The sequence below is a fragment of the Melanaphis sacchari genome, unplaced genomic scaffold, assembly GCF_002803265.2.
Source record: "Melanaphis sacchari strain LSU unplaced genomic scaffold, SCAv2.0 Contig117_pilon_pilon, whole genome shotgun sequence".
Taxonomy (NCBI): domain Eukaryota; kingdom Metazoa; phylum Arthropoda; class Insecta; order Hemiptera; family Aphididae; genus Melanaphis; species Melanaphis sacchari.
In genome coordinates, this window is record NW_020270456.1 from 1 (window position 1) to 285,364 (window position 285,364).

The 285,364-nt window shown below is 27.5% G+C and overlaps 9 protein-coding genes across 18 annotated transcripts; 5 read left to right on the forward strand and 4 right to left on the reverse strand.

Annotated features, from left to right (window-relative positions):
• The first annotated feature begins 17,270 nt into the window (after window positions 1-17,270).
• LOC112604006 (homocysteine S-methyltransferase YbgG-like) lies at window positions 17,271-25,613 on the forward strand. 2 transcript variants are annotated; one of them, XM_025352863.1, is made up of 6 exons: window positions 17,271-17,520; window positions 19,677-19,878; window positions 19,999-20,145; window positions 20,255-20,517; window positions 20,719-20,927; window positions 25,526-25,613. In XM_025352863.1, exons 2-6 carry the CDS (start codon window positions 19,704-19,706, stop codon window positions 25,527-25,529), a joined length of 798 nt encoding a protein of 265 aa, XP_025208648.1. In that variant the 5' UTR covers window positions 17,271-17,520; window positions 19,677-19,703; the 3' UTR covers window positions 25,530-25,613. The 2 variants fall into 2 exon arrangements, with proteins under 2 accessions (XP_025208648.1, XP_025208647.1); XM_025352862.1 differs by lacking the exon at window positions 25,526-25,613 and adding an exon at window positions 21,007-21,177 and having other exon boundaries at window positions 17,272-17,520.
• Window positions 24,701-62,490, reverse strand: LOC112604005 (protein unc-80 homolog). Of its 2 annotated transcripts, XM_025352860.1 has the most exons (61): window positions 61,776-61,873; window positions 58,333-58,381; window positions 57,548-57,574; window positions 52,654-52,674; window positions 51,818-51,963; window positions 48,912-49,077; window positions 48,640-48,832; window positions 48,452-48,561; window positions 48,138-48,218; window positions 47,977-48,045; window positions 47,788-47,906; window positions 47,444-47,626; window positions 46,272-46,441; window positions 45,954-46,156; window positions 45,761-45,879; window positions 45,579-45,675; window positions 45,300-45,500; window positions 45,004-45,239; window positions 44,696-44,934; window positions 44,448-44,620; window positions 44,164-44,312; window positions 43,971-44,088; window positions 43,733-43,892; window positions 43,426-43,585; window positions 43,246-43,358; window positions 42,982-43,172; window positions 42,678-42,881; window positions 41,862-41,997; window positions 41,507-41,791; window positions 41,050-41,190; window positions 38,392-38,486; window positions 38,101-38,278; window positions 37,855-38,012; window positions 37,650-37,769; window positions 37,269-37,429; window positions 37,053-37,206; window positions 36,747-36,994; window positions 36,471-36,678; window positions 36,191-36,383; window positions 35,957-36,135; window positions 35,632-35,880; window positions 35,417-35,549; window positions 34,981-35,121; window positions 34,665-34,858; window positions 33,980-34,090; window positions 32,681-32,910; window positions 32,426-32,621; window positions 31,837-32,055; window positions 31,407-31,543; window positions 31,130-31,337; window positions 30,915-31,067; window positions 30,647-30,850; window positions 30,392-30,508; window positions 30,188-30,331; window positions 29,528-29,654; window positions 28,466-28,678; window positions 28,209-28,393; window positions 27,986-28,148; window positions 27,598-27,804; window positions 26,728-26,849; window positions 24,701-25,950 (listed from the first exon to the last, which is right to left on the reverse strand). In XM_025352860.1, the coding sequence occupies exons 1-61, from the start codon at window positions 61,871-61,873 to the stop codon at window positions 25,498-25,500; spliced, it is 9,957 nt and encodes a 3,318-aa protein (XP_025208645.1). In that variant the 3' UTR covers window positions 24,701-25,497. The 2 variants fall into 2 exon arrangements, with proteins under 2 accessions (XP_025208645.1, XP_025208646.1); XM_025352861.1 differs by lacking the exon at window positions 41,050-41,190 and having other exon boundaries at window positions 61,776-62,490.
• A 12,304-nt stretch (window positions 62,491-74,794) lies between these two features.
• On the forward strand, window positions 74,795-78,218 carry LOC112604003. Its single transcript, XM_025352858.1, has 3 exons — window positions 74,795-74,919; window positions 77,526-77,862; window positions 77,940-78,218. Exons 1-3 carry the CDS (start codon window positions 74,834-74,836, stop codon window positions 78,159-78,161), a joined length of 645 nt encoding a protein of 214 aa, XP_025208643.1. The 5' UTR covers window positions 74,795-74,833; the 3' UTR covers window positions 78,162-78,218.
• A 5,869-nt stretch (window positions 78,219-84,087) lies between these two features.
• LOC112603996 (leucine-rich repeats and immunoglobulin-like domains protein 3) lies at window positions 84,088-92,999 on the forward strand. Of its 4 annotated transcripts, none has more exons than XM_025352847.1 (15): window positions 84,088-84,467; window positions 84,549-84,778; window positions 86,208-86,279; window positions 86,911-86,982; window positions 87,053-87,184; window positions 87,288-87,431; window positions 87,523-87,666; window positions 87,795-87,935; window positions 88,060-88,203; window positions 88,562-88,953; window positions 89,009-89,323; window positions 89,387-89,668; window positions 89,758-90,033; window positions 91,231-91,458; window positions 91,527-92,999. In XM_025352847.1, exons 2-15 carry the CDS (start codon window positions 84,609-84,611, stop codon window positions 91,841-91,843), a joined length of 2,829 nt encoding a protein of 942 aa, XP_025208632.1. In that variant the 5' UTR covers window positions 84,088-84,467; window positions 84,549-84,608; the 3' UTR covers window positions 91,844-92,999. The 4 variants fall into 4 exon arrangements, with proteins under 4 accessions (XP_025208632.1, XP_025208633.1, XP_025208634.1 ...); XM_025352848.1 differs by having other exon boundaries at window positions 91,231-91,416; window positions 91,524-92,999; XM_025352849.1 differs by having other exon boundaries at window positions 91,231-91,416.
• A 3,483-nt stretch (window positions 93,000-96,482) lies between these two features.
• On the reverse strand, window positions 96,483-108,517 carry LOC112603999 (F-BAR domain only protein 2). Of its 3 annotated transcripts, none has more exons than XM_025352851.1 (20): window positions 108,130-108,159; window positions 105,866-105,957; window positions 105,545-105,761; window positions 105,210-105,467; window positions 105,031-105,129; window positions 104,797-104,893; window positions 104,030-104,302; window positions 102,745-102,834; window positions 101,151-101,250; window positions 100,963-101,087; window positions 100,759-100,898; window positions 100,632-100,705; window positions 100,397-100,560; window positions 100,204-100,325; window positions 98,926-99,128; window positions 97,725-97,880; window positions 97,529-97,658; window positions 97,259-97,464; window positions 96,965-97,191; window positions 96,483-96,638 (listed from the first exon to the last, which is right to left on the reverse strand). In XM_025352851.1, exons 1-20 carry the CDS (start codon window positions 108,157-108,159, stop codon window positions 96,565-96,567), a joined length of 2,877 nt encoding a protein of 958 aa, XP_025208636.1. In that variant the 3' UTR covers window positions 96,483-96,564. The 3 variants fall into 3 exon arrangements, with proteins under 3 accessions (XP_025208636.1, XP_025208635.1, XP_025208638.1); XM_025352850.1 differs by having other exon boundaries at window positions 100,391-100,560; XM_025352853.1 differs by lacking the exon at window positions 102,745-102,834 and having other exon boundaries at window positions 100,391-100,560; window positions 108,130-108,517.
• A 9,861-nt stretch (window positions 108,518-118,378) lies between these two features.
• On the reverse strand, window positions 118,379-121,412 carry LOC112604004 (protein C10). Its single transcript, XM_025352859.1, has 3 exons — window positions 121,083-121,412; window positions 120,202-120,378; window positions 118,379-118,579 (listed from the first exon to the last, which is right to left on the reverse strand). The coding sequence occupies exons 1-3, from the start codon at window positions 121,120-121,122 to the stop codon at window positions 118,446-118,448; spliced, it is 351 nt and encodes a 116-aa protein (XP_025208644.1). The 5' UTR covers window positions 121,123-121,412; the 3' UTR covers window positions 118,379-118,445.
• A 377-nt stretch (window positions 121,413-121,789) lies between these two features.
• On the forward strand, window positions 121,790-129,771 carry LOC112603995 (zinc finger CCHC domain-containing protein 8 homolog). Of its 3 annotated transcripts, XM_025352844.1 has the most exons (9): window positions 121,791-122,003; window positions 123,079-123,115; window positions 124,948-125,263; window positions 125,556-125,758; window positions 125,940-126,169; window positions 126,986-127,104; window positions 127,237-127,387; window positions 128,885-129,012; window positions 129,388-129,771. In XM_025352844.1, exons 3-9 carry the CDS (start codon window positions 124,970-124,972, stop codon window positions 129,739-129,741), a joined length of 1,479 nt encoding a protein of 492 aa, XP_025208629.1. In that variant the 5' UTR covers window positions 121,791-122,003; window positions 123,079-123,115; window positions 124,948-124,969; the 3' UTR covers window positions 129,742-129,771. The 3 variants fall into 3 exon arrangements, with proteins under 3 accessions (XP_025208630.1, XP_025208629.1, XP_025208628.1); XM_025352845.1 differs by lacking the exon at window positions 123,079-123,115 and having other exon boundaries at window positions 121,790-122,003; window positions 128,885-128,982; XM_025352843.1 differs by lacking the exon at window positions 123,079-123,115.
• A 5,293-nt stretch (window positions 129,772-135,064) lies between these two features.
• LOC112604008 (N6-adenosine-methyltransferase non-catalytic subunit-like) lies at window positions 135,065-137,086 on the reverse strand. The gene is made up of 6 exons (XM_025352864.1): window positions 137,021-137,086; window positions 136,675-136,962; window positions 136,048-136,221; window positions 135,638-135,847; window positions 135,401-135,573; window positions 135,065-135,340 (listed from the first exon to the last, which is right to left on the reverse strand). The coding sequence occupies exons 1-6, from the start codon at window positions 137,084-137,086 to the stop codon at window positions 135,151-135,153; spliced, it is 1,101 nt and encodes a 366-aa protein (XP_025208649.1). The 3' UTR covers window positions 135,065-135,150.
• An 80,233-nt stretch (window positions 137,087-217,319) lies between these two features.
• LOC112604000 (T-box transcription factor TBX20-like) lies at window positions 217,320-278,037 on the forward strand. Its single transcript, XM_025352854.1, is given in 7 exon segments — window positions 217,320-218,259; window positions 220,492-220,768; window positions 238,262-238,535; window positions 241,537-241,704; window positions 276,733-276,809; window positions 277,405-277,928; window positions 277,931-278,037. Coding segments are annotated over 7 exon segments (1,770 nt in total). The 5' UTR covers window positions 217,320-217,916.
• The last annotated feature ends 7,327 nt before the right edge of the window (window positions 278,038-285,364 follow it).

Genomic DNA, 285,364 nt, shown 5'->3' on the forward strand with positions numbered 1-285,364 from the left:
TAAGTACTTCGTTCAGTTACGTATTGCTTATTAATTTATCTTTATTCAATATAAAAATATTATTTTTAAATATATTATGTTAGATGCGTTATTGAATCGTATATAAATTCTATAAAAATTTAAAAAATAATGCCTAAATTACGAATACTTTAAAATATATCTATATTCTATTATCATTGATTTTAAAATATACGTATGTCATATATCCTCATAAATATATATTTAGTATAGTATAAAATCAATGCTATAACATACAATAATTCAAACTTATAAACTTGGTGCATTTTTGAAACGTTTTTACAACTATCAAAAGTAGAAATAAATTAATGTTTTCAGGGAAAGAAAAAACCGCACATTATTCGAACTATTACTGCTAAACCAATAGCTTTCTTCACGCTTCGTTCGTAATCTAAAATGTGTGGAATGTGTGCACACTGAACATACGTGGACAAGAAAAATGTTTTTTCCGAACTTAAAAGTGCTATAAGATAGATAAGGAAAATGGTGAAATGAATAAAACTCTAGGCCAGATTTTAAATTAAAGTAAAACAGTTTCGAACTATAAAAATAAGTACAAATTTAACTTGTTACACGGCGTTACTTGGAAAATGGAAATATAATATAAGTTTATTTGAAAAACATTATAAAATAATTATAACTGAGTCTTAACAAGAGTCCTTGAACATGTGTAAATCACTATGCTTCTGTAATACTTTATAAGTAACTAATTGTTAATTATGTTGAAAAAAAAAACATAATATTGTATAATATTGAAATGGAGAGGTGTGAAGTGTACATTTTTAATTTAAACACTTTAAAATTTCAAATACGATAAATGTAATATATTCATATTTTTGTACTAGAATTTCGGAACTACGCGTAGCATTATATTTACAAATGAGCCGTTTAAACTTTGTTTACGGAAGCTGACGTGTTGGTGTTATACATAAATTCTTACACTTGTAGTTCTAGAAAACGTAACTTATTTTTAAACTATCTATATAGTCTGTGCATTTGACGTTTGTCCACATACAATTTAGCTACCATGGTCATTCACAGTAGATCGTCGATTAGATTGACATTTTGAACAGTGAGAAAATTAAATTGAATTTTAGTAACCGTTGTGTACGTTTTTATAACTTTATTAAATGCATTAAATTCATAAAAAAAAAAAAAAAATACATTATAATATCGATATATTGACGTTGGTAGAAAATACGTAAATTATTATATTATTTAAATTTGATTTTAAGGAATCTAAATATTATTATTTAGTATTTAAAGTTCTGATATCTTAAAAATTGAAATCACATAAATAAATGTAAATCATTGTATTCACTATAATCACTTTTCATATAATTTTTTGTTTATTTCTAGAAATTATTATCTAACATTTTAAAAATTTACAAATAGTTTTAACACCTTTTTTTAATTCATACAATTATATTTTTTGGTTATTTTTTCTTTATATAATTGAATATATCGGTATTTATTCTTATTAATAATAAGTATTTTCAATAAAATGAAATAAGTTATATGTATTTATACTAATTATAACACTGCAAACTATTTTCCGATAATAATTTTTTCGAACCATTATAAACATGTTTGGTCCATAATATAAATAACCATGCAGTTATTAAATTTTATTTAAATATGTGTTTGGAAAATCATTGTACTGAAATTTTAATTATTAATATACTGATCGCACCATTGTGGTAAGTATTAAGTATACAGGATGATTGATTTATTGTGAGTTTTCTTAGACTTGTCCTCATACATAATAGCAAGCTATTCCTAATGTAAAGTTGTTGTGCCTTACTGTTTACGTCGTTTAAAAGCTTGTCAAACTTTGCCACAAAAAATATTAAACGTTATTTTATTTTTAAGTATGAAATAACAATATAGGTATTTCAATAAACTGTAAGAGCGTCATTTCAGAACTTTTTGTAAAATACAAAATAATTTATCAATAGACAATAGCCATTATCTAAAATGCATGACAAATAGGTTTCTACTTTTAATTATTATACTTAAAAAATATCACCGTTTAAGCTACATTAAAAAAAAAAAAAAATCGTCTTTTTTTAATACAGATTAAAACGACTAATAGAAAACGATAAAACATTTTTCAATAAAAAATAACTTATGAGTAGCAGAAAGACATTCACGAGATAATTTGAGATGATTAATATTAAAGTAGGTACTTTTAGTGTTCAACAAATATACATAAACAACTAAGAATAATTAAAATTAAAAAAAAAAAAACAAAAACAAATGATCATTGCTTTTGTTGTTAAAAATGTTTGAATTCTAAAACCATCAAAATGATTATTAGTTTTGTTAGAAAAGAGTCTATCAATTTTAGTAACGAACCTGTGTACTATTAAGAGCATCTGTGGGATTTAAATTCGCTGCACCCTACATTGCATTCGGCTAATTATTTTTATGTCACAATAACACAATGACTAATGATTATGAATTAAGATATTCATTAAATTTAAAAATTATACACATTAATAGATAATTTTTTATTAAATAACATTTCATATGAAAATAAATATTTATATTTTGGCTTATTGGTCAACTAAGTTGTACCTATTTAATTTACAGATCAAACGTATTTTATAATTTGCGAGTATTATCACCTACGTACCCATGTACCTACTCTACAGATTCGTATAGCTTATTGCTGAAAACGTCTATGATTTCATTCTTACACGCTAATTTCTGATGCAATCAAATTGTGATGAAAAAAAATGAATATTACAATAAATATTGAATATGAGTATAATAATCTATATTAATAGATTAATGTTAATTTAATTTGTTTGTATTCAAAATTCATTGCGCTAAAAATAAAGTATATTATTACTCAAACAGAATATTACATTAAGTTATCGTTGACATATTGTATAAGATGATTATTATTTTAACAATTCTCTTTTTTTTCCCAAAAAAAAAATTTACTTCAATTCATACGTATTTTTTCTGAACTGTAACATTGTGTATTGCCCATATTATTTTGAGTCTTAAATAGGTTAAATCATTATCAACTTTTAACTTCAAAGTGAAAATCTATATTTTTAATTTCATAATCTGAACAAAATACTTTTTTATAACTGTTGATGTACCTACTATTTATATGTACAATGTACACATACCTATAAGAATAAACCTATAGAACATCAGCGACTATCAATTACCGAACAAAAAGTTTTTTTTTTATTGTCAACGCGCGTTAAAAGTTTAAATGCTCGAGTATAACGGTTGCAAACCGACATTAACTTTTTCATCCCATTGTCAAAAATGAAAATATTCATAATATATAAGTAAAACTATTGCATCTGAAAAATATACACAATTAATATATTATACAAGACATTGTGTTCTTTTTAAAATGTTGAAACCATAAAAAAATATATGTTAATTATATTATTTTTATACTCGTACAGGATACATCGCTTAAAAATCATAATATGTTGACGTAACTGTTTCACCGACAATATGACGACGAGAGAAACAACTAGAGGACAGTTATTGTTTTATAAAATGTCAATATCCTTCGAAATAATAACGAGCCAGGCTCGTATAATATAATGTGTGTATAGTTAATTACCGACATAAACAAAAGCATTTTGTGAAAATGATCGAAAATCTTCCGAAGAAGGTTGACACACACATACATATATATATATATTATATATATATATGTATACACATACACACAGACAAGGGGTGAGATCTCCGCTAATATATCATGTTTAATGTTCCTTGTCAAGAACCGTTGCCCACTTTCGTCCGTTCACTACTCTACCCCAGTGGCAAAACTATTTTCGAGGGTTTTATTGCTCGACGCATGTACGCCCGCACGCACATGATGGACACTGGTCAGCTAATTTTGATATATATATATGTGTGTGTATGTGTTTATATATATTATATCATAAGTATAGTTATACGCCAACGCACGCGAACACACACTCTATACGAACGCGTAACAATAATATAACAATATATACAACACACACGCCGCCCGTCCGTACGCGTATATATAATATAGAGTATTGTAGTACTATATTGCACTGTGTATATATATATATATATACCATTGTTCGACCCGAAAGTCGTTTTCCCCCATAATATTACCTTCGTGTTCAATTGCTATTTTGGACAGTCCACCCACCCAAATGGTCTAAAACGCCCGATATTTATACGATTGATATCCATTATACGAATTCTGACATTACTGCAGTAAGTCGACTTTATGCTGTAGGTATATATATACATATAAAATACGCTTATGCAGCCGTATGTGCTATGGGCCTATAAATGTTTATAATATATTGTACACTGTAAATCGTAATATATCTTTGTTATTGAACTGCTATTTGGTATTGACGTTGTGGATTAAAGTTTTAACTGCACCGAAATCTATATATATTATATATATATAAACATAATATTATGGGTTTATGTTAGTAAATATGTACATAACGTTCATAAAACTATTACGGTGCACTGCTTTGTACAATATTATATGTATATATTTGCACAACTGAATAATCAAAAACCGTCGAGTCGTCGTTATTCTCTTTATTATTTTAAAACAACATGCTATATGTATGTATATACATATAAATGTATGACTAATTTACGAGAAAATTGTAGAATAATAATAATTAAAATTATTTCCAAACTGGTCGCATATATATATATATATATATATATATATATATATATTATATAGATAGGTGCAATAATTAAGACATTTGATTATTGGCTATAATATAAAATTTAAACCTGGAAATTGGCATCATCATATTTATTTCTATATTTGTACCTAATTCTTAACGCCCGCAGTAGCAGAGAGTAAATAAATTAAAAATTTAATTTTGATAAATTTTATAAAATTTTAATATAAACTAAGGAAGTATATATGTATTAAAGTAGGCATGCTTGTGAAAGAGCGCTATTCTGACACTACAAATTAACCTATCCTGAATATTACTAAAAAAAAAAAATCAAAACTGTACAAACGTTTTTTAAATATAACAACTTAAATTATTCGTTTAAATAGGCTATTTAGAGCTAATATTTTTTACATGAAAAATATTATTGATACGTGTATTTTTTTGAGAAAAATTCAGTAGTTATACACTAACTTACTGTCACTTAATTTACGTAATGATAAAATATCATTGTATAATTCACCGAGATGATTAACATTAAATACGTATTAGGTAAATATTTTTTTTAAAAATAGAAATATTTATTGAACTGATAAATTAAGGTCGAATGCAATTTTACGTAATGAATCACTTGTATATCCTTAAAATGTTATCGATTAATTACTTAATTGTTTACGAGTTTTCGTAAAACTAGGTAAATAAAATTCTATAACACAGCAAACTAAGCCAAAACAAAGTATTTTTTTGGTTAGGTATTAGGATTCATACATCGAGATACTGTGTATTTTTTCATAGTAAATATATATACAATATGATATTTATAGTAAATCCATTGGACAATTATAAATAATTTAAAAATAACCTATGTAAATTGGCTTAATAATAATACATATATATATATATATATATTTGTTTAAGAAATAATTTATTAATATAAACTAATTATAATTTGTAATTAATGACATTTAATGTATTAGTATCAAATCCATACACCAGCTTAGTTGATGTTTAGTTTTGCGAGATTTCTTTCTGTTGCAGATTGGTGGTTACTATAGTTTTAAATGTGCCTTGACGTGTGAAAATTTGAGGACTAGGTATATAGAACAATAACAAATTATGTATATCATATTGTTACATTATTTTAGTTAGATTTTTGTTAGTTAAGGGAGTTAGAAGTGTATCCGATTCTTATTTTGGTGCGAGTCATAGTTTTCTTAAGTAGTCCTAATGTTAAGAATGCTGAATATAATATTTTATACTAGAATTGTATACAATCGACAAAACTATAAACAGTTGTGTATTGCCATAATCTTTTTTTGTTAATACTAAAATTTTAAGAACTCTACATCGAGGAGCACACTGCAAGCTCGGGTCAGGGAAATTCAAGTATGCCAAAATGATACATAATCTGGTGAGTCACACTATTGCAGTAGGGGGTAAACGAATAAGTGACAATAACTACAAATATATTATATTATTAGTTTATTAAATTAAACGTGAAATTGAATAATCCCATTCAAATAATTACTATAGGTCCGGGACGTTATCGTAGAAGTTAAAATCGATAAAATATTCTCTTAAAATATTTAAATTATGTAAATAGTTCAAAAAACGTGTTAAAACAGCAAAAAAAAAAGTTATTACTTAATAATCATTAGTTACATAACAATACGAGTATACTAGATCGTATATTATATATTATATATACATAAAAATTAAAATTATAATGTTCGTTTTTAAAACCAAAAAAAAAATATATATATATATATATATAGGTGTATAAAACAAACCCAGGTAAGTCGTTCAACCATAAAGTAGGTTTTGAGTTTATCTCGTGATCGAATATAGCTGATAGGTTACTTTAATGCAGTGGCGTGATGAATGATAATTTCAGAGGCAATTGCCTCCAAGATTTTTTTAAATAAAGGAATTAGCGGTGGTCGGGGATCTCCCAAATATAAATGTAATATGATACTCGACAGGTAGTCAATATTGATCTGAAATATAATTCATTGTTTTGTATTATTATACATTAATTATATAAACTTATTTGTGTTAGCCAATTCCCATGCATTTATAATGTTAAAGATCCGCCATCTTTGGTAATTTTTTTTTTACTTTTAGAATATTTTCAGTTCACTGCGCCACTACTTTAATGTATGGGTTGAAATTAAATTAAATAATAAATATATTTTTTTAAGAATTTTAGTAGTTACGCAATAATTTAACGCAGATTTCGTCGTTTCTACATCACAATTTGTTTTTCATGATAAAAATATAATTGCGACGAACTCTGCTAATGTTAATTTCTAACATTTTTTATTTATAACTCGTTGAACCAACTTAACTTTAACCTAAGCTTAAATTGAATTCCACGAGGTACTTTTTTATTTATTCTGTATGTACAAATAACTTATGTACCTACTAATATTTTATGTATCTGCTATGTATGTATAATATTTTTATTTTTTGTTTTTTTTTTTTTGTAGGTATCTATTTGTATAATAATTTGTTTTATAAAACCATTTTTAAGGGTCAAATAAATAAATTAGTACATAATAATAATATAAAATAACAAATTATGTATTATATCAAAATGTATTAAAAAAATAATAATATTATGTATAAAATATAAAATATGCTGCAAATTAATTAAATATTTAAAATGGTATAAATTTAAACAAATACTATATTTGGCTAACTTATAATTTTATGACCAACGATGTTCAGTATTTCAAAATATGCAATGTACCTAATCAGAATTGTCTAAACAAATATTAACATAATTTTACTGATTTTACGAAATCTTAACATTTTACAGAAATTAAATCCCAAACTATGTGATGAGTATACCGATTGACTAATGATTTTAAATTAAATTCTTTTTTTTTTTTTTTTTTTATAATTTAAGAACTTCAACAATATTTGTTTGTATAATATATAAATAGGTGAAGTCGTAGAACTGTGTGCCAAAAGTTGAATTGTTTCAATTTGGCAATTGACTTTCTAGATAATATTATATCGAATGTATATATATATACGTATATATAACAGCCGATAAATGTAATTTAGTTATTAAACTTAATACCTAGAGATGATTGTTTTTCTCATTGACATTCTTTGGACAAAACATTTACTAAAATTGGTGAAATATATATTTTATATCGCAGACGGTTTTTAATGAAATCAACATCGATTATTATGCACAGTAAAATAAAAAAAATGTCACCTTAAATACTAGCAACTTAAAACGTTCGCCAACTATTTGATTATATAAAATAGTTTAAAAGAAATCGAATATTCGTGAACTATAAACTTGTGAAATTAAAATTATTTTTACTTTAATTTTTAAACGTTTCAAATTCTACGTAACTCATTAAAATATAATACGTAGCACTACCAGATTATAAATATACATTAATAAGTTTCGATTTTTTAACTAGTGATGATGTAAAAGCCCCAAAAATCATTAGTCAATATATTTTTAATATAGAAATTTCTAGTTAAAACGACGAAATTAATTTAAATTTGACAACTTTTTGTTTTAGATTTAATTTAATTTTTAACATATTTATAATTTGTATCAATTAATTATTTTTTAAATTTAGAAATCTCCATTGACATAGTTAATAACAAATAATATTATATAAGTTTTGTACTTTAGAACGTTTAATGTACAGTCAAATCGCTGTTTTATATTGAACTAGCGCACTCCGTGTGACCGCGACCTGCATTTGAAACAGATACGCATGTTTCACAAGGATCAGACTACTAGAGCGCGGACTTAGTACGCAGTTTCGGTTGTCGACAAAAATTGCGACCGTAGAATCGACAATTAGAGATTTAAGTTTAATAATAATAATATTATATTTGATATTAATTAAAGATATTATGCTATTTTATAATAATTTTAATAAACATAGTTTATGTCCATCCTTTCAGGCATAATCCTAAGTTTGAATTAATATAAAAATATTCATAAAGTAATTTATTTTTTATTGCGTTCTTTAATTAATAAGAAAAATATATTATTGTTTTTTACTTCAACCTCCTATAGCACTCAACATTTCATTTCTATATCCCCTACACCAACCCATCTTAGAGTACGCGCCTATTAAGAGAAATTTAAAATATTATAATATGATATTTTTACACAGCATTAGACATAAGTATTTGTTTAACTGCCGTTTACCTAAACGTAATATTACGTGATATTATAGAAAACAGTAGCTATAACCCTTCAGGACGTTAAGTCTTATTAGAATAAATAATAGTCTTATTGAAATATTCAGTTCTGAAAGCTAGTCATCACAAAAAAAAAAAAAAAAAAACTTGACACTAATTTTAATTTTGTATCTACGATTTTAATAACCATCTATAAAAATTAAATAAATTAGTTCTTCTAAATTAAAAATGAAAATTATAACTATACTCGTTTTTAATATACATATATTTTACAGTGGTTAAAAAAATATTTATTTTTTTTTAATTATTTAAAATATTACTCAAATATACGTATGTTCCTTAAAAAAAAATATTTTAAATACTATTCATATACTTAGAAAAATTAAATAGTAATTGCTTATTGCACTTGGAAAACAAGATATTTTCAAAACTATTTCATTTTAGTTCTTTTTTGGTGATTTTCGCTTCACCTACACTGAATACACTTAATATAAGTATGATTAGAGTGGGAAACGATATTTTCCAACTGATTTTTCGAACAAAAACCAAAAGTATTCAATATATACAAATATATTTGAAATATTTCATGCTAAAAGTATTTTAAAGAGTATTCAATACTTAAAAAAAATATATTTAAATGCTTTTACTTAAATATTTCACAGCACTGATAATTTTACCACTTAAAAATTTGCGATTGAAAAACAAACATCTTCACATTTTTGGATTATATTTACCTAATATATTATCATGACAACATTATAATATTATAGAAATCCTCTTTCTTTATCCATCCTCTGAAACTAATTTTAAAACTTCCATATAACCATATTTGAAAACTTAATAGAAATTAATAATTGGCACGATTCAGAGATATTGTTTACGTTAACGTCGTTAAGAGTACGTGACGATTAAAATGATTAATTGAAAAATATTATCACCTACTGATAGTAAATTAGTAAATAATAAAAAAAAATCTTATCCGTGTAGGTACCTATCTAGTTTTAATATTTATTATAAGGCTAAGGAAAATACATATTATGGACTCTTTTTTTTTGTATTTATATAACTTTTAAATAATTAATCAATGAATGTTTTAACTAACAAACAAATAATACAAATAGCAAATATTTTCCTTTAATACCATTAAAAAGAAAATGTTAAATAAGTTTTGTAAAATATAAATGTAATTTATGGCTTGTTTACCGTTTATATCTAAAAACGTAACTAATATTTATTACTTTCGGCATTTCAAAAAACAGATAATTTGCTCATTTGAATTGCCCTAAAATAATATCTTATTGTTTTTAAAATCCAAAAAATAATTGCTGAACAAAAGAACAAAATTATTCTAGATTTTAAATAACTATGTAAAATATAATAAAATTCCATACTTTATAATGCTTCAAAAAACTTGTAGTCGCTTAAACAAATCTATATATGGTAAAATAATCTTCTCATGAAGTAATATAAATCTTAAAATTAAAATTAAAAATAAAGAGACTAACAAGATTTTGTTAATAACATTATAAAAATTCTAGATAATTAGTTAATACTTAGACTTTAGACATGTAATACATTTAGTGAAAAACAACCTTTTTGGTACTTAAAAGGCATATTTTTCAGATTTTACACAATATGTTGTAATTATTAAAACTTCAAACATTTTTTTTTTTTTAGAGTTAGAGTTAGAGAAAAAATATTATAGGTTTTTTTTTTTATACAATTTTCAAGTAAAGAATTTTAATAATTCAAATGTATAAAATTAAAATTATTCACGTGTTGCAAATTTCCAATGAGTATAGACTTTTTTAAGTAACATAAAATAAACGATATCGTTCTTAAAACGAAACATTTCACAGTTAAAAAACACAATAAATCACTGTAGAGAATATATTATTAAAGAGGATCAATTTGGGATGGAGCCAATACAGTCGTTTAGGAGCAAGTCATGCATAGTTGCCAACGATTTTGTTAAATTATTATTATTTGAAATTAGTTTAAAACTCGTAGAAGGTTAAAGAAATCTTTTCTATACATAAATACATACTTTATTTCTGATCAGTGATCAGTATTTTATCTACTACATTATTAGCAGCATACATTATAAGTATACGATCTATTATGTTATCAACATTACCATACAAAAGCTGCAATAAAAATACTTTATGACTTAAAATATATTGTTATAAATTATAGTTACTAAAAATAAAAATTATAATTAATAATGTTTTACATACCTTTTAACGATAATTATACTTGTAAAATGAAAGATAACATACCAAATTTTGAAAATAAATAACATTAATTAAATAAATTATTATTAAAACAGTAGTTCTTTTAATTCATTGCAAGAAGATCCTAACATATCAATAATTGAATCTTAATTTATAAATAGAATGATGTTTTTTTTAACGAACACACAAGTTACAAAATCCAAGTATTGTTATTAAATTGTTATCAAAGATCTAGGTTTGTTTTTTCTAAATTTTAAATTTTCAAAATAATCGTTTACACATAACTTGTATGCATGGATCATAAATGTATAAGAACGTACATATTTCAATGTTATATACTATATGCATAATATGTTGAATAAACTAGACTTCAATAATATTATTGCAACGTTCAATGTTTATAAATTGGTTCATAAGTGATTTAAATATACGCATTTTCAAAAATATCTAAAGACTGAGTAGATCAGACCTACCACTGCAATTTGAAACACGTTGTTCGTCACTATATGCTGTGGCCAATCACATGGCGTAATGTAATGGAATTGTATGTTTATAATAGAGTTATATTGAAATCATTACATAGAATTTATAATAGTGCGAGAACCATCAACACAGTATTTACATATTTTATTATAATCATATTAAACATAAAATACTAAATGTATATCCAAGACGAGCGTGCCATTAGCTTAGATTTATTCTGCATTCAAAAAAAAATATAGAAATGTATTTAAAATAAACATTTTCTGTGTTTGTAAAATATAATTTTTTAATTTGTAATTGCTATTATTCAAGAATAAAAATATGATAGGTGCCTATGTTTTGAAATTATAGACAATAAAACTTTATTCATAAGCCATGGACCCCTTTGAAGTATTAAATATAATTACGGACCCCCCCCCCCCATGATAACTGTATATGACATATACGATTATCGTAATTTAAGTTTTATATTTAAAAATACTGTTGTCTTTCAAGAGATAGAATGCAAGCAAGGCATTACTATTTTTATCTTAAAAACGCTATTGAAATAAATTTATTTTTGGATTATTTATAAAAACTCACAGCCACCCCGTGGACCCTCGAGTAGCCCATCTAGTATCTACGGACCCCTAAGAGTTCCACGAACCCCCGGTTAAGAACCTATATACTTTAATGTTGTATAATATTATGAATTTAGATTATCATTATTAAATGGGCAACGGATGTCTTACAATGGTAAATATTAATCAGACTTTAACTCACAGATGTAACACTAATATCCCTGATAGTAATTTAAATATAAACTACGAGAATCTGGTGCGCGATTATTCAAATTAAATCTTTTTTCGTAATTATCTTTGTGACGCAACTAGTATGCACTATACAACCATTATTTTCAGTTAACACGTATTAACTAAACATCTATTCAATAATACGCGAGTGACATGATTTTTATATACTAGATATTTGATTAGAAATTATAATTGATTTCTTGAAGTTTAAATATTCTTCCGATGTCATCATATAGGTAGTTATTACAGGCATGGACCAATTGAGCCTAAAACAAATTTTTTGTTTAGAATCAATGTACCAATTGCGCTCCTTGTATTTTAGGTTCAGTATACCAATTGCGCTTGTATTTAAATTTTCTTATCTCCAGATATGAAAATATTATATCAACATCGATATAGTTCTCTTCAAGTTATAATTTAAATTTTGAATAATTGATTATATTTGTTTATTTATATTGTATTCTGTATTTATACTCGCAAAAATTCGATGTATGTATATATCGATTACTATGTTTATTTTTTAATATAAAATTTACTTTATCCAATTGAACAAAAATTATTAGGTTGATTTCTATTTTATTATATTAACGAATGGACAAAAATAGAGCAACACTATGTACATGTATATAAACATATACATTAAATATTTAAAAGTTGTATAAGCTACTGAAAAAAAAAAAATCCCTTTAGAACGAAAAATATTTAATAAGACAATTAACAACAGAATATAACGTGTGTTTATAGTCGCAAGTTGGAAGTGTACATTTTGTCATAATACCGTACACTTTCAATATAGGTACATACTAATAAAATCAATGCTTTCAATGTCAATATATTTTTTTTAATTTAATTTGTATTTGCATATAATCTTAAATAAATACTTACAATAAGCCTAAGTGTTGCACAATATGCAAGTCGACTGTCAGTGAGTTAAAAGGCTTAGCAGCTTTTACTTAAGGCACTCTGGAAATTTAATTATTATTATTTAATTAACACCAATGCTCTATGTGTAGATCGTTTTACATTGTATAAGTGTGAAATTGCCACCAAAGAACCGTCTTTTTTTAATTTTAATAGATATTTAACATAATAGTTTTGTTAAAAAATATGGTGTAAAATGTTATTAATAACTTCTGTAGCATATACTTATTTGCTGACTAAGAACTTAAATTATATTTTTTTATTATATTACGTTATAAAATTGCTTTCTTTTCTTATTTTAAATAAAAATGATTATGTATTAAGCTTATACTTAAAGTTTTAGATGTTTTTTAACTAAATTCATGCATATTATATAATAAATGCTTAATAATTAGGTAATCACATAATTTGTTACTGTAAATATATCTAAGTGTGTGTTATTATTTAAATGATTAAAACGATAAAGTCATATTTATATTATACATATCTTAAATTTTTAAGTGCGTGATGAACGTACACTCTATACAAGTTAAAAATGTGACAATGATCTTCGCTATGTCGCAGCACTTATTTTTGAGTTTTAATCACCTACTTATTATAGTTTATACTTATTACTGATTATTAAAATATTGTAATTATGGCTTAAAAATAATTGTTTTATATTTTTTTTAAAGAAAAATACAATTATAAATTTTGTATAAATAAAAATAATTATTAATTTAAGATGAAATAATTTCCAATGTTATAAGTTCAATGAAATAAAATAATTTCAGTTAACAAAAACTTTCAATTTTTATTAATTTCAAAATATAAAATTATATCATAACCAATATTATTTTTAAATCTGAACTGAATGTTGTAAATAATATTATAATAAAACAAGTATGTTCTTTTAAATGTTTAATTTTTAGTTTAATTTATTTATCTATACTATTTATAGATTTAATATAGCTACATAAGGCTAGTGATATTTCAATGCAAAGTTACTATTAAACATTACGAATAAAGTTGTTATTTAATAACTGAACCAAACTCTCAATAAATTGCAAAATATTGTTCGTAACTTGAATGTATGAGAACATTTCATCTCATGATGGAATTGTTTATTGAAAATAATATTTTAAGGTTTTTATTTTCAGCAAGATAACAAATAGCTCATGGTGTTGTGTGTATAATTAATTTATAATTATTTTATAAGACTTATTAAAATGGATTTTATTTTACTTTGCAATATATTCTTAATTGTTATGCTTATTTATTTAAATTTCATATAATACATTGTTTATACATAGGAGAGGTTTAAACTGATTCAAATTTAAATAACTGGTTTTCATTGTCAGCAGGTAAGCTTCTTGAGAAATTCAGATTTATTTTTAAATTATATAATGGACAAGAAATAAAAGATAGGTATGCAGTTTTGAGATAAATAATAATGGTCGTTTATTAAACACAACTTTTAGTGTGTTTCATCACGTCAATCTACAGTATATAAATAAAAATTATGAAAAATTCAATTCAGATATCATAAATTTCTACTAAAACAATCGTGGTTTATACCATTATCATGCAAAGTAGTAATAAATCGTCTAAGATTAACCAACATGGCAACAACAATTTCACCCGCACAATTTCACTTCAATTTGACCTAATTTGTGGTGATCATGCAGTTATAATGTAATACCTATACATTTAGTGCTCACAAAATATGTTTACCTACTCAAGATGCTAGACAAACATTTAATAAACTTCTACAAATACACGGTTCATAATGATACCTGACAAAGATATGAATAAATGAGTGATAATTTTAATTTTTGAAAAAAAAAAGAAATGTATATTAACATTGTTAACAAAAGCCACTTGTTTAGCTGTTGAAACTTTGTTTCAATAAAAAAAAAATTTAAGCGTTGTTTAATGTATTCTGTCTTATTATCTACGTTTCAGCTGTATAATAATATTATTATAATATATTGGGTATGCATATATATTACGATAGACGGTAATATTCATGAACTAAATTACATTAAATTTACTGCAAACAAGAGACAAGAGTACATATACACTATAGTACTATACACTATAATCATCTATAGCAACGTTCAAAAAAAACAAGAAAATTAGGTCTTAGTAATTGATAGTTAGTAAAACTAAAATAAAATAAAAAAGTTAGGTAATACAAAGCTGTTTATATTTTATTATGATTAAATCACAAAATGTTAACTTGAATTTCGTGATTAAGTTTAGTTTTTACTTTTACAAAGTCTGTTCTCATAATATTAATAGCCATATTATCGACATTTTATTGATTATTTTTCTTTAACCATGATTTATATAATATTTCTGTTATAATTTGTCTTTAATGGGGTCCATGTATCGTACACGGTCAGGTTTCGTCTAAATTCACCAAAAATAAACATAGTTATATCCGTTTTATTGAAGCATCATAACAACTGATAAAAACAAACATATAAAACATGAAGATACTTAAAAGGTGTTTGGCTAGAACCTTTATTCGTAGACCTTTATATCCGGCATGTCCCTACAACTGCAGGTATAATAGTATAAACGGTTATTTACTGTGGGTGTTTTATAAAAAAAAATACTCGTGCACGCTACGTTATGTTCTTAACACTTGAAAGTGTATTATAGACTTACATAAGAGGTCCCCAAAGAGGTATATTTCAGTATTTATCAACCTGGAGATTGAAAACTTATTATTTAAGGTCGCTAATCTATAATTTAAATCAATATAAAAATTAAAAATCTCAAAATATAAAATAAAATAATAAAAAAATAAAACCAAAAAATATTTCAATATTAAAGTATATTATGTACGGTACTTCTAGTATTAATTATTCATAATAATCTATGCATGAATATAAAAAAAATATATTTAAGAGGTAGCTAAAAACTTTAAATTCAAAAACAAGATTACCATATTAAAAAAGTTAAGAAACACTGGTCTATACGACTTCTAAAGATCGATTTTGATCTGCAATAGGTTCGTGTCGATGAAAAAAATGGGGGTTCATGAGATAAAAATAAGGATCCGTTAGAGTTGTTAAATCAAAAACGTATGCATCATAATTTTTACGAAAAGCACATGTACAACAATGCAAACGATACAAATCAATTAATATCAAAGCATCAGACTAATCTTCTATTAAAATTATAATTTTTTTTTATTTTATTAGATTTAATTAACATTTTCTGTCGCTTAAATAATTGAAAAATTAAATAAATAATACTGTCAATACTGTCATTAATAATGAAAAAGTTATTTTAAAATAATCAGAATCGCCCTAAAAAAACATTTCATACTAAACTTATGGGCCAATTTTTCAAAACACCAGAAAAAAATATGCCTTTGAATTATAATCCCAGCCCTACTCATTGTTATAAAATTGGTATTTTCTATACTAAACCCTCTGTGTAAGCTATCAAGAACACCATTACATTAATTTGTGAATATTTAATGTTGGAGGGGGGGGGGGTTATGGAAATTTAAAAAAATTGATATGTTTTCTACAAGGAAAATCAAGTTTGGGAACTTCTGATCTTTATAATATTATAACAGTTGTTAGTTAATATCATTACTATACTGCATCGATACTAATACTAATTTTTTTCATCTACGTACACACGCTCAATGTATTTGTCTATAAATACTACAGTGTGTAAAATATAATCAAAATAAATAGGCTCATAGCGAACCTAAAAACTGATATTCTAGTAAAAAATTAGATTTTATTATAATGGGCGAATTATGACGTATAAGCTCATACTTATAATAATTAAATGATACACTCGTCAGTTGTATAAGTTGTTATGTGGACGTGCGTTATCTCACCGCAGTTATTTGTTTAATTATTCGCATGGCATGCTACAGAATTCGTAATATTTAAATGATTAAATTCCACTCGATTGTTAAACGCGTCCTGATATTATTATCGAAATGCTCGTGAATATTGCATCATGCACTTATGCTCGTTGCTGGTGTACGAATGTACGATGCACACGTAGATTGTACATAATACGCGTAGAACATAATGTTCATATTTTGACTATAATCGTTCTGGTCCAAGGCAAACAGTGGTTATTAGTTATTACATCGCTTGTCGTCGTCGGTCATGAATATAATTCAGTGAATAATCAGTCGGTGTACCAATATATAGTATCAACATAAATATATTGTTTTCATCACAATTCCAAAAGGCAAGTATAAATTATTTACAATAATTTAATTGATTAAATTTTATTTTACTTGTAACATCACTAAATCACTTAAAATATTTAAAAAAATAAATTAATAAATAATTGTATTTTAATTTAAAATAATTTAATTATTATTATTATTATTATTATTTTTTTTTTTTAATTTAAACATATTAATATGAGAGTTAAAACCGGAAAACTTGATATGCTGTGTATATTTCAAATGTACCTCGATATTGTGGTTGTCATAATAGGCATTGGCGAGGCCTAGAACAACCCTCTTTTTTAAATTAAAACCACTAAAATTTTATTAAAATTAAAAATATTAATGAATAATTGTATATGATGTTTCGAAATTTGAATAATGTAAGAAATAACTATAATATTATGTTTATTGTACAACATTATCTTATCTATTATAATTGAATAATTTACTTTGATAAAGAAAATAAAATTAGTATTTCCTCTTTGAAAATATTTATTTTAAATAGCTCTTTTTATTTTAAGAATTACGGTTTTTTATTAATACTATTTTATGATTATTGTATTTCAATTTTTCAACTGATCTGATTTTACATTTTTCGTGAAATAAAATAAATTATTTTAATATTTTTTGTTTAATAATAAAAATATGCAATAATCAATACTTTTCTTTATTGCATTTTTATTTATATAGATATATTTTATTTTTTCGGGCATACCCAAAAAAAAAAAAAATTGTTTATAAAAAAGATTTTAAGCGGAAATTTTAATCAATCATTCTATATTTTTCTCAGTTAACTTGTATAACTCTATTCTACTGCTACTAATTTTTATTTAATTATTAGTAATTTATAATTGTATAATTGAGACGCATTAATAATTGAAGTTAAACTAATTTTTAACACGTCATATACATTATAATATACTATTATAAAATTTTACTATTATTCGTATATTTTGTTCAAATTTAGTTATGTTAATAAAAAAAATAACTTGCATTAGCTTAATTAAGTCAACATACATAAAATTAAGTAATTAGTTAATAAATAATATACTTAAATCTAAAATTTTAATATTAATATGGAGAAAAATAAAACCTTAGTAAGATTTAAAACAAGCCTTTATTAATTTATTTTTAAGTTTTAACTATTAAACTATTACCCAGGTTAAACATTACGGAATAATAGAATAATATCATAGCTCAATTTTTTGAAAATTTTAACTCATATTAATAAATATACCTATAGGAACTTCGAATTTTATTTTTTTTTAGTTTTAATAAAAAAAAAAAATAAGCTTGAAAATATAACAAAATATCACACATAAATCGTCTTTAAAAAAAATTTTAAAATATTTAAAATACATTAAAAAAATTTTTTTTATTAAGCATTCGAAGTTTAAAATTTGATTATGTACATCTATCAAATAATTTTGGTTTATTTACACCATTCTTTACTACATTGTCAATACGTAATAATATTTATTTAGTAATAATAAGCTTATGAAAATAAATTTAAACAATTATAATAATATACATGTAGTTTTTTTTCTAACATGAATAATTCAATATATTATAATAATAGGTACTAATAAAAAAATAGATTTCTAATAGCAATAACATAAATATTAAAATATCCTTAGAAAAATATCCCGTACTATCTCTGATCAAAATCATTTTTTATATTTCGGTACAATAATTTATGTACTTACTATTCAAATTTAGCACATTCATTAAAATAACTTACACGATAGATACTCAACTTTTACTAAATATTTATACAACAAAGCTACTTTTTTGGTTTTTAATTACATTCTTGATTTTTTTTTTTTCATTTATTTAAACATTTAAAAGCATTTTTATACTAACAATGCGCATAGCAATAATTTCGACTTCCAATAACCAACCATAGATCCGATAGTGGGTAGTGAATATATATAAAAATGATTTAAACTTAACCTATGATCATTTTATTTTAAGCTAACTGTAAAAATCTTAGCTGATACACTAGATTTTTTATTAGTTAAGTTATTAAGTTAATAATAAGCTTAACGAACTAGTTTGATTTAAAATTAACTTTTTTACTGGTTATGGACGTTATGGTTCCCGCGTTAGATAATATCATTATGAATAATATGATATAATAAATATTGATATATGTATCTATATATTTTAGTATCGCAATTTTCTATATTTCATCGACATGCAGGATTCTACGATTCTCAGTACGAAAATGCACCTCTTGGACGGTAGTTTCATCAGTGGAGTTTGGCCGTATGCAGACCACGACAATGTCATAAAACATCCACTTTGGGGGTCAAATTTGCTGCTCACCAACGAAGAAGCTGTTGTCAATTGTCACAGAGATTATATCAAAGGTGAGATTCGTTCTAGTAAAAAAAAAAAATCCATACGATATAAACTACAGTTCAGTATTTTTTTTTTTTTTTTTTATAAATGGAAATCGACTTTTGTGTTTGCTCTATGAATGTATACAGCTGGAGCGGAATTTCTGACCACAAACACATACCAGGCGAGTATCGAAGGCTTTCAAAAATTCTTAGACTTAAACTTTGATCAGAGCTTTGAATTGATTAAAAATTCTGTCGCGATTTGTCGACGAGCAATAATGAAAGAAAGTTCTGGTGAATATTGTTATTTTTGTACTGTTTGATAATAACATGGCGAATAAAATCATATTTTCATATTAATATGATAGCGTTTAAACTGTACTTTAGATTAATTAATTCACAGAGTGGACAATTCGAATAATGGGATCGGTTGGTCCGTACGGCGCTTCACTGTGCGATGGTTCCGAATACAATGGAAATTATATTGACAAAATTGATTTAAAAGAACTTTACGAATGGCATAAACCTCGGATCCAAGCATTAGTGGAGGCTGGTGTCGATGTGCTACTTTTCGAAACGATTCCTTCGACCGGCGAGGCTGAAATTTTGCTAAACATACTATCCGAGTTCCCAAATCAAAAAGCATGCTTGTCGTTCTCGTGTAAGGTAATTAGTGTTTTTTTTTTTTTTTATATATATATTTATATGTAATATAATACCTCGCAAACAGATGGTTTTAAATCAGAACTATAAGTATTATAATAAGTGATTAGTTGATCCAGAAATAAAGTGTTATATTTTGAAAAAATTTTACGTTATATTTATGAATATTGTTTTTACAGAAACTTTTGTATTATTTTTTCATAGGACAGCAAACATATAAGTCACGGTGAGACATTTGCAAGCGCTGTTGAAAAGTTCTGGTCGAATGATTCCCGAAAACAGTTGATTGCTATTGGCATGAACTGTCTGGACCCAGCACTTATAACACCACTTTTGATGTCCGTAAAAACTGAAAATGTCGATTTTATTACTTATCCAAATGGCGGTGGCATATGGGATGCTGTTAAAAAATGGTAAATCTAATTATTAATTTACTCTTCTTTTATTTAACTTATTTATTTGACATATTGTAAGCAAATTATATTCTCATAGTTGGGATAATACTAAAACATATCAAATTTCCATCGAGGATCTGGACTTGTGGAGTAAAAAAGGTCTAAAAATAATTGGTGGTTGTTGCAACACCGATGCAACTCAAATATCACGTTTTAGATACTTAATTGACAACTTATCTTCCTAATAATAAATTTGTATCACTATTAATCCTTGATTTAATATTTATTGTAAATTATTTGTTTAAATATGATATTTATTATGTTAGGTACAACAATTATTTAAAATATTCATGAAAATAAAAAATACATTTATTAGAATCAACTATTTTTGACTTATCTATATTTTTCTATTAACTTTAAAAATAATATTTGATTGATTTAATGACCTTTGTTGAGGTTTTTATCAATTGTATATTATTTAAAATCTTGATGTGACATATGAAGTTAGAAACAATTTCTTTATTATTTACCATTAATATAATTAACAAATTATTTATTTATTTTATAGATTTTTATTTCTCATTTAATCTTGTATATTATTAATTCACAATAATTGTTATATTTTTAACATTAAATTGTAAGCCTACTAAGAAAAAAAAGTCTAAAATTTAAAAATTAAAAAATAATATAATTAAACATTAATTTTTAACATTTATTATCTTTTTTTTTTCAATTTTGAATTTTATACTTTTTTCCTAAGAATATTTAATTATTTAACGTTACAATGTAACACTTATTGCGAATTAATAATAGATTGATTATTAAATATCATCAAGACAAATTTTAAAGTTGATAATGTTTCATTTCAGTTATCTCAATAGTTGATTCGTAGATTATTCAATAAAAATCATTATAGATCCTGTTTAAAATTATTTAATTCATAAAATTGTAATGATGGCTTGTTTTAAACGCTTCGATAAATGTCTAATTCTATTAAACTTTACGCTAGCTTAACAGCTTAATGTTCGATTAAATCAAATTTAATTGGACATTTCAATGATGATTCTTGAGCTTTTAAATAATAAAAACAATAAGTACATGGTAAGATTTAAAAAATTTAAATGTTATTCAGACAATTTTAAAGATATTTAACTGAAAAAATAAAATACTTAAAAATAAAAATTTATCTAAAAATTTAAATTTTTATTGCTGGTAGTTTTCACTGAATCCAAATTGATGATTTTATGTTTAAATATCCTCTGATTATTATTATAATAACAGCTAATCCACTGTAATAACTGATGACTATTGCATATTTTAATCTATAGAGTACATTTATGCTGGACATAAAGTAAATAAAACACTTAGTATAGGCAATGAAATACACGTATTCCACTATCTTTTTACAATAAGTACATTTATTTTGTAAAAATTGTAAATTATATTTTGTCACTAGGTATATACTATATAGATATAATATAATCATAATAATTATAATAATAAATATTAACTTGATCCCGATAAATATTCAAATACACTAGAATATGTTCTAATAGTTGATTTAATAATTATTTACGATTACATAAAATAATTCAACTAAATAGTTAATATAACCAAATTGTGTTAGTTCTGATTTAATAAGTTATTGTTCACAACTAAAAATAATACATAATAAATAGATAAAACCTAAATTACAAGTGCATTAAGTATAATAGAATATATAGTTTCTTAAATATAATAATTTCAATTTTGGTATTAGAACATTAGTTTTATAATTGTACCTATACATGACTAATGAACATATATATGTACAAAACAAAGTTTCAGAATATGGAGTTATGATTATCATAAAGGGGAGATTAGTTTTAGACTTATTAGCATTAACCCCTTTGATTTATTTTTTATAATCATAACATTACAATATTAGAATTTAAAGTAATAAATAATATTTAATCTAAGTACATAATATTATGTATTATGCATAGTACCTAGTTAATAATATAATTTATAAATTTATAACATATCAAACAACATTTTTTTTTCTTGTTTGGCACTAAAAACACATTTACAATTATTTGAACATAGAACAATTAACACTATTTATAATATTATTTTATAGAAGTAACATCACAATATATAAAATGGAAAATATTAGTTTCGCTTACCAAAATTAATATTACAATGTCTACTAAAATCGCAACATATTGCCATTGAATTTCCTTATATATGATGTACCTATACGTAGTTATAGATCCCTAATTACTACGTAAAAACCTGTATCAAAATTACGCTAATGATAACCCAAAGCTCATTACTTGATGCTTATCACAGAACTGAGTATAATAAGAAATAAATAAATACAATTTATTATTAGGTATGTATAATTTTGGTCAAAATAAAGGCCTGGACGGCTACCTATATTAAAATTGACTATTCTTCGCTACGTATTAAGAAATAAATTATTATTTAGGCACTAAACATTTTTATATTCGTTTATTAAACTTAACTTATTTATATATTAGTAACTATATTTATAATTAATTAGTGACGATTAACCATGTAAGTTATGAATCAAAAGACAGTGTTTATTAGTAGGTAGTGTCATTTGAAAATGTTCTTATTCATTTATAGGCACGTGATGGTGTACTAGTGTAGGCATGCCGATAATTTTTTTTTTTTGGAATTCTTAAAATAATAATAAATATAACGTATTCGCACAAATGTTTTAATAACCCTATAGCATGCGCACGATGCATACATGCAGTTATTATTTTTTTTTTAATAACTAATAGAAACTCATACGTTTTGATCACATGATATTAGAAATCGTTGAACCAATTGTTCAGCGGTCTACAGCTGTAAGTGAATGGGAAATAAACCAACTCCGTGACGGTTCAAAAAGCTGTGAGACGACCAGCTGATATAATAGGTGAACGCAAATAGTATAAAAAATAAGTGCGACAATCTGATCGCAATACAAATATATATTATATATGACTGTTTTTCTATCGGAAATCAATTCGTTATGGCCGGAATTCAAAACTATAAAAAATGTAACCTAAAATATATGATTAAAAATCACTGGTTTAATAAAAAAAAAAAAAAAAAAAAAAAAAAAAAAAAAAAAAAAAAAAATGTTAACGATTCTAAATCCTATACAACAACATAATAATAATTTAACCCTTAAATCATGTACAAGACCAGGGCTCGACACCATCTTTACAACGATATTGTATGTTTATATCAATTACCGGTTTTTCAATAAGTTCGGTTTTTATAAAGCTTTTCAATATCAGTTTCAAGCCCTGTAAAAAAATAATCTACAACCAGATAAAAAGTTCCAGTTTATCTAACTTTAATAGTTAAAGAAGATATACTTTAATTTATATATAATATCCTATATCACAAACCATTCCAAAATTCCATAATTGTATCCATCTTCCTAACTTCTACCTATATCTATATTCGATATAATAAAATATGCAATGGCGTATTTTTTTATTTTATTTTATTTTTGAGAGGGGGATTAATTGTTGATGAGATCGATCCAACTTACCATTGGAATTTAATTCTTATGATTTTTTTATCAATTTTTTTTTTTTTGTAAATTTATTAATAACATAAACGTATAGTTAAAATTTAAATTATTATTATAACTTATATTAATATATATAAAACTGCCTATTGTTGTATAACTTATACTTTTATAAATAGTAATAGATAATTATTTATCACTGATGACTGTTAAAAATTATCAAAATATTTATTGTTTATGATACATTTTTAACCAATTAGAGAAACTTACCCTTATAATATATAAATATGAGAAAGTTACATTTAAGACAATATTCGAATTTTTTTTGAAGATAACAATTTTTGGCCTTTACAAAAATATGAAAAACACCACTGACATTGTATCATAATATATAACTAAAATTAGATAATATTCTGTCTCAATCATATATCTCCAAGACATGTCTTTGACCATTGTGTCTATAGGATACGATTCATAATATAGTGTAATACGTAACAGTATAAAATACATATTATTTTTTATCGTTATACGCTAGTACACATTCATGGCTAAAGAGTATGAGCTATGATACACTTCACTTTCCAATTTTGTAGATGGGGGCTAATGATAGATTAAAATATAATATGTACAATTACAAATAATTAAAAAGTTAAATGTGATTTTTGTTACAGCTTGTGCAATTTGTGTACTGCATACAAATTTAATATTTTTTAGACTTAGCTGCCACTGAATGAGCATATTACAATCATAAAATTATACTTAATATACGCATAGATAATATAGAAAAAGACTACGAAATCAGCTAAGGTTTTTAATTGAATATTTTAAATAGTCGAGGTAAATTACTATAGCATAGTCGCGTGTAACAAACAACCATGTCGATTGCAGACTTCACTCATATTTAGCTTTGGCAAGTCTTTTAGTATATATATATATATATATGATAATAATTAGTTTACGCCTATGACTGTGTTATATTTACAAGCAGGCACTTTTGAAATCACCGTTGTAATTGTCGTCGTAGTTGTGCAAAGTGTTTTAGTCAGCGACGATTCAGAGTAGCGTGTCTTCGTGTTCATAGGTGACAATCGTCTGCTGACTGCCGACATCGTCGTTGCCACTCATCTCTCGGTCACTGCAACCGGCAGCGGTCGCCACTGAGCCAGGACTATCAGCCGGCATTATAGTAGAACAACTGGCTGTTAGACAGTTGTGATGATGGTTCAAGTGGACCGGTGATGACGACCGCTCGTCAGAGCTGCCCATCGGCATCATCAACAAGCTGCAGTTTTCGCGGTAACCCGACGTGCTGGACGTCCGCGACGGTGCGCTGTGGCTATCCTCCTCCCATATCATCTCGGGTTTGGGCAATGGGGCCCGGCTTTCGTCCTGGGGAGTCGCTCTCGTACTCAGACATTCACATATGCAGTTGCTGGGCATCATTTGTCCCTTGTCCATGTCGTCATAAGTCTGCTGCTGCTGTGACTTTACGCCCTGCTGGATCACCTATGAGATCGATAGATAATTTAGTCGTGACAAAGAAAAATACGCTTAAAATATTAGCCTAAAAATAAGATCTCCCAGGTCGATTTTATAATAATATCATGATTTTATAGAGTAATATTATATAATCGCAGTATCTATGGCAGTGGCGTATTTTATAAGAATAGCGGTCACAAAAACTGGTTGGGTTTAAATTATTGTTTTTAACTATGTATAGTTATAATTGTTTCTATTATAATATAATACTTATTACAAAATCAGCATTGAAGAAACTTAAGACTAATGTTGCTGCGAAAAAGAAATCAAGACATTAGAAAAAATGAGACATCATTGGGAAACTTTTTGTACCTATCGACAATCTTATTACAAAAATAATACCCTCCCTTTGGACAAACTTCAAATACTCCACTGTCATATTATTATGATTGTACTTATGTGGTTACGTATATCTGGTATATGGTATTATTGATGTTATTAAATAGAAAGATAATATTTTGATTTAAATTTTTTTGTAATACACGTAAATAATTTTTTTTACAACGATTCCCTTTCACATTTCTAAATAGTTTAACATAGGTATAAAAGTATATAGAACAACTTTTTTTTTTTTATGTATCAGTTATCAATTTCGTTGTCAGTAAGGTTGCAGTAACCGCAAAGTGAACGTCCACTTAGACATGTGATTAAAAATTCGACAAATGAAGATTACAGATAAGTAAATTTAAGAAATACTGGTAAGAAAATATTAAACAATATAAAACATTTTAACATATTAATTACCTCCATACGACGACTTTGACGGAATCTAAAAATTTTTCGACTCTGTGCTCTTGATCGTTGTAAACGGGGCTCATTGTGTTTGAGGGGTGTATCAGTTGAGTCTCCATCTGCATTCTTTGAATCTATATTTGAGTCGAAAATACAATTTATGAATATAAGCAAATATTTTGTTTAAGTTATTACACGATTAACTACTTTAAAATTACAAATGGGTGTTAAGTATAGATAATTTAGATATAGCAAATCTTATACGATATATCATAAATAATACTGCTTATTTATTTGATTAGTATTGTCTACTCGTATTTTAATGGATAATCTAAAAAAAATTTTCACATGTATGTTTGACATGTACAGATAGATGTATTTCAGTGTTGTTTGATAATTGTATAATATTTGAATAAAATGTAAAATATCGTTACTAATGAGTCGAATTACAAAAATTCCTTGGTATTTTATATGGTCAAGAACATAGAAATTCAAATTACAATTTTAGAATAATATCGTTAGCTATGCAAGACATACAAATCTATAATAATAATAAAATGTATTATTTATTAAAAACAATAATTTATGCTTGATACATATTCAATAACATTCACGTAGGTTATATTTTTATTATTAAGATACTTTAGTGCTATGATATGCATGAGAAACGTGAGGTTGAGCATTGGACCAATTGTTTAACTTATCGATACATCAAAATTTGATTTGGTTAGCTGCGTCAAGCATCCATGGTTAATTTTTGGGGTAAGGAACTCTAAATTTATAAATGCACTAATTCATGAAAAACTTGTGGGCCGAACCGAACATATTTATTTAATAATTAAATAATATAGAATATTATGGTTTATATTTTAAAAAAATTACCTCTTTGCATGCTCCCCAAATTTTTAACGGAACTTTCTTGACTACTCAAGTTACTTCGTACACTAGATATTGATTCTCTGTGCGTATTTATGGTACATACGCTGTATGAGGGGTTTGAGTTTCCGGGAAGCAAATTTATAATAGATGGTCGGTGTTGAGTTTCACACGAATTTCGCAAACCATTACTAGATCTTATTCGTTGCTCATCTAGATATACAAATCAACAAATAAATTAAATATTTAGTAGAATTATTATTTAACAAATGTTATAGCAATAAAATAATCGTAAAAAAAGTTTCCATGTTTTATTAAAATGTATTTTTTTGTATTCGATAACACCAAAATTAAGAGCGATAACTAAGATATAAATCAAAAATGGTAATCATACCCAATCGATCATCTAATTCTTGTTTGAGTTCAGTCATTTCATTCATTAATTCAACAAGAAGAGAACTTCTACACAACGGCGTAATGGCAGTATACTCTGTAAGCTTTTCCTTAAGCAAATTTTGTGATGTTATTTCTTGTTCGGTCGCATTCATTAATCCCAACTAATAAATTAAATTGATTAATCAATAAGTCATGTTAACACTGATATAAATATAACTTACTCTTTGTAAAATAAAAGGCTGAAGAAGAATAAAGAGAGGAGATCGGTTAATAATGATAAACTCAATAAAAGACCAAATGGACGCCCTGGCATCTTGCACGCTCATAAGCTCCTTAACGGTATGCGCTATACGTTGATATTGCAAAGCTAATTCGCTTTCAAAACACACAAGCATTATTTTCAGAGCTGCAAAATAACAGTTCAAGTGAATTAATATAGTTACAGTTCAACTAGTCGTGTTGTTTTTATAATGATTACCTAAAAATAAAACTTTGAAAAATGATTTAGACACTGTTGGAGCTGGTTTTGAATCTCTATTAAATGTATACGAGTTTGTTCGCAAATCAGACGTTTGTTTTACATTTGTAAGCTGTACAAATGTCAGACACGTTGTTTTTACAGGTGGGCTCATTGAATTTAAAACGACCGACAACATAAATTTGATATCACATGGTCTCATACAATGCATGTCTTAAAAAAAAGTTTTACAAATATTTTAAATCAATGCATGTCAAATTTAAAGGTAATAATTCAATATTTAAAAGTTAATAAATTATACATTTAAACTTATTCGTAAATATTATATATTTAATATGTACAATTAAAATTATAAAAAATTAAATATTTCAATCTCAGTATTATTTTAAGATCCTTAAAAATAATAAATAGTATTTTTAGTTCCTGTTTTCGACGAATTTAAGTATTATTATGTTTTCTTCCTAGAAACTATGACGATGAATATTTTTATATAATCGTAAAAAATATAAAGTATTTAAAGACAAATTATTATCACAAAATCAATTTTTTTTCATAAGTTATACAAAGTAAAATATATTTCGAAGTAAAAATAATCATTTAAAATTAAAGAATGAGGTTTACTATTAAAATAATGATAAAAATAATAATATTTATAAAAATTTTGATTTAGTGATACAGGGAAAAAATATAAATTAGAGTAGTATCACAAATAGGATACTACTCTAGCATAACATTAATAACTCATAAAGTTTTAACATTTAAGTTATGAGTAATTTTAATGAAACTGACCAAATATAATTTTTTTAGTTTGTACAAAATACATTTTTTCACAGGTTTCACCTATCATTGCAATATATAAAACCATAAATTTAAGTAAAAATAAAAATAGGGTATTTAAATGTTTTAATTTAAGGGAGTTAGAGTATAGTTAATTACAAAAATAATATTGAGATCGCTAAAATGTTTTTACGCATAGTACACAATAAAAAAACATAATTAAACCTAAGAATAATAATTTAATACGGATCAAGAAAAATATATTTTTCGAATGAAATAATTTACCTTTCTTTCCTATACCTACTCTAAAACAGAGTGGTAAAAATAAATTCATTAGAAAGCTTTCAGTTTTAACTTGTGATGACATTATGTTAAGCATTCCTCCGACTGACTGTTCCAGCGTATAATTATCCTAATAACAGAATAAAATGTGAAATATTTTTTATAACTTTTATCAATAATAATATTCTTATATTGATACAATATAGTATTATTATTTATTTATAGTTTTGACTTAACAAATAAGTTAATAATAATATGTTTATTTTTGTGATCACTTAAATTTAAACGTCTATAGTAAATTTTATTTTTAAGATGATTTGGAAAATTTTATTTTTTTTTTTACTACTATATTCCACTGAAATGATTATAAATGTTAAACAAAGTTTCAAACATTTATTAATATAAATGGACATCATAATCTTCCACATTCTATTAATTTTTTTTTTTTTTACAACACTAATATAAAATTATGCTATTATTTATTCTCTATCAAAAATTTATAATTTATATCTAATTAAGATACATCTACAAAGTTCAATTTTATAATTCGAACTTAATATCATTTAACTATAATATCATGTAAGAATATAAAAGAGGAAAATGGCACAAAAAAATATACCAGATTATCACTTTATAGTTTCCTAAATATTTTTACTAATTTACCCCTATTGCCAAAATATGTAATGCCAATAGTCGTATGACAATAGCACAAAAATGCGGAGGCGGTGTTTCCACTGGTATAATAGATTGTTGGAAATTATCAACTGCCGCAGTAGCTGTACTCCCTGAATCGCCAACTATGATGCCCTGCAACAAATAATAGTTTTATTAATTTAATTAAATAAATCTTCCACTAAAAATAATTACTTGGCAAGTAGAAATAAGAGCTTTGAAGTGTGGAATATGTACGATAAATGGATGTTCTGATAGTATTTCATAAACACCTTTTATTAATTCCCCTGCAGCATACCAATCAGTGTACCTCTAAACCATAACAAACGTCATTTAGATACTTTCATTCAAATATATTTTAATAAAAACTTTATTTCATATAATATTTTTCCTAAAATTACCATTTAGAACTATATCGTTAAATATTTAAAACAACTTTTTTCTACTTACTCTGATAGATGGCTTTTTGTAAATTTTATTAAACGTTTTGTCAAGTCTTCTAAGAATTCCCAAGAGAGTTGGACGTAGAGCTTCTGCTGCCCAATCAACTATTGGTAAAATATTTGTCATGTACTTAAGTAGTCCTTTACACGACATCGTTTCTGGATCATAAGGCGATACTTTTAATAAACTATGAGCAACTTCACCTAATCTCTATAGAAGTAAATGATAATAATAAGTAAACAAGACAAATTACACTTAAAGTATAAAAACTAACGATTTGCATCCGAGTATCTAGAATTTCAAAAGGTTTTCCTTCTTGAGGGTACTTTCGACTTAATTCGGTAAGCCTAGCATGGCAAATTACCACAAAATCTGTGACAACTGATAACAAGACATCTCTAGTTCGACGAAATTCATTTCTTAAAGCCTAATAAAAGTAAAGTGTTAATAAAATAAATTAAATAGATTTAAATAATACATTGGTCTTACCGCATATTTTTCCTCGACTTGCATCTCAAATTCCAAAAACTCTCTATCAAATGGGGGTTTATGTATTTTACGCTCACTAAACATTTTTGAATTTGATTCCAAATCTTTTGTTTCGCCGCCACCAGTCGGAGAACATAGTCCTTTACTACAATTTCTTTGACTAGAATCTTTTGGTTCCTGGCTAGTTTTTTGTGGACCATTGTAATGTCTTGTATAAATATTTGAAATGGATTTGATAAATAAAAGTTCTAATTGTAAATTAGCCTATAATACATACTTTGATAGTGCTTCACTGTTATTAATTAAAGTTTTTATAGAAATTATTAACTGACCGATTACATCTCTTTCAATATCTCGGTACATTGGTTGCTGGATGTGTTTCAAATAACATGGTAAAATGGCTTCCAAAATAAGCTGCGAAAATAAAAACCATCTAATTTACTTAGTGTCGTAAATTATTAGTAAGAATTATACAACAATGATAAAATGTTGAAAACAATGCTCAAAATGAATAAAAGTTAATATATGCATCATCATAATAAAAGCGTGAATTTAAAATAAAAAATTAAATCTTTTGAGCATTTTTACTGGTGTTATATATGTAGCCACGTCACTTACAATGATTCATCTCGGGTAAATAGTATTTGTTTGGAATTAATAACTTAATATTATAACCATGTTAAAGAATTATTTTACAAATTACTCACGAGCATTTGATATGAGCGTAAAGTTTCAGGTGAAAATGCTATAACCATTACGCATAAAGATATGCAATCCTGTATTGTGATAGTATCATCTTCGTCTTGATAACAAAAATCAACCGCTTGTAACGGCTTTTCTTCTTTTATTAATTCACTAATATGAATAGGATCGGGAGACGCAGTTTCCAAGCTCAATATCAATTTAAAAAAGTAATTAGCTTCGACCTAAAAAATTAACTTCTATAAGATAAATATAAAGATGAAGGAGTTAAATATTTAATAGGTACTGTATACTTATTCTATTATTATCTATAGGTAGGTACTATTTAAATAAAATCGTTGTTGTATATGATTTTTTAGATGTAGCCATATATTGGGTAAACACATCTACAATATGGTTCCGAAGAATCAAGTGTATACCCAAAACATGGATACATCCAAAAACCAAATTACTGACCATAGATCTAATTAAATTCTAAAAATAAATTTTTTTTTTTTATAAAATATTTGTACAAAATATTAAAATATAAACTATGAGTAACACAAAATTATACTGTCGGAATCTTTAATATATTATGAACTATAAATCACATACGCGACTTGAATCCTCTACATTTGTTGCATCGTCTAGGTCTAGTATACTAGATGCACTGCCAAACATTTGTAATATGAATGGCTTACGATTCATCAAGTAAAACTGCTTAATAGTATATTCAATTGATCGAGTAACAATTTTATTTGTATGGTGACTTGCGTATAGTTGTAGTAGCGTGGGAATGATCAAAAGATACCTGCGAGTATAAATAATAATGAAACGACAATAAATTAAACAAGTGTTTTGATTATTTACCCGTTGCTTGAAAATATATTTTTGAAATTACGAGCAGCGTTTATGTATGTAGCCATTACATAACGTAATACGCAGGAATCTTCGCTGTGTAATGTCACCGCTCCATTTAATACGTTCAAAAACAAATGAATGTCACCCGAATAAGCAAAGTTTCCAGCCATTGCTTCGAACATCCGGGCAAGTAATCGAACCCAAATAAACTTGTGTAATAAATCCAATCCTAATAATTCCTGTAAGAAAGTATAAAAATACAATATTGATCGAACGTTTTTAAAGACAATAATAATCAATACCATAACAAACATACATCAAACCCTGGGCAAAATATTTATACAATAATAATATTTAATTATTTTAACAATATAATGTATTTATATCAAATTGTCTAATTATAAAACTCAAAATATAATACCATCTTTCTGTAAATATCATAGGTTTAATAAACAATTATAAAAACATTATATTAAATTCTAAAATCTTATGTATAAATACAAAAACTTTTATACATTTTTAGCTACAAATTTATTTTCTTATTTTCACAAATTTTATGCATTTTATCAAAATTTTAACTTAAGAAATAAAACATGACTTTATTTTAAATATTTTTTTAATTTACAAATTAAAAATGTATAAGAAGTTTTTTATTAAACTTTCAATCATTTTTACAGTGGAAAAATTTAAATCAACGTTAATAGAAAAAAAATTAGAAAAAAGTTGAAAATTTCTCATGCCTATAAATAGTTCAAAAATAATTCAAACATTTTAAACATTTAATTTTAAATAGAAAACGATAATATGAATATTTAGTAAAAATGTAAAATATCTACGATTATTAGATTTTGAATTACACCTGAAAAACAATACGGATTTTGTCAAAAATTGGATTTACGTAAGAATTATCGTTTTCCTTCGGTTTTTTATTTTTGTTTTTCACGTTTAAAAAAAAATAACTGAGAATTTTTAATTTTAACCTCTCAAAAGTACAAATGAAATCCAATTTTTTTTTATTTTAAACAACCCTTAAAAATACATCATTGAAGCATTTTATTGACTACTTAAAGTGTGCATGGCCACAAAAAAAAATAAAAAAACAAATATACAGCATTTTAAAATAAATACATTCATTGCACCACTAAGAATCTAAAATATTATGAGAATTATTATACATTTATCCACACAATATTCATTTTTATTTATAAATTCAAGGCAAACGTCGTTTAATACTCCTCTGATTTTTAAATTGAATATTTTATTACTAATAATTTTATATAGTAGTAATATTAGTAATAATATGTTTACCTTTCCCATGTTACCACCTTGATATAAATCGAGATCTGCGTCTAATGCTTTTCTAGGAAATGAAGGCAGTTTAATTAATTCTTCGTGTAAAAATACCACTCTTTGCACGACCTTAAAAAATAAAATTAAAAATTAACTAAATTAATTGATTATGTAATGGTTGCATACTTTATAAAAACGTATAACTAATTTCTACAAATTACAATGCATTATTTTTTTTTTTTTTTTACAAATTCTTTTTTTAATAATTTTATTTTGAAATAACTTAACATTATAAATAAATAAATCACTGTCTGAAATTAAATGAACATCATATTAATAATATACGATTATGATAATTAGTATTGTTTAAAATAAAATTTAATTTAATTTTGAACGTTTTAATTAACGCTAAATATTATTTAAATAATAAACGGAAATTATAGTGTAGATATTTTAAGGATATTATTAGTGTTATATTAATTTGAAATTTTATGATGATATAATTTTTATTTTAAACTTTTCTATGAACATATTCAGCTAGAAATAATTCCTATTAAGCCAATTTTAATGAACCATCAGTATTTATAACTTTAACATAGTTATTATAACAATTTTTAATGATATTTTGAGTTAGTTATTGTTATAATTAATTATTACTAATTAGTAACTAAATTATTATTGAATAATACAAAACATAACTTACCATATCAACATTTTTTAAAATCGCCCAAGTGAGAAGTACTTTTCCTATTTCTATAAATTTATGTATAAGCTCCTGACTTTGCAACTGATTAAAGGCTTCAGTAAGATCCATTTGAATTAATTCTAGCTGAGGATACTGTGATCTCTTGAAAAAATAATAATCTCTTACATAAGAAGTAGGATTGTGAATTTGACCTAAAAATATAAATATTAATTTTCCATTATTATAACATAAAATTTTTTTACGACAGTAACCATGCTTAAATATAATCAAGAATATAAGTTCTAAATAATTAAGATATTTCAATTGTACTCACGAGTTTTAATATTAACTAGGAAAAACTCTTTGTGTCGTTCTTCAGGTATCCCAAAGAAATCTAAGGATTCTTTTAAAATTTGGAAAAACTGTGTATCTTCTTGCACAGGAAATTGTGATGGAATACCTCCAGACATTTGTTCTGTAAAATATGTACATTTTTAAATTTTATTTTTGAAACATTTTTAGCGTACTAGAGTAATACTAATAACAAGTGAAGCTATATGATTAGAATGACGACCAGTTGAAATAAATTATCAACCTCATAACTTAAGTTACCATACCACGATAACTAAATTCAAGTTAATCAGTTTCTTCAAATTCCAATACAAAAAATGCAAATTATATTTAATTTATTGCCCTAATATCTATGAGTGTACTATAATTGCTAAAAGTGCACCATAAGTGCACGCCAACTTAAATTAAATTGTATTTACCTTGAGGACCATGCACAACAACTTTCTTAGTAGAAGGGACATTAGCTGTAAGCAAAATTGAACCATCACATTGTTCTTTTCGAAGTATTTGTTTTAGATCTTTGAACATTATACCATGTACACTATGTACAACCTATATTACAATTTGATTACGTAAATTAAGAATAACGAGTGTAGTCAATTATACTATTAATTAATCAATTGTATTGTCTTACCATCCATAAAATGGATAAAGCCGAACCAATCATAATTTGGCCTTCTTCATGTGGCGATCTCACATAAAACATTACATAACCAATTATGTAGTTATACAAAATAAACGCAGCTTGGTGGGGTAGTTTTGGTACAAATCGTATTAAATGACGTAACAACTTAAACATTTTTTCTTGATTGTCCCTGGTTAGTCTTTCCAATACAAAACGTAAAAATAAATTGCAATCTTCCACCAGACAGTCCCATATGACCTATGCAATTGTAAACGATTTTAATATTTTATAAAATTTATAAATTTTGTTCATAATGTACATTATTAGTTTATACCTGATACGCTGTTTCACACACTGAATTACCATCTGCTGTAACAGCAGGATCATTCAATAATGTTATGATATCGATAACTGCAGAACAAAGAGCAGATGGAAATAACACGGTTACAGATTGAACTAAATGATGTGCTGCCACAACACGTAATTGATTTTCATGTTCATCAACTTCGACGCCTATAAATAAAATTAAATAAATTAAACTAATAAACATAAATAAGCAACAGCCAACCTTCTTCGTATTCTGGATCAGATAAACCATGATGCATGCTTGACTCGTGTGCTGCTTGACTATTAATAGGAATTGCTGTGATGAGAAAACTTTCTCGTTCATTTCTTCTTTGGTCTTCCTTAGCTTCTAAAGCCAATTTAATAAGTTCTGTTTGCTGTTTTTTCCGTGTTTTAGTAGCTGTTACTAACGATCTCTATGAATGCATTTTATAAACATCATACGTATGTTATATTATCATTGTTGTATTATTGGTTCAGAGATTAACATTATAAAAGCTTACATGTGTATCCTGACCAATTGTCACTTCTTCTACTTTGGTTTCCACTTGAGGCATCCAAGGAGGATCGACGATAGGTAAACATTCTATTCCAATTTTCGGTGAAGTTAAAGTAAATTCAATTCCTGGTGGTGGTATTCTAAATGAATTATGTGCTCCTTCTTCCATCCGAGGCCATGGTTGAAATCGGTTTTTCCATAAAATATGAAATCTAAATAAATTAATAAAACAAAATTATCAATAGACTAATGATAAAAAAAAAAAAATGGAAATTATTACTTTAAAATTGCATTTGCTCTAACTATAGAATCTTTATTAGTTAAACTGCTGCTAATTAGTTCAATGCATTTTTGAGGAGCTTTAAACGCTGCTATTATGAATAAAGTCGAAGATGATGCCACTAATTCTTGATTAGAGTCTAGTAAAAATTCCCATGCAATTGGTAAGATATCCAATACTTGTTCCTCCGTTAATACAACAGCTGCTTTTATCAATAAGGCCATTGAACAATGGAAAATGTCGTGTACCTATTTATAACCATATGATTATTTATGTATAAATTAATTTAAAAAATTTGTCTGTTACTTGATTTTTTATGTATTTTAAAATTATTGGAGGATCGTTCTGATCTTCGTTGGGGTTTTTACTATCATTTTTTTCATGAACCTTAGAGTCAGATTTTAACAGTAATTTTTTAGTGCATGATAAACTTTTCTCAAGATTGTAAATTAAATTAGAACTAAAAAAAAAAAATACATATATAAAAATTCATCGATTAATTAAAATCTATGGAGATAATACTTTTCTATTTTTCCAAGACTATCTTTTCTTTTATTCGGAGAAGATTGACAGCTCGATAATTGTAAGTTTCTTTTAGCATCGATTTTTGTTATCGTATTAAATTCTTCAAAATACCCACTGCCTTCTAAGGAAGCCATCAAGCCAAATTCTTCACCGTATAACTATGCAGAAAAGTATTTATTGTATTAGCAAATAATAATGTTAGTGATAAAATAACTTAAATTGTATAATATCAACAAATTAGATTGACTTTTATAAGCACTTTAGTTCAAAAATTAAGTCTGTTAATTTCAATTAATACATTAGAGACTTCAGATACTATATAATATACGAAATGTCTAACTAAATTATTATAGAAATATAAAAAATAACATATGTTACCTTTCTGATGGCTTTAATAAGTCTTGAACAAGATCGCATCTGTCTTTTATAACAAAATGGATGACAAAATGACTGATGAGAGCAACTATGATCAAATGACTTATTTATTTGAATTACAGTCTGAAATTATAATCGAGTAAATAAATATTACTATGCGAATTAATATTCTAAAAACGATTAGTATAAAAATGATTGACAAAATTACTTTTAACCATGGCATAAAATATGTTGTATCATCGGTTTCATTACTTTCACACGGGCTGGTTGGCCCATGATCATCACTCATCATGGCTCCCGATTCATCTTCACCACTAATTTCACCAGGTATTACTGGAGCACAACCGTCTGAAGTATCGCTTCGATCTTAAAGAAAATTATAGTTAATTTAAATACATCCTTTATCATATATTAATAGTATAAATAGTGTATATAATACACTAATAATACACACAATCACCATCGGAAGACATAATTTCTTTTATTCCTTCTTTAGTATTTCTTCGTAATTTCAAACTATATCTTTTAATGGACCCCGCCATGCTCTTCCTTTGTGACAATGGATGGACAGTAGATTGACTCGCCCCTTTGTTTCTTTTATCATCCGTGTTTGCTGAACTCGTTTCGTCCCACTAAAAAGATAAAATAACGTTGTTTAAGGATTACAGATATTTAAATATAATTACAAGGATATTAAAAATATGATTATTGAGTTACGAATTTAATTATGCTTTTATTTATTCACCTGATTAAAATGAACATTTGAATTAGAATTTTCATTTGACTGACCGGATTCACAATCGTTTCGCTTCAAACATGTTTTCCCTTTATCAACGGGAGCTGATCAGAAGAAAAAAAATGATTATTTGTCAAAATAATTGTGCATAATATTGAATATTAATAGTGTTATCTTAGTAATCCAACCTCTACAGATTCACATACTATGTAAAAAAAAATTACTTTTTTTAATAGCACAATGTAAACAACATTATGTTTGAACAATATTAGTAATCTATTCAGGTGTGATTCAGATTCATAAATTATAAATATTATATTCAAATGAAAATAAAAATAATTTACTTGAATAATAATTATTTTATATGAACAACTTTGGAGAATAGTAGTGGTAGGATTACAGATATTTCGCTTTTCAAACAATTATTATAATATTCTACCAGAGACTATACCTACAGCTAATATTTACGATTTTTCAATAATAATTGGAGTACGATATAATAATGTATACTTTTTACAACATGTGCATTTCTATACATATATATTACAAATTATTCTTAGTTTTCAATAATAGAAAATTGAAACACAGATTTGTTACGAAAATAGTAATAGAACATAAATATGAACATTAAAAATGATTGGATTAGTAAAAATTCGTGCATTAATAATTAATTTCTCTTTTCATAAATTGTATTATTTTTAATTTAGATTTTCATTATATACACATGTGACTACGTGAGTACTAAACTTAAGTATTCTGTAAATATAGGTAGGTATTTATGCAGGTGACAGAAAATATTCTATTATAATAAATAGTGTAACATATTGATAAAATAACATGTTTAAATATAAAAAGATAATAATTTTCGTTCTGTGTTTTTTGCAGTAGGATAACAGAATAATTAACCAATTGATACATAATTCTACAAATATATAACTATAGGTAGTATTAATATTATATTAAGTAATCAAAATTGTAAGCTGAACAATTATTTTTTTAATATTTAGATTAAACAACTTAATATTTTAACTGGTATCAATCTAGGACATTTTGTACATTAAAAAAGTGCAAAAACTAATATTAAGATTCAATTAATTTTTATATTGAATCACACGTATATATATATATATACATATTACAGACTAAATGGTGGTGTCTCATATAACATATTATTTACAGATGCCACACAATTATAAGTAGATACAGAGTACATTTTACATTATACATTACACAGTCTATGCCGGATTACATCAAAGTTCACTAAACATATTATAATAAATCAATATTTCTTGATTTCAATTATATACAAATTAGTTATTAAACTAATAAGCTTTATGTTTTTTCTTACTATTAATTATGGTTTACACATTTGTTGTACATTCACATTCATACGAAACATTAAGTATGCAGCAGAATATTATGATTTTAAAGTAAAAATCTGTATAATTATAAGTTATTAGTTGTAAGTATCCCTATTGCAGTAATATTCAAAAACATGTTTATACGTATTAGTCAATGAAATTATTTACACGCAAATAATATAAATTGATCGATCAATCCCATTCAAATTATGTATTAAAGATGTAACGGTCTAGTAGGTTATGCATCTATGAGAAAATTCAGTCATTTTATTTGTAAATCACATTTTTAAAATGTGTACATAGATAATAGGTATTATAAAAATAAGTTAAGTTTTTAAACAATTAAATGTAATATTATAAAAAAAAGTTTAATTTAATTAAAAGCTCGAGTTTTAAAAAATGTGTTCATAGTTTTACACTCTGATATAATATTAGCACTCGTATTATTTTATAAATATTTTATCTATTTTAACTAACCATACATTTATCATTTAAATTATTTTGAGAACAAGTTACCTATATTAATTTCATAAAATAAATTTAAAGTATACAATGAATTGTTCGATCTAATTATATTTATCTTCGACTACTATTGAACTAATTTAAAAACTATAATAAAAACATAAAATATTAATACTGTCAAAACTTCATAAATTTTTTAGTGCTTTTGTTTCAATCGTGATCTCGAGTATAAGAACATCAATACAAGACACAAGTCATCGAGTATTATATTATATATTATTCTTGAATAAAAATACGTTAATTTACGTTAGATACATAAAAAGTAATAATAAACAGATTTAAGTTGGAATTATTGAATATAAATTTGTTTTGTATACATAAAATACTTATAATAGTATTTATAACTTAATGAAAGTTATATGTTTAATTTAATACACGTTATTTAAATAAAATATTTAGTCAAACACTCAAATTTTTAAAATAATTATATTATATCAATCAATATAATATATTGAACGTGTATTATTCATTAATAAAAGAGAGTTAAAAGTTGTTAAAATAATATTTTAATGAATTAAAATGTAAAACCTCATTTGTGACTTGTAATACTTATAAGTTAGTAAATAAGCATGAATATAATTTCTATTGACAAATTTTTATCGGGAATGCAAAGCAAAATCAGTCTGTCACAAGGCGCAAGGCAAACAAATCAAACAAATGTTAACACAAATTAATTTGATAAAAGCATCAGTAAAAATTAGTTTCGGACTATATTCCATGCAAACTATTTTTTTATATATATAGTGCAATATTATTGGTCAGTAACACTGTTTGAAGCTCATACCGCGCTTTTCTTTTATTAGTTTAGCGTGTCTGCGAAGTTTGGTCAACACATTTGTAGCAACAATGACGCTACTTTTTCGACTAACTTCCTCTTCTGGTTTTAAATGACTCTGTAAAAGCTCATTTCCACTTTTGTCCATCTCTGCGATACAACAGTAATGACATCCATTCGTTAAACAAGCATTCAATTTTGCCAAAGATACAATATTTGTTCACACTCAAGTTTTTTTTATTAACAAATGTATAACTACAAAAGCTAATTTCAAACATGTAACATAGATCACAGAATTCAATAATCGATCTTAAGATACATTAGTATTATTCCAACACCATTCAATAGTAATTTTCATACTTTATGAGATTTTTACTAGAATAAAGATACATTTTATTTCTTAACACGTAGATCCTGTAATAAGTAAAAACTATTAGCATACTTATGATATCCAAGTGAAATATACCTTGATCCTTTTCACCAGAAATCGATTGTAAACTTTGAGCAGAAGCTTGTGAATGACCCATCGACGATAAAGCCATCGACCATCGTCGTCCTTCTCTACTATGAGATTGCCTTTCCCTTTCCCAAGCATTTGATGCGACCGGTAATGTTGTGTAAGGATTCGATGGCCGAGTTTTTGGTAAACTTCTGTACGTTTCTCGTAAAAAGGAAGTTATTTCCAAAAATAACATACATGCAATTAACCGTAGGACCATCGGACAACTGAACATCCGAGAAATTCCAGATGCTAATGATTAATAATATGTATTTAAAATGTGTTTTAAGAAAAATAAAATAAAAATTATTTTTAATTTTACTTTCATCCAAAAAATCTTCTTCCTCATCTTCATTTTGTAATTCTCGTTGATTAGCTTCGTCAGAAATGCACGATAAAATGTGGGGTAATTGTTTTTTGTCTTCAGAAATCATTTCATCCAAACGTGCGGCAATAATCTGTTTGTCAAAATAAATTACATGCTTTTTTTATTTTTTAATAGTTATTAACATTTTCACTGTATTTTTATTTTTTAAAAAATGTATATACAAAACTATATAAAATTTTAAAATTTAAATATTATTTGAACATTAATTTCAAATAACTAATTTTTTTTTTTTTTGTAATAAACGTCAGTAATCAGTGTTGATAATTTTTGTGTAATTAAATTTTTAAAATTACTAAAATAATTAATTTTTGCTTTGCCAAAAATCTTAAAAAATTCAAAAAAAAAAAATTTGTCAAATATTTAATCAGTATCATTTTTTAAAGCAATTTTTCACTAAATTGCTTCCATTATGGACAGTATAACTCAAATACTTTAAATTTTTGTTCTTACATATCTACAGATTTAGAGATCATTGATGTTAAATAGCAAGTATATACTAATAAAATATATATGGACAAATTTGAATATTATTTGTTTAAGATTTCGATTCTAAATCTTTGTAAGTTCTGTTATCCTTTTAGGATACTGAATTTATAAAATCCAATTATCTCATAGTTTATCGCTCAGAGATATTTGTAATTCATTATAACACAGTATGTTATTAAATCCCTAATACAATTATGTTGTTAATGTGAATTTATTATAAAATCCTACTTGTAAAAATACGTGTATATATTTATATATATTTACTTCTCCCCATTGGCGAAAAAGTTTTCCAGCGTTATGTTGAACAACAACGGACTTTTTGGCTCCAGAAATCACTGAGTGTTTAAAATTTAAACCAGAAGGTCTCACCATTCGTATCCAAGTAGACCATTGACCTTTATTACAGCCATGGACAAAATGACAACATTCCAAAAGAAAAGCTGCTCTAGCCAAGACTGGTGTATTTGGCTAAAGAATTATTTTGTATATAAATAAGTAATAACAATCTAGATACGTTATATATATATATATATATATATATATATATATATATTTATTAAATACCTACCAAATCAAATGCTGCAGATATGAAATTTGCATCTGGGACAGATCCTGGTCCACACATTTCCATCATTATTGAAAACCGCTGAATTCCCACTCTTAACTGTTTAATTTGTACTAATTTTCTTTCTTTTAAAACGACAAATTCTGATTGATGAGGGTGATCTCCGTCATCTAAAGAATCTCGACGGCTTAAATCTGAAAAAAACACGGATATAAGTATTAAGTTTTAGACAAACTTTAAATATACAAAGTAAAATAAAAAATTTACAGCTTCCTTGAGAATCTTCAGTACTCTTATCCTTTTTTCTTCCTTTTCGAAAAACATACTTATTTAGATGACGACCCATTCGTTTTTTAGTTTTCTTAAATGTATAAGACATTCTATAACGTTTATACAATATTAAATATTTTAAATTTAATTTATTCTATACATTTTAAATTAATTTACCCAGTTCTACTCTTTTTGGAACCTCTGCAGTATGATTGATGTAAATTTGCTGCTTGTCGTACTAGTGAGCCTACATCTGAAGATGAGTCATAAGATGAACTCAAACCTTGAGGTCTCGTACGGCATTCATGCACATTTGACTTTGAACTAATCCAATTAACTAATAATTCAAATAATGGTAAAACTATATTATTAAACATTTTTTAATAAAATGTAAATCTGTATTCCTTAAAAAAATTTGTATTTTCTACCTATACTAAACATTTTCACTAAAAGCACCTAAATAAAAAATAATTATTCAACTGACCTATTTCTTTGATTTGCAAACGATTTGTATATGATTTTTTAGAACATTGCATACTTCCTTCACTGGGTTTAGAAACGAGCATTGGATTTTTTCTTCTTTTCAAACTAACTGATGACATTTGATTCCTAATATCATCACTAATTTGATTTTCAAAAGCATTCTAAAAACAAAAATTATATGATCTTGGAGTTTTCTTAAAAATTGAAAAATACTAAATTAAAAAAAAATGAGTCTTTACTGAGTAACTAGCTATTGTACTTCTTTTTTTAAACAAAAGTTTTCTATTCGTTTTGTCCAGAACAAAAGGTTCCGTTATAGCTTTTGAATGCTCATCGTGATCATGAATAGGTATATGCCTTAAACAATATATATTTATATCAATCATTTATTTAAACTATTTACTATAATTATTATATATTTCCCATTATTACCTAATTACTCGTGTAGTTTGAATATTACAGTGTTTTCCATAGTTTCGATTGGCTGTATCTATTAATCCACTTAACATCACGCGTCTAAATGTTGATGAATGAGTGTCTTTGACATAACCAATTAAAAACCGTAGAGTATTATAAATATCCTATTAAAATAAAAAGTTTATATTATTGTTGTATATATATATATATTTAATATTATTTGAACTTAATTTATGCAACTAATTAAAAACTATGGTATTTCAATATTATTTTAACGCTTGAGTACATGTTATGCTTACAGTATTTTCAGTATGTTTTAGTTCTTTATATGATATAACAATTCTAGTAACCAGACTTCTAAATATAACACTTATTACGTGATATTCATTCCCTTTACTACATATCGATGGTCCATATCCTGATGGAGATCCACTCATCTGAGATATCGTATCAAGAGATTTCCTTTTGTTATCTGTAAAAATACAAGACCATGTAAAGACGATTTGATTAATACCAATAAAACTGATTTTGTTGCATTTAAACTTACACATGGGTGAAATAATTTGCATTGGTTCAGTACAGAATCCAATGTATGAATGAATAAAATTAATTATAGAAGTAAGTGAGTTATTTTTAACAAAATGTCTTAAATAGTTTGAAAATTGTCGTTTATCATATTGCTTTAGTCGATTTAGTAGACATTGACATTGAGTTCGAACAAAATTTGCAGGAGGTCCTCTATGCCCTTCTCCACAACTATGGGGACATCCCAAATTTTGTATTATCCTGTAAATTTAATTGAATTTAAAATGTAAAAATTATTTATTTTGTACTGAAATAATTAGAAACACTTGCTTTATAATAGAGCTCATGGCAAGTGCATGTGCTGACATTGGTTTATTATACAAAAAATGCGCCAAGTATTCTGGACTAATATTATGCAAGCTAGTATTAGAAACTTTAGAAACATCTTCATGCCATGATTGATTTAATATTCCCAAGTCCAATAGTAATTCGAGTAAATTAGTAACAACTTCACATATTCTAAATGTTTTACAAGTGTTAACTTGATATACTGAAAAATGGATAGCCTAAAAAAAATCATAAATATTGTAAATATTTAAAAACACTAGTAATGAATACGACCATACCCTTAATACAACTGCAAAATCAACATCTCCATCTTTTGTAATGTAATTTAATGAGCCTGGAACTTCTACTACTTCTTCGCTAATATATGTTATATTCGAATCAGTTTGAGATCTCGTTAAATTCGACTGTCGAAATTCTTTGGATAGTTTTTGTCCTTGTAGAAATACGTTGTCAAATGAAAACTCATCAGAAAATTTTGCCTACAATATCATAATCAATTGGTATATAAGAAATTATTGAAAAACATCACTCAACATAAAAAAATTAAACAAATTTACCTTGTAGAAATTTATATCTGGAGAAGTTATACCAGAGTGTTCTGTTATAGTAATAATTGGATTTAGGAAATTTTTAACATTTTTTATATCATTAACTCTAAAACAAAAAAAAAATTAATTATACTAAGTGTAAAAATTATTATCATACATTTTATACATAAACATAAAATATTGATAAGTACCTAAGACTTGGAAGACTCTTTCCTCTATTAAGAAACCCAGTTTTATTGTTTTGAAATAAATTCTCTAGTTTTTTTATTAAAGGGTTTGGTAATTCTTCATTTACGTAGGCATCATGACACTGGTAAAATAATGAATATGTTTTATTGAAAATTTTAATTAAAAAAATACTATTTCAAATGTATTAGTAATTACTGGCTCTAGCATCATCACGTCATTTATATAATCTATTTTTTGTAAATTTTTTTCTGATTTTGACAAAAGTTTACGTCCCACTGCAAATGCTTTTAAGTCTACGATTTTTTTCTTTTTCTTTATTCGTTCACTGGCATTCCTTGAATGAAGGTTCATTACATCTCGATCATCAAGAAATGTTCTTTTTCTATCTTTGATCATTTCTGTGTAAAAAATAACACAAATTTATTGCATAATAATGTTTTATATTGAATGTATATTCATAGGTACATTCATCACTACTTAATTTCGTAGCAATAAGTTTTGAAATTAACATACCAGAGGAATTATCACCTGCATCAAATGTATTCGAATAATTTGGTTTTACGATTCTTCCTGGAAAATCCGGTTCATGATGAAATGATACCTCAATTTTAGGTATTGGCAATGAATTACTGCGTCTTCGAGGTTCTTGTTTAATTTTAATTTTTTCATTAATACTCTGTAATCTAGTATAACAGAAGATACATACAAATATTTAACTATTTAAGTGAAGTATTAGATTATTATGCTGCCAGTTAAATTAATTAATTTATCTTTTATGTGTTATAAATGATATAATATATAAAAGATTCCCAATTATTATTTCTGTGTCATTAATTTATTTAAAAATGTGTATTAAAATCTTTATAATAATCTTTTTTTAAGATTTTAAACAGCAAGAAAATGTTGATCCTAGTACCTATAAATCATTTTTTAATATTGCATTTTCGTATTTAAATAATTAAGCATAGCAATTTTTAATACATTTAATACCAATTATGATAACCAACCATAGGTATACTCTCGAGACATACAGGATATTTTTTAGGAACAATTATAATTTATAATACATATTGCACAATAATAATTTACTTGTGAATCGTGAAGATGTGAAAATTGTATTTGTCATAATAGTATGATAAAATTAAAAATATTATTAGGTACTCTTACACCAATTCAATAAAAAAAAAAACTGTAAGGTCAATAACTATATTATAAACTTAATACCCTTGGATTTTAAACTATACTAAAATTATTATTACTTAATTATTATTTAATTATTAACTTTCAGGATTAACTTGCGAACGAGTATTTTCGAAATTAACTATAAAAAAAATATATATTAAGGAAAAACTGCACCAAGACCGACCGAATGATCTATTATTAATGTTTACTGAACCGGAACTAATATAGGTACGAATATTATAGTGTTTATGTTGAAAAATATAATTGATGATTTCAAAGGTATAGAAAACAAGAAAATTAATTTATGATCTTTCTTTTATCGTAAATATTATATAATAAGTTAAAAAATGAATATATCTTCACACATTTTATGTATTAAAATGTACATATTACATTTTTAATTATTAAACTACAATCGGTTATTAGTATTTGTTTTTTAGATTATTTTTAAATATTAATAATTTAGTACTATTATGATAATTCATAACGACTACATTACAAACCTATGGTATAAAAATTGAAGTGACCAGTAAACACCTTCTTCGCACCACTGAGGAACAAATAAACATCTTAATACTGCAACATCCAAAAACGTGGCAGCATTCAAGTCAATAGAAACAGATTCTTCTGTTAAGAAACTTGAACTTTTATAACTACTTGAACCTGTGACTTTTTTTTTTGAATTTCTAAAATTTAAAACATAAATTATTATATTTATTCGTAACAATAAAATTAAATTGTAAAATTCAACTAAAATATCTATAAAATTGGTATTATTGTGAATATATACAATGTGTATGTATGGATATGTTTGGGAGAGAGATGATAACAAAGAAAGAATATTTACCCTATTCTCATCTTATTTTGCAATTGCTTCATTTCGGGTAAAGTTATTCCCGCCAAATCTTCATAAGTATAAATTGAATCTGACTTGCCAACTGGCAGTTGAAATATACTTGGTTTACCCTAATAAGTTATCATATGTTTTGTTAATTACCGATTAAATAATAACCAATTTGATATTTCACTTTCATACCTGATAGTTATCCTGTAAATTGTCTGCATCATTGATATATTCTTCGTATGGAGGTATGTGAAAAATCACCTAAAATATATTTTTATACAATGATAGTAACAATAGATACGAGTGTAATCTATTGTATTATCTCAAAAATGTTATGTATTTATTTAACTCACGACTTGTTCATCTTCCGTACTTGAACTTTCTTCAGGTATAGTTTCTGGGAAACACTTATCTTTTGGTGATGTTATCCATATCTATGTTTAAATAATAAAGTTAATAATCATATTATTATTATTAAACATTTATTATATTTTGACTTTAAAATAAATAACATTGTTACGATTAGTTAACATTTTTATTTAAATATTTTATCAGTGATTATAATAATAGTTCACCGATAAATAGTATAAAAACATTTTATATGATAAAATTAAATAAACAACATATGCATAATGGTACATAGAAATAATTAAATACATATAGATACCTCATCATCTAGTGATTTACTTTGACAATACTCGTTATGGTTTATATTATGAGGTGAGCTAACAGATGCTGATATTGTACGACCATTGTATTCTTGATTCTTTAATTTTTCTATAGTTTATAAACATATAAATAATATTTAAATTAAATTTTAAATTTTACTAAAGAATAATATCTATTAATAAATACCTTGTGACAGTCGTTTAAGATTATACCATAAAGATTTAGGTTTTGGCTTACAATGTGCTGAAAAACATGCAATGTTAGGTGTGCGATTGTCCCAAAACGCTTGCCACATTTTCAATCCACTTTCTAACCCATTAGTTATCAAATCTGATTCTTTAACTTGATTTATTAGCGGCGCAATCAAATAAATGAATAACTAGAACATATTTTAACTTTAATATAACTTAATCTTAGATAATTAAAACCATAATCTACGAGTTAAAAATAATATTTACTGTCATAGTAGGAATATTAAAGAGGTAATAATGTGGTAAAGTTTGAAACGTCCCTTTTTCATAATCAGAATCCGCACATTCATCAGGTGCATCTTGAATTATCCAATGCAAAATAAGTAACAATTTTGACTCTACGGAACCAATGTATTGTATATTTGTTCCTTTTCTAAATAAAAAATATATAATTATAAATTCATTTTCTAATAAAATAACTTTATTTTACTGGAAAACAAATTAAAATTACATGTTTCTGTATACGTTTTAAAACCTAAGAAACAAATATTAATTAAATATTTAAGTAAAATTAGACTCACACATGCATTTTTATTGATATAATATTTATAATTTCACATTAAAAATAAAAAACTTATGAAATGTAGAACATATCTAATATTATGTAGACAACTTTTAAGTAGTATGTGTTTGTATATTCACAACACTTTTCAGCAGGGAAATTTAAAAAATTTAAGCGAAAATATTCCGCTTAGATCTATTTTTATTCCAGCGTAACACAAAGATAGTGATTTTCAAAAACCATAATGTACCTATGTTCACAACATTTTTTAAAAAAGTTTAATCTCGTGTAACACAAAATGATAATAATTCTAAGCTTACGTTCTCGCACAAACCTGTTAAAAAAAAAAAATAACTGTTTTGAATTATAAAAGAATATGGTTTTATTTAATAAAAATAATATATAAATATCTATTAATTTATTTAGTATATTATTTAAAAATTTTAAAATATTAAATATGATGGTAATATTAAATACTATATGGTTTTTGAAAATCATTATTTTTGTGTTACATAGGAAAAAAATAGGATTGAATCGGATATTCCTGCTTCAACTTTTTTAATCACCCTGCTGAAAAGTGCTGTGAACATACAAATACATACTACTCCAATATTTTGTGCCATCTGAGCATCTAATCCAATTGTAAAAAAAAAATCATGACAATAAAGTATATCATACAACTCATAACAATTAAAATTAAAAATTGAACTAAATATTAATATTTCTGTAAATTTTTCCGTGCATTTTAAGTACTATAAATTATAGATGCATATTAAATTTTAAAAAAAATGACACTATAAAAATGGTTGATTATTATTTATTACATTAAAACTCAAGCTTGTAAAAATAATATTTCAAACCTTTGCTTTAAAATTAGGTTAAATTATAATTAATTACAGTCTGCATGTGGATAATATAATTATAGTGATTTAATTTAATTTAATTTTTAAAAAAATGTAAAATATTTTCATTCTACGTTTCCATTTTTGACAAGGTACAACATTTTAAAAATAATTGAAGTGAAGAATAAATATTGTAGAATAAACAGAATTAAATATTTTATGACAAAAATATACAATTAAATTATGTATTTATTACCATTTTTTAATAACTTTAACTAAACAAGTAACAAATTACATATATGAAAGAAAATTTTCAATATAAGTATTTATCAAAAATAAACTGAAAAACAAAATGAGTGCTTAAATTATTTATTAGTGACGCTGTAACAATATATGTAACTTTAGCATATTATACTTATTAAACAAGGTCACACGTATATTCGTATATAAATAGCTCAACGTCAACTTTGATGATAAATTATGTTATTAAAACTTTATCAAACTTCAACTAATTAATGGGCACATAAAAATGTAAACATAAAATAGGGGTGGAAAATGAATAATAATCATAACTAATATATATATTTTAAGTACTCGGAGACTAAGTATACCTATTCTGTCAAAACGCACACATTTTGCTTGGTCACTATATAATTTTTTTTTTTTTACTAGTTTTATGAGTATAATTTATATGACACGGAAAACTTTATATCACCAAACCAATCTCTCAGAATGCGAAATGTAATAGATACACCCTTCAGATATAAGACCAATGCAAGCTTTTCGATCTATTTGAGAAAATAAGCCGCAATCCCTGTATCCCGTGGTGTAATACTAACAAGTAACAACAAATTACATAAGGATTTACTAACACCAACCTTTACTGAATCAGCCACCCGACAATACAAAATAAATGATTAAACGCAAAACTTTATTGTAATGAAAATGCATTAATGTCTCTTATAAATTATACATGATCCTAAACAATTATCTAAGAGGACATAAAATAAAAAAGACGCTCTTATTTAAAAAAAAAATAATAATAAAGAATCATAGTTAAATTAAAATATAAACTAACATTAAAACTTAACTTTAAGCATTGCTTCGTTTTGAACGTCTGAATATTGAACAGTCTCCTTGCTTATATTCGCTAAAGATTTTAATTTAAGTTAAATTATCTCGTATCACAATTATTATTCAATGTAAAGTGATAATTATTTAAATAAAAAATAATAATAATAAACGATGTGTTCTACAAAACGTTTAAAAAATAATTGACTTGAGTAACATTGATAATGTATAACGTATATTATATTACACGAGAACATTTATTTTGATCAATACTAATTTCATAAACTTCTACTCCATTAAATTATTATTAATACAATGTTGGCAACTTAAATTTAATTTGAATCGCATGTGAAAGTTCTAAAAACATCGTCAAAATGAATTAAAAAATCCCCTTTTAGAAGCGAAATCTCAAAATTTTCCTAGATTTTTAAATTCGCTAATTAAATATACATATACCTACTAAAATAAATATTTATTTCAATAATATGGTTATAAAAACTAGAAATACATATTTATTGTAATATACCTAATTCTTAAACAAATAATATTATATTAAACTAAAACGCATATTATTACATTCAGGCATTAATAGGTACTTTATAACTATTGTTTGATAAATGAGGTTTTAAAAAATTATGATTAGGAGAAAATAAAAATGCAAATTATATACGTTAAATTAATTATTAATAATTTTTTACCTGTTTTGGAGAATAGCTGCTGTAGAATGAATTATGTGTGGGAATGAAGCTTGAATAATATTCCATCTGGGTAATAATTTAATCTCGTCTTTAAGTTTTTGTGGCAAATCAATTTGAGAGTCTAGTACTAATAGCCGTTCAAAAGTCTAATTAATAAATTAATTAATACAAATTAGACAACGTAAAAACATTAATTATTATGTTTACAAATATAATAAATAATACACAATTATTATATTTATATTTAAATTTAGTATTTTTAGTGTAATATCAAATAACTACAAAGCTTTTTAAAATAAATCTTTCAAGTATATATTAAATTACCGATTTTAAAGTTAAAGTTATCAAAAAAAAAAAAATGATTGCAGTGCTTTCAGATTATAAATAATTTGGAAAATCTGAAAATGTATGATTATAATAATACGAATTTGAAATTGTAACTAAAATAATTTTTTAAAACAACAAAAAAGTTTAATAAATATTTTATAGCTTAAACTTAAAATTACTATATTACTTCTACCGACTACCTACCACTGATGTCAGTCTTAATAATAATTAATAACCTACATCAAACTTTAATTTTTGTTAAATACACCTCTTACAATAATTGAAATATGCGTAAATTAAATTTTGTTTAAATAGCAATGTTAAGTCATTTTTAAAACCTTTAAAAACATCGTGTTGAAAATACTATGATGAAAAATAAATTAGAAATTCTTTTCATGAAAAAAAAACTAAAATTTCGAAATATTTTAAAAGTTGACAACTATTTTAAATTGTTGGTAACTTAATACATAGATGGACTGAATAAAATTATAATTTAAAAATATTCTTACCTTGCATGCTTCTTTCATTTCCTGAAATTTATATTAAACAAAAGTTAAATAATTAGTATATATAAATAGATTTTATTTAATAAATACAATCGTATTTATAATACGATTGTATTAATAAATACAATACGCATTCATCATTTCGTCAAGTATTAATATATAAACGTGCTTACAGGGGTATAAAATTGCATTACAATTTTTTTTTTATGTAATATCTATAGTTAGTTATTTACACTAAAAATGTAGTGAAAAAATATGAATAATTTATTTATAACACAACAAGATTTTATAAACAAATGAAATATCGTTTTATAATCAACAAATAAAACAATTCTAAAAAAAATCTTTAAAATATATTGGTGATTAATTTAAGAAAAATAATATTTGAAAAATTTATGTAGATACATGTTTCGTGAATTTTAAGATTCTAATTTATTTAAATTTAAAAAAATAATAATACTGTTATCACTATTTATTACTGTTAATCAAAATAAATAAATGGACGTTTAAAATCATTTTATACTTAAAAGTTATAATTTTTAACTCTAATTGAACACATTAAAAATAAAATAAATTTATTTTAAAGTAATTACGTATTTGGTATTTAACTTAAGTGTTATACTGTGTAATTTTATACCATATAACGAATAATGGCATAATATTTCAATACACGTAATCTGTAGTAAGCATTGTGTTAATTGTGGAACAATTCTAAGTTTAAATTTGAATGATAACTAAAATCTTTTAAAGCTGATTAATTAAAAATTTTTTTTTTTTTTTTTACTGTTCAAAAATTGTTTATTACCATTATTTACTCACTCACTGATTATAAATACTTATATTATACAGGACATTTTACCTAAATTTCTTTCTTAATCAAATCTTTATAATGTGTTTTGAATCCGTTCTCGGGTTAAATTATTCTAAATGTACACATTTTTATACTTTTCTTTAAAATGTTGGCCACATTATTTTTTTTATTTTAAGCAAACTTTATTGGGGGTTAAGCTGTGTAGTGTGTACTACAAGGCTATTCAATATTAGACATGTACAAAGTTTTTAGTCAATATGTCTTAGACAAATTCTGAAGTTTTTGGACCGTGGTATATAACCAACAAAGCACTGAATAAATATTTACAAACCCTAAAGGTACATGAAATAGTAAACAACTAAACATTACAAAAAACTCTATTCTAAACTTTATTCAAACTAAAACTCCATGTTATCTTGTACATCATCAATCACCGTTTCTTATAATCCAACAAGAAGACTGGAAAAAAAATGATCAAAAAACGCTATCATCTAAAAAAAAAAAACGGTTTCCCCACTCAAACCCATCAAGTTAAAAAATGAGAAGGTGCTGTTGTTGAACGGTTTTCCCATTCATATCCATTAAACTATCTACAATCTACATTATTATTTATACTTTTTTTATATGCATTTATTGCAAATTAAAAAATTTATAAATTATAAATAAAAAATTACTCAATAATAAAAAAAATGTTACTTTTTATGTTTAATAAAATCATTTATCAAATTATATTAGAGCACGATTGAATCAAATAAATATTATTGAAAACAGTTGGATGTGTCGTTATTTGATAAATTATAATTATATTGTATTCAAATATCTAGCATTTTATAATATTTTAAATAAAACGATGAATGTATTGGGTCAATAGTGTAGCGAGGATTTTTTTATAAGTGTTATGCATATCTATAATTATTAAACGGTGAAATATATATTGTGTTATAATGCGTTTTTTAAACATGGTATAATTTTTAAAATATTTTGAATTTTTTGTGTTTTGAAAATATACGAATTATTTTTATTTATATTGTCAGAATAATTATATTAAGTCAAAAACCTTTTAAAATTAATTCACGGTAAGTGGTATCCCTTAAACTGTTCTTATAGCAATTGAATATCGATGATACAACATCACATTTATAATTTACATTGAAGTTTAATTTTTGACCAAGTTGAATGTTTATATGAAAAATAATGATTTTAGTTATTTTGTATCGATTCAATTAATGTAAATTTTTTTTAAATTTTAAATAATTGTTCCCTATTATAATAATTATAGGAATTATTATTTTCTATATAATGCAACGATATTCCTTTAATATTTAGATATTAAGGTATTTAACATTATATTAAAAAACTGTTGACACCATTTTATATAACATATTAGTTAGTTATTACTGATTTATGAGTTAAAAACAATAATAATACATAATTAAATTAGTAATATTAAAAAAATGTTGTTGGGATATTTTTAAAATAAACAAAACATACTATCTATGAAAAAATAAATAACTTCTATAATATCCAAAGAAATACACAAGCTAACCACCAATCTCCTCTTAGAATAACTTTTCATATTATAAAGTTTTTTATGGAATTTAAATTTAATTTGCTAGATATTGCTGTAAATCTATGACTTATTCAACATTTTTGTTACATTCGTAACCTACTATAAAACAAAACGACTTTTACGTTTTTTTTTTAATACAATTTGATCATTTATTTCATTTTTATAATTTCTAAGAAAATATATTTCATTTCGTTTCAGAAAATTAGTACGTAAAATACTGAAAAACTATTAATTTAGAGTATATTATACAATTTATAATTTAATGTTTAAAAATGTTTTCTTTTCCACTATGACACATTTAAAAGTTTATGTAATGAAACAAAAAATTTTGTGTGTAAAAGATTATTAATCAGAGTATTTTAATATATATTTAATAGTTTATTTAATTTAAAAAAATTGTATTGTAAAATAGATTTAGGTATTTTACATAATTTTTTTTTTTTTAAGATATTTACAACATTTTTATGTAAATTTATCATTTTTTTTATGCTTTTTGAAATATTTATAAGTTATCAAATAAAAGGTTGTACTAGAATAATTATCTAGGCTTTAAATTTAATGCATGAAAAAATATAAAATAAAATACCCCGAGCACTTAACATAAAAACATTTACCTACTAAAAATTCAAAAAGAGTATAAGAGTTTAAAAAAAATTTATTTAGAACTATGTTTGATATATGATGAAGTAACAGCTTAGATTCATAATTCATATATTTATTCATTTATTTATTTATATTATAATAGGCTTGGAAAGTAGTTAATTAAATATGTAATATAATAAAAAATGTCTTTAGCTAAAATATAATAAGACCATATTATATTTTTTAATTTTAAGCGTATTAGGAGAGTAAATAATTTTTTTCATCGTAATTATTTTATTAGTAATATAAATGTATGATAGTTTTTTTTTTTGGGGGGGGGGGGGGGGGGGGGGAGATACTTATTTGCGAGCACGACGGCAATATGTTATAGATGTACTTAGAGGAAAATGTTATGGGTAAGCATCGATAACGCATCAACAGCTGATATAATTCGATTGCCGCCTTGACCGCCGGCCGAGGCACATGTGTATCTTTTTTTAAGTTAAATAAATCGAATAAACCCTTATACTTTTCGTAGACCTGAGTGTTCAATCATTTACTTCTGAGTAAATCGCTTCAATATAACACTAGAGCTCGGAGCAAACAAATATCTAGTGTTTTACAAATTATCGGTGCTTAAATATTTATAAAGTACTTAATGTCTAAACCACAAGTCTTTCAAAGGATAATCAAATAAATGAAATGAAATATATTATTGAAAGACTGACAGATATAGTATGTAAGGTATTGAAACGGTTAGAATGTTTAATATAAAGGGAACAACACACATTTAAAACGAAAAAAAAGATGCTGTTAATGTGTCACATCAACGGTCTTAGCAGGATTTTCGGACTAGCCGGCCAGACCAGTTGGTACAAAGGTTTAAAAGATCATAGTGATAATAATCACAACAGGTAAGAATGTGGGAAATAATCTTTTCAAACTACAATTTAGACTTAATGTTCGACTATTAAAAGTGAACACCACTTCTAAAGTTCTTCGATTCTACCCGAAAAAGTGTTTACGAGAAAGATAAAAGGGATAATAAAAATAAAGATAAAATACATCACTGTACCTAAAGTTCAAACATTTTCTGTATTAACTAGAATCTAATGATATTGATAACTTTAAGACAATGAAGTAATGATACTAAATTAAAAATGTATAAGTGTATATTAAAAAAAAATATACTAAAATAATCATTAACCATAATATCCTAACTTTACAAGTAGGGGTAAGTATTATGATTTTACGGAACTGTTTATAACCTATGACTTTATCATAGTAAAAATAAAAATAAAACGTAATTTCAACTAATGAATATTATCAAATGAATCATTCTTAATTGATTTTAAAGAGTTAACAGTTTTTCTGGAAATTAATAGAAGACTTAGACTACACATAAAACCAACTAGATAATTATTTTACAATAGCCGAATTTGTTTAAGATAATATTTTATGCGCGAACATCGATGAATATATTAAATAAATAATACCATAATAATTATTGAATATAACAATTATTTTAGAATATGGCAAATCCATTCATTTGTGTAATTTAAAATTTAACCTCGCAATTAGTAAATAATAACAAAAAATTAAAAAATGGAAATAATAATTAATAATTATTAATTTAGATAAATATTAAATTGATCAATAATTTCAAAATTAGCGAATCAATTGATATAATTATTATCATATGCAATAACATTTTATTTATCAAAATAACAATTTACAGTATTAGATTTTTATAATAACTTATAATATATTAATATTTTATAATTTTGAATAGATATTTATTAGTTATTTATTATTTAAGTTTCAACTAATATTTGGTAGAAGTTATTATTTTTTGAAAAAGGAAATATATACCTACAGTTACATTTGTAAGATTACTAAAATTACAACAATATAGATTGATAACAAAAACTTACGTGATGTCCAGCAGTATGTTGACAAAACTTTACAGTAAGACAGCACAAAAAAAATATACACATTTTTAATTAAATACAATATTAGGTATAATTAAAAACAAAAATATGGAAAATTGGTACAGCTTATTCTGCAGCTTTACAATGAGGTATCAACCTCGGAATTAAATTGTATGTACGACGTAATACGCATAATATCCAATAATTTTATAAAATAAATCAAACGTTTAAATAGAACAACATGGTTTATTTAAATATTTTTTAAATTTACATAAAATATAATTCAATATATATCTAAATTAATTAAGCAATGCATTTACGTTTATACATAGTCTTATATACTACCGTGAAGACCTAACCTTTTAGACAAAACAATTTTAATTAAATTTTAAATGTAAGTTTATAGAAATAATAATACTTAAACAATACTTAAGTACCAACATCTTCATTTACGGTATATAACATGAGTAATTATTAAAATATATTGATAAAATTATAAAATTATTAGATATATATATAATACGTGTTAAATAATGATGAATCAGGAAATTAAATCCAAAAAAAATATTATCTATATACATAAGTGGTAGGTATTCTTTAATATCTTTAATTTTTTAATTAATATCCTCTAAAAATAAATTTAAAAATTATTTTGCTAAAATTGTAGAAATAGCATAAAATAACTTTTGAGTAAAATTTTTAAAATTTGCTATAGGTACCAAAATTCCAAATAATCTTAAATGAATAAATAAATGATAAATAATTTAAGTATACTAAATAGTTCTTACCAAACACGAATTTTCATGTAATTTACCAACTTTAGGTCGAATAAATGCACTAAAAAAATACAAAAAATATTAACATATGCAGTATAAACAAATAGCAATATTGAATTATTATAACCAGAGCTTGGATTTGAAAAAAAAAATTTGTTATAAGTACGTTATTTACAATTAAAACGTTATACAAATTTTGACTTTATTGTTATTCAGAATTTAAACGTTTTTCAACTTTTGCGTTTATCGTTATTCAGAATTAAAATTTTTAATATTTTTTATAAATTATAACTATTAAATAATTGAAAATTAGTAATTTTTTTTAATAATATACTATACATAATGTTTTCCGTTATAATTGCATTTACAAATTTCAATCGATTTTTGTCAAATTTAACGTTATTATAACGTTTGCAAGCCTTAATTATGACAGTTTTTGTTAGATGTAAAAATATATAATATATTGTACTCTACAATATTAATCAGTAGTACAAATTTTATGTTTTTTAAATGATTATACTCGTATAAAAATAATCTTATAACTATGGGACATGAGCTAATAGATGTAAATCCATCGAAGTACCTATTATAGTGTGATGTATTTATATAAACTTTGTATTGTTCATAATTTTAAATTTTAAGAGTAGTGATAAATATATTTATTTTACAATAATCTATGCAATTTTTTTTTTTTATGTCATCATCTTTTGGGGAAGTAAAAATTGTTTAACTTTGAAGGTAATTTCTGACAGCAAATCGTATATAATTGACTCTGGAGATTCAAAAATAAAAAAATCCACAGTCCTCTTCTAAATAACCGAAATAAACAATAAAAAATTTCTATTTTTTTCACATGGTCAAGATATATATATGCATTTAAAGTTTAAATTTTTTATAAAATCACAACAACTTACAAACTACAAACATTTTGTAGTAAAAAAATTATAAAAGCTAAGGTTTAAAAATGTAGTACAATATTCCTCGTAAGTATTTCGTACCAGAACCAAAACATCTAAAAATATACAAGCACAATTATATTTTATCAACATTTGAAATTAGGACAAAATAACATATTTTAATAATTAATATTGATGTTATTTATTTTATTTTATTCAAAAGCATATTATTATTCGTTGAGACTTAAAAAGCTTATGTAAAATAATAGTAAAGTATGTAAAATAGCTTTAAAATATTACCTATTTATAGTTTTATTAAATTCACACTATTTCACTGTAAGTAGGTATAGACTTAAAAGTTAATTACAATAATATATAATAAATAATATATCATAAACATATATTTATGCAATATTTTCGGAAAAAAACTAATCAACCAACCAGAATAACAATAGAAAATATATTACTTTAATTGCAATATCAACAAACATTATATAACGTATCTAGGTCGACAGACTGTCACTGCTCAGAATCATTATTTTGTAACGAAATATCATTGAATTCATATTTAACACACCTACAACAATGACCCACTTAACGTCTACTACACTGCAGAGCAGTGCTCAGTTACCCACCCTCTTAATGTTTACATCAAGATCAACCATGGTTGATGTTAAATAATGTTACAGAATATATTATATTTTAAAGAAACATGATTATTATATGTAAAACCATTTCTGGTGTTTAAATATTTAAAATTTATTTGGATATTTTTCGAAAGTATTTCAATGGTATATTTAAAATACAACTTCTTGATAATAATAAAAAATTAAATGGTATGAAATAGGTTACAAATAGGTACTTATCGGATTTGTATTGTTATTAAAGTTAATTATGTAAGCGCGTATTTAGAGAACCGTAAAAGTTTCAACTTTAAAGATAATTGTTATCGATTACATATAACTTAAGACTTAACTGGTTTCATTTTGATAAAAAAAATCTTGAAAAAATTTAAAAACTAAATTAAAGTAATTTACAATAAAGTAGTTACCAACTCCATAATAACGAATACTATTATTATTATACTATACTATTTAGGAAAATAGAGATCGAAAATACTACAGTACTACATTACAAGTATGGATCAGAAATCTCATTTTCACGAATATAAAAAAACTTTAACTGTGCATTAGATAAAGTCGTTTTTATTTTTTCAATATCACTTAAAAAACAGTTATTCAAATTTGGAAACATAAAAATAATTGATTTTGCAATACTTTTATATAAAATTGCATCGAAAAAAAAGTAAACAATTTTACACGCTTAAAGTCTTTTTAATGGTAGAAATTCGGCTAAAACCCGATAATGCATTTATAATGGTATACTCAACTACTCAAGAGAAACGACTTTAACAAACAATTTATAGACGTGTAACATTCTATTATCATTTTTCTTGCGCGGAAAATATTAAATAACATTCAGTATTATTCAAAGAAAATTGATCACCTGTATGTAAACATTTATAAATATATTGTATAGATTAACGCAATAATTGAAAATCAATCGAGGTAAGTAGGTGGAAAACACTAACAATACTAATTAAATAAGTTTTTACGAGTTTCTATACGCTCGACGTTAATAATAATAAATAATATGAAATGCCGAGATTCAACCCGATAGCGCTTTTAGCATTTCTTGTCATTTCTCGTTTGCACATATAAGATTATAGAAACATCACATTGATCGTAAATGAAATCAAAAAGCCGAATAAATATTACACATATTTAATTATGTCCATATAAATTACGAATTAGCCGGTTCAACAAACACTGACCTATCTATACAAGAACCGTGGTCCGTAGGTTTGAAACGTGACTGTCATCATTAATAAACACACATTTAGTGGCGTATTTACAGTATATAGATACATCCATACAATTGTATGTTAAAAACGTCTATCTTGATTTAATATAACTTCGTATAATGATAAAGTATTATAGTATTATTAACATCCCCCTAAAGCCATAACATTGTATTTATTGTATTAAGACATATAAACACGCCAGTGAATTATCTCGATATTATCAGAGACGTCTTTCAGAAGAGAGGGATGTGGAAGTAATCCTCTCCGGCTCTCCGCCATAATACTTTGTAACTTTTTAAAAATTTCTGTTTTTTTTTTTTTTATAACTTTTCTGTAACTGAACTATTTTTAAATATATTAACATTAATAAAAATGTTTATGTAATAAACAATATTCATACTGACAAAAAATATATGGGTTACATTTTAATGTATTTACATTAAAATATTTTTTTTTTTTTTGTCTTAATACGCGAAGTTAACATTGTCTATACTATCTGTCCGTTTTTTTAAACTCTTATGACATACTTATAAAGGTATAAATACATACTTTATGCCTTATGGTACGAGGTTTAAAACTATTATACGCAAAGACCAGTTCCAGTATTAACCATTAGCACCCCTAACCGACCACCTGCAAATTGATCAAGGGACGTTCCCGCGTGACAGAACGCGCCTAACGACACAGACACTCACCTGGTCAAACCCCAGAAGAAATTTTGTAGGTTTATAGGGACGGACAGATCGTTGGCCGCGGCGGTCAAGTCGTTCCAATTCAACGGATTGTTTTCCATGGTCGCGTATTTTATTTTTTAAAATAACGGACGGCGGTGGAAATCGTGAAGGTTAATATGATGATGATGACGATGAAGATGATGATGATGATGATGATGATGATTGCAACGAAGTCTGTGAGCGTACGCGATCGAAGTCAGTCGTCGTCGCCGTCTCGCCCGCGGCGGCTCTAGCCACCGTCTTCGTCGTCGGCGTCTCTGCGATGTGCGGCTGATTGTCTTGGCGACGGCGATGCGTCTTTCGCGCATCGCCCGCCAGACGGCTCAATGTGCCGCGGGTTCGCGGGCCGACCTCTCGCCGAGATCGCGACGCGTCGGCGGCAGACCTGGCATCCCGAAGACGGGCGGTGGTCACACGTGCCGGTATCGTGCCGCCGTATGTATCCAAACGACGGTGGAAATTTAATAAAAAAAAAATAAAAAACGACCGGAGCCGCGGCGGTACGGTACGTCACGGCCGGGACGCCGTTCCGGGTGCGCGTTGAAACGGTGTCGCGTTTGAATAATATTATTATACGACGGTTTTTACATTATTATAAATAATATTTTATAACATCGTAATGAATATATCTCAACCGGAGCGCGGTCGTGGCGATCGATAACCGTTCGGCGTTCGGCGACGACGACTGGAACCGCGGCCGTTGCGTTGCGTTTTGCGCGGACGGTGGCGTCGCGACGAGTAGTCGCCGCCGCCGACGACGACGACGACGACGACGCCGGCGGCGCGCGCGCGAGGCGCCCACCCGACACCCCGCCGATCCGCGCGATACACCGCCGTTACAACCTCACCGCCACCGCCACCACCGCCGCCGCCTTCGAGTGGGATTAAAAAATATTATATTATAATATTGCATACTTTACGGTGTCTTTCTCTCTCATCTCTCTCTCTCTCTCTCTCTCTTTCTCTTTCTCTCTCTCTCTCTCTCCCGAAAATTTTTCGGTGCGTCTGCGAAACGGTCTCGTAGACGATTTCGACAACGACATTTTCCGGTCGTGTGTGGTTTAATAATTTGTTCACACCGACTGCGCAATACAACGCAATGTGTACGATACGCGAAATGACATCTGGACTGTGTGCCCGGAATAGTTCCTTGCGCCGTTCGCAAATAAATGCACATAATAATGATTTAACATTATTACGAAATACGAAAAACTCCTAGAATCGTGACTACGAAAAACATTACTCGTTTCCGAACAAACTATGACGAAAACATTAGCGACTGTATCAAATCGTTTCATTATAAATAATTCAGTCGTAAAAATGACTGATAAATACCTACTGCCGTATAATTTATAATATATGCTGTATTCGATATTATTAGTCATTAATCATTTACTCTGTATTCTATGCTATATGCACAACAAATCATGTGTATGCGATTATGCTATGCTTTCAGCATAACGTTTTACGACAAATCTGTTACTATAAATTATAGTACAAAAATATAAGTATTGAAAGGTTTTATTAGGTGTATTAAAAATTAAAACTTTTAATAATACTAAAAGTAATTTTTAAATTTAGCAGTATCTAACAGTTTATAAAATATTTTTTTTAAAGAACTTTTAAATATATTTTTTACATTTAATAAGCATAAGTAGTATACATAAAAAAATAAAATTTGTTAGTGGTAATATGATAATAATACTGGATTTGTCTAACCAAAATTTAACAATTTTGTCAGATAATTAAGTCTAAATACCACCTAATCCTTTTATTAAGTGACTGCAGTTTACCTTTGAGAATTCTAAGGGCGCTTTATTAGGGTGACCATACGTCCCGTTTCAAACATGATTGTTCCTTTTTTGATTATCATGTCCCGTTGTCCCGACAAATTCTAAACGTGGCACTTTTTATCCCGTTTTTAAAAAATTATATCGTTTTAATCTCGTTATTTCCATATTATTAAATACTGTTTGCAAAAAAAATATCAATAAATTAAAAAAATATAAAACAATTTTAAAAAGAGCAACATACGAGTATTATGATTATTATTTATCAATTATTATTTTATTATCTTAATAAATTATAACTTAAATTTAATTGAAAAAAATAAAAATTATCATATTAATAAAAAATTTTGTCCTATTTTTATTTTTATAAAAATGGTCACCTTACGCTATATATTCCAAATCCTACTCTGTTGGATGCTACCAAGCTCAAGATAATATTGTAATATACCTTCACCACCATTTTATAATTATTATTAATAATAATTGTTATTTACTGCTTAATGGTTTCCCATATAGTTTATGCTATTAACCCAGTCTCTGGGGACTTGTACTGCGAACGATAACAATATTCAACGTTGGATATGATATTATAAATTATTTCCGTTATTATCAATTATGTTGACACAGAATCAGATGGCATCGCACGTAAAAAAATATTCATTTTTTTGATCACGCTGTAAACTCGGCCGTAGGTTTATGTTTACACAAAATCAAAATATATACCTACAAGAATAAAACTGATACATATAATTGTATTGGAATTAATTCACGGATTTTTATAAACAAACTACAGTGGAAATGAATCCCTGTCTGTGTACTTTACTTTATACGGTTTATCCACGATTATTTAGTTGACTTAGTTCACCATAGTTTTCCCAAAACTGAGTTTCTTTTATCGCGGTTATGTATGGAGTGTATATAACCTACTAGTATAGTTATTGCTATAGTTGTTTTCATTTAACGGGGAAAAAAAATTATATAATGTAGCATCTGAAAATCGGAAATATCAAAACCACATGCTGTACAACTCGCAGAGAAAGTATACGGTTAGATTTCTAATATCTTAATATGAAATAATATATAGTAACAAAATAATTCATTAAACGACTTACGATAAATACTCAAAAAGTATTATTCGAAATTTCAAAAGTGTACCTACACGTCATAGCACATATATATTTTAGCAAACTAGTGGCAATATATTTGTTATTATTTTTTCTTTTGCAGTTTGCACGGGAATGGGCCTGGTGCCAATGTCCCGTGCACTTAAGTGTGATCCTTATAATACATTACGATAGGTATTATTGATATCATCATCAAGACGATGCCGGCGGCGTTATCATTACCTACCTACAATTATCATTATTGTTGTGTAACGTTTTGCGTTTGTGCTCGATACGTAATAATAATATCACACGTGTAATATCATAATAATTATTATTACGTGCTTATCCACTAGCCGCCGACGGCACGACGACCCTCCCACCACGGTCGTCGTTTCACGCACGCGGCATTAGCAGCAATAGACATCACTGACAGCTGCAGTCACTCCGTCCGTGTCGTACTGCTCGCTCGGCCCAACACGCGCTTATCACATTATTCACAGCTCTCTCGCTGGTCGTCGTCGTCGTCGTCGTCTACGATAGCTGTGCAGTGCAACGCCGTCGACGCGCGGCTGCTGCCACACCGAAAACCGGAAAGGTAAAATATATCGTTCGACTTCCGTTACTCCCCCCCCTCAAACCCCCTCCCATACACACACAAAACGTGAAGCTCTTGCTTGCATCCGCAAAGCCACGAGCCGCAAGACCGCGGTCCGACGACGTCGTAGTACCCGTGACAAGCAAGCTGAAAATTAAGTTACTAGGTGTTTATTACCATAATTAATTCGACTTAGACCCGCGGTAGCCGCTGTTAAACCTATCGGCTAAAAGTTTTTACGGAACGCGCACAACGTCGTCAGTTCACGCACCGTTGAGCGCGTTCGGTGCAAACGCGCGAATAATCGCTGCCGGCACTCGTTAAGTTTTAATGTATCGCTATACGTACTTTGCGAATCGATTTTGTGTTCCCCAACAAACAGTTAACATAGATATAGGGGCACGCGTACATTATTTTCGGCAAATATCATCTAAATATTTGTGTAGGCGCGTATAATGTTATTGTATAAGTTTTATCAAAATCAAATATGATATTATACTTATCTTGTTATAATTTATAGGCATCGCGTTAAATTTACGACAATTATTGCTATAATTACACACGTATTTTGTAGGCTAATCAAGGCGACAGTCACGTCAAAATGATTTCATATTCATGAGTATCGTGAACTTATTAATGAATAATAAATATTCCAACATAACAATCAGAAATCAGAATGCGCATATATTTATCCAATACTTAATTTAAACCTCAATCCTTACATTAAATAGATTCTTTTTTTAAAGGTAAAAAAAAATTTAGGCCGCAAACTGAACGTTTGTAGCATATAGTGTACCTACATAGGCGATATTCTAATTATAAATATTCTCGTTTAGAGTCTAAACAAGTCGCAATTGTCCCTCAAATTTATGTATATTATGTCTTTAGTATCTATTTACCCTCTGTGCACACTGCACACTGTATAGTGTATAGGTACCATTACGTCCCACAATATTACGAAAATGTTATAAATTGATAAATCCTATATATTTTATCGTGTTAACTATTAATAAAAGTCGATTACTATACATCGATTTATGCAATTTATTATGTATATGAAAAATGCAGAAAAAAACTATTAAAATATATTATTTTTTTTCAATCACTATTATTTGTTATACTATATTTTTAACAATAACATTTATTTTTAAGTGTTTTTTATTGATTTTGCACTCGTTGATGAGGTTGAGTAATCCGATTTTTGAAGTAAAAAATAACAAAAAAGTTTTGATTAGGAGGTAACTCGTGGGAGCTTATTTGTGTGTGTGTGTGTGTGTGTGTGTGTATGACAATTATAAATTCTGTTTATTAGTTTTGATTACCTGAAAATTAAAAATAAATTGTAAATTTTTGTACCGCAAATTTCAGCCTCTAGAATTTTATGAGCATAATAACCGTTTCAGAGATACAAACTGTATACGATGATATAAGTGAAGTGATAATCTACGCTGGAAAAGTTTCGCTTTTTTCTATCTAAGTATCGGCGCCCGTTCAGTGATAGTGTGATACAAATATAAAGCGGAATATAAATTCATTTTTTCTCATTATTAACATTTATTATAAGTACTAGAATTTTTTTATTATATAATAATATTAATATTATATTATTGTCAATAACGATAAAAATAACTATATTTTATTAGAACGATGTGAATAGGATCGGAGTGTATAAATAGCTTAAAATTAGTTTAAATACTGTAAAAATATATTATCCCTAAAAAATGTTAATATTTACATAAGTGAAAAATTTTAAATTTTAAGTTTATGATTCATATTTTTAAATAACTAAAATAATTATATTTCATTTTAACATTTTAAAAAATAAACTTCAAATGTCTATAAAAAAAATATATATATATCCAAGTTTTAAATTATTACATCATTAAATTAGTATAAATATAGGTTATGAAGACCATTTTAAGCATTTTGATAAAAAAATTTAGAAAATTATATCAAATCTATTCAAATTTAATATTTAATGAAAATTTCAAATCTTCTCGAGTTACTCTTTTTCTAAAAAAATAGATTTTGTTGGAAACTGATGTTTTGTAAATATTTTTTCTTTCTTCTTCGTTTGTTAGTTTTCCTAATCATATTATAAATAAAAACGATTTTAATTATTTTAACCTCTCCTCTAAAGTATCGAATAGATCGATTTTTTCACCATTATATTAATAGTGAAATCATACTGTAAAAATAATTTAAAATAATTTATGACTATCTAAATGAACAATAGAACAATAGCAAGCATATTATGGTCAATTTTATTTCTTTTATAGGTACTATTCAAAAATTATCTCATGTTCCTTAACTAATTTAAATTTTCTTTTGAAGTAATTTATTTGTTTTATGGTTTATTTAACATAGAAGGCTATTATAAGTATGCATCCGTATTGGTGCATATTTTACAGCACATAAAATAAGTAATTTCCCGGAATTATATAAGTTTGTATATACTAACCTAATAATAACCTAACGTACGTGGTACACGCTGTTTGAATTCATATAGTAACTTTAATATGGTTCAATATAATATTACGAATATAGATGCTACGTCGCAATCATACCTACGTCGTGTTCATAAGTACGTATATATCTCCCAAACGTACAGGACAACTTTAAAATCAATACGTTTAAGTTCACTGCACAAATTATAGTCATATATAAGGACCTACGATATATACGTAAAAATATTGACAAGTGACAAGTATTTTAAAATCCATAATACTTATATAAAAATATATTGAACCAATATTTCAGGATTATAAAAATTTTAAAGTTATCAATAATATATACATAAAAATTCTCATTTTTCCCAAATTTTTTGCATTTTTCCAATTATCTTAAAAAATACTAATAATTTTTAATTTTGTTCTTTTAAAGTAGAATAATTTTTCTAACCGAAACCACCATCAAAGTAAAAAATCCAAGTATATTTTCAACTAATCATCGTGTCACACAGGCAAACGAAAAAAAAATACACATTTTTGTAAAATTAATTAATTAATTGTTCCGCTAAGTAACCAAAACAATGCCCATATTTGTATAAAAATCAATTATTTTACAGTACAATTTTTCTTACTTTTTTAAAACAAATTAATTTATTATGTTATTAAAATTCAAAGAAGATGTACGATCACTTTCTATTTCTAATTCGAATGATATTGACTGCAATATTACACATTTACACCGAATAGAATGAATTATTTATTTTTGTTAATATAATATATTACTTATATTTTATACGGTGAGTTTTATTTAAAAAAAAAAAAAGTTTCACATAAAATCTGAGCCCCCTAATAACCAAAACTATAGTCACTTATCTATCCTGCATAATGGCAAATATGCCCCTGAATAATATGAAACGAATTACAAAAATTGTGAAATATTTCAAGCGTTGGTGCATATAACTTTTTTTAATGTTCTCATTTCTAATTTAGAAGGAACAAGTGATAAACTTGACCAAATTTTGTACCTATATAATATTTATTTATTTATTTATTTTACTTAAGTTCTTTCAAAAAATTATATATATTTTATAAAGCTTTACGATTTATTTATTTTTCTATAACAAACATATTTTGCATACATATAAATTAAATAATGAACGCATAATATAAACAAATTTTTCTTATTCAGTTTATTTCACAAATATTTATTTTAAAATTGTTTGTTCGTTTTTCTTATTTTTAACTTAATTGCTTATTTTTCAACAAGACGTATATATCAGGTTCCTTGAAAATATTGATTGACTTAAGGATACAATAAAATTTAATGGACAGGCCACTAAATCATGTTTGAAGAACCATTAAATCACTATTGATTCAATAAATATTTAGTGGTTGTTCACGCAATTCAGAAATAATGTTTTTACGTTTTTTAAACATAATACATTAATATTCATATAACATATAAAATATGTTTCGACCAATGCAAATTATATTTGTTCAAAAACTCAAACATATATAAATTTTTAAATTCTGATTACAGAAAAATCTTTGGTCTAGATACGACTTACGAGTAAGAATATAATTATATTAATTACATAAATTAATATATTTATATCTAATACTAGATAATATAATAATATATTTTCTCCGTAGTTAAACGTTATTAAAATAATGTTTTCATCAAAAGTGTAACTCACGAATCATGGTACATGCGTTTTGTTTTCAAAATCAGAACCCTCGTGAAATCAATACTTGGGAAGTTGGGAAAAGTAAACAATTCTGACAAAGCAGTGATTGGACTACTATGGTGGTCTCTGGACTTATTTTAAAATAATATGAAATCAATTCTTTAGCCTATAAAAAAAAATATTATTTATTAAATCAACTGATAAACGGAGATAACTTAATAAGTATACGTTAAATACAAAACGTATAAAGTTAGTTAAGTATAAAAAGCAGAAAAACTTTTTAAATGCCACGAAAATCCGTAATTTCTATCTTAATGCGGGTGCTCAACTTTTCTTTTATCGAGTGTTTTACGTGATATAAATATAAACGATAAATTGATTTTCTAATCACCACTTATCCCGAGCCCTCCCGCATCATGAATTTATATGCCAGGGACGAGATGGCGAAACAATGGTTTCGTACTTGTGTATAAGGGAAGTTTGGGAAGTATGAACGGGTGGTCCATAATATTAAATAGAACGTGGCCAAGTGCAGACAACCACGACTGGAAATCCGCGTGTATAGCCATTGTGTTGGGCTATCGATCGTTTATTTAATACACGTATATGTGTATAATATTATCACACTGTTAAACACATCGTCTTATTCGACAACGGTCGCACGCGCGAGAAAACAGCTATATAGTTAGTTTGACTAAGGACGTGACTCCAGAACCATTGGCTATTGTGTACAGTTCTACACGTCCTATTTGATACAGTATAATGGATTTAAAAGATAATTCTTTTATTCCTAAACAATAATATTCAAAATACATTTTAAAGTTTTTGAAGATATTTTCTATAAAATAATTTGTAGTCAATGACATTTCGTACAAAAAATCATATTTATATTGTAATAATTTTTCGTGATAATTGCTATGTACCTATTATTTTTATTTTTACACTCTAAAAACAGTATTATTTTATCAGAGTAAGGATGATCTAAGTATAAGATAAGTATGCACGTACTAACAATTTTTGAAACATCTATATGTCACTTTATAGTCTATACCTACAATATATTATGTATATAATAAGTAAATAACTCAAAAAATATAATTTATTTTTAAATTATGTGTCTATGATAAATTATAATATTAAAATGAAAAAGGAAAAAATACTTTAAAAAACATATAAGTAAATGTACAAAGAAAAATATCGTTCAATCATTCTTTAGATATAATTTAATATAATATATTTATACGAATATTACAAATAACATACGTTTATGATAGGCGTTTCTCATTTCTACAATACAAAATAACTATGACTGATTCATATTTCTACCAATATAAATTTGAAAGGTTCAATTTTCCACCAGTAAACATTAATATAAAATAAAATACAAAATTACATAATCATAAGTATTATAATGTAGTTTTTAAATTAAACTTTCTCAAGTTTAAAAGAACCAATAATTAAGGTATTAACTATAGTAAATATTAATATTAATAATTTTGATTTTTCTTTTATTATTTTCATAATCAATTTTTATGATAGAAAAAGTAATCTAATCGTTTAGTGCTTACATTATGTGTGGTAGCAAAAACATGCAATTTGAGTCAAGCAATTTTTTAAATTTTCTCACATTTTTTATATTACTCACACAGTCACACATTTATAACTAATCCACCACTAAGTTAACTAAATTGAAGATATCATTAAGATATTAATCACCTCTAAATATAATTCAAAATCTTTAATTAAACATAATTTTTTCATTACGTCACCAAAAAACTGTGTCAGTATTAAATTTTTAAACACATAATTCAAATTATTTTTACTAAAAACTATATTTTATAAAAACAATAATTACTTTTATATTAATAAAAATAACACACCAGTTATTCATAAAATAAATTTTAGTTTTTGCTATAATTCAAAATGTTTCTGAATATTAGAGATTTTAAACTCTTACGAATTATTTTTACAATGACAATCATAAGTTACTAAAATTATTTTTTCATTATTCAATTTATATATTTTCAATTGAGTCTCAATTGAATTGTTGGTTTTTTTAAATTATTGTTATGTGGCTTTTTCATTATAATTATTGTTACATTTTACATTGTATAATATTTTCTTTTTAAATAAAATCACTAAATTAAAAAAAAACGAATTATTATTTTATTTATTTTTTAATCATGTTTTATTATACTAATAGATAATTAACATATTAACAACCTAATATAACAAATAAATCACACACAATTATAAGTTTTTTAACAAAGCCATAAATGTATATATTTTTTTATTATTATGTTCATATTTTTATAGTCATTTATTATTTGAAAAGTGAACTGTAAGGTATCATACAGATGGAATACGAAAATAAAAAAATGTCGATTTTGTATTTTTGTCAGAAGCTCAGAAAATAGAGGTGACGCCTTCGCTACCATATTGTATTTAATATACTATGTATTACTATATAGAAACCATTTAACATCTTACTATATGAAATGATTTTGTAAGACTTGCTTTCTGAGTATTAACAAAATAAATTGTTATTGCCATTTTTAAGTTTGTTTTATTTTAGATTATAGTAAACGATATTCTTATAATTAATTTTATTGTTGAGTTGTATTTTATTTATGTACGAGTATATATAAACCTAATCAAAAACAAAAATATAACTCAATATATTTAATTACTTCATTTATTTTTGGCTAGAAATATAGCACTACTAAAATTCATACTTTAATATTCAAATTCTAAATCAATAATAAATTATCATCGGAAAACAAAATTTAGCGGAGTCGTTAAATAAAAATTTTAACTTCAGTTTTAATTAAAAACTCCTTTATTAGTAACTATAAAATCGATTTCCATGATGGGCTGATTTAAAATGTAGTCGATTAAAACTTTTAAGTACTCTAATTCCCGAAAGAACGTTCAAATTCACCAGCATTATAGAATACAGTGTTGACGTATATAGTATTTTGACAAAATTATTTTACTATATTGATATTTATTTATAAAAAATAGGCATTCAGAGTATTTTAGATTAACCACGGCATCTCGGTTCAAGCGAAAATCATCATTATATACATATAGACTTTATAGCAAAAAGAAAATTAAACATAATATTATTTCTTACGTTTATTAATGAAAATTAAAAACCGTATGGTTAGGTAAAGTTTTTAATTTTCGATTCAACTTAAAATTGTTTACACGTCTTTATTTAAATATCGGCATTTGTTAATTAGAAGGATAAACATACAATTAAAGCAATTAAAATATAATGTCGCTAGTGTATATTATTACGTAAATAATCATCGGCCATAGGTATTATCATTGAGTATATATAGTATATATACTTATTTGTAATACTCAATGGTATTATTCGTCATTTAAAAGAAATTTATAAATTATTTGTTATTTTAAATAAATTATATCATAATAATAGTATAGGTGCAAGCGCACAACACAATATTAACATTAAAATTAAACACTACGCAGTATAATACACTTATAGGTATTTGTTCTCTTTGTATGGCCTTGATAATCAAAGTACCCATCTATAGGTACCATAATAAGTTTCTGCCATGTCAAGGGATGGATCTTAATGGTCTTTTTGTCTAGGCAAGTTTCTTATAAGAACAGAAGTGAACCAACAGGCAACAAATGTTATGTTTAAAACTTTAAACCGTTAATGTTCTGCAATGACTTGTGCCTTATTGTCCATTCCACTACTACACCCTAAATTCATTAAGTAAATGAAAGCTACTAAAACGTTTTTACAGATCTAAGAAAACATTAACGGAGCAGATGTGAACTCGGTTCTTATCACACGGTTATGAGCTGTGTACATTGAAACTAGTGTTGATAACCGTGAACGTGATGTATATTTAATATTTATCAAACGTCACGCGTATTTGCACGTGCGTTAAGGACTGTGTACGATTGGACACGTGTTCTAGTTACTTATATACTCCCACCCCTTCCCCCACCAACCAATATAATGACTTTCAATTTAGAGCACTTCGGGGTTCCTTCAACTGCAGGTTTTTCGAGTGAAAAAAATAGAAACAACAGCGTGCACGACATCTTGGGTTCCTACACGAAAAACGTTTTCATCGTATGACGAATAACATATAATATATTTGAGTCTATGTGAAAATCGCTATTTATCTTGACTCTCGAGGGTTTTTTGGCGTTTTTTGCTACAATTAATATTATATTGTGTATATCTAAAATTGATTTATGACAGTACGGTGACGAAAATAAACGGACATGCTTAAACCCGACTTCCTTATGTTTACAAATCCCGGATGTTTAATTTAAAAAATATATATATACTTTTACTTTTAAATAGTTTACAAATTTTCATTATTTTGATAAATTATAAAAAAATTTTAATTTCAATCACTTAAAAAAAAAAAATAATTGGGACTACATATTTTTAATTTTTCTAACAGCATTATAATTTATAAGCAATATATGAGGAACCTATTGTATAACATTTTCAAGTATTTTACATAAAAACAAAAATTAGATCAACATAATATTATTTATTTATGAGTTATAACTTATAACAAATAAAAATAAAATCGATTTTTCTATAATTTATTTTTATGGTTATTTTGAAAAATTAAAACAAAAAATATGCATGATTGTTAAATCAATTAATACCTCCACTCAGAACTTAAAATATATATTGCAATTAGCAAAAGCCTTATACAATCTAGTTAATAGGTTATAAATTATTGATAACTTATAAAATATATTTTTTAATTTATTTCGTTATTTTGATTGAGAAATTACTTATTTTATGAAGTTAAAACCATCATAGTTACAATTTACAAGTGGATGAAATCATTATTATCATAATTCATATATTTTTTTTTATAAAATTAAATTTATTTTCATTATACAATGTACATAGATCCATTAAATGTTTAGAATCAAGTGAATATTGAATGGAATAAGTAATGAGTTGGACATTTTATGCTAAGAATATTGTTTCAAGTCAAATAAGCCCAAAGGCTTTCAAAATGTTCTATCTAAAAATACTGTTCGTCTTTTTATTTATACAATAAGCAGACAGAAGTCCTTGACCTTGTAATTGCATTATTTGGAAATAATTCAAATTATTTGTATAACGTACTGATAGGGTAATTCATATAACGTAAACCACACATTATTATAAAAAATACTAATATTTTTGAAAATATATATTTTAAATAATTTTAAGTTATCACAAAACAGAAGTTTTGGAAAAAAATATCAATCATTTTTATGTTTATTTATTTATTTATTTTTATAATTATTGTTATTTGATTTCAGGATTATTTTTATGATTTTTCAATTCACAGAAGATATCAATTTATTAATTATAAAACATATGTAAAATGTTGATGAAATTGAACGTATTAATATTATTTTCGATTAGTGTACAAGTTTCTCGTTCGACAATCATGGCCAATAATTCCACGACGTAAGTTATATATCAATAAATAAGAAATACAATAATTATAGTATAGTCTTAAAATTATTATAAAACTTCTAACACAGTGGCAGAAAGTAGGTAATAATTAAAACATATTATATATACATATATATTACACGCACTGCATGCAATTATATCTATGATAAAAAAATAATAATATTACTATTTCACTAATATTTTTGAATCAAATTCTATACACGCTTATACCATATGAATACAAGTAATGTAATAGCTTGTTATCATATAATATTATAATAGGTAGAAAAATATAATTTTAATATTTATTTGTATTAAATTTATATAACTATACTTAAAATTATATTTTTGTATATTTTGAAATTCTGATTTATGAACTGAAAAAAATTACATCATAGCCAATTGTTGAAGATTTAGAATAAAAATATAATATTAAGACACATTATTATTCAATTTTAAAAATATATATTTATATAATAATTTTTTAGTATAAAATTTTTCACATTTTACAATATTTCTTTTAAGATCTAGAAGCATATAATTATAATTAATATGTCGGGCCTATAGCCTATATTAATTTTGTAGACTACCTATAGTCTATAGGTAATCTACAAAATACATGATTAAAAGATTAGTATAGTTATCTAAAAAATCATACTTTCTAACTTCTCTTTCATGGTTATTATCATTATGACAAATTGTAGCTGATCAGTACCAACTTGTTTAATAATGAACATAATTGCTATTTTTTAAATAATCGTATTACTAGAAAGACCCTAAATTCTTTATAATTTTCAATTGTTTATTCTTGTAGTGAAAATTTATTTAAGCAAATTCTAACAATGTTATTCTGATTAATTATTAGAGGATTTAATATATTGTCTTAAAGGCCACCTCATATCTAATAAACCGTACTGAAAATTGGATTGGTATAGAGCAAAATAAACTAATCTCATGGTTTGCTTTGGAACTATTATTTTTAGTTTGAACATATTATTATAGGTTATGAAACATAATTTTTCTAGTAAATTGTCAATATGTAAGTTCCATTTCAAGTTATAATCAATAATTAATCCTACATATGTTATTTTTAGAAATTAATTAATTTTTTTACAGTTAATTGAGTTACAGTCCTTATTATTAGCGCATTCATGTATTGACATAGAGTTAACAGTAGCATCAGATTTATTAATAGAAAATGGAATAAACACTGTTTTTTTCTATATTTAAGGACAAAATTCTTTCTTTTAATATTTTTAGTACTTTACAAAAGCCAGTAATAGATTTTTCATATTATACATCTTCTCGTGTATTATGTGAGAAAAGTAAACAGGAATATCCGCATGTATTACTATTGAACCTTCAAACTTAACATCACAAATTTCATTAATATACAAAATAAATAAAATAGAGCCCAATACACTACCCTGAGGTACTCCGTATTCAATTTCATACGTTTACTATTAACTCCATTAATTTTAACTGTTTGTTTTTTATTAATTAAATAGCTTTTAAACCAGTTTAGTCTGCACGTATTTATTCCAAAGCTGAACAATATACCTACTGAATAGAATATCGTGATCAACTGTATCAAATGCTTTAACTATATCTTTCTTAACCTGTATATTTTAATTAAAATTTTATATAAAACTCGAAATTTTCAACGAAGGTATTTATTGTTACCGTCACAGTCACCAATTAAATTAATAACAACGAACCTTAACATAACCATTGATGGGTCAGTGAAATAACTTAATAGATAATAAAAAACATGTATTTTTTTTCTTAATTTCTAAAATACTGGAAAAATATTTTTATTTATATTTTTAGCTCAATAAGATGTCAAAATTCCAACCGGTTATATATTTTTTTTTCAGTTATAAACAGTTTTCATGTATATTATTATTATTATTTTATTAATTTATTAACAACATGCATCTAATGTACGTTTTTTTTTCTTTTGGAATTCTAAATAATTGTTTGTATATTTAACATCATTTTAATGCATATTTTGTATTTTTTTCGTACATATTTGCATGCATATGTTACCTTTTTTAGCTCCTACAGCTTTCGAGCCTTACTAATGAACTATATAGCTATTCGAAATATAATCGAATTTTAAACAATTAATTAATTTTTTAATAAATACCTATTCAACGATTTGAAATCGTATAGATTAAACATTTTGCGTGGGTCCAGAACTGTTATCTATTATACACCTCTTCAGCCATCCAAACTTAAAACATTTTTAAGTTATATATAAGTATATAACTAATAAACTACCTACACATTTTAATTAAATTTGATTATTTTCTTAGAATAAAATTACTAATAACTAAATTTAAAGTAAATAATATTTTTTAAGACCACCTCATATTTGTTTTTCATAATAATACAATAATTCATAATAAAAAAGTTACATTTGTTTTAAAAATAAAGTAAAATAAATGGTGTATCACATCTTTTAATTTATCAAGAAATATTTTAAGTATTCAAAAAACAAATATGAGATTTATATCTGATAAACAACCAGCATTTTACATCACCATTTTTTACTATAATTTAATAACAGTTTAATAGTACAACTTAACTGTTGTTTTTTTTTTTTTAATATTTAGATCAAGTTTGTTGTTATTTGATTTTCAAAATGTCGCCGATTTAAGTAACTGGACAGAACAATCTGACACTGTAAGATCAGTTGGAATGTCAAAAGCGACATTTGATTTATATAAAACTCAAACTAAACAATCTGCAATCTTATTCACATTGCTAAATCCGCAACCAAACGGTGCATGTTTTAGTGGCGTCCGTACAATAACACAGCTAAACCTTGATGGATATGAATATATATCATTTTTATGCAAAACTGCAGGAAATGCCACTACATATAAAATTATTTTAAGGCACAATAATTTGAACGACGAGCCAAATCCTACTTTTGAACAACAATTTAAGGTATAATTATATTCAAATGTAACTTTGAAACGGATTTACAACTATTTTCATTTTATTATTTACAATGATGTTAACAGGTTAACACTGATTCGGATACTACAGTAAAAATGCCAATCTCACAATTCAAACCCTATTATAGGGGAAAAATAATAAAAGATGGACCTACTTTAAATGTGAAAAATATTACTAGATTTGGCTTTCAAGTGGCTGGTGGCGTCTATGAAAATTTTAAGCAATCAGGTTTATCATCATTAGTGGTGGATCAAATATGGGCAGAACCCTACGGGAGTGCAAATTAAATAATTTTACATCATAAATTATAACTTAAACAATATAAATTTTTGTCAACCGTTTAACTTATTAGTTATTATCTATATATATACATGTGTGTGTGTGTGTGTGTGTGTGTGTGTGTGTGGACAGTTGAAACATATTGTATAACGTATGCTACTTAGTTTAAATCAACAAAATAACCAAATCCAACTTAATTATATCCAACTCAATTTCTTGCAACTAAATATTGGAAAATAAATTACCTATTTATAATGTATATTATTTTATTTTAATCTATTTTCTACCTTCGTCAATTTTAGTTTCAAAATTTTGTTAAAGAGCGTGGAGTTTGAATTACATTGTTAACTGAACTTATTAAAATATATCCAACTATGTTCAAATAGACTTGTAGGGGATATAATTGGAATTTATTCGAGCTCCCTATTTAACTATCCCATATTAAACTTTGTACTGCCAATTTCACGCCTGCAGACATAACAATATTATTAAATCCTTCTAATAATGTTTGAATAAACTTTTTAGCCATTGTTAGAAACTTTTAGGAATTTTAGTAGCACCTTTATTTACTTATTTAACTTTAAACTGTTAATTTCGACCTAGCACATCACATTTTAATTAAAAAATTAAATCCGTAACCAAATGAAAACCATAATCCAACAACATTTATTGAGGTTTAAATGTATGTTAAAAATTGAATTTGATATTGAAATTGCAGTTGTATTTGAAGTTGAATTTAGAACTCAAATAACTAAATTTACTGTTTGAAAATACGAAATAAATTAACGATTATTGAAGCCATTTATTAAACACAAAATTGAAAATAAAGAGTTGGAAGTATATAAATCTATATTCTACTCCTGTGTTAATTGATGCTCGATAATAGCCTGTTGTCAAAACGAAATACCCATTATAATCTCGGATGATACAACATTATCCCAGTTAATTATAGGTAAATATAGGTTAAAACTTCAACAATGTATAAAAGAAAAATTTGAAATAGATTACCTATGCTACAAACAAATTATTAATCAATGATAAAATTTAATCATTAGAAGTTAAGATATTACTTTAACTTGACAAAATATAAAAATTGAACCATTAAACTCAAGTATAAAAGCAGTTACTAAGTTTAAATAACAAAAAAATGAAAAAATATTGGATCTTTCTTTCAAATGTGCTCAAAATACAGTGGATGTAAAGTATAATAAAATAATATAAAAGTTATAAGTATGCAATAATAATATTTTTAAATTACAATTTTATTAAATAACTAAAATTGTTATTTTTTGTTTAAACATCTAATATTGTACAAATTTAAACCTGAAATTAGTTTAAAAATAAACTATATATATGTATGTGTTTATAATTTATTTTTCGTTGCAATATGAACTATTTTTGACAAATCTTATTAGGTTAGGTTACACATTTTATGATGAAAGATAAATCTCTCAGAAAATTTATCATCCGCCAATATGAACTTTTTTGTTTTATCAATAATATAAATGTTTATTCAACTTAATACCTTTTTAAAAACAAATTACTCATTACAATTTATAAGTCAATTTTTTCAGGTATGAGTGGTATTACGAACTGACTTCAAGAGTAATAGCTATCTAAAACTTTAAATGGTGTTGCGATCTGGTTCCAGATACCTGCTTCGATATCCCTAACCATCAGTCTAACTTTTGTGTCGGTCTTCTAACAGATGGTCTCTTCCAATAGAAGAGGTAGTTGTAGTTATGGTAACTAATCTAGGCAGAATTTTTGTGATATCATTGTAACATTTGATATTCTAATCAATCCATTTCGTTATGGTGAACACTCGAGGTCGACTTTTCTTAATTGAGACGTGTAGTTTTCGTTTAATTATCTTATTAAATTAGAACACTGGTATACGACTACGTTCTTTACAATGGTCTTAGTATAATTAATTGTGTTTCTAATTTCTTGATTTTTTACGTCACCTTCACGTGTCGTATATAGGTTTTTATATTTATTATTTTAGAAATTTACTAGGTACATAACACGCACATATAAACACGTATGCTTAAAGAATTGCCTACATCTACTCCTTCAACGTTCAAATCAATCGATACACTCAATATTAAGAATAATAGAATATAATAATATTCTAAATTATATTCCATCATTATGTAATAATATGCGTATTACGTCACACGTCATAAACCTTAATGCACATCATCAACAAAAAAAACTTTATATCAAAAATCAAAATACAAAACTTAATAGCATGACTGTAGTAGGTATATACCAAAATTAATACCTATAATTAATAAAGATACAGAAAAATAATAACTTGTTCTATATCCGGTTCTTCTAAATTGATCTAAAAAAACAAGATTATCGCGCAAATACCAACTAACCATCGACCAAGTTAATAATCTAAAGTATAATAATAATTTAAATGTATTTTCCGGTTTTTATCAAAACGTACATAATTTTAAACAAAATTGTCTTTTATAAATAAAAAAAATAAACTGTTACTTGAATTATCATTTTCTATATCAAACAAAATTTTCAAAATAATTAAAATAATTTTAATTTATTTAAAGACCATCTGTAATTATAAAATTGTTTAAAATTTTCTATTTTAAGTTCTAATAACATTGTTTAAACTAGATTAAAAAACTTTAAAATAGAAATTATATAATAGAAAGTTTCATATAAATATTTTTATATTATAACCTTTTAGCAATTTAAATATATTAGCACAAATTTCATTATAAACGTCTGAAGTTTAATAGTTTTAATGAAATCAAATATTTATATGCAAAATATAACAATTTTAGTATATTAATTTTATTATATTTGAAAATGTCTATGAAAACTTGAAATTTTTCGTAGATATGTTATTACATTTTACTATACCCAATGACATTTTCAACAATGACATTTTCATAATATGTTAATTGATTTATTTTAAGCTATTATCTATATTTACATCATATTATTAAAAGTAAAATTATTTAAAAAGATAGCAATATAAATATATGATAAATAAACCTGGTAATTTAGACTAATAGACCATAGAATCATTTAAAAAAAGTGTCTATCTTCACAATCGACTTGCGAGTAAATATACTTTGAAAAATAAAAAACCATCTGCGTCTGTCTTAAATTAAAATATATAATAAATAATAATGTTTAATAAAAACACGCATATTAAAGTTTAGATTAAATAATAATACTGTGCCAGAGTTATTAGTTTAAATTAAACGTAGGTATTGTTTTTATATAACAATTAACAATATTTTATAACTGGAAACGACTTTTACAGACGACGATGTTGCATATATTTTGTGCTACGATCTGCATCCTTTTATAGTTTGTTTGGATTATGAAACTCATCTACAACTTTTCTTATTTATAAGGATCTATCTGTAACGCTATACTTATTGGATCTCACATTGGTACCCATCTATATGGCAAGCGATAAGTACTGTGATAGAGTTGATTATAAAAGGAAATCGATATGGTGTTATTGTATGATATCCTTTGGTTTCTTTGTTAATCATCTTGTTTTGTTATGGTTAATACGAATCTAAGAATAGTTAAGCGTGTTTGAATATGTTAAAGAATGCTCATTCTTTAATAAAATGATTGAAAAAAATAAATAATGACTGTAATTGTACAACTCGGCATTAAGATATTGATATTATAGTGTTTCGAATTATTATTTACCCATTATTTTATGTATAGTGTTGCATACCCGATTATTAAACAATCAACGGGCATTGTTGAAAATTTGTGAGAATAAAATAATAAACGCCATAATTTTATTTAGTTATTATAAAATAATTTGAAAAAATACTAAGTTCAAAATAATATTCAATTGTAACATAATATTAATATTTCTTAGTAATATAATGTACCGTGCAGTGTGCCCATGTAAATATATTTTATACATACCGCTCGAGTTTACGATTTTATACAGGTACTCGATCACCACTCGACAGGTGCTCCAGACTCGGTGACAAAAAAATATAAATCCGAAAACGCTCTTGCGGATTCCTTTCTTCTCTCCCCCTCCTACGCGGAGATGAGAAATCTTTGTGATGTACCCCTATCATATTATATTCTTATAATTCGCACTACTGCATGTACTCCATGGTATGGACTGGTTGCCTATTGCCTCGTAAAAATTGAATGAATAACTTTATCATTCATAATATAATGTGTACCTATACCTACCTCCCTACATTTCTTTATTTTATTATGTTTAATACTTATTTAGTCTTGTGGTTTCAAATAATTTCAACGTGTTAATTTTTACAATGTCTTATATCTATATAGATATAGATTAACTGTTAAACACGTTTTTACATAGTTAAATCCATGTTTATCCATAAAAAAAAAATGCAAGAGTTTATAACGTTAACTGAATAATAATTCGTTACATTTTTTTTTTTTTTTTTTAACATAAAACCATAAGGTAACGCAAAGTACTGGCGTAAAAAAAACACTCCTATCGTAAATACTAGCGATTACCCGTATTTTAGGTAGGTATAATATAGTTACGTGTGATCATCGTGTTGAGTAGGTATATACACATTATTATACTATATACAAATTATACATCGCCGTTTATTCCCTATACCTCTAACTACTATCATATTGTTAAAGTAAATTTAAAGCAATACCTACGCCAAGTGATCAGATACGTACAATTGCTGTAAAATCGGGGCAGGTATACGTGGTATACATAAGTTGTATAACGCCTTAAAAGGACAAAATTAAAACAAAGTAAAATACAGTATACTAATAAAGCATTTGTTTTTATTATAAATACGTTTGCGATCGATTACATCGAAACCATAAAATCGGGACGAAAGCTAAACGTTCAATGATTAAAGCCAGTACATTTTACTGTCCCAGCTATGTAGAGACGAAAATTATTTAACTCGTACCAACAAAAAAAAATCGGTACTGCGCTGCATAATATGTAAAATCAGAACGTCTGGTAGTCGCACTAACCAAATCTTCGTATAATACAAGGTATGCATTGTGTTCTACGACTGCAGACTGCGTGCCCAACTCTCTCTTACACACGTTTATCATATATATATATATAGGTATATATGCTATTGTGTGCAGGTGACGATCATAACAGGTCGCAGGACACCAGGTGCAACATCTTTTATTGTTGGTACGTGGGTGGGTGGGTTCACATACAGTGATTCATTCAGCAACACCATTATATTTACATAGCCGCCACCACTCCTACCAACAAAGTACGTAGGTACCTATGTATAATTTTATACTGCTACAAGCTGTTTGTGATTTCGAGAAGACATTATTCGAATTATCATCGGACAAACGAAAATCGTCGTAAAAACCTACGCTATTGCACGCAGTGCAAGGTTTATATTAGGTATATTATAATATTCGTATATTTTATACAGCTTTATAATCGCTGATGGTGCAATAGGTAGGTAGGTATTACCACTGTCTATGGTAATACGGTAGCCGAGTATCAAAAATACGAAATTATTATAATATGCATTTGATGCTGAAATCGCTATACGCGTAATGCGATAATATCAAATGTGGTAGGTACATTAATCACGGTGATTAATGAGTCTTCAAATCGTGTGAGGAGATACGACAGTAATATAAATTTCTTTCAAAAAAGCGTTTACTGCTGAACCACAAATTGGCAAATCCAACCATCGGATGCCAAAAAAATACAACATATTGTATACCTCTATATTATAAATAATAATAGTAATAATATAATAATATATTTCTATATTATTATTATTATTATTATTATTATACATTTTTAACGATCCGGCTCGACGTCGGATTCGCGTCGGTCGTCGGACGACGCCGCCGGTGTAGAGTTTCGTACGAACGGGCCCGCCCACAAATGGTAACTGTGTATCGAAGGTCCTTGACAAAAAACCTACGGGCAACATTATTTAAATTTAAACAAAAAAAAAAAAAAAACAAATACAAACACTATCATCGTCGTTTAAGAATTAGTGATAACGGTTCTTCATTCTCTCATTAGTCGTTTATACTGCAGTTAATGTTCGCACTGCTCTTAGTAGGTTGTTGTCGTTCTAGGTGACTGGTGCCTTGCGCTTTGTGTTTGATTTTTTTTTTCCATCCTGCCGACGCGAATGACAATTTGAAATTCGAATGATGTAGGCGTACTCGGTTAGACGTCTTCCACGCGCATCGAATATTATCTCGGCAGTTCGTTTCGTATTAGTCCGTGTTTTTGTGCGCTCGCGATGTGACGGAAAAACATGGATCCTCGAATAGGTAGCCGACCGACATGAAGTGTAAGGATCATTCATCATTATGCCCTGTTGAACGCGGATAATGGCCCGATGAGAGACGCTTAATACTTACTATTTTTGCAGCATCCGTTCGTCGAAGACTATTATCGTTTCTCGTTGGTAGTATAACTGTTTGATACGATCATGTTGGTTGCATATCTGTTGTTCGTAACAACTCTGTTGTACGAAGCTGCGATTTGCAACGCCAAGAAAGTCTGTTACAAGAAATGTGAATGCCTCGGCACCTACGTCGACTGTAGCAAAACAATGGTTAACGCATTTCCAGAAGCATTACCTCAGTGGATGGAAACTTTGTAAGTAAACCAAATTTCCATCTAGTTATTTGGCCATTTTTACGTTACCTATCCGTCGTTTTTAGTGCTGGGAATTATATATATAAATTAGTCGTATTTTAATGTATTTCAATAACTATGTTACGATTTATCTAATGTTTAACTTAGATAAATATGGACTTATCTAAATAGATTTATGTAGGTAGATAATTTCAATATTGTGGTAGATTTATAAAAATATACTAATAAATTATTTATTTATTTTAATCTTCGTATTATGTTACAAATATGAACTATAAGACATAAGCACCTCCTAATCCAAGTTTCAAATAAAACCAATATTACTAATATCAAATAAGAAGAAATTCATAATTTTTTTCTCGTTATTATTATCTAAAATGATATCACGATAATGCATACATGTTATGCACTCCACGAGCTTTAATGAAATATTAAGTATTAATTTATTATCTTATCTTTTAAAAATAGATAAATATTTAATTCATAGAGATCACATATTTTAGATTTTTAAAGATTGTATTTTTACGCACACGATACATATACACATGAAATGTAAATTACCAATACTCAATAATCATGTTGTGCACTCACTTCTCAGTAGACAGTATTTAGTTCTGAGTTCAGTACATCGCATATCTATGTAATTAGTATTTATGTATTTTGAGTATTTAAGGTGAATTTTATAACTTATTTTTGATAATTGGTAGATTACGAGTAGCTATAAGTTGAGCTATAAGTGCATACTTAGGCATTTGACAAGATATATTCTGAACTCATTTTTCCGAGCATTTTTTCTTGTTTATGAGATAAATAATTTTTTTTCGATTAATTTATATTAAATTGTATGAATTGTTGTATGCATTTATGAAACTGAAAAGGCGTGTAAGTATTTATTATTAAGAGTCAATTAACTATGTTTTTTATTTATTCTAAAAATAATATTCAAAAATGTATAGTATAATTAAAATAAAAGGTAATCAACATAATCCATACTGTATGCATCTATAGAATACAAATAAGTGTAAAAAATAGTAGTTATCTATATTTTTATTATGATGAACGTATTGTTGTCATTATCTAGATAAATTATATTTATATTAGCTTTATTTTTACCCAGATTAGTAAAATACATACTAATCCTAAATTTAAAATAGATTTAAATAAAAATAAAAATAATTTATTTATAATTAAATTTTAAATGCTCACATTAAGTTAATTTTAATTTTAGAGCTATATTTATTAAACTAAATGAGTTTAAAAAAAAAAAATCCTACCTAAATATGGTAACAAAAATGGGTATCGCTATATAACTCAAACATTTTAACTGTAAATGAAAGTACCGGAAAGATAAATAGTTTCAAAATATTTTAATCCAAATCCTTAATACATACACTATTTTAATCGTTAATTTTTATGTTTTTATTTTCAGAGATTTGAGCTTAAATAAAATTGATGGGAATCTGACAATTGATACCAATAGTTACTTACATCTAACAACATTGTAAGTAATCAACATTAAACCTATTTAAATTGTGTAATAACTTAAATTATTACTCTAATAATTACATTTTATATTAATACTGTTAATTATTAATTATGATACAGAGATAAAATTCTTGTGCAATATATTTTGTAAATAATTATTAAAATGAACATTATGTGCATTTAAATAAATAATTAACTTACCCATATGGTGACCAAATGTCCATAATTTAGTGCTTTTTCAGTTTTGCCCCATTTTTGAGATATGTATCACATTTTTTAAATTATCATATCATTTGATTTCACTGATTATGTATAAATCAATTAATTTTTTTACATGTAATGGTTAAAAAAAAATTAGTTTGAAATATGAGCAAACTGATTAGCTTAAATTTCAATAAAAAATATAGGGCTTAACATTTTTTCTAAGCATAACTTTTATATTTAGTATAATTTAAGAATTTGTAACAGTCCTTAACATTATAAATGTATTCAAAAATATGTTTTTTTTTCAGTTTTTATATAACTCATATTTGTACCTATGTAATTAGTAATACCTATTCTACTATTATATGAACTTAAATTTTAAAATTAATTATATTCAAATAAATTGTTTAAAATTTAATAATTGAAATTTTTTGTGTTTCTAGGAAACTTACCAAGAACTCAATTTCATATTTTCCAGTATTTGTGAACAAATCAAATATCAGTCATTTAAACTTGTAAGCTTAATTTTTTTTTAATTGATAAAAGTTATAGTATTTATATTAAATTATTTTTTAAACTTTTCAGAGCACATAACAAAATAGAAAAATTGGAGGCTCTAGAAAATTTACCTAACTTGAAAACTTTGGACATGAACAAAAATAAACTGATATTTTTAGATGATAATACTTTTTCACAATCTAAACACTTCAAAATTCTGTTAGTATAACATTTAACATAATTGTTAATAATAATAAAATATAGATTTTAAGAAATCTATTGTATATTCATTACTTATTATATATTTATATGTACTTTTTAGAAACCTTAACAATAATTTTATCACCAACTTAAGTGCAAATTGTTTTGATGCATTGACAAATTTAGTAGAATTGAAAATATCTCATAATAAGTTGAACAATTTACCTATTGGATTATTCAAAAAACTAAAAAACCTTGAATTACTGTAAGCACTTTCTGATTTTGTATTTATGATGCACCATGTGTATTTTTTTTAACTATAACATTTAATTTTAATAAACATTTGTTATTTTTAGCGATTTAAGTAGAAATCACATAACTGTCATTCATGGTTTATTATTTATGGATTTGGTGAATTTGAAATCAATGATACTTCGACAAAATCAAATTGAAGATTTACAAGATGGATCATTTTTTGGATTGATAAATTTACAATCATTGTATGTTTATTTCATATGATATAATATATAAAACATTATCAAATTAAATTTAAAATATATTTTTTAATCAAAACAGCTTAATTGAATTGTTTTTGTAACTACTTTTTTTTTTATATATATAAATTCAGACATTTAGAAGATAATAATTTAAGCAAAATATCCAAAGGGTGGTTATACGGATTGAATTCACTTGTTTACTTAAATATAAGTTATAACAGATTAGATCAAATCAAAAGTGGATGGGAATATTGTGCAGAACTTGAAGAATTGTAAGTCATAAATTTAACATTATAATTTTGTAACAATAATTATTTTTGAATGTATAATACATTTGTAAAAACCATGCATAATTTATATTTTAATTAACGCACATGTACAATTTTATTCATTTAGGGATTTATCCTATAATAAACTACAGTACATTGAAAAAAGTAATTTAGAAAATTTAAGAAAGTTACAAAAACTACATTTAAATAACAATAGATTATCATTCATTGAAGAAGGATCATTTAACAATACACCTATGCTACAAATACTGTAAGTATTTAACTATATTTTTATAATTAATTTAAAAATCAATATTATGTTATAATCTATAATATATGTATGAAATAATATTTTCAATATATACCATAAAAAGTCGTAGATAAATTTAGGATATTAATTTGTGGAAAATCAATTTAATAACAACATTAAACCATTAATTTTTCAAATGTTTCCATCAGTAAATAAAATTGTAATGTTATATTTTTATTTTATTTTGTTTTTAAAGGTACAATTATTTTTTATTTGTCTATTTAATTTATTACTAATGTAATAATTGTATGTATTATATTTATAAATTCATGAAATATATTTACTTTATTATTTATAAAATTATATTTTTATTTTTTAGTCAAATGGATCACAATTATTTGTCATGGCTTATTGAAGATGCAAAAGAAACTTTTATTGGTCTGAGAAATTTGAAAAAATTAAGTTTAGCTAATAATAAAATATTATTCATTAAAAAAGAAGCATTTTCTGGCTTAGACAATCTAGATGAATTAAATTTACTTCAAAATAATGTCCTAGAAATCCAAGATGAAGCATTCAAATATATGCCTAATCTTGAATATCTATATTTAAATAGTTCTTCACTAGTATGTGACTGCTCAATGTCGTGGCTTAAACAGCCAAATATATTTGAAGATTTACCATTTGATTACATAAATGCGTTTTGTGGCTTCCCAGAAAAAAATAAAGGAAAAAATTTGAAAGAAATATCCTTTACAGACTTCTCATGTCGTAAGTATTAATGATTTTAATCTTTAATTATTCTACTAATTTTTAATTATTTTAGTTGAGAATAGTCCAAAACCTATGATAGTATTCCATCCTGAATCAAAAATGGTTCTTGAACGGCAAAACATTACCTTAAAATGTGGGGTAAATTCTTCATCAACTGAAAAAATTAATTTTGTTTGGAAAAAAGATAATCATGATTTAGAATCTATTTCTACAAACCATTATTCATCCTTTGAGTTCAATGGTATGACACAATTTTCTGTTTTAAACTTGTATAATATATCGATGTCACAAAGTGGTAAATATCAATGTGTTGCTTCCAATGAGTTTGGTATCACTTATTCTAATCGTTCAGTCTTATCAGTTGTTGGTAAGTATTAAATAGATTTAACATAATAATGGTTAAATATTTATTTTATTTTTTTATTTTTAGTTTATCCATTTTTTGCTAAAGTCCCTGGAAATAGCTCTGTAAAGACTGGTCTTACTGCTAAGTTAGAATGTGCTGCAAATGGATATCCAGCTCCTCAAATATCTTGGCAAAAAGATGGAGGAACTGATTTTCCAGCAGCACAAGAACGTCGTATGAAAGTAATGGCTAGAGATGATGTATTTTTAATTGTCGATGTAAAATTAGTTGACATGGGCATATATAGCTGTACTGCCAAAAATGTTGCTGGAATGATAGCTGCAAATGCAACACTAAATGTTTTAGGTATAAAAATACTATTGTAACTATTTTTCATATTTAAATTTCTTTTTTTACAATGTTATTTATTTTTATTCAATGTATTTTTTTCACAGAACCCCCTTGGTTTAAAACTGAAATGTCCAACAAACAAGTTAGGGTTGGCGAAGAAGTCGTTTTAGAGTGTTTAAGTTATGGATCCCCAAAACCAAAAATAAAATGGACTAAAGATGGCATTATTCTTACCTTGAGTAATAGACACTTTTTTACTGCTGAAAATCAACTTTTAGTTATAATGGAAGCAAATACAGATGATTCAGGCACTTATCAATGTGAAATAACTAATTCTTTAGGAGTAAATAGTCAAAAAGTTGATGTTCTAGTTATGCCATGTAAGTATTATTTCATATATATATTAAGTATTTTCTTAAATAATGTGTTGTTTGTATAATAAAAATAAAGATTAAATACATCTAATAAAAACTAAAAGTAATGTCAAATTAAAAACAAAATAACTAATAATAATTGTTATGGAGAACTTTCATTCCATATTATGTTGTTTCATTATTACTCATGTACAACATAACATTAACGTTCAACAGAATCCATTACTGTTAACTTTAATATTATAATCTATTTACCTATAACCTAACTTAAAGATAGGAATATTGTCTTAGACAACTTAGAACTTTTGATTGATCTTTTTATTTTAAAGTGAATTATGGTTATATAAAATATTACGATTATAAACTATTTATAATTCACTTTTAAATTTTAATATTAATAAAATCTCAAGAGATACCATAGACAATATTCTTACTTTTTAGATTTATAATATAAAAATTGACAAATATTTAAGTAACTACATAAAATGAATTCGGTTGAGTGAAAATTTGTTATTTGGCACATTTATTTTTATAAATTTTGTAAAATGAAGACGACACGTGTTAATTAAAATAACATTTGTATTTCTATTATATAAAATAGTAAACTTGACCAATAAGTTATGGTATTTTGACTAAATATTATCAGCATTTAAGTATATATTTTATCAATAATATACTCTATCATATCAACATTTTATCTTTAATAAATTATAAAATTAATTACATTTCTTTCAAACATACAATTATATTTCATAATATTAAAACAAACAATTAAAAATAATTGCTATAATAAAACTAATTGTTTTATTTTATAAAGAATTATTTAACTACTTTTTGTATTTCCAATAAATTATTTATGTATTACGTGAATACTATTAACTTAAATCATTTTTTATTTATTGAATCTATAACTATCCTTATATATATATATTTCCTCGCATAATATTATAATAAAAAAATGTTATAATTCTATAGATAAGATTCAAGATAGATTGGGTACATTACTCAACTTTATTTCAAAATGATACAATAAATTTATATTTTAAAATTAAAATGTTTTATGACATTACATTAATAATTGTATGAAATAAAAATGTATATTATAGGTATTATTTGCATAATAAATAAAAGTATTATATTTTATAAACCATATTAAATGCTATTAAAGATTATATTGTTTCAATTAAATTTTTAATTTTTTAGTGTATCGAAGTTTAATTCACGAATATACTCTTGGATTGGTCATCATTGTAATAATTATGTGCATTATAATTATAATAGCAATTTGGGTATTATTTGTTTATAAAGCAAAACGCCCTTCATCAAATTTGATCAATAATGCCGATAATAAATCGTTGGATTCTTCGAACAGCAAAGACAGTGGTACAGGTGAATCTACTAAAAGAAGTCAAGAACAATTATTCAATGAATGTAAATCTTATAACTAAACTTTTGAAAACTAATTAAATTACTAAAATTATTATTTTTTTATTTAGTAGGTTTGAGTACGGGTCAGAAATTGAATAATAATGTTGGCAATTTATCCCCTGAAATAAATTTGCCGTTACTTACACACGCTTCTGTTGTTCTTGGCGAAAATTCTGTTACGTACAAAAATTCAAAAACTGCCATCCAATTACCAACTGCAAAACCAAATGAAACTGTTGAAGACCAAACGACGAAATGTGATAAAAGTTCTGAAAGACCATGTTCTAAACCAACTCCACTACCAAATGAGACTCAGAATTCACCTCCAATTGCTCAACAGTCAAGTTCTCATGCCAGCTTTCATGAACCGTCTATTGAAGTTTGTTAGTTTATAACTTAAAAAAAATTTAAGAAGTTTTTTATCTGCCTATAGTATTATATAGAATGTATATATTGTTTTTTTTCCTACTATTATTCCAAGACCAATAGTAACCTTTGCCTGTGACTTTTGGTCCATTAAAAAATAAAGTAATTAAAAAAACTTGCGATATGAAAAAGGAAAGTCTTAGAAACATTTGCGGACTAATGTTATATAACAACCTAGAAATACACGAAAAAAGACATAATGAAGAGCTGTATTCTCTTCAAGCAAAATCCAATATACTCATATTTATAAGAAATACGTGACTAGAATGGCTGGGATGTGTATAGAGTACAAAATAAGGACGTATTAACAAATGTCCCATAGGAAAATAAACAAGAAAAGATCACTTGAAGATCTAAATGGAAAAATACTGTAAATAAGAATATTAGATGCAACAATAGAAAGGAGTTTGGATAAGAAAAATGGAGAAGCTTATTAGTGGCAGTGCAGGATTGTGATCATGGATCGTTAAGCTGTCGATTCTGATTATTATTCCGACTTAATCCTACTTAGATATTATTGAAATATCAAAATGGTTCCTGTCTTTAATTTTTGTTTTTTTAATAATTTTAAGATTATTTTATTTGAATATATTAACAAAATAATGTAATACTTCTATTTACTTTAAACCTTCGACATGAGTTTTTTTTTTTTTAAATGATTTGTATTTATTGTGATTGTAATTTCCATAAGCTAACTCAATTATTAAGAAGGTGAATTGATACGTATTACTGTTAAAATGCTTTCAATTTTTTACTTGTATTGTTATTGAACTTTATATGACTATTAATAGCATATGCCAGAATATTATTTTTATTGTTGGTTAATTAACAATTTAATTAGCTACTACTAAATTATAACACAATGCATTGAACTCTTGATTATTCCTGAGCTAACTATCTGTAGTCTTCCTCAAAACTATAATGAATTATTTATCTTCCACCCAGGGGTTTGGTATCTGAAGACGACATACTTTTTTGTCAAGTTTCGCTTCCAATGTAAAAATTTGCTCATGATTACTGTACCACCCTTATCAAGAGTTTACTGTAACTATTTTTATTTCAATTGTTACAAATTGTGTTTTACGATTTTTATATGTATTATGGATCTCATTACAAATATTTTTACAGTAAAACTACTCGTATTTTGTACTACTTAATTAAAAATAATAACAAATAAAATACAAGTATTTAATAATATTTTAATTGTTTTTTTTTTTTTTTACAAAGTTAATTAAAATTGATCAACAACCATCAACATTTGTCTAACCATTTTATCAACAAATATTAGATTGAACAGGTACTCAGATGTACAAGTGTGCTGTAATGTACCGGGCTGGAAGCTATTGAACGTTTGACGGTATAAGTAACACATTCGTTTTAAATATCGAGAAGTTTTAAATTACCTTTATTGAGTATAATATACAATATATATATATATACATAAATACTCGATGGTAATACTATAGAGTACATTCATATTCGATCTATACAATTTATAATAATGTGTATGATGGAATGTATTCACCAGGGAAAAATTAATCAAGTCCATATCATTCGTGTTTGAATTATTCATAGATAATATATTATCTATAGAATTATTAATCCATGATAAATTATAACAGCAATGTGATAAAATGTCTGATAACGGATAAAGATAACTCACTAATTGCCAAATTTTAAGTTAAATGAAGAAAATATAATTTTTAAAATACAGCGATTACTTGCAATCTCCAGTGTGAAACTTATAAGCTATTTAGTCCTACCTTTTTTTTGAATAAATGTGCTTTTTAATCACTTTTTCAATTATGAATTGATTTAATTATTATTTTTGTATTTTAAAACTCTTAAACAATCTACGTTCGATTTTCTTCTTGAAGATTAAAACTTTTAATTTCTTTTTGGATAATTAAATCCATTCTTAATGAATTTTTATAAAAATATATCAATGGTGTTGTGAATAATAGGACAAAAAATATTGACAGCTTCATCAATACTTCATCCTTTAGATAAATTTACACCAGTTGATCGTTGTCAATGCGAATGTTATTATGGAGTATCTAATTGCAATTAGAAAAATTATAAACAAGTAAGTCCAGATGATAGTTATCACAAGTGACAAGAGGACTGTCTGACTTATTAACAGATCATTAATTGTTGATCAGAGAGAAATCAAGAATTGGTCTACACAAATTTTCATCATTAAATTGAAAAACATTTAAATACTCGCATAAAAGTTTTTTAGTAAAATTCAGCTTGCCTTAAATTTAATAAGACAATAATTATCTAAAAGAGCTAGGTAGTCTCATTATTTAGATTGTAATTTATCTATCTCTAACCATAATTGAATTTTTAACATACAAAACATAAAATAATAAGTCATTAATATTAAATTTCACATAATATTACTAGCTGTTATTGAATCAAACCTTGAGGCACTATGAATAAACGCGTAATAAAAATTAATTAAAATTATTACAAAATGTCATTGTTTACATTTAAGTATAATACTAAATAGATTTATCTAATGACAAAAAGTTTCAATTCCTTACGAATAATATTTTTTTGAACTACATCGAAATAAGTAATTTGTATATTTTGTTTATATGAAATTTTGACAAAAAATTTGAACTTCAATTCATTTTGGATGAGAATATAATTAATTGTCTATAAATAGCTGAAAATTAATTTGATACTCTAGCATAATTAATTGTGAATAGAAAATAATAATGATTAATTATAGTAATAGCGGAATTTTTCAAGTTTCTACCGTTTTTAATTAAAATACAATAACACTAATATGGTAACGATTATGTGTAAAAGTGGATAACCAATGTCAAATTTCAACATTTCGTCCCTATGAAAAATGTTTATGACCATACAGTTTTCACCATGTCACCACACACATTTATACTTCCTGATTTTCATCATGAGGTATACACAATTCGCTAGTTGAAAAGAAAGTTAAAAAAACATACTTTAATAAAAATATTTTAATAAGTTATAAAAGAAAATATTGAAAAAATTATTATTTAAATTAAAACAGGCAATTATAAATTATGATTATTATCATTAAATAATATTGTGATTAAAAATCTAATTGAACTAAATACTTGAACCGGTATGTTTTTATGGTCGTAACTTAATCTTTTAATATTAATTTCATCGTTAAATAAAATAAATAAAAATACTATCAAAATAAATTACTATTCAAATAAATGTTTCAATAATAATAGATTTAATAAAGCATACATGTACAAAATAAATAAATTAAACCAATTTATCAATATTAATATTTATAAACTTTGCTTAAGGACAGGTAAACGGCAAGTATAAAAGTAGGTTATAGTTTTTACAAATTCTAACTACCAAATATGTATGTATTGTTCCATTTTAAATTATATCATACTCAATAAACTTAAATGTTATGTAATAATATAATAAAAGAAAAATATATTTATATGGATAAGTATATTTATTTGATATATTTGTATAATGTGTGTTATAAATAAAATATGTATATACAATATATTAAATCTAAAAAAATAGTAATCTTCACATACAATAATAATATATTAATATTACAACTTTTTTTTTTTTTGAGCCACAAACAAATATCATTTTGGATTACAGACAATCTCATTTAACACTATTGTATTCAAAAATAAAAGTATCAACAAATTAATTTTAAATTAAAATTTTGATTTTAACACAAATAAATTATTAATGTAAATCTTTTAAGTAAATATACATAATACATTGGTCCAAAATAACAAATTAAAAATACAGCTAATCTATTACAGTTGTCTAAGAAGGTGTTATCTGTAAATCCACATTATAATCATAAGTCCATTATACAATAACATGCAACATAATTACCAAAAACTAACTAACAAGGAAGCATAAATAGAGCCTTATTATTGATAACTTTATCACAACAACATTAATAATAATAATATTAATTATAAAAAGAGATTTTAAAATCAGATCTATTGTATTTTGTTTTGGTTTACATACAAAATAGTTAACTAGAAGACAAATTTGATTATTGTTAATTTTAAATGGAATAATATAAAATATAAATATATTAGTTAAAACATACAGCAAAGTATTATTTCAGTATTCATTTATTTTTAAAAACACATTAATAGGCAAGGTTTTTATGCAGAAACCTGCAATAACTTACTTTATTTTTAATTCAACTAGTGGTCTTATTTATTATTACTTTAAGGATATGTTTTTGTTGATTAAAGATGAGTAATTAAATGGTCTTCTATGTCAGTTGAAAATTTATGTTGAAATGGAATTAAAATATAATTTTATATAATACACAAATAAAAATATTAAAAAATCATTCTTATTACATTCGTAAAAAAAACAAAATAAATAAATATTTAATTTGAAACTGGTATATAATACTGTAAAATTACTAGCAGACGGTTTTATTTTATAGTAAAATAATTACTAACATAATAACAGTAATTATAATTCCGTGTTAACGAAAAATGAAAAAATGTTTTAAAGCCAAAGTTCATTTTTATAGCGTTAATTATTTTATGAAAATAAAATATGTGTATAATGAAGGAAAACATTGTCAACAAAAAAAAAAAATGTTGAGATTATAATACTCGAGTTTAAATAATATAAAAAAATATAAATAAAAACAAATAATAAAGTAACTGATAATTAACAATCTGATGACACAGTGGAATGTTGAGTAGAGCTTTTGGGATCTGGTTCACCATCACATATATATTTACCTGAAAAAGTTAATGATTATAAATTGGTCAAATATATTTTTATTTAACAGGATATCAGGATATGGTTATTTTATATGAACAAAATCAATGAAATCTTTCAACTAATAGAAACAAAATGTTATTTTATATTTATATATATGTAACCTGTATTTAACTTATTTAAGACCCATGGGTGTTAGTTAAAAAATAAAAATGGTAAATTAACAAATATTTTTAATCAATATTTATACAAACTAAGACTTAAATTAATACTAATTAATAACACTAAAAGTTTAATTAACATAATTCTTATTGGTTAAATAAAGTCATTAATACTAAATAATTACCAGCAACAAAACGTCTTTTGATCAATGATACTCTATAACCACTGCTTGCTAGCTCAAATTCTACTCCAGATAATGTAGTACCCTCACAGTTAAATTGAGTTACTATTGTTGATATAGGACATAAACTATCAACCTCAAATCTTGCTTTTAAAGAACCAGAACCTTGACTTTCAGAATATTGAGCAAGTTCTGCAAACCTCCAACTTACTGTTTTTGTATCTGGTGCCCTATAAATAAGTGTTCAAAATAATTAAAAAAATATTAATTCACAAAATTGGGGTGAATCAAAATTACCATTGTGCAGTTGGCTTGGACTGCATATTACGTATTGCTGAATTCAAATTAGCAGAAACAGTAACATTCAGTAAAGGGGAAGGAACACTCATAGCGTGACTATTAAACTTATAACCAATTTTAAGATCTGTATAAGTATTACTGCATTTGTAAAATGAAACTAATTGAAACGGACATGAAGCAGCTGCAGTATTGTGTAATTTTACCTACAAAATAAAGTATAAAATTATAAAATGTTTAATTAATTATAATGATACAAATGTTACTAACTTGATATTTTAAGATATCAACATTAAAGTAAGATGCAGCAGGATTTTGCTCAAATTGTTTACGTAATAATGAAGTAAGAGCAGGCATATTAAACTCAAAAACGTTTGAATCAGAAGACATAAAACTATCACTGAAATAATAAAAGAATATTAAAAAAAAATTTTTTTTGATATTTATTGTCATATTATTTTTTTACCTTATGATTAATTGTTTGTTTGGAAGAATATTTTCTACCCGAACAGTGTTCTTCAAACGAAATGATAATTTTGCTGGATTGGGATTATTTGCTAAAATATTTGCAATACCTGCAGGAAACGAAACCATCATATCTCCAAACATTTTTACTTGACACCTAAAATAACATTTAAACAATAATTTGACTGACACAACTTTAATAATCTTATTTTTTAATATTTTAATAAGATGCTGATTTATACAGCAACACAATTTTGACACAAGCTATATTAAAATAAAGTTAGCAGTGTGATAATAATGTAATACATCTGGTAGCATAGTTTGCTTATTCAAACTATTAATAATATTATTTTATACTTAATTCATTAATTAACTAACTATTCGATTAATTTATTTTAAATATGCAACAAAGTATTAGAAATATTGTACAAATCATATTTTTGTAAAAATGTTTTAAAAATGAAGATATATAAGTAGAGTGATGATTTTTGAAGTAAATGTGGTTACTTTAATGAGAAAAAAAAATATAAAAATGAACAATCTGACAGTAGATGTTAACTATTCAGTATCTCCACAATATGCTCAGACTACTATTTCAATGGCCATGCAATGAGGGGTGCGAGTTCATACGTTGTTGGCCACAATAATGGTAGTGTAATAAGATACTCGAGAGTTAGTCAGTTCTGTAGTTATACTATATCACACACAATAACTAAATAACTTTATAGATCAATATAAGTGGTTTATAATAAACAAGGTATATTAAATGTAGCATAAACTTGGAAAAATGAAGAAAAAAAATAATAGAAAATCAAAATTAATGATTAACAATAAAATCCTTCCACAATATTCTATGTAAAAATCTCTAATTTTATAATCTATCCAAGATATTAAAGCTGTGATTTTATATTATATTGTATTAAGTAAACCAAAAATATTGAATACTTAATCTTATAAAATTTTGTTAGGCTAGAATATTATACTAAATTGAAATATTTATTATTATGTTAGGTATTTCACAACTCTATATTTCTAAAAAAATGTTCTTACTTGGTAAATAATTAACATTATTGTTTTAAGTGCAATACTATATGAATATCACATTATTTTATCACTAAAATTATTTTAATTTTATTAACAACAAACATCATAGAGGATTTTTGTTGTAATAATAGATATCTAAGAAAATTTTAAAATAATACCTTGACTCATTTGATTCTTTGAAATATGCATGAATTATTTCATGAAAAGCAACAGCCAGTGGAATGGAATCAGATAATCCAATTGTTAATGGTGATGGTCCTCTAGATGGTCCTAAAACTCCGGAAGATCGAAAATCAAGACTTGACACACTGTCTGTTCTGCCAATACTTATTGGACTAAGTTGATTACGAGGTCCATTATTCTGTATTCAATAAAACAAACATTTATTTTAACTAATTAAAAGCATACCATTTTTATATAATATATATTAATTATATTGTTGCATCTATTTTTGTTCTGATATGTTTCGTGAATTTTGAAAATTCAAGTTCACAAAAACAGATCTGCATTTTTTAAATTTTGTATTATTAACAATTACACAACATTTAAACACAAATTGTTATAAAACAAACATAGAAATTTAACAATACAGAACTTTTTATACAATCTACACATATAAATAACAAAAAAAAATTACACATAGATATTCAATTTTTAAAAATAAAAAATAACTTGTCATAATAATCATGATATAAGATTGATGCTGTACATTTTTGACAGTCATGTGGATATTAACTTATAGTAACATAATTTGTAATTAATAAATTGTATTACCTTGTAAAATTATATGACCTTTAATTGTATTATTTTATATTAAGAGGATTTCATACTAATACGTGTTGTTTCCATCTTACTAACATAGACAGAAAATTTGCGTTAAACAACACTTCAATATTAGAATCAATTTATCTATTACCAAACTTAAAGAAAAAATATTATCTAGGGCATCACATAAGCTTTTATTGATATTTTTATTTTAAAGCAAGTTATGAGCATTCTTAAGTTTTAATATTTTACAAAAATATAATTCACTTAAAATTAAAATTTCAATAAAATCTTATTTTTAGTTGGATATTATATAAATTAACTTAAAGCTAACAGTCTATTGATTTATTATTTTATCTTCTTTTATGTTAATAATTTATTATATACATTTACTAAATAGTGGTCTTTAATTATTATAAATTATTACAAATTTTCATATCTATTTAGTGAAAAACTTTTCATTTTATGTAAGTGATGTGAAAATAAATGTAATTTCGTTTTTAAAAACAAAATAAAATAATAAAATAAAACTTAACCTAACGCATATGTATAATGATTTAAAAAAAATGTATAAAATAACAACTTTAATTATTTCTGTAAGTTAAAGGGTTAAAGTTAATTTAGCAAAATGTCTAATGTCCATATTATTATTTGAATAATTTAATGATTACCTCACGTCTTGAAGGAGGACGAGGAATAGAAATGGAACACACCGGAGGAGTGGTTGATGGAGGCCCTTGTTTTGGAGTGGACTGTTGAGCATCTCCAACATCAAAAAACAAATCACCTAGGTCTAAAACATTTTTATTATTAATACGTTACTTTTTTTTATTATTTTAATGTATAAAATTATATTACTATTACCGGCAGCATATTTTGAAACCACAGGGAAAACGTTTGGCGGAGAAATGGATTTATTAGTTAAGGATAATGTAGGACTATTAATTGAATTAGTCTGCTGAACTGAATTAGGAGTGGGTTCGCTGGATTGAAACAAATTCAGTCCTATCAGATCATTACTTATTTTCCTAAAACATACACAATTATACTAATGTAAATACATGAAAAACAATAAATGTGTTGCTAAATTATTACTTACGCAGTATTCAATTGCTGAGAAACAGATTTAGAACGTTTCATGGTACCATCATCATTAGCTGATCCTCGTCGATTCTAAAAATTATAATTTAAAGTAAGATTTAATACATTTATTTATTTTAAGTTACCTTCAAAGTATGTGTTCCTAGCGGCATTAATGATATGTTTTCAACAGTGGCTCTTAATTCATCAACACTTGCGCTGATTGGACCTGCCCCATTGCTCAATGGTTTTATTTCAACGTGTAGTCTTTTATCTCTTTCTTCATCTATAGTTATTCATAATAAGTAAGTGCATATAGTTTGAATTATAACAAAGTAAATATTATGAACCTGAATCAGATGAGGAATCAAATGTCTCTTCTTTGTCAATAGTCCATTGTCCTGTTGGCTGAATACAATATCCTTCATCATCTATTTCTGGAGCACAATTTTTCGACTCTTCTTCTTTTTCTTCACTAAAAGTCACACAATAATTTAATATACAACACAAATTATGTGATAACAAAGTTTTTACTTACTTATCAGATTTATCTTCTTTACTAATTGTTTCACCACTTGAGTCCTTTTTCTTTTTAGTTTTCTTTTCTTTACGTTTGTCTCTTCTACTTCTTAAAAACCCTGAACATATATTTAATTACTTTACCAAATTACATGGCAAATATAAATCATTGAGTACATAATACAAAGAGATAACAATATAATAAAGATATAGTAAAAACAAATGTATTATTTCAAAATAATAAACACATTCTCTTTGTATTTGGCACTTGAATATCATCTCAATAAATAGTGCTAATTATAAAATAACTGTAAATAACATACATGCAACTACAATTAAAATAAAATTGTATTAAAAATAAATACATAATATAGGTAATAATTTATAAAAAATGCAACAATAAAAGCCATTTCAAAGGATGTATAAAGGATAAAAAGAAATTCATTTCGGAGAGTTCTATAGTTAATATGAAATAAAAAAATATACTTATAGCCGCCCTTATAATATATTTGGCCACCTTGAAATTAGTTAACTTGAAGGTTGTGTACTTGTATGACAGCATGCTAAATATAAATATATGTTAATAAAAAAGATTCAATTTTTAGTTGTAAAGCATAGTTAACTGTAATGATTTTGACATTAGTTTTTAACTTGTAAAAATAGTCCAAAAATATGTTTAAAAAATAATATGAATTGATGAATTTATTGAAAACTTTTGAAACAAATAATATAAATAAAGTACTAAAAAAACTATAATAAATTATGTTTTTTATAACATTATTCCAAAGTTTTATTTTTATTAAAGATTATATGAAAAAAAAAATTCCTAATGATTTATATTGAATATAGAATATAATGGATGCATAAAAAAAAATGTTCATAAAATACCTTAACGACAGAAATAAAATATGTATACTATTTTGACCATTCTCCTTAATATAAAAGTGACTAATTTGTAATTAATAAATTTGATTACTTCATGATTAAATGCAATGATAAGCGCATAATATAATTTTTAATAAAATAAAAGCATTCAGTTCATAACAAATGGCATAATTTCAAATGCTATTTCAGAAAATTATTTTTAATTAAATTATGTTAAGATTTATTTTGTTTCAGATAAAAAAAATATGATATTATTTAACAATATAATTTATAAAAATAGTGAATACATAAAAGTATAGAATTGCATTTAATCACTATAAACACAATTGTATTAATTTTTTTAAATAATTTGTTGCAAAGAAATATTAAAATAAATATACTATATAAGTATAAAATATGTTTAAGAATAATAATTAGCGTATTATCAACAATATACTTTTGTATTACCATTGAAATAATTATTTTATATACAAAATTATAAAAATATTGTATACCTAGATAATTTTTAAGGTTATTAAAATTTTAACTATCAAATTTAATTTATCAGAAACTTACTTCATACATATATTTGTTTAAACAGTATATATCAAGAATAAGAATTCAAATAAATCTGAGTATAGCGCTTAAGAAGGGAGCATACTTCATTGATCTAAAGGAAAATGCTACAAAAATATGTAAACATGCAAGAAAATTTAACCTAAGGATCAATAATAATAAACACAAATTACATTTTGATCCACGAATAGAATTCTGAGGGAGTGAATAAGCTGTGTGATCAGCACTTAAACTCACAGTTCTGTTTGATTTTGAAAAAGCACCTGTAACACAGCTTTTACTTAAATAACAACACAAAAGCTTATGATTAATTTACATAAATAATATGCATGCATTATACATAATTTGGCAAGACAAAAATGAATAATGATCAATGGTAGGTACATTTTGAAGAGCATAAATATTATACTTAGTATTTTGTAATACATTGTTACAATTATTTAATATGAATAAAAATGTATAAAATAATTATTATAGATAAATAATGAAAACAATAAAATAAAGAAATATCACTTCTAAATTATAAATATTATTCTTTCTAAAAATATATTTAAAAACCAATAATTGTAGTTAGTAAAATCAAATTAATAATTATTATAAACAAGAATTACTACAAAATACTATAAATTATTATTTATATATTATGTAGAAATGACTACAAAATTAATGTGTGATTATTTTATCATTAATTTGTTAATTGCTTACATAACAATTCATAGATTTTTTGTATATTATACTTCATTATAGCAGGAATCCAATATGAGAAAAAGACACCACAAATTAAATTCACTAACATTTATAAATGTTATCTTATAATATTAAAAAATAATGAATAAAATTATACTATTAATTTATAATAATCAAAAAAATTTTAATAGACCATTTTTAAATTCTTTCAATACTATGCACTTATATTTTTATATTTGAGATAAACAACTTCATTACTTAACTCATAACTTAAAAGAAGAAAAAAAATCAATAAGTATTAATATAGTATTCACATTTAACTTTTGGTATTTAAACATAGCAGAGTAGAAATTTTGGTTTATCAATTTAACCTTTAAATAAATATTTAATAATTGAAATTTTATTAATATTAAAAATGTTCATGAAAAAGCAAGTACATTTTCAATTAAATGTTTGTTTATATTATTAATATAAGTAGAATTAAAATTATGTTAGCAAAATCAAAATAATTTTAATACAACTGCATTTCATGTGTTTGTGAGTAATGAAATGAAATACTGATTTAAAAATATAGAAGAAAATGAACACTGATATATTAAGGGAATTGGTCAAGTAATACTAACTAGTATACAAACATAATTGTATTAAGCAACTAAAAAGATGTTTGATATTACCGATTGCTGGTACGGTGCAGAAAAAAATTCTACTATAATAGCAGTTCCGGTAGGCCAATTGCGAGGTTGAAAAAAATTTATTGTTAAATGAACATACCATGGGAGTTGGAGATGAAGATATTGAGTAAGGATGTTGCTCTGGAGGACTGGTAATTGGTAGCATCTTTCTTGTCCCTTATACGGCAATTACCTTCACGTTTTGCCGTAGGCTTTTCAGATGCTACACTAGCTGAACATGAATTTTGTGGAGTACTCGTAAAGACTGGTGAATTGGTTCCTTGAATTGATTTTGAATCACTTGAAGAGTCTGGAACCTGATTCAAACTATTGGTAGTGCTATTCAGACAAACTTCCTCAAATTCGATGTTTTCTAATAAAGACAAATACAATTTATTATTAGTTGAATACAATTAAAAATATATAATTATATATTATAATAAGTAAGGTTTGTATGTTTATCATTAATATACTTCTTTTTTTTTTCTATTTTAGTAGAAAATAATTGTAGAAAAATTATAAATAAATAAAGTTTAACTTGGAAGCAGTTATAATTGCAGTTTTATACATAATAGAAAAATTTTCTTGAATTTTTTATTTCATAAAATATTTTATTATCTAATTTTTTTTTTCACACTATATTTGTTTCATACTCATGGCTCATACAAGCACCAAGTATAAATTATGTAGTTCATATTCATAGTTGATAAAAATATACAGTATTTTTTTAAAACATTCTATGTTATACTTAATTATTTTAAGAATATATCTTGATAATTTATGGCAAATATGTCTATGCATATATAAAGTTCTTAAATTCATTATCATCTTAATCCTAATAATTTGTAAAATAAAAATACCAAATACCTGGTTTTTCTAATCCCGTATATTTTGTTAAAACAAATTGCTCCAATAATTTGTCCACAGTCATTTCTAAACATTGTTTTTTGAATTCAACATGAACCTAAATATAGACAATATTATTAGTTTATAAACACATCATGTTTGTTTTGATTAATTTAATAGAGTAAAACAGTTATACTATACAGCTATATCTTTGATTTTCATGTATTCTAAATTAAAATTATAACTTTAACTAACCTTTCCAATTTCTTCATGATTAGTTTCAATTAGATCTGTATAAACGTTGAGAAAATCTTTCATTTGTTTTAAATGTGATTGTTCAACTTCTTGAAAAAGCTATATCAACAAATTCAAATTTATACAATTGATTTATTAAGCAATGATGGTTATTTTTTTTTAAAATAAAATTTTTTAACCTTGCACGCTATATTCATTTTTTTTTCGAATTCTTCTTTTACAACACTATATTTTTCAACTAATAATTTGTAATCATCTTGAGCTTTTTTTAATTTTATTTCGGCTTTTTCAATTTCCTTAGCAGAGGCATTATCTTTTCTAAGCTTATCTAACTCTCCACCTTTTTGTACATAAATATCTTTTGCTTTTTGTAAGGCCAATGAGGTTGATTGAATGGCTTGTACTGCATCTAAGGTTCCACTTTGTTCTTCTTTAACCTAATGTATTTATTAAATTATAAAAAAGAAATTATAGAAAATATCAATTTCAGATGTAGATTATAATTTATACTTACAGTTTTATGTTTTTTATGCAATTCATCGGTATATTTAGTAACATCTTTCACTAATTCACAGACTTTATGTACCATTTGCATATGTATTGTGGTTAGTTTTTCAATAGATAAACGAAGTAATTGCCATAAAGGATTGAATGTTCCTGTATTTGAACTACTACTTGTTTGTTTAGCTAACTTTGCAAGTAATTTTGAACATGTTTCTTCGATATTAGTCCTGATAACAGTAGTATTTAAATTATGTATAATTTACGTAATTAATACACTATATTTTCAATTGTTATTAGAAAATAATTTATATTATCTACATAAAAAAATTACCTTTCTCTTAAAAAATCTGATAGATCCTTATTAGCAATTAACCCATGTTTCATATTATGGTACAAAATGTCAAATCCATTATTTTTTTCACCCTAAAACAATAAAAAAATAAAATTATGATTGTTACATTAGTTAACTAAGTCAATATATCTTTTAATTTTACAGATTTAGATTGTGATCTATTCTCTGATTATGGGCCCTGGCTTTAGTTAGTATATTTTATTTAACAAATCAAGAGTGTTAAATACCAAATTAATATTCAAAATAAATGTTAAGCAAATTTTCAGTATTCAATATCAAAATGAATAATTTATTACCAACATTTAAAATATAAACTACAAAGAACTTTTTTTTAATCATTCAAAACTAACATGCTTGAATATTACTAAAATATAACATCTCAAAATAAAAATGTTGTTTATATGTTTTAAGCTAAGTAATTTTTAATAATTGTTTTTCAACTAAATCTGTAATAAATAAAAATATATATATATAGAACTTATTTAAAATTTAAAATGCTTATCAAACTTATTAAAAAAAAAAAAAAATGTTCCAACCAAAGTAAGATAACTATAGTCAAAAAATATAATTTTTAAAATCATTTTAATTGGCTTAAGAATAATAATTTACAGTACACTTATAACTATAGACTGTTATTCCTAAAATATACATTTTTACATTAGATTCTTTTAAAATACATGTTCATTTACTTATTATACACTTATAAGTGTAAAATACCATTATATAACTTTAATTTATCAATATTTTCCTCCTTAAAACACAACCAACTGCAGTCTTCATCACACTGTCAAACTAATAACTGAAGTAAAATAGGAATAAATGTTTTATAATAAAAACACAACACAATTTTTTAACTATTTATAATTGGTAAAATAATGCAAAATGATATTGCATAAATTAATCTGATATATTGAAAAACTATGCAAAAGGTGTATTTGGTCTCTTTGACCGAATTATAATAAATGATAAATTTCAATTTATAATCAATTATATATTATGGTTTAATTATTTTTTCCTGATTTAACAATGATTTTATTATACAACAATATACTTTAATACATAGATGATAGATGTAATTTTTTGCATTAATAAATGGAAATATTTTTAAATTTATAAATTTTCATATTTTGTAACTTATAAAAGTTAATAATAGCATCGGTCAATTAGACTGATATATCATATTTAAACAGAATCATTCCATATAATATAAGATATATAACTAACATTTATTAAATAACATGTGATTTCAAGCATGTATTATTTAATAAATAATAAAATTGATAGTCAAAAAAAGCCTTATAAAACTGAAGAATGGTTAAGAGCTTCAAAGTTATTAATACGAAAAAGATAATATACATAACTAAGGTTAAATATACATTATACACATTTGAATAAATTCAAAATATACCTAATATATTATTTTTTTTAAATACCTATAATATATAAAAAGAAGTGCAGATTGTTATAATTCCACTTTATATTTTTTAATATTTATCATATATTATTGATTGTAAAAGATCATTAAATTAAACATATCTATTTTCAAATACTATAAGGCATATTAAGATATACTTGTTCTAGCATATTTTGAGGGTTTTTGGGCATTAAAATTAAATACTTGATTCATTATTATCTTTCTTTTAATACAAATCACTATCTAGTAAGTCTCTAGGAACCTAATATTACAATTAGAATTTTCTCATGATCTATATTTTTTATAGAAAATACCATGTCTTTTTTTAATTTTTATGTTTTATATTAATATTAATGGGATGATTCTGGCCATAGATTTTTAATAGTTAATTAAATTATATTTATCACTATAACAAAACCTAAGCTTTTATCATGCAGGATAAATAATACATGATATACAAAAACGTAGATGAAATAATATGTTGTATAGTATCGGAGAATTATTATTACATGGTAAAAAAATGTTGTACAGCAAAATAAAATATAATTAATAAAAAAATAAAATTTAGTCAGGAGGTCAAAAAAGTAATTGGTATTGATTGGAGTCAACTAAACACTTTAAGAAACAAATTACGATTGAGCAGGTATGTGTGTTCGTGAGTGTGTGTGCGTGCGTGTGAGCGCGCATTTACAACGTATATTAAACGACTAAGACATATCAGGATTCAGGAACCATGGAATCCAAAACTAGGTGAAGAGAGACGAGTATAAATAAATTTGACGAATGGTCAATTTGATGCCTGGAGACAATCGATCAGAAAAATATTTACCCAGAAATAATCACAAAAGTCAACAGTCATGATGAACGACGTGTAACGCTGGTCATTCCAAAATCGAAACGGAAATGACGAAAACGTGGGGCAGCTTCCGTGTTGTCGTCAGTGTGCGTGATCGCACTTACAGTGATTGTTGAACAACGGTCAGCGTGAAATTGTGTCACGCCTCAGGCAGGACGGCGGCAGTGGTTTTGGGAAGAACGCAGCTTCGGACCGGAATTTAGTGGTTTCGTCCGACGCCGAGGAGGACCGACCGACGGGACTGATAGCGTATTAACATTAACTGGTGTATGCAAGGGAGACGGGGTTGACTGATTGTGGAAAAAAAAAATTATCGGACTCGCTATCACCGCGACCGCGCGAGTCAAAAACAGTTTACGCCCTCCCGGCGGCCCCGCGAACCGCCACCGGTGCATCGAAGCGACATTGCGACACCGCAGTATAGCACGCCCACGATGCGGTCATGGAAGAAACCAAAAGCGTTCCGGCAAACGCCTACCGCCGACGTAACAGCCGCCGCCTCCACCGTCGGTATGCGATAATAAGTGTACGGGACGGGACTTGTTATATCATGCGCGCGCGGTACTTGCAATTACGCGATAATGCGATGTTGTTATCTGTTATTGTTGGGTATTGTTTTTGTTGTTGATTTCGTGAACCGAAGTTAAAAATTTTAAACGAATTTGGTCACGTTCAATGCGAAAAAAATTAACATTTTTTTTTTTTTTTTTAAATAAAATTCAATTTATGATTGTACCTACGTTGTAACTATAATATTATGAAATAAATCTAGTTGAATTTTTCATTTAATTTATTCTCTCGTTAAATATTAGGTAGGTAGGTAATATCTTAACGTTTTAATAATGGTGAGCCAGATATACCTAACAATTTAGCGAAAATAAATATAGTTAACGAGTTTACGAAATTTAACAACTATAAATTAAGCAATTTTCCAGTGTGCACTTTTGTTTCTAGAAAAAACCGCAAACGTGCCATACTTTTGCTCAATAGTATCTACGATTTACCTATAATATTTACGCATTATACCTGTAGTGCAAATGTAAGCCCAGGGCACTGGGATATATTATTGTAATTATTATTGTTGACTACCTATATATTGTTATTTATTACAGTTATTACGAATAACAAAAAAATATTATTAATAATAATTATTAGATATTATATTATAAGTTTAAAGTTATGAGTTTATGACTATTCTAATGAATAACGATTATCGTAATCACAATGTCGGTCACCGAAATCATTTTTCATACTTCAATTTTGATGAGTTTAACAATTGCGTCTTATATTATCCTGCTATTGTAATATAATATATGGTTGCTGAATGAGCGTGCGAGGGGACCAACCTACACAAATACACAATATAGATAATTCCGGAATCCGGACGCTCCGGTCTTTTATATTATATGTATATGCCAAGGTTATTGAACGTGAGATATAATTTGTTTCCCTCATAAAATAATTAAGTTTACAGCAATAAAAATGTTCGTTTTAATGATTTTATATAGTATGTATAGGTATAAATATTGATTGTTGGCCTACGCATGTTTTTTTTAAAACAAATATGTTTATTGTTTACCCAACGTCATTTTTTTTAATAATGCTTTCTAGCTACTGCTTAAATAGTGTAAATATAGTGGGTATAATCAATAGCGTTAATGACTAAATGAAAATTGCACTCCATAGAACCCGTGATGGGGAGACCAAATAATAAGTCTTAGCGCATCCTCCTAAAGTAAGTTTAACTCTTAAGAAATAATAAAAAATTATTGAAGGATTAACTTTAAAAAAATTGAATTTATTTTCTTATTAGCCAATTGTGCTATAATTTTAATTCTAAAATATTTAGCTTGTTTATCGTATCCAATCGTATTTTGATAAAATTACATTATTATTTATTATCTACATAGGTACCTAGCTACACGGAAATATATACACGATAAAGCGTTTTATTACCTATTAGTCCTACTTTAAATATAAAGCTTAAAATAATTAATTTCTATGTTTATAACCTGTGATATTGAATTGAGTCTGTATAGATAAAATGTCATAGCCAGTGATACACAATTAGTTAATACTTACTTAATTATAAAATTATTACGAGTGAAAATGGAGAGTACCTACCTATGTTTAGATATTCATCCGTAAAATAATTATTTTTCCTCAAAAAATGTCTAATATTTTGTTATATTTCAAAAAATAATAAGATAAGTGTGTAGATACTTGAAATTTCTAAATTATTATTTTTAATACCTATATTATGATAAAATTGTCAACAAATTTTAACTCTTTTTAAAATATTTATAGGTATGATAAATTTTCAATTTTTATAGTATTTTTCTATAACTGTCGATAAAAAATTATACTATTAATTAAATGGAAATAAATTATTACCATTAATTTATTGTTACTAATAATTAATAATAACATTGATATTAAGCATATGGATACGGCATTCTTATCTTTATACTTCAAACTTCAAAACATTTTAGCCATAATAACGGAGAGAAATACAATGATATCTATTCTGATAGTTTCTAAACGATATAAATAAAAATAAATTATACATTTGTTTTTACTTTTGAAATATTAAAACAAATTAGATAAACTGGATGTTTTTATCTTATCCCAAAAAAATTTTAAGGGCTTTTTTTATTTGAGGAACCTCTATCTGTGTTTTGCTACTGATTACTGAATATATTATCGTTTATAATCTATTATATTTGAGATTGTATTAATCTTAAATAGCCAGTAGTTAGAAAGTTGGTAATTAGTAATTACTCATTTTTAACTATACTTAAAAACTATGATGACGTATTGGTAATAACATATAATTATAATTTATTAAGTAGGTAAATATGTATCTTATTAAGTAGACATAGGTAGAACTACGGCCTATGCCAACTAGGCCTTGGCCCAGACAAATCTCGTCCTGTACTAATATTTACAGTAAATTAATATATTAAATGAGCATAATAATATTTAATATGTAATAATAAATAATATATAATAATATCACATAGGTATTATACAAGAAAATATATTTGAAAATAAGTAAAAATGTTCAAAATAAATATCGTAATTTGTTTCTTAATAAAACAATAATCAATTATAATTTAGTTTGAATTATTTTTAGAAGTACCTAAAGTTCTAAACATTGTATTTATCTTTTGAAAATGTAAAATAACGTGGAACACACAAAAAATATTATAATGTTTCATTAATGTTTTGTTATTTAGACTATTTTTTTCTCTCATCTTAAATTGTTTCGATTATGATAGTGCAAGTACTACAAGTAAGTATACATACTAAACTAAACCTATTGTACCACTATGATCAGGAACGTCAATAGGCAATTTGTTACTTCAATAGAATGAGATATTATATCATGGCAAAAAATATCGATGTCAATAAAATAATCGAAAACGTTTAAAAAATGGTTCCATATTATCGTCGTTTAGTTTTATAAATATTCTCTTGATTTAAATAATATTAAAATTAATTAATTATATCACTTTAAAAAAGTAAATTTTATTGTTTAAATTTTAGTTATTTTTAAATAAAAAAATATAGAAATATAGAATGCTATACAAATATAACAGCACATAAGTAATATGTTGAATCAAAGAAATTCAGATTTCGATTTTAAATAAAAAAATATTGAACTGTAAGTACTTATATATACATTATTACTTTTATTTTTAAATAAAAATTCATAGATATTTGACACAAATATACAAAAGTGTATACAAATGCAATAAATTAATTATCAAAAAAAAAAAAAAAAAATACTAAAAATTTTTCAACTCCTCCTCCTACAGCTTATAAATAAATATCGAAATTGATCAGGAAAAGTGGCCTAATCTAATAAAAATCTCTAATTCCGCATATGTAAATAGGTAACTATATCATACTAAGATATCATTTATCTAGATACCTATAAACCTAGATATGGCTATAAGTCCTAGAACGGCTCAAACTACCTTGGAATTCACAAGTCTTAACTCTTTAGGCATAGTGCAGGCCAATATAGTACAGAAAATATATTATATTGTTTAGGTCTAGGGTCTTAGGGAGTAGGGATCGTATGTTTATGATACTACAAGATTTTTTCTATGAATTCAATTTAATGCTTACTTAGTCACCTAGATTCAAATCAGTTTTAGAATCTATTAGCTGCACCATATTAAAGTCCTAAATATAATTATACTCATATAATCACATAAAGCATAAATGTGTTTTATGTCAATGAGTATTTTTATTTTAAAGTAAAAACAATTACTTAAAACTTCATCGATTTTTAACGGTGTGTAATAGCAAATTAACTAACATTTAAAAAGCTGCTTGTAAATTGAATTAAACTTATAGTTTTTGTCTAAGATTAAATTCTAATACTTGATATTATTTCTCACAGGACTTATACTTTATACACATGGCTTTTTAAATGTTTTTAAAAGATTAAAGAATGTTGTTAAAAGATTTTTAAATGTTGTAATGGCATATAAAATGCTGATGTAAAAACTCCACATTAATTAATACCCGTAAATATAAAATATTTAATATTTTTTAACATTCAAGTATTTTAATACACATATAGGTGTACATATCTATCAACTTGCCTAGTTGAGAAAAAATATTATTAATTTATTATGTTATAGTAAAAAAATGCATATATGGTGAATGGTTTGCACTTATAAATAATAAATCGCTATATTAAATTTCTATGTGTACCTATATAATTGTCCTAAATACGAATATGTGACATGTGGATATTGAGAATAAATTAAATATACAGTTTATTTTATAGTTATATAATATCCATGTAATTTAATTGTATTATACTATTATACATTTATACTGTCAATGCCCAATGGACAATAGAAAATGTGTTTTTATTATTTGAATTTCACATCAACACGTGTTAAAGGAACCACTCCCAATAATTTAATTAGTTAAAACAATTAGGTAACAAAATAGGTACTATGCGTTTTTTAATATAGTACCTATTATATAGTTAAATTTACAAGAACATCATGTCTATAATATTGTGTAGGTAATTAACAAATAAATAATAATAATTTAACTATTATACTGTTAATTAATGCCCAATACCCTTGTTATAATGTATTATAATTTTTACTGGAATCTAGTTTGATCAACAGCATATTAATTTTTTATTTACGTATCGATAGATACCTATCAAATACAAAATGTATCAAACATTTCAAAATAATTATTAACTAATAACTAAATTGCTAAACAATTTAGTATAAATATTTTTTTCACATTCCTTATTATTATTCGGATTTCTGGTGTGCCAAGACAAACAACAAAAACTAATACGTTTTTTCAGTTTTTCGATAATATTTTAACGTAGGTAGCAATATAAACACTGCATGGCTTAAGGAAATAATTATAGGCAAATTATTGATTTTGTTAACTTAATGAACATTAGATAATGTGCATTCATAGATTAAAATATATTTCAAACCATGTGTGAAGTAGTCTAATCTGGAATTTTTATCACCGATACGAATGGTTTATTTTTCAATTGATACACAACCACGCGTAGGCACGTACCTATATTAATATCATATATTTTTATTAAAGTCGTTATTGAATTATTTACTATTTCATAATATCTACGGACTGTGATGCATAAATAGTAAATATTCATTAATAGTCATCTGGCATATGTCTATATATTATCATATACCTACCTAACATATACATATTTTATACATATTATATAACTCTATAGCAATAAATTATGGCTAATATAGATATATATATATATATATATAAATACAGGGCTAGGACTTTGTAGCAAATGCTTCTTTTGACGGTAGGTAGTGTAATGGAAAGATAATAATTATATATAAAAACGTTTTGAATCGTTCTTATATCAATAATGAAGTTAACTTTTTTTTAATGTTTTTGATTATTTCCAAAAATCTGCTTTCTATTGCTTTTTACCCTATCTTTTTCTTTTTTCTTAAAAATTTAACTTATTTATAAGTTATACACTAAAAATACTATATTATTAATTCCAAAAATTATAAAATCGGTGAAAACACTAAATATTAAAGGACGACTGATAAAATAATTATCGTTATTGTGCCTAAATTGTACAGTTTTAAAATGTAGTAACACCTAAATCGCAATTATTATGTAACTGTAGAGCGAGTCAGTAGCTAATTATAATTGAAAATTAATTATTAAGATAAATATAGTAGGTAGGTATTTACTATTATACGATCATTGGATCGCGAATACTGATAAACACACGATTATGATCACCATGGACACTTTGTATACCTATTTGATATTACTACCTATTTATAATATGAACTTAAACTGTTTTTTAATTTTTAAAATTGGAGAATATAAACTTTAAATTTTGTATTTTTATTAGCAGATTATTTTTACTGAATTTTTGAATGTTTTATTATCCAACTTCGTTAAACTTAAAATATTTATAATTTACAAATTGGAAATTATAAGTTATCATCTAACTAATTAACTACTAATTTGAAATTTTATTTCTAATTTCTATTCATCAACATTTTCAAAAGTACCTATATTTTGTTTCGGAAATAAAAAATGTATTCTGTCGTAGTGTTGTTCGAAAAATTACAATAACATAACTTAAAACATACATAATAACGATAAAGATAAAAATATTCAATTTTTAATAAAAACGTTATTGGGTATTGCTAATAATTTTACAGTTAAGTACCTAATAAAAATATTCCCAAAAACGTTAATATTTTTTGAGATACCTATCTAATGATTGTTTACTCATCAGTTATTACTATTTACAATTTACTGCATTTAAAATATCACTCTGTATAAAGTGTGACAGATGTGCGTTATTCGACGACCTTCGTCGGAAAACATCCGTTTCAATTAATGTTATGAATAATTTCATGATGTAGGAATACCGTCCGTACAAAATGGTGACACAGATAGATGTAAATAAGATATAACTGACAATTGTTATTGCCGCGCCATATGCCACCTCTCGGCTCTCGCATTAAATTATAGACGAATAGACTAAACTACTAAGTATTATTCCATTATTGGTACTAAACTAACAATGTTGAAATTGCAATGTATATTATTTTCTACCTTGGCGTAAGTTCGTACGTTACAATATTATTTAGGTATAGGTACATTATATTTATTCAGACATTCGGTATAGGTATATAATATATTAATACACTATTATGTTCTATTAAGACTACCTATGTATAGTAACCACGTAAGTCTTAGGTACCTATAGCTATTATCACAAAACTGCAGGGCAACATTGACAAAAAAAAATTAGCGTTTGACTATTACGTTTCCTTAGGGTAATATTAAAACAGTGTTAAATCCACGGAGGCCTACTTGGTTTCTCAGCGTCTATTTATAATTACATTATTGACCAAAAACAATTATACGATTATCTGTAGATTTATAAGTTTAGGTATAACACATTTTATGTCACCGTTAATGTAAATCGTAAATTTATCAGATGACAAGTAACATACCTACCTATTAAGGAGTTCCGAAACCGACAGTTTTTAATTAGTTCTATAAATATAATTTTCTACATTTAAAGTGTGTGTATGCTTGTTGTATAAATGTGTGCATACTGTACGTATAGTTTAGACGGATGTGATGTCTATAAAATAAAAAGGGTAAAGCTCCAGCACGTGTGTCGTGTGTGTATATGTTATCCATCACCGTGGCGTCGTCGCACGCTGGAAAGCAGTATAATTATAAAATGTTTGCTTACTTGCTTATTTTTTGTCTATTCTAAAGAAGGAACTGAAAATATGATAAAACTTCTAGAAATTTACTTTTGAATTTATAATATGTTCACCTGAAATTGATCAAGTTACATTTATAAATTATTAATTTAAAGTAAAAATTGTATATAGGTATAAATAGGTACATCTTAAATATTAAAACCAAATTTATAGAAGTTTTGAAATAATACATAGATTCTTTTGATCAATTTTAAGTAGACATAACAACAAATTCAAATCAGTTTTTAAAGTATGATTATACTCGTACTTCATATGGGTATAATAGATTGATACATTATTTGATGGAAATAACTGACCATTTGTGATCCTTTTAACTTTAAAAGTTTTATGTTATCATAGAAATATAATGGTATAATAATAGCGGTTCCCAAACCTTTTATTGTTCACGCATCTCTAAAAATAAAAAAAAATGATCGCACCTTTCTTGAATAAATGAAACATTTTTTATTACTGCATAGTATTATATTAGTACTTATGGTGTTTAGGTAGGTACAATTTCAATATTTAAACCATGCCTCCCGAAAGAGTCTTGCCTCACAGTTTGGGGACCGCTGTGGTATAGTATAATATAAATATTTGGTAGTAGGTACCAATAATACGTATTTCAGAATTTAATTTCCATAGCTAGAAGCCTGGGTTATAAATTACTACATTAATGATTAGTAGTGCTTTTAAAAGTTTTTTTTTATGTAGGCAATAATTAAGCATACCTATTGTAAAACATTTTTTCATACCTATATGTACGTTATACCTATATATAAGAGTAAGATTTTACCCAAAAATTAAATTATAAATAATGTGTCACAATTTAAATAATTTCAATACCAGTAAGCAATTGTGAACAATACATTATTGTGCAAAACTTATATAAACACAATTAAAATTTTGACTTTAGTTTAGAGTATTATTTTTTTCTATCTTAAGTTGCTGCATGAAGGTGAATCAGATGAGCATTGGTACTTCAATACTTCACCTCATGTACCATTACTTTGCAGTATCTATCTATTAATGTTACATGATACAATTCTTTTTAAGTTGTAATTTAACTTTAGTCGTAAAATAACTATTCAAACCAAACAAAAATAGTTCTAAGCAAATAATAGATATTAGGCTGATGTTTAATATTTTCATTTTTCTATTATTACTTTTTTTAGTTTAATAATGATAACAGGCAACAGCTTTTTTATTTGTTTATTGAAAAATTATTAAAGATGTTCAATATCTTTTGAAAATCACCATTTATTAATACCCATATTCAATTTAAAATTTTTTATTGTTGATTAAAATACCTAATACTTTTTAAACAAAAAAAGATCAAATTATATTTATTACCTAATACCAACTCTATAAGTATTATTAAGAGTTTTAAGCAAAGTATAATTAAGTCGATATATTAAATTATAAACATGATAGGTAGAAAATAGATGTGTTAAATTTAATTTGTAGATTAATCATTACACATAAAAATGATTTTGAGTAGAATTAGGTTTTTCAGTATATAATTTAATTATTCTAAAGATAATTTATTACAAGTTTATATTTATACATATTTCTATTAGTATTTACTATTTAGTAATGCAGTAGATTGAACTAATTTCTGCATAAATAAATTGCAAGACATATTATATTATGATTTTCTTCAATGTTTGACAAAATTGTTAATGTGTCGATATATTGAAGTATCATAGAACCAGTATAAATAGATTTGTGGTATAAATAACTTAAAATTAAACTAAATATTTTGAAAATTGTTGGTGTAAAGTATATAATATTACGTATTGTCAAAAAGTTTTGAGTTCTTAAGAACTAAAAATGCTTACAAATAGCTAAAAATTGTTAAAATATATTTAAAATAATAAAATCTCATTGTTTAATGTAGAACAATATAGTTTGGGTAATAAAGTAATATAAGAAGTTTTTAAATTACAATAAAATTACAAAAGTCATTAATTTATATGTAAACAAAAAAGTTTTGATAATTTCTAATAATAATAATGAAAATGTATATGGTTTTACACTAACTAGTTACTGGTATTTAATAAAATAAACATTCAATATCATTATAAATAAAGATAGTTTTATGAGATAATCCAAAAAAGTAATGACCTCTTAGAATACTTTAAATGTGTTAGAAGGATTAAGTCAAGAGAGATGTTACAAACTTTCATTGAGATACAGATTGTCATTGTCATGTATTAGCACAAAACTAAGATAGAAAGAGATAGTTTATTTGATCTAAAAGATTGAAACAAAAATAAAAATAAATAAAATTGTTAGTAATGGTTAATATGCTAATAGTTAATTTCAATATATATTTTATAAATTTAAGCATAGTAAAAAAATATAAATTTAAGTTATTAACAGTATAATAAAAAATTAAATTATTAAAAGTATTAAGTATTTTTATTATAACATAATCAATAAACTATTTTAATTTTCATGTGGCATTTCTTACAAATTAAATGATTAAATCTACACATGTGAAGTCACAACACTTGAAACATTGACTGGTGGCAAATAAAATGATCGAATTTGACGGTGAAGATCAGCCACTACTCTATCATCTTTTTCAAATGCAACTACACTTCTGGTAAATTTTATAATTCCTGAAAGAAGGAAATCAATACAATACCTATTTAATTCAATATAAACTTAAAGGTAATTTAAGATACATAATTATTTGATAAAAAATGAAGAATAAAATACTATGTTATATTATGAATAAAATAATTATTTTGTTTGCTTTAAATCAACATGTACTCCAATTTACCTTACTGTTAAATTTATTATTTTATCTATTGAAACTCAGTTTAAGTGACTCAAAATAAATGAAAGATGGCATAAGTTCGAGTATATTCTTTGAGTGTGAATTTTGTTTTATGATAGTTAAAAAAAAAAAAAAAACAATGACATTTATTATTATATAATAATGCACGTATGTTATCATGTTAAAGGAAGTTAAATTATATGACCAAAAAAATAGTTACTTCTAAGTTCTAGTAAAAAAATATTTCTAAGATTAACAAAAAAAATAATATTAAATCAATTGTTTAGAGGGAGGTAATTAAATTAAATAAAGTATATCAACTATCATAATAATATAAATGTTTATTATAAGCCTATTTCACTAGGTATATTTCATACTAAGTTTTATTTCGATATTTCTACAAGGTAATTTTTTGGTATATTAATACAGAAGAATGAAATAATATTTTGAAAGAAACATTTGAAAATATCATGAAGTATATATAAATGATAATAACACATGTAAATATTTTATGTTCCAATGAATAATGCTTATGAACAATAAATAAATAATGAATATCATTATTCATAGTTTAAATATGTAATATTGTTAACATTTGAATTACAAATGCTTATAAAAACAAACTGTGGCTATGCATTTTAAATATTTTTACATATCTGTAAGGAAAATTTATGTGGTATCTTGTATTAAATATTCAATTTTTTTTTCCTAGTGAATATTTTAACATACAAATATTTTGGGCTAGGTATAGATATTTTGAATTTTTGACACTAACCAATTTCAAGTAACATTAAATAGCATTACTTATTATGTTAATTTACAATTAATATAGTAATACTTCATAATAAACAACAATATATATATTATATTTTAGGTATCTAAGATATCTTATTTTCAAAATAATTGTAAAAAATTCAAAATATATATAATATGATTCATGAATTTTCCTTAAAAGGGGAAATATCGAGTATTTTTTTTGTTTTTATTGATATTTATAAAAAAAAAATTAAAAATAATGGAAAATTTCAAATGTTTATAAATAATTAAAATGGTTTCAAAATATTATGAATATTTTATAATACATAGAAAATTATCATATAAACATTTGGGGAATAACATTAAAGTTATTTATTTCCTAGTTACAATAAAAAAAATAAAATCTTTTATCAAAAACTGAAATTGCATAAAAATGATCATATTTTATTTTTATTTTTAAATTATAATTTTTTTAAAGGGAATACATTATTTTGTTGATCCAAATAGGTGATGGGATAGAAAATTAAAATTAAAAAGTGTACGCATACCAATCACTTTAACTACAATTTATACTCAGTATTAGCTCACATAAATATTTGTGAGGAATTTCTCCTTTTAATAATAATTAAATTTAACTTAAAATTGGTGTATTCTAGTGTTGTACATCATATGATAAAATTAATGGTACATTTTATATTTTATTACCTTCTCGTCCTTCAGGAAGCCCATATTTTTTTATTACATCCATCTGAGTGCTAACAACTATAGGATAAACATACTGCATAACTTTTAGCATGTCATTGCCAGCCTTACTTTTAGCATCTTCTAAATTCAATGCATTTTCACAAGTTGTAAGAGATTCCAAAATCTCAGCCAAAATAACTAAAATATTTAAAAAGATAATTAAAAAAGCATCAAAATTATGTTAACATATAATCCACTATAATCTAGGTTTATATCAGATAAAATTACAAAGTTATCTAAAATTTTAGTTAAATTACAATTTTTGTTTGTTTATGTGTACATACTCAATAGGTACCTATGAGTCTTTGAATGTTTATATTAGACCAGTGGTTAACTAATTGTATGAAACTTTGAAGAAACAAATTAGAATTATTCTTAATAATAAACTATATATTTATCTGTTTTCAAGTGGCAGGTAGATATTTACAAAATTTGTAGATATACTGGAATATAAAAAGATTGAGAATTTCTGAATTTAACTGTATGTATACAGTTTAATCTCATAAAGTTGAAAATGTAAATAACTAAATTATTTTAATTAGAACAATAGCCAATAATTAATAATTCTTTAAGATATCTTCTACAATGTAATTAAAAGCCTAATTAGTTTTTTAGCAACTTAAAAAGTATTTAATTTTTTTTAATGTTTAGTTGTAATTAATTCTAGTACATGATCAAAAATCAAAGGTTTCATAAACTTCAAAACATTAATATGTTCTTACAGAATAAACATGTAAAATTAATAACATTTATATAACTCGTATTCTTTATTTTTATTTGTTTCTATAACAATAAAAATATCTGTTATTTTTAACAGTGTAAAGTTCATAATAATTGTTTACCTCTTATAGTACTTGAATCAAATTGTATAGGCGTTGTCATTGTTGTTTTTTTGAAATTAAAAATCAGAAACAAGCTCAACACATCCAACCGCTTTTATTGTTGTATGAAAATAGTAGTATGCTATTTAATTTACTTTGAAATTATGTAAATATTGCATCAAAACTATTCATAAGATGTTATATTAAAGTGCATTGATAATTTATAGTATTTACATGAATACGTCTGCATGAAGTTATCTAAATTCAATAGAAACTTTAAGTACAAAAAGCTTTTTCACTATATTTGATTTATGGGTGAAAAGATCACTCGAATTTTTATATGATATGTATTTATTCATTAAAAAATGTTATTTAATTATTGTTGATAGCAATTTGATAAAGCAAGTTGTCATTATTTGGTCGTTAGATAGCACCAATTACCAAAGTTAAAAAATACAAATATTATTTGTCTTAAGATATCAATTCATCGACTTCGACAAAAAAAAAAAAATAAACCAGGGGTAAGTATTTAACAATATTGCGTTGAAAATCATAATTTTTCCATTTTTTTTCTGTAACAAATAATATTATTAGATTAGAACTGGACGACGCTAGTGTTATTGTTATTATTGATACCGTGATATCACGATAGGCCAGTCGCCGTTTCTCGTCAGTGATAACCACGATTTAGGATCTGTATTTTTTACATATAATATCTCATCTATGCATATATATATATTATATTTTCAAAAATCGTGGCGATAATATAGATATTTGATAATAAACGTGTTTTGGTCAATGTCTTGATCTTCAGATATTCCTTAATATTAATAATAATACTAATTTTTCAAATTGTGCGTGCCAGATCCAAATCCAAATAGTTCATTGGTCGGGATATTAAACTAGTCAATTCATTAGGACTGTTTATTGAATGTTTTGATGGTAAGTGTCGTTCAAATTTGGGACTTAAGAATGGGATTAATGTTAATGTTTTAGAACCGATATTAATTAAATTTATATTTTGAGATATAGAGCATTGTATTTTAGATTGTACACATAGTGTTCAAAATGCAATCATATATTTTAGTCTTCAAAAACTTTATCCAATGTGTGTCTTGTAATTTGAGCTATAATTTCACATATTGTTCACTGTCGATGATTGTGAAACATAAAATAGTAACAAAAGAACTCTTCTAATGTGATGTTTACAATATAATTACGTATCTCATAGTTTTTACACCAATTTATGACACTTTGATACATATGTGTAAATACATTAAAAATACACTCTTCTTGATACAAGTTTAATATATCTACTCATATATATTTCATTATATCACAAATAAAAATTGATAGATACTAACAATTTTTCTGTAGAAAAAAGTATAATTATCCTTACCCAATTAGTTAACCAAGTACAATAGTAAAAAACGTATACATTATATATTTAAATTCTCATTTTAACTTAATTTATTAATATGATTAAGAAGATACTGCTGTGTTGTTTCTGTCTTGCAACCATACAATATAAAAAAATTGTGTTAATTTGTTATGATATTTTAATTTTTAACAATTAATGAATTACCTATCTAAAACACTAAATTATATAAATGTTACTAACTAAAAAAAAAAAAATAATTATAAATATTGTTATCATTTTTAATTTTGATAATAGGTCAAATAATGTTTGACATGTTAAAGCTAACAACACAAAATTGGTTCTACTGAATGTAAATTTGTTAAGTTGAATGTTTGTCAGACAGAGACAACATATGTGGGAATAGTATCTTAATAGAACAACACTATTATTTTTGTAATCACTATTCATAATACTTATTAGCACCATTTTGTTCTGTATAACCATACTCAACTATCTAATGATATTACAAAATTTCAAAAGTTTCTATTTGGTTTTCCTATGTGGAGAACATTAACAATTTTAGTTATAAACTTTATTACATTTATAGATATATGTTATACTAAAATAGTATTTGATAGTTTGATTTTTTTTTCTCAGTGATAAGTCAGAGCATCAGATGAGAAATAAGACACTTGTGAGTAGAACCTATTTTTTTTGGCAATAATATGGACAGCTACTATTTGCACCCCACATTAAAAATTTCTTCCGAATTGCGGCCCGAGTTTTTTTTGGGTTACTTATTAATTGCGGCCCAAAATTTAAAATTAAATTAATTGAAATATGTAAATTAAAATTAAAAAAAAAGCTTCATTTTTCTTCACATTTTTATATAGACTTAGGACTGCCTGTAGTATCTGTAGATACTGCAGGTAGGTTAAAAATTATGATTTGTTTTTTTTTAAATGTTGACACTGGAAAAAATGTATATATTTCTTAAGGTTAAAAATGTTTTTTTTACATTAAAATCTGATATTAAAATGATATAATTTTAGACATTCAGATATAATGTGCTTAAACGTATTTTCATGTGTTTTAGTTTCTTTATTGGGAAGTATAAAAAATAAGAGTAGTAATAATTACCATTTTTTAAACCATGAACAACATTTGGGAAAATAATTTATATTTATTAATGAAAAATTATAATTCATTCAAGTCCACAGGTAACTTTAGCATAATGTATGATTGAGCATGGTGAATATTTTTTCTTATTAATGTTTAATCATATGTTGTCAAAGTGTCTATGTCTTGTGTAAGGTGGCTATGAATAATTTTACTTGGCTTCTGATTAATATCATCAACAACTTTACATTTCACTTGATTACTTATAGTCTGTTTAATGTTTCATCACTATCTTTTTTGTGGTTTTCATGATTTAAAACTTTTTTTTTAATAATTACGTTATTGTTTAAATTAATTTATGCTATACAAGTCTTTTAAGTACAGCAATATCGATCAACATTATTTTTTAAATTTTTATGGAAACGAAATTTATATTCGTCCATTACAAATAAATTGCGATATTTTTCACTCAAAATTTCATTCAATATTATAAATAAATTAAAACTGAAAAGTGACAGAATGTTCTTAGCGTTAGAGCGTTAGTAAAGCGACAACTAAGGTGTACTTATTAGTTAGGTCTACATTAAACTGTGATTATATTTTATCAGTCAAGATCTAGAATTTAAAAAACCCGGGCCGCAATTTTTTGTGCTTAAAATAAACTCAGGCCGCAATTCGAATTAGACCTTTTTTCATAGATATCTTTAGGACGCAACTAGTATGCAGCCAATAATATAATGCAGAGGTTCCCAAACTTTTCCTACTCGTGGCGCCCTTATTAAAATTTACGACTTTTTTTAAATAAAATAGATAAAATAATAAACATGTTTAATTTTCAATAGATAATGTTGAAATATTTATTTTATATAATTATATACTGAATTATTTAATTTTAATTTTATTAGGTAAAGTAAATTAGATTTAGTTTATTTTTAGAAAACAATTGAATTAGTGAGATAGTTTAGCCTGGACATCACTATATAGTTTTTCAAATCTTGGGATCAAACTTGATACTGCTACTCTCATTTCCTTTACCACATTGATTTTTGACCGATATTTGCTTTTTATCACAGCGGTCGCCGAAAACCCAGCTTCACATAAATATAGCGAGGCACAGCCGCGGCTCCTCCAATAACGCGCCGCGGCGCACCAGGGCGCCGCGGCGTACAGTTTGGGAACTTCTGATAAAATGAGTAGTTATCATCTAAGACTAAGTGTATTATGGTGCAGGTCGTTAGTAAAACTTTCTATGTAGATAGCATAATAAATGAGTACAACTGTAACAAAAAACAACAAAATTTACTGTTTTTGTGCAACACAATTAGCTTAATTATTATATCACTATGTTAATAATAACAATTATATATTGTTGGTTTACTTAGTACAATTTTTGTGTATTTGTTATAGTAATAAACAGTTACCATTCATCATGAGTACCGATCATGGGGCCATGGAATGTGAATCTACTACGAATGATGACATAGACAAATTTAATCCAGAACCAGGATATAGTGGTACAGAACCATTTGATCGTCCAAGACCTTACGATAATCAAGAACTATACAATAATTCTAGATCATACGATGGTTCAGGACCTTCTCATGATTTTGAACAAAATTATTATCCAGAAACCAATGATTTACAATCAAAAGAAGAAAGTGAACCTTTGTTTGTTATAGACAGAACTAACAGTTTTAGGCTAAATCGTCCAATAAAATTTGTGGTAATTAATTATCATATTTTAACTATATAATATGTACATAATTGTTAGTAGTTTTTATTAAAATATATATTAAGTTTTAAAAGTCAAATTTAATTTAATATGATAATTAAGTATCTAATAAGTTTTTAATTATCATATTATTAACCTAATTAAATTACTTTAAATTACTAAAAAAAAAAAAATATTTTTTATTAAATACAAAAATATTGTCATTCGATACAGAGGATTTAAAATATTACAATAAAATTTTAAATTCTATTTATTGAAAAAAAATTCATTTTTTTTGTTCTAGGTTGCGTCTAATAAGAATAGACACGGAAAAAATAATTTTACACCGCAAAAACAAAATTCATGTTGGAATTGTAATTCTGTGGACCATTCCTTGCATAATTGTCCAAAACCTAGAGTTCAATGGAAAATTTCAAAAAATCGAAATGCTTTTCTTATGCAAAAACAACATCAACAAAATTCTGGCGGTAGAAACTTCAAAAATCGGTAATTTAAAAAAAAATCTAAGAGTTAACTACATTTTTGATATATTGATACGCTTTAAAATAAGATTTACAAATATAATTAAATAAATATTTAAAAAAAAGTATTAAATATAGAATGTAAATCAGCCATACATTAAATTAATAATAATAACTTATTGTTTACATTATTTTTTATAATTTAGATCTGGAAATCATAAAAATGTACGATACTTCCTAGCAGAAAATAAAAATTTATGCAGTGATTTAACACCTGGTAAATTAAGTGATAGTTTGTTAAATGCATTGGGTGTTCCTAAAAATGGGCTTCCAATACATATCTATAGAATGCGAGAACATGGTTATCCTAGTGGATGGCTTGAAGAAGCTAGAGAAGAATATTCTGGGATTTCAATATATACTACACCTAATGAATGTAATTATAAGTGTGTTTTACTTATTTTGGAAACTGAATTTCAAAAATAAATATATTTAAGTTAAATATCTATGATATAAAACTAGATAGATTAGAATTTCAAAATCCTTTAAAATAACAGGTCTAATTAGTTTTGATCACATAATTATTTACTATATTGTCAGTACAATAAAATTTTGATTATCAGAACTAATTGAAATCATACCTAGTTTGGATACTGGAAACTTTTTAAATGTTTATTTAATTTTATATTTAATGTGTAGTATGTATGAAATTATATTTATTACTGTTACATATATTATTATTGATAACAAAAAAGTTATCATGATTTACATATTACATTTATTACATTTATTTTTCACATTGTATATATACATGTGCTTATAGTATACTAATAATAAAATATGACATAAATGATAAAATTAGTATACTGACCAGTATGTTTGGATAATTGAACATTCTGATACATTAATTGCCATGTACTTATAATCAGATAATATAGGATTTGTATAATTGAGATTCTACTGTTTATACATATTTTAAACATATTTATATAAATATATAAACTATATCAGTGTTAAACTTGATAATAATGTTAAAATTGAGTCAAATATTTTTAAACAGAAAATTTTTTTCTATTCTATCATACTTTTATTAGTTCTATAGATTTTTTAATATTTTTGAGCTAACTATCTAAGTGCACTATCTGATTTTAGATAATCTGTAATTTTTTATTAATTTAAAAGTACCAGTTAAATTTAAATATCATATTGTTGCGTTTGAATAATATATTAATATTTGTTTGGTTATTTTTAGGTTTACCTTTTCCTGGCAAAAACACTGGAACAAATGATTACTTTCATTGCAATATCAATGAGAGAAAATTACACGAATTTCCTGGATTTAATGCTCCATGTCCACCAGATGTTATTGATGTATGATTTTTTTTTATTTATTTACTAATAATAGACTAATTAGTTAAATGAGTTATGTATATATTTTGTGTTTATAAATTTTTAAATTTTTTTAATAATTTGTATTATATAATATTTGATGGGCTGTTTTAGGAAGGGAAGAAATTTGGTTGTCCTGAATATAACCCTGACCAAAGCATTAAGCTTATGTATGAAAGATTAAAAAATGGCCAAATTGATAATAATGGAGCAACGTTGTCAGGAACTAGTAGTCAAGACACAAGTTTTGCATCTATCAAAAATGGTAATGATTTAAAAGGTTGTCAGCCTACTATTTTTATTTTTATTTTTTTGGCCTACACATTATATGGATAAAATGCGTGAGCTAGATTCAAAATCATTTTTTTTTTTAATATTTTTGTCTCTTAAAATAAAGTCATTCATCATATAAATTGTATAAAATTATATTTTTGAGATTATGACTTATCGATATATTCAAATATTGTCTCAGAATAATTTAATATCTATTTAAATTTAAATTTTAAAATTTGAAATAAGGTCAGTTATTAATAATATTTATAACTGATGCATCAAAACCTTAAAAATATTTTCTTCTATAATTTTTGTAATGGATAATTTTACTTTAAATTTCCTGAAAATCATGTAAACTTCATGTCAATATCTGTGTTTTAGTATTGGCTTTTTTTTATGTATTATTTTTTAAAGGGCATTTTTAACTTGTAATATTTACAATACTTTTTTTTTTATTATTGATCTTATTTAAGTCCGGCAACTACAGTCATTAGCTGTGGATAGGAACAGTAGGTTATTTTATGTAAGGTTTGTTTGTAAAGTTTGATTATTACTGTTGGAAATACGTGTGTGTATGTGTGTACGCCATAGATTCATCACTAAAAACTCGAGTAGTCACCCATTTGAGAGCTAGGCGACGCTAATCGATACTTGACCTCGGAACACATTAGTGACTGAGGCTAACAACCGTACCACACCAGGCCACATTTATAATACTTATGTCTTGCAACTTAAAATATTCTAAAATTTTTGTGCTCAAGCACAATCATTTTCTTATCTTAACTTCTGATGTTTAATTTTGATAATAGGTTAATAAACTCTAATGTTATTGTTAATAACACACAGCTGCTGCTACTGAACCAATATGTATTATGTTGTATATTTGTGAGGTGGAAAAAACACATGTGGGTGTCAAGTCCTCCCAAACCACTGTGTTATATTATGATATCAAACATAATATTGTATTCAAAAGTCAACTCTGAATGGTTCCAAGATTTTAATTCTAATAATTATGTTTACAAATTCTTTATTTATTCAACATTATTCTGTATTTTTATCTATTTCCCACGGATATTGGATATAAAATAAAAAGAACTCTTCTCATTCCCAACTTAATTTATTTCTGATGGATAAACAAAATTTCTTAAATTTAATCTATCAAAACATTCCATGATTCAGAATCTAGATATTTTAAATCTCAATAAAACTATTTATAGTTTATAGTCTTGTTGTGTATATAATTGGTGGTCAACATAAAGTATTTTATTCACCATATACTGAGTAGTAAGTAAGCATATATTCCAATTTCATTTGATAGGCATTGATGAGCCTTCTCAAGAATGGTATTATTACTCAATTATACATTTTCTATCATAGATGACAATCATATCATACATACTTCAGTAATCAGTATTATATTAATATTTGCTGATACTAATTTATGTAACTTCTATATAATTTTAATAATTTATATATTTGGATAATTTAGAATGTTCAACTGAAGGAAACGCTACGACTTTACAAGTTAAAGAAGAATTAAAAGATGGACCACCTTCATCACCAGAAGATGGAGAAATTACTGAAGATGTAAGTAAATCCGAAAAAAATGATGAAGAGGTGAGAATTATTTTAATTTTAGCGTGTTTAAATAATTATATTAGTACATTATTCAAATATTAATTCATCAAATTCAAAGTTAAATTTTAATATTTTGTTGTAAAGAGAATAAATAATTGCTACTTTATTCATTTTAAAAATTTATTTATTTATGTAAAAATGTGATAAATATTCTTGGTATTTTATTACTTTAACCCACACATTTTATTTAATAGTTATTGTAATAACTAGCTAAACGTTATGGATTTAAGTTGTAATAGATAAGGTATCTTAAATTGAATAATAAAATGATATCTATGTAATAATAACTTTTAACTTATAACTTATAAGTAACATTAATTTACCTAGTATGTTAATATAAAATTTTTTTTTCAGTTTCCGACTAATGAAACAGAGTCAGGAATTGATGAGCAAAATCTAACCTTTCAAAGTTGTGTAGAGACTCAAAATGATTCTCAAACAGATATTTCCGATTCTAAAATGACGGACAATGAATTGAACTCGACATCAACATCAAAGAGAAAATTTGGTGATGTAAAATCTGAAATCCTTGGCACTCCAATTCTCAAAAAATTTTCTTCTTATGAAAATCGACCAACTCATGAAAAATTTGCCAAAGGAATGGTTGATATGGTAGATCATGAAAACTTACCAAATTCTGTAGGGACATTTCAAAAGTTAAGAGAAATATTAAAAGATGTACGCAAGACAATTAAAGATTTAATATGATTTAAGGCAGTTGACTTTCAAATTATTTTGTCATTTATAAAATTTAATTATAATTTTATCAAAATTTATGCTGATAAAATTCAATTCATGAACTGTTTATTTCAAAATGCCTCAATTAGTACAGGTTTTCTTTGAGTTTATAATATTATATTTATGACAAATATAAAACATTAATACTAAAAAAATTGTAATTATTTAATTTTAGACTTCTTTTCCACTTAGTAGTTAATAAATACTTTAAGGATCACATTTTTGAGACTATAATATAAATAATATTTTAATGTAGTGTATGATTATATTTATATTTGTTAAGTGCTAATAAATGTTAGTATAGTTATATCTAATATTTTGATGTATATCTTAATTATTATGTCAAAACATAATTTAAGTGATGACATGTTTGTATCTCCTAGATGATTTTTTTATCTAACTACATATTATTTCAAAATCTATTAAAATGTTATTACATCATTTTCAGTTAAAAATAAAACATAATTTTTTAAATATCTTGAAGTTTAATATCCTGAAGCATAATATTTTTCGAAGTATTAATATGTATAAACCAAAATTTGGAGTAGTAGCTTAAGAATAATTCTTAAAGTTATATTAAGTAGAATAGAACAATAACAAATTTAGGATTTATATGAAGGGGAGATTTGTCTAAAATTGTTGATGTCAAACGTCTCGGCATTTTATTACTGACAGTGGCTAATAGAAAAAACACAACTAAAACTACATAAATGTAATAAATAAAAGGAAAAGATATATATATCTCCTTGTAAATACACCAATAAGAAGGAGTGATGTAAAGATACCTTGCAAAATATTGTTTTACTTTCTGCTAACCTTTACTTTAAATACTTACAACTCATAAACTATTCATCCAAATTTCAATTACATATTGACACATATATTATATATGTGTCAAAATACTCTGATAAATATTTTGCTGCAGAACATGAAATTAAAAATGTATATTGTTCAAAAAAAGAAAATAAAATCAAAAACGTTATCATTATAACACTGGAAAATATGTTAGAAAATTTTTTTAAATCATTAATAGATTTGAAATAATGATTATTGTTTGATAAAAAAATCATTCTGTATATATGTATTTATGTATAATAATGATAACTATTATTATATTTATTTTTATGTAACAAGATAATAATAACCATCTTATTAGTATTAATTAATCTAAGAGTTTAGACTTCCATATTATTTATAAAAAATTCCTCTGTATTATTTAATTTATTAGCATTCTTTTTTTTATTAATTATTGGAAAAAATATAAATTATTTTTAATTTAATTTCAAAAACAACTGAGTTTTGCTTATTAAAATTTAATATCCCAGTTTCTCCATTAAAACCATAAATACTATATTGTGTTAGTGACACAATATCTGGTTAGAGTTAGTGACTGATAAAACTTAAGCAGTCATTTCACATCATTTGTTATTAAATGTACTCCTCACAAAAAATCAACTGTTAAACACCCATTTTGTAAATAGTGTGTAGAACTAATCAATACTGTTTATAGAGTGTAGTAGACAGGTAAAAAAGTATATTGTTCCATTTTTGTGTCACTGACTAAATAAATTATAATGAGAATATAATATGTAGTAATGATTTATGTAATTACTTTTTCTTTAAGCAATTAGATATATCCTGTATACAATATAACTTATATAATGCATTTGAAATGAATCAATTAAATATTAAACAATTTTAATGGTGAAAATATTATTAAATCATTATCATAAAATAATAATTATTAGCCTTAAAACTAATAATGAATTTATTTTAGAAAGGAATAATTCAATCTTTATAAAAAATGTTTAATTTTTTCTTTATAAAATAATGGATTATTTTTTAATTAAATTAATATTCTTGAGAAATAAACAATTGTTAATCGCCTGGTAAGAACATTTTGAAAAACAAAAATGTCTTAACTGACAAAATTTGTCATTATATTTGATATCTATAGTATAAATTGAGGTTGTAAATAAATTAAATGTTATAACTTATAAGTAATATTATGTGTATTAATACTAATTTGTGTATAAAACGTCTCATCTTTTTTTTGGTCCATTGGTAACATTTTAATTTCTACAACTAAAATAATATTTTCATAATTTCAACAAAACTTTACATTAAAACCAAAATAGAATGAATCAACGATCTTCAAACACTCATTTAAAATATTCTTCATAATTATTTAAAAATTTATTTTAAATTAAACTTGGTTTAATCATGTTATATCTATATAATCTAAGAAATATTTTCCGTTTTAAATTTAATAATATTCATTAATTATATAGTTAGTTAAACCATAAGGTATTATTAAATGTTTAGAATCAAAATCAAGAAAATTTAAAACTAATATCGCTTTTTATTTTAATTTGTATTATTTATCTAAGAACTATTGTTTGATTTTTTAGATACATTTTTTACTTATGAATATAATAAAAAATATAAAAAACAAAAATTTGAGTTAAAAATAGTGTTGGGTATAAATGAATGAACACGTGAGACAATTTTTATTCACAATATATTGTTGTATTTATACTTTATATGATTGACTTATATTTAAAATGTTATATTAAATTATATTCCTTATACCATTTAATAAAAACATTGTACTGTATTAAATTATACTTTACTACATACTAATAATTGTACAATATAAAATATAATACAATCTTATAAACTTAAACTAATTATCATTTTATAATACAATTGAGTTTTAAGCTTTTCTCATGTTAAAATAATTATTTTATATAAGCTGTATATTTTTTATTGTATTATGTGTTAAATTTTAAAAATTAATTTAATAAAATGCCCTTTGACGAAATACTGTATAGTTATTGATGCATTTATTAATCATAATTTCTTCCATCAAGAAGATATCAAAGTAGAAATTTAATTATATATTTTTTAATTTTAAGACATTATGTACTTAAAAAATTGCCTATATTGTATTCTTTAAAAAATGTTTAATATAAAGTGTTTGAATATTCAAATATAGTGGATAACAATCAAATTTCCTTGTATTTCTTTGGTGTAGGATAAATTTTCCCCAAATCATTTACTTCAATATAAATAAACGTATATTTTTATAGGTATGTTTAGAAATATTATCAAAATGTATTACTTATGTTATTTTGATTATGATATTTTGTTAAATAATGAAATTGTAGATTTAAAAATAATAATAAGTAAAAGGAATTCTAAATTCTCACGATTAAAAAAACTTACAATATATAATGTAAAAATAATATTTGTACTACTAGTAACTTAATGTTTCATTAACAAGTGTTACGAATTTCGACAAGTAACTTTTCTTTTATTGATATGAATTACAATATTTTACATTTTGTGAATCATTGTTTGTTTTTGGTGATTAATACTTTAATTTTGCAGTTAAATAATTACTAATCAATGAAGTTCTCATTTGTAGAACTTCAATAAATGTGCATAAATGAAAATTTCCAATCAGAATTAATTTTTAGCTTGTCATTAAAAATTTCAGCTACATTACTATATAGTATTTGCTGATTGATCCATTTAAAATTACCTAGTAAACATTCCATAAAAATGATTCTCAAATTATAGGACAGATAAAGGTACTTAATTGAATTTTGGTGACAGATGTTTTTTTTGCAGTCAAATCAAATTACATATAATTAATCAAAATAAGTTAATACATACAGTAGAGCTTTGATAATCTAGAAGAATTCAGACCGAGCATCGACCAGATTACCGATTCGTTTGGATTATCAGAAGATTTCCAAAATAACCTACTCAAATGATTAAGATTTTAATTTTTAATTCCACCACTTTTATATTTGTGGTACTTAAAGTTATAAAAATAATAAATAACTTTAACACAATAAATTACAAAAAAAAATATATGTATAATAATAGAACTTAAGTATAGAAATTAGCAATTCTTTTTTTTGAATAATAATTTTAATTTCGAACAAACTATTAATGTATTTACAAACATATGGAATTATGCCATCCAGATTATCGTGTTTATCGGATTATGGGAGGTCCAGACTAGCAAGGCTCTACTGTATTTGCTTATTATTAGAGTTTAGAAGTTGATGATCTTAAAATGATAAAAAAATGTAAAAACTACATAAAAATGATAAAAAATTACAAATTTTGTTATAAATTACTAAAAATACATTTTTTTTTTTAAAAGTTTATAAATCTATAAACATTTTTGTAATTTTATCAGAGCTTATAAATTACTCAAAATTATTACATTGTACTATTAGAGCATATTTGATGTTGTCAAAAGTAAATGAACAATGATTATCGATTAATAAATATTTATAATTGGAAAACTTATCTCTACATTCACCTAAGTGATAGGAGTAAATCTGAAACTGACCAAATCTTCAGCACTAAAGTTATCCAGAAAATACTCACTTGAAAGTTCTTCACCATTTAGAATTTTTAAAATTGTTACCATTGTTTGAAATCCAGTGTTTTTACCAAGTACTAATAAGTAATTTCCAACCTTAAGTTATCAACTTAATGGTTGACAAGAAACAATAAGAAGTGATCTAGTGGAAAATAGTAAAAATGACAGCTAAAAATTGCTTATTTTATCAAATCTTTATTTTTACCTAACCCGTATAGGCACAGCTTGTGTAATTTATTATTTTATAAAATATAAATTTGATGTACCTATACTTAAAACTTGTGTATAACAAAAATTATGTGTGTAAAGACGTTAATTGGTGGAATTTGATTAAAAAAAAAAACAAGAAATTGTACTAAAAAGGAAAATGTAACCTAAAAATGATTTAAAAAGTAAAACAAGCCAAAAAAATGCAAAATAAAAATTAGTTATTCAGATTCACATGTTAATGAAACACATTTGTGGCCAAGAGAGCATCATCTAATAAGTTCCAAAAAAAAAAAACAAAATGCAAAATGCATTAACTTCCGAGCCCTACTTATTATATTTGTTGGTATACATAAGTAAATAAATTATATATATTAATATAATTAGAGTTATTTTTTACGTTGTATGTGTATACTTAATCCATAATTTATTTAAGTTATTGAAATTACAATTATAAAATAAATAAAAAGAAAGTTTAATTTGTTAATAACTAATTAAAAAATTAAGAGCATGCAATGAATATTAAAGAATTCAACATTCCAGACTGTATTATAGTATAATACACTTACAACATGTATAAATAATTTTTAAAAGATGGGATACAATATAAATATTCAATTTATATATATATATATACATTTATATATAAATATTTGTATATTCACATGTTATCAGTGAGAAGATTATTCATATTAAATCAATAATAGTTATAATATTCTAATACCTTTATTCTCTAAACTTAAAAGTAATAACTTCTCTCATTTATTTCAGCGTTTATTAAATGTAGGAGGAGATTTTGGTCTTAATTCTTCAATACGATCCGTACATCCAGTTGTTAGTTTACCATTCATGAAATAACTTTTATATAAATCAATGTTGAAATTAGATATAGTCAATTCTTGTCCCAGAGTTAGCCATCCTGGACGTACACTTCCATCACAACCAAACAAATGTAGTCTTAAAACAAAAAAATAAAATTATAATTGTTAAAAACAACCTTGTAGATTATTATTATACCTTCTTCTACCGAGACAAAAGTGTTCTATAATATTGAATATTTCTGCTGGTTTTCCTGTTGAACCAAACTCATTCTTTTCACTAATTATTAAATCAGTATCAACGTTTGAGTGAATAAAGTCATTGTCTGTAGATCGACGAACCGTCCCTTTGATGCCCATTAAGCAATGTTCCTGGAATTATAACATAAGATTAAACTAAATTACAATTTAATGAACTTATGATATGATAGATTACCTTGGTACGTTGAAAAAGAGCATTTGGTTCTAAACATTGCGAATGGTTAGTTTTTTTAATATTTGTTTGAATCCAACAAATATCTTCACAACGCCTAAAACCCCAGTGACGTAAACATTCACGACCATTATCTAGACCATCAGATGAACCACACCAAAGAAAAATAAAACTCCGGCGAGCAGCTATTTCATTCAATTTCAAATCCATTACCTATTTAAGTATCAATATTTACTAATGCTAGGCTACATAAAAAATAGTTGACTAAAATTCAAAAAACTAATCAGAGGCTACTAAATCATATTTTATGAATCATTTGTTAACTATCGATTAACAACAATTTTAGTGTTTTTTTTTTGTGTTATCTGGCATACGTTTATTATCTATTAATTATTATATATGCTTTAGCTCACTTGTTTCCAATTCCACAGATCTTTTTTGGTTATACCTAATGTTTGTTGATATTCTTCTAAAGGTGGTTCAACAAGTATCACATCAAATTCAACATTTAAATTTTTTAAATTAAATGTGCTAAGATTACACTTCAGAAACATTGGCGGAAAAGCAGTTTGAGATACAAGTTTATCCTATAAGAACATTCAATAATTATAGTACAAGTATTTTAAGGAATCAGCATACATTGTTTAAATTAAAAAAAATAATCTAAATCAATATGTTATTTGTGTCACTTCTTGATGTTAGTAAAGAATGTAAATAGTAAATAGTCAATTAAAATTATTATTTTTAACTTAGTTGAATTGAACTGCAATATTATGCTTGAAATATTGTTTTTTTTTCTGAATGTATGTATTTTATAATGATTATATGGTATTACAATAGTATAGAACGAGTGTTTAGATATTATAAGACTGATAACAAAAGATATCTACTATGGCAATACAATTAATGTGCAATTAAAAAAAAAAAAAAAAAAATGTAATAATTTATTTCACCAATAAAATAACTTATTATTTATTTCTTATGGTTCATTAAGTTTTATTAAATATTTTATAATTTATAAAAATGTATCTAAACTATACCTTTAGATGAACTAACTCCTTTAACTTAGGAATTTCGTTAAATCTGCTGTTTAAGTGAACATCTCTGATAAAATTTTGCGGACGCTGACCAGTATCAATAAAATGCTGACAATAATCATTGTGCATGTAATACGAATTGGCACCTTTACGAAACGGTGTTGAATCTCCAAAAATTGGTTCTAGATATCTTGCTCCATCATTATATTTTTTTATTGAACGCATTTGAATTTTTTTCTTCCTATAAGGATTTAATGCTTGTCTCAGCTGTTGTACATCTGAGAAACCTAGCTATAAAAAAAAAGTTTTTTATATTAACAAATAACTTAAATATTTACTTGAGATTTACTATTTTTGCAATCATTTTTCTTCTTTTTTTAGATTGTTTTTTTAATATTCTTAATGTTTCACTCATAATAGAAATATTTATTACAAAACTGTGAAGAATATAAATTTAATAACAAATTGAAACAAATAATTTGAAAAAAAATTTCTATAATATACTACTTTATTAATATATACAGTTTTTAATAAACAATTGAAATATTAAACATTAAGCATTGTTTTACAGACATTTATTTATCAATAATAATAATATTATTTGTGTTTATTATAATATAATATATTATTATCATATTGGTTCTTAGTCAGCTTGCCAACTTAAACATTTTTAAATCAACAATTTTAGATAATATGATAGAAATTAATGATGTATTTATTTTTTCTGTTATATTTTTCAAGGTGATTTTTCGTCTATAACAAAATATATAAATACAGATAAATTTATTTCTTTTGATATTCTTTTTAATGAAAAAAAATTATTTTGTTATTATAAGGCACTTGCTCCTTCTATCAATCGTTCCATGATTATTTGATAAGAAGTACTCGCAGTTTGCTTTTTCATCACAAACATTGTGTTTTTGCTTTATATTAATAATTAATAATAAAAAATAAACAATTCTTAAAGTTAATAGACATTAGAGATTAGACATTATTATTTATACTAAAATTCATCGGTTGACTATTTATTTTATTTTTAGTTATAGCACAATATTGCTGTTATCAAAATTATTACTACTATGCGAATAATCGTATTTCAAAATTATTAACTAGTTTTTGCTTGAAAATGAAGATTGTTGGAGAATTCTCACCGGTAACAGAATATCATAGATTTTCAATAATATTTACTCCGTTCCAAATAAAATCGCATCGCCTCAGCGCATCCAAACGAATCGTAAAATGACATCCAGACCCCCTCCCATGACTGAGTCAAATTGCTCTGCTATTGATCACCGTTCGTTGATTATAGTCGCCGCTGTCGTATACAGGGAATTGAGTTAACGAGTATTATACAGTAATATAATAGATACATATTGAACTCATATAAATGTTGGTTCCAGTGCTATCGCTCTGTATAAACAACATAAGCAGCCTTCGCTGGAACGGTTGGCGACAGCATTAGCTGTAGTGAGGATAGATGTGAGAGTTTCGACTAGTTTTAGTCCAAGGCTCGATACTCTCTTATTTTGAATTGAGGATAGTAACATAACATAGTTTATTTGGTAGGCAAGGTAAATTTTAATTAAAAGCAAAATTTGTTGGAGCGTAAAATGGCTTCGTTTCCTAAATTTTGTTTGAAAATTGAAAGCATTTAATAGTCACCGAATAAACTTATGGCTAGGTATGTCAAAAACTAGAGTGTTTTTTCTATGTGTCCGTTATAAATCATAAAAATAAACTATTTTGGTTTATGTGATACTTATAAAAAATAACTCATAAGATTAATATTCAATCGAAAAAAAAATGCATAATGAATGCTCTGAATTTATTTCGTTAGGGAATACATAATGTTTATACGATTTTCTACTGTGTGGGATGTTAAATATACAGTTTAATGTACATCGTGCACAACAAAAATTAAAAATGCAACGAGGAAAATAGATATTAGGTACCTACAGTGGATTGAGGAATAAACAGTGATGAAACGGGGACCCGGTACTCGGTAGCCGGTTTGGTTCGGTTCGGTTCAACAACCAGTGCACGTACAACAATGGTCTTGGACATAAAAAATTAACTTAATAATAAAACTAAGAGGCTGATGAATTCTCGTTTATCAATATTCAATAGTAAACAATGATCTGAGCGGTCTCCCACACAACATCCGACTGTTGCTGCCTGGCTTAAGTTATTAACTCGGACACTGGACAGTAATCCGGCAGATCTTGCATAATAAACACATTAAAGAGTTTATATTAAAATATTATCACTTCAATAACATTGCAGAAGAGCAATTTAAAATTCCAATACTAATAACAGATCATTGGTTTTGGATGATCATTTAAAACAGACAACTGTTGATTAAGAACTATGGAACCTAATTCGTGAAACAAATATCGATTATTGTTAATATCGTGAGACTTTACATTTAATAAGTAGGTCTCAAGTGGGAAGTAGTTTTTAAGTGAGTTAAAACTAGTTGGAAAGAACATTGTTCATGAACGCACATTCACACGCGAACGTCACTCGTTTTTTCAAAGAGTGTGAACGCAAACGACGTTTACCTATACTTTCAATAAATTTCAACGATTTTTAAGACGCTCAATTTTCTTACCATTTATTAAATATATGTGTAAAATAAATTGATTATTTTATTTTATATTATTATATATTTCTATTATAATAAATTATTAAAATCTTGGCTGTGCGCCTAATGTTCTAGTATTTGTTTAATTTATCATTTTAAAATCTTTAGGTATCAAAATGTATATGCTCTTAAGTCTAAATTGTGTTTTTATTTTTGGGTAGTGTCGTTTATGTTTATGGGTTTTTATATTGACTGAAGGTAAACGATTCATAAAAAAAAAAAAAAAAATAAAAACATTTAATGAAGTCATTCATTTTTTCAATGTTTGTAAACGTGAACACGTCCACTTATTTTCTGAAATATTAAAAAAATTATAGTAAACCGCATTTTAGAAAAAATATGAATATAATCACTAGAAAAGCAATAAGCATAGCTTAAACAATCAGTTTTTTATATGTTCATACACTAAACCATATATTAAACCTAACGAGGGGAAAAATAAAATATAAAAAATGTGAACGTAGAATCTAGTCTGATAGTGTGTAAAGGTTATTAATTTATTATATCAACTAACTTAAATCATTGAAACTGAAATTTTTAAAGCTTTAACAAATTTTTTTAAGCTAAACGCTAAACACACTATCCCACTAGACTATATGTTCACCTCGTATTAAATTAAATATTAACACATTTAATTTGTTTCTTGAAATCAAAATATTTATTTATTATAATATAAAAAGCTTAAGAAAAAAAAATATGAAAAATATATTAACCTACAGCAGGGGTTGGCAATTAAATTCTATCCAGAAAATAAAAAAAAAAAAATTTCGAGGGCCAGTAAAAACTAAAAACTCAGATATTAATTAATAATTGTTGTGTTATCGCAACTATTATTGTAAATAGCAATAAATGATAAACACCATCGTAATCTCTAAATACATCATAAAATAGATAAATATATATTATGTGTGAAAAACCAGCATTATTAAAAAATATATTTTTTGTGGTCCAATTATTTTTCCTTCGCGGGCCGCCTATTGCCGACCACTGGCCTATAGTATCATTTGGTCTACATTCACAATTACTTTGATAAATATCGTTAATATTACCGTATTAATTTACGACATTTTCAACAAACTAATTTTTTTTTGATAATAATACGTATATACGAGTAGGTACATTTCGGATTCCATTTTGAGTGTTTAATTTATCCATGAGCTATCTTTTTCCTAATTATGTAAGATAATTCCACGGCATAAAACATTCAACAATATCTTATTTTCCTTAATATATAAAACCACTTTTAATTAATGAGTATTTATTTTGAGTTATAGTTTACGGGAATAAATTATATGTTTTCAATTTTGATGAAAATATTGTATATTTTGGATATACGGGATGTATAAAGAAACTAATGATCAAAAATTATTACTAAAATTTTGAAAATTCATTTTTTATAAAAATTAGGTGAATTAAAATTTGTTAGCATTAAAGAACTTGAAAAAATAATTATAGAACTTGATCGAATGATGGCTAATTAAATTATTTAACTGGATTAAATGAACAATTTTTAACTTAGAATTTAAATTTACAGTGTGACTAATATGTATATTATGCTAACGATATTTTTTTGAGTTAAAAAAAACTAGTTGAGTATCGTAAAAAAGGTATTTAGTTAAAAAAATCACTATTTTTCATATTCTAAAGGAAAAAATGAACTTGAGTAGGATATTTCTCATTTAGCTGTTTAAATCTTCCTGCTGAAAAGTATTGTGAATATATAAGTACGAGTACTACTGAAATATAACTTTAGATAGTCTTGAACCGTATTATTCCATTTTTTGTCTTAATGGATCCGCAGAAATAAACACCCGTATGAAATAAAGATCTTTGGATAGATATTCTGCTTTGTGTTATTTGTGGATGTATCATACTTGGTTTAACGCAGAAACAAGTGATGCATTGATGATATGAAGTTGTACATTTGTACGAGACAGAGCGTTCACCGAGCGGATAATATTTCAGTTGCATGTTGGCAAATAGTTCTTGAGGCCGAGTGTTTAAGTGGTCCAAATGCATTTGTTCGGAAACAATCTTCACGAATTTACCCCTTGACCGAAGGTGTAATTGGGCACCTACCCTCTGGAACATTGAGATAATTCAATCTACCGCAACACGTATGAGCCTAGTGTCATCAATGAATGTGTTGTGGACTGTAACGCTTTTTTTATTTTTTGGTTCTCGGATAGGAGTAATTAGGATTAAATAATAGTAGTGAACGCACTTTACTTACACTAAAAATCTCGCTTTATTGAAATTTGGCGAGACGGTGCCGATTACATTGATTGTACGCGACTGACTCAAAGTCACACAATATAATTTTAGTCCGTGATAATAATAATAATAATAATAATAATGTTATCGGGATCGGGCCACATTTCGCCTTTATCAAGACCGAACGAAACCGACACAAATACAAAATAATAATATAAAATAATATCATGCGTCAACAGAATGCGTTAAGCAATTTAAGTTGACTGTTGGAATTTACTTATTTGAACTTAAACAAATTCAGGGATGAATGCAGTGAACACATTTCTTGCATACTTCAACTTATCCACACCCGTTCCACAGTCAAGTTTTGTATTTTTATTTTTTCGAGCGTTTGAAATGTAACGGACCATGTGATTCCATTTGGAAAATTTGTTAAGTGGATAATCATCTAACAGATGAGTTACCCGAAGCATTAGTTTAATAGGTCTCACTTGAGGAAAATTATTTAGGATTGGCTGTGTAGATATTGGCCACGAAATACTGTACTCAGAAAATCATTTAGGTCCATTCTACCACAACGGATACTGTTAATCAACAAATTGTTTGTCCAAGTGTAATTATATTAGCTGAATTGTAATCAGTGGACACATAACTCTACTGTTCTTTTTTATAATTATCTAAAATTTGAGCAATTTGGTTTTATATGCAATATTTGAGCGGTTGAATACTATTCGTCCAGAGTCCAGGCGATTACTACAGTTGAATCTGACCATAATACATCACTTTGGTGTACATTTATGTTTAACCTTTTAAATTCAGTAATGACTTCCCTGATTAAATCATTTAATAGTGCAGCATCACAGTGTTTTAAGTGAGATATGGTGTTCAGATGAAAAGGATCTACTCTTGATTTTGAAACACACAGAGATGTTTCAAATTCACCATTTGACACTGAGTTCGTGTGTAAATTCATGTACCATATGCTTCTTGTGAGGTGTCACAAAACACGCGGAGTTGGATTGTGAACCAGATTTTAGAGAATAGTCGACGCAGAATCTAAGGCATACAATGATAAATAAAAGGTTCTTCATCGTTGTTGCATATCTTCAGATAATTTAGTGTCAATCTTTAACATCCATAATTGTTGAATTAAAATTTTCCTGAAAATTTGTAACTTAGTTACTCAAATTAATTTGTATTATAAAATTTACTGTAACATAATTTAAACCAGTCGACTTGTTTAGATTTGAGGATATGCTATTGAATACTCAACAACTACATGCAAGGGCCCATTTATATTCAATTGAAGACCCTTTAACTTATAATCAAACATTACACTGTACAGAGATTAAACTAGAAATTTTTCACATTATTTTAATTATTCTAAATTTTCTTTCAATCATTACACTCATACAATTAAACAAATCTACAAATCCATATCTCTACATTGTAAAATCAGAAACAAATAAACATCGTTAAAACCTATACACATTAATGATATTTTATAATTAATTTACTTAATTTATGTTTTATTAAACCAAATTTTCATGATTGCATATGTTATTGTTAACCGTTCATTTTTTGTTTTTCATTAAGAAAATGAATTTTTTTGTATTCATGAGAAAAATCGAATTGTTGCTTATTTATGAAAATCGCGAGTGTAATACAAATTAAAAATGATATCGTAGTGTACCGGTACAATTAATTAATAAAGTGACTTAAGTAAATATGAAAAATGTCGGTTCCTAAATATACTGAAATGTGGAATTATTTGGTTTTAAAAATACTTGCGTTAAAGTTAAGTTGACCCTATATACAATCTCTTATGAGAAAGTTTTGATGTCTCCGGCTCAGTCGAAAATATTTTTCTAGACCTATAAGAAAACTTAATTACAAGTAAACTATTTATTATCAATTATTATATCCATTATATAGCTGTGTAGAATCAGTGCAAACAGTAGCGCTCACCCATGTTGACTAAACGATGGCTGCACCCCAAATCTTGTACGCGCAGGGTAGGTTATTTAATGTTTATAGTAACTGTTATTAAATTATATTGTAATGTCGTTGTTGATTTGAAGAAGCGCGACAATACGTTTCGTGCACGACTGCAAAACGATCGGTAGGGTTAGGGTTGCGGGCCACGCGAGCTTTTTAGTTGACGTGGAAAAGGGCACAGTATGTTATAAATTCTTCCCTCGGGGCGAAGGGGGTGAATCTACGTCGGAACACAACACACTTAAACCTTGTATATATATATATATATATATATATATGTAAGTATATACATATAAGCGCACAATTATAATACTAGCATCTAGCATACGAATACACGAACATATTATTATATATATATTAGATGTGCGCATACGACTGTAGTTCTCGCGTAAGCCTAGTACCCCTCCGACGGGAGGGTGTATAAAAATATAGGGGCGTCGGAGAAGGGTCGGGGGGGGGAAGGCCGAACGAGAGGATTAACGCGATCGGATGTAGCGTACCGTGTAATTGGATCCGTTTCGGTGCGACGACGACTGCGACTACACGACTACACGACTACGACGAATACGACGAATACGACGACGACTACGATGCCGTTCGCCGATTACGATGACTATACGTGCTATACTTTATGTATATACATATTATATATAAATATATGTACATGTGTATACCGTACTTCTATCCTACTCACTCATTCGCTCACACACACACACACTCTCTCTTTCTCTTCCTCACCGCTCTCTGTTTCCTCTTCAACACTATCTCTCGGTCGGTCTCGGTCTCGTGGGTTGATTTGTCGTGACGTTTAAATTAAACTGTGAAAAAAAACCCACCACTCACTGCGCCGAATAACGCGCGAGTTTTATCTCTCGTACATAATTTTAATATCATCCCCTCTGCCGATTCGCGTATAGGGCAGGCTCTGATTTAACGTTTCCCCGCCGAGATCCGTCAGCCGACCCGCGGGACCGCCACCGGCTGCGACGCGGATAATTCGGCTAATAAACGCGAACCGATTTAAAACAGCCCGACGTTTTTATATTCCACAGTCGTTAAATTGTGAGACCATATTATTATTATCTATAGCTGAGCGTATTGCGCATGTACGTTTTTTACCCGTTCCGTTTCCCGTCGTGTCGTTCCGGCGATAATATGATGCCGCGCGGGGCCGTTGTACGCTGCACTTTTGGTTCGTAGGCGATTTTCCGTGTGAATCATCAGAATGTCTTTTAGTTACTTTAGGTGGAGATTGGATGCACGTGGGTGATGACTGATGACCGATTGGGCTTGTGCAATTTACTTAAATCTATCGATTGTTTTCGAATATGCTTACTAGTATTATTGTTTTTTTTTTTTTTTTAGAAATACGAGCGTATTATTGCTTGGAATATTAGCACGATATGTAATTATGTATTCTTAAATTATTTAAAACTCAATTGATTACTTTACTTTTGCAGTCAATCGACTTCTAAGTCGATCACAGAACGAAACGTTTTATACAGTATATTTAACAAAATTCTTGCTTAAATTATTAACAAATTATTTGTTGATTTAACTCGCCAGTAATTTTTTCTATTACGAAATAGTTGATTTCATTAAATTTACGCAAGTTATGTACTCGTATAATGTGATTTGTTAATAGTTAACAAACTATAGATTTATTATAATCTTTTACATAAGATTTATATCATAATACAAACTACTATTAACTAGTAACTAATTAGTTGCAAATAATTGATACTTGTTTAATTTATTATATATAATTGTATTTTTTTTTTTTATGAAACTGTATGTTTTAAGTAGAAAATGATGTTCCATGTTGTATATAACATATTAATAAAAATAACTTTTCTCTATTTACCGTTAAATAATTAAAATATTGTGGAGATCTATAATATTTGGAGAGCCCTGTATTACTGTATACAATAATATAAGTTATTAATTATTTTTGTTCTAATATATGAATTATTTAACTATTATATCATGCATTATTTGTTCTCTCCCGTCATAAATCACTTTTTTAGGAGTTTGGTATAGGCAACTTTAATGGCATAACAATGATTGATTATAATTGCAAGATTATATCATAAGATGGTTTTTCGCTAAATAAAAGTTTATTAGCATTTTTAGCTAATAGATACTTCAGTGATAATTAAGAAATTTTTCAATGTGAAGTAGACAATATTTTTTGTGTCTTAGTTTTTATTTTTTTTTACATTATTAACACACAAAAAACAATACTAAAAAAATTTTAAGACAGCAAATATTGTTTTTTTTATTGTGTATACATTTGATTTCTTAACTTTAACTGCGACTTATGTTGTTTATTTTTACGCTAAGCTATTCTTCTATATAACTTTGTTATTATTTTATGCAACAACTAAAAATAGTATAAATATAGGACTGCAGTCAAGTTACTTTTAATATGTATTCAAACAATTATTTAAAAATTTGAATTTAAATACTTAAAATATCTTTAAAATTTCTTTATCAAACTCCTAAAAAAAATTACATAATCCGTTTTCCATCGACCATCATAGGTTCTATATAGTTATTTTCAGGGGTAGTTTTGGTGACTTTATTGTGTAGGAGGGGGCTATTCAGTATTCATAATAATAATAATAATATTAAACCATAATATATTTTATACTATTTTAGTTTATTTATACTTCATGCATAGTATACTTAATAGGTACGTACTCCTAATTACACACTTGTACATGTTTATAATGGTTGATGATATTATAATAATATATTATTAAAAATTTTTAGAAATACGGACTTAGATGGATGCTCCTAGGTTTCCTCATTAGAGCCATATTTAGCTTTTTTATGGTTTTTTTAATATTAAATTGATTTATATACATATATAGGTATACGCATATAGTTAAAATATATATAACAATTTAAATATACTTATGTACTTGTATACTTGCTACAAATTAAAATATAAAAAAAATAAACCGACAAGAGAGCTGTAATGGTGATGTCGTCACTTTGATTTTATAATAGGTAAATGTTATTTGCTCTAATATTAATAAGTAATAACAATTAAAAGGTGTTGAAAATACGTGCGTTGAGTATAATGCGTGCTTGTGCACGTAGCGTTTTGCGAATTTTAGCTTTCCCAGATTATTAAGGGATTTAATGTAAGAAATTTTAGTACAATTTAAAAAAAAAATTAAAATTTCAAATCTATAATATTATATTTAATTGCCAATTCAATGTAATTAACAAGTTGCCCCATGTCAGTTATTGTTGGTTGTTAAGTAATAAGTGGTGATTATAAGTTATAAGAAAAATACCTACTATAAAAGTATAGGTATATACCTACCTATAACAAATAACAATACGCATTGCAATAAAATAAGTGTGATATAAGTTATAAAGAAAGATAGTGACTACCTATAATGTATGACTTGAAAACGGCTGTCGTTGTGTCCATTATCGGGTGACGTACAAGTACAATATAATATAATATTCGCTCCACGCGGAAAAAACAGCAGACGCGTTTTCGCGACCGAAAAGCAGATTGCGTGTAGTGACCACGACAACAAAACAACAACAACAACAATAATAATAATAATAATAATAATAATAATAAAATAAATAAAAATAAAAACCCAATTGAATAATACGAAACACGTCAAAAGATAGGATATAGCCGCGAGAGGGGTGGATGGGGTGTGTTAGCAACAATTGAGACGCGACCGCCGGACCAGACCACGCGTATCCGACGGCGCGTCGCGTACCCATATTATATTATATAGTTCATTATATTATAATATATGATATAATAAACAGTATACGATATAATAATATGGTTTTTATTACCATATCATTGTTGTTGTCGTTAAAATATATCTCCGCGGGCGAGAGAGCGTTCCGGTAAAATAAATGACGTCTTCTCGCGTCCGAGTATATATATATATAACAGTATTACCTATATGTATAGATAGTCGCGATATTATCATTGTTGTCGCCGGTCGTGATAGCCGGTGCTAAGTCGGTTCGGGGTGGGCAAATCGTATTATTATAATGTATATAATATACGTTATACATTGGTGCTCGCGTGCGGTCAGCAGTATAATAATGTGTGCGTATCGCTTCCAGCTGGGCTTTACAAAATTTAATATAATATAATATAATAATGACACGTAAACAGTGAAGCGCCTATATCTATAGCGTATATTGTTATAGTTAAATTGCATATATATGTGTGTGTGTGTGTGTGTGTGTTTTATAACTCTGATTATGTATAGGTTACCGGACTTATCAGACGACGACCATTATAATATGTGTGGTCGTTACGCGCGGGCATGCAGGTTATAATTTATAATATAATATAATATTATGTTATATAAAATATATAATATATATATATATATACACTTACATTGCTACTGCAGTGAATGGATTCAATGTTTTTCGTACATGGAATTCGAGCCGATTCAAATATTATGTAGAATGCAATCGAATAAACGCATGTCTATACGCGTAGTTACGTGTAAGCGTGTAGGTATAACGCGTTGAACAATTACAGTGTATAGGTACGTATTATAATAAGATATTGTATACGAACAAACAGTCTGGACATCATAAATCATGTTATTTAATGCGAATGTTGGTATTATTTCACGAACTGTCAAATTTCAATAAAATAATATTATATAACTAACGAAGAAAGCACATAGTGTGTGTCCAAGCAGTTATTGGTGATACGAAAATTTAAATTTTTTACATGCACAAAAGTCAAAATATATGTAGTAAGTGTAGTAAGTATATGTACATATTGTACCTAGGTATAGTAGATACAAAGGTAAACGTTTCTGTAGTATTATTTGTTAGATATTGAATAATTTAGGTTTGTTTGCAACATGATTGGAACAATAATTAATACCTACATAATTTAGTTTATAATGTTTATATCGTATATAATAATATGTAATTTACTTTAGTTTTAGAAGAAGAATTTTTTTTTGAAATTTAAATCTCTTTTAACCAAAACATATTTTTTTTATTTATTTATGTAACAGAAAAAAAAACCGAAAATTTCAAATGCTTATAAATAACTCTAAATACTTAAAAAAATTACTGTGTACAGAAAATGACTATTATTTATTAAGTAAAAAAGGAATATTTTCAATTATTGTGATAAATATTTTTCGAATAATAGACAGACAACTACAATCGATTGGAGAAAAATTGTATATTTTTAAAGTTATATTAATAAAATATTAGGTAAAATTAAAGTCTTTATTGCAGTTATTTATATTTGATAACAAAAATAAAACAAAATCGATTTTGCATAAGAATCCCCGTTTTTGTTTTCCTCGTATATTTAAAAAAGTAGGTACTGAGTATAGTGAGTATAATTTTATTTTTGATTTACCAAATTGCAAGCTAGATTCAATTCACTATAAGAAGCAATTCTCAAAGTTAATAACTGAGACATTTTTTTAACTAAAAAAGTGCATTCAGACAAAAATTTTTTTTTTAAATATAGCATGTACTGATACCTATACTTATATTATTGCAAAACTAATACATTCATTGCTCCATTTTGAATCTATATAAAAATTGATTTGAATATCAAATAATTATTATACACTTGTTAATATTTTCCGTTGTACCTACTCTTAATATAGATAACATTTAGGTATATTCCAAATACCAATAATATTATGTTTTAATTATTTAATGTAGAAGTAAATAAACTTTGCATGAGTAGTTGGTATTTCTATATTCCTATAACGATTAAATTGTATACATTTATTCCTTACTAAGCATGTGTAAGCAAAACACGAAGACTTGGGCTAATGGTATATACCACCAATTGGCTTCAACTCGTATTCAAACAAATCGTTTGAATTAAACTGCAGTGTTTTGTGTATATATACACAATAGTTTGTAATTGTATTAGTTTTATCAGGAAACATTTGTAAATTAGCCGGTTCTTAGTTTTAACGTGAATCAGATTTTGTTGTAGTAGCCCCTCCACATCTCACCATGCCCGATTCGTTTAAAATAAATTGTAAGTTTAAGTTCTGAATTAATTACAAATTCGTAAGTTTATTTACGAAATCTAATGGACGACTGCGTTCTTCTGCAGTGTTTGTATCTCAACCAAATCGTTTTAAATAATCTGTGATTCTTTTTTTGAAATCACAAAGTTTCAAAATGTAAGCGAGGTAACTCGCAAGACTTTATTAACGAGCAGTAGAAAATATCAAAAGCGCATTTGTTGACTCGATGAATAAACATAATATAGCTAGTTGGAATAAGATATAACTATATGTTATACATTATTTAATGTTTATTCGATATGATTTATTAAACTATTATAAATAGTTATAAATATATTTTTGCAGTCGGTGGTGTCCATCTTGAAAACGATTTCCTCGTCTTCCACTAGATATCGACATCCTATTATTTTGGGTAAAATCGTTGAGTGTAATGATGGATGAGATAATTCACGTCTCTTCGAGTGACGGTCGAACTGGAGTTGTTCAGGACTTTTTGGCGGATTCGTAGCATTTGAGGTAGTCCGTACCCCTCCTGCGCACACATTTGCATATTCTAGCCATACTGGCGATTGACCTATTGACTGCGCGTCGACTGTACTATATGCCGTTGGAGAAAAAAACCACGACTAAATAATATGAAAGGGTGAAGGGCATAATAATTTTTATGTTTATATTAAATACACACAATACACAAAATACAAACAACAGATTACCGCGATGGTGGTAGTCGTCGTCCATTACGAAAACGTGTGCATACATTATATTATCACAATGTAAGTGTATTACGTACCTATCGGTTTATTGACATGGCGAAAGTCGTCGGACTGGTCGCGCGCTGAGTGCGAATAAAAAAACGGTTTGTCGACAGGCACCGTTGCGGACCGTCGACTACGGGGTGGGTCGTCGTAAAGGGGGGGGGGGAGGAAGAAAATACTTGTTTTATAACGATCGTAAATCATCCCTCTGGCCTTTAATACGGCCTCTCTGGAGTCCGGACACGACGTATATAAAGCAACAATATAATATCATATATACAATATAATAATAATACAGTGCATTAATATACTCGCTGCACACGCGCGCGCTCACCACACTGCGCGATAATGTTATGAGGTAAACACATTCTGACATCGACATAATATATAACACGCATCGCAGCGTACGACATTGTAACAGCGAACGTATATAATATGGACACAAATACACACACACACACACACATTTAATACATGTATGATGATCGCGAGAGGGAAGTGTGTGTGTGTGTGTGTGTGTGTGTGAGTATGTGTTGTGGGTAATAATATATGTAAAACCGATTCTCTACAGAGTCCAGCTGGATTTTAATATATATATATATATATATTTATATACCGATATAATACGATATTATTATACCGCGTCGACGACGCGGTTTATATAATATAATATATTATAAAATAATATAATAATATATATTTATAATAACGACAATAATACCACGTCGAGCAGTGACCGTTGCTGTGGCGAGGACGACGATGGCGATCGCCGCGTTGCAGGACTCGCGGGCGCCCCGCTGACACGGTGCAGGTTTGACCACAGCCCCGTCACTGCTGCCCGCACGGACCGGACAAAGCTCCCAGACTTATGGGCTATTTATTATCATTTCGTTTTGTTTAAGACCAAACCGTGAGGGGGCGCCCTACGGCGTTACGATTATAATATTTTAATAATATATTATTAATATTATATTAACTTCGCGTCGTCGTCGTCGGTATATAATAATAATATTATTATTATTATTATAATGACAATATTGCATTCAACTGTACCAATGCACTATAATGTACTGCAATATTATAATGTTATTATTTATTTGTAACACGACATATTTACATATGTATATATAGCGCGAGTGCGCGACGACTAGCCCCTCTGTCCGCCGTCCTGGCGCGGTCAAAACTGTAATAATTATTTACTAATTATTACTGTATTAGATGTCGAAACATAATATACTAACGAAATTATCCGTATCAAATAATAATAATATGATAACCGTTTCGGAATGGTAATAAAATCGTTATGGCGGAATATACCGAGAAGTAGTAATTAGTGCTATGTAATAATATGTAGTTACCATAGAAAGATAATATTGCGGGTTAGCACTCGCTGACACGGCTGTCGGTCGATTTCCTATAATACGCCTCTAAAGTAGCAATAATAAACACGCGCAGGATAATGACTTCTTCCCGGTATTGGCATTATCGACTAGACACGTTCATTCGACATGCATCATATGGAACTTTTTAGTTTTTAAATACTTTTATTAAAAAATAAAATATTAATAATAATAATAAAAAAAAAGATTCGGCATAAGTATAACTAGACTTTTAAGTTTGAGAAGAGGGAGGCTTGATTCAGCCTGGCTAATTTCAATTAAAAGATAGGTCAAGCAAATCATAGTACGCATACTGTTTATAGTTTCCAAGTCAGGAATTTGGATAGAATTAAATTTAACGTCAATAGAAATAATTAATTTAATATATTTTTATTATTTAACCAGTTTAAACAACTAAAAGTATCTAACCAAGTTTTAAAGATCTTCCAATAAATTTGGAAGTGTGGATAGTGCAGGATTTAGAACAAGTGCTGCTCTAGGCCATTTTACATATGCCACCTTTACCTCAAGAAAAAAAATGTAGTATTTATTTCTCAAATTCATGGACTTACTTCTATGTTTTTTAAATATGTATAATATTAATTTACGCAATTACATAAATATATAAAATATTTACATGATATTTTTTCCATTTCTTACAAAATTTGCTGGTTTAGGTGTAAATCTGGTCCTGGGTGTGGAAGTCTTCTGTACTCCATTACCATGATTACGTTTATAAACCTCAAAAAAAATATAAAACTCGTTTTAACCTTATGAAAAATATTGTGAACTTGTTAATATATTATTATATATATATTGTTTTAGTTATAGTTAATTATAGTTAATTTTGATATTTAAAGCAAGATATTTTGATATAATAATATAATATTACGACGCAGTATAGGTACCTAAGCGTCAAAGAAAAATGTTTGATCTAACTTCTAAGTGTATTTGTTTGATATTTTCTTATTCATTTTTAAAATAAATAATCATTTTGGTTCAATGCAATATGATATTATGATGTACATACTAATGTTATTGTTATACTTATTGAGATAGGCTACTGATGCAATTGATACTTAAAAGTTATAGTTATAGTATCACAAACATTTTGTTATTTATACTATTATTTTATTCTTTCAAGGAGATAAATAACGTACATTGTCCCTTTTAACTATGAAAAATTTTGCACGGAAACAAAATTCTTGGAATCGATATATTTATTAGTAACATACCGGATGTCATTATAAGTTGACCTAGCAATATATTTAATTAAACAACATTTTTTTTTATTTATTATTAAATAGGTAATATATTACAAATAATACGTGTTGATCAGCGTCGAAGTGATGGTATTTTTAAAAATTTTTTGCAGTATTTTTAGGTATATTATAATTTGTACTATCTATTTACATACGTGATATGTAATCTGTTTGTGGGTTTTTTGGAAGTTTAAAATATAGACTAGAGAGTATGTAACAGTACAATTACTAATTAGTAATTTAAACTATTTTTACTTTTTAAGAATTTATAATACATTTTTAAAGCTTATTAGGTATCTACTATAATAGGTATAAATGTAATTCAACTTATACGAGAGCTTATCGTATATGGTTCCACTGAATATAATTAGAAAACCACTATTCACAATTTATTTTTGTAGATTATTAAAATTTCATAATTTTTTTTAATATTTCACAAAGTAGGTATAAGACTTAAATATTATGTCTATATATGTCATATTATTAGGTGCTCATAATAAATACAATATTATGTACAAATATACATAATAAATACACGGATAAAATATTGTTTTTTGTAACCAATACTGCTGGGATCGATTAAGATTAAATAATATTCTATTGTAACAATCAGTTTTTGATTGAAAAACTCTAATAGATTATAGCTAAAGATAATTTCGATAGTCATAACTCATAACGATTCAAGTGTTATTAATTTATTATACTATATAGTCTATAAGCACTCGCGGTTCTGAATATATACATAACATTTCAAGAAATCGACAGTTAAGCACATGACTGATTTTTGAGTGCACAAAGTTATAATGGTCTATTGTTTTATATAAAACGAATTTACAACACAATTGAATATGCTGAGATCCACTCGAAATAGTTTTTAAAAACGCCGCGGTTAATGCAATTATTGCTTTCGAATTTCCATGACTAATTGCATAAAACGCATTTTATATATTATTACACACACACAAACACATATATATACATATAGGAGAGTGATAATAACTGATTTTATATCCGGCTTACAATTTTAAAATTAAAAATAATATCCACGACTGCTGGAACGCGGAAATAAAAATATATAACTAACCGTATAATTTATTTCAAAACTACTCTTTATTAATACGCTATGATACATGAATACATAATGTTTATCGAAGACCAAAAATAACGGTTAATCATAAATATGAATTTAATCCTTGAAGAGTATATAATATTACAAAAAATACAATACTAATAAGCATTGATAACATATAATTAAAAAGTATAATTCAAAAGCATTCGTCTGATTACGGATTGATATAGCTCAGCACCGTAAATTTCAAGTAAACAATCTATTTATCATTATAAAAATAAGGTAATTAAGTTAATTTTCAATAAGTTTTTGTTTTATATTCGTTGCTGATAAACTTGTCTTATGAACGATTATTGTAATGATTTGGAAATTACTTTAGTAAGTCGAGATGGCGACTTTGCATATACCGTTCATTGATAGATGTGTGTCGGGTGGATAACCACTCATCGACTTATCCACAGTCAAATTAAACATAAGTTATTACACACTATACAACTTGATTATTTAAGAATATTTTTTACATCAAGTCATACCCATATCTTTATTTTCAAAATAAATTTGAATTTTTTAATCGGAGAGACTTTTAAATTTCTCTGTATATGTTAATATATTGTTGTTGTTATTATTATTCGTATATATCACCGTATTATCATGAGGAATGTGGTTATATATTTAAATATTTTGAATATTTACCTAGGTACCTACACGTCAAAGCAAATTACAATTTATTGCGATCAAGAGAAAAATAGTTACCAACAATAATTTATAGCTCTGTATGGTATTTTTTATTTAACTTTTAAAAATGGATATCTTATTGAATTTTCACGATTATTCTAACTGTATAATAATATTATTGGAATTGTAACAATTTAATCGTAAATGGTATTGATATACTTAGCTAATATTTGCATCAACGTATTAAAAAGTATATCGTCTTATGGGGCTTAAATAATCGCTGTAGTTGAAAATATCACTTTATGTATAGTTACCATATACGTAAACAGGTACGAAAATGACATCAAGTGATTGCTGTCATTGAACATACATTTTATTATTAATAATGTATATTTATTATTTTTATTAAGCTCGCGATTATTGAATACGAAGTACACGAAATCGTGACGTTAGGTAGTAATAGTAAGCAGCTACTTCTTCGATGTAAGATTAAAACAACTGCTGCAGACGTGCAGCAGCTACTCCGTTTATGCTATATAGAATATTGTCATTAAGCTGTTATGACAGTAGTTATGACTGTAGGTGGGTAACCATCGGTAGCGATTTTCAGTAATTTTTTTCTTCTTCTTCTACTTAATCACCTGAAACCTCTTTGTGGGGGGCCTAGAAATACGGGTTTTATAACGTTGAATGGGTTATTTCTCGTGCATAGTCGATTGCTGAACAAATTTCTGATAAGCCGATTAATAAAAATAGTATACAGACAGATGGCCGTTGTGATGTTGCTGCTGTAGCGTGTACGTTCTCTCCTGTAGAGATTCAAAAACCGCTTGTACACGTTATTGAATAATTCATCGGAGGTAATGACGTATACGATATTGAATTTAACGATCGGTTTCCACAGTAAGCTTCCGGTCAAGTGTCATTTGAAAACACACCATCAAAGATAACATATTATATGTATATAGGTATGCGCGTTTAAGTACATTCATATTAAATGTATTATACTTGTAATATAATATGCATCGCTTTTGATTTGATGAAAACATTGCCTACTTCAGTACTGTCTATACTAGTATAACATGTATATGTTATTATAAACGTCAATTATGGATATAGGTACTGTCTTAGAATACATAACATCGCAGATAATACTGCAAAAATGTATGTTTGGGATGAATTGGTTGGATCTAGGGGACCTCAAGAAATAGGATCATGTATTTTGCACTACGTTCAAAACTTTGTTACAACAAGTAAATTACTCAAGATCAATGCGGAGGACAAAACAGAAACATCAAAATGATTACCCTTTGTAATTTTATTGTGGCTAATGACAAATATTGTGTAAATGTAAATTGATTACAAATTTTTAATGAGCGGCCATTCATATTTACCGTGCGATCAAGATTTTGGTTTGATTGAAAAACAAAAGAAACATCACAAAAACATATTTGTACCATATGATTGGCATAGTGTTATAGAAAATGTTAGAAAAAAAAACCCTTTCATATTATAAATATGACCAAAGACTACAATTTGTTTTCTACCAAATCACTGGAAAAGCAAATTGCCATTAAGAAGAAAAATGAATATGGTGAAAAAGTAACTAAGTGAAACAAAACTATGAATAAATTATATTTATTTATAATTTTATTCATATATTTATTATTTTGTACACATAAATTATTTTTAAACGAGAATAAAAATACTAGTAAGTAGTAACATATTGTTATTATATGTACCTATAGTAATTCAGCCGACTGATTATGACTAAATATATTTTTATTGTTTTTTGTCGAAGATGAATAAAGTGTTCAGCTTGTTTCTAAAATGTATCAATGTTTTACGTAATCATAATAATTAAAATAGTACTGAATTAAACTATTTTTTTTAGTGTCACTAAAAATTCAAACAATTAATAAACAAGTGCAATCAATAAAAGCCGACCTGCATGATGTAGTGATCAGGTGTTATATAACGCACTTGACTCGCTTCACGGAAGAATAGTGACATATTAATGTGTAATTGAAAGCACTTAAAAATAGTTACATTCGAAAAACGATTTTTTTTAGCAAAGCTTCGATAAATGCGATAAATATGCGTTTGTTGATATATTATTTTCTGCCAAATCGTCGGTTGATGAGTTGTTAACCGTACATACTTTTTTGACTGAAAATAAATTAAAATTAATACGAGTATATACATATTTCTTGCTTTTTTCTCAAAATCCAAAGTTTAGAGAGTGAGTGACACTGCAATATTACTTATATTTTGTCTCCGTATATATTTATTGGGAATAGAAAACGGGCGTCTGCAGTCATTTTGGGATATTTTACCTTTCTCAAAAATATTATTTAAGAAAAAAAAACCATTTAAAATTAATAATATACACCAATAATACCGCGCATTATTCCAAATACAATAATAATATGACAGTTGGTCTTCAGAAGTATAAATATATACATGTGTTGTATACCTGCATCAGATACCTCCTACTATATGATGTAATGTATACGTGCCGACACGCAAACGCGCTTTTATGGGTACCTTTTAATTTGGCATTTTAATGTATGGCACAAAATAATCCTTTTCAACTGAAATTTCACGTTTGTCCTTCGTTTTGTTATTTCACGTTCGTGACGTCTGCAATAATAACACGATACCAGCCATACTATTATACACGCCTCACACACCCGACTGTTATGATGTACATACAAAAAATACATTGTATATTATAATATAGGTACTATATAAGATACGATGTACTAGCCGTGCCTGCAATGTGTGAATGGATCATCCCTCGCCCCGGGGATATTTTTGCACCGGACTAAATATAAAAATCATAGGTTTTCCAGGTTTTAATAAAATAATAACAATAATAATAATAAATATAATGAAACGAAAAAAAGAGCGTGTGGTTATTACACACGACATACACACGCGCGCTCGCTTACATAATAGTATTAGTGTACCTATTACATATCCGTACCCATCTCCATCTGCTACAAACGCACTTTGTCGGGCGGCTCAACAAATAAAATATTATTTTCCACTGGTATATACTCCGACTGGTATAAATACTTACCTATACCTATGCCTGCATACAAACAACGCGCAACGTCTATATAATTTAGTTGAATGGAATGGGCAGGTTCGTATACGAATACGTATACTTTACTTTTGTATGAAAACTTCACCCAACCCGTTATTAATTCTCTATTGTCCCGCAACGTCAAATTAATAGCGGAAAGGATAATATCATAATGACATATACGATATCCGATATAATATCATATTATAATGTAATAGGTGCACCGATATATATATTTTACGGTGGTTGTGTGCTGTGATGTTCTGTATATATAATGTGTTCGTCAGAGGCGGGTCTCGAGAACTCAAAGGAAATTCCACGCGTTTCCATAACTATTACACGGAAAGAAGGTCCCGTACGTAAAAAAATTACAGTGTTTAGCCTTATCGTTGTTTTCTTTTGAATACACAAAAAAATGGTCTCGACCGTTTTGATCGTGATATTATACAAACACCCGTGTGCTTGTGCGAGTGATAAAGCGCGTGCGCGCGCATTGTGTGTTACCCGCGATAAGAACTACATAATATTTTCCTGTGGACTTTTAACGACTAGGGATTTTTTTTTTTTTAATAAACTTTAATCTTTACATGACATAAAAATCTACCCGTAAACCGTAAAATGAAACTGCTGAAATTTAAAACAGTATTCCATGTATATCCCTAACCTAGGGTGTGACGAGATACTTAATATTTAACTCCTTGTAGGTATACTAATATATTGATTTATTATCCTAATAAGACTTTCTAATAAATATGAGTTAAAGTTTAAAATTTTCTGAACTTTAAAGCTTCTAAATTATACCATTGTACCTTATAATGAAAACAAAAAAAATGATTTAAAAAAAGTAATATTTTAAACCATTTTATTTACACAGTAAAATAGACGTCTTCTGAAATATTTTTTAACACTTAAGTATATACTTTTATAATATTGCATAAAATACAATACAAATATAGAACAAATATCTATTTAAATAAAAATACGAATTTAATTAGAATTTCTTATACTTCTATACCATTTTACCTTATAAGTATTCTTCTTGCCCAATGTTTATCGATATAATACTATATTTTTTCTCCAAATTATAATATTATTCAACTTCAGTAGGAGTACAATTTATTCAATTTTAACTGAAAAGTAATAATAACAATTGAGTAGCTTATATGTTTAATTTATTAGATTTTGAATGAATGATGAATGTTTTACAATAAGTATATTTTTTATATGTATATACTATACATGGTAAACATAGATAAAAGAATACTTTAATTTTGAACTTTGAGGATGGTTTTTAATAGAAAATTAAATCAAATTCGTACTTAAAAGATAAATGAAAAATCAAAACTTTTCAGTATTTTTCGAAATTTGTGTAAAACGATTAAAAATGGAAATTTTTACGATAAAAATAGATTTTAACTTCAATTTTTTTTTTGGTATAACTAAAAAAAAAATAACCTCAGATACTTAAATTTTTACCAAATCTCTAGTTGATGATTTTTATACATAGTATAATTTTCTGAATATTTCAACTCTTTTTAATGACGTTTACCTAAATATTTTTTTCTCTATACAACGATAAAACTTATTATTTGCTAAATAAAAATTCTTGAAAGTTTAATACAAGATTCATAAGTTGTTCTTATATTACTATAAAAGGGTCAATCTATTTTTAATATGCGTTTTTAGTTTAAAATAAATTAAATTTTTATTTAAAAAAATAAAAAATATATAAACGTCTTTAAAAAGAGGTTATAATTTATATAACATTTATCAAAATCACAAAAAAGTACAAACTACAAGTACTTAATAGTAAAAAATTCATAAAACTTTCTAATTTTATAGTTGAGGTCTGCAAATGTAATACAATATTTCTCATAAGTAGTTCATACAAGAATATTTTTTAAAAATTTACATACTTAATTATTTTTTATAAACATTTAAAGATAAAGTTTGGACGAAATTATAATACATATATTTTAACAATAATTAATGATATCAATTATTATTATTCTATTATACTTAATTCAAAAACATTATTTGTGGGGACTTAAACTTTTACCTGAACTACGAATTTTACTATATATGAATTGACATTTTCAATATTTACTGTTTATCGTTTATAAAAGTTTAAACTAATAATGTTATCATTCAAGTCTGATCGAACGTAAATTCTATGGACTCAACCGAGACGAATCGGTAAAAGCCCGAAATTCCGATATACGAGTAATATCTGCAGTTTATTCGTCGACAGCAGTTTTCGGCGAGTTGTAGGTTTCTATATTTTTTATCGTACAGACATATATTATTATATGCTTATATAATTACGTACACTGGCTGTGTAAACCGTTGTCGACGTACCCCATTTCAACGATCGTGGTACACGACACACATTGTGTGCATTCATCTCGCCATGTAGGTAGTAGGTACACGCATATACATAACAATATAGGTACTTTCATATATAATAATACGATATACGCACTATTAAGAACCGATTACTGGCGAAATATTAATAAAAATAATAATAATAATACGTACACATGTGCGCGTGTGCAGTCGCGACTTGTGAGGGCCGCGTAGTGCTTGTCAGTTCACATGACCGATGGGAGTATAGGTATAGGCCGCCTCCCCCTCCCCTTCCCTGTCACACAAGTCTCTCGCGGAAAAGGCTGTCAAAACATCCCTTTTGTGATGGCACCGCGAAAAAAACCACCACACACGCGCATCGCTGCGAGGTGGTTGAAACCGTATTACAATAATATAATAGGCGCGTAAGTATAACCGCCACGGCGAGCACAATATGACATCGGCACCTATATAGATACCAGGTACCTACATCTATAGCGGCTAATATAATATAATACGGGATATCTGCTGGTCGGTTATCCCGTTGTATAGCGTCACACGCGCGCGCCATAATATATAACCATTATATTCATACTCGTCGACTCGTGCGATACTTAATCATAACAATTCATAATACCATATTATACGATTTGATTACTGCTGTTGTATTCGATTCGTCTAGATTGTTATCGCGCAGGGGCCGGTTTAAAGGGTTGTTAGTTTTGCTCTGGAAAAATACATTTTTGAAATTTTTTCTCCGTTAAACTCGTATTACGTATATATATTTATACGTACAAAACGAGTTAAGTCGAATAACCAAACTCGTCAAATTTGAGTTAAATATCTATCTTTGTCATCATTTAATTGGCAACCGTATGATGTCAAACAAAATTTTAGGTGTAGGTAAATACACAAATATTTATCTAGTGGTGTTCATTTACCTATTGTTGTTTGTCCAAATTGTCATAATGACACGTTATTCGCAATAATTAAAATAATAATATAAAATTCATTTATCCAGAATAATTATACCTACTCAATCAGCATCTGCCACATATATAAAACATAGGTATGATTCCAAAATTTCAAATAGACAATGTAAAAAGCTCAAGTAAATGTCTGCTACTAGGAGTACCGCAATGTATAGTACTATGCCCATTATTATGTACCATATATTATGTTATGGAACTGTCTAATCTTCAAATTGTAGGTATTCATTCTATACTTCAATGTAGATTATAAAGCAATGATTTTGACCGAGGACTCTAAGACTTATCAATATAAAAAGCAGAAAACTTTAAAAAAAATAACCACATGTTTCTTAAATAGTAACTTAATATTATATAATAATCAAACTGTCTTTTTAACTTTTTCAAATACTAGAATAACATCTCCAAACTTTTTTATTTTGAAAGCTCATATCCCAACATGTAAATACAACATACAAATATACAATGTAATTAATGTAATTGTCTTAATACATAAATATAATTAATCATACAAAATGCTCGGGAGTTATATTCGATTAACACCTACGATAGAATATCAAGAGTTTATTACTTTTATAGTTTTATTATTACATTTTTCCCATTATTATTTTTTAGAGACTCTCATTTATTTAAAACAAAAAATTTATCCTTAGTGATGGACGACATTGTGTAATATCAATATTCAATATTTATAATTTCATTTTTGTAAACAAAATTATGATTCAATATTAATGCATTTGAATTAGGATACCTTAAGTCGACCTAAAATTATTTTCTCATTCAATGCATGATAATAAACTATGTATTTATAGTGGTTTAGCAAAAATTTATACGTGCCATTTGTTTGGGAATAGGTTGATCAATTATTTATTTTGTTTGAAACAGTATATATAGTTATACGTTAATTTGATTTTCTACGCGTCATTAGCACTGAAAGGGATGACAAGAAAATATTTGGTAGCGATAGTGAGTTATTTGTCAGTTGTATATTGTCTAATAGAGAGGCAACGAATCGAGTATAATTAAGTGGTTAAGAATTTGAAGTTATCAATAATGTTATTTTATTTATATATAGACGTATAATTCGTCTCAGTAGAGATGACTTGGATATGTGTTGCCTGCACATGAGTAGAGGGAGGGTCAGAAATATAATTTGGCGGTAATGAGAGACTTATTTCTTTTACAGTTACATCATTATTGATAGTAGAACTTATACATCATTGTACGTTAAAAGTTACTTTTACCGATAAGGTTTTTGTGACGTTGCATTACAGGTACGTGAAATAAAAATATTGTGTAAAAGAAATGTTACTATACTGTCTACACACGTGTAATAAACTAATAAACTATTGGCGATAACACAATTTGGCGCACCTTAAAATATGTTGCGATGGGAGCCAAAACGCATTATGTTGCAGTTCTGCACCTACGCCCATCCCTGGGCCCCATCTTTTCGGATATTATTATATACTCGTATTTTATTTTTTCCTATGCCAATACCACATGCATATTTCGTATCTTCACTCGGTTGTTCCCGGCGTGACACGTTGTCACACACCGCAGAATTACACGCGGGCCCCCTCTTGGCGCACATTGCTGCAGTAATGAATACATATTATATCTCTGGTCGTACACGAACACCCGTTGCGGGCACACATATGTATACGTTTATAATACATATTATAATACAGCTACCTACGATAATATATTTTATATAATAATATACGTTTTCAATGGTATACAAGGTGTTTTGGGGCCGTACCGCCACCATATTATTATTATTATTATCATCGCATGACAATGCGCGCGTCCATGATGGATCGTCGCCGTCAATCGTACACAATTATAATACCGGAACGAAACGGTGTCATCTGCAGCGACGGAGGGACAGCCGCCGATGATTGTGTATTTTTTTCTGTATTTTATTTTCTCAGAGCGATTACACTGCACTATCCGCGACATCATAATATTTTAATCAATGCCGCGTTTGTATGTGTTTGAAAATAGAGAACAGTGGCATAGTACTTATTATAGTACCTATCATTATACCACTTCATTCTTTTCCAATCGTACATATTATAGTTGTATATAAAATTATTATACTGAACATAAAAAGTGGACAATCAATGAAAAAAATTACCTAACTAGAGTCAGCCGAGTTAAGTTAACGTTAACAATGTTAAATTATTACTTAATAGTTAACATGTGTGTATATACATATATAGATAACGAGTAATATGATAATATATTTAACTTTAAAAATGTAAATTAATATAAAGAAAAAGTAGGTACTAGCTCAATTTAGTTAAATACTATTTAAGTACTATCTGCAAGGTCATACGCATTATGATTGTGCAACTTTTAAAGATTTTAAATACTTAATAATTAAACATTTTATTAAAAGTGCGCCTTACTATTCCTAATTTTTATTACTCACTAGTTGTAGTATTAAAGTAGGTTTAGACAACTACACGTTTGTCGTTCATGTCAATTAAATTATCATTTTGAATAATTGTAAGCACCGTAATGTAACAAAAAAATAATTAATTAATTAGTTCTGACTATATTTATTCATATAAATATGTATTAACATAATTTTTACATACAAATTACTTGGAAAAAGCCTAAAAGTTATTAAATATGATACATTAATTAGTGTACTAGTAATTAAGTTAATTAAAAAATGAAATAGCTAATCAAGTTGAAAATTTTAAATAAAAACCGAGAAAAACACGGAACAAGTAGTCCACACTAATTTAGGTAGATTTAATCAATATATGTTTAACATTAAGAATAAAAATATGAATTCACGGTAACGCTTTAATATTAGAACCATACATAATATTGGATTTTAATAATATTTTAGTAAAACGGCATTTATATTTAATCATTTTATTACAACTTTAAATTTTACTTGTAAAATACAAATAATTAAAAATTAATAAATTTTGAAAATATGATGTTATGAGAAAAAAATGAAAATATGCACTAAAAAATTTTATACTTCACATTACAGATATTACCTAGATTTAAGTGTATTGTATATTTAGTTATCGAATAAATATACAAATGTACATAAATTCTTAGCTTGTTTAAAATCAAACTATGGAAAATGAAGTGCCTAATTTATAAATTTTATTTTATTTTTTAATTTTTAATTTTACTTAGGTATTGGATTTTACATTGTTTTTATGGTAAGATATTTCATGTTATTTTTGAAGCCCTGCCAAAAAAATATTATTTGAATATGGCTTTCTGACTTTATAAATATGGTTAGTGCATATTTATCTATTTGTATTTATTTGTACACGAATAAGCATTAACAGTCTAAAATAAAAAAATAATTAATCAATGTTAATGATAATAAAATACTTTTTTTTTATTTATCGAGTGTAATTGTTTAACGAAAGATATGATGATATTACTATCTACAACGTCGACTTAAAATATTTATTTAATACTCAATATCTCTGTACATTTATCTAATCGTCGTCGATAGACGGAAATGACTAAGTATATTATTTAGTGAATGCAATAATAATTTTTATTTTTATTTAGTTACTTAAATACTGTTTTGATTATGCTTTGTATCAGTATATTATTTACACATTAATAATATTAAAATGTTTATCGATCGTTTAACATGAGACAAAACGTACTTAAAACATATACCTATTTACCTACAACACATTTGATTTCCGCAATGATAAACAACTATAAATAACCGAAACGATAGGGACATGAAATCATTCCTCACCTCATGTGATTGCGTTATATCACGTATTTAGCCGCATAGAAGGTTAAAAATTAGATATCTAGTGTTACATTCTTACTGACGTCTCTGACGGGTGGTTGCGAAGCCTAAAAAAACGTTTCTTGGTACGCTAGAATAAAATTTTTATCAGGATAAATTTCTTCAAATATTTAATAATTAGGATAATGTACAATAGTTTTGTTCTATTTTAGTAAGAAATTGAACTATTGCTAAGTCATATTTATTACAAATTTCTTGACATTTTTTTTTAACCCATAGACCACTTAAAAATGTATTATTTTTTTTTTTAATGGCTACCCCACCATTTATGTGCTAATAATATTATAAAACAGAATAAAAATTAAAAGAATTTATGTATGATTATTAAAATCATATATTTTAGTGTTATATATTATAGTACAAATAAATAAATAAATAAATAAATGTATATAAATGGTTGTATAATGTAACGAAAAAAATCCCAAATCCTAAACGAAAGTGCATATTTTTTAATTACTATAGTGTGCACACTTTAAATTTATAAGTAGATACCTGCATTGTACATGCAAATAATGTTTTGTTAAAATTTATTTCGTAATTTAAAATTAAATTGAATTCGGGCTCGACATTATTTAGGTGATTCATTTGGTAGGTATTGATATCGAAATAAATTCCTCGGCGTATGTATACAATATACATCAACCAAAAAAAAAAAAAAAAAATCATCATGAATTGCACACCCAAATTTGCAGAAAATTACAGTCGACGCTACCATTATGAACGCGCAGTGAATTTTGCGCATTCCTAACATAATATTTTATCGTAAATGACCGTTGAGTGAATTCCGTATAATGAAAACGACAGACATTTGTTCGTCTCGTATCGCTTGTTCGACACGATTGTTTTTTCCCCCCGCCAAGTACTTTAAAAAAAAAAACCTTTTACCCTTCTTAATGTCTACAACCAGACGCACAACAAACAACAGATGGAGCAAGATCAATAATGTTCCTGGCGGTGTTCGTCGACGCGAAACTGACACCAAGGTTTATCCAAGAGTTGTCCGTGATTGATTGGCCGCAGCGGTCGGCGGTATACTGCGGCGTTATTGTCACGGCGCCGATACTATCTGGTTAAGTTTATCCGTCAAATACGATAATAATATTTGATGCATATGTTTTTTCAAGGGGCCATAAATTATAATTATTATAAGTATACTGATTTGTGGTAATTTATAATCCCCCCCTCCCGCATATCACCCACCGACGAGCCAACACTCCCCGATAGGCATTATCCGTTGAAGGCGTTTGATGTATGTAAAATATATTATTAACGTTTGCATTTTGACGTGATAGTGGTATTTCATTGAGACATTTTTCAATTACTATAAGATCTGTAAATTCGAAATTACGCAAGTTAAATCTATGTTTATTTATGGTACATATTATTATGAAGTTCAAACTTACAACACATATTGTACTGCGTCAACCGAGTTTCGGCGTATTATCATTACACAGTTTATTGTCTTATCCGAACTGAGCAGAAACTTGTCTTAAACGAACCGGTATTAATTTATGTCACACTATATAATCTGACTTGTGTATTAAACATTAGAATAATAAAACGTATGTGTAATTTATTATAGTCGTGGCTGTGAATCATTTTTATGGATATTTTAGATTAATTTTATATCTACAGATTACAATTAGAAGTAAGTCCTAAGTACTGCAAATTGCTAGTGTATTTAGTCGGAGAGATGGCCAGTTAAATATAATATATTCAGGGATAGTCGTGGGACTTTCTGAATATAATTATAATAGTTGAGAGTAGATAGAAATAAAGGATATAAAATGTTAAATAACCAGGATTCAATAGCTGTTATTATTATTATTATACTGTTTACTAAATACTTACAATGATTAATACTTGACTGTATCATAGCCTTACGGAGTTCGGTAGTGGTAGTGTGTTGATGTCTAATGATTAATGTGTATAGCGAACTGTCATTTTTAGATATTTATGTACTGATAAAAGGCCATACAGTTAATTATGTGTAAATAAGTTATTTTATCAGTCAACAGTTAATTGAATCGTGTCATTATGTTACATAATAGTTTAACAGGATTCTGTGCTTCATTATTGCCATTATCGAACAAAAATTGTTCTATATGTTGCTAATTTATATTGAAACCTATATTTCTTAAATTTTTACTTACAATATATTATTATTTAACACGAAACAGAATATAGGAATTATGGGTTAGGCGACTGAAACGAGTGTCTTTATATTTAAAAGAAAAAAGAAAAATTTTTAATCTGAAAAAAAAATGGTTATTACTTATAAGTCACTGTAAAAAGCTTAGTGTAAAAACTAAATCGATTTTTAAAATTATTTTTGTTAAATTTATGTTTTTTTGAGACTGACATCTCAAAAACAACCCAGGAAAATAAATTCCACACGTGATCAAGGTCGATAGTTCCCTTATTCAGCTTGGAATTTAAAAGTTACCTCTTGATATGAATTAAATATACAATTTAAATACATATATCTATCTGTAAAATTAAGATGATTATAACTTGAAATATGATTTATTATAATATTACCTAGGTACTAGCCCTGATAACTTTTTTATAAATTTAATGAATTCAAACCATGGAACAAAACTTGCAATTTTTCATTTCAACCCAAATCAAACGTTTAAAAATATCTGAAAACTTTTTTGAGAAATAATATGACTATACATACGTAAACTGTTGTAAAAAAAAAGAAAATAATATTAAATTCACCCTAACAATAATTATATTTAATTTTTTTATCAATATTATTAATTTATTATTATATTTACATGAATTCGATTTCACTAGTTTAATTTTCAAGTTTATATCTAAAGTTTGGTTTTGTTTGAAAACAGTTCGTAACATCACTAGTAATGACGTACCTGTAATCAGCGTAACCTATACTTATGTAGAATAATTCACTAAATTATATCATCAATCAAATCGCTGCAATACTTATTCAACAAATAATATTTTTTTGTTAATACAATTTTGTATCTATACTTCATGAAACACATAATTTCCTGGTGGTCTTCTACTCGTATTTTTTTGTTTCTGGTTTTGATTATTATAGCAGCTTACTCCTTAATCGGTATTTCGTACCACAGTATAACTTCAGAGATTATAAAATCTATAAAAATGATATTTTTCCATTATGAAACATTAATTTATTGGTAAACTAATTAAACATTTTTTAATAAATAGTTAATAGGTACTTAATTTTCTGACTATTTTTTTACGTATTTATTCCACCTATTTTAACATACCTCCATTTCATAATTTGGTTCACTCTAAATATCCCTCTCCCAATCCTTGAATAAACCCCTTTGTACCTACTTAAAAAAGACTCGTTGTGTACTTATCTAGACATCATTTTTTTATCTATAACGATTCGGTCGATGCTTGTACAATTTTCCTTACATTACTATTATTCATAGTTAATACATCGGGGTGTACATGCTTAAATTACAGCTATAACGCAGGTATAACTTGGATCGTAAAGAGAAACCTCAAACAATAAAACAAAAAAGTATTTACAGAAAAGTAAAGGTACAAGTATAATATAATCATGCATCTATATAAATAAAAATAGTGTACACGCTATACATACACACACACACACACATATATATTATATATACTTATATAATACATATGTATATAGGCAGTATAAGAAGAGTGCGCTGCATAATCCGCGGTTACAGACGTATAGGTACGCTTACAAGTATACAATAAAATACATAAACGTTATTTATTTATTTTTTAGTTTTACGTCGCCTCCATAAAAAACGCACACGTCCGAACGCTCGTTTCGAAAATAAAATGTCATATCCAATTTTCTGAACCCCGTGTGCCGCGCCGCCGGCGACGGTTGTCGTGTAGACCGTAAATCTGGATATAATAATAATGTGTATAGGTACGCCCACTCGTACGAGTATATGTGAGTATCGTATATAATATATGTACGACACAATAATATATTTCGGTGAGCTTAATGCGTTCGGTCACATACTCACATGTAATAATATAGTGACGGCGTAGAACAAAATGGCTCTTGGGTCCCAAAAGGTTTTTCCGCGAACAACTGTACAGTCGTGTTATTCCTGTGTATACACATAATATGTATAGGTATAGAATCGGCATCAACGTTACAGCATAGCAACGCATTATTGTATACATACGCACACACAGACTGAGGCGGTGGACGCGGTGAATGGATGGGCGAGGGGGATGGGGGCGCGAGGAAAATGGCAAACGGGATGTATAAAGTGTATATAAAACATAAAAAAAAAAAAAAAAATGAAAAAACTACCCACAACCAAGGAAAACATGAATAAAACAATGATATATATATATACGAACGTATATAGATGTATGCGCGTAGGTGTGTTTGTGCGTGTGTGGCGCGTAGGGTGTACTTTTATGCACTTAACTCGTATTTGTTTCGGGTCCGCCACACGACGATAAATAAATAAAAATCGCATTAACCCAGGAATAAAATACATTTGACATGGATCACTAAGGGATTTCGTTGCAAATTCGCCATTTGCGGGTAATCCCGTTCGCGGCGTTTTGTCATATCGGCCGAGTTGTCGGTCAGGTGGGTGCGGGTGGTGTATGTGTAGGGATGGAAAAAATAAAATATATATTGGACACGTTAAAAAAAAAAATCGGCTAAATACGGCTGTATACCTTTCGCGGCTTCCGAAAACATTAAAAGTATTAAAAAAGTTAACTCGCTTAGCGTTGTTTATTTTATAATTTATATATATTTTTGCTTTTTTTTTTATTATTATTAATAAAACGGTTTAGGGACATTATTTCTCATTTTCCCGCACCTGAATTTTATTCCTCGAGCCAAGGGTATATTCGAAATTATAATTGAATAAACCCCCGCAGGGCGATTATACACTTACGACTTACACGCATAATACACCTATGTACTCGTTACGCATATATAACGTATATATATATATATATATATATATACATATTTATATACATTCATATATTATCCAATGATGTGAAAAAAAACACTGACGGGGGTTGGTGGTGTATACATATTATATTTGCGTGTATTAGGTACGCTATAAATTTAAAGATTACAATGATTATTCCCCGTTAATTTATTGTTATTCTGTTTTTGCGTTAATTTATGTAACGTGGTTGGAGAAACATTATTATTTATTACTATAGTTATCTAGGAAAGAATATAATCTATTCCTTATGGGTATGTTTTCCGTAATTTGGAGTTTGAGCATTTGTGCAAGAAGTTTTATTAAAAGACACATTTGATGTACAACTCTAGAATAATAATGTGTAATTCATTTTGATAATAATTAATTATTTGGATGGAGACAATAGAGTCGAGAAGTGTAAAATAAATACATATTTTGTTCGTTAATTACAAAGTGCGTATTTTATATTTTTTGTACAATTTATGTACATAATGTAACAAATGTTAGAATATTTTTTATTAGTTTCAACGTTGTTTTAAAACTTATAAAATTATCGGGTGTAATTGATAGATTCTATTTCTAATAGCGCAAAGACTTTAATGTTTACGTTCAGAATCAAAACACGACTTAGGATGCGCAGTTTTTCTTGATTTCGGTGCAGTATGACGTCGTGTCAAACATATCGACATTAATTCCATTAACATAATATAGCAGCATCGATTCTGTCAGTAATTAATATCTATTTCGAATGATAGTTTAAAAACAACCTATTAATTCTACCATCTACTAATAGTATGTCCTGAGGTCAAACATTGTTACTTCTTAACTGTATCTAAAAATAAATCTATTATTAATTATTATAATATACTATTTAACACGTTGTTTTTAGATATTCGTTAACGGAATAATATAAAGTTGTTTATTTTACACGCAAAAAATGACAGTATGTGGCCTGGGTGTGGCGCGGTGACTGGTCTAGGTCACTAATGTGCTCTGAAGTCAAGCATGGCTGGCGTCGCTAGCTCTCGGATGGGTGACCACCCGAGTTCTTAGTGACAAATCCATGGCGCACACTCATACACACAAGTGTTACAACCGTACTAACCAAATTTCCAAATAAACCTTACACAAAAATAAAATAAATCTACTGTTTCTATCCACAGATAATGGTCGTAGTTGCCGGGCTTAAATATAATCAAAAAAAAAAAAAAAAATGACAGTATATTAAAAGTATATAAAAGTTTATGTTTTAAAATTTTTGAAATAATCACTTAAGTGTAGGAATACAAATATTAAAAATAGTATAGCTAGAGTTCAATAATTATTATAATATAATACAAAATAAATATTACTAATCTACAAAGTAATAAATCAACTACCGGATCATCTATTAACATAATAATTAACGGCCAATCAATACTGCAATAAAATATACCTATGATTACAATTTATAATTTTTATCAAGCAAAATTTATATTTTTTCAATACTTTCCCTATTCGAAAAACGATAGTTCAAATTTGAGTGACTTAAAGTTACATCTTAACAATGGTAGAATTGACGTGTTAATTAACTACTTTTCTTTTATGGAGGAATATGTTTACCTACTTTTACCATTGAAAAACAATGTCTAGTGGAATTGATGTAATCAAACACCATAATAATAAATGTTTACTTAATAACTCTTATTTTAATATGTAAGTAAAAAATGGTTTTGAGTCTAGGGCCGTATTGGTCGTAATATAATATTATACATACTATACACAACAGTTTATTATTTAAATTATATTAATTTACAAAATAATGTGCTAACGATAATAATATATATATACTTTGCTTGAGTGTTGAGCCTACATGGACGTTTATGCTAATAAATAAATATGTGTAATTGATCGTTATTGTATAAAATATAAAATAATTGAATAAAAATTTTGTCTATTAGAAAAAATGTGTGTGTACATGAAATTAAATCAAAAGAGATACAATATGATGTTTCAAAAAATAACTACCTAAAATTATAAAATGGATACAGCATAGAAAGTCGAAATTCTCGTTAAAATATCATTAAATATATATATAATATTATACAATTAACAATAATGGTCTTTGGAAAAACAAACAGCCCGAAAGCTAATTGATACCTACAATGAACGTATTTGTCGCTAACTAGTAATAAATGATATTGTGCAGTCATCAGGGAGATTTTCAATCTTTTTATTGTTGGAAAATAATCTAATTAAATTTCATTAATAATTCTGAGTCCGAACGAAAATTCAATATCCCTACACACAACACACTTTAAATAGTACAGATTTAAACAAAATTTTTAATTTTTTTTAATTTAACAAACTGAATAGGATTTAACGCGTTATTTTCAAACACTATTAGATCGTGTAATTAAAGTATAAAGCCTCTATGATAACTAAAACTTTCATTGCTTTATTGGAATTGCTTATAGTATGTTTAAAATTGACAAAAAAAAATATATTATATATAATATAGTAAATAATTACTGATTTATTTGATTATTCTGGTTTTATATTTTGTAATAATCTTTTCTTTTTTTTTTTTTGAAAAAGAAAAATTTTTTACACGAAGTATTAAACTTTGATTGTTATAAGTTATGACAAGTTAGTAGATAGTTTTTTTTTATTTTTCGTAGTAAATATTTAAATTAAGTTGGTATTTTAAATTTTTATTATTTAAACTTTGTCTAAAAATCGGTATATTTTTAAAATCTTGACTAATTATCATTATTTTATTAACATTATTAACCATAAAATAAATTATCGATAAATTATTAATAAAATAAGATTAATTTTAAATTCTGAGAAGATGAGATGAATCTAGTGTAATGGGTTTAGATTGTTAAGAATAATTTTTTTTTACATTTTTAGAAGTTTTTCTTACTATACAGTATAGTGGTTACTGGTTTTTTATATCAAATTTAATAATTAATATTAATGTATATGTGTATAATATGTTTATCGTGTGATCAAAATTTATTATTTATGTGTTTTGGATGTGGCTTATATTTTTTTATCTCAATTATTTATTCCATCCAATTTTTCGGTGGCTGCTATGGTGTGATGTATGTAATAATTCCGAAAGTAATCAAGAAAAGGTAAAATAAAATATCGTTGGAGGTGGTGACTTGTTATTATTATACACACCTATGTAATACTTATGATATCAGATTTATACTACATAGACATAATATACCTCACGTGGGGTTACTGTTTTAATCATAACATATATTATACTACATACCCACGCCATATAATATTATTATTTTATCTGGAGAAAAGATATTCTTGGTGGGTGGGGGAAGAAGACTAATGTAGGTCTAATAGAATAATAATGCGGTGTTTAAAAGACGAAGGGCGTTACTGTAACAATAAAGGTTTCCAGATCCCCGCCGAACTGCAGTTAAACACAATAAAGATAATAATTATTGTATACGGGTTGGACGAGGCATTCTTGAGGACTTATTTGGCGATTTCACAGTATAAGACCAAAATATGCAATAGAGTCAACGTGATAATAATAATAATATTATAATATTATTATACAGCATAATACCAGCCCATAACATATTTTAATTCATAGGTATAAGACGAGTATAATACGCATTTAATTTGCGTCTCGCAGTGCACCGGACATTAAATCAATAATTAAAATTAACATATTTAAACAATAATGCGATCAGATGTCCCATGAAGTCTATATAGTGTAGGTACATATTATTATTGTTTAGATGATAGAAAGGCGGAATAGAAAGTACACTTAGCTTACAATTGTTTATTTTACTCAAATGTGCTCCGGAGCATGAAAATATGTTTTATTTTGTTGTATGCAGTATAATTTATATACATCATGTTGCATATATTATGGATGATATACCTGAACCGCATCATAGATACATCTAGTAGCATAGTTCAAGGGTTGTTTTGAGAGTTAAAATCCACCTATTGGCTATATTTATGCAAAAAAGTATATGTTTTATATGTCAGATTTCTATGGGGAAGAGTGAAGATTGTAAATCATCTCAAATGCTACAAAATAGTGTATTTAACACTTATAAAATCAGCATATAAAAAAGTTGCAATTATTTGGCTTATAAAAAATATAAAGAGTGATACAGAGTAAATGATTAAAAAAAATATAGAGTATGAGGGGAGTAATTATTTAATAATTATTTATTTGGATTATACAATATAGTAAAATAAATTTATATAAACGTCTCTTTTAGTCATAGATTTATGGATTATGAATGTCTCGGCTTAACTAACTTTTTACACTTCAATAAATCTAAATTATAGAAAAAATTGAAAATTTTTTTTTAAATTTATTAAAAATTGTTTATGGTATCAGTATCTATTACTTCTTTTTTTAGGTATTACATACCTGTTATGATTATTAACTTTTATGCTAGTTATATAATTTAATTAATTGTTATCTACTAAATTAAATATTCTATTATAAAATTAATTTTTACATTAAACACATTAATTTTAAGTACTGATTTAAAACAAGCTATATACTTAAAATAAGTAGGTAGGTTAAGGAATAAAAAAACAAATTATAATGTGTTTTAAACCTGATATTGATTAAAATAGAAAAAAAATAGTATGCATACTTTTTAATTAACATTGGTTGTAAATAACTTTTTATTTTATTATTTTAGATGCGTGTAAGCCAACATAATGTTGATGTGCAATAACTATTAAATATGAATGTGATAATTGTTTGTTTTCTAAGTTAACATATTTTAACCATCGTTTTCATTTTTACGTAAATTAAAATGTGTACAAATATTTTCTCGGTTTTTATATTTAAAAATTAATAAAACATTTGATTGAACTTTAATAAACAAGATGCTAATAAAATTAAAAAATTTATTTTTTTCATGTAGATAAAAATATATAATTTAAGTTGGCTATCTTATGATTTTTAGCTCAGAATAATAATATGCGTATAATATATTACTTTACAGCGAGTATTAAACTAATCAAAATTACTAGTCTAAATCATTTTTCAAAAACTAATAATTTTTTGAAAAAAATAATTATATTTCATATTATGTATAATAATAATTATTTAACTAGGTGGGAATTTAAATAAAAATTATATTTGTTCCCATACATTATGTTTTTGTAAAAAAATTTTGTAATTTTCGAGTTAATTATAATTTATACATTTAGTTACAGACAGGTTATATTACTCTATGTGTATTAACAACTAAAAATATTACACTATATTTATGAAAAATATCAAACATTTTATACGTTTTAAAAGTATATAGTATATAGTGTATACGTAAGACAATAATAAAAATAATATTTATTGGTAAATAAGATAATTTTTGTAATAGCGAATATAGTTAAGTAATATAATATATAAACAATTAAATACACTTCCACACTTAGGATAACCTCTATCCGTAATAATAGAGTACTAATAAAAATATTAATACTATTAAGATATAATAAAAAATATTAAGTATAAGTTTTGGCCATCATAAATAAATATAATAGAATTAATAATTTTAAGGTTACGAATATTAGAATATTATGCACTGAAAAAATTAACAAATAAAAATAGGTGTTATAATGACGTATCTCAGTTTCAGAGTACCTATGAAGCTCACAGGCAAATCAACGTCAGTATACTTAACTTTGTGAACTAATTTAACTTAGATAAACATTCCGTCTGTAACGGATTATATTTAGCATTTGATATATTCTCTAACGTGATTCAACTAATCTTTAAGATCAATAACTGACATTTTTTATCAAAATTGGTCTAATTAATTTCTTGTTAACATGAAGACTTGGCATTTTTTTTTTTTTTTTGTACGCTTGAATAATAAACAATCATTAATTAAATAAAATGTCCTTTGATTTAAAAAAAAATCTACATCAATGCATAGTAGATTGGCTAGTCTAAACCAATATAATATGTATTTATTTTATTTTTCATTATATATTTTTTAAACTTATTCTTGTAATTAATGGCAACCTTATGTTCAGATAAAAAATTATTTGACTTAAATTATTTAACTTAACTAAGTTAGTTAAAACAAAATTTATACAGTAGCTAATCCTACCAACCTATAGGAGTTGAAATATTAAGTTTATAAAAACCATCCTATTATGTTCAATTATTCTATTTTTCAGAACAATCATAACTATCTATTTAAATTAGTCTTGTAGTTTCTGAAATTAGCACGTTTAAACGTACAAATTCTTCAGCTTTATAACATTAAATATATATTCAATATTTATGTGTCTCGTGTCTTCTGTAATTAATCAATTTAACCATTATTTTAGAAGGATTTTGATAAGAAATACGTTTTTAAAATGTTAGTATTAAAAATTTAAATGCAAAAATTAAAATTAAGAAAAATAAAAAAATACTTTTAAAATAAACTAGGATTTGATAGGTTTTTATAATGTATTATTTAATTAATTTAGCTAGAAATTCAAAAAATAAATTAATATCTTAATTAGTAAATAATTAAAATATATTGATACATAAAGCGATAGTCACCGAACCGAAATTTATTCAAAATTCTTCTTTTCTTTTTGTGTGTGTGTGTGGTTGTGGGGAAGAATACTAGTTACAAATTTAAACAATAACGACGGCGCTGGCAAATGTAAACGTGACATTTTACTAAGTCTGACATGCGTTGCACGCATTACATATATATCGGGGGACGTATAGGTAAGTAAGTTGGGTGTATATATATTGTTATGTTGTTGTATGGTCATCGCGACGATTCGATTATATACTCCCCTCACACCATATCGTAGTATATATATATATATACATACATACAAATAGATACGGTCGAATACTCCAGTATTCGGTAGCACCCACTACGGTTGTAGTAAATGGATCTTCGAGTAGATACACTATATATTTTATATACATGTATAAAATGGCTTTAAAAGTTTCTTTGAACGCGTCTGTATACAACGATAACACGATCACACACACATATATAATAATAATATGATTATGGTGGCAGCAGAAGACGTATGGCTCTATACCAGACCAATCGTCTGTAACGTCTGTCGAATTTTGCAACGACAATGATAATTGACGTGTGGTGGTGGTGGAAATCTCTGAGTATTCTCCCGAGAATGGATGTCCATGTTATGTATTATTTAATTATTATAATATACACTAACTAAGATACTAAAATATTATATCATACATATATGATACCTACTTTGTCTTACAACAAAATTTTCTTTAAAAAATTCAGAACATAAATGTTAGATACTTAGAAAATAATGATAATGAATAATATTAATTAATTTATTTTATTTTAAAAATACATATTTGATTGCCGATCGATAAAGACTTGGATTAGAACTAAAAGCTCCTAGAAATTCTAGAAATTATTTAAAATTTAAAGAAAAATATCTAAAATGTTGGTTATGTCTATTTTTTGGACTTTGTGGTTCTATCTTAGCTAAGGTAAGTTTCTGTAGATTACTATGCACTAGTTTTGCTTATCTAAAAGTCTAAAAAGCTGTGATGTTAGTTGGACAGGGCGCGTAAATAGTGTTAGAGTTCTTGACAACGTTACAGAGTTTCTATGACAGAGTAAGAATATTAAAGAGTACTGTTTAGAATTGAAAAACGTGGAAACAACAGACAAGTTTCTTAATTTAAAAAAAAAAAATATATATATATATATATATATAATACTATTTAAAGCACAACATTTGTTTTAGATTTTGAGCGTAGCAAGGAATATAATAGTTTTATATTAATGTGATTTTTGATAACACTGTTTAAAAGCAGAATAAAATATGTTGAAAAATCATTGGTATAAATTATAAAGTATTACGAATCTTCAAAAGCGGGCAATGTACCTGCTTAAAACAAAAAAGAAATAATATTACAAAGTAATATAGTATCATATTATACTAAAGTAAAAATTAATGTAATCAAATATATTGCTAGTTGATGAGCCGCGCAAAATTTTCAAACCTTGCAATATTATAGGTTTTAAGAAAAAAATTGATGTTTTTGTGGAATAATTTTGACATTAATCCTTTTAGAAAATATGGCTTCAATCGCTATAATGATTTTCTTATTCATAAACTAGTACATGCACGTAGCACTCTACGTACAATCTTTAAAATATTGTTAGCAGTGCATTAATGTACTGTTTAGTTTGTTAAATTTAACTGAATTAATATAATTCAAATGCAATTTCTCATTTAAATGATACCTATCATGACTAAATACTCGTTAAATAAAAATTAGTACTAAATATATTTTAATTTAAATTATTAAATTCATAAATTTTTATGAACAATTTTTATTTTTTTAGTATTTTATCGACTAAAACTAAAAACCACAAATCACTGGTACATCATCTTCACTGGACATTTAAAATCTAAATCGAAGTTACTACAATTTCTTTTTTATTATTAACATAGTAATATGTATTTATTTTATCATGCAATTTATAACTAATATACTATTACAATACTCATTGTCCACAGCTTCAATAAATGGAAATCATATGTTTGTATTTTGTATATTATTCAAGTTGTGATGGTAATATTGTCTTCAATTTTGATAAAATAGACCACCCATTGACTTTCGTGAGTTGAAGTAGTTACAATTTATTATTCAATTATATACATAGTAGGTCAAAACAACATTTAGGTATATTTCATACTTTTATACGGCTATTTGCAGGGGTCACCTGCCATGCTAGTAGTTTTATATACATCACTTAGAGTAATAAGAGGATTATGGTAGCAGCATAAACCGTACATGAAAGGTTTTAGCGACATTTTGAACTAATGAAACAGATATATTTTTGTGGATATGATTTAAAACGTAGGTGGACGAGCATTTTGGAAATTTAGTGAATGAACTTTGAATTAAGTGTATATATCCACATACGTCGGGAGGGTTTGGTTAATTCCCAGAGTTAGATTCTGAGATGTAAGTGGTGTGAACCTACGAAGTCCATACACGGAGCTTACATAGAGATGAAAATCAATAAAAACTTTTACAAGTTTATTTGATAATCTAAATCAGTGAAATTTCTATAGTATATAAGAGAAAACATGATTTATGAGCTATTTAATTATTAAATTCGATTGTAATACATTTATAAAGTTAGAAAAGAACATAAATAATTGCTTTGAAAGTTTGAATTAAGCAATATTTTAAAATCGTCAACACATTTTACAAATTAATTTAATTTTTATAAAATAATGATGGAAATGGAGAAAAATCAAATACTAACTTATAAATCGTCGATACAAAAGTAGTTCATTTTTATTTTGTATTATGTTGTTGTTTTTAATTTGACGTTGAGAATAGTTTCTAATAGAAAATTACCAATAAAGTTGGTACTCTGTTAGTCAAGAGTGTAAAATTTGCAGTAATTTTCAATATAATCCAGAACAAATAATAGGGTAAAATAGCAGGCATTTTATGCAAATTTGATTTTTGATAAAGTGCATTTTATTTTAAAATAAATAACTGTGAAGATTTTTCTAAATATTTATATTGGTATTTTCTAGTCGTTATGATAAAATTTTCTAAATATTTTGTCGCTTTTTGTGCAATTAAAAGATTTGAAATTTTCTGTTTGTTTTAGTTTTTTGATTAATGTCAAATAAAATTTTTTTGTTTTTAAAAATGTTATAATATTAGTGCCAATAATTTTTCTTACAGAAATCAAAAACAATCAAAAATTATAATTTGTTTACACACCGATGCATTATGATTCATTAAAATCCTAAAAAATATGTAAATGCTAAATAATTACATAGTTAAAATGTATAAACTTTTTAGTTTTGTTTTAAAATTGAATACACGATTCCTCCTTATAAATTAAAAAAAAAAAAATACGCATTATTTGTATGAGTAATTGCAGAAAACCAAATTTTGATAATATTTAATATTCACGCGTAAAATAATTTTTCTTCAAACGACCAAAGTTATTTTGTTATAATTTAAAAATGTTGTTCGTGGGTAATTGAAATGTATATTATTATATTTTATATTCAAATACGAGTATTTTGTTTTGGAAAAAATTAATTCAACCTATTGTATTACTATCATAACTTATATTAAAATAAATTACTCAGTAACAATGTAAATATATCATAAAATATACTTTGTAATATTGGATAACAAACCATCTCTGCTAAAAATTGTTTTTCGTAGGCAATGAATAATCATTAAATTTAAATTAAAGTGATTTATTTAGAGATTAATAGAAACTTTAAATTTATTTTTTATTATAGTAAAGTGAGTTTTTAATCCTCATTCTTTAATACATTTAACTTCCAATAAATATTTAAAAAAATTTGGATTCTACAGTCTAAAAATGAAAATTACACTAGTAATACCATTATGGCACTTCTTATACACAGTAGATGTAAACATAAAAAATAATGTACTTCACATTTTGAAAATTGTACGCTACACAAAGCGTGTCGTAGTAATTTTTACACCTAAATTAAAATTCTGAATTTAAGATTAATAATAAACAAAGCGACAACACGGTGTTATGAACAGTGTAATTATTTCCACAAAATGCTTGTCCTGAGACGTCAGGTGTAAATTCATCAAAAGGATATAATTTAAAAAAATTAAAATCATGATTACCTATATTAGGTATAAATTATATTTATATAGTACCTAAACAATATATTATGTAACAAGTTTTTTTTTTTAAATATCTTCCGTGAAACAAGTTTCTCCTTCAACCATACGAGTATACAATTTTCTACAATACGGTTTTAACCTTTTAATAAAATACAATATAATTATATTTATATATGTTATATTAATATGACCAATTTATTGCGTGGTTCAATATAGAATACCAGAAAAAATAATAATAGTACTATATTGAACGCGACGTGTGCAACTACCAACACTGTACAGGTGTCTCACGCTATTCGTGTTTCTGTGTTTTCGGTGAGATAATAGAATTTCTGTAGTCGTGCTACTAAAAAAATGAAAAATTACTTTAAGAAGTGGTCACCGCCTATAAAATATACAGAAATACTTTGTATGAATGTATCTATTATATTATTGTTATATTACATGCAGTGACGTGTATACCGTGATGCTAACATCAAACCAAGGATTCTGGGTTAATATATAGCACCAAAAAACGTAAAAATATGCATTAAAATATAAAATAAATTAGATAAGTTTTATTTTTATAATAATATAAAATGTATTTAAAATGTATATTATAATAGTTAAAATATATTTATTTTAACCTGGATTAAAAATTCTGAAATATATAATACATTTTAAATAATAAATCCATATCTTAATCGACCTTTGAGTCTTTTGATAAAAATATTTTTAAGTGCATAGGTATCGAACATGTGAATTTACCAGATTATTAGTTATGTTGTGAGAGATATTATTAATCTACTAGGTAAAAAGAAACTAAATCATGACAAATATTTATCAAAAATTTCAAAAATATATAGTCAAATACGCCCTTACAAAATATTACTTAATTATAAAAAACATAGTACTACCCATGTACAGGGTCTACTTTTATTAAACAAGTACGTATTTAATTTATTATTAATAGTTGAACATGTCAATGAAAAGTTTATTATGAGTTAATAATATTAATATTATTCAGTTAAAACATTTTGATATTAATGTCAATACAGATTTCGTTAAGTAAAAAGATTCAAAATGCATTACTTAGATCTCATTACTGTGGCATTTCTAATGTATTTTTTTTTTAAAGTTAAAAAGAAAACTTATGTAAACGCCTATGTATGATATATGTGTTACACCGCTCTGCAAGCTATACAAAAATAGAAAACATTTTTTTTTTTTTTTTGAACTTTGAATTCATAGCTAAAATGTAAATTTTTTACAGTTTTTTTTCCAAGGTGTAGAACAAAAGCTTTAAATAGTTGCTTTATAACACTTATATATACATAAAGCGGAATTTTGAATTTATATGAAAGGTATAGTATTATTTGGACTATTTTTTTTAACAAATTCTTCAGGCAAGATAGAAGATTGCTGTAAATTAATGAAAAATAATTTAATTTTTACTTATTATATAACATACTTATTACCTTCATAAAAATTTTGAGCTAGGTACAATTAATTACATTTTGAAAAATGTTTGTATTTTTGGACAATTTTAAGTCATTTTTTTCATTTTTTTAAGTTTTCTATTAAATTTTGTCAACTAAAACTTTTTACACACATTTTACGAACTATTTTTTTATTTTTGTTATATTACACGATCTGTACTACATGCATAGTACTTAATAGTATCTTTTTAAAATATTTTTTACTTGTGGTGCATTTTATATTCATTTTTTAGAGATTTCATTGCATTTATAAGGTTTTTTTGATGCATTAATTACCAAGCCCTATATTTTTAATGAAATAATATAAATGCATATTTTATAATTTTTCATTAAATGAACGCTACATATATTATTTACTTTGCTTGGGTAATTATTTGATGTTTAATAATTTTATTATTTGTGCATTTTGTGAATTTTATAATTTGATAATAATTAATAATTTTTGTATTATATACCTTCTGTATTTTTAACTTACATTTTACTGTTTTAGAATAATCGTAAGTAAGTAAATAAAGCAAATTATCTAAGGTAATAATAATTTGCAAAAAAATTACAGTGTTTTTTTTTTTTATTGTTTATAAACTTGTAATGTGTAGCTTAGTAGAGGTCACTTTGAAAAATGATACCTCAAAAAGTTTTAAATTAATACAATATTTGGGGCCACCATTCGGTGTTGGTCGGAGTTGGTCCAAAAACGTTTAACGGCCTCAGACTGTTATAGTGATGCGGATCTTTCAGCATTTATTTATACATTTATTTAAAGCAACGTATTTGTATGGGTAAGTTTGAATGTGTGTGTATGTGTATACCACACAATATTATCGTAGAACATATTTATTTTGTTGTTTTAAAAACATGAAAACGTTTCAACTAATTAATTATACGAGATGTGCATTACCAGTTATTATTATTATTATATATTTTCATCATGTTTGGATTTATACACGATATAAAATAGAACTTTAATTTTTAAGTATTATGAATATGTATCTTATTATGTATAATTAGCTTATTTAATATTTTTAAGTTATATTATTATATTAACATATTATGTGTAGATTAATTTGAAATCGCAATTATTCATAACAGTTTTACACGTCTAACATTTCATTGCATATGTTGTACGACTAGTGAGAGTCGCTGTAATTATATACCTAGGTTTATTTGCATTTGATCACGATTTATTACACTCGCACTGCAGTCAATTATACATTATAAACTTATTTTCAATATATTGTGATAATTTAATATTGATCACGTACAAAATACTAGAGTATAGTGTATACATTTTAATGAATAAATATTAATAAACATTTACGATATAATATGTATAAGAGCAGCCAGCCGTATTGAGGAACCTGAAATTGTAATTATTTTTATTACTCTTCTAGCTAACTTACCCTCACGTATTAAAGTAACTGCATATAAAATATTGAAATCGATTAGCCTAAATATAGATGCAAACGTTATTATTATGAAAATGTTATTCTTTCTACACTTTCAAATAATAATATACACTGTTAAAAAAAAAAAATGCTGCAATTACTTTAAAATAAGTCGTTGGAGCTGATGCAGCTCAATTTACTGTAACCTTGGACCATAAGGGATACATTTATATATTTTATATTAAAATATACTAACATTACCAATATTAAGCTCAATAAGTTTAATTAATTTAAAATATTGACTATGGAAACTCTTAACTTATTTTACTATTTTGTAATAACTAACTTATGATCGAGCGGATATCACTATTTTTTTTTAATTTTATGAATGCCAATGCAATATACATATACTATACATATATCGTAATTTTACTTTGTATTTTGCAAATTTAGTGGCGTAGCCAAGGGGGCTAAAGGAGCCCCTCCCGCCACCGAAATATTAAAATATTTAAAAAATTACTTTAATTTATTATATAAAATGTTGGTGTATTAATATAAATCAATATAATATGATGAGGGTTATAGGAACCAAAATATAAAATAAAATGTTGATATCTGCATTTTACACTTATGGAAGAACCTAGATAAACTACTGATGTGTAAAAATTGATTAGGCTACAATTCATCATATGCTCAAAACAACTACTATTAAATACCATTTATATATTTTTAAATTTATATTATGTTAATATTGTATTTTTAGGTTTAGATATAAATTTTATTTGTACTTCTTTGTAACAGACATTTGGCTTTTTTATTGTGAAGAAATAAATAAATATTATACTTATATAGATAAGAAGAATTAATAGTATTTTTCTAATACACTTTCTTTTCGGGTGTTGGGCAGTGTGCAAATATATACTTAAAGTAAGTAGAGCCAGAATAAAACATCTGAACCTCGCTAAGACTTATGAAAAATAAAGCATCTGCTCTCAGTGATATTAATTTCTGGGCATCTAACACATAATGTTGCACTGTACTAAGTTCATTCACTATAATATACTGCTATTACGTCTTTGGCGGTTTTCCAGCTGCAATGAAAAAACCCACGACAAGCAAACTCATAACAGATTATTATATTAAATTATTTTCTCCAAGTCACGGACAATGTTTATAAGACGTGTTTGCATAATTTTATAAATAATTAATTTAAATATCGTAACCGTATATATAGGTTAATTATTGTGTTGTTGAAGCCTACATCGATGAAAAAAAAAAACATACGAGTATAGAAATATTATAATAATATACTAAGTATAAACGATTGGAGTTCTGACTAAATTCTATTCAGCTAGAATTAAAAATAATATCCGATATTTAGAAGAGTATTATTATGCTTCCGGATTACCTATATATGATATTAAAGGCATAGGAGATTTATTTATGTATACTGCTTGTACAAAAATACTTTTTTTTTCAAAAACTCATAACAGGCGGAAAATGTGACTTTGTTAAATGGCCGTATATAATATACGTTTTAATAAATCGTGGATCGCGTCAATATATATTAAAATAATAATAATAATAGGCACGTCGTCATCGTCGTCGTCGTCGTCTTCGTACCTGCTGTCGGTCGAGCCACCGCTGCAAACGCACATGATATACAGTCAGGTATTACATTGTGTCTATATATATATATAGGACATAGGACGTAAGTCATGATGTACACGCACGCACGTGAATATCGTATTGGCCGCCGGGGGCGGTGTGTCGGCAGCGGCAGCGGCGGCGGCGGTTTCGATTACAAGGCAGGCGTTGATTTCAATTACCTCCCTAATTACCGTCGTCGTCGTCGTCGTCGTCTCCTCTCCGTCTTACACGCGCGCGCCAGGCCGCTCACAAACGCGCCGCCGCCGACACAAACGACGCCGCCGCCCGGAGATGATGACTATTACTGCAACTATTTTATACACCGTCGTGATTGTGTGTGTATGTGCGCGGGTTCTTCAAGACACGAACGCGCGGTGTGCAGTCGGAAAGACGGAGAGATAGAGAGAGAGAGAGAGAGAGAGAGAGAGAGAGAGAGAGAGAGAGAGCGAGGGAGAGAGATGGAGAGAACAAGAGAATGAGAATGAGACGAGACGACGTAGGTAGGCTGCAGGTCGTGTGTCGGAGGTGTACGGCGTTGCCGTGTAATAATATTATATTACAAAGCGGTGAGATGGTGCAGAAGAGGTGTGTGCGCCGATATAAACACTGCTGCCACGCTCACACCTCAATCTACGACGCACGCCTAATATACGTATATTGTGCCGCGCGTTCGGGTGTACCCCACGTACAGGATAATATTATTATTATTATTATTATTATCATTATTATCGTTCCTGTTGCCGTACACTGGTAACCGCGGTACGTATATATACACTGTGCGCGTATACCTGTGTTACATACGACGCGGAAGGCAAATTAAAATGCACTAATGACCGACGTTTTCGAAGGATACGCGCGTACACGACGTATATACACGTATAGGCGGAACCGCCGGCACCTGCAGTCCTTTCACACGTATGTGTGTGTGCGTGTGTGTGTGTGTACGTGCGCCTCCCACGAACATAATATATGTATCTGAGGGGCGGCGGCAGCGGCGGCGTCGTTTTTGATCGTGAACGCGCGATCCGGAAGGGGTGGTGATTCCGACATAGATCCATAGATCTATTTCCGGTGTCCTATGGTTAGGTTGGATCGGTAGGCACTCGTATTGGGTAGGCGTATCCGCAGGTATTACGTATTTCATTATCGCGATATCACGAACGAGAGCCCAAAGGGATGGACACCGCGATCGGGCATCTGCGGCAGATATTATATGAATCATCGTCGAGCGTAATCTGCGGGAAGTAAAATTTTATAGATCAACATCATTCACGATGGCCACGCTTCTCGTCTGTTTTCTCCGGGTTCAAACCTATAGTAAACGAACGAAAACGGTTCGTGTACAACAATTCTTTTCAACTATACTCATAGAAATGGTATACGAAGGCGATCGTAAAAAAGTTCGGATAAATTTGCCTCTCCGCAGTAAAATTGTTAAAAATACAGGGAAATCATCTCATTGCTCTCCCATTGCCCAACCATAACCGCACCATAATAATACGCCAAATCACGGACGTATCCTCGACCGAACGTTAAAGGCTGCAAGATAAAGCGTTTTAGATTTATATCAGAAATATTTCACGTAAACAAAATTACACGTGCGCGGTGCGCCTGTAAACACCTGTCAAACATCAATCGTGACGGCGACATGCGATTTCACGACGTCCGAATAGGTGATTCGTATTGTAATACCTAAAGGTAGGAACGCGTATCATATAATGCACTATACAAATCGTTGGCTCGTGTCGAATGGAAAACCAATTTAATTTGTCGGTCGTTTACAATAATTCAACACACGCACAATCATCATAATATAATATGTGCAATCTATAGCTATGTCACGTGTGTATGCGTGTGCGTGTGTGTGTTTGTGTGACGGACGACCTATTATAATATTATTATTATTATTAAATACGATTACGAATTACCGCGGCTTATATTTTGACAGATTACCGCATTTACGAAAGACCCCCGGGGAAGTGACACGGAATCGTTGCAGTTTTGATATTCCCGCAGCGCGTCGTCGTCGTCGTTGTCGTCATCGTCGTCGTCGATTTACATCCGACATTTCGATATTTTATGTACGCCCATCTTTTACACACAAATAAAATAACATAACGATATCATATTATAACAACAGTATTTATGTACAAAGGTACAGGTATACGGACGAGGTAAACTCATTATAATGCGTATACGTGTATAATGGAGGTACGTCACCCGAAAACGTTTGATGTGACGTTACAATGATATGATACGGTAACGCCTCGTCCGTTTGACGAATCCGGCTATTATTATATGTTACATGGTGCCTGCGTCGATAGATGCATTCTCCGCATGCATTTTAGATTTGAGTATAATGAACGACTCAACTGCAGGCACGCGCTAGCCGCTATATATTATACCTAAAGGTATATTGGCGTTGCATGGCATCGTATATTTCCGATTTGTCGGTCTACGAGATATTCAGGATATTTTCGACATTATTTTTGTCTAGTATGCAGTGTATCTCAGGTACTAAAGGGGTTACATCCCTCCCCCGCGAAAACAATTTGAAAAAATTAAATTTTACATGATGTTCGGGTCGTTTAACTACAGTTATGAAAACAGAGCAAATAACCACTGACCGTTCAGAGTTTCAGACAATATAACAATAATTTCTAGAGTCTCTTATAGATCGTGTATCATATTTTTGATAACCGATGGCATAATATTGAAATTTGAGACGTCTTGATGCTTTTATCTTTTTAATAACCTGCAGCATATGATTAAAAAAATTTATTGGATACTGTGGATATGCGGTAAATAACTATTAAATATTATATTATACTGTCTTTTAAATTAAATTTTTTGCCGCAAATGTCGTGTACCTATATATTAAATTATTTAGGAAAAAACACTAATACAATGCCATATCACGTATATACAGCAACAAGATACAAATAAATACAGTAATATTTTATAATATAGAGTTCATTAAGTTGAGCTTTTAATTACCTATAATTTACCTACTTTTCAAAGTTTTAGGTATCGATTACGAAGTGGAAAAAAAGAATTCTTTGAAAATCCTATAAGTATTACGTATAATATTAATGTTAATCACATTATTAATACCGAACTTACAGTATGCAAATAACACTCTAAAAGATAATGTTTACAAACCCAATAAATTAATAGAATTACTATAGCTATTAAAATATTTAAAAAAAAATGGAATTTACCTTAATATTATTAAATCCTACCCTTGATTTTTTTATGATCGGATTAACCAGACGTTATAATACAGAGGATTAAAAAAGTTACGTGCTTAGTTCACTGTTGTAACTTAAAAATTATCGTAAAGAAACAGATACGTTGCTACACAGTTCACTATATGCGTAAATATTTTTTATTGTTACTCAATAATTATTATTTGCAACAATACCTCTAAAATAAAATATCTTCAACACGGTTTCCTGTTACAAAATCGTGACTGACTTTTGAACAATGTAATGCACAATATATGTATTAGGTATAGTATATAGCTTGAAAGTCACGTATATGTGTACAGAGAGAAAGGAAAAAAATTATGAATTAACAAAAAAATTAAAAAAATTCTCTGAACAATATTATTGCGGTCAGAATGGTAACAAATATACCTACCAAACGTGTAATCATAGTTAATGTTATTATTATAATTTCGATTCGACGAATAGATATTATTATTTTTTTTCTTACTTGAAATCAAATATTTTCTAATTATGTATTATTATATTATTTTCAAAAGAACCTCAAATAGCGATTGGCTTAAAAATTAAACTATTTTTTTAATTTTTTTTTTTTTAATATAATAATACTATGCAATGTGCAATGTGCATATATTTTATATGTGAGTATATAAGTTCTAAGGACTGCATTTAATATAAATGACATTCAGTTAAGAATAAAAAAAAGAATTTGAATAAACAAGTAATATGCTTCTGTATAACAAGGATCGGATAAGTCAAAGCCCAAAATACATATTAAATTAAGTATAAATTAAATACTTGTAACGCAAAAAATTGATATAAATCAAAATATATTAAATACATAAAGTATTATTGGTACTATAGTAAATGTTAGAAACGATAAAGTATTACATCTTTTTGTAAATTTATTATCGTAAACATGGAAGAATCTGTGGAATATTATTAAGGGGGAAACTTATATCCTCCATTCACTATCAATTGCATCATTTGAATGAAAGTTTATGTATACTATATTAACATACTTTCGTCATAAGTTTTTAGTTGATGTTTCGACATAAAATAATTGATAAAAAATTAACAAATTAGTTAAAATTACAATACAATATTAGAAATTAAAACAGGTCAATTAGTGATAGATAATATCGAGAATATTAAAATATATATAATTGTGTAAATCACTTGAAAAATTCATACTTTACAAATTAGAGGGGAGGGGGAGAATTATAATTTTTCATTTTTTATACTTAAAATTAAAATCTTTTAAAGTAATAAATTATTTAATACAATTTTTATAAATGTATGACAATTAATAAAAATAATAATTTAAAAAGTGTTAAAAAATAGAAATAATTAATTACAAAACTATTACATGTGTATGATGAATATAGAATAATGAATTGATGAACACAGCGTTTCTGTTTAATGGAGACACCGGTTAATAAGGACAACTGCCTAATAGGGACAATTCTTCAACTATGAAAAAAAATGTAGGGTAAACGTTCATCGCTTATCTGGATCACGAATCCGGATAATTGGGACATTTTTATCAAGTGTTACAATCAATAATACATAAAAAACAAAATTATATTCATAGTTTTTTTTTTTTTTAAATAAGATAAAATATATAATAAAAAAATAAAAATAAATATGTATATGTATTTTTATAAATAATTAGGTTATAATATCATGTTTTTCTGTTTGTATTATTGAATAATTTTTATAATTGTATGTGATTTGTAATAATAAAAATATAAAAAAAAAAAAAAAAAAAAAAACAGTTTTCAACAAATTTATATATGTTGGCTTTTGTATTTTGAATTAATATAGGACAACCGCTTTATTGGAACAAAATAACATGTAACCGATGTGTCCTAATAAAGCGGAATCGATTGTATTTTAATCTTATGACTTAAACCACATAAAAAATACCACTAATTATCGGCATAGAAAATTCCGATAGCAAATTTCGAGCACAAATTCATCAGTTATTGTTAAAACGCATAGCTTTATTTATTAATTGACATATTTATACGACGTCGCAAAATATATCTATACCAACTAGCGGGTACCACTGTAACACACGCATTATATTTGACCGAGTGATAACTAATTTTTGTATTACTTATGGTATAAATTGTATAAATAACTATAATATCATAATATTTCCTAAATTTGTATTACTAAATACATAGCGTTAATAAGTTGTTTAATAATACAATGTATTCAATTTTAATGTGCCTGTTTCATTTTTATCTTGGTTATATCTATGATCAACAATTCTATTAAAAGTCTCTTATAATATGTCGGATTTGCACAGTAAATTTGGAATAATATTGTTATAGTAATAATGTTTAGTACTAACGACACTAACGTAGTTGGTTCTAACACTACCATAAAATATTACAATATTATAGAATATAACCTTACCTTGTGTTTGCTGGAAAATCTCTGAATTTAATTTGCTATTGTAGGGAACATCATATCACTGTGAATTGTGTTGGATTTCTTAAGAAACAGTATAGAATACAGTGATAGTCTGAAGGGTGATGTTTTGACACAGCGTTGAATTAAATTGATTTATGAATTACTGGTACAACCCCATAGTTTAGTGCCATAGATCCAAATCAGTTTTTTTTATAGCTACATATAGAAAAGTTTGTTTCGATGGTTAACTCGGAGTTTATAATAGAATTTAGAAATTTAATTTTAATAATCAAAACCCAATAAAGCCCTGTAAGAAGTCTTTATTTAAAAAAAAAATCTATAGACATTATCAACATTTGATTACTTTATGAGGCATAAGAGTTTTTTCTACAGAAGAAAATACATGACCTTTCATGTAAGGCTTTTTTTTGAGCAAAAAAACAGGTCACACACTGGCAATTCTTAAATTCTGAGCGATGATGGTTTGTGTTATTGTATTTTTTTATGTTTGTCATCACTCTTAGGAGCAATTAAAATGTTTTAATTTTTAAAATTGGTAATATTTTTTAGTAAGCATTAGAGAATTAATTGGTACTTTTGGGAATAATGAGTATAAAATTTCCAGTATTTTTAATAATAATCGAAAAAAACAGAAAAAATTAGGTAAACAAGTGGTGTCGAGTGGATCATAATAGAATTAATAGATGCTTTAAATTTTAATTCAATGATACTATATCAACGTATACAAAATACGATTCTGAACGGATAATAATATACGTAATAAAAATTTTAAGTCCTCACAAATAATGATATTGAATTATAACAATTAATAATATTTTTCTTCATCGTTTAAATATTATATTATTTAGACCAGAATTTGAATTTAAAATATGAAATGTCTATAAATAGTACAAAATCTAACCTAACATTACACATTTTGAACGCAATTTGCTTATGATAAAGTTATTTTAAGCGCAATTATTGGTAAGCTCCCAAAATAATGAGACTCCTCAATTTATCAAAATTATATTATTAATATGTGTATATGTGTATATACTAGGTGAAACTATTGAAATAATAAAAAAATCAGTTGTAACTTATAACAACTGTTACAACAGACAAAATATTTTTTAGCGAATGGTTGCCACCTTTCTTCTCTTCATACTCGAAGTTCTGGAAAATTTCCACATAAAAAGGATATAATATTTTCTATGTTTTTTACCATCGTTGGGATCCTTCTCAATTTCTAGCCATTAAAAATCATGTCCACGCCTTTGCAGGTCTCATGTAATTATGCGAGACTGTAGTGACGTGAGCTTTATTATACATTTAATGTACAGATCACGGACACAGCTACAATATTAAACAGGCCGCAGAACCATTAGGACTCTGTGGCGGCATACGATTATAGCAGTAACAGCATCAGCAGCAGCAGCCAGTAGGATTCCGCGGGGTTCACATACTAATTGATGAAAACACTCGAATGCGCTACTGCCGGAGACTGAGCAGACTTGGCGTTAAGTTATGGATGACATGTAAATTAACGCAGTGCACACGTGTGCGGCTGCGGCTATAGTATTATTTCTACTACTATTACTACTAATACTAATACTATTAATATTATTATTATTACGGTGGCTGTGAATGCGTATAGTTTAACGTGTCGGCCGCGCTATAAATAATAATAGAAAAATAATGTATCGTCGTTTTTATAAACAAAACAGATATAGTCTACTCGACGCTCATCTATATTATAATATTACGTATATATATATAATAATATATTAGGTATGTTCCGCTTTTATTATTCACTTGAACATCTCAGAGCGCGCCGTAAATTATCATTTAACATAATAATATAATACGACGCGTACAATATATACGTATTTATAAAAAATATATGTATAATATAGTGCTGCCAGTGTGGTAATGTCGATGATAATATTTTTTTATATAATAAAACGCGCTTCAGGCGCCAACGAAAATCCATCAATGTGCGGCAGATTAGAATTTCTTTAAATTGTTGCGCCCACCCTTTCCTCGTCCTCTCCCATCCACGGTATAAGCCGCCTATATTATAACACCATAAATTATAATATATCATCAGCGCGACACGAAACTACTCGATTCGGAGTTATCGGTAAAATCGGCGTTTTTTACTTTGTAGTTGGTCTGTACAATCTATTATATAATGGATTTAATAAAGAACGCACTGCGGCATGTTTTCCATCACACTGTTATAATAAAATTTAGGTACAATCGGTACATGTGTATTATCTATACAATATTATTTTGTAGACGTATATATGTAGTTTTATAGTTTAGAAAACGCGTCCAATCGCGTATATCAAAATCCAAAAAGCAATGTTTAACGGATTATATTGGTATATTATCATGTTTCTTCTATCTTTGTTAATAGAAAACTGCTAGATATAATTAAAATCTAAAGAAATCTATATAATATTCCAAAAACCAAAGTTAAATAGTTTATTTAGTTTATAATAGTTTATACTTGCGTTACGTCTAAAATATAGATGCGACACAGGAACAATAAGTGCAGGTAATTTTGTTTATAATACACATTATTGATTTGGCTGTATGTAAACTGCGGAAAAATTTACCTTTTTCAAAAAGTCAATATGTAAACTGCGGCAAAAAAAAATTAAGATTATATAATCTGCCACAAAACCGATAAGATACATCATACAAACTGCAGCAATTTAATTAGATACCTATTGTATTATTATTTATTTATTTATTTTTTTGATTATACGATTTTTTTAAATAATTTTTAATATAATAATAATATTTTTTAATTTTAAAATTGGTTTTTTGATTATACAATCATTACGATCTAATTTTTAATAATAATATATTTTTTAATTTTAAAATTGGTTTTTCTTTATTTTTACATCTAATACTCTAAGAGATACTAATAGCTGTCATAACACGTAATACGTATTATACCTAATTAAACAATAAACGTGTATAAGTATGTAAAATAAATTGCCGCAGTTTGTATGATGTATCTTATCGGTTTTGTCGCAGATTGTATAATCTTAATTATTTTTTTGCCGCAGTTTACATATCGACTTTTAGAAAAAGGTAAATTTTGCCGCAGTTTACCATCTCCCATTGATTTATTTACCTATAGACATTTAATAAATTGTATATACAAAATAAATGCATTAATTCGATAAATATAATTATTTATAGAACATTATTAAGATTGAAAAATATATTTATCTATATTTATGACCAAATCAGTTTATTTAGAGTTCAAACTTCAAAGTTGTTGATTTTATTAACAGACCTCAAATTCACATAATATATGCTGCAGTGGCGTACACTGATACATGAATAGGGATTGCATATTGAATAAAAAGTATACCATCGCCCATCCACCAAATCGCTTTCAAAAATAAATAATGATTATTAGCTATATTATTCTATAATTGATTTTTATATGTAGTACATTTTTTTGTGGTATAATTATTTTGGGACAAGGGGATCCACCCACAAAAAAATCTCAGGAGTAGCAGCTACTACTCTTGAATACTTGAACCCTCTAGTGTGTGTCACTGCATATACATGGATTCGTACTTTGTAGGTATAATAGTATGTCAAATTTTATATTTTTGTGATATTCTGATTTCAAAAGATAGTTAACTAATTTATGAATATGTGTTTAACAATAACTAATAAGCTAAAGTAGTTTTTTACGACAAATTTAATATGTGATACTATCATTATTTGATTTGTTATTTTGTTCAAATGAAATGACGTGAATTCGTGAAACTTGTGAATAGATTACATTTAAAGACCTTGGAAAATGTAAATAACATGCCTAGGGTTTATCTACATTTCAGGTCTGCACAGTACATAAAAAAAAAAAATACAAATACAAATACAAATACCCGTAAAAATTATTTCTGTATTAAAAACGGAAGTAATAAAAAAATCAAATGTCTATGTGTAAACATAACATGGAAAAATATTTTTGGATGTCCAGTTTTTTTCTCTCTTAAGGCCTGACTACGCCAATCTTTGCTATAGTATATTACAGCCCGTGCGTTTATAAATCGCTATCAAATTCATTATTTTTACCAACAATATTTCAAATTGTAATATATTTAAGTTAGGTTAGCTAAAAAAACGTGTACTAAAACTGCAGTGATACATGTGGGATTTACCTATTATTATTTATCATACATTTCATATTGCATCATTTGCATCATATTATACATTGCATGACAATATTGAATATTACTACAGCAATACAGTAGATTAAAATGTGTATTGTTGTTAAAAAACATGAATTTTCCTTTTGCATATTTAAATAATTTTGTATATCGTCTACTTAAATATCGAAAAAATGGTTGATAATGATTGAGACATTGTTTTATAAATTATATACTGTCAGTCATTAAATTCCTAAAAAATTATTTATAATCTTATGTTTTAATTATATTTTAACAGATAAATTATAGGCTAAGAACGTTTAATATAAAATAATATAGTTGTTCAGCAGAAAAAAAAAGTTTTAACATAAAAAACGTGTTTTGTGTAGATTTTTAGTATAAATGATATGTTTTTGAATAATATTCACGGACATCCGGACATGCTAATGCAGTCTGATACTATGGTAGTGTATATCTAATAATGATACATACAATAGTGATACATAATAATGTTTATTTTAAATCCATACCTTCCTACTGTATTTATGTATAAATTCATGTTCTTTTTTTGAATTTTGCACTGTGTACTATATTACAAAACACATCACTGCACATGTACAATCTTATTTGTATCAAAAAAAAAAAAAAAAAAATGTGTACGAGAACCATTCTAAGAATCTGTAGGTACAGTTATAATATTAGTATCTTAATCCATAAAGTTTATTCCAAATACATTTCCAACTGAATTCCAAGTAAACGTGCTCACTCCAATATTGTTGTAATTGCATTTAAGTATTGTTATTCAACAATAATCCTCTCATATTGCTGCTATTATATAAATAGTATTATATGTATAATAAAACATTATTATAGGGCTAGTAACATGATCACGATCGCTATCATTATAACCTATAAATACTCTACCTATACACTTAGTATAAATATGTAGAAACATATACGTATTTCGTACAAATTTTTTATTATGTTACTTGGTCCGGTCCGCAAATCATTGTTAACTAGCAACACGATCTTGCGAAATTCATTAAAAAAAAAAAAAAAAAATAATAATAATACTGCCGCACGCACAAAGGATACGTTTATTCCTCAAAAATCAAAACGTAATAATAATAATAATAAAACAATCATATTGTCAGCAAATTCTGCAAATACCTACGTACAACGGAATATGAAAAACAACAAAATTACAAATTAATTTTTAACCGTGGCTACACATAAAATCTACCAATTCACTTATTATTTTAAATTCTTAGTTATATTGTCATATTATTTGTGATGTACAGTAGAACTTTGATTATCCGAATCTCTGTTATACGAACCCTCTATATTGGCTCTATTCTTCAGATATCAGATGTTATTTCGTTTCAATTCATGTATCCGAACGTCAATATGTAAAACATCAAGACGTACACGCCAGTTTATTATTAGTATGTATATGTATCATGTACGTAATTTAATTATGTCTAGATGCACTTTAAGCAAAAGCGCGTAGCAGCAGTTCATCAAATAAAAATTGAAAAATTGATCAAAAAATAATAATAGTAATACATTAGAATAATAAGTCTATATAATAATATTTTTATATTCATAATAAGTAATAGCACTTCATGCAATATGTAATAATAATTCTATATTTATTATAATAATATTATTTTTTTAATTTATATTATCCGAACTTGGTGTGGTCCCAATTAGTTTGGATACCTAATCAAGGTTCTACTATGCCTGTATGTAGGTATACATAAAAAGGTATGTGGATTCCTCTGGAATTGGCGAGATTTTCCGTATGTGGCATTTTAATTATATCGATGTAAAAATCTTCTTTATTTTTCAAAACTTCGGTCACTTGCGTTTTAACGTTGTCAAATTTATTAACATGTTTGTGAATACACAAACCGCTAGTCTTTACATTGAATAATGCCCATCTTTAACTTTAAATTAAAAAATGTATGCAGTGCGGGAAGTGCCATTACTAAGAATAATATGTAAAACTCTGAATCGATCGAAATTGAATAAAAACATTAGAATTACTTATAGACTATAGTCAACACTAATACGTATTGCAATTTATTTATGTTAAATTGTATTTCAACTTCATAAATTCAATAGGTAGGTATTCGCAATTAACGTTATCGTAATCAGCAATAATGTAATCGGTCGTAATCCGTGCTTTCACGTGTATCTAATTGTGCTCCGTATTTATAGGCGTTATCTGGGAGAAAGAGGGCAACTGCCTCTCCAGATATTTTATTGAAGGAGTAATAACATCGTTTTGTCCCCCTTTAAAAGTTTTAATCAATTTATATTTTATCATAAAAAAAGCATAATACTTTGTATATTAATTAATAATAGATTTATCGTTTTGAGTGCTTTATATATATATTGAAAAAGATAGACAAGTTAACATCGATCTAGTAATTGACGAATTTAATGGAGGTGCATTCATTCGTGATGGTCGACCTACGTTAAAATAAACTAGAATGTAATACGTATAGTTTTTAATAATTTTATTGAGCATTTTTTTTTTTTTTTTTTGATTTTTATCAATTTTATAAAAAAAATTGAGTTATTAAGTATTATTTATTTATTTATTTACTAACGTACTTTTAGTTTTACTACAGCTAGCTATTGCCTCCTATCCCTAGAATTGACTACAAGTTACGCCACTGTCTGTATTGACTCCATTTCGTAGTTTGTAGATATATATACATGTGATAATATGGTACTATATTTGGATTTAAATTTAGATTTTTATTCGTTATACAATCACCGGTGCAAAATATTAGTGTCCATGTCCGTTAAACAATGAGTCCGTTATAGACAGGTTGAAACACATTGTAATTGGTACATATCTTTTAGCCGAAACTTGGTCATTTTCTCCATTGAGAGAAGTGTCCGTTATATGCATTGTATGTAAGATGTATTATAGGTGTCCGTTAATTCAGGTTTCACTGTGTTATAAAATTCCAAAAATATATATATATGACGCGTTTATTAATATTTACGTCAATGTATTAGTGAATTAATATAAAACAATAAATTATAACGCGTTGCACGTACAATAGCTAACACACAATAATAGCATGTACCTACCTGTACACCTGCTACAGTAGATACGCCTCTTTAGATGAAAGTTGTTGTGTATCGTTTCGGAAATTATTATTGAATACAAATTAATACGTTTTATTATTATCGTATAATATAATTAAAAATTACTTAAATTACATTGAATTCATGATTTTAGTGAATACTGTATGTATCTTTGTGTATAATGTCCTATAAAATATATATGAGATGTCGTTTTAAATCTTTAAAATAGGAATCGTGAGTACGTTTTGTAGAAAAAACTTTTGTTTAGAATCATTCAATTTATTCAGTTGTAATATCAAGTTAGATTCGATTAGTACTTACTCGTTTTTGGAATTTGGGGAAGTAATGTTAAAGCAATTTCTCACCATGACCAAGAGTTTTTAGAAATGCGTAAAGTATATTTAGTTGAATATAAATAGTCAGTTCAAACTATCACATTTGACATACAACCAACAATTTTAACAAGAGTAGGTATTTATACAGTTTTACTTTGCTGAGTGCTTGTGTGTATTAAATGTATTGTTATTTTGATACATAATAATGAAGTTGGGTAATTTATTCATTAATCAAATAAAGTTATTCAAATAAAGTACTTTCATAACAAAAGTAATTTAATTAGTTTCATGTAACAAAAAACGAAAAAAATAGTAGGCACACGGGTATTTATCTACCTTTTATCAATCATCAATTGACAATTAAATTAGAGAAATGAAACGTCAAAAAAAAAAAAATAATAAAAATAATTTTAATTATATTTTGAAAGAATAAAGTATATTTACAGTGTAAGTACATATGTTGTCCAAAATATTAATAATTTAATTATTATGACAAATTAACAGTTATATTAATAATATAGAATATAGATAGTATAGGTATAAACTGTGTAAATATCATTGATATCAATAAAATATTTTAATTTTTCTTTTTTTTTTTTTTAATTGTCAATACTTGAAACAGTAATGCATTATATTCTGGGTGTTCCTAATTAAAAATAATATTTATTACATTTTCATTGTTTGCTAAATCTAGAAAAAAACTTAAAAAATACTATTAGGTGAAGTATGCACAATAAAATGTATACTGTGATGCATTGTGTTTTCACCACCATCATTGTCTAAAAATGCCTTTCTCTTTTTTTAAATGGCGAATTGGGATATATATAATATTATATATTGTAGTATTTTAGTACAAACTACATAATATTATTTTATTATATGTAACAACATAATATCTGTCGCAATGGCGTATACATAGTAATAATAATATCGTTGGTGTGTATATTATATACATTATGCAGTACGCACGCATGTATATATATTGAGAGAAGACGACGTGATATGAAGTGAAACAACTCCGACGAAGGGATCACGGGGTTGGCGATTGGCAAGAGATGTATCTGGTGTGGTGGAGGGACGGGGATGCGGGAGATTAAGATAAGATGATACTGAAAGGACCCGAAGAGCTGATGTAGGACGAGAGACTCGTAAAAACGAATAGGGTTATTGCTCCCAGTCGGGCAATATGCAGGACACCGCAGCGGCCGAAGGAGATCGGCGGCGATGCGTTTCGCGAACGCCATTGGATCGAGTGCACGTAGAGGGGTGTGAGCAGGGTGCACGGGGTAGAGGATAAGGAGTGAGCGTGAGAGAGAAGGAGAAAGAGAGAGACAGAGTGCAGAGAGAAAGAGACGAAGATAAAAGTTATACACTCTACGCTGATGTGTCGAGAAACATAACCGTTTGGTACGGACGGCGGAACGACGCAGCATCCACCGCTATGTACAGCCGTTATCTCTGTATACGGCGCGTCCGCTGATGCATATACAGGGTATTTAGATAAAACGAGCGGGCGAGTTTGCTGGCAGACACTCTTTCGTGTCGACCAGCTGTATACCGCAGAAACCGTGTGAATATGTATATATTTGCAGTGCACACACGACGATTTTCATTTTACCGCACCGCCAAAGGGTTTTCCAGAATTTGTCGTCCTCAATCGCCGTCGATTTAATATTACTATTATTGTTATAATATAAAGCCGACATAGCTTTTTATTACTCGCGCGCGCACATGATCCCGCGCTTCTACAGCATCCAAGATTAATACACACTCACACACACACACACACATATAATTATACACTGGTTTACTACTGTAACGTCTTCCGAGACAAATGACGGCGTAATATGTATGTACAAAGAAGATATTATATACACTTAAATATAATAATATATGTGTGTGTGTATGACACGACAATAATATTATCTCTTCGCGGAATACATTATTAATTATTATTATTATTATTATTATTGTTGTTGTTGTTGTTGTTGTTCATAAATTATTATTATTTATTTTTTAATAATATATACACAAGATACGGTAGACACTAGACACTATACTATATGCATAGATGTATATTTAATATACTAGACAACTTTACTGTGTAACGTTTTAAATTTAAAATTCTGTATATCTTATAGAAACTTTTAAAATAAAAAGTTTAAGACCTAAAGTCTAAAAAAAAAAAAATAAAAAACGAGAAAGGAGTTTTTAATTTAACTATATGAGTTGAAATAGTAGAGTAAAACTACAAAAATCTATTATACGCGTCGGAAACAAAAATTTTAAAGAATCACAGAATTAAGCAAATCAATTTGGAGTTAAGAATTCATAACATATTTAATATTCATACCTAAGATTTGAAAATTTAATACAAAATTCTTTACGAGTATTTCAACCTAAATTAAAAAAAAAAAATGTCTATTGGAAAATGAATTAAATATTTTATGGTGTTTCGAGTTCAATTGTTATAACATTGGATATTAAAGTGAATAATAGTTAACCTGTTTAATAACAGTTTCTTCTAAAATGATTTTCGACATTTTATTGTAATTTAAAAATGAATAACCGTAAATATTTTAAATTTACTCATATTAATGTTAGCATTTTACATTTTCTACACATAGGATAATTTTCAAAATGTTTTTTACTCTTTCTGAGCTATTTATAGACTTCAGAAATTTTTAACTTTATTTAGTTAATTTTACCAAAGTTTGAAAATTGAATACAATATTTTTTCATAAGTATAGTTCGTTCAAATTTGTATTAATATTCAAAAACATAAATTTTAATTTTAATTATTTTTGATTTATTATAGTTAAAAAAAAATATCAAAAAATTTTGATAATTATATTATGTAAAAAAAATTGAAAATTGAACATAAACAATTGATCAGATTTCATGTTTTTACGATTTTTAGGTTTTGAATTAATACAAAATAAAAAAAAAAATTTTTTTTAAACCAATTTAGCATAAAAGTTCCCGTTTCCCTTAATGATGTATTTTGTTTTTACCGATTATTAAAAAAAGTACAGAAAATTGTTAATTTTGTCTATTTAAACAATTTATACTAAATTCCATTATCTATCAGAAATTAGCCCTAAAGATGAAAATCGAAGTATCTTTACTACCCAATACTATAGCAGACATAAAAATAAAAATTAAAAAACATATATTACATTCAATCGTTCTGTTCAGAATCCCAAATACCTATCATGTTATAAATTACCATAAAATCTATGTTTTAACAATGTTCTAGCTTATTACTATGGTTGAATTTGTCGTCATAGATAGGTATCATAAATTTTGCTACTATCAAAAAAATATTAGAACTAAACCTCATTTTCTATCATAATTGTTTAGTTACGCTTATGCTGATTATTTGTGTACTTATACAGATAATAGGTAAGTGCAAATACTGTTAAACAAAATCTTGACGTTTTATAAATTTAAAAGTTGTCACGTAATTTACGCTATGTTCTTAATTCCGGTCAAAATGTATGTGGGTACTAACATTTTAAAATATCGACTATGGCCAAACACTTAAACATATAATTAGTAATATACCATTAATATTTCAAGTTCTCGAAACTATAGCCAGTACTTAAGTAGCCATGTTTAAATTTCAATATTTTAAATTAAAATATGCACTATGTACCTACATATAATATGTAGGTAGTATATTATGTACTGCAGCGGACTTGCTCACAAATATTATTTATACATTACTAAAGCGCAGTTTTACTTTATAAATCATTGATTTTCCAAATATCAGCAAATTTTTTACATAGGTCGTATATATCTGATGTCAGTCGATTTGGATTGAGTTAAAAATAATAGGTATAAAATATAAATATCACTCGGGTGGTGGGTGGCTACAATCGGTGGGCGGTGCAGACTGTAATGTTGGAACGCGATATACCTAAGTTTCATATTCTAACGTATATAATATAATATCTGCACGACGGCGGTGAATGTTGATAATTGCTTATACTATACAACAACAAAATTATATAAATCGGTCAATCGCAATGGCCGCCGTGCTGTCGGCGAATACGAATGTAATAATAATATAGTATTTCGATCACGTTTTCCATTGTTTTGCTCGCATATTGTGTATATGAATAAACTTTATCAATATCTTACTGAAAATAGATGACTAACTATCAATATTGCACGCGAAGCTGACAATAGAGGGCACTGCTGAGGAATGTATATTCGTGGGGTTTAAATTAATAACACATGTACACACACGCATTATATAATCATTATATAGTATAGGTAATTATTTGAAATTACATTTATTCAAATTTATTTTGATAGAGTTTCAACTATTTTAATTTACAAAGTAATTCACCGATCATATACTTACCAACTTCTCTACTTTTTAATAGTGCATTACAACATTATACGTATATTAAATTATGAAAATTATATTTTCAAACACACACACATAGGTTTTTTATATCATTTATCAGGAGTGGCGGGAAGTATATATAGATAGTTCAAATCTTTAATTTTTCAAGGAAAACGGAGGGTAAAAATTATAAGCTTGATGAATTATCCTGTATAGTTTATGTATAAAATACACGTGCTGTGCGATGCACGGTTATTGAATATTATACCCACATACCATCACTTATATGACACATTATGTAATAGGTGTAACGGGGTAACCTCGGTCGACGCAGCAGCCGCGGACGAAAGGATAATTTATAATATTAACGGAATAATATAATTATATATACATGCACGATATATGCGTACAATATATCGCCAACGACGGAATATTATGATTATAGTAAGTATAACCTCCTACAGTCCAACGTTATGCTTGCATCATAGAATTCTAATGTCTGTCAGCCCGGCGTGTCTTGTGCAGAGCGTTTATACGGCGATGCGGACGGGTTAATAACAATAATATATATATACACGTAGATACTCAGAAGTACGTCTCCGCCTCGTCGGAAATCGAAAAAATGAATCGGAAACTAACGGATTTTCATCGGAAAAATTCGTGTGCGTGCGTATATTTTATACATCATAATCATTCCGTAGGATCGCGTTACATTGTTTCATTGTGCCTGGTCCTGGGCGGATGATCCGGGGAGAAAGACGTTTCGTCGGAAAAATCGCGCCTTCTACTATATACTATATGTATACTATTTAATAATATAACACCGAATGTATAGGTATATAGTTTATTGTGTTATACAACTCGCGCAGCCACATCCGCAGTCATTATTGCCGCTTACCATTACTATTATTATTATTATTATTATTGTTTCAAATTTATGATTATTACACGCGTATTACGACGACGTGTGTCCGGCCGACCGCCGCCGCACACACTGCAGGAGCGATTATTATCTCTACTGCTCAGTCCGCCTCTGGTGATATTATATTATTATGGTTATTTCACTTTATACGATACGGTCGCGAAATCCGTCCGATTCGCATTATTATTGTTATTAGTACTATTATTATCATCTCGACACTATATAAGGTATCCAGCCGCCACCGCCGCCATCACTGGCGAGCGCACCGTCACGGCGCGCACAAGACAATAGTACTACACCATATTATAAATTATAATATATCATAATATTACATCGAATAATCCATCCGTTCTGTAGCAAATCGATCCGCCACCGATGCTGCCGCCGCCAATCGGATTCACGTTCTGTCTATGGTATATATTATAACAATAATAAGTACGATAAGGATCGACGCTCTCCGACCGAATAAAACCATCACATACGATTCCGCGTGACGAGCGTGAATGCGTGATGGCATGGCGCCGAAACTACCAAGGTTTGAGCGAATAGATGAAAAAAATTGTTGTGTCAGATGTAGTCTGCGAGTTGATTTATACAATAAAGTCACCGAGCACCGGACACATTTGGTCGCAGAAATTGTGTCCGCTATTTAGAGTTGCAAGGTGCAGTTTTTAGAAAGTTCAGTTTGTTCTCACAGGTGTTTTCTAATTATTGATATACGAGTAGAATAGTAGATACAGCTGATAAAAATAGCCGAATGAGCTACCACGGTGTGTATTTTGATTCTTTATATATCGAGATAGTTCCGTTGTGCAAATATTTTGTCTTATACATTTTTTCGAGCATTTTAGATTTTTTGTAATGCTACCTTTCCAATGTTATTTGTGCTGATTTTGCTAATTCATGTTTACAATCCATTTATTTTATGTGATTTATTAATTGGAGTTATATATAAGGGAAATCGCGTAGAAAATTTAAATAAACATGAAGGGAGTAAAATGTTTTGAACTCGTTTGGACTATGTTTTAATGTATTGTTACCAAATGATGCAATTTATCAATGTTTTAAACAATAGGCAAACAGTGTTGAGATAGTTGGAAATGTTTTTCTAAACAATTTCTTGTACCCGGATTTTATGTACGATATTTTATAAATTTACTAAAAGTGAATTTAATTTTTTATTTTTCTATAGTAGTGTACTAGTGTTTTACTATGATTGTGGAAACTTAAGTGTATATAGTACTACATTTTCATCTATAGTTAGACTTATATATATATATATATATATATATATATATATATATATATAGATGCATAATCTATGGATGGGAGAGATATTTGACAACTATGTGAAAATATAATTTGAGCTATTACATATTTATACTCTGTATGTTTATAACTATTATTATGTAAATGTCTGCATAGTCCGGTGTTCATAGTTTATTCATATTTTAATCGTTCGATATTTGTTACGATTGAGTCAAATGTTCTTTCCCCTTTTAGATACCTCCAACAAAGGAAAAACTGTATTTAAGTACGAGTATTCATTTACCACGTAAGTTTATCCGAACTAAGTCCTGTGTAAGTTTACAATTACATTAAAAAAGAAAAATGCTGTCTTATCATAATAGTTCCGTTTTAAATACATAAAAAATAAGTATCAATAATTTATTATCTTAAATATATTAATGTATATACTAATACACTAATATAATTATACTTAAGTTACTAAATTATTATTGATCTGTAGTACAATATTTTACAATAAAATAGTTTAGAAAATGAAATTTAAAATAATGAACTTGAGTTGGGTATCTATAAAAATGTTTTATCAATGTTTTTTTTTTTCAAAAAATTAAGAAATTAAAAATGTTGTTTGTGACATGTAACTATTTTTGTCTTTTAACCATTAATAAACAGATTACATTACTTCGTCGATTTTTTCGCTTATTTTTACCCCACATGTTCATCATTACATTTTTTAATATGAATAAAGTATATAATATTATGCAGTAGTCGTTTTTTTTTTAGATCACTCTGGGCAACCGGATTATTAAATTACAGTAAGTACGCATGAACCACAGCTGTCGACGATATTATTCCTCAAATAATGGCCTTGCAAAAGTTTAAATGAACAGTAAATTCACGCGATACGCGATAAAAATAATAATAAGATACAGATTTAATATTATGCTGCGAGCAGACTTCCGGGTTTATGTTACGTTATTGATAATATACAAAGTGATTTTACAAACATGCTCATACCAATTTTATTCATTAAAATGCAAAATTTAATCAATATTTTTATTTAAATTTAAATTTTGAAATTTTCAAGTATATTTAAGGACCATTATTATGTATTCAAATACTAATATTTTTATATTATTTAAAAAAGAGTATATGTTATGGTATGTTGTGGTTATATTAACTTATTTTAGATTTTGAGTTGAGCGATGAATGTAATGATTTTACAATGGCGTGTACTTTTTTGTGTTTGTACCTATTATGTGTAAACGATAGTTAGTCGATTTTAATTTAGAATAACAAAAAATAAAAAAAAAAATAAAGGAAAAACAGAACATTTAACCCGAATTCAATTTTTGACAAAATTGATTTTGTTTTTTTTTATGTAACTCGAGAATGAATAACCGTAGATATTTGAAATTTTCATATGTAAATGTTATTATTTCCCATTTATATAATTTAATAAAAAAAAAAAAAAAAAAAAAAATTGAGATATTATTTAAAAGTATTAAAAATTTTCAATTTTTTCTTTTATAATTTTCGACAAAAAATTATTTACATAGTCAAAATTCTTGAAAATTTAACACGAAATTTCACATAAATTGCAGTTCTTTCTTGTATATGTATAAAAATATTAAAAACACATAGTCGTAATTTTATTATGTTATTTTTTGTTAGAACTTTAATAGAATTAGTTAAAATCATAAAAAGATTATAAACTATTTTTCCATTGAAATTCATAAAAACTTTTCGTTTTATATCTAATGGTTTTGAAAATTGAATACAAGATTTTCATAAATAGTTAATTCTGAAACTATAGATATAATATATTACCATCCTTAACTAATAATTTACTAACTATTGATGTGACATTTGGTCTATATTGTTTATTGTTTATTGCGATCAGTCAGTTCTAACAAACATTGTTGTGAGCCAATATATTATTATAATTATTAAGAGGACGCTACACAGACATTTGTCGTCTCTGTCTTACAAGTGCGTAATATAGCAAATTTACGTTCAGTAGATTAGGTTTAGCTCCGTTAGTTTAAAAATTAGAGAGAATTGACCTATAACGAAACTTGATGGTAAGAAGATTATCCGTGTTTGTGCGTGGGTGTTTTACGATAGTTCGATTTTTTAGCGAGTTTTGCGTACGTAAAATATAGTAAATTAAAAATGCTCGTAACTCATTTAAAAAATTGAATTATCGTAAAAACCCACATGAAAACACAGAAAACGTTCTCACCGTCAAGTTTCATTATAGGTCGATTTACTCTAATTTTTAAACTAACGGAGCTAAACCTAATCTGCTGAACGTAAATCGTCCATGTTACGCACTTGTAAGACAGAGACGACCATTGTCCGTGCAAATAATAATAATAATAATTTTGATTTTTTACGTGACGCGTTTTCGGAAAGAAATGGATAGAGTGAACATATTTACATATTACATATACGTATAGATTTTATTTATTCATCGGTTTAAAAATTAAAATACGGTGGGTTTTGATGAAAATGGTTGATGGTGTAAATAAACAATACGATTTCGTTCGTGCCGGTTCGGCAGGCAAACGGTGCGACGATTTGCGGAAACGTTTGCGAAACCATTCGATCGGGAACTAACGTCAGAAAAGTAACAGGAACGTATGCGGTGATCGCTACGAGACCGCGCGAGCAGCCGGTGGCAGCGCGCCGTCGGCACAACCGGGCACCGGCCCGGACAACGCGACCGCCGCCGCCGTCGCCGCCGCCGCCGCCGCCGAGCAACGAAGAGAGCGACTGGCGCATGGGATCCTGGTACCGCCGGCACCACGTTTTTGACTTTTCGTAGATTTTAGACGCGATCAACGCCACACCAACCCGACTCTGACACTCCTACCAACCCGACCAACGCGTTGGGACATTTTGATTCATTCGGTCAACGCAGCAACGTTCGTTTCAAATCGCCGTGTTGATATTGTGGTAGAAACACGACGCGTTCAATCCGGAATAGCGCCGTAGCGTAGCGTCTCTGCGCTGTGCCCGCACGGCCGCGCTACCGAACCGGCTTTCGACGGTCGGAGTATCGGACCGCTGCAGTGAATCGCTGCTGATAACAGTTGTATATAGGTACGGTACGCCGTCGCCTTTGGACGTAATATTTTGGGCGTTGCCGCGGTGTTTCACGGGAATAATAAAATAATAACTGATATCGACGAAGTTTACTGCGTTGTCTTAGTAGTATTTTGGGGGTACCCGATTCCGTGTTGCACCGTTTGTTGTTCGCCGTCGGTTTGGTTTTTGTTTTGTTGTTCCGTCCTCGCGGTACCCGACGGCCGTTAGAGATTATACAGGTACGAAGTTTGCAGATGGCCAGGCGCGTGTGTGATATTTCGTTGAGGTTTTTTGTTTTCGACTTAAAAATCTAAACGTATTTTACGAAGATCGCGTATTGTCTGAAAAAGTGGTCGGGCCCGAATTTAAAAAAAAAAAAAAAAATCTATACCATTTAAAACAAACTAAAATATAAACCTAAAATAAAATAGTTTATTCATGAGAAAATGTGAAAAGTTATTCTCTGATTTAACAATATAAAAAAAGCTTAAATTTGAAAAAAATAGAAAAGTTAATTTTTTAATAAACTTCATTAGAAGATAACAAATCGATCTTTGAATTAATAAAACAAAAAAAATTTACATATGAAAAATAATATTTTTAATTTTAATTTTTTTTTTAGCCCACAAAAACAAATTTTCTAGATAGGTACTCATAGATAACTATAATTTTATCTAAATGAAGATAAATATAAATTAGTTAGAATTATCTAGATAAAATAAAATATATAAATCAATTCTATCTAGATAATTTATCTAGATATTTCCCAACACTGATTGTTACAAGCTGCAGCTATACTGAATATATATCAATACATTTTTGTGTAAGTAAATTATTGTCAAATAGACACGAAAACACGGTTATTTATAAAATATTATTTTTCGTAACATTCGCGGTCTCGTTAAACTATCATTTTAAAATCTAATTTGAATGATGTAAAATTATATTCAATGCAATTAATAATTATTTTACTTAGCGATGTCTATAGAAAACAAAACGCTGTATCGTAAAAATGAGTAATTTTTTGTTATCTCGTCTACTTAAGTTCACATGTTGTCATGTCATTTAGACCACCCATAATAAGACAACCGCAAAACTCACGGTTATTATCTCAACTTCTATAATGAACCTATAATAATTTATATAATATAGTTATCCGGTTATCGTTATGGCGTTGTCCGTTTCACGTTTGTATAACAACTAGTTATCTGTAACGATCATAATTGCATAAAATATTAATTTTATATATATTATCTAACAAAGTGTTAAAACTATTTTTATTTGTTTTTTTTTTTTTTTTTTTTGACAGACTTTTATATAGCACTTCAAAACGTTTCGTTTATAACACGCACATTCTCTTTGTATTACATTTAGTGATTTGGTCCGCTTTATCACAACCATTAGTCATTTCTATGTCAAAATATTTTTACCTAAAGAGAATTTTATTAAATCTCAAATTGTTTTTTATATGTATACTCGTATGATGTGTTCTTATAGGTATATGTAATTTAAAATAATATGTTGTCATCGAAAAAACTATGAACATATAAATTATAATTAAGACTGAGCTACTAAACTAGAATTTTCAAATATCATTTAATCGATTTAATAGCATATGCTATGTAGTATACATGGCCATTTAAATTTTTTTTAAATTGTATTATTGTATATGACAACAAACGTGTACATATTCAGTCTCATATCTCTCAAACATACCCTAAACTTATACAAACATGTATAATATATGATATAAATACAGTTTAATTTGAAAATAAATATTATTCGTGATAAAATTTTAAATTTATTGTATTTAAGATCGATATGGTACAATCATTTCGATTTAAATCGCACAAAACGAACATGTATCATGATATATTTTTAACAATATATATATATGCACGTTGTGTATTTCATATTTTGCCCCCTCTTTTTTAATCAATTGTAGAACGACCGACATAGAGATAGGGTAAAACGAATTTACATAGAGTTATTACGTAAACTGGATAAACTAGTTATTGATGAGAACCAAATGTTATGGTTTTGTATTATATATTATTGTGCTTTGCTGCTGTTGCAAATAAAAACAATTCGAATGGCAAATAAAAGTTAATGCGTATATCGTTCGAATAGACGATTTATCAAAACAAATGTTAAATTCGAAATTGTGGACATCTTTATATGTTATTACTTATTTATATTATTACTGGACGAAGATAAATATCTTATACAATGTTTAATAAAAAAAAATATATGACCAATACGAATCGGTGGATTATAAATATTCGATGGCTACAACATAATGGCTATACATATATAATATTATAATATTTCATACTAAACTGCGAAATCGTCGAAATCACAAGTCTAAAAAATCAATAAATGAAAATATTTGGTATATAGTTCATTTTAAAAAATGCGAGATATACTCATACATATATACATATATAATATATATATATATGTACAAAATTTAATGAAAATCGGCACGAGATTTTTATGTATTAAATATGTTATTTTAATATGTATAATCATTTGTATGTAATATACACTACAAAAATAAAAATTATCACAAAATATAATAATAACAATAATAAATATGGTTATTATTACTACTTAATATTATCCATGATATATCATAATATTACTTGTACGATGTACATATATTATTATACTTGGTTATAATAAAAAATATCATAAAAAAAAAATAATAATAATAATAATTAAATAATTTGTAATGCTTTATTGTTTCGTAATATTATTAAATAATAGTTTTATTCAATTGAAAATTAGAAAATTAATAATATTTTTTTATTAAAATATGATCTTGTAATTATATTTTTTACATAATTTGAAGTCGTTTTAACTAATGGTTTAGTAGAAAAATATTTAGCAATGTAGATTGTGCGCTCTATACATTTAAACTTATAGTTTATAAGCTTATTATATAACTAATTAATAACTAGTGATTTGAAATTCGAGATTTATTTTATAAATCATTAAAATAGTTTTGTTTCGAAATACGGAATAAAAAAATGTGTATCTACTGTTGTTCTAAAAAGTAAAAACTTAAATTCAAATATTAATAAATATATTTATTTTTTCAAAAATTTTTACTCATAACTAATTAAAATTAATTTAAAAAAATATTTTTAAAAAATTGAAAATATTTTGAAAAAAATAAATGATTTAACTTTAAAATAATTTCTTGTATATTATACTGGACATTACGTATAACTACAGTATAGTGTAGATGATGCATGTTTGCTGCGTTACCAATTATATTTATTTAGTATTCATATATATTATATATTATAAGCTAATATTCACTATTGAAAATCGATATTAGTACTAATTGTAAAAAATATTATTGCTGTGTAATGTGTATCCGAAAAGAATAAAGTGAAATTACTAAGTTTAATTACTTTTTTTTAGTGTATATAACACTAAAAAAATATCTAAGTATAGAACATGCGGCCGTGATGTAACTTAGAGTAATTTTTTGAATTGAGAGAAGGAATAATATAATAAAAAATCTTTTTACCTATCGTGTTTTAAAATACAGTATAGGTAGTGGACAATTGGAGAAGGTGACACCTATCTGATACCTGAAATACTTTGTAAACATAATTAAGCAGTCTTTTATAGTTGTATGTTTTGTAAAATTAGTAAAAAAGTATCTACCTATAGTATTATCCATAGAAGAATGGGCAAAACTTTAAGTGTATTTATTACAATAGGTACCTATGAATACGAATTTTTTAACATCAAATTATAATAATTATATAAAATACACATAGCAAAATTATATTCAAGCTCATTCATACATATTCATACCTACTATAGTTGCTTAAAAAAAAGAATGCATTGTAATATTCAATGAATTAGAACATAAAACTGGTGGAGTGGACAAAAAATAGAAGTGTAGGTACGTTTGCTCCAAATATAAAAATATGTCAGGGAGCCAGGGAGGTTACTATGCACTCCCCACTAGATTATGATCATGCGATGACTGATGAAGACGCACGCGCCGCATTGTTATAAAATGTTTTATAATATAATACGTAGTACGTATATACAGTATCATATTATAATATGTTTCGAATACCTTTTCACGTAACGAGAATATTATTGTTCTCTAACCCGTGTCATGGTGGTCGTTTTTATTTATCCATCGCGATTTTACGACGACAGCGTTGGTATATCTTTTATACACGTGCGTTTTTTTTTTTTTTTATAATACAATATTCATATAATGCTTACGATTTGCGACGACTTGCTTTTTCGCGGAAAGGGATCGTGTATCACTTGGCCGAGTGTGGAGCTGTCCAAACGTACAACAACAAACCACCCCCGCTGAAAAATAAGACCACGATCTCGAGTACGTACATTGTTGTATTGGAATTGAATTGTATAATAATAATATTATAATATAATATACGCGCGGAGTATAACCTCAGCGGGAACGCGTGCCAGCTGTATGTTAGGTGATTCTCGTTCAAGTGGCGATTTATAATAGTATAATAATATAATATTGTTGTATATCATTATATACGAGAGCGTATTTCTTTTACGACAAAAAACTGAAGTTATGATCAAGAATAACCATACATATATAAGTTGACATGGATAATATTATAATACAGTTTAAGAAGAAGATCGAGAATTCCATATTTGTTAAGTCGTAAAATTTATAAAATCAATAAATAGTGATCGATTTGATCAGAAGCCTTTACAAAATTTGAGTAAATTACATCTATTTGCAGGGCGTTTATTTATTGAGGATTTATACTATTTTGTTTTAGTGCACCTAAAATCTATAGAGCTAAGGTTTGTGATACTCGATTTTTATGTGTGAAAGCCATGATGATCATGAGGATGTTGTTTTGTATTAAAAATTTTTAAAACAAATTAAAAATAATTAATATTTCGATAATTAATATTAGACGATAATTTAAGACTATAATGACTAATGAGATATTAGTATTTCATAATTAAGAGAGAGATGGATACATATTTATAGCACGAAAGAAAAACGCCAGACTTTTAAAAATTGAATAAATAATTGTAAAAAATAGGATAAGATATGATGAGAATACTTTCATATACGAATAATAAAAGTGATATAAATTTTCTGATCTATATCAGGGTTTTGTAAAAAAGTATTTTATAGAGAAAGGTAAATGTCAAATAAAAAATGTCTGGAAGCCCATGACACATTCTGTAATATGTGTCTTTTAACTTGTTTTGTTGTTTTTTACAATTTAATGTTTAAACGGGTTCTACTGTATCGTAACGATTATGACGTACAGTTAATAATGAAATAAAACATTTCTTATGTTTAAATATAAATATTAATTAAACTTAAAAGCAAGCTTATCGATTATGCTTCACTTATAATTATAATTATATATATCAAAATAATTTTATTTTTATAAAAAAGAGAGTAATGGCTTTTAAGCAGCTATGTAAGACTGATGTAGGTTTCGAAGTTATAGTCAGGGAAATTGGATTAGAATCGTTAACTTCGAAAGGCTTATTTAATTATGTAGCTTTTATTTATAAGGTAATTAATGGTCTGTTAATCTGCCCTAAATCTTAAAAAAAATTAATTTTAAGGTACCAGTCTTTAATTTAAAAAATAATGTTCCTCTTTTATTCATCATTGCTCAAATAATTTAGTAGCTAATAGTCTTTTACATCATGGCAATAATTTATCAAATTTCGATTTTTTTTTTTGACTCACTATAGTCACTAGCTAAATTAAAAAATATCATAAAAAGTATTTCTTAGATAATGGTTTTTCTGTGTATGTAAAGCGTAGTAGTTTTAAGTTTATATTATTTGTATAATTTTGTCTGAACTCATTATCCCTTCGAGGTGTTGAATTTAATAAATAAGTTATAATAAATAAAATTATTATATTAAACGAAACAAATATTTAATATTATTCACTATTAAATTACCAAAGAAGTATCAATGAATAGTACAAGATATGCAGGCAAAATATACAGTCTTTAAGATTATTTATTTTTAAGTTACAAAGAAAAAAAAATTTCAAAAACTGATTTTATGTAATTTTATGACATTCTGTTTTCCTTATTTTCCTGGGTATTTCGTTAATACATCTAAGCAGTTAAAACTCTAAAATTACCTTAACTTAAACATGTTTTTTGTAGCAATATAACAATGATTATTTTTGGGAGTAATTTATGCGAACAAAAAATAAATAAATAAAGCTTTTATTTCTCCTCAAAATAATTTATTTTAACATGAAATATTATAAATCATAGTAATTATGTGGACTTTAAAAACGGTTTTTGTTTAGCTGTTATTATTTTCTCATTATTTTCTTGCATAATATTTACTATTAAACATGTTTATCCATATTATTAAAACTCGAGTATATTTTAGATAGTAATCATCAACTTGTATATATTGCTTTGTATCAGATACCTAATCTGTATTATTGTTTTGATATGCCTACTCATAGATGGATATACTGTACTGTTTAAACAAGTATTTATATTATATACATGCATATTATAGAGTAATTTTATATTGCTCTATGGTACGTACAAACCTTGTAATGCTTACTAAACTTTTTGTCACGCTATATTATACAATATAACTGTATCTCATATACCTTATTATATGTATGTGCGTGTGTGTATTTGTTATATATACTCAAAGTTATAAAACCCATCAAACTTATAAACATAACTATTATTATTAGGAAACGAACGTATTGGTTATTTAAGTATAGGTGCATATTTGATGTATAAAATTATTAAATAATGTAAGTAATAGGTATGCTTTACTTATATTAATAATGACGTATAGTTCATATAGCTATGTATATAGAAGGTTAAAAAATTATTTATTTTATGGCTTATTGAAATTAAGTAAGCCAATTACCACGCATTTATAAGGGTATTTAAATAAGTTATATACATTATTGTCCAGCGCCATTTTATGGCGTGAAGCTATTCCACTATTCCTTATTTTTTGAGTAAAAATAAGTACATTTTTGGCAGACGGGGAAAAATACCTATTTATAAGTAGATATGTTTAACTACTTTGTAGTGGATCTATAAGTGATTGAGAACTTTGGAAGATGATACACATAATAATATTTTATCTAAAATTTTATAGATATATTATAAAAAAAATAGACTAAATAAATAGGTACATATTCATAGAAATCAATAAATTGTAATTATTATAATTATTGTAGTTGTTTTTATTGTGCCAATTATTATGACATAATATATACTATACACTAAACATAAAAAAAAAAATTGATATGATTTTTTAGAATTGTTTTTGATTGCGTCGTTAGATATATATATATATATATATAAATACTTGATATAACTGTTAACAGAAACGTAAAAACTTAAGCAATGAGAATAGTTAATCTTCTTAGAATAATAAATATTATTTAGTTATTACATTTAAATTTTAAGTACCTAATAATTATTTAAATATGATAATATACGCAGAAATGATAAGCTTAATAAATTTAATTTAAATTAGCTACCATTTTATGGAACATTATGTTAGATAAATATGTACCTAGTTGATACCGTTTATATTATTAGCATATTATTATGATATAATATGGACTAAATATAAAGTCTCATAAAATATAAAAACTACATCTGCAGTATATGAAACTATGAATGCTAGTATAGTAGTATATTTAATATTGACACCAATTATATGTTCATATAATAATTATTGAAGAACTTGTTCTCAGCTAAACCAAAAAAAAATGTAATATTTAGTATTTACATTATATTATACAAATACAAAATATTAAAAATATAAGTTTTATAAAAAATATATAATAACCTTTATAAAAATAAAATTATACAAGATTATAATTTTTGTCAATAATTATTGAATAAGTATCTACAACGGTTACTAAGCATGTACTATAACTTTAAGTGTTTTCCACGTTTAAAAACTCTAATGTTACTTATATTATAACCTATAAAAAATTAGTACAAATATGAGTATTATCATAAAATACCCGTAAACCGCTGCCGCCACAGTGAAACTCGACGACCACCAAACAAATAATAAACTACAACAATAAATTATAATTACTAAAGGTATGTATTTTTATTTGTACATAGAACTTATATTTTTAATACTTTTTCTATATCAATAACACGAAGAGTGTTGAGTAAATATTAAACTTTTGGTCGAAAAAGGTCTCGCCCGTTTAGGATGCTTCTCAGAAACCAATATTGACGCTTAAAACTCTGAGAAAAAAAAAGGACTGCTAAGCTGAGGATTTCCTATACAGAGTGTTTTATTAGATCTGTTGTAGAATTTATTAAAAAAAAAAAAAAAAAAAAAATAAACAAAAACATCATCCTTGCGACACTCGCGTACAGATTATAAACTGTTATGGACTATATGACATAAAATATACATAATATATTAAATATAATATTATAATGTATATATACGTTTTGAATTATTTCTGAAATAATTTTAACGAAAGCGGACATTCCTAGGGAGTTACAGTCGTGGTGCAGTGTGCAGCGTGACACGTAGGAACACTCGACCGGCGCCCGTAAAATACCATGCACCGTGCCTATCCATTAAACGGTAGTGATGTGTTCAGTGACGGCGATGTGTTATTTTTGTTATCGACGCTACTGCGCGTCACCGTGCACACAACAACAGCAATAATAATTCATATAATAATCGCTTTCATTGCGGTTTGATAATCGTTTGATCGATGTTATTGCCGACCGCGGGCGGCGGCGTGCGCGACGTGTTAGTGTCTCGAACGGTCTGCGGGTCGTCCCGTGGACGACGTCGATCCGGCGGCCGAGGCGGCGGTGGCCGTTGTCGTGGAGGAGGATGAGGAGGAGGAGGACGATGTGGTGGATTTTTCGCGCCGCCCATTCACCGCAGTTTACGGCCCCCGGAGGAGTGGTCCGGGGCGTAACAGAAAAACCCATTGTGCCCCGACCGGCGGCGGAGTGGGGAACCGCACACACACACACACACACAATAGCACACTGACAATTACACACACACACACATCTGCGCACACACAAAAATACACACACACACACACAACTGCGCACACACAAAAATACACACACACGCACGAGCGCGTTTACGAACACGCACCGAGCGTAACGTACGACGCACGCCGCCGCCGCCGCCGCCGACGACGACGACGACGACGATTGCGACTGCGGACGACGGCGACGGCCGGCTCACTCATACACGAGACCGGTCGCCGGTTCGTCGATTGTCACCCGCGGCGCGTGTGCGTCCGTTTTTATCGTCCGTCGGTCGCATAACACGCGTTTCATCAAACTACGCGCGCCCGCCCGCCCGCCCGCTCACGCGCCGAAAATATTCCAACGTTATATCGTTAGATAATATTATTATACTTGTTGTAAAATATTTAAAAAAAAAAAAAAATAATAATAAAAAAATAAAACGTTGTGATATCATAATATTATGATGCTACTGTGCTAGTCCCGCGACGAAAGTCAGTGTAGGCATACAATACGTACGTCGACGATAATATTATTACAATCATTCGTGTACGGTATTGCGAAAACGATAGCGAAACAATAATATAATAATATTATTCCGTCGTAATAACGCCGACGAGAACAGAACAACAACGATGTGTGGTACCTACCGTAACAATAATCGTTGACAATATACCTACCCACCGACACGAGCGATCCAATAGCGTGCGGCGCTGTCGTCAGTGGTTTTCCGCGGACGATAATAACAATCATCATCATCATCATCATCATCATCATTCCATTATCGCGCCGTCGTGTTCGAACACCGCTTACCGCGCTATCGGTCCGATTCGGTAACTGCAGTTCACGCGCGCGGCCGTTAGGAGGAGTGTAGGCGGAAGGACCGTCGCAGACGTTGCGTTTCGGCGGCGTCCGGCGCGTAGGTAGGTATATGGTGCCGGCGATGGAACAGAACTTTACTCTGCGGCCGTGCGCCACGGACTTCTCGGTGGCCGCCATACTGGCCCGGCGCGACCAGGGCGCAGTGGCCGCGGCCGCGGCCGTAGCGGCGGCTGCCGCGATCGCGGGAAAGCGGCCCGCCTCGGCCACCACCACGGCCGCCGCCACCGCCGCCGCCGACGAACAGTCGTCGTCGTCGTCGCTGTCCACACCGTCGCCGCCGGACGACGGTGACGACAGGGACCAGCGCCGTCACCACGTGCACCACCATCACAACCACCACCGCCGCCGTCACCATCAGACCGTTGCCGCCGCCGCCACTGACGACGACGAAGGTGAGGACGCGACGATATAATATGTGGTCGCATTATAACTACGTATAATAAATAATAAATAATAATAATATAAAGTGCGATATCATACGACGTATAGGTACTTACCACTTATTGCCTACGTACGCACAGGATGTTTAATTATCGTATATTATAATCATTATTAATATTGTACTCGAACAATAGGTGTGTCCTTGATCCTTGCGTACGCAAGCGAGTCGTCTTCGAGTAGATCGACCGTGGGAAAGTTTAATTTTCGTTTTTCTTATCGTGTTTGCACGCCCGCGAGTTCCATTTCAACAACAATTACAAACAGTGCTGCAACGCTTAGCACGCGCGTTCGGTGACTCCTCCAACGCCGCGATAAGTGATAACATAATATTATAATATTTCCACCGTCCGCTCGTAAACAACAATCGTATAGGTATATAGATAAAACGTTTCGGTATCGATTCGTATGACATGACACATTTAAGTGTGTTTTGTTTTGATAGCATATCAAATTATACCACAGGTAGTATATTATATATATATATATACATTATATGATGTATACAACACATGATACACACCTCTCACGGTTAAAACAATATTGTGTACTTCTTACGCACTGCAGTTGACTATTGCAGGAATTTAACGATATAGCTTGCGCATATCGCTATGGTTTAAAGTTGACGCGACGATGATTTTACCGATCGATTTGTGTGCATTGTGTCACGACGACTTTATAGTCACCAATAATAATTATAGTTGCAAAGATTTTTATGATATTTGTATATAGACTTTATAGATTTTAGACTACTCGTAGATTGTATAATATAACCTGCTCGCATAATATAATATCATTCTATCGATTCACTTTCATAATCTTTTTTACTGTCGCCCGTCAATGGTATAGATAATGTACAGACTATAATAATATATATTATGATATCTGAATATTCTGAACAAAAATTGTAAGCGTCTCGAAAAAGAAAATAACAATACCATTACTTATATATGTCGTATATGGGTTTTATTTAAATTTATATATGTCTCTCACATAACCCATCTACTAAACCTACCTATTGTTTGAAATACAAATTAATATACAAGTACATACCACGTCATATCATTATATGAACAGTGTGCATTTCATTATTCTTTTTCGTGGCTTATATATTATTATAGTGTTATATAGTAAGTTAACATTTTTAACGAAAACGTGTTGAACAATTAATAAAAAAAAATTAACCAATGGCCAACACGCTCGTTAATGTATAATAAATATAAGTTTTTATTAAACTTATAGTATTAAATACAATAATCGTTATTTACTTTTGTATAAAAAAATGTAATGATAATAATAATAATAAATTGGGTTTTGAATAATAAAATTTGTATGTGTTTTTTAAATAGTCAATATATTTACAAGTTACTATTCCTTGGGAGGGGGGGGGGTCACATTTATCTTTAAACTGACTTCATAATAGTTTATTACGAGTAATAGTAATAGGTTTATGATTCACGAAGAGCATGTTTTTTTTGAATTAGATACACGGATCATTGAATTTCGTAAATATAACTTTGAATTTGCTTAATCGGTAGAATAAATTTTATATTTATTACGATGTAATAGGATAGATGATTAATAATTGTGTTAACTTAAAAAATATTAGACTATATGAGTATTTTAAATTTCAATAGCACTTTTTGCCTAAATGTAAACGTTGATTAAACTACGGTCTTATAAAATATAATCAATTTCATCAATACACATAATTAACTTAGAATTTCATAAGTTTTTCTTCATTGACGGCTAAACTATTCACCCGATTATTTTGTTAAATTTAGATTTTTTGATCTTAAAACCTAAAATATTTTACTCTCTTATATACGGAGTTCGTCATTAAACAATTAATTGAATATCGGTACAATACTAATTAATATTAGTATCTAATCATGTTTTCTTAAATTAACGTACAAATACATTCGGATTCATTTATACATTTTGTTTTGTGTTATAAATACAACTAAATTGATATTTTCTCTTATACCTATCAATTTTTTCATCAATAGTGGTACTTGTGAGGAAAAGGGAGGGATGGTTAGATGTTAGTTGGTTTGGTCCCACAGGGCTCAAATTCAATATAAAATATATGTGTGAAAAGGCATGTTTTGCATGTGCGGTAAACGAGGAAATGAAAATGTTTTTTTTTGTTTTTTTGTTTTTATTTCTCGTGCCGGATTTTGCAGACGGGAAACCATTGAGAAAACGGCGTCTGAGCAGCGACACGATGGTCACGATCCGGTCGTCCCGGGATTCGCCGGCCGACGAAATAGTGATATCTTCGTCTACATCCAGCCCGCCACCGCCATCGGTCGTGGCTGCCACCGCAACAACAAATCCGGTGCTCGAGGAACGGTGCAACTCGGAAGAGTTGCAGCACGTCAGCTGCAGGTTGGAGACCAAAGATCTGTGGGACAAATTCAACGAGCTCGGTACCGAGATGATCATCACGAAAACGGGCAGGTCAGTAAACAATATTTTATTAAATGTTGAACTCTTTATTTTTACATCGCTATTGATCAGCTGCATAATATACAATACGTTACCTAAGAATTTAGTGTATAACATTGCATGTATTATAGTTAATTATTAAATGATCAGTGTTTGAATAAAACACTAATGGATCAAATCAAACTTTAAGGACCTTGTAAACCCCGTGTAGTATACTAGTATGACGCGAATACATTTTGCATGTAAAAACAGCCTTAACACCTCCAGCAGACAAAAATTAGGTATTTGAATCTAATCTATCCAAATATATTTCCTAGCAGTTTTGCTAGTTCCTATATGGTTTAATTTTCAAAACGCCAAAATGTTCAAGTCTATTTAAATTAATTTAATTTGAATAGATAGGAACTTATTATTTACTTAATTGATATAAAGTAACAATTGAATAACATTTTTAACATCTTGTTCTCGTATTTTACACGTCAAAGTTTTAAAATATAATAACTAAAAAACATTTTTATTTTTCCATTTTTTAAATTTATTTTTTATATAATGAGTATAAATGTATATTTAATTTTGTACATTTTCGTTTCGAGTGGGAGAGTATGAGGTAAACATTATAATAATACGTCCGACGAGTACCAACATCATTAAATATTTCTATAGATGGAATTAAATTATCCTAAACGTTTTACCACACAAGTTGAACGCTAATGACACTTTAATTTGACAACTCGAGTTGGATTTACATTTGATTTTCAACGGTATTTATAATGAAATTATTGAAGCGATTAAAAACGTAAACCGTTTTATACACCTACCTATACATTTTAACACTTCACAATAATAAATTTAAATATAAAAATAAATATTTTTTATTATTTAAGTATAACATGAAAATTGAAAGTTAATAAATAATAATATTATATTCAAACCATAATTGCACGAAAATTATTCAATTAAAAAATCGCAGGTACACATTTTAATATAATTTCGTAACATTTCTCATAATTGTCAAAATTGTATTACTTATAATATTCATTACCTACATTGTAATATTCAATAGGCAATATAATATATAGGTACTTATTTAATGATTATTTTAGCTCGTCAAGTAATGATCAGATTTGCTGTATTTAATTGTCATAAAAGTCGTTAAAATTATATTTTGTCACGCTGAAATTTTCCTACAGCATCATTCGTGTTTTCAGGCACAATTAAATTTATTTTTTATTCCTTTAATTTCAAATAATGTGTTTTATATAAATAAACAAAATATTTAATTATGATTCATTACAATACAAACATTTTGATTTAAGATAGTAAATATTCAAAGTTTCAAGAAAAAAATAATGATAGTTAATTATTATAAAAGTAAACTGAAAATAGATGTGAAACTAGATACTAAAATATAAAATAAATTATCTGGTATCGAACTAATTCAAATACGTGATTCTATATGACTTTTAAATAAACTACACAAATTGAATACATTTTAATTGCCACGGTTTCTTTATCACCATCGATTTATTTAATGTTTTTGTATGTTATGGTATGTTATGTTATATTCTTCATTCCTCGAATCAATAATTACATCGAGACAGAATGAAAATTAACTCCATCGAAGACAGTTCAGTAAAATCAATAAGTCGATAACGTGCGCAATTTTTAGTTATCTTTAACGACCTCAATATCCGTAAAAAATAATTGTTATTTATGTAGTGTTGTACTACGAAAAGATATAATAATAACATTACAAATTGAGTGTATAATATCATATATTATATTATGTTAATTTAATATTTAATTCATGATAATAATAATGATGGTAATAAAGTGTTGGCGTGATGATATTTTCGGGAAAATCGTATAAATAAATGTATTATCGATAATTTGAACACGTGATCTCCTTTCCTCAGTATTAATGTTATTTTAGAAGTATTAATTTCAACAAACATCGACATTTTACAAATTTACAATATAATTATTACGCACTGCATAGTAAAATACTGAAGTACACGGTGGTGTGCTCTGAATCAATAAAAACGATTTAGAGGTGCTGTTATATTACTATTTATTAGGCGTAAAATTGTTAAATATATCTCAGTTATCACTTATCACAATCACTTTTAATAAAAACAAAAGTTAAAAAAAAAAAGGAAGCTCTTACCTTATATTATTAAAATTGGTCTAGTATTAATTTATTATTGGATCTGAAATATTACAAGTTTATATCACTGCGCTATACTGTTGAAAACTTTGTTTTCTCGCGAAAGTTTTCCGACATCGTGCTAAACGCACATTTAATTTATATCATTTAGTAACATTTATATCATTATAACTTATAAATAATAATGATTTCGGTACCTATGCATATTATTATAAATTATATTAAACTACATCGCGTCGTAATTAAACTTGTAATAAATTATCTTTTATTGTTTACTGGCTTTCACACATGTTTATAAATCGGATTTATGAGTTCCGTTTCCCTGGTATACAATATATTTACAATACAGATACCCATAATGCATAATATATTTTATTGGTTCAATATGTTTTTAATATATTCCCTGGTTATAAAAGAAGTATTTAATTTCATTTTTACTTATCCGAGTAATTTCATAGTAATATACCATTCATTTAAAAAAGCAATCAAATTACAAATCAAAATATTGGGAAATCTATATAATTAATACAATCAAGTGTTTTTCATGTGAAGGCTATTAAAATAATTAGGTTTAATTCTATTTTTCTTATTCTGTTGATTAGATAATATAATCGTTGATAGTTAAATTACTTTTTGACATCGTTTGTAATTGAACATTTTTATAAAAAAAAAAAAAAAAATACGGAACGCTAATATAGTAATAAACGCTTTTTACCTTAAATTAAAACTATAAGTAGATAACTGAAATAAGAAATTATTAAGGATCTTAAGATCTTAAGTCTTAAGTTAAGATCATTGTAATAGATTAATGTTTATAAAAAGCAATATTCTATTCTAACCGATTTTGTTATACCTATAATAGCGATAAATTTTATAAAACGTCAGAGGTGGTATATAAATAATTTATTTTAATTGTTTCGGAGTTGACACATTTTTTGTACAAAAATATACCTTACAGAAAAAAATCTTTTATCTCAAAAAATAGTTAGATTTTGATGATAATTTTTTTAAAACTTTATTTAGGTAAAATTGAATTTCGATTTAAAAAAAACAAAAATACTTTATTTTCTTAAGTTATAGTAAATGTTTATGTAACACACATTTTTGAGTATTTTGAAACGTTTTTCTACTGTTATTGAAGGTTTAGAGTCTATTGTTACCTAAACAATATTTCTTCTTTCACTTAAAACAAAAAAAAAAAAAATAAAAAATTATTGATAAAAAGTCTGATTATTTTACAAGACACGATTGTTTTTCCTGTAACTTCGCCACATATCACTGAAATGATTTTATTTTATTTTTCTGTATGGTCACCATGCCACGTTATTAAAAATTGCATGCATTTTGCGCTTAAATAAATATCGGTTCTGACATCCTTAAAATTGACTAAATTATTTCTATTTTCCACTGATTAAACAGCTAAACTATATGATACGCTCGAGAAAATTTCTGTCTCAATCCAGCACAGTGTGCGATGGTTAAGGTTAGATATATGGATTGTGATGTTGTTTACACACAGGTTATTGTCTCGTAGTAACCATAGAATCGCTTGGGACCAGGAAGGTAGATTTCCGACGTCGCGTATATACCTATAAACATTGGAGGTAGTTGCATAATGGATGTGTGCACGCGTAGATCTAAATATATCTGACGTATAACATGTTATATTCAAGTTGAGTGCTTAATTAGGCTCGTCGCCTGTGATGTATAGCAATTATTATCGTTGCGCGCATTTTATTACTGCACGTTGCAGCGATAACGTAAAACAATTGTTCAATTATTATACATTTCCGACGACGTGACGATTAGGAAAATGCGTCACGCAATTGCATCAAGAGTGCATTCAACTGATCTGTAACAATTGCACAGGATAAAGATGCTAAGGTATACTGTAATGGTATTATTATATATAGGTATCCGTTACCTAGGCGCAATATTATGTGGCATGTGCACTCACGCGTGACAATTGTGCGAGGTTTCGTCGACGGGAAGTCTTATTTTTTTTTTCAACATCCCAATCCGTTTATAAAGTCGGCCGATACGATTTTAATACGCACACTATAGATCTATAATATATTATTTTTTTCTAAATTCATTATATTATGGTTAAAGGTTTGAATTGCATTTAATCATCGATATTATTCAATAAATCAGGTTATCGTAATATTTATAGGTGTATACTGTATATTAATTATTAACATGTTTAATATAAAAAGATTTACTTTTCATAATATTAAATACATTATGGTAGTGCTCACACGGTCACGCAAGGTTAAACTTTAATGTTAGCAAACTTACACTTACATTTTACATTTATATTTTATAATATGTATTATAGTTGAAACTCTTAGAGAGAATAATGCACGAAAATGACATTTTAAATTTTGTTAGTATGTTAATGCAACATTATGTCTATATAATATGTGTGTGTGTTTCGTTTAATATCGTTGTTCATGAATACCTATAAAATTGTAATATTAAATAAACATTTAAAACAAAAATCTCATCTTTTGATAATATATATTATGTGCGTTCGTGAAAATGGTGATTTTTACAATCTGTGACGTTTTTATCTTAATTTTTAACTATACTAAGGATTGGCGACGGGATGACAAGAGGACAAGAGATGATTACCACGAAACATATTATTTTTTTCTATAGCTTTAAGAAATATTACATAACGGATTGATATCATTATATTACACTGTCTATTATAAATTGCTATGCACACAAAATCCATTTCAACTCTTACAAACTATATTAGTATTATTATCGTTATTTTTTATAGTATTTTACCACGCAAGCCATAAAATATCAATTATCATTATCTATCTTGGTTCGATTGAATTTCGAAAAATATGCTTTTAGTACATTCGATCACACGCTGTTACACGCGATCACGTATCAATAAGAGATTTAAAATATATTTTTCTTCTCAAAAGATTTTTAACCTATTATATATATGTATTATATTTTTACACAATGCGTTTGATGATTTGCTGTATAAACTTTTGCTCGGTGTGTACCTATTGAAGTTTTGAATATGACGTATACCTACGATGTATCATAAGTACTTATAAATAATAATAATTACATAAATGATGTCCCAAACACAAAACGATTCAAATACTGCTGTTCACTTTTGTACTCGTATGCTAACCGATCACACGTCATTATGTTTAAAAAAAATATATCGATTACTTATTGTTTATTTAAATAAAAATTAATAATCACCACTTAGAATATCAAGAATAAATAAATAAATCGTTTGATATGTTCTATAAAAGGTCTAACTTTTTTTTAAATCACCAAACGAATTCTAAGTGTTTATATATTTGCTGTGGTTTGTAATTCGTAAAATGTTTGAACATAACTTTTTCGAATTTATTTATTACCTTAATTATGTGCCATATTATTTACGTATTTAAATTTAATATACTTAATCGAAATACATTAATTGAGCTTACCATGGTGCTCATTAAAACTTGAAATAAAGTCCATTGTATTTAAATTACTATATATTATACAAATCCATAAGTCAACTACAATATTAACCAATATGAGTAGCAAAAATAATAATAAAATCATCTGATCCGTTACCACTAATTTAATACATACCTGTTGTGTAAAGTATACCGTTGTTATTGGTAAAATATTTAGATGAAATGTATAGACTATAACTTTTAAGTAACCCAAATTTTAATGTTTAGTTTTTTTTTTTATAAAATGTGATTTATAATATTCGGACGTTAGCTTTCAAATGATATTAAAATCTACTGTAGTATTAAATTATGATAATTTTTGTGTGAACAATAACTTTCTGGATATTGTCAATTTATTACGAATATATATTATTATACAATGACGTGTCTATATCCGATAAGTCTTAAATCGAAAAAAAAGTATAGGTACTATTCATCTTCGTTTTAGATTCCTAGACGGCCAATATTCGTATAGTGCTAATTCATGTAGTGCGCTATGCTATGTAAACATTTCCAAAAATGGAATTAGATACTGCTAGGTTAGGTAAGGTATATATATATATATATAATTGTAATAGAATACATTATATATTCACAATCAATTGGGCGTGTCTTAAGGCCAAGGCAGACTGATATGGGGGGGATGGGGTACACTATAGGATAGGTACGTGTACGGGGACAAACACACAAACACGGCGAGACACCCCGTATAATAAAATGTAATATGTCCATAACGTTTTCATTTGGGAAATGAATAAAAACGTCGCGACATATTGAACGCGAACATAATATAACGGTGTGTGTATATATATATATATATATATATACATGTAAATTGTGTAGATATATACGCGCCCAATATACGATATTTGAATAACGACCGTGGCGCCGCAAAAGGGTTCGCCCTATACTGTGTATACCTACACGCATATGTATAGTGTATTACGGCTTGTATGTATAATATACATATATGTCACACGCGTATAATATACGTCCCTCTGCTACAGCCCCGTATTACTATTCGCCACGTATGTGTGTGTGTGTGTATGTGCCGTTTATTTAAATAGCCAGCTACGACTATTTACTTTTTTTTTTTTTTAGCTTTACCACCTTCCCCTCAGCCACTGCAATGTTGGTACATATGCGCTATATTTGCGTGCGTCCCCCACGTCTGTGGTACAAATACAATGCGTGCACGCGCGTTATTTTACATATCATTTGTATATACATAATAGTATATATTGAAATATGTATGTAAATGTATATGTGTGTACGAGTGTGTGCATAACGGACACACGTCTCCCTCGACCGCAATGTCGTCGTCGTCAAACATTTACTCAAGTCGTGTAGTCGGCGAGGACGGGGAGAGAACGACGACTATTCGTGAGTGTATACGCCGCTCGTCCGGCAGGGGATATATATATATTTTATAATAATGTCGTTTTGCATTGGCATCACGTGAACGCTATTTCTTCCGCAGCCCGTTTCGTCTCACCAAGTATATGTACATAAATATCGTACTTAATATTGTATATACTATATATATATATTTTTTTTTTCTCTTCCTTTGTACACACACGGGTATGCATATATCCAAGTCGTCTTCCATCGTCCCCTCTTCTACTTCCGCCATTCAACGCCATAGCACTATAATATATATATATAGATACACACACACACGCACATACACCGACAAACTTGCCTTAATATACATATACATGACTAAGTGCGTGTGTGTGTGAGTATAACGGCCCACCATCGCCCCGTAGGTTAATAATTCAGAGACGAAAAGGAATTGCAGGGTAGTGGTAGTTGCGGTGGTGGTGGTGTGGTAGTGAAAAGACCGCTCAAGTGCGAGAGCGAGTTTGTAGCCTTCGCGAAAGAGGACCTAGTTGAGGGGTTGATGGCTGAATGAGGGGAGAATATCTATATATATATATATAGGGTCATATCCATCAGGAGAGAACTGCAGCAAAAACCAGGTCCGTTGCTAAGTAACCAAAAACCCTCCTCTGCGGGAGCAGACTAGCAGCAGTAGCGGTAGTGTATATATATTTATTGCCTCTGGGCAAGTAGTGGGAGGGGGTTGGGGTGAGTGAAAAGAAAGAAAAATGGCTGTGGACCGGGAGGGTGAGGTATTATATGGAATCGGAAGAAGAGGGGTGGTATTGGGGTGGGGCAGTCGAAGTTTTTCTTTTTCCACTTTATTGTGCCTCGGGGTAATTTAAATATTACCACAATAACTCACGTCGCGCGCGCTGTAAAGCTCTCCGCTTCGGGCTGTGTAGCAGGTGCGGGTGGGTATCGGCTTATGTATATTATATATGCATATATTTATAACACAGAAGACGGAATTTTAAACATTTTACGCTCTCGTGGGCGTGTTCGCGTTTGTAAGGTTTTCGATAAAATAAAAAAAAAACTAAATTTACAGGCCATGTCACGGAAGAGGAGATAGCTTTGGTAAGGATACGAAATTCCGATACTTTTTATCGGTTAAGGAGAGTTTTAGGTAATATAAGTAAAGCATTTAATTTACAAATATTAGGTACAAATTGACAAATATTTTAAATATTTTTTGTTTACTCAAGATTTCAATAAATACCTACAAATATGACAAAAAATCTGATATCTACTATTTTTGGTACCTAGCGAAGAAGCAACAACTTAAAATACTAAGAATATGATAAAAATTTATATCGTTTTCTTCTACAAAAAAAAAACATTGTTACCTGTTGCCAATTCACCATAAATAATGTTTTAAAATTATAAAATTCGAAATATCAGAAGTCTTCAAATTACTTTATATTTAAAGTTAAAAATATTTTTAACTTAAATATTAAAAATTTAGTATATTGTAATTTTTTCCTACGTTGTTCTCACAGTAATTTAAATATATAAAAAAGCCGTGTTGATAGTTGATGTGATTTAATTTTCAAACTGGTTTTCTATAGCTTTATTAATATACTCATGACGAAACTTGTCGATGACACGTAAATAATTTTTTTTGGCACATGTAGGTATATTATTGTACTAGCTAGTTTTATTTTGTAAAAACAATATTACTTTTTTTGGGCACAACACACTTATAGTAGTTTTTCATTTATTGTGTTATCGAAAATCTCAAATTACGACGTTTGCAGTTATATTTGGGGTGATAGATGTTTGAATTTTTTATTTAAATGAATACCACAATGCAAAATAAAAAACGATTTTTTGGTCGTATTGTCATAGTAGATAAAAACCTATGCGTGTATTATAAATAATAATATACGCCTTATAAAATATGACAATGAAAAAAACTGTTTTGACATATTTTTAAATTCCACAGATGTATTCATGTTTTTGCATGATGTTAAGATAAAAATACTTTTAGTAAAATATGTAAATAAGTAAAAAAAAGTGCCATTTTACTTTCTATCTAAAATATATTACCCAGATGAAGTTCTAATCTTCATAAGTAAAACTTTTGTTCTCTATCTATAGCTTTTAATCGGTTTTACTGATTTCGTAATTAAACAGCACTTAACAATAGTACTAATGTCTATTCTGTAACTTATATTTAATTAGCATTTAAGATTAATTAAAATTAGATTTTTCTTTCATAGTCATTAAAATTGCCTATGCCAAACCCCTTAAAAAGCAGCGGTAGACGTCCTATTAAGAAATATAATTATGAATGTTGTCTAAAGAATGTTGTATACTATACTCAACAATTTTTCTCAATGATTTGATATCATAGGTTCTAGTAGATTTTCTCAATAAAATAATAATGCTTAATAATAAATAGATAACAATGAAATGCGATCAAATTTGAACAATTTGTTGTGTTGATAACAAAATATTATCTTTTATTTTTCGACAGTTTTCATCGGTTTCCATTCCGTCCCGTCGGAACAAATATTCTGAAATGTAAACAATTATAATATATTGTATCTATCACCAGTGATTTATGGCGGTTTACGCGTTACTTTGCGATGTCAAAAAGCGAAACAAATGGCAAACTTATCAGAAAAAACTTCTAGGCGTAGTAATGGTACGATTTAAATCGTATTGTGTTAATGTGATTGGCTCGAACCCGTTAAAAATAACATAATATGAGAAGTTTATGAACAGACGAGATGCGCGTGCGAGATAGAACCGAGTAAAAAACCAAAGTCAAAAACCCATTATAATATTATGTCTATACACGCGTAACCAACAATAATTATTACTTGGAAGTAATAGTCCGTGTTTAAATAGAGAGAAAAACCGGTTATGGAAGTCGTTGTCAATGAATCGGCTGAAAAAATTAATGGCAAAAGACGTTTAAAGATCGTTGTATAATATTAAATGTTTGGTATTTATTTATATCAGCGGCGGTACTTATACCACTTATACGTGTTAAAAAATATTATATTTTAATAATTTACATTTCCGGACTAACGCGATGTTGCAGTTAAATATGTTTGATAGCGTTTTTAAAACCAACCTTACAGTTATCATAGCGATCAATAAATAATAAATTTGATATTTACAATATTACTATTTCGCTAGAAATTTAATAATTGTCGCGGGAATGTATTTTTTATTTTTTTTGTCAATCGCACTGTGTGACGACAAGCTATAAAACTGCACGGAGCGGAATGGAATCGCATTAAATTTTATTATTATTATCGGGCCACCTATAATTTACATATAATATATATATATTTTATAGTAAAATTCTTAAATCTTATCGGTATGAAAAACGTTTAACCGACAAACGAGTGTGCGCGCCTTCCGTCTTTCGAGCATTGTTATTTTCGTTTGACATAAAATGTTTAGCATACACACACTTGTAAATAAATAATCCAAATTTATTTTATGCATATTAAAAAAAATAAAAATAGTATCCAAGATTGCTGTAGGACGTTAGCGCGTTGACGAATTATTAAGGCTTAGTCGATTTGTTTATTTACGACTTGACCGCGATGAATTGATTCTTTTCCATAACAGTTCTATAGCTTAACGTCTATGTACGATTTGACGACTATACACATAGTTGATATTTCAATTATAACTGCCTTTATATATTTTTGTTTCAAATGATCACTTATGATATAGTCATTTCCGACGTTTAAATTTTTTATTATGGTAACTATATGTAATACAGTCGAGTAAGAAAAGAATATGTAGACCGATAGCTATAGTGGTGGCCTAGTTCCCACCCCTGCAGTTTGTTCCCACCGATTTCTTGATAATCGAGATTCATCCGGTAACCCAACGTCATAACATCTGCACAAAGTGGTCTCAGCGCGGCGGTAGATCGATCAAATGTGAAAACATTATACCTACTGTATTTTGACAGCGACTAGTGATTAGTGACTATACAGCGGAGACGTAGGTAGTGGTTTATAACGACTAAAATATTATGTATAGCATCGGCCATCATAATGATTCGATATAAATATGTAATATAACGTCTCCTCCCGTATTTCGGGTGTCAAATTATCGTTGTCTGTTGGCCTATAGCTGAAAATAGGCGTTAAAAAAACGTGTACGTAAATTAACTACTGATTTAAAATCGTAAAACATTATTTAAATTCTACTTAATGAATCAGTTTTTTTGTATTGTTTTGTCTCAAAATTATTATTTGTCTGCAAATAAACGAAAATTAGTGCATATGTTTGCACTTTGATGTAACGAACAAGCGCATTGACGTGCCGGAAGTTACGATTAATGCATTTGGTACTTATAATTTTCTTCAAATAGACATCCCCGGGGAAGTTGGACGGGAAATGATAACTATACCTTACTCTGGTAAATGTTTTGATCGACTTGCAGACGAATGCGACTGTTCCGTCCAAATTCAAGGCAATACTTGATACGATTTCCTGTTGAGCGCACGTGTAAGGATTTGTACAAACCGTAATATTCGAGTGGTACATGTTACATCCGCGTTTAATCAATGTTTAACGTACGCACTTATGAGTACTGACAATGCAACACCACAGAAGTCTTGTGCGTTATTATAATATAACGACGACTAAAATATCTATCGGTACGTCGTCGTGTCATATAAAATCTATATATATATATTATGGCATGAATAAGGACAATTTTTATTATTATTTAAGCGTTGCTCGTTATAATCACAAAAAAACTCGATCATTACAAGTCCTTGCCCAATTATTTATTCTTATCAGATTCGATAGTGATCTCACTCGAAAGGATATCGTACTCGTATTATTATTATTATTTTCGTTTTGTCGCACGCGGTGCTGTATATTAACATGTAAATGAGCGTTTGCTAAATTTGTGGCGAGAGAGACGGGGGAGACAAACAAAAATGTGTTAAAACAGGTTTTTAGCCACCTCGTGTGTGGTGTGTTTGATTCATAACCAGAGCGGTCGTTTTTACGATTACGACACGCCACACGAATAACGCCTCCTGCGAGCTCCCTTGTCGCGCGTTCCGTCCGGAATCACTCGAAATAATAATAATATTATAACAACCACAACAAACCACACGGTCATAATATTTCTTACGTAGATTCAGTTTTGAATATCAGCGGGTGGGAACGAGGTGGGTCGTCGAACAACGTAAGTATGTTGTACCTATATACACATACGTGTAATATTATTATAATATACGCGCGCGAGATTTCTTTCTCGTGACACACGTATATATTTAATACCATATGTATACATAACCTCGTAATATATGTAAGCCACCACCACCTACAGGTACATAAATTATGCGGTGGATCGACTCGAGCGAAAAAATAAAATTAACATCGGTTAAACCCGATTATAGTATATTATTATAGTTGCTATTGCAAATTGGAAGGGGTAGCGATTTCGGGGTAAGAGGGGAAATCTTTTAATTTCTGAATTTTATTGTTGTCCTTATCATTTTCAATAATGTTTCCGTCAATTATTTTTTCGAATGCATTCGTATACTGAGTCGTCAAACCGACCCAACCATGGACGTTAGTATATTGCATATTTTTTCTGATGATGGTTACAATATGAGAGTGACAGTTAAGGAAGCCAATGATTACAATTAAAATTGTAGAAAAATCAATAATTTTTTGATTTTTGACAATAAATACTCTTTGAAAAACTCAAATTATTCATTTCACTATTTGTAGTTATCATATTTCAAATTCAACCCACATTGAATGAGATATAAACTTTATCGTCAGTTCAATTTAAAATAGTTTATACCGGCAGGACCACTCCTGTATAATAAATTATTATTTTTATTTATAAATTGTTTGACAGCACGCGCACCAATATTGAATATTGATATTGAAAATGATATAGATACAGCTATTTTGACTTTTAATACTATATCTATTGATTATCGTTATTTCAAAATACTGCAAATATAGAATGGTATATTAAATAGTGCAATATTATAATATTTATGTTAAATCTAAGTTTTGAGTTAAAATTAATAAAATAATAATCGATGTGGCCTACATCGATATCGAAACTCATACTTTTTTTATAATTTTATTTCAAACAGTAAAATATTAGGAGGTTTGAGGACAATAGTACTTTATTAATTTATCAATCTATTTCTTTTGTACCTAACCTGAATAGTTCGTGCAAGCCAATATCGAGTTACAGACCAATAATTAATTTACTTTTGGAATCTGAACTGTGATTTGTGTTTCAAAAAATTTCTACATCTCACGATTTGCGCAGTATAGATGACGTATAGTCCTTTATAAGTTATTAAAGTATAATTCACATTTCACGCATACACTGATACTATAATATTAAAGTTACACAGTATAAAAACGATAAAAACTACACGGAATTACAGAATTACATTCGTCATTATAACATTATTATTGTTGTTGCGTGGTTCAAGCGTCGTGCAAAATAAGAATTTTCTTTTACTCATATCCGTAAAATTCTACACCTACCGTATCGCAAACGAACTAATAATTATTATTGTTACACGCGCAGTGTGTAGAAGGTACCGAACACGGAAATGATGCTTTATGAGCACACACGTTTCCGTCGTTGAACTCGCTCAGAATACGATACACTGCATGACGCGTGTGTACATTATTATATGTCTCGATTTCCTGAGGATGTTTTACGATATTATGTATCTTATACAATACTTTTTGATAATAAACATTTATTCAGTTTAAAAACTTTTGAGTGTGAGAGGCTGTATTGAGTTGTCGAAAAACCGCGCATTTTAAATATACAAATAAATATGAACATGTCTTAAATTTCAAAATAAGTAGCCCATGGCGTGTTTTACTTTCAAAATTAATATGTCGTTATTATTAATTTATAAGATTAAAAGTTAAATAAAAAAAAAAAATAGCCTAAAATTTATTTCGTGAGGACTTAAAATTAACTCAATTAGGTACATTGCCAATGACTGAGGTTTTTATACGAATATAATAAAATATACAAATGAAGGTTCTTTTAAATTCGGTTGCAGATGTCCGACAGTCGAAAAATGAAATGCTCAACTCATTGGTCTGGTGTTGAATATTTTATTTTTTTCGATAAAGGTTTAAGAAAACGAAACCAAAATATACCCGAATAAAAACGATTGCTTTATATTTTTAACTGGATGAAGATAAGAAATATTTATTTCAGATATCAAATTAAATAATAACAAAAAAAAAAACATAATGTTGGATGGTTTTGGAGTTTGGGGTAGATTTTTCCAAATATACTTAATAAATGTAATAATATTATCATTATGTTTATGTCAAATGGTCTAGACCTGACTAACAAACAACTCAGAAAATGCAATGAAAACTAGACAATATTTATAAGTCACTATCTATTAAACGTATTTAAAATTATTAAGATCTTTATATTTTTTTCGTTGAAATGTCTCGCTAAAAAATGCCGGTGGCCTCTTCGTGGTTGTCAATAGTATGTTTAAGTAACCGATTTAATACATTATATGACGTGTAATAATATATAGGTAGGTAACTAAAATATAACGGACAATTGTGTGCAACGCTTTCCGGTACTGTAAAAATCGGGGGGGATTTAGTGCACCACGTTGGCATTTAGATATATGGGTAAAGTCTTTATTGAAAAGCGCCTCGACCGCAAACGATGCAGTTTGTCGACTGGCTTCTTTGTAAGCAGAGTATATATTATGTACTTATGTAACAGCAATAAAGAACGTGCTTGCGAAGACTGCGATACGTCATCTGTTCGGCTGGGGACAACAATAACGACCGGGACGGTTATGATGTTATTACTATATTGTATATAATATATAAAACATAAATCGTACGTACACATATCATTATGTATGATATGAACGCCGGACGGCGACCAACGTCCGATTTGGGGTGAAAAAGTTTTTTTTTTTTTTTTATCCCCACTCGCCGAGCTCGTTTGTGTAAGCAGAGGTTCTTAGCGTGCAATACGTGCAGAATACGTATACACATAATATTATATGTACGACGATATAAGACTAGGGATTTCGTACAAATTATACGCTCCCGGCTTTTGGGGCCTGTCAGCGTTTTGGAAACGAAAGGTGGGCGGCCGGGAATTCAATTTAACTTCTGCTGTGGTCGCAATATATACAAACACACACAAACGCATACACACGTTTGTAATAATATATACATAATGTAGTACGATATTGTGTTATATACAGGGTGATTCGCAAAAAATATTCATCGTAATTTTTTCGTTTAATAATTAATTTATTCAAATTATGATCTTCAGGATATTATGATATATTTTAAAATTTTTGAGATTTTCATACTACACAGAAGTGTTCTGTGGACGATACAAGCTTTCATTTTTCAACCAAAAATTTTCTTTTGTAATATTTTTGAAAATGTTAGATGAATCACTCTGTATGTTTTAAACTGTGGCGTTGTTTAGTCCGATCTAACCAGCTTGCGATTTTTGTATGTAAATTGTGTGTAATCATGTGTCGTTATTGATATTATATACTCTATGTACGCTAATATTATATATTTTACGTATCCCCACACGCACGCACCCATACCATAACGTCCATAATATGTACGTTCACTGCTGCAGCAGCAGGACTTATATACGCCCTTTTTCCGTCGTCGTCCCCTGCTTCGTCGCCGCAGGATTTGTGTGAACAACTCCATTTTATTTCACGTCAATCCATCGCTATGTGGCTTGCTTTTAGCTATCGAACCACGTGATCTATTGTTATGTCGCGATTGCCATGTATGCGGTATAAATACGTCTGTAATAGTAATTTATTATTATTATACTCGATATAAATGTTATTTAAGTATATATTAGTGTCTTATTGAATGATTACAAAACAATAAATTAATAAAATATTTAAATGATAAAAATCAATGGGTGAAATATTTTTCTGTTTTCACATCTTTAGTTATTCTTGAATTTAATAGCATATTTAATTAGTGTAAAAATATTTATGTATTTGTATGTTATTAACCAACAACATATTCAACTCTAAAGGCTTAAAACAAAATATTGAGAGAAATATTAACTTTATTCAGTTAAAAAAAATATATATGTTGATTCATTTTTAATTGCCATAGGTTACAAATAATGAATGTTGTGTACTTTTAAATGTTTTGCTTAATCATTGTATACGGCGTAATTTAATAACAAATTAATAAAGCATAATTTTTGCTACAATCATAAATATGGTATAAACAAAATTTAACTCAATGTACTATTTTTCATAATAAATATAAAAAGCTAGTAAATAATGAAGTATGGTAACTTTAAGTATATAGTAAATTTGTTAAGTTTATTACAAATTAAATAAACGTAATTTTTAATGTTTTAACTAGTTAATGTCTACCCACCTCAAGCTACTGATTGATTGATAGGTTAAAAATTTTATGAAATTTTATTTTACGTTAATTACAAAGATATTACACAAAATAAATAATATATATAATGCAATGAAGAGTTATTAATCTTATTTAACAGTTACAATTTAACGTAATTTATGTCAAAGAATAGAATGATATGTTGATAATCACCATGTATAACTTAAAAAAAAAAATTATAAGAGCACTATTCTTTATCAAACATAATTTAAATTTTTTTGAAATTAACGTAAATTTATTAACAAAATAAATAAATACATTCTAAAAATGATAACAAAATTAAGAGAAAATTATTGTACCCATACAAATAAATTAAATAGTATGATTAAGAAATGCTCATAAATTTTAGCTTAAAAATTAAAAAAAAAAAAATAAATAAAAGAATGATTAATAAACATAATTAACATTTTATAAGCTTATACTCAAAGATCAAATATTTATATTAATACTAAAACTAACAATACAAAATTGTTTCTGTTAAGCCTAAATTTGCTATATTACATTATCTAGATTTATATATACATAGTTTTTATAAAAAAAAAAATGTTATTTTAGTTTAAAAATATGAAATAAAATAAGTGAATATCTATTGAAGCGAATATTTGTCTTTTATATAAATGGTCGATGTCACTCAAATAGTTAAAATTTATAAATTTTGAGTTAATCAGTATTACAATTAATTTATATTCGGTGTATAAAGTTTAATAACTCAGAAATCACTCGTTTAAATATCAATAAAGCTGCATCAACACAACATTAAAAAAAAAAAAAAAAAAAAAAGAATTCATCATATTAAAAATTTAGATACGTACCTAAACACGATGGTAAAAAGACATGTTACGGTACTCATTAATTCTTAAATGGAATTAAAAACCTAAGCATTTAGAAATATATTCTTTAAGTACTTAGACTGCAGGTATTTTTCAAAACAATCACGAGTGAGCAAAGATCATGCCTGGCGAATTAATCTTGCGCTACTACGTTTGTGTTTAGCCCTACATAATAATTAATCGACCTTCCGTTTTGCAGGAGGATGTTCCCGACTGTCCGTGTATCGTTCATGGGGTTGCGGTCGGACCAGCGGTACGCTGTGCTCATGGACATCGTGCCGGTGGACAACAAGCGTTACCGTTACGCATACCACCGGTCTTCGTGGCTGGTGGCCGGCAAGGCAGACCCACCCGCTCCGCACAGGCTGTACACGCACCCCGACTCGCCGTTCACGGGCGATCAACTGCGCAAGCAGGTCGTGTCATTCGAGAAGGTAAAGCTCACCAACAACGAGATGGACAAACATGGACACGTGAGTAATCTTCCTCTATTTCAACAACTATTCTTACCAAGTGCTAATAATATATATATATATATATATGTGTGTGTATATAAATATATTATAATGCTTTAATGTAGGTACTTAGTAGGTATTGCGTTTAGTTTGAAATTGGAAAAGTTCAGTAAGGATTTGATGAGTGCTTAGAGAGTTTATCTAGTAACAAATAAGTAGACCTATATACATACGGGCACGAAATAGTTCATCCGCATGCCTAAGAAATAACTACTATTATATATTAAGCGGTATTATCGAAATAAATCCGATCGACGAGGATAATATTTAATTTAAATTCTCAAATAAATTAATTTTTAATTCAAAATCATGTTTAAATCAAGTATCTATAGTTAATTGTTTTATAATTCATTATTTTATTTTAAAATTTTGTACAAATAAAGTATGACTAACTAACTGAAATTCAGTAAAAAAATGTAAAAGTGAAGCCATTTTTATAAAATTATAATTATTTGGAATTGGTACATTCTGTACCATAGTGTGAGGAAAGCCCCCGCGTTACTATTTAATTTGATTAAACAAAAAAATAAGCATTGTTAACTTTTGTTAAAAAAAATAAAGACAGAATATGTTAAAATACTAATTATGATTATAAAATCGACACAAAAGTAGTTTGATGATTACTAAAGTATATGTGTAAAAAATAATTTTTAGAACCTTGTCAATATTTATGAACATTATACACTTTTATACTTTTATTATATATATGTAGTTTTGTAACTATTTGAATCTGAATGTGATAGACGAGTGATTTTAAGATCAACTCATATTTTTCATTTGTGGTTTAAACTAAGATTTTAAGTTCAGTCTCTTATTCTGTATTTATCCTTATGTTAATTTATACCTTTTATAAACATTTTCAAAATAATATTTACTTTAAACAATTATTTTCATAATGATTCACTTGCCATTTACCGCGACAATAACGATTACAGAAAACCATTAGTAATTAGTAATTAAGCGCGATTATTGGACGAGTAAGCGATTTTTTTCATCCACGTTAATTCATCATTTGAATTTATCGGTTTCGAGGTGGTCCAATAAAACTAATTCTTCTCGGCCCACAATACAAAAACAATTATACGCGGTTTCCCTCTCGACCGCGGCCCGTGTTTGTATTTGAGTCGATATATCATATTTTAATATTATGCATAATACAATTATAAACGGCTCGCCCTGAGCGATTAAAATATCACTTTATATATTATTATTATTATTATTATTTTATTGTTATTATTAATATTATTCAATCCAACCGTTTTTAGTGTGACATATTATTTTATTATATATTGTTGTCGTATCGTACGGCGTCTAAACGAAAACCGCATATGCCATGTAGTGAGCGGGAGAGCTGCAGTTAGTCATCGCGCCCGTAAAATTAGCCGCGGAGGGAGGTTTTAATCCGCGCGGACGCCCTCCGTTGCGTTAAACAAACATCGCTACTACCACCGCGTATACCACACATATTAAAATAATTCATTAAAATGCGTACAACATGCGTGTGTGCGTAACAGAGGCGCAGTGTTTTTTTTATTTTCGAGTCATAATATGATGCTATTTATTAATGTCCCGCCAATAACGGCACTAATCGTGTTTTTACAAAAGGCGCACGAGTGTCAATTATAATTGCATACATTATAATATTATTATAAGAACGGAACACAATCATTGCTATTGCATGATGCGCTGCAGTTGTTGCAGTTACGGTTCGTCTGGCGTAAAAATGTGATAGCTCTTAATAACTCTTATACGTCTTGTGTGTGGTACGAGTTTTTCAGTTCATCGATCATTGTTTTGTGCGATTTAGATATCGTAGATCATCAAAAACGGTTATCTTGGGTACATAGATTTTTGTTTATGAATGGGTATTTGAGAAAATCTCATAGATACATCCGTTTCTTCTATAAAATATGTCAATAGCAGCCTTGTAATTTTCTGCATTAGCGTAGATACTGCACTACTATAGCCCTATTGTACATACACAACACATTACACATAGACGTAGTAGGATGTACAAGTTCCGCTGTAGTTTTATATTTACTCGATCTAAAACATGAACAACCTACTATAAAGTCACACCATCGTTCTTCGGCCGCCCAGCTTAGACTATATATCGTGTAATAACATAAAAAAAAAAAAAAAAAAAAACTGAAATGGAAACATACATTTTTTTTTATTAGATACCTACTATATTTTATTAATTAACATGTATTTGAACAAAATTAATCAGCATTTATCGTCAAATTATTTCATGGTATTTCATATTATAATGATTTCACTGAAACTTTGTAAAATGTGTGCTATTGCTAATAATATTATTGAAAAATCTATTTAAAATGATTCCGAGTCTAATCTTAATGATTTTATATTTATAGCTTAATTCTTCGTTCATTTTATTTACATACATTTTGTTATAAATTTAATAAACCCGCTTAAATGCAGCTTTCCCGTGATCTAAAAAAATAAATATGAATATAACATTTATTAAGACTACTTCAATATCATATAAAAGTAAAAAATACTTATACCATTGGATTTTTATTCTGTTATAATGGCTGAAAAAATGATTAACTTAAGTTGAAATGAAGTCAGGGAACTTTAAAGTTTAAATTTCACTAAATACGTACAGCACAACAATTACGCAATGCAGTTGATTGAAATAATTAAATAGATCAAAAGTGTATGTCACAACTAAACAATATTTTATGAATTTAAAAATTACCAGAATTAAGGATTTGCAGACTCGAAGACTATTTTGATTTAGATTATGCTTTTACTATAAAAGGTCTAACGGAATCGAAGAATCGATAATCGATTTAAACACGTTGACCTAACACTTAAGTAATAAATGTTAAAGAAATAATTATACTATTTTATCTATCTAACCGACATAGTGTTGATAACTGAATGCCAATAATGTCGATGATGATGATAATAAAGAACGATTTTTGGCCCACAGCTGGTGTTGAACTCGATGCATAAGTACCAGCCACGCATACACCTCGTGAAGAGAAACAGCGAGTCAACGGCCGGACATTCTGTCGTAGACTTGGAATCCGAAGAATACAAGACATTTGTATATCCGGAAACGACGTTCACAGCTGTCACTGCATACCAGAATCAATTGGTGAGTAAAAACAGTTTAATAACGTTACATAAACGTATAGTTGAAGATACTATAATGCCAGTTAATAATATAACATTTTACATGCGTTTCTCTTGCGCGTCACAACATAGCATGGTGCTTCTGTTGACAATTTATTATATATTTTGCATTCGCAGGCTGTAGTTTAGCGGTCGATTATAGTATATTATTAGTTATTACCTATTACCTATTATTATTATTACTATTAACTATTGTGATATACAATATTATGAACATTTATTTATTGTTGTTGTTGAAAACAATAAATACATTTAAACGAAAAACGTTTTATGAATCATCTGCTGTCATACTCAAACTTGAAATTAATAAACAAGTTCAAACTATTCAAGCTGTTCTAAAATTCAAAACAGTTCAAATTCAAACATTAAATTTTTTTCGAACTCTAAACCATTCGCATTTCTGAAAAACTCAAGGTATTCGAGGGTTCAATGAGTTCGAAATCCCAGCATCCCATCCCTAATTATAATACGTATATATATAGCTGGTGATGCAGCGCATATGTTTGTTCAACACGCGCGCGTTTCGTTTTAGCTTTTGATTTGGATCAAGGGGAGAATGAGAAACAGTCATGAGAAACGGTTTGCGATTTATCACGGAGGCGGCGGACCGTTTCTAAACAGAAGACAAGACCGACCGCCGCCTCCGTTTTCCCACAGGCCAAAGCATAAGCTGTATAATGTATAGGGTATCGGTTTGTATCCTCGTAATATTATGCTCTCTCGAAAACTTTGCCTCCGTAGTCAATTTTACCTCTTGTATTAGATCTGGCCATGAATTTAAAATATATACCTGCAATATTCAATAATAATTCGATACTTTTAAGCCATTCACATAAGCTATTTAATACGTAGATTTACAGAACTCGGTTAAAAAAAAATCAAGCCAACAGTATGAGCCATTTTATTGAAACTAGTCCATATACGTATCTAAATTTGAGTGTCTTCAAAACTATTTTAAATTTAAGCAATTTTAAAGAATTATTTTTTATTAAGTCTTAATTTGTTTTTATGACTATAACATTTTTTGAGCACGTTTAGACACCTACATGGATTGTACATGAATATATAGACGATAAAAATAATCATTATTGCCAATCGATCTATTAAACAATGATTTCAAACATCAACATAAAGCTTATTAAAAATTGGAAATAAAGGCATAAAAAAAAAAAAAACAAAAGTTTAATATTTAAAAAAACATATATTTTACCCATATTATGTTTATTGCATAAAAAATATGAAAATATGGTGCTCCTATATTTTCCGGTCGCAGTTTGCGTGCACTGGGTCTGTTGATTATATATACAGCTATTGTTTCAACGTTTTTTAGGAAAACAAATATTTTAATTAGTTTGACACGAGTTTAAAAACGCATATCTATACCAATATACATACCATAAGTGGATGCACGGTGTACCAACTCGTCGAGACACACATAACATGTTATGTATGTAGTACGTTATATTTTTGTTCTTTCAGCTACTAGTATAGTGTATATAGGTAGCTGTTGTACCTGATGTATATATATAATTGTGATCGCACGTGTGCTTGAACGCCGATGGACAAGCGGAAAATGGCATTTTTTTCTCCTTCTAAATCGTCAAGTCAGGACCGATTTAGTCCAATTAGACCGCCGGTGCATTCAAGTGTGCAACAACGGACGCGAGCCATTTACGCGATAGAAAATTAAACTATAGAAACAAAAGTTATATAAAACCCGTATTACAGTATATGTTGGCGTAAATTCGCTTCTAGGACGTGAGCTATATACGATGTCAATTATACAACATAATATTATATGTATAAATGTTATTCAGTTTTTCCCGGCGCCGTAGTCCGACACAAGTGTTATTAAAGTGATCTGTCCAATCGTCATTCCGCTCGGGCGAACACTGCATACACGCACTGCAACGCCGCCCTCCTCCCATGTCACACACACATAAGTTTTTCTTCTATACTTATCGAGATACGAGAAATTCCATATCTAGACAGTATTTATGGGGTTAGAAGAGAAATGAAATATTTAATCATCTCTGAATTATATCTACGTCCACAATAATACAATAGATAACTATCTACTGAATATTATAATATTTATATGAATTGATTACTAAAATAGTAAAATGATACATAATTAGGATGAAATATTTTAATTTAAAATTGTTTTACAACAATTTTAAAAGAAAACATCTTAAAACTAGTTATTTAACAAAATATATTTTTATTTTTTGAATTCATAAATAATATAGTAATATAGTAATTTCCATAAAAAATGAATAACTTAAATATTTAAATATTATTCAATGTATAGACGTATTTCATCTACAGTTTATAAATACATAAATAGTAACAAATAAACAGTTAATTAATACTGTCTAAAATGCAATGGAAGGAGTGCGAGTTTTAAGAAAATAATGAAAATTATTTCTATTTAACGATGCGAATATTAACAAATTAAATTAATTAAAACATCAAAATTCCTTCAACTACAACAGTATGTTTAAATATTAACGTTTTGTACATATTAGTGCAATATATTTTTTTTGAATTCGAAATATTTCCTGACGCTTTCAAAAGTTCAAATGTTGAGAATTTCATTAAGTCGTGTGTTAAACACAATTCGCGTGAATTTTACTATGTCATTTTGAATAACCACAGCTACTGTCTATTATTATATTATACATATACTTAGTAGAGTGGTTTGTATTTGTAGTCGGTGAATCGTTTGGGGGAGAAACGTTTTCGATGAGGTAAAACAACTGCGGAAATGACTGACGAACGACAGTTTTAAATATTTAAGTGCAAATTGCGTGTTAGTTATATACAGTGTAACATATACACCCAATCACCGTGCCATTGTTCGAAAAGTTCGTTTGACCACGATTTGTAAATAATATAAATATAAAATACTTTAAAATTGTAGTCGTGCTGTTACGGTTACACAAAAACTATTTTATTATTTTATTAGATAATAGGTAGGTAGGTATACCTAATGTTATTATTTATTATGCGTGTCGTCAAAACCTTTTGGAAATTCTTTTGACTATTAATTATTTATTATTGTGGATTTTGTATCGTTTGCAGAAGTTTTAAATCTTTTGAAAATAATTTATATCAATAATGTTGTTACGTCTCGTTATCAATTTCTTTATATAGTCACCGAAGGAGTGGTGAATGTATTTTTCCTAAGGTATGGAACCAAATATTTTTTTTTTTTTATTTAAAAGTAAAAGAAAACTTCATAAAATTGGATTTTTGTTTTATTTGAAATTTCATAGGATTAACAATAGGTATATAAGTATCTATTATATTATAAACAACTTTATAGAATTAATTTGTTAATTTTTAAAAAGAAAAAGATAGCTAGTGCGGAGGACGTTAAATTCAAAAGTAGTTAGTAAAGTACAGCATTATAACACGCTTTCGTCGACTTGACAATGTGATATAAAGTTACACAAATTATTAAAATCTTTTATCTATACTCTTAAGTTTGTTTAGCTTTATTTTTGCTCTGATAAAAAGATTTTATGACCCATGCCTACGTAATATAGATTTAACTACATAGATACGTTTGAAATAGTTTTTTCAAGTGATGCAGTGCACGGAATGCAACTATATACTGTGACTACATTATATTTAAGTAAGTGTACCTACCTACTTACTTGCTGACAACCAATAACTAGGTTAAAATATTATAATATTAGGAGAAATGTAATCGAAAACTTTAGCACTACTACTTATAAAGAAAGTATAATACATCGATGATTTAACACATTTTATTTTTGTTACTTATCATTTTTTACAACTTACACCAGTGATAATTTTATAGAAAATGTACTCAAAACCTATTTTGTAAGCTAATTTATTAATATTACATTTTTAAAAATTATATATAAGTATGTGTGTAAAGAATGCACGAATATAAGCACTTGATGTGAAAGTAAACATATTATGAGCTCGTTGTTATTCAACTGATACCTAGACATTAATCACAACTGCAGGTTTTCGTGTGTATATTTAATTTCGACAATAATTTTCATCTCTATACGTACATAGGTACCTCAAAGTTTTCCAAATTTCGCGTGGAATAAAATGTGACGGTTATTTCGTAAGAAATGCTCGACTGAATCCTCCTCCCCCCACCAACTATTTTAATACGAAATTTGAACGAATTTGCATGAGACGGACTAATAAACTCAATAAATTGTCTCGTAAATATCAGAACAGTGTCTTTAAAGTGAAAATGTCTGTATACATAAAATGAAATCTCGTCAGGGTTGGACCCATGTGAAAATCTCTTGAAGCAAGTAAAAAAAAAAATCAAGAAAAAATTTGATAAACCATAGCCGCCTTGTAACAATTGGCCAAAGGTCGGACCGCTAGCTGCAGCGGCGGAATTAAAAGTTCTGGCGTCACCGCACTAGTCCATTTCCCGCGTTTTACGTCGTACCGGCAGGCCAAACATAATATACGCTCTCATTGTCGTAATAATAACGTCGTACGGTTATAATTAGTCTCCCTCCGGGCAACGTTGCGTTATTTCTCGGTATTTTTTCGTTTCCCCCTATGTTTCATTTCTATTGTAGTATAAATTATTTCAGATATATTGTGAATTGTTATTAAATAATTGTAATGATAAAAAAATATAATTCATACAGACGAGATGTTATAATATATAAGAGTAGAACTTATGACGTGTATGACAATAAACATTAGATCAATAAACGTATTTTAAATCTCCCGGAAAAAATAATGGCAAGATTTGTTTTACAAAATAGCACTGTACGAAAAATACACTTATTAATATATCATCTAGATTCTATATGATTTTCTGTGTTCGTTAATTCAGATTGGGACGGTTTTATCATTTTTATATTTTTTACAATAATCTTAATTTTATTTGTACTTTTTTTTATACGATTTTGGTTTTTCTTGAATTTTACAAAAATATATAATCATACTTTTGATTACGGAACACAGGTACGAACTACTTATTATAATATATTGTGCAATACGTTAGGTCAACTAATATGGTTAATAAAACTACCATAGTATATAAAATATATTTATAAATAATCTTATTTTATTTAGATAACATTTTATATCATCTATTCAAAACTGAATACTGTTTGCTAAAATGAGATTCAATAAAATATTTTCAAATCAATGTTTTATTTTGGTTATTTTTTAGTTTCAATTTTCTATGTTTCTAAAAGAAGTTAAAGGTAAACAATTTCAAAGCAATAGTTTATAGCTTAGCGTGACCTGAAATAATTTCAGTGCTAAGCTGCTAACAAACCATGTTGAAAGAAAATTAGTGAATAACTATGAGTAATATACGTTATGTATAATGAATAAAAATAGCGAAAATGTATTTGTCCCTTTGTAATTTAAATATATATATACTATAATGTGTACCTTTGATTTATTTGGATTGTAATTGCACTAAGTAATGTTAGTATTACTATTTTATTTAAAAATACCTGCATGAATATTCAACATTATGTGTATATTATAAGTATATTAAAAAAAAAAATCAAAGGTAGTACCTACTACTAAAATATTCTTCAACGTTTTGTCGGCAAATCAACTATACAATTTCTTTATCATTATCAAAATTTTATAATTTCTTAAAACATTTCTCTTCCATTACTAATAAATTGACTGCCATCCTGCCACGACAGAGTAAATTCATCAGGTATTTTGAGGTCAATTTATGATGACAGATTTTCGGAGTAGCTCGTTAATTTTTCAGCTTTTTTTTTTTTGTCACACCTCTACACATTGTACTTATATACATTTCAAAAGTGAAATTTTTGGAACATAACCAAGCGTAGGTAACTTGCGTGTAAGGAGATTATTTCGCTACACTTATATTGATGACCTTCGTGTACACATTGCCGTCTGTTCTTCCATCATTAGTGTAATGGCACCCTTATTCAACATATGACTAGAAATTTGATATAATGAAGACGAAGGTTTTACCTAAGGTTCTTAAACCTCTACGGTTCTAATAGAAAAAAAAACAATAAATCTCTTTTAGTTTAGTGTCCCTAAAATTGAAAATTGTCCCTTTTGACCAGTAGAACGGCCCTCCTTCTACATGGGTCTATGTAATATTTAAATATTAAATTTTGTTATACATTATTAAAAATCAAGTGTTTATTTTACACATTATAAGAATGAAACATATAAATACGTTTTTTGGACAATTTTCAAAAAGTGAAAGAAAATAATTTTTTCTTTCACTCCTCGCTTCTCACCTTAAAGTTTTGTCAAAACCACTCCTGCTTTTCTATATACCTCCTCTCCCCCCGCAGCACTTACACGAACCCACACAGGCATGTATATTATAACGACTTACAAGTATGTCAAATAGCCATGTACCATTACCGCTGACTTGGTATGTATAGTACAATAGCAAAAAAAAAAATCGGCGTACATCACGGTGGTCTGATAGGTCGGCGGCAATGAATCCGTACAACGAATAACATTATAATTATATATTGTTCTATTATTATTTCGTGACCGAAAACTTTCAAAGTGAAAATAAAACTCGAGCGTATATATATATCATACACACACGCACACACACACACACACACATGAATACCGTACATGAGACGGCGCGGTTTAATGACGATAATATATTACTATTATTATGTGTACACGCGGTGCGTCGTCGTCGTCGTTAATAATTGGCGGCTATCGCGACACCTCCTAATTGGACGAGCTCGCCAACACCGAAGACGCCGCACCAGCAGCAGCAGCCGTCGCGCCGTTCGTTTTATATTATTATTATTATTATTATTACCATTATATTTATATAAACGTCTCTCGGCGGTTTCGTCGCGTTGACGACGTGCAAAACTTCCGACGTCAACGTAGTGTAATGTGTGTGTGCGTGTGTGTCGTAAGCGATATATATATATTTAATACGTATTGTTGTGTGCGCGAGCAGCGGGCGAAGAGGATATAATAATATTATGTAGTCGTAATATGTATATATATATTATAGTATACGAGTCGCGAGGTGGTCGACGAGTGCAGGGGAAAAAAAAACGCACGCCGCCGCGCCAACCCATCAATCGTACGAATGATATACACGCAGCATACCTAAATAATATAATGTATACACAATATGTACGTCTGTACAGTATACGCGACTGTGCGTGTGTTCCGACGCGCGGAGAGAGCGAAAAAAAAGTGTGCAGAGAGAAAAAAGAAAAAAACGTTTGACAATTTGCGTGGCGAAGACGTGACTAATGGCGTGTGTGCGAGGGAAAAGACGAAAGGTCAAAAACGCGATGCGCGCTAGTAATGTGTACGTTATGTATATAATATATGAGCGTAATATTGTAAATATTAACAATATTGACAAATAATGGATGTGGTGTGTTTTATACAAATGTTTAAAATATTTGTAGAATATATTCTTTTACAAAATGTTTATCAAATTTAAATTCTTAAATGCTGTGCCAATATCAATATATATATATTTAAGTGTATCTTAATCACATTTTTTTCATTTCACACATTGTTTAAATATTATATTTTTATTATTTTACGATTGTAATTATTATGATTATTTGAACTTTTCAAGCCATAATCATAACATTGTTTTATTTAATTCATATTGTCCTACAACTAATCTATGTACGACTTATTACGATGCTGAGGACGACCACAACTTTATATTATTTTTTCTGGAATAAAAAGTATATAATATTATTTACAACACTGTTGATAACTGAAGAAATACACATATTATATAAAAAATAGCAGGGTAGATTTTTCAAACAAGTTTTAATTTATTATTATTTTTTTTTCCGAATAACTTGTCTATTAATTTTTTTTTTTTTTGTATTTCATTAATTATTATATCATGTTACTTACAGTAAATAATTTTAAAAAATAAATTTATTTTTTTGGTTTATGATGACATCGGAACTTTATCTATACCATTTGTTTTATTTTCAAAATCAGAGAGTTTATATTTACGTGTCTATATAATTAAAATATTAAATATTTATGATCGCATACATTGAAAATTAAAAAAATAAATACTTTATGCTTGTTTTTTACATAATATACACAATATAATAATTAATACCATATTGACAAAAATTTACCATACTATTAAAAACATTTTTTACTATGGCATATAATTAATTTTTGAATGCATATTTCAATGAACTTTTGGTAATTAATATTCGAACTCTATAATTATGAATCGATATATATAACTTTATTACTTATAATATATAATTTATTATGAAGGATAATTATTTTATTAGGGTGTTCGGTGATAGGATATATCTATAAGTAGTATAAATAAGTTATGTATAATACTACAAGACAGCGCTGCAGGGACACATATTTTAAGTATTCAAAGAATAAAAAAAAAAGAACTAACCCAAAAATGTATCGAAAATGATTAAAAACTTAAATTTTTAATTTATACTTATTAAATTATTTTCGACTACACGTATTACTTTAACTTATATTCTGAAATATTAATTACTTTTACAACTATACTTACCATTTTAATTTTTCTAAACTTCCACATATTACATTTTTATGTAAAATAAAACAATAATATCATATAATTGAAATTTTTATTTAAGTCTAGGTTGCATTATACAATGTAAAATTACATGTATTATAATGCTTTTGTGGCCGATTATTGTTTAAGTTCTTTCAAATGAGTTTGTGTTTAGATAATTGCATAAAAATAAAGCAAAAGAAATTGACAAATGAAACTACAAACACTACCTGAGTCTTAAGGAATATGTGTGAAATTACTGTATATTATTTCTATCTATTCTGTGTAACTATCATGTAATAAACTTGTAAATATTTCTATTACACCATCATAAAAAATATATTTTCAGTTATGAAGTTATATGTTCAAATCATATAGTAATATTACTCTCTATTTCATACTGTCGGACAAACCATATAGTTTCATTTACTCGATTTATCTCGTAGTTGTAAATATTACGATATTAACGCATACATTGTAATTATTAATATAATTTTATAATTGCAATTTGTAGTTTCATAAGATAAGATTATAAGAGTTAACAATTTAATAGCATGTTTTCATATTTATGTTAATATTTCCAGGTATTATAGCTTAATTAAATATTCATTACTGCTAATTGAGTTGAATTTTTAAAAGAAGTTCATTATACGTATAAGTTGAATGATATGAAGAAACGTTGTAAATAAATATTATCACAAGGCTCTTTCATTGAAAGCTAAATGTGACCCACCTTTTATTATTCAGATTTTAAGACAGCATAATTAAGCAAATATAATGATATGCACGTATTGGTCAATTTTCTGATAATTTGCCTACAGCTGATTCATCATCTAATAGAAATTAATAGCTATATTATATTTATATATAATTAGTAATTAATAATTATTATACAAATTGAAATAATATACAGATAATTAGATTTTAATTATATTGTGCTAAAGCTCTTACGTATATAAACACCCCTCCCCCGCCCTTGAAGTTTTCTCTAATCGTGTTTATCGTATCTGAATATAGAATGATGATATATTCATTATTTAATTTTTCTCAAAATGGTTGAAACACTGAATATCTATACTTAAGCATTAACATATCATTATAAATTTATAAGATATAATTCTGCAGGATACGCTATTTATAATATACATACAGCTGCAGGTTTATTGTTCATGGTGGCTGAGGCTCATGCCCTCAACTGTTTTCAAACATCCCCCTCCCACAAATGAAATTTTGACCTATTGAAATATATGTATAGATAGGTATATGCGTTTCATTTAAAGTAAATAAAAAAGAGACCCCATGAAATAGGATTGGCCAATCTCTGTATATTTACAATAACACAGCATATATTATGGTGTATACATGGAGTCTTTTAAAATGTAAATAATAAATAAAAAGAGTCGATGGAAAATTAACCATACTAAGCACACCGTATATACCTACTATTAATAACATATTATGCAGTCAAAAAATGTCGTCGTCGCGCGCGATGCACTCAAAACCGGTCGTCGTCGGATGGCGTTGGCAAATGAAATTTTGTTCGCCTCGTTGTGTCAGACGACTTATCGCTGCGTGGCGTGATTGCGAGCTAAATCGGTGGGGGTGATGAAAAACCGTTAAAAGATTCCCTACCGGTAGGAGGAGTGAAACGTGGTGAAAATAGTTCATTTTATAATGTCGCCCGTTTATGTAAATAATAAAATATGCTCACCCACAACCGGTTCACGAGCAAATCGTTTATTCAGATTTTGCGAGGAAACCAACGAGCAATGCTTGCTGTAAATACAATACTCGTGATGTTTTATTTACATTTATTTTTTATAATACAAACATTTCTTCGGATTGTACGTGAATTGTTCACCAACTTGCGGATCGGGGTCTTATCTTATTTGTCTCAATTTTATAGGTTACAAGTGGCACTTTGAACAGAGATATAAGTGATTTATCAATGTGTATTTATACACTCATATTTATCATAATCTATTGGCTATCATATCGGTATACCGTTAAATAACGTCGATGAATGTTTCACAAATATTGACTTTAACACTGCAGAAGAGTGCAACAGTTATTATCAAATTGTATGATAACGTGTCGAAAAATTATTAAGACATCAGTAGGTACTTTTCAGTAGCTAATTCACCTTTCATATGCGTTTGTATTCATAGCATTAAACTTTTATCTAAATTTGTTTTCATATTACTTTTATGATGCCATCGTTTATATACTATATAGACTTTATTAATAATAGACATAATTAAAAGGTCTTGATGTCGATTACAATATTATGTATTTGAATCCGTGTTTTGAATGTTCCATCTGTTCTGTAAGTCTATATGATATATAATAAATATTGACGGTTGATGATTTATTATAAAGTTAACAAGTCATTTCTATGAATTATGTATTTATACGACGCAAGAAAATTATGAACAAAATCATATGGCGTTACGCAATTTGTTATTGAGATTTTAGATATTTTTCTTCGTTGGTACATCGTGGCATTTTTTATTATGTCTGTTGGAGTGGCTTTTAAAAGCTTCAAACCCTTTTAAATCAAACAAAATAACGTGTTTCATATCAAAACTCTGTTATTACATTAAAAAATATATTAGAGCTATAATACTATGCGGGTAAAAACTATAGAAACTTACTCATTTACGCACATAGGTAATATTATTTTTTGAAAATTTTGTGAGTGATTACTCGTCAAAGCACAATATTATCGACAATCTAATACAGTTTTCAACTCTTAAATTACACACTATAATTATTGTTATTATTATTATTTGTTATCGTTTACTATGTTTACTGTACCTGTAAACGTACCTATATAAACCGTTTGAAAAGAAAAATGTAATTATTGTTCACAATACGAACTATTTACGCGCAGACGAGTCGTACAATAATTATTGCGAACGAACGAATTGTATTTAATAGGTATGAATGAACGCCAAGTGTTCGAACCCATGCTATGTGTGCGGACGATTTGTTACGTCTTTAGGTACAAATGTGTACGACACCCCCGGTGTTAGGATAAAAATGTTTTTCTTGAATGCTTTGCGCGTCTTCGAGTCATTATAGTATAACTAATTGTCATTATTATGCAACGCGTTTTCCGAGGTTTTTCGTAGAATATATTCACTTCCGCCCCCCCCCCCCCCCCGGTTGGGTACTTATATGGAATAATATTAATAATGTCGTTTTCATGTGACGTTCGCATTACGCGCATATGTATTTGTAAGTGTTTATATATATCATATTATTATTATTATTATTATTAATGTGTGTGTGTGCTCTGGCGGTGGGCGCGAGATCGGCAGCGGCCACACACCGCGCCAGGGGTGCCAACTCGGGGTAATTTATTGCCCCCGGGCCACCGCATTCCAACGCCACCGCCGACGACGCGTCGCGCTCTGCAGCGAGAGAGTTGGAGAGAGTGAGAGTGAGAGAGCGTTAAAAACTGTTAAAAGACGGACGCGTCAAGTCGCCGCCGCGCCGTCCGGCTACCGGTAACGAGTGCGCACGCGAGCAATCCCGTCCTCGACCGCTTCTCTCTAAACCCCCTCACCTCGCCGGAAAAAAAGTATCTCGGCGACCTATGTCTACACGATGTTTTATGATTTATTATTTTTTCACTGAATCACATGTGTCATAATACTATGGACGAGGCTTGGAACAAGCGGTCAGCGAATCACGCCGTATAAATAATTTTTCACGTAACGAAAAAAAAAAAGTCTCATCTTTATAATATTATCTGGACAATAATGGATTATTAATTTTTATTACAATCAATTAAACAGAAATCAAATGTTTTGATAACATGTTATACGTGTTTATAGAATATTTATTTTATTTTTTTTATACTATAAAACAGTGTACAATAATTATTAGCGAAAAAATATCAAATCAATTTATTCCATTTTACCTTGCGCCACTACGCATATTGTATAAAATATATTATGTCAGTTACGATATTAATGACTTATATGATTTATATTATGCAGTGATTGCTAAAAGTATACATAACGCAATTCTAACATTTGGCGTCGTGATTGTCGTCGAAAAAGATTTGAGGTAGTTGAGGTGTAACAGGTTAGTAATAAAAATACCAAGAGCTTTTATACAAACATTAAAATATATGCGTGCCAATTATCGATTTTCGACATACCTTGGTATCGTACGCATCACATCAAACTTATATACCTAAACTTAAACCAACTTTATATTTTATGGTACCTACGTTGTAAAGATCTCTAAACGAGATAAATAGTTGGGGAAAATCGTCCATTAAACATATCAGTCTATTAATATGAATTTAAAAATGACATGATTTTTGGAAAATTGAAAAAAAAGCTGTAAATAAGTGTAATTAGTGAAACATTAATGTTAACTTTCTGCAGGTAGTCAATTATAAAAAGATCAATTTTACAATAAAAAAGTATTACAAGACTACAAGGGGTGAACATTCCCGGATCGGTCTCAAAGATAAAAATAAAATCAGGACAAAAATAAAATTACTCAAAAAGCTCGTTTCAGGCCGGAAGGAGGCAATAACAGCTCAAACGTTATTTTTTTTCTTAAACCTTCTCAAGTTGCAGTGTATTGGTATATTATGTATCGCATTAATTCTACAAATATAAAACTCTATGCAACATGAACCTGCAAGACACGGTGGGTTTCAGTTTTAATAGCTATATGTATATTTCATACTATATCGCATTACATATATAATATATTTGCGTTCAATGGCGTACTTGAGATTTTTTCTTGGGTGGGGATATGAATTTGTTCAGACTTCAGGGCTCACTAACTCGAAGAAAACTCCTCCCCATTCACCACTGAGTGGTGAGCTCTCATAAAATTTTGATTATTTAATAATATTATACAAATACAGTAACATTGCCATTATTATGTACAATAAGATAGTCCATGAACTGTATTAGTAAAGTTTGCTAAATATAGTTTCGCTAAAATATATTATCTATCACAACTATAATTGAAATTTAAAAATAATAATTTTGATGTATTTTATAATATTATTCATAGCTATTAACATCCACGTCAGAAAATTGAAAATATTATATAATTTTAATTTTTAGACAACATTTATCAATTGTTTAATTTGGAATAATAATTTTGATATTCTGGCGATATATCAATATTTGGCGAACCCATTTATCCTATTAGATTACAAGATATGCGTGATCTTTTGATATTGTTAGACAATGGTTTAATGACTATTTTAACTATGTTTAATCTACATAATTTTCTATTACATAATACAGTATAAATATTTAAAATATTAAAAATTTATTTTCTCAAAATCGACATTGAGTAATCGACTACTAAGTATAATTGTTATCAGACATTTGTTGACAAAATATCACTAAATTTGTTTTTTGCAATTTATATATATAAAAAAAAAATCATCCATCCATATCATCTTCTCCTCACTATAGTAAACACGCCATTAAATACCTTACTATATAATATCATTTGTATAGCTCATTTACGGTGACGCTGTCGTCACGTTAAATTTAATTTCTCGAAAGTGTTCCAGGCTACCGCACACGTTTAGGAATATCATTTTAGTATTATATATATATATATCACTTAAATAGCGTTTCTCCGACGAAGAAATTAACTGCACAAACAATTCGAGTTGGAACATACCTATAATATTTTATAGAAACATGAAACGCTGTTTCTCGATCGTTGAAAACCAAGAATCGCGACTTTTCTATAATATCTTGGACCTCCGCAATTACCCTGTATCATTATTATTTATTATCATTTGATAAAAATAATTTATGTCGTATTATTTTAACTGCTAAAACAAGAATTGTGAGAGGGGTAAAATCATAACTTTGCTCCTTCAGTAAAACGCCAGCAGAGGAATGGCGAATGCCCACTTTTCCCACTACAACCATTACGCGCCACTAGCACGTGTAATATTTAAGATTTATTATGAGATTCGTATATTATTAAATGATAATATGCTACGGTCGGTTCCCGAGGCTCGATAAATTACGGCTATTTCGGTGATCTGCCGATCGACAAGAACACGCAATTTGAATACAATGTACACCTGTATATATAGTAATGACCCGTCACCTCGTCGCAGCCCAGCCCCTTCGTCGCCTATGATATTATTACTACACATAAACTATTATAATCTGCGTTCTTGCCCGGCCCACCTCTTATATAATATAATGTTAAACTATTATTATTATCATCATCATTATAATATTATCTCTGGCCACCACGACGACACGTTCGTGCGACTCCACGACGCGACGGGTCCTTTAAAGTAATAAGTATAATTATTACCATACTATCTATAATGATAATTTAATATAATAGTTTTTATTTACTGACAAAATCATTAACAACGGCGTTTTGTTTCCGGCGCACAATGTTTCAAAACGCTAATATCACCATACTAATATGACGTAATGTATGTAACACGGAATTTATTTGAAAAATCGTGTCAACATACAAACACAGAAACATTTTTTAATTTTATGTTTGATAATTTATAATTTTTCAATTCGCTTTAATACTAAAGTTAACAGCACAAAATTGGTTCTGCTTTACACAATCTCCATGTTATGCACGGGTCAGAAAGGGAGAGAGAGAACTAATAAATAGTGAACTGAGTTTCTCTTATTATTAGATTCCAGATTTGAAATGTTTAATAATATTAACAATATAGTAATCGCGTTTCTACAATGTAAGTTAAATTTTTCAAGTGGTTAGTTGTTAAATCAACATGGAATTTATATTATTTTAGTGTATTATTCCAAAATTAAATAATGTTTGTTCACACTAACCATAAACGTATTATGTTTATTTTGTGCGATATCTTGATGTTCCACGATACGCTTATTGCATTATTCCACGATTTAATAATCTATTTAAGTACCTTACCCATTTTGGTTATGTTAGGTTTGTATACTAGCAATGCAAATTGTTTTTACGTAATGACCTTTAAATCAAGCTCTGTGTATCATCGTTGTGTTTGATTTTGCTAGTGACATATAGTCATATATAATAATATTATAATACAGAATAATGATTATGAATCCAGTTTAATATACAGATCGTTGCTTTTATACTTCGTACGACACGTTCGTCTTTATATTATATTCTTACGTATAGTTGAATGCCTTGATTTATGAGATATCATTAAGGATTGACATAAGAGTTTAAATTTTATTACGCGTTTATTCTCGGGAAAGATTCCAAGAAAACCACACACACGGCAAACCGTATTATTCACAACGGTCGACAAAATTTCATTTTATTATTTATCGCGTCTCAGCAAGAGCTTTTCAATGTCGTTACAGCAACAAATTATATTTGCGCTATTAAAAATAAACACCATGCGCATCTGAATCCTAGGCGTTTTACAAACTATCATAATGCAGTAAGTATTTTATTGGTAGGGTATGCCTTTGGCATAATTACTCATACATAATAAATCATAATAATAGAAAATATATGCCGCAAAAGTCGATAAAAAAGTCGGGGACGGTAGAACTAGGTTTAAAGTAGCTTCAAATACACACAATCCCATGATGTCCCCGACCCACTTATAAATTACAAAATTAATAACCTCATCTAAAAATGTATAATTATTCAGCAGTGAACATCCACAAGAGAAGTAATTGAAATTCTTGATAATTGCTCTTGTGTGTGATGACGCACTTGATGTAAACATGAACATGATGCTTTGTCTACGTCAAACTAATGAGAAATATAGTAATGTTTCACCAAGAGAATTTTACTAGGTTAATATTTGAGTTTAACTCATGGCACTAACATTTAAAAGGAGAATATTCTTTTAATACCTTGTTTAAAAATATATTGTTAAATGAAGAAGTTACAGCGTCATCATTTTTCTTATACTAATATACTATTTTATAATAATTTATATTAATCTTTATCTTTTGTAACTTATTCGTAAAATGATAATTTTTAAAATAGATGCGAGGTTAACTCAAAAATATTTTTTTTTTAAATTTGAAACAGGTACTTACAATATAATATTATAATCTATATCTCTTAACTATAAATTTTCTTGGTTGAATTTCAATGCATTGCTGTAATAGTTCGATGTAGATAATATTAAATATCTATAATTATAATATAGGTATCAACGAACTTTATCTAATGTTATAATAATATATGGTTATTTACATTTACAATCTACATCATCACTATTTGACAGCGAATTGATTAAATTAAATATTGTTCTGAATGGGTTCAATTTTATGTTTAAAGAAAACTCAACTGAAACTTATCTACAATTTATGATTATATATTATAACAACATAGTTCTAGTTTTAGACATCATCGTTTTTAAAATAGCATTAGAATATTATGTTCTTACATATTATTACGTATGTTTTGTATAATATTATCAATTACTTTCCAGTGATTAATCATTTACCACAGTTTACATCATAGGATAGTAATATTGTTTCATGAGCAATCAAAGCTATAGATACTTTTTGCTCTAAATTGTTACTAAATCTGACACCGGCAGCTCTCTCGAATGTTAATTAGTAGCAATTTGGGACAAAATGTGTCTGGTAATGTCGCCGCGGCCTACACAAAAAACTTGCAAGTCGTTGAAATTCAGTGATCTTCATATAAATAAGCCGAATTGCATAATACATAATTATATTGCCGTAGGGTTATTTTTTTGCATTGGGGTTAACCGAGTGAGTATAAAGGACCGACACGGATAGATGGATTTATATTATTATTGGAGGGGAGGACGGCATAATATAATATAATGTACAGGCGTGTTACAAGAGATTTTGAATTATATTAGAAACACTTTGGTCCAATAATGCCGTGTCGTCCAAAACATTTGTTTCGGTCGGTTAATTTAGTGTTTTCGGGTGTAAGTGCGGTGTCGCGGCGGCCTGCGAAGGCGTATTTTTTTAGGCAACGTACCAAAACGCACGTCCGTCCGCTCCCGCGGGGGCGATAAATCACGGGCGCGCCCGCCCGTGGCGTTCGTCTATCGCCCCGCTAATTATATCGATGTCGCCAAGAACTCCCGATGAATATAGTTCACTAATTCGGAAGGCTTTTCACAGGCCATCTAGCGCGTCATATCGCTGCCGCACTGTATGTATAATATAATACATATATATTTGTGTGTGTGTGTGTGAGAGTATAATATAATATACATATGTATGTATAATATTATACATATATACGCCATGTATATAGGAAGTACGCACTACGATTTACACGTTGGCAAAAAGAAAAACGACCACGACGAAACCGATTATTTAACTTCATTTCAGTCGTGTAGACTCATCTCTCTCTAAATATATTTATACATATATATTACATACACGAAATCGTATTTTTAATAGCCGAGTTATTAAAACACGAGACATCATACCTACACATGCGGAACTGGAACGCCGTTTAAAGGTGATGCTTAAATTATTAATGTAATAGCTTAGTTATATAGTTGTCTGACAATTAAAATAATAATATTATTTGATTTCTTTAAAAATAAGTGTGTTAGTTATAAAACTGCTTAATGGTGTATGCGATAATAATGTTGTGAGAGTAATAATAATATGTTAAGCAATTAATTATAATGCTTTAAAATAAGTGAAAATATTATTTCAATAATTTTTAAATTTAGCTTTTTTGAATAACAGCATTTTAAACATTTCTTTTTTAATTGATATATTTATTAATTACATACACAGTTTAATATTTTACAGTGTTACGAAAGACTTACGTATATTTTAGCCATCCATAACTCTTATTTATTGTGTGCTCGATATTGTTGGCCTATAACTTTCGAATATTTGATATTGTGTATCTCTTATATTATAGCATTACCATTTGTCATTAGTACCTATATGTATACGCAGATGACTTTAATAACATATTTTGCAGTAAACTTTGTTACCTTTTATCTATTTCATGTTAAATACCTATGTCTATGGTTTGTTACGGTGTCACACTTTCATCCATTACATTACCCCAATACAAAATAATAATAAATCTTTAATTAGATAATTATATTTAAATTTATGATGGTAATTTATCTATAATTTCTCCTTGCATAACTTTTTGCATAACAAACATTATGACATATTGAATTAATCAAATCCGACGTTTGCGAACGGACTATGATCACATGCCTCGATGCCTCATATCCCCTACTTCCACCATTTGCACCATCAAATTGATCATTGCTTACTAATATTTAATATACAGAGTAATTATATAAAAATCAAACATTTATTTTATAGAAAAATATAAATATTTTTTGTTTGGATAATTTTAACTTTTAAGTAGATAATTAAAAAAAAAACCACAATTTCGGATAATAAAAAAAAAATTATATTTTTATTAACATTTTTTGTTATCGTTTTAAAGTTTTTGTTTTTATTTTATTTTAAATGACCGCACACATTTGAATTTCATCTTTAAAATTTTTAAAACGTTTTTATTTAAATCTATAGAATTTCAATTTCTAAGAATAAATAATTAGTAATACCTAGCTAATAAGTAATTTAACTAATATTAACGCATAAGCGTATTTGTTTGACCGACATTTTAAGAAATACCCGGCCTTTGCAATTTCACTCTCTTTGTTTTTTTTTAACTTTAAACACTTATGAGTAGTTATACGTAACTTATTGAGATTCTTAAAAAACCGTTTTAATTTGGAACATGAAATCTAAAACGTATACTATCGTTCAAAACTACTCAAGGCACTTGAAAAATAATGGCTATAAGGAATATATCGGTTACTTATATCAGGTATATACTTGGTAGAAAATAAGATCGTTCTCCAAAAACACTGTTTATAGTATGTCGATAGAATCATCGATTGTGTTACGTCTGAGTGATATGCGAAACACTGTGCTGCAGACACGCGGATGAGTGTGCGTGCCAAAACGGTTTATCGTGTTCGCACACACACTCACACACACACACACGCCGGAAACGCTGGGGGCCTGTCCGAGTAGCTATATTATTTATATATATATTTATATGTATACAGAGTCGCGTGTGTACGAGGTTCGGCTTCGGACCAGCGACGAAGATTGCAGCGGCGGCGGCGGCGGCGGATACGACGACGACCGTCATAATAGTCTATTATAATATTACGCCTAACATCGTCCGGAGACGATATAATTAAGATTTAACAGCGCCGATAACGCGTCTATAAACGGAACCGATAAAAAGTCGTGTTCACTAAATTTCTTCACCGTATAAAATATCGTTATTAATATCTACAACACGCGTATAATAATAATAATAATAATAACATTCTGGGTAATAATAATATATTATATTTTATTTCTCGCGCGTTTGTCGGCGGCCGATCGGACATTGCGTGTTCGGTGTGCTCGCGCGCGCCCAGATCCGTTGTAGGTACGCACATTACGCGGCGGCGGCGCGCGCCCGCCCGTCTGCGCGCACACCGGCGTGAAGATTCGAACGGGAAAATACCCGACCGGGACGGCCGCGGGAGACGAAAAACCACTCGCACATTATAACGTCATACAATTATCGTGTATAATATCATACGCCGGCCATCGTGTGCAGGAAGATGTTATTATTATTATTATTATTATTATTATTCACGAGAGCGGTCGATGGGACGGGTAGTGACGCGGGAAAACACCTTCGGTTGTGCTATAATAATATTATACGCGTGTATAATCTATGTACGTTTATGTGCGTGAATGTGTGTGTGTTTGTGTGTTTGTGTGTGTGTTTGGTTTGTGTGAGTGTTTGTGTTTATTCGAGTGAATGTGTATGTGTGTAAGTGTGTATGAGCGTGATGTGCGTGAATGTATGAGTGTGTGTGCGAATGTGTGTGTGAGTGTGTGTGTGTGAGCGTGTATGTTTGTGTTTGTGAGTGTGTGTTTGTGTGTGAGTGTGTGTGCGCGCGCGCGCGGGCTGTATAGTATTATTATAGGTAGCTATTATTGTGTGCAACGTCGCTATTAATAACCAATCAATGTTGTGCGGCACCTCGCCCTGTAATTTAAAATGCCGCCGCCACCGCCTTCTTCTCAGCATCAATTATTACTATTACTATTACCATTACTATTATTATTATTATTATTATTATTGCTATTGTTATTGTTATTGCTCGCCGCTGCCGCGAAAACCGCGAAGACTACAAAATATTATTATAGGCACATTACGTACGTACCCGTAATAATATCGTAACGATACGATTAAAATATCACCTGCAGTCGTTTACGTTCATCGTATCGTCGCGGGGGCTGGCGTGGATAGGTTTACCAGCGGTTGGTGTAAATCAGGACGAACAGCGGTGGGGGGGGAGGGTTGGCCATGTCAAAAGTCTTTAATGCCTCCTCGCTTTTTAAATCAAATGAAAAAAAAAAATAATACTTTCCTTTAAAAATGTTTTCTGAAATGTCCGTAGAAAAGTATACTTTTCAGTATAATATTTACCTTAGTAGAAGTACAATGAATATTTTGACTGGAGAAAAAAAACTCCTCATTCTTCACGAATTGTTTGCGTGAACGGCATCTATCATCGTTTTAAAAATAAATTAAATATATAAAAAAAAAAAAAAAAATATAAGAGCGAAGAAAATATTTCATAATATAGTTTGATTTAAATGATAAATATAGATATAGATATAGATATCTATGAAAAAATGATTTTCTGAGAAAGCGAGTGAACAATTTGAGATTCTTTTATGCCATTCAATTTAGCTGTATATATATATTATATGTGTGTGTGTATGTCTTCGATAAAATTATATGTAAAATTAATTGATGTAGGAGAATTGTATCACATTTTTAAGCCTTATTACCAAAAAAAAACTAAAATTTTCTAAAATGTTAATTAAATTATGATAATATAATGGTAGAGAGTTTCAAATATCTATGATTAATATTTTTTTAAATAAAGTTTATAAAAAAAAGTAACTTCGGGTAGATAACCCAGTATTACTGTGCAATGTGCACGGCGCACGCCGTGCTCACTCATGATTATTTACGACTAATAGAAAAATCATGTTCAGTGTCGACGAGATTGTATATTGCCTAGATATTTCCCCTTATTAAGTAAACATCACGGGCCCTTACCTTTTTTTTATTTCGATAAAAGCAATGGATACTATGTACATTGGCAAGTTAATTCTAATTTTAAATAAATAAAAAAAAAAATGTGCAAATGTATTTTTAATATTTTCATACAGATTTTAAAGACAATCTTTTTGGGATCTTGTATTAAATTTTCAAAATTTTTGACTTCGTAAATAATTTTTTATCAATATTTATAGAAAAAATTTAAAATTTGTTATGTCTTTAATGGTTCATAAAAAAAAACTAACATTTTTTTTTTTATGAAATCATAAATTAATATAATAGTATAAGCATTTTTTTACAATTAAAGAATCTACAAACATTTTTTTTGAAGTACAACAAAATATTGTAGGTAAACCTGCTGTTTAAATAATATAAATAATAAAAAAAATAATTTGGCTTTCCAGTATAGTTTATGTAGGTTGAAAAACCTTGTATTTAATTTTATTGTTTGTATTATTGTCGAAAACAAACGTCCAGTGAAATGTAAAAACCGTAGGTTGTGATCGTATCTTAATTTTCACATTTTTTGCCATTTGTTTTTAAACATTTTCTAGAGACAATAAATCATTCGCAATAGAAACGTAATTTACGTATTTATATAAAATACTAACCGCCAGTAAATTTGTTATTATTTATTATAGTTTTTTGTTGAGCGCTAAAAAATGAAATGTAATAAATTGTCGTCTTCCAAATTCGATTTGAAATTGTCGATATGATGCATATTAAATCTATATTTTGTATACAATACAGATTATATATCAATATAGCCTTGAGGGACTTAATTAGTGTAGTAACCCTTATAACCCAGAAATTGCTGGACGAACCGCCTATCAAGGTTCCGGAATTGTATATTAGGACGGCTTTTAATTTTCAATTCACTGTTATTATATTATTCTTTTGTCTCTCACACAGCCCGCCCCTTGTGGTTTATACTATTCTAATATAACCCTAGACTGTACGACAGCTATTATTTATTTATCTCGAGTCGCGGTCTCAGGCCGAGTTGTTTTATTAATTTAATTTCCGTCCTATACCTATATTATTATAATAATATATTTTATTCTCGGCTGTTTTTGTTTCGGGTCGCTCGCGGGTAACGCGTTTGCCGTTTTCCTGCCTCCCGCCAAACACGATATATTATAATGTCATCGTGTATAGATTTTTGAAGGTTTTCCGCTCTCTAAATGTTTTGCGAATAATGTTTACGCTTTTTATCACACCACTACCGTTGGCCGATCGACCAATTTTAACGCGTTGGGTCACTGTCTTCCGCCGATTCCGTCAACAACCTATGTATTATATACAAAATATATATATATATAAAAATTAAAATACGGTTATATAAATGTAATGTATATAAAGCAAATCATGCTGTCGGATGTATAGAATATTTTATAAAATCACTTAAAACTACAGGTTCTGTTTTGTCGGTTTGCGATTTTTAAGCAAATAACACTATTACAGTTATTACATAGCTCACGCGACTGTATTTTGAAGGTTTATGGGCTCAAAGGTCAATCGGCAACCAAGCTAACTTTTTTGAGATTTTAGACGAATCTTGTGAACAATTACTCGTTATACAACTATGCATTAAATCTTATTGCACCGATAATGCACCTGAATAGTAAAAATAAAAAAAAAAATAAAAAACCACTATAATTGCAATATTATACAATTTGTGCGCTTCGTAGAAATTAGATGTACATTTCGCGAAGACGTTTTTGTTTTAATAATATAGTACATATAAATTGTCTAGAAAAAATAATGACCGAAAAGGATATAGTATATTAAAATGAAAATAGAATATACGTATATTTTTCGTAGGCACCTACTATATTTACGGTCCTTTTTTTCTCATTTAACGATACTACATAAATAAAATAATAACCGTTGACTTCATGTATAGTACAATATGCTCCGCCGTCGTCGCAGATCATTTATTTCAAAGTGATCGCCTTAGAGTTCTTATCCGTGCACTGTTGTAATATTATACTTTTCATTACTATCCGTGTGGGTTATACATATAATAAGAATAGTTAACTAATCTCGAAGGCGGCAAAGTAACAATTTTGCTCAAGTATGATGATCGTGAATGTGTATGTGGTTTTTATGTTTTTTAATTAAATTCAAAGAAGTATTAATTCATTTTGGAAAAATAAGTAAAATAAAGATTTTAAAATCGATTAAAAATATTATGGATTTATTTGAGATTATGAATGAACAAAGATTATTTAGGTTATGCAAAAAGTAAAATTTCTCACTGAAATGTTCTCACTCAATCTGTTTTAATATTAAAAAGGTGCTTCTATTTCACTTTATGATATTTGGAAATAATTGGTAATAAATTAATTATATTATTAAAATTTATTTAAATGGATCGATCACATTGTACATAAACCAATATACGCATAAATATGAATCTAAGTTAAACAAAACGAAAATAAAATCATAGTGTCTGCAGTAGACATTTTCTGTTAGTTTTCTATTTTCTATATTTGTATTATTGGACCGTGATGAAAAGGATAATACCTAAAAGACATAAATAATATACTAAAAACATCATTGATGGTGGGTTATTAAATTTAAAATGATGACGTAATATTAAAAGATGATAATAATAAGCAATAATAATAGATCAACGGGAAACAACGGCGATAGTTTTGAAGTGAATCCAACGTTTATCTCTCAATTATACACGCGTTGAATGAATTGTGCGAAACCGTCGGTTCGCAAATGCAGATAATAATATTAACACCTCACTAACATTATGCAGTGACTGTGGTACAACACGTCCACACCGGCTTTCCTCATATTTTATAATGCGATATAAGCACGTTGCATCGGACGAAAAATAAATAAAAAATATGTGTCGTTGCATAATTTGAATTATTCATTAAAAAATAGTATTTTTTAAAAACAAAATATTTTTACAATATTATTTTTAGTTGTTGTTATTTTGTTTAAAATTTTGATGTGTTAAGTGGAGTAATAAAAACTCTTATGATTAGCAATTAACTTCTAATTAACTTCTAAACAACTTAAATAGATTAAAAACTATGAAAAAAAAACTTAGGTACTGCTCAAAACTTAGATACTGACAACTCGTTTAACATTTTAATTATTAAACATAAAAGTTCTCAGGAAAATAAACTTCTAAATTATTGCGTTTTGATGTTTTGTTACTATATGTCTAAAACAAAAAAAAATACAAAAACGTTAATTATTTTCGATAACAATAAAGTTGAACTTTAAAAGAAACATTTTCTATAATATAATAAATATATAGTGAGTAATAAAGATTGTACCGTAATACGGTAGGTACTGCAGGTGTACAAATAACAATCATTAGTGGCGAATAATCGTTAGTGGGATAGAGAAACTTGATTGTACTTCATTTGGATTGTGACCAGATTGAATTCGTACTATATCTTAATAAACTATTTTAATAGCTGTAGCACGCAGTCCAGCAGCTATTTAACGCGCGTTCGCCCGTCCGCGCACTTATTCTCACTTTAATAATAATAATATAAACCGTTTAATGAAGTGTTTCGCAAAATTAGTACTAGCCGCCAAAGACTGACTGTCGATAGTGTTATAATATTTTATAATATATTATTATTGTGATAAATAATTATTGTTCGAAAACGTTTCAGCGGCGATCTTTACATGTATATATATATATATTTTAATAATAATAGTATATTCCATTATGATACTATTAAAATATTATAAAAATATGTAGTAAGTAGCCGATTTATAAATAACATTTCACACACACACACATACTCGTATATACCTATAGGGTTGAGCGTCGATGAATTATTATCGTTTATCAGCGGGTTTGAGTTTACGAATTTTCTTTTTGATTTTTTTTTTTCTCACATCTGAAATTTATTACACGCGCGTTCCGACATAAACGTTATACTTAATAGCCTACAGTCGATTGGCCCGCGTTATAAAAATAATAATAATATTATTATTATTAATATGTATTATGTATATATTACGAGAGTAATGAGTCCGAACCCGTTTAATTATCGATTTCGGCGTTTATAAAAACGTTATACAGCGGCGGCGTTCGTCTATAATAATAATAATAATAATATATATAATATAATATTATTATAGTGACAGCCCGTTTGGGCGACGTGATGATGAACGCTGCAGCCTCCGTCGTCGTCCAGACGACTAGAGAACGACTACCGGCTCGAATGGCTCGATAGACACCGCGAGCTTCTGTTATACGTTTTTTTCAAATCCAATCGACCGAAATCGTATGGTTAATAATAACAATAATATTATACACACTCGAGACGTGCCTACGTGTTACTATTATTATTATTAATAAACATGCCGCCGTAATAATAATATACCAGTTCGAATATTATAATACACGTTTATGTCGTGTATATTAAAATAATGTGTATAGGTACTTACTACACACACACACACACACACACACACACACATATATGTATATATGTATATCATAACATATCATACATCTGTGTTAATATCGTTATTGGCTCGTCGCCGTTTAGACGGTTTGGGTGTAAATTCAAACACACCGCTCGGGAACACGATTATAATATTATCTAGTCGACCAGTGCGCGCACGGTCGGTCCTTAGATATTAATATTTATAAAAAAAATATGTGGACCGAAAATCGTTTTCGGACGTGCCACGCCAAATCCAATTCCACATTTTTTATACCATATCACGGGTGTACGTATAATGTGCGTATATTATACATAATATCATAGGTATGTCTTCTCACGAATGTACGTGTCATTAAATTTTTATTGCAATCGACTCGTCCGCGATCGCACCTTAATAATTTGTTGTGGGATAGCCAATGTGTACCAGCCAATCGTGAATATTATAATATATTATAGGATTGCGAATAATGATATAGTATCATCATGCTATGATTAGAGAGTCTTTTAAATTCGTTATTATTCCCACAATCGTGTTTCGCCTATATACTCGGCTGTCTTTATGTACCTACGTAACCTAATACACTATATACAGCGTATAACGCAGTATATAAACGGCTCGTCCCTGAAACGAGGGGGAGGGGAAATCGCAATACGTATATTAAAATAGCATAAACATGATTCGATGAATTTCGCAGCAATTATTGAAAGTTCTATGCGGCTTTTAATAATACAACCACGGTATTCATCTATTATCAGTAAGTTATGGTCTGTTGGCGCTGTAGTTCCTCATATTAACGAATTTCTCAGTTACTGAAAATACATTGATTGCAACGTTATTACACTGATGATCAACGAAACGCATATCAAACAGTTGGCATCGCATCAACAATTTTAAACATTCCCAAACGTCTCGAGAAAATTGAGTGTTTTCAAAGTCACAATTTAAAATGTTTTTGATGTCGGTATAGTACTATAATAATATGTCGCAAGAATACATTTCTGACGAAATGTTTATCCTAGGCAATTAGTGAATTTCTACACGTAATGAAATGTTTGAGCTTTTCTATCAGATTTCAGTGTCACGCAAGCTGCAGTTGATATATGTGCTGATCTGATTACTGCAGCTTGTGCTGTCACCTAACACGTTGTCTGTGATGGTGCGCTCGAAAAAATTAGGGTGGGATTTATAAGAAATAAATTAGAAAATCACCGCTTCATATGCCAACTTTTAGAATAAAAAAAGAATACCATCTGTATTAATTTAGGTATTAGATATTAATACTAAGCAATTTTCTAAAAATATTTCGGTTTATATTACACATTATTATATTAGTTTTTTATTTTTGACGAAATGTTTAAAATTATTTTAGTTTTTCGAAAACATTTATAAATTGTACACATTTTATGTATTTTATTTACTGCCTTTACTTGGCATTAAAATATAAAAAAAATTTGTTTTTTAACACTTTTTTACATTACACCTATCGCACTGAACTGAATAATAAAAAAAACAAATCAGAACACTGTTTTAATATTTAATGCTTTTTTCTTAACGTTTCAAACAGTAAAATATCATAAAAATGTAAAAATAATACAGATAAACTACAACGAAATACATACATCGTGTTTATGAGTTAACATAATCCGTTAAATAATTTAAATAAGTAGTTAACATATTACACGCGATGTATTCGTGTTTCATGGCAAGGTATATTGCACGTCAAATTATATTGTTTTTCTAAGCTGAAATTATTGTCATATTAGTGATGATTAATAAAAAAATTAATTTTAATATTTAAGATGTAGATATAACCTGTACAGGTAACTATAATTATATACTTAGAATTGTTAATCGACATCGTGGTATATGCATTTTTTCAAACTTGTATTATAATAATATACTTTATAGTTTATTCTATAGCAAATTTTAGTATAGTTAGTATGATTATTTTTGTAAAATAATAGCATTAAGAAATACAAACTATGATTAATATTATTTTGTTGGTTAAAATTTAATAATAATATTTTGGCATTGTTAGTAAATATTTTACATGTAGCTATAACAAATATCTAAGTATTAACTAATTAATTGATAAATCGGTAGTAAGCTGTGCAATAAAAAAGGCATGATGTGATTTAGTTAACTCATTTATCTTTTTTTTTTTTAAATTTTTTTTCTGGACATTATTACTTGTTAACTTATTGATTATAATTTTGTATACAAGAACGCCAATTTCTTTTGAAAAGTATATACCATATCAAAATGTTATAATTTCATCAATTCGATTAGAAGAATATAGGACATTTTATTAAGATACATCGATTCCACCACAAAGCGCAAAAAATTAACTTATTATTCTGGTTTCTCCAAGTCTATCAATCTCATCAGTTTGAAGTTATACTTTAAGTAATTCGAAATTAAACTATTATTCTTCATGTTGGATAAAATTGCCAGCTAATCGAACCAGGAGAGTTTGAATAAATATTAACATCTCGAATAAGAATTAAAAATCTTAATTTTATATGATGTTATGTTTATAAATTTAATATCGATATCCGATAACGTTATTTAATGTAAATTAATGTTTATGAGTGCCTACTGAAAATTGAATCATTCGTTTGATATTCGATCATAAATTGCCTCCGATGTGTATAGAAACGATCGACATTATGATATTATTTCACTATGACACGTATCTAATAAATAATAATAATAATATATTGTTTTGCGTTGAATAATCAAGTCAAAATATGCAAATTTATTTTTTAATTAATTAATACAGATAAGGCGTAACCATTATGACTTCGTGTAAAAATTTGTACCGATGGCAGAATCCATAGGTCGTTTAAAGAGTTAAGACTATCCGTATATACACTCGTGGATAATCGATGCGTATCCTTCCCTCGCCGCCACCGACGATAAGCGGATTTTATTTGCCCGTGTGCGGGACCGCCGTCGGACTTATAATATTATTATAATAATTAAAAGCCAATAAATCGCGGTTAGCCGCCGCGATCTTTGCCGTCGCACGAGGACCGCGATCGATAACGAAAAGAAAAGTATTATTCATATTATTATATATTGTATATTATGGTACACCCGGAATATTGTCCGCCGCGTCATGTTATTGTGCACATTTTACCCGTACGATATACACGGTCCGCGCGAACGCTCGAGATGTAGAGAGATAATAATTTGTATAAAAAATATATATTATTATTATTATTATTACCGTTGTAATTTTGTGTGCGGCGGCGAACATAAAAGATATTATTATATTTTAAAATATATATACATATATAGATATATATATAGATATAAAATAATAAAATGAGACCGCGATCGCGGAGAGAGAGGTGAATTCAATACGGCCGTTTAATTCCGATTTGTTGTAATACAGTATTAATGACCTATCGATAGGTCGTTTGCCCTGTAATTTTCGTACCGACACGATAATACCGCTCGACGTGCGCGTGCATAGAGACGTGTTGCTATGTTACGTACAGGTAGGTAGGTGTAGATATACCTGTGTACATCATAAATTACGGACCTCTCATTGCTATGCGTTCGTGCCACGAGCGACGTCTATCATCGTCGTCATAGGCGTAACTCGTGCGGGGGGTGGGAGCCGGAGCCCACTCAGATTTTTCGGGTAAACGTGGTAAATGTCATCTCCCGTTTTTGCGATACGATTTCAAAAACTGTCCACTGTGACAGAAATACAAAACATGTTTTCATAACAGCGTAGTGTCATCAAATCTAAATCTAAATATTTGGAAAACAATAATATACAGTGTGAAAATGTCCTGGTAGAAAACATCAATAATTTATTTATTTATTTATTGAAATTATGAAAAGATAGCCCAATGGACTATAAGAAACATTTAAATACACGAAATATTAGCACATAAAAAGATATAATAATAAAAAGAAATAGAAAACAGCAAAAATCAATAATGAACAACAAACTGAGTATATATATATATATATATATATATATATATGTATATATATATATACAATAAGACCCAGTGAATATTAAGTAGAATAGTGAGACGGATCAGTATTGGCAATCCTCGTCATTCTTACTAGTGGATCATTAACAGCATAATTTGAGTTACAAACAGGAATATAAAACGGATAGTTATTATTAAAATTGTCCAAAGTAAGGATTTTTAAATTAATGTGAGAGAGAGGATTATTAGGGGAGTAAAATATTTCGTTTGACAGTAAATTAGAATTTAAAGTAAAGTTAAATTAGCTTGTATTCTCCTGTCAGCCAACGAAGATAATTGCAGAGTAAAAATTATAGAGGAATAATTATGTGCGATTGGTGCACAGTTTTTTTAATATATGCCCAGCAAAATACAATAACTCACGCTCCAAGAAATAACTATGTATGACCAATTGCATGAGAAGTGAGAACCCCACAATACAGATTCGTATTCAAAAACAGAGCGAATCAAAGCACGGTATAATAATTTTATCGTGGTAAGCAATTTGAACTGAGTACTAACACGTTTGACATGACCCAAGAATTTTTAAGTGCTTTACAACTAGAACATTCAATAGAGGTAAAAATGTTAATTTTATGTCAAAAACTACACCCAAATTTTTGACTGTGCTCTTACTTTTACCCAATGGCTATATTAACACTTTAATATGATCGTAGTTTGTTTTGATGTATGAGAGAAACAATATTAAAATAAATAAATGATTATATCTAAATGGTCTTGGACCTTGAGACGTTTCTTTTTCTAGCGTGGGTTATATTTTCAGAGATATTCCATTTGAACCAAATTTTTATATGCTGTGTGCAAAGTGTACAAACCTGTTCAGATCAATTTATAAACATAATTTTTCTTTCCATTTTTCACATACTTAAGAGTCAGGATTGACAAATCCGAATCTCGTATATTAAATTGCTTTAGTAGAAAATTAAGGATCGATCCAATACATTATAACATTGTTTTTTTTTTTATTTTGATAAATATTTATAATGTATATTATTACTATATAAATACATTGATTTATAAAAAAATGTATTTTGAGTTCTATAACTGTTATGACATATACATATTTTGGTTGATAGTGGTCAGTGGATAAATGGTCTCTTAGTCACGTGGTGAGGTCGATAAATCTATTGGCATAATTATTGAAAATAAAATTTAAAAAATTCCGAAGTATTGCGAAAAATGTTATTATTTTCCCAATGCTGTCGGGGAAAAAATCAAGAAGGCTCCAACTGTGCAGTGCACTTCATTCAAATGTCGTTATATTTAAAAAATATACGCATCATTCTTCAGTAGACAGACAGAGCGGTATCGTGTACATAATTTATACTTTAGTTTCGTATTTCAGTATTCCACCCATCTTATTCAGTCTTATTTTTAAACCGACACACAAGAGTAGTAGACATATTCAATGTTGGTACATATAGAAACGTATTCTGCGCACGCCGTCAAAAGGATATTGTAATATATTTTCTCTACGAATTTTTACTTTACCTATAAAGAATCATCGATAATTTAAATAATAATTCAATAAAATGCAATTCACACTTGTATAGAAATATGTTAAATGATATTAAACGTATGTATACATTTTTGATTGTACTTACGCGTATAATTTGTGTTGTTCGTGTTAGTATATTTTATTATTACGCTACATTGCAACCATTAAAATATCGTGGGCTGAGAGTAAAAAGGTTCTATGTTTTTTTTTTTCGAAATTGAGGTTTTCAAATATTCCTAATACGTTTTCAATGGCGCATGTTTTAAGCTAGAAAATATGTTGATACGAGTAATAATGAATGAGATACGCAAAGCAAAAAGGTTCTATGTCTTTGAAATTAATCGTGGGCTGAGAGTAAAAAGGTTCTATGTTTTTTTTTTCGAAATTGAGGTTTTCAAATATTTCTAATACGTTTTCAATGGCGCATGTTTTAAGCTAGAAAATATGTTGATACGAGTAAATAATGAATGAGATACGCAAAGCAAAAAGGTTCTATGTCTTTGAAATTAATATAGTCGTTATTTTTGAATGTACTAGATAGAATCATTTTACTCCATAACTTTTTTTGAGAATAAAAAGGTTCTATTTTGTATTACAAAAAAAATTATTAAGAGTATAAGAGTCCTATCCTTTGTTATTACTACCAATAACACAATAATTTATATTAATATTATGTCGATACGATAATATTATATTGTGCCGTGGTCAAAACAAGACTTGTTTCCCATCCCGCCAATTGGATATAATAAGAGTGCGTGTTATTTTAATATTGTTATCAGTTTATGGGACTGTTATGGAATACAATTTATAAATAGATTGTTTGCTGGATAGTGGATATCTACTTACAAATTCATATTCATAGTTTTGTTTATAGTTTTTTTTTCATAAAATATCATAGTATTATAATGTGGTGAAAGTATAATATTATAGAATAAAATAAAATAAATTGAAATACATCGCTAAAATGAATTTGAGGAAGAGGACTCTACAAATATTTAATATGTTGGCCTGACTGATCAAAATTGTGTAATGGGCTATAGGGTAAATAGGTTCTATCTATTAAATACAAAATATTTAGCGAGTAAAATAGTCCTTTGTATAGAACCTTTTTACTCTAAACTGTTTTTTTGTTGTTTTTTATTTTTAGCGAATCAACTAAAATAGTGAGATGCTATATTCGCATGTTATATTGTTATAGAAAACCTGCTTTATTTTTTGATATCAATTATAAACAATTATCCCTATATGATAAAAAAATATTTGACAACAAACCTTAAAAATGTTCTCCTGAAAAATTAGATATTTTGACATAGAACCTTTTTACTCTCAGCCCGCGATATATAGACAACGAATGCATCACATTGTTTTTAAGATTTATTTCTTACTATTTTTGCTAGACATATTGTATTTGCAGACATACCTACCGACAATCGTGCATCATATTTTCTCGCCACGATTGTCGATAGTCGTACAATATCCATCGAAGATACAATATTCAAATGATAATGAATAACGTTCTGAAATCCGAAATCGTCACGTCTTGTTCGTAGAAAGCCATCGTGACCGGACCTTATCGTATCAGGACACGTGAATTTGTTTTTTTGTTCTTAAAACGACGCGAAACGATATATTTTTATTTGTAATAATAGTAATAATACATTATTATTATATTATAATATAATACAATGTGATACATATGTATATTATTACTATTAGCTATTATATGTACAATATACAAGCAGGGACCACCGGCTGCAATAGAGACGGTGAGTGGGTGAGTGGGTGAGTGGGTGGGAAGAGGGGCGGTAAAAAGCGGTTTGATGACCGTCGTACGTGACGACCCTGAGACGTGCCACAAAAACACACACACACACCATTATAGGTATATAGTATAAGTGTTGTTATATATATAAGCATTGGCGCGGTATGTGTAATACGGTTACCGGAAGTGCGAAGCCTCCCCCGCCGCGCTCGACCGGCCCGTCGAAATGCCACACCCACAGCTACGGCTCTCACGTCGTCGTCGTCGTCCGTCTACGTCGCATATATAATTAGGCCACCCTGAGCGCAGCACCGACACCTCGTCGGAAACGCTCATACGTCACCCGAGTGCGGTAACCGCGGTATATATATGTATATTAATGTTAAACGCTTATACTTACTTATACATACATATACGGTTATGGGCGGCCATTATTTTTTAACCACTCTTCGTCTCGTCTCGTTTAGGTTGTGTGGTGGAATGGGAGGGGGTGGTCCAGTCACTTATCAAAGTCTCGTTCGGAACGGTATTTTTTTTCGCGCCGTGATAAATACACACCGCGGGTATCCTATGCCTGTATAAACACAATAATGTATAATATTATTATAGTAACCAATGTGTATATGTACATACTATACGTACGTTTAGTTGTATAATATACGTATATGACGGCTGTTTGTTCGAAACCTCACCGAAACAAATCGATATCCATTACGCAGACCCGTCACATCTTCCCCGTGGTGACAACTACAAATAAGCGGGGCAGGTAGTCGTCAGGCGAGCATAATATATGTGTTACATAATATTGTTATGTGCATGGTAAATATAAGTACATATTATGTATACACAGGCACATACACCGAGAGACACCCGTTGCCAGGGCATCCCGCGTATAATTTATTATGATATGTGGTATACTGGTATTTACCAATATTGCGACCCACACGCCCAATGTCACGGATTCGAGTCTTGGCCACAATGACTACAGCGATGACGATAACTATAATTATTATACGTCATATTATCATATGCTGTTGTCTCGGCCGTTTGTCTGCTCACCACCGCTCTTACACGATAATGTTTAAATTAGGACTGCAGGTAGTATCCGGTATTTATAACATTTGAGAATACCGGTAGTATACCTATACTGCGATGATTTGGTTAATTCTGTATTAACTGAATATAACGCGTCTTAAACAGCTAACATCACGAATTCATGATTATCTGGAAAAATATTCGAGTAAATAAAAAAACGAATAATCTATATACAAAAAAAAAAAAAAAAAAAATACAATACGGTTATTATAAAAATTATATTCTATTTACCGAGCCATTGAAACATAGGTTACCTACTTTTATACTATACACCTATAAACCTATAACAGAGATATGACTTAGAATTTTAATTTAATCTATTCCAAAAAAAAAAAAAAAATTAAGAACAAAATAAATTTAATAATTAAATAGCGATATTAAAAAAATACAGTGTTTTTTGTTTACCTATTATTTATTAATGTAATACTGTACCGCCGAATTCTGCTACTGTCCATATAATATTATTATATTTGTTTATTTTAATTTTTGTTATTTTACAGATTACCAAGTTGAAAATCGACAGCAATCCGTTTGCCAAAGGTTTCCGGGATTCGTCGAGACTGACCGAATTCGAAAGGTAAATCGAACTTAAAAGTTATTAAAAAATATATTTAATTGGATAAAAAACACTTGTGAGAGAAGGAAATATAGTTTGGGAATGAATTATTTTCCTAGACAAAAAAAGACCCACCCCGTGTCCTGCGAATCAATATAGGCATTTAATAACGTTGTGGATCCTGCACATTATTCAAATATAATAATATGATACGCGGACAAAATCTGCGATCAGTTTCATCGCCTCGTGACCAATATAATTACTGATGTAGTCGGTAATACTCGACCGACAAGTTTTGTAATGTTTTCATGATATTAAAACTAGTGCTTCGACTTCGACACACCATCGAACGAAATTGTTTTTGTTTTGCAAAACCGTTCTAAAAGCAGTCTAATTTGCATCCGGACGGGGTGTAATGGTTTACAAATTATACCACACACCTATTTCATGAACTTTAAATGCATTTATTTCTCACTCAACATTATCAGTGCACAATTAGAGAGAGAGACGTATAGTTCTAAACACCCTAAGTCCACCACCACCAACCATACCCTCCCCACATAAACCAATTGACGATTATCACCGACTTACACGGGTCGACCGTTGACTGTTGCAGGGAAACGATGGAGTCAATGTTGAGCGAGCACCACATGCTCAGGACGCCGTTGTTGGACCCGGGCGGCGGTCTCAGTCAGCTGACGGCCGAGGAACGGGCCGTGCTGGCAGCCAGGTCACAGTTATTCCTGCGCGCAGCAGCGGCCGCGGCCGCGGTGAGCGGCCCGTACGGCCCGCTTTGCGGCATATACAACGCGGCCGCGGCGGCCGGCGGCCAACACCTGTGGAACCAGTGGGCGTCGATGCAGGGCCCGGCTGGCCTCTACCAGCAGTTGGCCGCGGCCGGCGGCGGCGGTCCCACGGCCATGGCGGCGGCCGCAGCCGCTGCAGCCGCCGCCGCTCATCAGCAGCAGCAGCAGCAGCACCATCACCACCAGCAGCAGCAACAACAACAGCACCACCATCAACAACAACAACAACAGCAACAACACCACCACCAGAGTTTGTACCAACAACACCAGGTCGCGGCAGCGAACGGATTCAGGTTCTCGCCGTACTTGGTGACACCGCCGCAACTGTCGGCGGTTCGGCACCACCCCGGTCGGTCCCGCGGTCTTCACGCCGACCGCGCGCCTGTTCGTCGGACCGTTCGCCTCACGGCGGCGGCAGCAGCCACCGGACGACGCCGCACTAGTGGCCGGAAGCGTCTTCTCCCGCCTTGCGCGCCGTCACCCCGGAAACGATTCGTGTATTATACTTTTGTTTATTACCTTGTATGATAATAACTATATTATTACGTGTCTGTAAAATGGTAAACGGTAAAAAAGTCAGAATAGGCGAACGGAAAAAGTCCGAGAGAAAAATCGTTTGAAACGAACGACGCCTCTGTTATAAACGTTTTTATTCATTAAATTATTTTTTGAATTACGTTCATTCGACGTTTTTCGTTTTGCCGTCGGATTTTTTTCGCCGTTTATTTGGATCTATTTTTCCTAATATTATCCTGTAAAACGTCTATGTGTATAGAACATTATATATTATTATTGTGTACAGCGTTTTCCGTCTTTCGGGTTTTGCGCGATGACTCTCGACCGCCGCTGTCCCGGACTTCTGATAGTCTATGGCCGAAATTCGCTGGGGACGCGGGTCGAGTGGAGTTAATCGATCGCCGACGGATTGTGTACGACCGATGGCTTTTCATCGTTGTATATATAATATATATATATATATTTATATATAGGTATGGAGGTATGGCGATACCGGTGCTGATAACGGAAAACGCTTCAAGTTTCTTTTTTTCTTTTTCATTTTTAATTTCATTTTTAACGTTATTATTATTACTATTTTATATATATATACAACACCATGTCGATGGTCGATTTACTGCATGTGTGACTCGATATGTCGTTGTATTATTCGTTTTATTATTATAATTATTATAATTATTATTATTATTATTATTATTATTATTATTATTATTATCATCATCATCATTATTATTACATATTTTCGAATATCCGCCGCCGTCGGTCTTTTAAATGACATATTTTAACGTACTTCGATGTCGTGCTTGAAATAATATTATAATTATTGTCGTATGTGTCGAATCGTTCAACAGTATATTACCTACCTATATATTATACATTATTATTGAATTTTATTATGTTATTATCATCATTATTAAAATGGTTATGTTTTACTCGCACCAGCGTTTCGCGTTTCCACCGCCAGAACATTAAAATATTATGTGCTTATATCTGTTTATACCTACCTATTATTATGTAAGTACGTCATATTATAAAACGAAAAAACTACAATAATATTATCTGTATAATCCGTAATATATATTTTATGTAATATGTTTACAAATAAAGCGATGCAATTGTATTAATGATTAAACGATGATGTGTTGTGCACTTATACGATCATAATGGTGATAAAAAAAAAATATTATAAATTGTTCGTATTCTGATATGTAAACGTCACGTGCTGGCCATTTTTTTCTTTTCAGTGCCGTCGTCATTTCCAGGCGGCAAAGATTAGAGACTACTCATCACAAGACCCGCGCTAACTAAATCACAGATTTCCTGACCAACTACTATACCTAGTGAAGAAATGTTTTCTCTAGCTCTACTGTTTCTATCGCACTCTAATCAAATTGCGAACAATGATTTCAAATAAATAAAACGCAGTGTTAAAATTATTCGTGATTAAATTAACTGTGCCAGACAAATTATTTTAAATAAAAATGATGAAAAAAAATGTATCAATTCTTTTCTACTGAGTATTGAATCAATATGTTTCTCCATAGATCCAGCTCAAACCTTTCATAGTTAGACATAATATTATTTTGTATAAACGTATAAAGTATAAACCTAACGCTATGAACGTTTGTTCATTAATTATTTCAAAATTATTGTTTAGCCTATTCGAGTAAACTGTTATCATTAACTTTACTGCTTTTGGTTGTAGCGTATGGGCACTGATTGCAGTATATAATCTATTAGATAAGTATTGTTCGTTTTGGACATTAATACTCGTTTCGATTTTATTGTTATTCGATCGTGCGTCATCCTCGGCGAGACGGCGACAGCAGCGTCCCAGAGCGGGAAAAGAGGAGAAAAATCAAATTACCGTTGACCATTCGTAAAAGTGATTTTGCGCGTTATATACCCCATGCTATATTCAAGGAACGACTATATAATAGAATCAGACCGCATCGACGTGCGTGTACCAGATAGATACAATTCAATTTGTATCGGTCGGCAAACGATATTACCGATCTCATCAATAAATGCCGCCCAGCGTAATATACGTGTAGTGTAGTTACGGGTCACCACGATGATAAACGAAACGTAACTGCAGTAAGACTTTTATACGTCATGTATGTGTGTGTGTGTGTGTGTGTGTGTGTGGTTGAAGAAGATTGATAAATCATGACATAGCACAACACCGAACCAACCAATAGCTTTAAACCGCAACATTGTTTTAGCGAAACACCCATTTATTTATGCGACAAACAACAAGGAAACCAATAAGAAACGACTTCGACTTTGAACCGCGATTTAACGAATGCAAGATTACATTAAATCCCTCTAAAACTATGTTTTATCTTTATTATATATTTTTTTAAATTTTATGTCGTTTTCTTAATGGTTTTCACTGCGTTCCTCGGTTTTTAATTTCATATTTAATATAGCATAATATTTTTCTGACGAATTCATTGTATACAAATCGAATTTCAAGCGATTGGTTGATTAGTTATACATTATATATATATACAACTAATAAATTATGGCCGTCGGTTATTATGACCTATTTTCCCTGGTCGTCCGAACGTCGTTATAAAATATTTTCACTGTATTCGGCTAATAAGTTACCAAAAATATTATATTGTGCACATTACAAACCGCAATTTGATTATTGATACGATAAAAACAATATTATAATAATACCGCCACACGTACGTCGCATAAAGATCGCCGAAACACCTCCTCTTTCATGAGTTAATTAAACATAATATACGAAAATATCAATAAATTAAAACGCGCGCGTAGGTATACGTTTTAAAAGCCAAACTCATCTCGACCGACGCGGCGGGTTTGGCGGGGCTTGTGTGTGCGATATTTACGACTTGCCTCGAGGGATCACGTCCCTATATTATATATATATATATATATATATTATATACATACCAGGATACGCATACATAACGTATGTAGTATTTAGTAGCAGTAGTAGAATTGGTAGTAATATACGTAGGTATAACCTATAAAGCTATAACGCAGTATATGCACCTGTATGCGGTAATAGGTACTATGTATTTTGTCTACAATAATATTATATATTGCATTATTATACAGAACGATTCTGTTGAAGGCAAACAACTAGTCGAATTGTTAATCAATGGTATAGGAAATATTAGACGATTTACAGTACTGTAATATTCAAAGAAAAAATGTATATGTTTTTATTTTATTTTTCGATAGATTTAGATTTTGTTGAAAAGTAGAATATGTTTTTGAGAATTTAGACATAAAATTCGATTTTTCAACTTTTTATTACTTACATGAATAAATCTAGTTATCTGTATCGTATACTGTTCTTGTAATTTTTGTAAAATATTATTTTACTTTTATTTCCCACTGATTGTAGAAAATATACAATAATATCGTGGCTTGATAATTAAGCCTTTGAAAAAATCAGTTGAGCGATGAAAATATTTTGCAGTTTATCGATAAATCCATTAAAAAAAAAAGTGTCATTGCACGAGTTATACTGCATATACGAACTCCATAATGACACATATATATATACATAAATTACATTAAAAACTATTTTGTCAGAAAAAATGTTATGATTACAAAAAATTCATCTAAGTACCTATTGTTATTTAAGAATAAAAATAATTATAAAAAAAAAAAAAAAATGTCACTTGTTTAAACACTATCATTCAACATTATTGTTTAAATGGCCATTATTTATTCTCGGTGGATAATTAAAGATTGAAACGAAAGTTGGGCAAAATCTAGAACAAAACTTATTCGAGCGTCTTGACAAAGTTACTAAACTTTATCGCCGTTAGAACAAACTATAGGCAAGAGCCCGCAGAATTAGATATATAACTGACGTTTGTTAAATCTACTACTACTTATTTATTTATACTTAATGACAATTTTTTTAAATAAAAAATAAATTTACCTTATTAATTGAAGTTGGGTTAGTAGTATTTGTTAACTTGAAATCAATTTTACAGTTATTGAATTTAGAATATTTATTAATTTAATTAAAAGAAAAAAATAGTTATATTTATAGAGAATATTATCAACTTACTCAATGTTGAATATTAGTATTTTACACTGCAATTAGTCGATAAAGTGTTCACTATTTCGTCATTCGTTAATGGAAGGTTGAGAGTAAAAAAATAGAATTCGTGGGTATACATTTTTAGCCATTTCTCCCCTTAAAAAATGTATAGAAAATAATATTTTCTTAAATTATTTTTTTAGTCAGTTAAGGTAGCCCAATTTCTAAATTTAGTTTCTTTGAATAAAAAACTATTTGGTATCTGTGTCTACAGCGATTTTATAGAGAACGTGTGTAACTTGTAGCTATTTAGAATTAATAATGCATTTATAATAAATTAAGGATTCGATGTTAATTCCCTATAAAAGAATATTTATAATTTATAAAAAACAAAAAATATCCATAAATAAAATTAAATTTAAAGTATAAAAATATAAGTACCCTTCAAGTTGTTTCGAAATATTTAAATTATTTATTTAATTTTTAGATTAATTATAATAATCAATACTAAACATAGATATTAAATAAAGAAAAGTCCATTTTCTTCTAGAGTTCTACGAGATATTATGACATATTTGTACACGACGTTTAAATGAGCTTTTGATTTTCCTCCAACAGTTTGCGGAAAACAGTTAAAATTTGCTAATATTACTAAAAATCATCTTAAAATTTCAATCATTACAAAATAAAATTTCGATTCGTACGTTATCTATGTACCTACCTAATTTTTTAGCCAGGATATATATTATATATAGTATCATCTAAACTGTTCCAAAAAATAAAATAAATAATGTAAAAGCGATCAATAACATCTGCGGTTCTTGATATAACAGTATCGCTACATGTTTTGATGTCTCTCGAAAACTACTTTGAATAATATTATTCGGAACCGACGACCTTTCTATACCGTATACGCACTGCCGCAATACCATCGTCCTGTCCGCGTGCAGCAGGTACGCTCATAAGTCATAACATAATATATTACAGGTACGTACGTTGTACGTATAGGTATTGACGGTATTGTACTTTCCAATCGATACGAATAGGTCGTGGCGTGAAACTCTGGAGGAACTCGAACGCGGTACAGACTCCACGACTATGGCTTTATGTTATATATTTTATTTTAGTACAGTACCTATAATATATGTATGTATAGTGTAACACAATAATATTCATGTAGCATTGTTTTTTTGTCGTGTAGGTGAGAAAAAAAACCTCACACCGGCGGTGTTACACCCGCGTTAATAGCCGATTGCTCGTTCCGCTCGGCGGCAATCGTATTTCGAAAACCGCGATTTTATCACGCGATAATAATAATATTCTATTCGGCCATGTCGATACTGTTGCAATACCTATGTATTAAATTATTATCATAATATTATTGTTACACAATACGCTGCACGCGGACGCGTACGTCTAGATCATAATTTCTTATGCGGACAATAAAATTCCGATTCCGCACTGATAATGAATCTCTCTCGCTAATGTCATGATAGTAAGTACAACGAATTAGGTGGTTCGGTCGTTGCACACTTTTCGACTAAATTAAAAAAAAAAAAAAAAACACCGATTCCCTTTTCGACCAAAACAAAATTTTATATAATATATAACGTAAAAAACGAAATAATTGGTATATAATTTTTGTAAAAACAGGGCAATTATTTAATTATATAATTTAGAAAATTATTTAAAATATAAGAATACTTATTGATATATAATATTAACATTATTTTCATGTTAATATGTCACAGTACGTAATATGTATAATATTGTATAAAAAAATAAGGTTTAAATCACATAAGTAAGTTTGTGACATATTAACATAAAAATGATATTAATATATAGATATTCTTACATTTTAAATAATTTTTCACATTTTATTTTATACCATTTTATGCAACGTATACTTTTAATCATTTTCAAAATTATATAATTATATAATTGCCCTAATTTTACAAAACATTATATACCGATTATTTTATTTTTTTACATAGGGTATTACATAAAATGTTTTGGCCGAAAAGAGAAGAGTACGGATTTTGGTCAAAAAGGGAATCGATCTATTTTAAATTTGATCGAAAAGTGAATCCGCCGAAAAAGGAAGGGTACGTTTTTGGTCGAAAACGATCTCGCTTCTCACAATATGTATATATTATAATAGTATTATGGTGTATCAAAATATTTATTATACTACTTAAACCGCTCGCGTATAACCTTGGCATAACCGTGGCGACGTTTTCGGAATGGTTTCAAAGGACTGCAGTCTGGCCAGTCTGCAGTCCTTTTGGCGTCTCATATATAGACGTATTTCAACTTGTATGATATATGCGTGCATACAAAAGGTGGTATTTTAGTTCTTCAATAAATCAACCGATATCTTTCGTTTTAACCCCAATTTTTATTCTACACTAAAAAACCGACACGCCTCTCACTCCCCTAAATTTTGCAGCAGTCTTGACCATCGCACGGACGGTAGTGTCATACTCTTTCATATTATATCGGCGTAATCGAATGCGGACATAGCGGGACACGGAGACACCCGCATAATAATATGCACGCACTGTAACGAATCTTATATTATAACGTCAAATATCTCTATACATGTAAATACTTACTATACAATACGCCTGAGTGTAAAGGGGCCACAAACCTAATCGTCGTCCGACCGGAAAGCGCAGTGGGAAGTCCGCGGGATTACCGTTAGGCCATCGCGGTATATACCTGTGTGCGACGTTATTACGGTAAATTGCGGGCGCGGGTACCGAATTCGACTGGTGCTCGATCCAAAGAGTTTCGAACAATGTGAACACAATATTGTTACACAAAATAGGGCATTTATCGGTATATATCTGCGCATTATGCGCATGGCGTAGTCGAGAGAGTTTAGATAAATACAGTAAATACACCAAACCGTACAATATGTATACAAGTTGGATAGGAAAAGACTCCGATTCGGCTCCGCTGAGACGGGGATTAAGTACAATATATATATATATTTAGATATATTATGGTATTATGTGACATTATCGTTTTATCGGTCCGATGTATAATAATATTTAATATACGTGCACATAGTCCGCTGTCGTGAGTACGCGCAAAACATAGTTTACGCAATATCTTTACTCGGACCGCCATATTTTGCCATCTATATAGCCTTTTATACGTGATAAATATATATATATATATATATATATATATATATATATATATATATA

Excerpts from the sequence above, each read along its gene's own strand:
- LOC112604008 (XM_025352864.1), bottom strand. The coding sequence starts at position 137,086 with ATGAGTGAAACATTAAGAATATTAAAAAAACAATCTAAAAAAAGAAGA. Across the intron at positions 136,963-137,020 it reads GAAAAATGATTGCAAAAATA|CTAGGTTTCTCAGATGTACA; the intron begins GTAAATCTCAAG and ends TTTTTTTTATAG. Across the intron at positions 135,848-136,047 it reads ATCTGTGGAATTGGAAACAA|GTAATGGATTTGAAATTGAA; the intron begins GTGAGCTAAAGC and ends ATACTTAAATAG.
- LOC112603996 (XM_025352846.1), top strand. The coding sequence starts at position 84,609 with ATGTTGGTTGCATATCTGTTGTTCGTAACAACTCTGTTGTACGAAGCT. Across the intron at positions 87,432-87,522 it reads CTAAAAAACCTTGAATTACT|CGATTTAAGTAGAAATCACA; the intron begins GTAAGCACTTTC and ends TGTTATTTTTAG. Across the intron at positions 89,324-89,386 it reads TTCAGTCTTATCAGTTGTTG|TTTATCCATTTTTTGCTAAA; the intron begins GTAAGTATTAAA and ends TTTTATTTTTAG.
- LOC112604004 (XM_025352859.1), bottom strand. The coding sequence starts at position 121,122 with ATGACAACGCCTATACAATTTGATTCAAGTACTATAAGAG. Across the intron at positions 120,379-121,082 it reads TGATTCAAGTACTATAAGAG|TTATTTTGGCTGAGATTTTG; the intron begins GTAAACAATTAT and ends TAAATATTTTAG. Across the intron at positions 118,580-120,201 it reads GCTTCCTGAAGGACGAGAAG|GAATTATAAAATTTACCAGA; the intron begins GTAATAAAATAT and ends TCCTTCTTTCAG.
- LOC112604006 (XM_025352862.1), top strand. The coding sequence starts at position 19,704 with ATGCAGGATTCTACGATTCTCAGTACGAAAATGCACCTCTTGGACGGT. Across the intron at positions 20,518-20,718 it reads GCTTGTCGTTCTCGTGTAAG|GACAGCAAACATATAAGTCA; the intron begins GTAATTAGTGTT and ends ATTTTTTCATAG. Across the intron at positions 20,928-21,006 it reads TGGGATGCTGTTAAAAAATG|TTGGGATAATACTAAAACAT; the intron begins GTAAATCTAATT and ends ATATTCTCATAG.
- LOC112603995 (XM_025352844.1), top strand. The coding sequence starts at position 124,970 with ATGAGTACCGATCATGGGGCCATGGAATGTGAATCTACTACGAATGAT. Across the intron at positions 125,264-125,555 it reads ATCGTCCAATAAAATTTGTG|GTTGCGTCTAATAAGAATAG; the intron begins GTAATTAATTAT and ends TTTTTGTTCTAG. Across the intron at positions 126,170-126,985 it reads ATATACTACACCTAATGAAT|GTTTACCTTTTCCTGGCAAA; the intron begins GTAATTATAAGT and ends GGTTATTTTTAG.
- LOC112604005 (XM_025352860.1), bottom strand. The coding sequence starts at position 61,873 with ATGGAAAACAATCCGTTGAATTGGAACGACTTGACCGCCGCGGCCAAC. Across the intron at positions 44,089-44,163 it reads CAAACTACACGAGTAATTAG|GCATATACCTATTCATGATC; the intron begins GTAATAATGGGA and ends ATATTGTTTAAG. Across the intron at positions 38,487-41,049 it reads ACTAATAAAAGAAAAGCGCG|CTCCCGTTGATAAAGGGAAA; the intron begins GTATGAGCTTCA and ends TCTTCTGATCAG.
- LOC112603999 (XM_025352850.1), bottom strand. The coding sequence starts at position 108,159 with ATGACTGTTGACTTTTGTGATTATTTCTGG. Across the intron at positions 102,835-104,029 it reads CTTCATCTCCAACTCCCATG|GTGCTTTTTCAAAATCAAAC; the intron begins GTATGTTCATTT and ends GCTGTGTTACAG. Across the intron at positions 99,129-100,203 it reads GTCCTCCTTCAAGACGTGAG|AATAATGGACCTCGTAATCA; the intron begins GTAATCATTAAA and ends TATTGAATACAG.
- LOC112604003 (XM_025352858.1), top strand. The coding sequence starts at position 74,834 with ATGTTGATGAAATTGAACGTATTAATATTATTTTCGATTAGTGTACAA. Across the intron at positions 74,920-77,525 it reads ATGGCCAATAATTCCACGAC|ATCAAGTTTGTTGTTATTTG; the intron begins GTAAGTTATATA and ends TTTAATATTTAG. Across the intron at positions 77,863-77,939 it reads CTTTTGAACAACAATTTAAG|GTTAACACTGATTCGGATAC; the intron begins GTATAATTATAT and ends TGATGTTAACAG.